This window comes from Cupressus sempervirens, chromosome 11 (genome assembly GCF_028749045.1).
Source record: "Cupressus sempervirens isolate cs-2001-9-10 chromosome 11, ASM2874904v1, whole genome shotgun sequence".
NCBI lineage: Eukaryota > Viridiplantae > Streptophyta > Pinopsida > Cupressales > Cupressaceae > Cupressus > Cupressus sempervirens.
In genome coordinates this window covers 854,555,709-854,844,066 of record NC_143128.1, presented here as the reverse complement: position 1 = coordinate 854,844,066, position 288,358 = coordinate 854,555,709, and positions in this window count along the sequence as shown.

The following is a 288,358-nucleotide window of genomic DNA, read 5'->3' as shown; positions in this document are numbered from 1 at the left end:
AATTTAAATGCCTTTGGTTCAATTTTCCTTGACTATTCAAATATTGCAAAACTTGATGATTAGTATACAAAACAAACTCCTTAGGAAGAAGATAGTGTCTCCACTTCTTCAATGCTTAAACTATAGCATAAAATTCTTGATCATAAATATAATATTTTCTTTTTACATCATTCAACTTCTCACTAAAATAAGCTACAAGTCTACCTTCTTGGCTCATAAAAGCTCCTATTGTAGTACCACTAGCATCATAGTGTACTTGAAACATCTTGTTAAAATTAGGAAGTGCTAAGTAGGTTGCTTAGTAACTTTTTATTTCAACAAATTAAAACTATTATCTACTCCTACAGTCCACTTAAATTCTTTCCTATCCCCTCTCATTGTTACAGTTAGAGGTCCACAAATACTACTAAAACCTCTTATTAACTTTCTATAAAAACTAGCTAGTCCATGAAAAGATCTTATCTTATTCATACTCTTTGGAGTAGGCCATTCAAGGACAACCTTCACTTTCTCTGGGTCCATTTTTAGACCTTCTACTAAGACTACAAATCCCAGGTACACCAACTCCTTCTTTACAAAAATGCATTTCTTCAAGTTTATCAACAAATTTTATTCCCTCAACTTACCAAACACCTTGCAAATATGGATCAAATTCTCCTCCAATGTCTTACTAAAGATAAAAATATCATCTAGGTAAACAATGACAAACTTATCGAGAAAATCCTTTAGTACCTCATTCATGAGTTGCATGAAAGTGATCGATGCATTGATTAATCCAAAAGGCATGATTAACCACCCATACAATCCTTCTTTGGTCTGGAAAGTAGTCTTCCACTCATCACATTCTCTTATATAAATCTAATGGTATCTGTGTGCTAAAATGTTGAGACACTTGTTGAAATCTTGTTGAATTTCTATTGAAATATGCTTAGACATTGGATTTTTTGTTGTGTAGTCATTATTCACTCGTTTTCATCTTTTCTCTTTGATGGTGATGAAAAAAAATGATTGAAAATGTGATAATATACCTTATTTTCATTACGTTTAATGCTTAGTGGATTTATAGCTATTCACTTGACTTCTTGAGGATTTTTGCATTACTCAGCTTCCATTGGTTTTCCATCACTCAACATCCACAAGATTATCACTTACTCAGCTTCAACTAAATTTTCTCTTTACTCAACTTTCAATACCAACTTGGCTCCAACCAATTATTCAACTTCTACTATCTTTGGTAATCAACTTAGCATGTATTGAAATTTTACTTGGCATCTAAAGGCAACTTGGCAACACATGTGAAATCCTAAAATTTTGCATCTTTATTCATGTTGATTTCTTCCTTTTAGTATTTTTTTGTTTAGGAACTAATGTATGATAAAGCTTTGTATATTAGTTCCTCATGCCTTCTCTTTTCTTAGTTTGATGAAGTGTGAAAGGCAAGTCTTGTGAAAGGCATGTCTTGTTAAAGACTTTACACCTTGTTAAAAGTGACACGATTAAAGGATTTACAGAACACTCACTTGGAATGTTACCTTGTTAAAGGATTTAGCACCTTGTCTAAAGGGTTACAACATGGCTGTTAGATGAACCTATTATCATAGGATTTTATTCCTAATACAATTGCTAGAGAGTATTAGAAAGTCTTGACCTGATGACTTGCAATCCTTAATTGTTGATTCTAGATCCTTGCTTGATCTGATATGTCTCTTCTCAAAACTCTGATTGCTCTATTCTAATCAACTAAATTCTGCAATGCTACTCTTCCTTTCTAAGTCTTTAAATACCCCTCTAAACTTTTCTATAGCTCACTGATGGGGACACAACCCAACAAAAAAATGGACACAATAGAAAAGGGGAATTATATTAACTGAGAAAATAAGCCAGTACAAATAGTACAGAGAAAATAAACTTCAGAACATGCCCTAAGGGCTTACAATAGCATCAATCTGGAGAATATTTCTCCTTATAGTACCTCCTCTCAAACTCCACCCCGAACTGCCTTTTACAATGCCAAAAATCTCCTTAAATAGACCCCAGAGGGTTAAGGACTAGGAGTACATTCTAGAAAGTGCTAGTAGGCATCCACCAACAAAATAGAAGGTTCCAGAAGCCGCATTAGAAGTCGGTGCAAATCTAGAAGAATCCAAAAATGGTAGCTGAACTTCTGGGAGGCATAACTTTTGAACCGTAGCTCCGATTGACAAACTGTTTACATTTTTAGAAAGCTCTCAAAGTGCTCTATAGCCCTATGGACCAGCTTTGCTCGTTCCCCATTTTTTGACCCTTTTCAAGGTCATTTAATGCCCCAAACCTGACTTTGAAGCATTCTTAGGAGGTCTCCAAAACCCGAAAAACTAAAATAAATTTCAAACCATGGGGCCTATTGACCTAATTCTTCTTCTGGAATGCTCTAAATCATGATTACACCTTCTAGTTTACCGAAATGATGGGCCAAATACATGCTCCTATTTTTTTGGGATTTTCAAATGCACTGATAGTTGAACTATGAGAGTTGTAACCTTTATTTGAGCCAAATGGGTATCCAAAAATGTAAAGACATGAAACAAAAACTAAGTCTAAGTACATTTTTTTGGGTGACACAGGATTGCCCTTATACCTCTGGATGCTCCTGCATCAGACACCCAGGGTAGATTGAAAAGTGACCCTGTCACTTTATGGATGGTAGAGGAAATCCCAAATGGGAAACCTCAGCTGCTGAAATCCAAGTTGAGTCCTCGATCGGCCGTCCTTTCCATTTGACCAAATACTCTTCATACTACCTGTTTCTGGTACTCCTACCCACACGATGATCTAGAATGTCTTCTATCTCCTCCTTCTTAGAAGCAAGAATTGGACATGGCTCTAAAACCAACTCCTCATCTGCACAATCATCATGATACTCGATTAAATCTGCAATGTTGAAAATGGGAGAAATGTGAATACCATCTGGCAGCTCCACCTCATATGCATTTCCTGAGTTATGTTTCTTCAAAATTTTGCAGGGGCCAAATTTCTTCATTTTCAGCTTGTTGTAAGTACCAACTGGAAATCTTTCTTTTTGTAAGTGCACCATGACTAGATCCCCTACTTGGAATTCCTTATGTCTTCTCCTTGCATCAACCCTAGCTTTATACTCTTGATTCATCTTGATAATGTGTGCTTGAACCTCCTCATGTAGACGCTTGATGTGTTCAACAAATTCCTCAGCTTCAACACTTGTTCTCTCCCCTTGTTCTATCTTCCTCAATTCTGGTGCAGTCCTTGGGCTATTTCCATATACAATTTGAAATGGTGATTTTCCAGTACTCCTATTTACAGAGTTATTATAAGAAAACTCTGCCTGTGGTAGAATCAAATCCCATCCCTTGGGCTTATCTCCAACTAAACATCTCAGCAAATTGCCCAGACTTCTATTTACCACTTCTGTTTGGCCATCAGTCTGTGGGTGATGCGTGGAACTGAATTTCAAGTCTGTTCTCAACTTCTTCCACAATGTCCTGCAGAAATACCCCACAAATTTAGTATCTCGGTCAGAAACTATACTCCTTGGAAGACCATGTAGTCTTACCACCTCTTTGAAAAATAAGTCTGCAATATGGACAACATCATGAGTTTTGTGGCATGGAATGAAATGTGCCATTTTGGAGAACCTATCAACCACCACAAATACTGAGTCATTACCCCTTTGTGTCCTTGGCAATCCAAGAACAAAATCCATACTTATGTCCTCCCATGGCCTTGATGGAACATGCAATGGCTGATATAGGCCAGTATTTTGACTAAACCCCTTGGCAACTTGACAAACCTGGCAACCCTGTACAAACTTCTTCACATCCTCTGTAATTTGAGGCCAAAAATAATGTTCTCTAAGAATGGAAATGGTCTTATCCCGACCAATATGTCCTGCCATCCCTCCACTGTGTTTCTCCTTAATCAAATTTTCCCTCATGGAACTCCTTGGAATGCACAATTGACTACCTTTGAACAACATGCCATCCTGAATCAAATAGTCCAACCACTTGGTTCTATCTACAGCAATAGGTTCTTTACAAGCTTTCCATGCTTCAGCAAAATCAGGATCCTCGGGGTACAAATTCTTGAGTTCATCAAACCCAACTACTTCAACCTGCATTGTTGTAAGCAACAACTGTCTCCTACTTAATGCATCTGCAACCCTGTTAGATTTTCCACTTCTATGCTTCAACACAAATGTATAACTCTACAAGAATTCTACCCAATTCATATGCCTCTGATTCAATTTACCTTGGCTATTTAGGTACTGTAATGCCTGATGATCAATATACAAAACAAATTCCTTTGGCAATAAATAATACCTCCATTTCTTTAAGGCCTGAACTATTGCATAGAACTCTTGATCATAAACAGAATACTTCTTCTTTGCATCATTCAATTTTTCACTAAAATATGCAATAGGCTTACCTTCTTGGCTTAATACAGCCCCAATAGCGCTACCACTAGCATCACAATCCACCTGGAATAATTTTCTAAAATCTAGAAGTGCCAACACAGGCTGTTCAGTCACCTTCTTCTTCAGCAATTCAAAACTTCTCGTAGCTGTTGCAGTCCATTTGAACTCTTTTCTATCCCCTCTTATTGTATCAGTTAGAGGTGCACATATGCCACTGAAATTCTTAATAAACTTCTTGTAAAAACTAACCAAACCATGAAATGATCTTACCTCAGTATCAGACCTTGGCGTAGGCCATTCCAATATGGCTTTTACCTTATCTGGATCCATTTTGAGACCTTCAGGTGATATAACAAATCCCAAATAGACTAACTCCCTTTTTGCAAAGACACACTTCTTTAGATTAATTAACAGTTTCTCTTCCCTTAGCCTTTGCAGTAAATGTTCTTCCAAAGTCTTGCTGAAAATTAAAATATCATCCAAATGGACAATAACAAATTTTCCCAAGAACTTCTTAAGTACCTCATTCATGAGCCGCATGAAGGTGCTTGGGGCGTTCGTCAATCCAAAGGACATGACTAACCACTCATAAAGACCCTCCTTGGTCTTGAAGGTTGTTTTCCACTCATCTCCTTCGCAAATCTGTATTTGATGATAGCCACTCTTCAAATCTATCTTTGTGAAGTACTGAGCTCCACTCAAGCAGTCCATAAGATCATCCATCCTTGGCAAAGGAAATCGGTACTTGATGGTTATCCTATTTATAGCTCGAGAATCTGTACACATCCTCCACTCTCCATCCTTCTTTGGTGTGAGTACTACAGGTACTGCACATGGACTCAGGCTCTCTCGAATCAAGCCCTTCCTCAACAGCTCCTGAACCTATCTATTTAGCTCCTTTGTTTCAGTAGGAGTCATCCTGTGAGTAGCCTTGTTAGGCAAACTAGCTCCTGGAATCAGATCTATCTGATGACTAATTTGCCTTACTGGTGGCAATCCATCCAGAACATTATCAAAGATAATATCTCCAAATTCCCCTAGTAAATCTAAAACTTCAAATGGTATTTCACTACTACCTTCTTTATCTTTCCTAGGAATCAAAGCATAGCACATACGTTGATGTTTCATGCCATCTAAAAACTTTCTTCCATCAACAAGACAAATTCTAGCACTGCTACATACCTTTTCACCTTCCTTTTTTATGGGCTTCAATTTGTGGCAAACTCCATCCTTTGTCAAAGAGTATGTGTTTGCATGTCCATCATGTATTGCATGTCTATCGAACTTCCATGGTCTACCCAACAATAGATGGCAAACATCCATCGAAGTAACATCACAGAGAACTTCATCATGGTAACTCCCAATTTTGAATTTTACTAAACATTGTTCACTTACCAGGACCTTATGATCATCTTTTACCCAAGAAATCTGATAGGGCTGGGGATGTTTCTCCCTCTTGAGCTTCAGCTTAGAGACCATCTCTTCGGATACCATGTTATCAGTGCTACCACCATCAATGATCACATCACAACATTTATCCTCACACTTGCATCTGGTACGGAACAAACTCCTCCGTTGTCCTGGTTCATTCTCACCACTTAGTAGGACTCTTTCATTTACCAAGGTCTCTCCTCTTTCTGCATCCTCTGAATGTGATGATTGTGCATCCTCATCCACATGAGCAACCCTAGCTTGGCCCTCAGCTCTCCTATCTGTCCTTCCTTGTCGTTGAGGGCATTCAAAGGCACGATGACCTTCTTCATTACAATGGAAATAGATACCATGGAAGCCTCCTCTTCCTTGTCCATGTCCTCTACCTCTTCCTCTTTGATTTCCAAAGTCTTGATCACGGGAGCGGTTGAAACCCTCATTCCTCTGGTTCCTGCTAGTACCCTCATCTTCATTTTTCTTTTGAGTTTCATTGCGGCCTCCAGATGATCTACCACTTCCCCTTCCTCCTTGACCGCGCCCTCTTTGTCTTCCTTCAAACCTTTTACTCAGCTTCTCTTCAACTCGTAGGGCAAACTGGTATGCTTCTTCAACGCTGGTCATTCTTACTAGACTTAATTCCTCCTAGATGCTAGGTCGCAACCCACTAATATAACAAGCAACCTTCTCCTTATTTGCTTCTGCATGACCCGCTCTAATTAGGAGTTGGTAAAACTCCTCTGTATATTCTTGGACTGATCTTCCTGCTTGCTTTAACCCATGCATCTTCTTAAACAGATCAAGCTCGTAGTCCACAGGAATGAACTGCTTCTTCAATTTGTCCACCATGCGATCCCATATTATGATCTTCTCCTTTCCTCTTCTAAGTCTTTCTAGTTGAATCTCTTGCCACCAGATTTTGGCATGGCCTTTCAGTTTGGCCTTTGCAAACTTAACCCTATCTGGGTCCCTTATATCTTCATACTCAAAGTATTCTTCCAGTTCATTGATCCAATCGATCAACTCATCTGGTTTCAAATTTCCCAAAAATATACCCACTTCAATTGTAGGTCTTTTCCCAAACCTAGTAATGGCCCTAAAAAGCCTTTCCTCTACAGGATTCAGAACTTCCCTATCAACTTCCATTACTTCCTCTTCATTGTCATCCTCACTATTGTCATCTGCGGCAATATTTGCTCCTCTACGAAGCTCCTCTTGCAATGCTTGTACCTGTCTCTAGAGGGCTCTAACCTCCTCAGGATCAATAGCTCTAGCCCTTCCACCACACTCTCTTCGTGGAGGCATCTTCTAACTCAAACCCACAACCACACAGTCCTGGTGCAAACTGCCTCACAGTCGGCGCTCTGTCTACACACTCAGGAAAACTAGGCTCTGATACCACTTGATGGGGACACAACCCAACAACAGAATGGACACAATAGAAAAGGGGAATTATATTAACTGAGAAAATAAGCTAGTACAAATAGTACAGAGAAAATAAACTTCAGAACATGCCCTAAGGGCTTACAATAGCATCAATCTGGAGAATATTTCTCCTTATAGTACCTCCTCTCAAACTCCACCCCGAACTGCCTTTTACAATGCCAAAAATCTCCTTAAATAGACCCCAAAGGGTTAAGGACTAGGAGTACATTCTAGAAAGTGCTAGTAGGCAGCCACCGACAAAATAGAAGGTTCCAGAAGCTGCATTAGAAGTTGGTGCAAATCTAGAAGAATCCAGAAACGGTAGCCAAACTTTCGAGAGGCATAACTTTTGAACCGTAGCTCCGATTGACGAAACATTTACATTTTTGGAAAGCTCTCAAAGTGCTCTATAGCCCTATGGACCAGCTTCACTCATCCCCCATTTTTTGACCCTTTTCAAGGTCATTTAATGCCCCAAACCTGACTTTGAAGCATTCTTAGGAGGTCTCCAAAACCCAAAAAACTGCAATAACTTTCAAACCGTGGGGCCTATTGACCTGATTCTTTTTCTGGAATGCTCTAAATCATGATTACATTTATCTGGCCAATTTACACCTTCTAGTTTATCAAAATGATGGCCCAAATACATGCTCCTATTTTTTTTGGAATTTTCAAATGCACTGATAGTTGAACTATGAGAGTTGGAACCTTTATTTGAGCCAAATGGGTATCCAAAAATGTAAAGACATGAAACAAAAACTAAGTCTAAGTACTTTTTTTGGGTGACACAGGATTGCCCTTATACCTCTAGATGCTCCTACATCACTCACCCATAAATTTCTCACATACACACATAATGGGGTATTGTCCTCCTTTTCAAGGCTTTGAAGACTTAGGGTTAGGTATGAATCTATGATCAATGTTTACGCTTCATTTCTCGATAATTTCTTGCACTTTTTTGATTGTTTGCATGCCTTCTCCATTTTTCTTATTGGTTGCATGTTTATTACATAGGTAATGCAAAAGATTTGATCTTATCTTCAAGACCCTTCAAGATTCATCCTATGTCAGCTCCAAAAATGGTTTACATCCTATTGTGTAGATACAAACTCATATGTTGATTCCTGTGTTACTCAACACTTGCTAATTGTTGATGCTTAGCACATTTAGGAATTCTATCTCACTTGGCTCCTATAGTAATTCTATTTCACTTGACATCTATACTTTTTTTAGCATCTATAGTGACTCAACATTACTTATCACTCAGCATACATAGTATCTCTACTTTTGTGTTATACTTGTCATCATCTTGAAAATTTGGTTAAGTGTGTTGACACTCAAATGTCAAAACCAATCTGAGACCAACAATCTCCCCCTTTGACATGAGTGGCAAAAAAACTTAACTAAACATTATGGATCTCATCTCTATGAGTATAATACACATTCTTTTTGGCATGTGTACAACACTTCAAAAAAAGATTCAAAATTTTTGTATACCTCAAAAGTTTGTAACTCCCCCTAAGCTTATGTGTCAATTTTGATGTGCCAAAATTTCATTCCTACAACCAAAGACTCTTGTGCTGAATTTCTCTCATATTGATGTGTTTGATACTCTTTGCCTCATCTATACTCTACATCTATTTTTTTTGTACTCTTTGTTTATACCCCCCTTCTCATACATCTCATTACAGTTTATCCTTTTGGTTGTATATCCTTATTTCTCTTCAAAAGTTCAAAATTTTATATCTCCCTCATTCTTATTATTTCCTATCTTTGCTATATCTCCCCTTTACATGAATATCTCCCCCAAAATATTATATCTCCCCCTTTTTGACCCTTATGTCAAAGGGTCCTAAGAATGAATAGAATATTTACCCAAAAAAGTTTTATTTACCTCATTATCATCTTTAGAGAAGCATCCTAGTTTTTGAATGCTATTTGCAATGATTTGAGCTAGATGGTTGTCTTTACTGCAAGATGTACTAGGCCTTCTAAAGTAGAAAGATTAAGGTCTCTCTTTAGAATAGTTTATTTATAGGCATGTTCCTTATGCAGTACTTCTAGATAAGGAGTAATAGATGATTGAATCCATATTAATTTTGACCTAATATTGGCCTCTTCTACTGTCAGTATATCTAACTCCTTTTGGGTGTGAAGCTCAGTATCCTTTGGCTAGTTTCTTGTGTGAAGTAAGATTAGTCACACAATTTGGAGTACAATGAGAAAATATTCTCAAGTATTGTTTTCACTTTTCAATTTTCTTAGCCAATTCCACTTGTCAAAGTGTTATCTTTTTAGATATCTTTTCATTGACTTTCATTTGAAATTTCTTTTCAAACCACTCTAATAATTTAACATTTGTATCAAGGTCTTCATTTTGTACTTGGTCCACTATGTTGGACAATTGCTTTGTGATGGGCTTGGTTTCATCAGTATTGGCAAGCTAAATGCATCAAGGAATATGTCCTTGATTTCCACCAATGCTTACTTTTGTCTATACTCATTTTTGAGTATCTCCTACTTCTTCCTTCTCTCCAATGCCTCTTGCACTTCATTTATCTGAGCTAGGTTCATGGTCTTGGAGTCATAACTTGGTATGACTATTTCCTCATCAAGTGTAGGGTATCCATAGTGAAGTACCATTGCTACCTTGGTGGAGCTCAAGCCTAGTGTTAAAATCTGTAGTGGTACTGGATTAGAGCTTGACTGCCTGGTAGGAGTCCCTAAGGTAGTCAAGTTCACCAGTGTCTGTATTGACTCTTGCTCTCTTTCCTTAAGGGTTTCCTCCTCTTCCTTCTATTTTTTCTACTCCTTTTATCAATAATTATGATTTGAGGAGGTGTACCTTGGTTTTGTGCTATAGGAACATCTTATTCTATTTATTCCTTTGTTGGCTCCTTGGTAGTTGTTGTTGCTATGACTGTATGATGAACCTTAGCAGTTTTATCTTATGCTTCTTTCTCTTTTGGTTGATCTATTATAACTATGGGAGGTTGTGAAGGTGGCTCTTGTGTGTTCACCTTCTCTCTAGTGATCTCTACTATAGCTTTTTGCAACTCTTCCACACTCACCAAAATAGGATTTGTTCATAGTTGTGATTGTAATGTGGTTTGGTGAAGGATCTTTTTGATATCCTCTGCAGTTAGTGGATTGATGTTTTGACCTGAGGTATCAAGAACATCCTTTATAGTTACAATGTCTATAGGTTTTGCATGTGGAGGACTTGGTGGTGGCAATTGGGTGTCTTGGACACTCTATTCTAGTTGTTGTTGCTTAGTTATTGCCTCTTCACCTTGTTGTGTCTTCTCCACTGTTTCCTCTTCTTTTTCTTTCTCTCCTTCCTCCTCTTTATCATTTTCTTCTTCTTCTTCATCATTTCTCCCCTCAAATGGATCTTCCTACCCTTTCTTGATACTAGTCAATCCATAAATAAATATCCATATTTGTGTGGACTTTTGTACAACATCTTCAATTTAATTTTGCTAAATTCTAAAGGTTATGTATTTAGGTGCAAATTTTCTCCCATATTTCTTATTTGACCTTTAGTTAGGTCTAGCATTACATGAACCAATGTTGACTCTCTTATTTCCTTCTCCATTTTTAGGTAGTAATGCTATTCATTTTCTACAATGGAGCTTATCTCCTTAGGCATTGAATTATTTAGTTCAAGTGGGGTAGTCTTGAACTTAGCCATCATAGTGTAGATGGACTCTTCCACTATGTTCTATTCCTCTCTTGACAATTTATTAAAAGCAATGGTCTTTAAAATAGTTAGATTTGCATTATCTCTAATGTTATTACAAACATTTTCCAATTTAGACTTAGTAGAATGTCTTACCAATATGTATTGATCATTATTAGACTCTATCTTTTCTTCGTCTGACTCTAGAGGTGCAACATGTTTTCTTCTTTTCTTTTGTTCTATAGGCCCTCCTTGCTTTGTGGCTTTTTTCTTCCCCTATTCCTTTTCCACTTGGGTTTTTTCCCTAGTATTTGCCCTTGTAGTTGGCTTGGCTGGGCTTTTCTTTGTTGCTTTCTTCTTTCCCTTTTGTTGTGCAACTGGAAACTTTTGTGCTTTTCTCTTCTTTGGTTCAGCCCTATGTTCTTCTTGCTCAGCACGTTCCTCTTCTTCTGCATCCTTATCCATGCCTTGGGTCAAAGCAAGTGTTTCCTATCCTTGTTCTTCTTCATCATCCTCAACTTCTTCATCTTCTTCTTTTGTTGTGTCCTCACCAAATTTGGCCTTTAACTTCTTTACAAGTTTGTCTTTCTTCTTTAGTGTGGAGGTATTCTTTAACTCCATATCAACCTTTGACCTTACCACATCATAGGTTCCAAAATGTGGTGCACTTTTGTCCACTTCCTCAACTAGTAGTGCAGTTATAGTTTTTGATCCCTCATCTATATTTATTTTATAGCCAAGAGGTCTTAACCATCTAACTCTTTGTGTAGTAGCTTGTATATAGGTGTAATCAATATCTACAAGAAAAAATAACATCATTCACATGCTTTTCACCCATTGAAATGTGGATTCATAGCCTTTTCTTCATGGTTTTCTTGAAGTCTTCAAAATAGCTAGTCATTAGGGTCTCAAAATTAGCTCCCATTTGTTCAATCTATTCATTAACTTGAGCTATGAAAGACCTATTTTTTTTCCAATCAACTTTTTTCCAAAAGAAGAAAGCTCATTCTATACATAAAAGAAAATGCAAATCAAAATGGCACCAAACTTGCATTGTGCTCCCTTTGTCCTTCTTATTGCTGTTAAATTCTCATTAATTCTGTGCAGTTATAGTTCTACAAGATCATAGGTGTGATAATTTTTCACCTATTTGTAACCCACATCTACTAAAATGTAAGGCACACTGTTAAGTCTACTAGATTGGTAGAACTTATGTGCAATGACTCTAACAAAAAAGTCAATAAAAGGGTCTTGAATGGTGTCAATTGTCATCCCTCTCTTGTTCCACTTGGCACAAGTATTCTTTTCAATTGCTTCCTTGGCATCACTACTAAGTGTCTTTGGCGAATCTAGGGTTGGATACCCTATCACCCTATGTACAACCCTTTTTGCAATTTTCACTAGACTATCTTCCAACCATAAGCTTCCATCATGTATCGTGCTAAGTACTATCTTGATCCATTCAATTTTGAAAACTATAGGGAATTCTAGGGCACACATCAAACCCTTTTTCTCAACAATTTGATATTCCTCTTTTAGTACTCCATTATCACACAATCTCTCATATTTTTCCCTCATCTCCATATCTCCTATGACTCCAATTTTATACTTATAACACTTCCTAACATCTTGAACCATAACTACCTTAGGGGGTATGATGGATACACGAATACATTTGGTACCAAATTGCAACGGCAGTGCCATTGCAATTTTTTCAATCACAACCTTGTCATCATCATAATTGTGATGGTAGACCATCACAATTATGATGATGACAAGGTTGTGATGAAAAAACTACAATGGCACTGTCGTTGCAATTTGGTACCAAATGTATTAGTGATAGGGCTCTAGCTAGGTCATTTTTATATGCCACTTTAGGGATTAGATAGAAATAAAGTTTCTTTACTTCATTGGAAACTAGCTAAACTTCAAATAGTTCTTTCCCTTATTTTTTTCAAGAGTTATAAGCCATTTGTGCGATCTAGGGTTTGAATGCAAAGAAAATGTGAAACTACGTAACTCAACACAAATGTAAATACCTCAAATTCGACGAAATCATGCTAAATTGCTATTGAAATCTACTTAAACACTATATTTTTTTTCTTTGTAGTCATTCTTCAATATTTTTTGTCTATGTTCTTTGATCATGATGAAGAAAAATTATTGAAAACATGATAATATACATTATTTTCATTGCATTTAATGCTTAGTGCATTTATAGCTACCCACTCAGCTTTTTGAGAATTTTTGCATTACTCAGCTTCGATTAGTTTTCAATCACTCAGCATCTACAAGATTATCACTTACTCAATTTCAACTAAATTTTCTCTTTACTCAACTTTCATTACCAACTTGGCTCAAATCAATCATTCAGCTTCTACTATCTTTGGTAATCAACTTGTTGTGTATTGAAATTTTACTCAGCATCTTAGGACAACTCGAAAACACTTGTAAAATATTGAAATTTTGCATCTTTATTCATGTTGATCTCTTCCTTTTAGTACTTTTTTGTTTAGGAACATATGTATGATAAAGCTTTGTAGATCAGTTCATCATGCCTTCTCTTTTCTTAGTTTGATGAAGTGTGATCACTTGACCTTTTAGGTGAAGTGATCCCTTCATTTGATGTGCTACTTCCATCTTTTTTCTTCCAAGTCTTATTCATATTTCCTCTGATGTGTTGAACATCCACCTTCTCTTTGCCTTTTTTGATCTCTAAGTTGGGTACCTTTGACCTTGTTGGGCAATTCCTACTAATATGACCAATTTTCAAGCAACTAAAACATGTGGTTTGACTTAACCATCTATTGTAGTTTCCTCTAAAATGTGTTCTTATGCAATTTTTAGGAATGTATCCATATTCTTGGTAGTAATGATAGCTATACTTAGTGTTATAATCCCAATTGTAATGATGTCCATGGTTATTTCCCCTCGTTGGCTGATTAGGTGTCCACATAGGCTTTGATCTGCACTCAAAAGCTCTATATCCATACTTCTTATCATTTTAGCAGTGACCTTGAAATATTAGTGTTCTGATAGTCCTAGTCCTACAATCATGTGCTTGATGTCCTTGCTTGTTGCATTTATGACAGTGACTCACATTCTTAGGTTTATCATTTTGATGAGCATTCTTGCTCCTACATACATTAGAGGTATGTCCCTTTTTATTACAAAAATGACAAGTAGGTTTAATGTTCTTACCTTTGTTACTTCTTTCTTTTGCAGTCTTGGATGACTCTCCTTGTTCAATGCTAATGTATCCTAGTCCTGAAGTATTATTGCTAGCCCTTGGTATTTTACTAGCTTCTCAAAGTACTTGATGACCTTGTTTGGTTTGTTGAAGCTCTCTATAATTTCCTTCAGTCTTTTCAAGTCATTTTTTAGTTATTCATTCTGCATCTTTAGTGTAGAGATCTCAATATCCTTGACATTTAGTTCATGATGTGCATTCATCATTTGGCTTAGGGTGTCTAGCTACATGTTTGAAATTCTTGCAAGCTCAATTAACTTTTACTCCAGTCTATTGGCAAGGTTTCTCTTGTCATCTTCTAGCACAACCTTATCTTCAATGGCTCTTTTCTACTATTCAGTCACCTCACAAAGCATCATGGCTTGTGACTCTTGTTCAATCTTGAGTGTTCTAATGTCTTCTGCTTGAGCTCTATTCTTCTCCATTAGGTCTGCTATTGCTACATCAAACTCTTTGGAATCTCCATTCGTAAATGGTTTTGAGGTGTCAATCTCCTTGTATTGTGTATCATTATTAGCTATGGCAATGTCTCTTCTTCTCTTCAAGGATTTTCTCAATTCTTCTCTAGCTTCTTCCAAAGTGTATAGAGAAAGTTGGATATTAATTTATTGATTCTCTATGATCTTCCCAAGTTTGTATACTTCCATTTCCAGATCTTTTCTCCAAGATGTACTGCTTCTTCTTGAGAGAGCTTATCTCTGATACCAATTGTTAGAATTTACAAGTGGGAAGATTTACTTTTAAGGGGGGGTGAATCAGAAGTAGTTATATTTAACCTCTAAAGATTTTTTAACTAAAATCAGTCACATGAATCTAATTCATCTAATAAACATGAACATAAAGACATGCATGAAAACATTTAACACAAAAATTTGGTGACCCAGAAATCCTCCAAAATGAGAAGGTAAAACTAGTGTGTGGATGAGACCCACAAAGTATCACTATAGCGATATGTAACTATTTAAGGTTACAAATGTTGACCACTTCCAATGGTCTACCCAGTGAAATGCCTCTCTTGTTAAAGACTTTATACCCTATTAAAAGTGACCTAATTAAAGGATTTACAAAACACTCACTTGGAATGTCACCATGTTAAAGGATTTAGCACCTTGTCTAAAGGCTTACAACATGTCTATTAGACCAACCTATTATCATCATATTTTCATTCCTAATAAAATTTATAGAGAGTATTAGAAAGTTTTGTCTTGATGACTTGCAATCCCTAATTGCTGATTGCAGATCCTTGTTTTGCTCTAGCTTCTTTGATCCTTGCTTGATTTGATATGTCTCTTCTCAAAACTCTGATTGCTTTGTTCTGATCAACTAAATTCTATAATGCTACTCTTCCTTTCTAAGTCTTTAAACACCCCTCTAAACTTTGCTATAGTTCACCCATACATTTCTCACATACACACACAATGGGGTATTGTCCTTATTTTAAAGGCTTTGAAGACTTAGGGTTAGGTATGAATCTATGATCAATATTTACTCTTCATTTCCTGCTCAATTCTTGCACTTTTTCTATTGGTTTCATGCCTTCTCCATTTTTCTTATTGGTTTGCATGCTAATTACATAGGTAATGAAAAATATTTGATGTTATCTTCAAGATCCTTCGAGATTCATCCTATGTCATCTCCAAAAATGGTTTACATCTAAGTTTGTGAAGATACAAACTCATATGTTGATTCTATGTTACTCAACACTTACTAGTTGCTAATGCTTGGCACATATAGGAATTCTATCTCACTTGGCTCCTATTGTAATTCTATTTCACTTGGCATCTATACTTTTCTCAACACCTATAGTGACTTGGCATCATTTATCACTCAACACTTGAACTTCACTCGTCACCTAAAGTTCACTCGACACCTATTGAATCTCTAGATCAACACACATTGTAGCTCAACTTTTGTGTTATACTCAGCATAATCTTGAGAATTTGGTTAAGTGTGTTGACACTAAAATTTCAAAACCAATCTTAGACCAACAACACTTCTATGATTCATTCTATCAAATATTTCTCAAGAATGAGGTCTTGAATGGTGGCACATTTTTCTCTATTCATGGAGTGCAAGGGCTTCTAATGGAGGCCCTTAGTTTGACCTAGTTTTTTTTTCATGCAACTACACCATAAAATGAGAGATTCAAGGATCAAAATGTGAATGCAAATGAAGATGCAAGCTAATATAAATGACAACAATGCAAAGAAATGCAAGAAAGGAAATAAAAGTGCAAGGTTAATCTATGAAAGAAAATATGGATCTAAGATAATATGAAAATGCAATGATGGATCATGATGATGGAAGCCATGGATGCATGAGAGAAGAAGACAAGAAGATAGAAGTTCTCCACAAAAATATTTAATGCTCAAAATCCTTCTCCAAAAATTGCTCTCAAAACCTACATCATAACAACAACATAATCATGAATGTCAAAATTGAGGAGAGGGATATCCCTTATAAAGAAGAATGGACGATTAAGATTAAGAGGCAATAATATTTAATCAAGGGTGGAGAAAGAATGATCCATGTGAGAAAGATTTAATCAAGGGTGAAGAAAGAATGATCCCTTTTCAAGTGGGATTATATTTAATTAAAAGGGAGAAAGTTCTTTTAATTAAATAGGAAATATTTAATTAAATTAAAAGAGGGGTTTTTCTCTTAATTAATTAAATATGGATTAATTATTTAATTAAAAGAGAGGATTTCTTTTAATTAAATAAGACTTAGGATAAAATGATCAAAACTTAGGAAATGTTGAAATGATTAAATTAGTTACAATTTGATCAAAGAAATTGATTTGAATTGATTTAATAAAATATTGCTAACCATTGATTCAAGAAATTTGATAAATGGAATAATGGGGGCCCATAGTCTAGGCGACCATTTTAGGGTGCATATATTTTCCCCCTTTGACTAATGTGTGATAGATTTGAGAATACATGTACTCAAAGAAAGAAATTTAAGTGTGAGATCAATTTGGGATCAAAAAATAACCTTGATGTGTGGTTGATTCAGGAACACATCAAGACAAATAATACAAATAAATTTTGACTTTAAAAAGTTGAGGATAAAATTGATAATATTGGATCAAGGATCGAATTTGATAGGTTCTACCCCCTCATGATAAAAATCAAAATGAGATAGAGGAGAAATAGTAAATAGATAAATTTAATCAAATCAAATAAAAGATAAGGTTATTGATGTAATATGAAAAATATAAGGATCACAAAACCAAGGTAGATCAAAAAGCATGAAATACTATTCTCCAAAGTTGAATTAGAAAAAAGAAGTGGGTAAAAGAGAATGGAAGGTAGAGATTTGGAAGATACGAAAAGAAACAAAAAGAAGAAAAGAAAACTTTTTGTAAGAAATAGAATGCCCCAAAATAAATCAACTATTTAAGATAGAAATTTTGATTGAGATCATGAAAGAAGATAAGGAAATTAAGATCAAAACATTACCACAGTTGATTAAAAGTCCACAAAAAAGATGAAGGGAAAACCCTCTCAAACTCATAATGCAACCTAAAAATGAAAACTAACATGAACTCTAATAATGCAATATACATGAAAATGCAAAGGTGTACTTGCAATAGAAAAACTGTAACATAGGATTTTGTGTTCATCATTGGGCCATTATTACTGGACATCGAAAAATCACACAATCATCACTACTCACAAGCACAACTATGAAGATATGAATGTGATTTATATTAGATTGGAATGTGGAAAGATTCTAATATAAGCATCAGAGACATAAAGGTCAAGATAACCTCAATTTTAGCTTGCCCAATTTAATGTAGCAAAACCATGCTCACATCAAGGCATAGATGCTCGTATGACCATAAGAATGGTTTTCTAAAAGTAGTCAAGGTTGATGCCTCAAATCTCCTAAGTGTTTCAAGGGGAAAACAAGAGATACTATAGAGTTTCAAGACCACACATATAAGTAGAAAACAAATAAAAACATGACCCATGCCCCAAGTGTTCTAGCTATGCATCCTGAAGAGACTTATTAGACAAGGACACTCAATGAAAATCAATAATAGTCAGCACAAAAAGAAAAGATCATGACATAGGTAAAGTATTAAGTGTTTGTGTTTGAAAATTTAAGTGTTTTAACTAATACTAAGTTCCAAGTATAATGATTGAATGCTTGAAACCAAGTAAGATCACATGACAAAAATGGGCAAGACCAAACCGATAAGTGTTGAAAAACACTCGATGTTAGGGGTTGTATTGAAAAATACAGTAGGAGTGGTGTTGAAAAACACCATTTTCAAGGTGTCCTAAAGATGAATGTAGCCAAGAGACCAAAGCTAACATAGTTATGCCCCCTGGACAAAGACAAAGATGAATTCCATAATAATGAAACAAGGACAAGGAATGATGGAGAAAGGATAAGTGTTGAAGACATGTGCTAAGAAACAGGGGTGTAGAGGCCTTAGGTAGCACCCATTTTCAAGTTTTCACCACTTGGATTATTATTATTATTATTATTTTGGAATAAATTATTTTTTTGGAGATACATCAAAGAACTTATTACTATGATGATCATTTTTTCAGGACATTTTTTAATTTTTAGAATTTTCACAGTATATCATTTTTTTGGATTTTTTAAATATAGCATTTTTTGTATTTTTTTAGGATCACTAAATATGTGCAAAGATGCCCCTAGATAGAACGTGTATCATGGATAGAACTTCTTCAGGTGCAAGACATTTATAGGATCAAGGAGTTGTTCTCCCTTTGTTGTAGATAGTAAATAAGCACCAAACCCAAAAATTGCTATAATAATGTAATGTCCAAGACAATTAGGTTCAAATTTATCCTTTTGATCTCTATTCTATTGATTCTTAGGATTTTCATGTAGGACAAGATCTCCCACCTATAATTCTCTAGGGTTCAAACTTTTTTGTTGAATGCTTTTGACACGCGCTTTTGATATACCCTTATATGGTCAGATGATGCTTGGTGTTTCTCATCTAAAAGTTCTTACTCTTGAAGTCTCATGGCATGATTGTCTTCATCTGTAACTAAACCTTTGAGAGAAACTCTAAATGAAGAAATCTCAACCTCTAAAGGCAACTCTACTTCAATTCCATTTGTAAGGGTAAAAGGAGTAGCCCCACTAGGAGTACAAATACTCATTCTATAGACCCACAAAGCCAAATTTATCTATAATTTCCAATCTTTACCATTCTTATGAACTATTTTATGTAATATTTTGAGAATGTTTTTATTTGATTCTTTATCTTGACCATTTCCTTATAGGAAGTAAATGAAGGACCAATGTTTTTTTATCTTGAATTTCTTACAAGGTTGTTTAAGGTCCTTATTTTTAAACTAGCCTATATTGTTGGTGATAATCTTGAAAGGGACTCCATATCTATAGATAATATGATTCATAATAAACAAAGAAACTTTCTTACCCAAGTCAATAGAAAGTGGGAAAACTTCTATCCATTTACTAAAGTAATTAGTAGTAGTGATAATAAACTTGTGTCCACAAGATGAGTTGGGATGAATTTTTCCAACAAGATCAAAGGCCCAACATTGAAATGGCCAATGAGAGATAGAAGGAATGAGTTCCCTACCTAGAGCATGTATCAGGTTACCGTGTTTTTAAAACTTTTTACATGACTTTGCAAAAGCTACTACATCAATTTGCATTGTGGGCCAATAGTACCCTACATTAAGCAACCCTTGAGCTATGTAAAGACCATTGGAATGTCCCCCATAGATGTTCTCATGGATGTCAACTAACACTTGATCATATTCTTCCTTTTCGAAGCATCTAAGAAGTGTTCCATCTAAACCAATCCTATACTAGGACCAAAAAAATGGGCTAAAAGCATAACATACTATGAGCAAATCACAAACTCAATAATCATACGTTAGCACCCACTAGTCTACCATGAAAGCCAAACTAATTAAGAAAGCAATAGAAACCCCCTTTTTTGTTTGTAGCTCCCATGTTCTTCTTTCTTCTCCAAATGATTATAGCTCCAATTTTCCTATAGTGCACACAAGATTGAAGCAAAAGCCTATCATAGGGATAAAGACATGAGAATACTTGAAGTGTGATTTTTATTGTGAGAGTGAGAATGCAAAATTCAAATTAGTAGAAACTCAAAAACTCAAAGATTCAAGGACTCAAGACTTAAGCATTCTAGATCCAAGGACCAAAAAAGAGAGAAAGAGTGTTCATTTTATAATTTTCATCTAGGGTGAGAGCATTGGATTTGTCACCCACAGACATGCGATGTGGCAAGAGATTCCTATGATGCATATGACAAAATATGCCAAATGTAAGATTCTATGACACATGAGAGTCAAATTTGGCTAAATTTGGAAGAGAATCTATGATGCGTCATAAGATTCCTCAACCCAATTAAAGCCAAGAATCTATGACGAATAAGCTAAATAGGGACATGCGTAAGAGGTAATAATAATTCCTATGAAGCATATGATAGAATATGCCAAAAGTAAGATTCTATGACACACGAGAGTCAAATTTGGAAGAGAATCTATGACGCATCATAAGATTCCTCAACCCACTTAAAGCAAAGAATCTATGATGAATAAGCCAAATAGGAACATGCATAAGAGCTAAGAATATTTGATTATGACAAATCTCAGCCAAGTGTCAAAGGAGAATATATGAGGTGTCACATCCAAGTGTCATGATGATGAAATATTTTATGGAATATTTGAATTAAAAATCTTTTTATTCCACAAAATAAGAATTAGTAGAAAATGGAATTAATGATGGAAAATAGAACTTAGGAAATTGTAAATTTCCATGGTTTGCAGATAATGAATCAATTAATTAATAAAATTAATTAGTTGAGGATGATAATCAGGAAGAATAATTAGTGAGAATAATAGAATTAAATTATGGGTTATTTAATCTTATAGAGAAAATTAGTAGATGATTGGCCAAATTGATTAAATGAATGCGACCGTATCTTTTGATGAAAATGTGATGATGATGGATATCGAATAAGATGATGAAAAGGTAGACCAAATCCATGGTCAAATTAATTAATAGATCAAAATTGATAACATGCCAAGGACACATGACATGAATTAATTGATATGTAACATTTAACCGACATTGTAAATACTACAGGATTGAAATTGATTGATAAGGTTTGATCATAATAACATTGACAGACACTGTAAATATTATTAAAATGGTTGATGATGCCATGATCTAACATTGAAAGGCTCAAAAATGTGAAAGATTAAATGACATGAATGATATTTTGACCTAGCACTGAGAGCCATGATAGTACTAAGGTCAGATTGATAAGATTGATAGGTTGATAGGTTTCCAAGGCACTGCAAGCCACAACAATGCCTAGGAGCAAATAAATGATGATTGAGTTGGGATGTTTGATATGTTTTGGGTTGATTAGGACTGATTTCAAGTGATTCTGGGTTGATTTGGGGTGATTTTGAGTTGATTTGATATGATTCTGAGTTGATTTGATATGATTTCGAGTTGATATGAAATTGATGTGAAAGGGGATACAAATGACGAAATATGGTCAATCTAGCCAAAAGATCAGAGTTAGTAGAATGAGAAAATGGGACAAATTAGTATGAAGAAGTGATGAAATTGTAGATGCAAACCATTTTTGAGCATCTATATTTTGCCCCTCTTTGATACAATGTGATTTAGAGCGTTGTATCAAAGAATAACTGATGAGAAAGCCACAACATGCCCCAGTAGGGATGATATATATGGGTGCCCCCTCAAAAAATTGACTAAGATAAGCATATGATAAGTCAATTTATCAACAACAAGAAGACAAAACCATAGCAACTGATAGAATGAAAATCAAAGCTAAAATGTGAAAGTTATGAGGCCTAGAGTGTAGACTCAAAACTGTGTGTGCATGCCCAAAATGATGGAAAGATGTCATAACATGAGGGAAATCATCAAAAATGGTCATATTTGGTCAAATATGATGAGACAAATGTTAGACTGAGGTTGAACTAGGTGGAAAGCCATAGAAAGGTGATTGACAGCGTAGGATGATGCAAGAATGCATGAATGCAAGATGAAGATGATTTAGTGAATCAGAAGACATGATCATGGTGATGGAGAATGAGATGACAAAGAAAGATGAGATGAGGAGATGTTAGTATGATGGAAAGAATTTTGCTTCTAGAAAGTGCACTATATGTCAAATGGAGCTTTATTTTGATATAGCAAATGGAATGCAACACATCATGGCATAAAGGGCCAGAGCGCAAATGCAAGCCTTTTGCATAAACAAGCACGATGCAAATAGAGAATGACCTTTTCCTTCCTGAGGCATATGTACATGCCCATAAATCTCAAAGGTACATTGGAATAGATAGAAATAGAAAAAGATGACCATGAACCACCCCAGCCAATCTCATAGATTAGTTTTATATCATTGAGTGGCATAGGAACATGATCAAAGAAAAACAAAGCAAAAAATAAATCACTCACTAAACAGCATGAACCAACAACTATGTGTGTCCATTATTACTTTCTTTTTAGTTTTTTAGGTGTTTAGATGGTGTTTGATAGGTTGATAATATGATAGCACTATTTGTGGATTCAGGTGATAAGTTCATAGTGACATGTTGGATTGATTGTTGGTTCTTGTTGCTCAGATATTGGATTGGCATTGAAGCATAGTGCTTTGATTTTTAGTCTGCAAAGTGCAAGTTTGAACGCAAAAGGGGTGGTTATCCACAGTGAATATGTACAAGGTTTATTGCAAATTTTTGATAGGTTTTGTGATTTTTAGGGTTTTTGGGGATATTTGATTTTTTTGTGGACATTTTATGATTTTTAGAGTTTTTTTTAGGATATTTTATGATTTTTAGTGATTTTTTCAGGATCGTATGTGAATGTTTAGGATTTTTTTAGGACATTATGTGATTTTTAGTGATTTTCTCAGGACATGTTATAGTTTTTTAGGGATTTTTTTAGGATCGTATAAGCATATACAAGTGTTAGCTCCAATCTGTTATGCGATAGGTCTAATGGATAAAAAGAACTTAGGGGTATGCCCCTAGTTCAAATTCAAACTTACACACCATGTAGGTAATATGCCCCCAGAAAAGATGCAAATTATGTACAAAGGCCAATGATAGAGTGTGTGTGAAGACTAGTGATGCTTAAGCAAGGTAACAAAGGATATTAACCAATTCATGAGCCATGATAAGTAACCAAGGATGTCTTGCAATATGAAAGATATGATCAAGGAATGATGGAGGAGGAAAAGGCCAGATGGAATCCTGATAGATGAAGGAGCAACACTGATTACACATGGTGCCTGTTTGCCAGGTTTTCACTTTTGGATAGAATTTTTCTCTTGACTCAAATTTTTGTGCCAAGATGCCTGTTTGCCAATTTTTCATCAAGGCATCCATTTTTTCATGTCTTTTTTCACTTTTTTCTTTTCTTTTTTCATGAATTTTTACTATTTTTTTGATATATTTTTAGGACTTTTAGATGAAATCAAGAATGTCACTGAAAAATGCTGAGAAGATATCTGATGTTGGTGCTGCTAGCTGATGAGCTCTGGATCCATGACTGACCATAATTATGGAGGATTTGTTTCGAGTCTGTAGCTAAAATCAAACCACTAGAAAGGCCTCAAGAGATACCATCATGTATCATATGTAAGACAATGTTTATCTCTTGCAAATCAAGGCATCTAAGGATAATTGGGTCAATAGAGATGTTATGTGGGATGTCACTGATGATGACATATGCAAAGGCTTGTTGGATAAAGGATTGATTTTGGTTATTGGAAAAAGTAGGTAGTTGGATTTGGGGATAAACAAAGGGATATAAGGGAGGGTTGGGAGGGTTGAGACCAATGAACTTCCACATGAATGCTGATTGAGAGAGCTCCAAAAGACTTTGTGGCATGTTGAACACTGGAACACTGATATTCATGGCATCATCTTTTTCTTTTTGTATCCTTGGGAGCTTCTTAGCTTTTTATTTTTTATGGTCTAATGGTGCCTTTCGATTTTCACCAAGAGACCTATGCTTGTTATTTCTTTCTCTTTTTGCTTTGTAACTAGAAGGTGGAGTAGTCTCCCCAAAGTATGCCAATGTGTTCTCTTTAGAAGAAATTGCTTCTTTATGATCTTCAGTCGCAATGCCTTCAAAGTCTATTATAAGAGTGTCATAATCATCGAATTGATCAAAAATTGGTGGTCCACGTTGGTCCCAATCCAAAGGTTCAGGATAAATTGAGGGGGTGTCATCATCAATGCTGAATAGGCTTTGGTTGAAGGAAGATATATGGGTAACTGATTCAACTAGGTCATTGGGGTTATGCTCAGAGGCTAGTGGATTGTTGGTTTTAAGTGGGATATCCTCATATGCCTTTTCATAATTTGAAACATCCATAGTCTTACATGTAGGTACCGTGGTACTAGGAGGACCTATTCGTAATGATTTAAATCCAAGCCCCAAACTAGGAGGTTGTCCTTCTATAGTGATAGGTTCAATGATTCCTTGTTTCTAAGATCCAAGACCACTATAGCCATCATAGCCTTGTTTTTGCATGATGGTAAACCCAAGTCCATACTTGCTAGGAGATATCAAAGTGGGTTCTCGTTCTACTTTTGCTTTCTCAATACATATGGATGTATTCTCGTTGATAGAAGTATCATTCTTTGTACTGATGGGAGAAAGTGGTGACTCTCTAATGTGAGAGACTTGAGACATAAAGTAATCTCCACACCCATTGTCTTCAATCTTCATATTTTCCTTGGCTTTACTGAGCAGTATATCAGCATCCACATACTTAGAGGAATTTGTGGGTTGCGCTTCATTGTTTGTTGGGATTTGGAATGCAGTAGCATCTCTTAGATTAGCACAAAATTGGAAAGGATCTAGATCACCAGGGATGGTAACCTCTATGTTGTGATAGGAAAAATTCAAACATTGATGATATGTAGAAGGAACTGCTTTCATAACATGAAGCCAAGGGCATCCTAGTATCATGTTGCAATTCATTTCGATGTCTAGGACATGGAACAATGTGTCTTTAGTAGCTAGACCAACTCTAACAGGTAATGTGATGATGCCCCTAGAGAAGCGTTCACCATCATCATAAGCTTTTATTGTGATTCTTCAAGAGGGATCTATATCATCTTTAGAATAACCCAAAATTTTGACAACCTTAAGAGTACAGATGTTCAGTCCTGCTCCTCCATCTATTAAGACATGTCTGACTTTGGCATTATGGATGAAGACTTTGAGATAAAGGGGATCATTATGGTTAGGTTTGTCCTTAGGAATATCTTGGGGTGAAAAAGTGATATGTTGTGATGCAGATAGGTTCCCAACCATGGCTTGGAACTGGGCAACATCAATGTTATCTGGGACAACTAACTCTTTAAGGGCTTGATCCAAGATCTTCTGATGTTCGGGAGATGCATGTAGTAGGTCCAAAATGGATATTTGTGCAAGGGTTTTTCTAAGTTGTTCAACAAGGCTATAATCAGATGAAGTAGGAGCAATATGTCTACTTGGGGGTATAGGTCTAGTAGAAGCAGTAGGTCTAGATGGGGCTCCAAGTAGGGTGATCTTGCTACGGTGTGTAGTGATAGCACAACGAGGGTTTTCAGCCTTTAATATGAATGTGGAAATGTGAAAGTCAGACACATTAAAGCAATTGATGGTGTATTCATAGCTAGTACCTGTGTAATTCAAATTACCTGGTGAGTTTGAGTTTGAACTTGAGGGTTTCTCTTTGTCATGATTACCCAAAGGATCTTTGGAAATAGTGTGATCAGAGTTGGATGCTAATAGTGATGGATCAACTGTGATGACACCATCATCAATAAGGTCTTGTATTGCATGTTTCAGTTGGAAGCATGGTGAAGTTTTGTGTCCTTTGGTGCGATGGTAATCACAATACTTTTTGTCATCCCACTAATTAGCTTTATTCAATGTTTCATCTTTGATTGGGGGTAATTGCAGGAATTTATTACTCAGTAACTATTGTAATGCAGTCTCAAGTGGTATCCCCAATGGTGTGAATTTCCAATCTTTGGTTCTAGGATGTCTTCGAGGTTTATCTTGCATGGGAGTCTCAGTTTTTTGTTGTGGAGCTAATGTTTGATTAGAGGTTTGTGAATTTGTATGGTTTACACCTTTCAAATTCAATTGAGGTTGTGTTGTGCTAATTGTGCGAGCATTCACAATACCATCATTAGTCACATTCTTGTTTTTGGAGAAAAATTTTGCCTTGTCATTAGATGAGTTGGTGTTTGTGTTTTCTTTTTTTATCTTGAGGACTGCCTTACAGATAAGAGCATCTTCAATACTAGCTCCTTTTTTCATTAGTTTAGAAATGGTGCTTGGACTCTTGATTTTGAGTTCATACATTAAGTCCAGGACTAAGTTTTCAATCCACAGGTTTACTTGTTGCTCTTCAGGAATATCTAGTGAGCATTGACTAACTAGGTTTCTCCAACATAGTAAGAATGTGATGAATGATTCTCCTACCTTCTATTTAGTTGAGCACAAATCAAAAAGTGTCACCTCATTTGCGATGTTAAAGGAAAAGTGGGAGATAAACTTGTTTGCTAGTTCTGACCAAGATTTGATATTACCAAGAAGTTTGGAGTACCATTCAAGTGTAGGCCCACCTAGAGAATGAGGGAACAATCTCATAAGGTATGTGGGCTCATCACTGAGTTTGGTGCATGAAGCACACAATTCTCTAATGTGATCAATAGGGTTTCCTTTTCCTTGATATTTTTCAAACCTTGGAGCTTCGAAGTGTTTTGGGAATGGAGGCATGTATAGACTTTTATCGAATGGGTTAGGATGAAGGTCCCTTTCCGTATATAGAGCTTGTTTCTTTTGGACTCCTAATGCCTTGACTTGTTTGGAAATTTGTTTAAATTTTTGTAATAGTTCTTCATTGGGGTTTTGCATGATGGTCTTTCCTTCAAGTCTTTTGTGTCTATGAGTAGACTATTTGCTGTGGTGAGAAGTATGTCTACTTGGTTCTGAAATTTCTGTGTCTGATGAGTTTGATGAAGTGTCGCTAGGTGGTGGAGGTATGTTGGCACCTCAAAGACAGAAAGGTCCCTATTGTTGGGGAAATAGTTGTGGTATTTGATGTGGCATTTGTTATGGGATTGAATGTGATTGTTGTACCATGTTTTGTTGTTGTCCCATGTGTTGTGGTTGTTGTTGGGATACCTCTGTTGGTTGTATGTGAGACCATGTGTGTGCTTGTTGTTCTAGAGGTATCTGTTGAGGTTGTTGTGGCACATTTTGTTGTTGTTGTAACAAATGTTTTTGGTATGCAATTTTTTGCTCAAGGCATTTTTGGCATTCCAACTATTGCTTGAGTTTCTCTTGTTGTTTAGCAAACATCATTTGTTGTTGTTGGAATTGCTGCTGAAATTGTTGTTGATAAATTGTGTGTAAGTCAAGTGGGTCCATATTGGATTGTGCGTTAGAAATGTTGGATGTTTGCCCCACTTGTGGTTGTTGTCATTGTGTTTGATGTTGTTTTTGATATGTTGGATGTGTGTCAAGCGGATGTAGACTTGGTTGTGCCTTGGAAGTGTTGGGTCCTTGTACCATTGTAGGTTTTTGTTGTCATGGGGGTTGACTAAGTCCTTGAGAATTGAACGTCGTGTTTGTATTTTTGTTTTGGTACCTTTGTGTTTTAGATGTTCCTGCTTGAGACATCATATTGACTTGACTATGAGATGCATTTTTACTGGGAACTGGTGTAATGTCAATAAGACTTTTCCCTTGTGTTTCCATAGGGATGGTTGTGCTTGATGTTTCACATGTTGTAGTTGTGAGAGGTTCTATAGTGTTTGATGTCGTAGCACTGGGTAAAGTTAGGAGTAAAGGTGTACTTTGTTGATTTTCCTCCAAAGAAGGTATGTCTGGCATCCCTAGAGCATGGGTCCTTTTAGGTGCATCTTGTTGTTGCATCATGTGACTAAAATCAAGTCTTAATGTCCTTTTGGGGTGTTTAGGGATTGGTGGTATTTCATCAAACAAGGGGTTAACATTGATGTGTTCAAATGTACTTTGGAGGATTTTAATTGTTGGTTCTTGATGGGATCTTATAGGTTCCATTATTGTGTTTGAAAAATCCAAAGGTTGTTTTCCCTTGTCTAAGTCCAAATTTATCATGGGTTGGATGTTTTCAATTGTTATGTTGGTTTGATTTTTGGACCTAGGACCTTCCAAGTTTGGATTAAATTTGACAATTTCTTGAGCTGCCAAACATTTGAAGTTCTTGTGGAAACTTTTGTCTTGACATGCCCTAGCCATTTCTTCACCAGTGATGCCATAATTAGTGTCAAAGTCATCACTTACGCATACAATACCTTGTTGTATGTTTGATGTGTTAGGTTGGCTGAATTCAAATGAATGTGATTGTTCATCTTCAAGTGAGGTTGGTACACTTCCTTCTCCTGGTGGCATTGGCACGAATATAGGTTCAAAGTTAGGACTCCATTGAACCATCCCATGTGTGGGGGAATTTTTTGGAGGAAATCTCATGGTAGGTGCATTGTTCAAGGTTTGTTGTGCCATAGCTTGATTATGAGGATCTTGCAGATACATATTCAAAGGGTCTGACAGTAATGGTTGTGATGCCTCGAATTGGTCTTCATCAAAGGTTTGTTGGATTTTCTTGATCTTTCTTTGTCTTGGATGAGGTTTTGGTTGTGCTTGTGCCTCAAAAAACAAATTTTTTTAGAGTTCCTCTAGTCTCTGAGCTGCTTGTCTCCTAGTAAGTGATGGCATGATACCAAAGAGTGCAAAGAGTGGTGGGTATGCAAGATATGGGTGTTTTTGGGATTTTTTAAGTGTTTAGGAATGTTATGCAATGTGAGGAAATGCTAGATGAATTATGGTTTTGATGTGCAAAGTGCAAATGTCCTAGGGATGTTATGCAAATGCAAATGCAAGGTGATGTTTTGAAGTTTGACTAGAGGGGATGAAAATGACTCTAAGGTATGCAAAATGACAATTAAGGTTATGTTTTGGACTTGGTAATGATACTAAAGGTAGGCTATGTAAAGGATGGTGTTCTAGGGTTCTTAATGATGTTTGGGACATGCAAAATGAGGGTAAATGCTCAAGAGGGTAATTTGGTTGATGGATAACTTGATAGGGTTTGGGGGTGAAAATGATGCTAAGGAATTTGATCAATGCAATATGAAGGGGATATACCACTAGGGTAGGTCAAAATGATGTTTTGTAATGCTAGGGATATGATTATGCTATGACAAGGGTATATGGAAAGTTTTGAACTTAGATAAAACCTTTTGAAAGTATTTTGCCTAAGAGTTTAACCTTGTGATAAAGGACTTTGGATCTTGACCAAAAATTGATAAAAGACGAAAAGATCAAATTGATAATGTAGACACCTAAAAACCTTTAGAAAATAAAGTATTTTTATTTTCTGAAAAAGTCCTGATGACATCATCATTTATTAATTAATTATTTATTTAATTAATTAATTTATTTTTATGCCATTAAATCCTTTTATCTTAATTAAAAATATTTAATTAAGGAATCCCTCCCAAAAATGTTTAAATCTTATTTAAACATTATTTCCTTATTTATTAATTATTTAATTAATAAATTGACCAAAAAACCCAAAATAAATAAAAAATTTATGTTTTGCCCAAAACTTGGCCAATTTCTTTAAGACCACTAACCTCTTCCAAAATCTTCTAATCCTTCTTTAATTTTAATTAAAGGCTAATCCCATCATTTCCTACCCCTAATCCCAACTCAAAATATTTAATTAAGATTAAATATTAATCCTCATGTTTATTAAAAAAGTTTTAATAAATATCTCCTCAACCCAAACCCTTGAAATAAATAAAAATTTATTTATTTCCTAAAAATCTAATTTATCCTCATCCTAAGAAGTTCTAGACTCTTCTAGAAAGTCTTCATCCTCATCCTAGGAAATTCTAGACTATTCTAGAAAGTCTTTATCCTCATCCAAAGTCTAGACTCTTCTAGAAGATGTCTTTAAACCTAATCCTAATCCCCTCCTAACCTTGTCACATTCCCTAAACATGGGTTAATAATTACTAACCCAAGCCAAAGTTAACAAATATCCCCTCCTTCACCCACCCTCATTAAATGCCATCCACTTGCCTATCCCTAAGCTAATCCTAAACCATTCTAATCCATCCTCTAATCATTTGCACAATCCTAAGCAAGCTTAAAACCCTCTTAATCAAGCCCAAGTCAAAATTGCTCTCATCTCCCTCAAAATATCTCAACCATAAAACTTTATGAAGCCCATTAGGCCATAAATGACCCTTCCAAGCCCTTTTATTGCTCTTACAAGCCATTATGAGGGTCTTTATGAAGATTTTATCCCTTGAGCCTCCTTTGTTGACTCATCCTTCCCCTTTCCTCCCTCCTCTCACCATGTTACATGTGTCACTCTTTGATTGGTTGTAAGGAAGCACAATCCATGTGCTCTCCTCTCATGCAATCTGAATCTTACATGAGTTTTTCCCATCCTTGCATCTTAGCCCTCAATCCCTCAAGCCTCTTGCCTATAAATTGGATCCTTCCCCTTTGCAAAAAAAACACAATCCATGAAGTAAAGTCATAATGCCATTTTGAGAAGCCATTTTACATCAAAACCATACACTCACACCCAAATTCCAACTCCATTTGAAGCCCTTTTTGAAGCATAAGCTTGAGCATACATCCTATCTATTTAGACAAAGCTACTCAACAAGAGAGCTTCTCATTGAGAGAGCCCATTAATAGCTCATATTCTCAATTGAGAGTTCATCTTAGTCTATCTTGAAGTTTATGAATTTTGTTTAGTTTGTAGAAGCTTTATTTAAATTTGGTTTCTATTAGCATACTAACATTGCTCATATACATTTTGGCACGCCCGGTGGGACCCCGCATGGGTCATCTTCATTAGCTTTTTTAGTCAAGTTTTGTATGTCATTTGCTGATTTTGGCTAATTTTGCTTATTTTTGTGATTGGTAGGATTGTATAAATTGGTTTTGTAGGTCCACATGAGCATGAAGAAGACAAAGGAACTCATAGTCTATCTCATAGTATTTGCAGATTTTTCAAGCTTATAGGTGGACAAAGCACTTGGAATTCTTCTTCCTCTTCTTGTCTATATTCTTCTTATTCCATCTACTTCTTCTTCTTCTTCTTGTGGGAGATCTTGGCCACTCTTTTTTTTTTAAGGAAGCAAAATCATACACACTTCTTTTTAGTGCTTAAAATGAACCCCCAAATCATACTTAAATCCATTAAAAAATTAAAAATTTGCAAAAAAGAAAAAATCTTTTAACAAGTGAAACTAAACCAATCTAATAATTTGCATCCTTGCAACATCAAGGTTTTAGATGAATTCATGCAAAGTTAGGAACACTTCATTTTTGGGAATTTAAAAAGAACTTCAAGTTTCCATTTCAAAAGGTTCAAAATCAACACTAAGTGCACACTAAAATCTAGATACTCAAAGCATCAATCAAGGATAAAATGAACCTCATTTGCAAATATTTTAAAGTTCTTTTAAAAATCTCATGAAAACTAAGAGTCCTAAATGGTTACCAAAAATTGTCCTAAAAGCTTTGTTATTTATTCCAAACAAATGTCTTGTTGCAAAATCTTAAATGTTTCTTAGGTTTTTCATGCATCAAAACAATCTAAGAATATCATTTTTGGGCTTAAAATATGCAAACTAGAACACAAAATCTTGAATGAAAACCAAAGTCCAAAGAGTCATTTTCACTTTTGAGTCCAAAACAATCTTGAATAATCTAAGGTTAAAACAAAGCACTTCAAAGTTCTTAAAACAATACACAAAATCTCAATCTTGAATGCTCAAAGGAAAAAACTGTAATGTTTAATCACTTGTCTTTGAATGCATGTTGCTAAACACACTCTTGAATGCCATGGATTAAAATCAATTTTTTCTTGAATGCGTGATTAAAACAAAAAATCTAATCTTGAATGCCAAGGATCAATTAACCATTGCAATATCAAACACTTCATTTGGAGCTTCTAAAAATTGAACAAAACAAATCTCTTTTCCACATGCAATCTAGGTAAAGTTTGATTTTTGGACATTTAAGAAACTTTGTTAAGTTAAAATACAAATTTTCAAAAATCAATTTGAGTAGTTCCTTGGACTCACCTCTTTTCTAATCACCCATCAAATATTAACCATTGGTTGCAATCTCAGCGCCATCTATGGGGATGGGTCTACTTGAAAAAGGTGCTAAATGTTCCACAATCTAACTCACTCACTTGGTCTTTGAACGTTTGCTTTAACTTTATCAAAATTCTTAAATGACCAAAACTCTAGACTAAATCGATCACACTTCAAGTTTGGGCACTAAAATTGAACAACTATTGATGTGGAGGGCCTCTGGGCGCACGCTTGACAAATCGAGTTTCACATATCTTTGTTTTGGGCATAAAATAAACTAACACTCAATCTTGAATGCCTAAAAATCAATGAACATCGCATGGTTTTGACGCATTTTTAATGGCGCTCGCATTTCTTATGTTGACGATCTCTCGACTTTCATTATGCTAATGATGCTATCAAATTGGAATGAACATTGTATGCCATAATCAAAAGTGTCTTCAATCATAGCTTACAAAATTTAAATCATCAATTGGAATGAACGCGTGTCTTTTAAAGCCCAAGATCATGTATGTGATCTTGTTTTAAACTTTTTAGGAGGCCTGCTTGGGGATTTCATCACCCCTTGAGACGACCTCAACTCCAGCATTCCGACAGAGTATAAAGATCGGGAGGTGAATCCAAAGACACCTCTCTTGGGATCAAAATTTTGTCACTCAGGCTAAGCCTCAAGGAACTTTATACCCTTGAGAAGTGAAAGAGGAGAAGTGGATTACCACTCCTCTTGGCTGTGTCACATCTTTTTGGTGTCATCTACAGATTTGGGCCTCACGTACCTTGTGTATATTGAGGACTCCCTAGCTAAACAAAATTTCATCCTTCTAGAAAGCTTCCTAAGATGTTGGTGTGTTTGACATGCTTGCTCAAAACTTTTGTCTGCTTGTTTGTTCATAGCTTTTGAATGAATGTTTGCCAATTTTGGTTGAAATCCTAGAAAAGCATAAATCTCCCAACTCAAGGCATACTTAGCGTAGTCATTGCCTTATCATAAAATCATCCAAGCTCCCCCGATGCAACCGAATCTATCTAGTTCTTTGCCTTAGAACAATGCCAAATCCAAAGTCCATCCAAATCATCCCCCCAGCTAGCTAGCAACCCAATCCAAAATCACCCAAGCCTTTAAAGAGTTGTTGTCACTTTGCTAGATTTTGCTATCCAATCAATCCTACCAATCAACCAATCTCACCAAGGTTATCCTTTTAACAGAGCATTGTCTAGGGTAATCCAGCTTTGTCACTTGTATCCCTCATCACCTTGAGCTAAAGGTTGGGATCCACAAGTGGTCAATCTCATGTCATGCCATAGGATCACTAGTCTATCCTTAAGTTGACACAATCACCACAAATCCTGCACATAGGAAAGCAAAACTCTCACTTTTTGATAGCATACCCTTGAAGTCTTCCACCCACAAGAAAGCCAAAAATCTCTAGCCAATCCTCCTTAGGTCTGTCATACAGCTTTTACTCTCCCTAGGAAATCTTTCATCAGCCAATCCAAAATCTGTGCTTAATCCAAATCCAACCATGAGCTTCCGTGTTCATCCATATGCAAGACCCCATCCCCATCAAACTCATCATCAAAGCATGAAGTACCAATCCTATCATGATGTGTTTGGTCACATTGTCCTTGCTCCCGCCACCTCCTATTCCAGTGATGATGAAAATCTTGTTGACTATGATGGGTATATTGAAAGCCTTGGAAACATTCCCCCAAGCATCCCCCAAAATCCAAGAGTTATTCCAAACTATCTAGTCATGCCATCTGATATTCCAACTTCCCCTCCATCACCCCATCAACCAAGCTTCCAATCTTCCACCCCCATCACACTAGCTATTCCTGTCAATCCACCTCCACCTTTGACACACGAGTCTCCAAGGAATCTCCTAGAGAAAATACAAGAAAAGTCGCCTCCAACAGTCGATAAGCCATGTCATCTAATCCAACCATGTGAAGTAGTTAGTGATGAAGCTTCCCCATATATAATATCACCTCCATCTCCCATAGCTATCATCCCCATACCATCCATCAAATTGCTTAAAATCCTTCCACTTCCCGCAAGCATCAAAATCCCACAACCTATCAAATCCCTCCAAATCCTATCCACATCACCTCCAAGCATTTCCCAAATCTCTCATAATGACCCTTATGCATCCATCTTCTACTCACCCATCTCCACTACTGAATCTCCCATCTATCCATCTACTACCTTTGAAGAATCCATCCCTTCACCTCCTATCGCACCATCCACTCCAAACCAATCCTATCAAGATCCTGCCCAAAAGCATGTTGACATCCCCCAAAGCATAAATGAAGATATCATCGTACCATATCTTCCATCCATAGTGCAGTCACCATCTCCTCCATCTCCAAAACCTCAAGCCATATCTCCTCCACTACAAGATATCTTGTCATCCCACCAGCTACATCAAGATCCTATCCTTCCATCCCCCCCGCTCCATGCTTCCATCTTATGACCTATCCAAGCTATTCCACCATCTATAATCTACCCTCTTAGTTCACTTACATTCATCCATGGTGGCCCTCTCTCAGTAGAAGAATTAAGAACAGTATCTCCCCATTGCAATACACCTAATAAATCACTTCTACCATTTTCTACAAGCAAAAAGTTTCCTCAGCTTGTTCAAATGCTCAATTGATGGCATTATCAAGGTCAAGGTTTAGGACCACAAGAGCAAGGAATCAGAGAGCCTATTATTGCACAAAAAAATCTAGGATTTCATGGTCTTGGATATGTATCCAAAGGCTCACCATCTAAAGGTGTTGGTACACCACACCCGAAAACCAAGCCTATCTCCAAGCCCACCATGCCAGCCTCCCATCACTCCTTCAAGAAATCTTATGTCATCCCCCCTCCACCATCTTTGCAACCCAAAACAACCTACCATATCCCCCCTTCATCCGCTAAATCCATTTTGGGTCCCTATGTCCCAAAATCTACCATCCTCCATACTCCTATCAGCCATCATAAAAATCCTATTCCATCCATTTCTATGAAAGATCAACAAAGGCACATATCAGAGCACATCATCCATCATCATCCCCCTACATGCTCTTTCATATCCTCTCCATCTCACAAAGCTTCTCCTAGCCATCTTCCCAAATCTTACCACAGCAATGTAAATGCCAACTTCAAAATGCATAAAGCTAAAAATCCACATCCTAGGCAATCATATGTCTATTCTAAAAGACATACTCCAAAAAGGAAAAATCCAATCAAAGAATGCAAAATAATGCAAACGCCTATGAAAAGAAAAACCAAAACCATGTGGATCCCAAAGAAAAAAGTTGAAACCCAATGCATAATGGCATCCACCATTGCTAATCCCCCATCTCGTGACTCATGTCCCCCATCTCTTAACTCCATCTTGGGTGCCTATATCCCCAAGCACGCTTCCACAAATCCTCTATCATGCCCGCATCTACCATATATCCCCCATATGCTCTTTTCACACCTGTCCCAACATGTGCCAATGTTGCTCTTGCAAGCATCCCCATCTCATGCTCCTTTCCAACCTTTTCATCCCTCCATCTCCTAGCATCAATGCCATCTAATCCAATCTATTGCATAAATCACACATCCAGTGTACCAATAGCTAGCAACAAATTTGAATATTCCAACAGCTAGTGAAAAATCCCAAAAAAAGCCAAAATAGCTGAAGAAAGCCAAAATCATTCCAGCTAGGTCCAAAGTCAAAAATTCAAAAAGTCAAAAAGTCAAAAAAAAAGTAAAGAAAAATAAAGTGTCCACTGGTGAAAACTTGGCAATTCAAGCGCCTTGGACAAGTACCATGATGAAAACTTGGCAAACAAGCATCATGCATAATTCTGCCATCCCCAGCTTAGCCTATCACCCTCATGCTTTTGGTCATCTCTTGACATCCAACTCCATCTTCCAATCTATCCACCTATCCTCCACCCTCCATCTTCCATCTCACACCATCCACTTATCTCCTACAGCTTCAGCCAACCATCCCAGCTATCATCCATCTCCCTAGCCCCTTCATTTTTTTCCATCCTAGCTTCAATCCTATCACATCCACAATAAGACCCCCTTCCACATGTTATCTTTTGATTGGGGGCACTATATTCCTTGGAGATCTTGTCTTTTCTATTCTCCCTTGTCATTGGTATCTACCTCTAGGCTATCCTCATGCAAACCCAATGTCATCTCTTTATATCCATCATAATCCTAGCTATCTACCATCCTATCCAACCATCTCATCCTACTCCTCTAGCTATCCTTGGTCACAAAATCTCTCATCATCATTGGATGCATCCTGCCAAATCCATATCTTTCGCTATCACCCCACCCTTAGCTTTTGCGTCTTGCACAATATCGAACCATCTCGCTATCCTCTCATCCTGAGCTTTTTATCCATTTGTATCATACCTATCATTGGTCTGTTAGCTTGTACCATATCTTGATTAGCCCACTTGTAAATATCTTGGTCCATCAGCTTGTACATCCTCTTTAGCTTAGTACCATTGTATCTATCCAGCTTTCCTATCAGTTTATCCTTGATCAGCATCTTGCACACATCGCACAAATCTTGGTTAGCTATTCCAATGCATCCTTTAGCTAGATCTCCTATCACCAAAGTGTTATCCTTCTTAGTTCAGCTTGCCAGACACATCACTCATCCAGATCCCCCAGCTTAGGTGCTCTTCGATAGGTCCTTGCAGGATATAGCTTTCCTCATGTCTGATCTTGGTCCGTTAGTACCTCGTCCTACCCATCTCATTGGCAAACGGTTCTCTTTTGGATTTTTTCTTTCTTTTGATTTGGACTCTTCCCTGTTGGGTCTTGAAATATCTTTTCCAAGAAATCTCCTTGTTCCCTCCTCAAGGTTGCCATGATCTTCCATATCATGGTATACTGCGAATGGGGCAATCAGAGCATAAGGTCTTGATCATGTCTTTTTCTTGTTTTCTTTTCTACTTGTGGGTTACCCAGTGTCATTTCCACACTGCTTCCTCTAGGATTCATGTGTGATACTGGGGCAATCCTTGCGTGTTTGTTTTGAGTCAGTTCGTCAGTCCTTTGGAAAGTTGGTGAAAAGGCCTTGATGTTCTTGGTAACCTTGGCAATTAACCAACAGTCCTATAGAAAATCTAGTGCTCAACTACATGGTGGTACTTCTCTTTGAAGTATCCCCCCGCTCAAAAAGCTTCAATGGTTTTCCTTCATCTCCATTATCCCCCATCCATATCCAGCATCCATCTCTCCTACCCCAGCTTATGCATCAGTATCTCTTTGAATCACTCATCACTCTTAGCTTTAGGTATCCACAATCCTATTCTTAGGGATCCACCAATCCAAATCAATCCACCAAGCCTCATCTTTCGAGATCCACAATCCTAGTCCTAGGGATCTCCGAAACCCATCTTCCACCAATCTGACTCTTTGAAATCCTATTGCATCAGTTTTATAATCCCCTCATCCATCTCCCTATCTTGGATTCCTTTTTATAGCGCTCTGCTCCTTCATCCTCCACCTTCCCTAAAGTCTTAAGCTTGCTTCCTCTTGTGCATCTGATTCTCCTTTATCATTCTCCCATAGTGAGAGTTTGAGCTAATTCAGCCCCTTCTCTTTGCCAAATTGAGTTTCCTTGCTCATCCGAGATTCTTGTACTTTTCAAGAAGCCATTGAGCCTCGCTTTCTCTCCCCGCTGCCTTCTTGAGGGGGCATCTCACAGTCCATTCTCTCCTCTTCTGCTCTAGCCTTGGCCATCTTATTTTCTTATCTTTGATTCCATGCCACTTGCGGCATCACATCAAAGAGGGGCAAAATGTAGACACCTAAAAACCTTTAGAAAATAAAGTATTTTTATTTTCTGAAAAAGTCCTGATGACATCATCATTTATTAATTATTTATTTATTTAATTAATTTATTTATTTTTATGCCATTAAATCCTTTTATCTTAATTAAAAATATTTAATTAAGGAATCCCTCCCAAAAATGTTTAAATCTTATTTAAACATTATTTCCTTATTTATTAATTATTTAATTAATAAATTGACCAAAAAACCCAAAATAAATAAAAAATTTATGTTTTGCCCAAAACTTGGCCAATTTCCTTAAGACCACTAACCTCTTCCAAAATCTTCTAATCCTTCTTTAATTTTAATTAAAGGCTAATCCCATCATTTCCTACCCCTAATCCCAACTCAAAATATTTAATTAAGATTAAATATTAATCCTCATGTTTATTAAAAAAGTTTTAATAAATATCTCCTCAACCCAAACCCTTGAAATAAATAAAACTTTATTTATTTCCTAAAAATCTAATTTATCCTCATCCTAAGAAGTTCTAGACTCTTCTAGAAAGTCTTCATCCTCATCCTAGGAAATTCTAGACTATTCTAGAAAGTCTTTATCCTCATCCAAAGTCTAGACTCTTCTAAAAGATGTCTTTAAACCTAATCCTAATCCCCTCATAACTTTGTCACATTCCCTAAACATGGGTTAAGAATTACTAACCCAAGCCAAAGTTAACAAATATCCCCTCCTTCACCCACCCTCATTAAATGTCGTCCACTTGCCTATCCCTAAGCTAATCCTTGTTAGAATCTGAAAAGATTAATAACCCAAAAAACTAGTGCAAAGAGTAAATATCTAAACTATGAATGCAAATGATACAAAATCAAAATAGCATCATAGAGTTAGTCTCCAAGAGAGTAATGCAAATGCTAGAAGCAGAATAGCATTAAGAGGATGCAAAAACAAGAGATGTAAATACAAGCCAAGTAGCATGCTTATATAGGCTAGGAAGAGGGAGGAGGTGTCAACACCAACCAATGAGGAGCAACCATCTATCGGACTAAAGATAGCAAAGAATCTTCCCAAGATAGCTAATGGATGCTCACATGTAGGAAGGTGACACCTCACAACCATTCACCTAATAAGACATGCTTTATTAACCTAAGCAAGATTATTAAGAAGTGTAGGAAAAACCTAGCAAAAAAGGAAAAATAAAAAACTACACTAACACCCCCCCATAAGCGAAGCTTAGGTGGATGTAGAAATGGGTCTCGGCAAGTCAAGCCTGATGAGGTACCCATGTACATAAGATTTCTCAAAAGAGAGAGAGAAAAGAAACCCCCCCACAAAAAAGTCAGGACTCCGAGTGAGAGGAAGAGGCCCCCCCAAAAGATGAAGCATCCTGCACCCCCAGTAAAGCTCGCAAATGAAGGAACTTGCTCTCAGTGAAGGGTTTGGTGAAGATATCAGCAACTTGCTTGGAAGTCAGACAATAGCGAAGGTCAATGACATGACCATGGATGAGCTCCCAGATGTAGTGCATGTGGACCTCTATGTGTTTGGTCCGTTGATGATGAACTGGATTCTGTGAGATCTGAATGGCACTCTGGTTGTCACAAAATATGACTGATGGCCATCTGATCTGGATACCAAACTCAGTGAGAAGATGTTGAATCCAAATGGCCTCAGTGGCGGCATTTACAGCCCCCCGATACTCAGCCTCAGTAGAAGACAAAGCAATAGCAGACTGCTTTTTGCTCGACCAACAAATAGGACCTGACCCAAGTGAGAAGCTATACCTTGAAGTAGACTTGCGATCCTCAGAATCACCTGCCCAATCTAAATCTGTGTAGCCCACCAAATCAAGCTCAATACCTGCTACGTAGTGAATCCCACAACTATGAGAACCCTGAATGTAGTGAAGGATCCACTTGGCTGCTTTCCAATGTAACTCATGGGGCTCCTGCATGAATCGAGAGACCATGCCTACAGCATAGGAGATGTGAGGTCTCGTATGAGTCAGATAAGTGAGACTCCCAACAAGTTGGAGGTACAAAGTGCCATCAACAAGTGGAGAAGAACATTGAGCCTCAAGTTTGACTCCAGAAAGGAAGGGAGTCAGAGCAGGCTTACAGTTAGCCATATGAAACCTCGAGAGTAAATCTAGAGCATACTTGGATTGTGTGATGGTGATCCCAGAAGGAGACTGAATGATCTCAATCCCGAGAAAGTAATGCAACAAGCCCAAGTCAGTCATCAAAAAACTATCCTGAAGGGCCACTTTGACAGCCTTAATGGTGGGTGAAGAACTTCCTATGATCAGCAAGTCATCAACATACAAAACCAAAAATAGAAGTGAATCACCCTGTTGCAAAATGTACACATTAGGATCAGAATGGCACCGAGTGAACCCAACTGATAGAAGGAAGGAGTCCATCTTGGCATACCAGGCCCGAGGAGCCTGTTTGAGGCCATAGAGAGACTTTTGAAGATGACACACAAGTGAAGAATCCTGAAGGAAGCCCTGTGGCTGCTCCATGTAGATCTCCTCATGAAGGTCACCATGAAGAAAAGCACTCTTCACATCCATCTGATGTACTTCCCAATGATTAACTGCAGCAATGGCAAGAACAATTCGAATGGAATTCATTCGAGCAACTGGCGCAAAAGTCTCAGAGTAGTCAATCCCAGGAACCTGGGAGAATCCTTTGGCAACCAAGCGAGCCTTGTGTTTGTCAACTAACCCATCTGCTGCAAATTATGTCCGATAGATCCACTTACATCAAACAAGTTTTCTTCCTTTAGGAAGAGGGACAAGATCCCAAGTGTGGTTCCTCATCAAGGAACTATACTCTTCCTGCATAGCTGTATCCCACTCAGAAATACCAGAAGCCTCATGAAAGGACTGTGGATCTGAGGTAGTAGCAATGAAGACATGTGGAGCATCCTGGAATTGTGAATGAGTTCGCTTGGTGTCTGATGGATCCCCAACCCAATCACCTGCAGACTGCAAGGTCTATCTAGCCCAAAGTGGGCAAGAAGATGGAGAATCTAGAGGGGAATCATTAACCTCTGAATGATGACTAGGAGAGGAAGGAGGTGAGTTCTCTGAATCACTTTCTGCATCAGAAGTAGAGGTAGAAGACTGTTCAGGTGAATCTAACTCATCAGAAGATCTGTCATGTATTCCAAGTGACTCTAATGTCAAGGTAGAAGTTGGAGAAGTGATAGAAAGTGAGCTTGAAGATCCCTCCTCAAACTGAACACTCCTCTCAATGAATAACTCATGTGTAGTAGGGTGGAGCAACCGATAACCCTTCACACCATCAAGATAACCTACAAATATGCAAGGTCTGCTTTGCGGATCCAAGGCCTTACGTTTCTCTGTAGGAATGTGGGCCCATGCAGGGGAGCCAAAAACTCGAAAGTGCTTAACTGATGGTTTTTGACCGCTCCAAGCTTCAAAAGGAGTAACTCCCTTCAAGGGTCGGTGAGGAACACGGTTCTGGATATAACAAGCACAATTAATGGCTTCTGCCCAATACTGTGGTGCAAGAGATCTAGAGTGAATCATACAGTTTGTCATTTCCTTCAAGGATCTATTCTTCCGTTCTGCAACACCATTTTGCTGAGGATTGTATGGAACTGAATGCTGTAAATCAATCCCCTCTGAAGTGCAAAATCTTTCAAACCGATGGTTGACATACTCACCACCATTGTCTGTGTGCAAAATCTTGATGGCTTTCCCAGATTGCTTTTCTACAAAATTTTTGAAGTCTTGAAAATGGTCAAATACCTCTGACTTCTGTTTGAGAAAGTACACCCATGTATATCGAGAAAGGTCATCAATGAATGTGAGGACATATCGGGCCCTGCTGAAAGAAGGATGTTGAAATGGACCAACCAAATCACTGTGAACTAACTCTAGTATCTGTGAAGCTCTCCATGCCTTACTTTTGTCAAACTTTTCCTTAGGATGCTTACCAAGAATGCAACCTTGGCAAACACCTCCTGAGAATTGAACCGAAGGCAACCCTGTGACCATGCTCTGCTAGTTGAGCTGATGCAAATAGCGGAAGTTAAGATGGCCAAACCGCTCATGCCATAATTTACTCACATCATTAGAGTGAGTGAGCAAAAAAGATGAAGGAGGATCAGGAACAAAGTGAGAAAATAGATAGAGCCGTGACTGATGATCTGCTCTCCCAACTGCAACTACAGAATCATTATGCAACTCACGTATCTCCACTGAATCAGGAGTGAACTCAACCCGCTTGCCTAAACCTGTGTGAGTAATTTGGCATATTGATAGGAGATTAGTTGATAATGAGGGTACACAAAGAACATCATGGAATGTGCCATCCCCCACATCAACAGACCCTCTCCCACACACCTAAATAGGAGTGTTATCACCCATCAAAATAGAAGGCATAGTACATGGCTCCAAGGATGCAAGTTCTTCCTTAGATGAAGCCATGTGGTGTGAAGCACCCGAATCAAGAACCCAAGTGGATGGTGAGGAAGCAACTGCAACAAGAGCTTTGCCCTTTCCTTTCCCCTTGTTGTTTTCTTTTGCCTTGTTAGACTCTTCATTAGAACTTTGTTTGATAGACTCAAGAACACTAATATTATTCTTCTCAAGAATGTATGTCAAGTGATCAATTTGTTTCTTCAAACATTTATGTTCATCATGACCGGGTCTTTTACAATAGGCACATTTAACCTTTTCTTTCTTAGGCTTATCGCCCTTGGAGGATGAGGTATCAATAGTTGCTTTTGAAGCAATTGGTATCTGATCCTTCTTTTCCTCACTATTATTTTGTTTCTCATCCTTACTATTGTTGTTACTACTTTGTCCTTTTTGTTCTTTTGTGCCTTGGTTGGTTGCTAAGGCATGTGACTTAGAGGACTTAAGAGTGCCCATCTGGATTAGCTTGTCCTGTTCTTGAGTAAGATTGACAGCAAAATCATCTAGAGATGGCATGGTGAATTGAGTACCAAGTGCACCCTTAGTAGCATAGAAGGTAGAGACAAACACAGAATATTCTGAACTTAGCTTAGAGAGAATACTAAGAATAAGTTGTTCATCTTTCTTTTCAATTCCACATTGTTTTAACTGCAGCCTTAGTGATTTCAATTTGGTGAAGAAATCTTGGATTGTGTTGAAATTGCCTGGACTCAAACTAATTAATTCATTTTCCAACATATGACCCCTCATTGAATCTTGTGTGCCAAATAATGTTTCTAGCTTTGTCCATACTTCATTTGGTGTATCCAAAGACTCAATGTGAAATAGAAAGTCAGGAGAAATAGACAAACACAATGTTCCATATGCCTCATCACATTTGTTAAACCACTTAGGCTTGTCTTCATCTTTAGCAGGTTCAGTTTCAAGTCCCATAGTTATCCTATTTAATCCAGCTTTCCTTAAGTGAATTATCATGCGTGATTTCCACTCAAAGTAATTGTATGGAGTTAGGATGGGCATATTTGTTTGATTCATGATGAAGGAATGCAAAGAAATGCTAAAAGGAAGAGAATCCAGCCACGACAATGCCCCCCCACCCCCCCTCTTTACTCAATCAAAGAACCCCCCCCAAAGGAATATTATTTGGCACTTTATTTTAGTGCATTTACAACTACCACTAGAAAGAGATACTTAGTGGTCTTGATTTCAATGCATTACAAACCCTCATGAAGAGAATATGCTAAAAGTGAAACTTGGGCACAATAATCAAGGAAACAAATAGCACCACTGTGATCTACTCGAAAAATCATGCACTTTCAAAAAAAGAATCACCTCGATACGAGGTCGTATGAGAAAGTTATGATCCTCTAAAGTTTCCAAAATGAGAACTGTGCACAGTCACGGCTGAGAATCTGTAATTTCTGAAGAATTCATGCATGAAAATCAAAAACTAACTTGACTAGTGGATAGAGCACAAAAAAATAGCCAAGTTCATAACAAGAATCATCAAAATTGGAGTCCGTATGAGCAAGAACGAGACATTTGAAAACTGCATTCAAATCTGTGGCTGCCAACGGAGAGGGGTATGGCTGAAGCTTTGCATGCTCGATTCTGAAAAATGTACAGCTTGCATGCAAAATCTAAATAATACCCAGATGGTTTTTCGGGGCTGCAAACAAAACCCAGAAAGCATTTCTCTTATTGATGAATAGAAGATGTTGCTGTAGTGTAAATCAGATGCTTTTAACAGTAAAAAATGGCTCCAAAAATGAGAAAACGACCCCAGCAACCAAAATATGACATGAAAATGCTGGATCAGCTTCTTAAGTCCATCAATGGCATGCTGGAACCTGCAAAATTGATTGAAAACTCCAAATATGCAAGTTGGTTGTCAGATTTGAGATTGAAACCCCAGAGAAAAACTGTTTTTGTCAAAACTTTTCTGATTCTCAGGATCATCCAAAGATGCAAGAGAAGAGCATACTTCATTTTTAAAAAAACTACAATAAAGTTTATTTGCCCCCCCCCCCCCCCCCCCCCCCCCCCCGAATCTCTCAAATAAGGAAACTAAAATCTACTCTTGCACATAGAAAAGCTCTGATACCATGTTAGAATCTGAAAAGATTAATAACTCAGAAAACTAGTGCAAAGAGTAAATATCTAAACTATGAATGCAAATGATACAAAATCAAAATAGCATCATAGAGTTAGTCTCCAAGAGAGTAATGCAAATGCTGGAAGCAGAATAGCATTAAGAGGATGCAAAAACAAGAGATGCAAATACAAGCCAGGTAGCATGCTTATATAGGCTAGGAAGAGGGAGGAGGTGTCAACACCAACCAATGAGGAGCAACCATCTATCGGACTAAAGATAGCAAAAAATCTTCCCAAGATAGCTAATGGATGCTCACATGTAGGAAGGTGACACCTCACAACCATTCACCTAATAAGACATGCTTTATTAACCTAAGCGAGATTATTAAGAAGTGTAGGAAAAACCTAGCAAAAAAGAAAAAATAAAAAACTACACTAACAATCCTAAACCATCCTAATCCATCCTCTAATCATTTGCACAATCCTAAGCAAGCTTAAAACCCTCTTAATCAAGCCCAAGTCAAAATTGCTCTCATCTCCCTCAAAATATCTCAACCATAAAACTTTATGAAGCCCACTAGGCCATAAATGACCCTTCCAAGCCCTTTTATTGCTCTTACAAGCCATTATGAGGGTCTTTATGAAGATTTTATCCCTTGAGTCTCCTTTGTTGACTCATCCTTCCCCTTTCCTCCCTCCTCTCACCATGTGACATGTGTCACTCCTTGATTGGTTGTAAGGAAGCACAATCCATGTGCTCTCCTCTCATGCAATCTGAGCCTTCCATGAGTTTTTCCCATCTTTGCATCTTAGCCCTCAATCCCTCAAGCCTCTTGCCTATAAATTGGATCCTTCCCCTTTGAAAAAAAACACAATCCATGAAGTAAAGTCATAATGCCATTTTGAGAAGCCATTTTACATCAAAACCATACACTCACACCCAAATTCCAACTCCATTTGAAGCCCTTTTTGAAGCATAAGCTTGAGCATACATCCTATCTATTTAGACAAAGCTACTCAACAAGAGAGATTCTCATTGAGAGATCCCATTAATGGCTCATATTCTCAATTGAGAGTTCATCTTAGTCTATCTTGAAGTTTATGAATTTTCTTTAGTTTGTAGAAGCTTTATTTAAATTTGGTTTCTATTAGCATACTAACATTGCTCATATATAGATAAAAGATGAAAAGGTCAAATATATCAAGAAATAGATAAATTTTGACCAAAGAAAATGATAAGCAAAGATAAAAGGACTAGTCAAGATCCAGTATCCGTCAACACTAGGAGATACTCTAAGACTTATACTTTGTCTAGATTTTTGACTAAATTCAAAGGTTTTGGGGGTTCAAAATGACATTTTGAGGACTCGAAATGATGGTTATGCTGAGCAGATATGTGATGCGGACAATACCTATGATGCAAAAGGGGATTTTGAGTGCAGGATACAGTTTTTGGGTTAAGTGCAGAATGAGTAGGTCTAGAGGCTCCTAGATGCAGTTTTGGGGTCCTAAAGTGCAGTTCAGAGGCCCAAAATGGTCATGTAGGTACCCAAGTGTGCCATAATAGTTCCAAGTACACCCTAATAGTACCAACTACATCATTGATGCACTTGGAACCAGTTGGGTTCAGTTGGTAGTTTCTAGGCACAATTGGTAAGCTAGGAAGAATGTTTGTTGATTCTGAGGGGTATGGTTACCAAACTGACATGCCAGGAAGCCAGGATGCTAGGGTTGATGTTAGGATGGATTGGGAGATGTAAAATGAAGGTTATGACATATAGAATGATGTGTTAAGTGAATTTGATGATGATTAGGTGTTGTAGAATGCAAATCTGGGCAGGCTAGTGTAAGAGGAGCTAACTAGGTACCTAAGGACACTGTTGAAGCCCCAAAATGTTATCTGGAACCCAAAATTTGATCTTAGGACCACCAAGTGTGCCTAGATAGTGTAGAATATGTAAATGACATAGTTGGGGCCCATTTGGGTGCAATTGGTAGTTTCTAGGCGCAATTGGTAAGCTAGGCTGAAACTGAGGCAATTCTAGAAGCTATGGTTTCAGGATTGATGTCATAGAGAGGTAAATGGTAGAGGACAGTTTTAGGGCTAGTTTAGATGCTCAAAATGATGATTAGGACACCAAAAATGATGGATAAAGTGATCAAGATGATGAATAGGTATGCAAAGATGCAAGGTCATGAATGCCAAGTGTTGATTCTAAGATGGGAATGCAAAAAACTAAGGAAAGTAAAACTGAACCTAAATGGATGCAATATGAAAAGTAATAGATACTAAATGAGGACTAAAAGGTGTAATATGAAGTCTATATGATGCAAGAATAAAGCCTAGACTAGGGTGAATGCAAGTGAAATCTATGCAAATATGAGATCTGCATTTTTCCAAGCACATTTAAGAGCACAAGTCATCATGTTTTCCAAGGTTCGAGTGTGTTTAATCAATGTTTACAAATTTTGATAAGGTTGAAATTTTTTGGCAATGTGTGATGTTTTGACAAGTTCAAATGATATCCAAGGTGTAAATTTAAAAGTTTGGCTTTTATCTTGATTATGTTTTACACATACGCAAGACACATTAAGACAAGAATAGCTGTTGTAAAAGTTAACAAACACACCACAACCTAGGCTTTTAGGACTGTATCCACTGAATTCCTACTTGAACTGAAGTTTAGCCGTGCTTATCTAGAGCGGACAACCTAGGATCTTGGCACCACAGGCTCCCCCTTACAGTGCACTCACTTCTCAGGGCTACCAAGATCCACTTCCCAAGGGACTGTTGCCTCTACTAAGGACCACAAGAATGTAGGATTTCTTCACGAGCATGGGTGACCCCTTGAGACAGTGGATAGAAAGGATTTTGACCACTAAAACATGGTTTTTAGTAAAGGCATTCCGTTCGGCAAGTTAATGATAAACTTCTGCAGAAGGTCTCCCAGCCTTGAGAATTGAGGTTTGACGCACCACAAGGGTACTGGAGGAGAGCTATCATGCAATAATACCGCCGACACAACTTTCATAGTAATTGAGTTTTATATAGCGACTGGAATGTTGACCTGGCTTTGGCCCGTTACCACTTTGAGGTCGTCCCCTGGCATACCCAATATCGAGTATCTTGGTCCAAGGCAAGCCTCCTATAGAAGTTACACAAATTTCTCTTACACCCAAGATCCACGAATGGCGAGGGAAGAGGATACATCCAATGCAACTCCTAGGGATCTAACACCATAGATACGCCAGGCAGAAAAGAAAAAGGTTCTTTTTAAGCACCAAACAAAATGTTATCTAATCTAGGAAATCCATACACATAGTTTTGAAAGACACACAAAGTCTTCGAGAACATCCTGCAAACAAAGAATTAGTAGTTTATGATCATGTCTTCATCCCACGATCACCACATGCTGCAAATAGATCATCAGTAACACAAAATCACCTAATCTATGTGCTAGAGAGTGATAGGAACTTGAAATGCAAATTTTGATTGGTGCATGTGCTTACTATGAACCCAAGTGTGCTTTGATAGTGCAAATTACTCCCTAGAAGGCCAAAATGGCTCTATACATCCCCAAGTGCACCCAGAAAGTGCAGACTACCTCAAAAACATAGTTGGGGCCCAGTTGGGTGCAGTTGGTAATTTTAGGGCGCAGTTGGGAAGTCAGGTGCAGGGTGTGGAGAAATGGGTGACTAGTCAAGACCCAAAAACTAAAATTTTCAGAGCTACACTCCCAAGTGTACCCAAATAGTGCAAACCATGTCAATTATGTAGTTTGGGCCCATATGGGTATAGTTGGTAAGTTGGAAATAGCAGAATGAGATTTTGGTGGTTTCTGGGCTCCTAAAACTGCTCCTAGGGGTCCCGAGTGCACCCTGACAGAGCAGAGTGTGCCCTAGGATAGAAAGCTAATAGAATGCATGAAATAAGAGCATATAAGAATTTTACTGGACCCCCTAAGTAGTATAGGTTTGAAAAGGAAGAGTAGATAGTCGTTATACCCTTCCAAGTGAGCTCCTTCCTTGCACCTACAAGCACAAAACAAGAAAACCCAAGTTAGATATGCATGTTCACGTCGGGTTCACCAAATGTAGGACTAGAAAAATGGGTTAGAAGCATAACATACTATGAGCAAATCACAAACTCAATAATCATACGTTAGCACCCACTAGTCTACCATGAAAGCCAAACTAAACAAAAGAAAGCAAACATAATCAAAAACTCCCTTTTCTGTTTGTAGCTCCCATGTCCTTCTTTCTTCTCCAAATGATTGTAGCTCCAAAGTTGCCTATAATGCAATAAAATTGAAGCAAAAGCCTATGATAGTGATAATGCCATGAAAATACTTGAAGTGTGATTTTATGTGAGAGAGAGAATGCAAAATGCAAATTAGTAAAGACTCAAAAACTCAAAGATTCAAGGATTCAAGACTTAAGCATTCTAGATCCAAGGACCAAAAATGAGAGAAAGAGTGTTCATTTTATAATTTTCATGTAGGGTGAGAGCATTGGATTTGTCACCCACAGACATGCGATGTGGCAAGAGATTCCTATGATGCATATGATAGAATATGCCAAATGTAAGATTCTATGACACATGAGAGTCAAATTTGGCTAAATGTGGAAGAGAATATATGGCGCGTCATAAGATTCCTCAACCCACTTAAAGCCAAGAATCTATGACGAATAAGCCAAATAGGGACATGCGTAAGAGGTAATAATAATTCCTATCATGCATATGATAGAATATGCCAAAAGTAAGATTCTATGACACACGAGAGTCAAATTTGGAAGAGAATCTATGATGCGTCATAAGATTCCTCAACCCACTTAAAGCAAAGAATCTATGATGAATAAGCCTAATAGGGACATGCATAAGAGATAAGAATATTTGATTATGAAAAATCTCAGCCAAGTGTCAAAGGAGAATCCATGAGGTGTCACATCCAAGTGTCATGATGATGAAATATTTAATGGAATATTTGAATTAAAAATCCTTTTATTCCACAAAATAAGAATTAGTAGAAAATGGAATTAATGATGGAAAATAGAACTTAGGAAATTGTAAATTTCCATGGTTTGCAGAAAATGAATCAATTAATTAATAAAATTAATTAATTGAGGATGATAATCAGGAAGAATAATAGAATTAAATTATGGGTTATTTAATCCTATAGAGAAAAATTAGTAGATGATTGGCCAAATTGATTAAATGAATGCGACCATATCCTTTCATGAAAATGTGATGATGATGGATATCGAATAAGATGATGAAAAGGTAGACCAAAGCCATGGTCAAATTAATTGATAGATCAAAATTGATAACATGCCAAGGACACATGACATGAATTAATTGATATGTAACATTTAACCTACATTGTAAATGCTACAGGATTGAAATTGATTGATAAGTTTTGATCATAATAACACTGACGGACACTGTCAATATTATTAAAATGCTTGATGATGCCATGATTTGACATTGAAAGCCTCAACAATTTCAAAGATTGAATGACATGAATGATATTTTGACCTAGCACTGAGAGCCATGACAGTACTAAGGTCAGATTGATAAGATTGATAGGTTGATAAGTTTTCAAGGCACTGAAAGCCACAAAAATGCCTAGGAGCAGATAAATGATGATTAATTTGGGATGTTTGATATGTTTTGGGTTGATTAAGACTGATTTCAAGTGATTCTAGGTTTATTTGGGGTGATTCCAAGTTGATCTGATATGATTCTAAGTTGATTTGATATGATTTTGAGTTGATACGAAATTGATGTGAAAGGGGATACAAATCACGAAATATGGTCAATCTAGCCAAAAGATTAGAGTTAGTAGAATGAGAAAATGGGACAAATTAGTATGAAGAAGTGATGAAATCATAGATGCAAACCATTTTTGAGTGTCTACACCCAAGGCAATGGAAAGTGGGACAACTTCTATCCATTTACTAAAGTAATTAGTAGTAGTGATAATAAACTTATGTCCACAAGATGAGTTGGGATGAATTTTCCCAACAAGATCAAAGGCCCAACATTGAAATGGCCAATGAAAGATAGAAGGAATGAGTTCCCTACATAGAGCATGTATCAAGTTACCATTTTTTTAACACTTTTTACATGACTTTTCAAAAGCTACTACATCAATCTGCATTGTGGGCCAATAGTACCCTACATTAAGCAACCCTTGAGCTATGGAAAGACCATTGGAATGTCCCCCATAGATGTCTTCATGGATGTCAACTAACACTTGATCATATTCTTCCTTTTCTAAGCATCTAAGAAGTGTTCCATCTAAACCCATCCTATACAAATCACCAAAGATAAGGGAATGGTGAGAGGTGTTTTGAATAAGGTTTCTATGTTCAGATTGATTAAAGGTTTCAAGTATAATGCCATCATGAAGGTATGAATAAATGACACCATGACAAGATGACTCACAACTAACAAGGTTACAAATAACATGACTTTCTTGGGAATCATAGATAGGGTAATGTAGTTCTTCCACCAAGAATTCAAATCTTGACTCATGTTGCTCTAATTGAAGAAGTGAAGCAAGTGTAGCTATAGGATCAATTGCTTTGTTTTTTGCTCTAGGGATTTTCTAAAATGAGGCAAATGTCAAGTATCATCTCAAGTAATCAACCATTTTCTTGTAAGGTACCAATTTCTCATTTTTTGTTAAATAATCATCATTGACTTGGTTGATTATTAGCTATGAATCCTAGAGATGTGTAACTTTGTAATTCTCCACTCTATAGCCATTTTAAGTCCATTTGTAAAAGCTTCATACTCAACAATGTTATTTGTACATGGAAATAATAACTTGTAAGATTTAGGAATCATGTACCCATGAGGAGAAAAAAAAACACACTAGATCTAAAACAATTTTACATAAAGGATCCATTAAAAAATATCTTCCATGTTCTTTCAGTCATATACATGAGGTGCTCATTGGGAAAACCAACTTGAATAGGTGCGTCATCTTATAGTGGAAAATCAACCAATTTATTTTCTATGGCTTGCCCTTTGATTGCTTTATGTTCAACATACTTTATGTCAAACTCTGAAAGGATCATCATCCATTTAGAAACTCTACCTGCACAGCCTTACCTAGTAAATACTTTAGTGGATCAATTTTTTCTATGAGTTGTGTAGTGTGTGCAAGCATATAATGTCACAAATTTTGGGAAACAAACACAATTTTGATGCAATATTTCTCAATACTAGTGTAATTAACCTCATATGAAACAAGAGTACGAGTAATGTAGTATATTTCTCTTTCTTTCCCATGTTCATCCGATTGAGCTAATAATGTCCCTAAGGAAGATTCTATCATTGAACTACATAGAATAATTGGTTTCCCTAGGATAGGAGGCATTAAAATAGGAGGATTTTCCAAGTATTTCTTGATTTGATCTATGCTCTTTTAACACTCTTCATTCTATACACATTTGGCTCCTTTATGTAGGTTCTTGTTGAAAGGTTGAGCTCTATCTACCAACTATGAAATAAAATCTTCTTATAGATTGAAGACGCCATTAAAGACTTCTCATTTGACCAATGTTTTTAGGAGGTGGCATATACATAATTTCTTGAACTTTTTCAAGGTCCACCTATATTCCTTTTCTTGAAATAATGAATCTTAGTAATTTTCTAGATGTGACTTCAAGTGCACACTTTTTAGGATTTAACGTTAGTTGAAATTGTTCCATGTGATCTAGAATGACTTCTAAGTCATCTAAGTGTGTATCTATTTTCTTAACTAAGCCAGGGTGTCATCCACATAATCTTCCATGTTTTTATGCATCATATCATGAAAAATAGTTGTCATAGCTAATTTATAGGTGGCTCCTACATTTTTCACAAGTGCTGCAGGAAATTTCACAGTAACTATGATGTAGGACTAATACAATAAATCTATCTTAAATAGGGAATTGCAAGAAATGAATCTACTCTACCTAAATCTATTCCACCTCCCAAGTGGGCCCCCTTGGTTGGCTTCAACTAACTAAGAACACAATAGGTAGTCCAAAATCACTTTCTCATTAGAATTCTTCTGTTGTCACATGACTAAATAATTCATAGAGAATAGAAAAACAACTTCAAAATCCTTCCAACTACTCTAAATTTTCCCCTTTCCTTCCATATATATATATATATATATATATATATATATATATAGAGAGAGAGAGAGAGAGAGAGAGAGAGAGAGAGAGAGTTGGAACTTATTACAAACATAACATAAAAACTATGAGCAAACATTATAAGAAGAGAAAGCTAGAATGTCAACCATGACTTTAGAACATTGATTGAGCAATAGAATAATAGTTCATAGATAATGTAGCAAGTCAAGTCTCCTAGAATAACTACTCTCGTAGATGCGGCTTATCACTCAGAACTGACTTGCACTTATCATGCTATGACCGGTCTTCATTACTCCTTCTTCAATATGTTGCTCACCACTGGTTGTTCCACTTCTTTGTTTCCTAAAAATTAGAAACATTTGAACACATATAGATGACATGATTTCTACTTTCATTCAAATATTAGAACATAGCTTAAAATATTTATTTGAAATACTACACTTTATATATAATATTAAGCAAGGTATGTCATATCCATTATCCATAGGTTTAATAGGTTCTAGCTGCATTCAACATAAGTTTAGAAGACATTTAAAATAGATATATTGGAAATGTTTTTCACAAGGCTTAAAGAGTAAGCTCAAACTATATCAAATTTGAGACATTAATATGCTTCATCATCTGCCCCCCACTATGCAAATGCTTGTCCTCAAGATTTGTACTTCTTTTTCATTTCTTTGAAATCTCCCACTATTTTCTTCCCCTATTTCCCACTTTTGAAGGTGTAGAAATATCCTTTGGTTCATCTCCAATGCTCACCCAATTTTTATTAAACTAATGGGTCTAACCTAGTAGCATTGCTTTCATACAGGGGGCAAAGAAGGGTAGAAGGTTGGAAAGTTAGTGGCATCCATAACTCTTTCCTAATTTGCCTTCCCAATTGCATATATTTAGCCACTCTATTCACTATTGCCTCAAAATTAATGGGGCTATGCAGTTTGGCCTTCTTGAAAGATTTTGGCAGTTAACTCCATCTATTTGTAAGCCCTACAATTGATGTTTCTTGTATGAAATTAGGAAGTGTCTGATACTCCCTGTAAACTTTTTCACTTTCTTCAAACACTTTCTCTCTAATTTCTAGGTTTGGCCTTCCACAAGTTAATCTAAACCAATCTCTCAAGAGGTCATAAGGTTTATTGGATTCATCCCAGAGTGGTAGTGGTTCAAACTTTTTAAGGTCTCTATATGTATCCAACTGTCTATCATAATTTGTTTCATTTTGCATCCATGACATTAGAGATCTAAAGTGAACATCCCCTATGTAAAGTAGGGAATTCCACTCCATTTCTTGTGGAATTATGAAATTATGCAAATAGAGCTCACACAACAATTATTTTTCCATGAGGGAAAAGTTTGATACACATTATAAAAATCTCGAGCATTCTTAAAATCCCAATCAATATTTCTCATTGTCATCATCAACTGGAATAATAGAAGTTGTTCTTTCAAACACATAGCATACACCCTTGGGGGTGGTCTACAGGCCATAGCCTAATCAACTAGCTTCAAAGCTTTATTCATTTGTTGCTTCTATTTTTCTAATTTCTCCCTTAATGATTTAATTTCCTCATCTCTATCAAATAGTTCCTTTTTCATCTGGTCTCTCTCTCTCTTGCTTCCACAATATTTTATGAAAAATAAAATGATTGTATAGACCAAACAATATTGACTAAATTGTTGATGATTAAAATTCTTGAGTTTTAGATTTCATCTTTTTCTCTCTGGAAATTTGTTGGAAATGTTGGGTGTACTAGGAAGATTCATAAGGTATAAGAGAAACATTAGAATATTTAGGGAGTGTTGGCAAGGCATGTTGATCATTGGTAGGTTCTTTTTCTAGAACAACAGAATGATTTGATTTGCACATTTCCTAATTCTCTTGCAGCGTCTCATTAATAGGCTCATTTTCATGTGTTTCTATGTTTTGAAGCTCTAATTGCATAGGAGAATCATTTGGGACATTTTCAACTACTGACTCTATATGAGACTTTGAAATTGGGGCATTTGGCTTTTCAATAGAAATTAGAGATACTCGACCCTGTATACATGGGCTTCCATGCACAGTAACTCTTAAACTTCAACCACTTTGTGGGTTTTTTTTGGTTTAGGCATGACTAGAGTAGTTGCTATAGGATTGGTTACTATAGGAACAAACCTCTTTCTTCCTTTTACCCTAACAGAGGAATTTTGTACTTCCTTTTCAAGGTTAGGGCTAACCTTGAAAAGGAAGTACAAAATTCCTTTTCAAGGTTACCCCTAGAAGAGCTCAACATATCATCCTCAAAATTACACTTAGAAAACTTATCAAGAGAGGGTTCTTTTTCCATCTCAGCTAGTTTTTGAATTGGCTTAGTGAGTTCTTCCTCATTTCCTAAGTTTTGAGGAACAGGGTTGGCTTGTGGTTGTAAGGTCTAGGATTCAACAAATTTTTCCTATGAAACAGGGGAGGAATCCTTAAGAGATCTTTCAACTAGAAGCTTAATAAGGATATGATGGGAAATAGAATTTTTCTTTCCTTTTTGAGTTTCATCAATACTTATACACAACACATTATAGAGAAAGTTGGGGACATTAACTTGCATGTTATGCCTTATGCAACAAAGCGATTAAAAATTATGAGCATGCAAGTTCAAAAACCTACCTTCTTGGGTAAATACCTAATAATGTGGGTTGTGAACTCTAGATATGGAGGTGGAAGAGAAAGTCTCCTACATTCTTGTGTTGTAATCTCCAGTTGAGGGTCACCTGGCTGAGTGAACTATGCCCTTGAAGACCTGGCATCATGTTCATTTGGATAATGTTCCCCAATTTTTGGTAATCCAGTGACCTTTTCTATCCTTTCCTCGGTAGAAACCACTCTTAATTCCCAAATTGAGGCTTCCCCTTCATCAAATATTTTCATGAACTCCATTGCCACTTCTTCATTTAATTATGTTAATTGTAAGAAGTAACCAAGCCACCCACAAGCATGAAATCACTGAACTGCTTCAATGTCCATGAGTAAAACATTATGAATGACTAGCTCATACCTATTTAGCTATCTCCCCATCTTTAAAATGTTTGGCTTCCACTCTTTCTACTACAATAATTTTTTCCCCCTCCTACCTCTGTAAATTCCCTCTTTCTCTAAACTTCAAAACTAACCTTTATGAAAAATGTTGTATGTTGTTACCACTTCTCGTAATCAAGACTCCTTTGTTTCTAGAATGTAGAATATTGATACATTAATGATGAAGAACATTGAAGCTTTAACGGGAGGTGTTCCTATAATAACTCTTAGTCCTTTCAATCATGCCAAGTATAGGATATCTTTTTGCAAAAATCATAATAAAAAGGTATTATAGATACAGAAAGATTTTAAAAATTAGCAAAATGAAAACTATCAAATTATCACCAAAGTACATCCTTTAATGTATACATGACTAGGATAATGTGGAGATGACATTTGGAAATTACTACACTTTCCTGCCCCCACTAAAATTTGACAATTGTGCTCACTTCAAAAATTTTGGCATGGGAAGGAGAAATTTACTTAAGTCTTATATGATATATATAATGTAGTATTAGATATAAATATCAATTACATATATGATAAAAATGAGTAAAGAGTAAAAGAAATTGTTATACCTAAAAATTTGAGAGAGTACATTTGCATGCAAGTTGATGAGGTGGTGAAGTCTGATGACTACATAAAAGGTGTTGATGGATTTGTTTAGTGAGAGCAAGAAAATAGAATGTGTTGGTGATGTGGAGTGTGGGTGGATGGTAGATAGAGAAATGACATGGGTTGATATGAAGAAAGAGAAAGGTGAATGGAAGAATGGACCTCATATTAAATGAGGTTTTATTATGAAAGCTCCTAAAATTCTATCATGGTATGGCTATAGGAAGAAGGTTTTCAATTTTTGCTACAGGAACTATGTTCATATAAGTTGGTGAACTAGTTGGTTATAATTGCTACAAGAACTATTCTTTAGTCTATGGCTTATGATAGATATGTAGCCTATGGCCATTTAGAAGTAACCTAAAATTGAATAGGATCAATAGTTATTATTTGCACTATGCCATTGTCAAATACATGCTGAATTTCATAAGGCCCTAACCACCGAGTCTACAATTTCCCTGGATTCTCTTTGAATTGAGAATCATAGAGGAGAGCCTAGTCTGTTGCTTGGAATTTTTTATTCTTGATGTGTGCATCATACGACTACTTTCATTGGTGTTGAATAATTTCTATTCCTTCCAAAGCTCTCTTTCATATTTCATCCAATGAATTCAAGTAGAGGAGTCTCTCTTGTTGTGCTACAGGAAGACTGATGTTCAACTCTATAGTAGTGCATACTGTTTAATTTTCAAATTCAATAGGAAACATTTCTGCTTTACCATACACAAGCTCAAATGGAGTGAATCTAGTAATTTTCTTCCATGTGGTCTAATATGAGAAAAAAACTTTAGTTAATCTACTGGTCCAATCCCTCTTGTGTATGTGCACTATTTTAATCAGAATGGCTTCAAGTTCTCTATTGGTAACCTCTACTTGCCTATTTTCTTGAGGTGATAAGGTGTAGATTTACAATGCCTTATATTGTACTCTTTCATAACCTCAATGATCAAGTTTTTTGTAAATTGAGCTCCTTGATTTGTGAAAATTTCTCTAGGCACTCCATAATAGGTGAATATTTCTTCATACAGGAGCTTAGCTACTTTCTCATCTCTTGCATTTTTCATTGCTCTAACTTCCACCCATTTAGTTACATAATTCTTACATACCAAGATGTAGGATTTTAAACTTGATGGTGGATCAATTGGACCTATAAAATCCATGCCCTACTTATCAAAAGGTGTTACTACAATTTGTTGAGTGAGTGGCATCTCATTAGTTTTGGTTGGTTGGCCCATCCTATGGCATTTGTCACAATTAGTTGTATAAGTCACTGCATCCTTATGTGAAGTTGGCCAATATTATCTAGTTGTAAGTATCTTTAGTGCTATTCTTTTCCTACAAAATGGCCTCCACATGGTTCATCATGACAAGCATGCAGTATATCATATATCTCATCTTCCTTAACACATCTCCTCATGACTTGATTTGGTCATATATAGAAGAGATTCTTATCTATACAAGAATATTGAAAACTTTTCTCTGCTACCTTTCTCCTTTCTTTATGAGAGAAGTGTGGGGGCAATCTATTTGCAACAAGATAATTTGCAATGTCTACATACCGTGGTGTATGAGTTGCTATATGGAATAAGTGCTCATCTAGAAAGGTGTCTACAATTGGAGTTAGATCTTCATCAACAATGGTCAATCTAGACAAATAATCAACAACTATATCAGATTTTCCTATCTTATCAATAATAGTAATATCAAATTCTTGTAATAGCAAGAGCTATCTTGCCAGTCTACCAGTGATAGCTAGTTTGTTCATTAATTATCTTACAGTTGAGTGATCAGTATGGACAAAAATAGAATATCCAGTCACATAATGTCTGAATTTGTTCAATGCATAAACTATAGCTAAAATTTCTTTTTCAGTTATTGTGTAATTAAACTTGAGTCCATGAAGGATTTTACTAATATAGTAGATGGCATTCTCATGATTAGCAGGCTTTTTTCCTAATACAGCTCCTATGGCATAGTCTAATGCATCGGTATAAATATGAAATAGAATTGACCAATTTGGTCCCTTTAAAACTGGTGCTATGGTAAGGAGTTTCCTAAGTTGCAGGAAGGCTTCATTACATTCGGGTATCCAAATAAATTTAGCTTCCTTAGTCAACAATGTATACAAAGGACTAGCTATTTTTCTAAAGTCTTTTATGAAATGCCTATAATATCCAACATGACCTAAAAAGGATCTTACATAATTTGGTTTTGTAGGTATGGGTAGTGTTAGAATTACCTCTATCTTAGTTGGATCCACTTATATTCCTGCAGCTAATATGAAATGACCAAGTATCACTCCTTCCTACATGAGCATGAAACATTTTTCACTATTAAGTGCTAGATTATGTTCTTTATAGTGGATAATTTTTTTTCAAGATTCATCATGGCTTCTTCAAAGTGACTCCAAATGTTGAAATCATCCATGTATATTTCCATACAATCATGTGATATATCAACAAAAATGTTGATCATAGCTTGTTGGAATGTTGTAGGGGAATTACACATGTAAAATGGAAAAATAGAATATGAAAAAGTACCCCATGGGCATGTAAATGTGGTTTTATCTTGATCTTTAGGAGCAATACTTATTTGATTATAACCACTATACCCATCTAGAAAAGAGAAATACTTCTTTCTAACTAGAGTGTCTAGAACTTGATCAATGAATGGAAAAGAAAAGTAATCCTTGTTGGTTTCCTTATTCAATTCTTTGTAATCTACAAAAATCCTCCATTTTCCTCCTTTTTTAGGCACTATGACTAGGGGTGACAGCCATATACTATCAAATATAGGATAGATAAAACTAGCATCAAGTAATTTTTGCAATTTAGTTTTAACAATTTCTCTAAAGGCTAGATTAATCCTTCTCTGGGGTTGACAGAGTGGTAGTTACCCTTCATTAATGCATATTCTATGAGTACATAATGTTGGACTCAACCCTTTTATATCCCCATAGTCCCATCCAAAAGCCTTTTCATGTTTTTGAAGAAGCTTTATTAACTGATTCATCTGTGTGGAAGATAATTTGGGATTGACATGGAGATTATGACCCTTTGAAAGCTCAATTGTAGTTGTAGACTCAATTATAGAAGCTTCAAAGATTAGACTAGTATCTAATTAACATGGTAAGAGTTGATGAATAATGTCTAGCTCCTTGGAAAAATACAACTCTCATTACATTCCTCATATGTGGTTAATACTATCAGATACATCTTTTTGTACCACACAAGTGTTAGTAAGAACACATTTAATAGCTTGGAATAGGGGTATTTGGACATGCATGTTCTTTGAATGATAAATACTATAAAAAGATTGTTCCTCTATTTGTACAAGTTTATTTTGTATGAGCTTCTCTAGAAAAGGAGGTTCAACTATTGGCTGGGCTTGAGCTGAGCTAGTAACATTAGTTGAGTCAACCTCTTTAGAAACTGTGGGTTCTAATGCTATAGGAGTATCTGGTAATTTAGTTATAAGAGGTGGTTTAGGCACTGTTAGGGTTGTACCATATCTCAAATGTATATTTGCAACATTCAAAGTGTAAGTAGGATATGATTGAGCATCAATAGAGTACATGGGTTGTTGTGACTACTGGTTATTCAGATTTGGCTAAGGTTGTGTAGGTAACTAGGTCTTCTTCTAAGTTCATGACTTGCAGGTGGTCACATTAGTGCAGCTAGTTGGACTAGAGGTGGTAATTGTGAATTATCAGTATTTTGGTTAGGCCATTGTTGAGGTCCTTTCCATTGATTTGTAGACTGCCAATTCCATTGGGGTAGTTGCCACTGGTTCCACTAATTGTACCATTGATTATTCTATTGGTTTGGCTAGGAAGTTTGGGAATTCTAAGGCCATTGAGGCTATTGTGGATTATTTTTCCAAGCATTATTCTAATTAGGTTGACTATATTGTGGACGACCTTGGGTATTATGATTTTTCCATTGATTACCATATAGATTTGAATTTTGCAAAGGGTCCTAAGGCTTACTTTGACATTGAGCCCATGGTTGGCATTGAGCAATGAAGAAAAATTTCTCATCATCTCCATCTATCTCGATGTACTCAGTCATAAGATGTTGTTTTTTCATGCTAGCAACCAATTTGCATTGGAAATCTTTCTTCTGCTTTTGGCAATGTGGGTAGTACTCAACCAATTGTACCTTAGCTTTTGCATGCTTCTTCTTTGTATTCATTGTGTTGAGGTGTATAGCAACATCATTTATAATGTCCTACTTGAAATTTGAGAACAGATTAGATATCTTGAGCTTTGAAATACCCTGACTAATTTCTTTTGTAGCTGTAGTCGGGTGTCCTTTTCCTTTCTTCATTGTTGACCTTGAGTAATTAAGAAAAAATTTCTTGAGGTCATCCTAAGAAGATTGATATGCATCTCCTCTAGCCATCAAGTCTAATGCTTCTAGACAACTATTATTCATGCCTCTCAAAAAGACTAGCTTTTGTGAATCCTCAAACAACACATGCTAAGGGTTCTTCTATATTGTATATAAACATCAAACATAGTCTTCCAATTTTTCTTCCTCATTTTGTGATATTCTAAAGATATCATCTCCTCATAAATCATTTTCTTTGCAATACTCTTTATATTTGTCCAAAAAAAAAGTTTTCATTTCATCCCAATTACCTACTACATTGGCTCCTAAACCCATGAACCATCATAAAGCTAATTCTTTTAGTGTTGCTGGAAACAATTTAAGCTTATGGGAATTAATGTTGTAGTCAAAGTATGATAAAGTATGTCAAACTCAAACAAGAAAGTATCACGATCTTTAGTTGCAAGGTCATAAAACTTTCAAAGAGAATTTGAAGGCATATTTTTCAGATTAGCATTGGTTACAAGGCTTCAGAGAGGAAATGGAAAAGTAGGTTGTGTCATTATTGGACATATTTGATTATGAGATTACTGCTGAAAAGGAACATTCGGCACTAGATTGTTAACAACTAGTGGATTTAGAGTAGTACTATCAAGAAAATTGACCAAAATTTTAGCAAAAGGTTGAAGACCACTTGTATCCAAAGGTTCTACTCTTGAGGACTCTGTAGGAAAACCAGGGCTTGCATCTAAAAAAGGAAATTTAGCTTCTTAAATTTCTTTATTTAGATTAATGGGCTCCCATGGAAGAAATCTCCCATATTCATCTCATTGTTTACCTCTTTGATGCATGCAATTGAATTGGTGACTTGTGAATCAAGTAATCAATCTTGTGGTTTCTAACTAACACACTAATCTAAAAATAGAGGACTCATGAATGTTCCTAGTTTGACAGCATCCTTGGCAATGGAGCCAAAAATGCAAGCTTTTATAATAGGTCAAGATAATCACACCACTATTCTTCTATCAAGAATACTATATCCATTTTAAAAACTATATATTACATTATGAAAATACATTTGAATTATCAACCTAGGGACGTAGGACTTGAGATGGGTTAGCATAGTATGTGCACTAAATTCATTTAGGAGTCTTAACACCTATGTTGCAGGAAAGTAAAATGGATGAAAGGAATCTATACTACTAACACAAAATAGTGATCACACTTGGACTATCAACAAAGAACTACAAAAACTACAGAAAAGGGAATTCTAAACTAGTTAACAATTCAAACATCCACTATGATCATTTTCCACAAGTGTTCCAGGAAATTTCATAGTAACTATGTTGTAGGACTAATACAATAAATCTATCTTAAACAAAGAATTGCAAGAAATGAATCTACTCTACCTAAATCTATTCCACCTCCCAAGTGGGTCCCCTTGGTTGGCTTCAACTAACTAAGAACATAATAGGTAGTCCAAAATCACTCTCTCATTAGAATTCTTCTTTTGTTAGATAATTGAATAATTCATAGAGAATAGAAAAACAACTTCAAAATCCTTCCAACTACTCTAACTTTTCCCTTTTCCTTCCATATATATATAGAGGATTAGAACATAATACAAATATAACATAAAAAGTGTGAGCAAACATTGTCAGAAGAAAAAGGAAAAATGTTAACCATTACTTTAGAATGTTGATTGAGCAATAGAATAATAGTTTATAGATAATGTAACAAGTCAGGTCTTCTAGAATAACTCCTGTTATGGACATGGCTTATCACCTAGAACTAACATGTACTTCTCATGCTATGACTGGTCTTCGTTGCTCCTTTAATATGGTGTTCACCACTCTTTGTGCCACTTCTCCCTTTCTTAAAAATTAGAAACATTCAAACACATATGCACAACAACATTTCTACTCTCATTCAAATATTAGAACATAGCTTAAAATATTTATATGAAATACTGCATGATATATATAATATTAAGCAAGGTATGCCATAGCCATTATTCATAGGTTTAATAAGCTCTAGTTGCATTCAACATAAGTTTACAAGACATTTAAAATAGATATATTGGAAATTTTTTTCACAAAGCTCAAAGAGTAAGTTCAAACTATATCAAATTTGAGACATTAATATGCCTCATCAATGCGTATGATCATTTGGATCCCCATTTCCATCATATTTGTCATATTGGGGGATCTCAAATTTTCTAGGAGAATCTTTCATGTCAACACTCTTATCAAAAGCATTAGGAAAAATTGAATCAAGTGAAAAAGAACTCTTAAGTGCCAATATTTGCTTCAGTTGTTTCTTCAATTGGTCAATTTCTTCTTTCATTGAATGGATCATGCTTTTGAATCTTTTTGTCTACATCAAAGTTGTAAGGGACCTTAGCACCATTTTTTATTAAATGTTGAAAGCATGCATCTCTATTTTGTTCCATATATGCTTCCATATGTTGCTGAAAATGTGGGTCTTCTTGCATAGCCATGAAATCATAAGAATTGTAGTCAAAGTTCAAGCTACTAGCTCCATATTGTGAACCATGATGAGCATGTTGTGAAGGTTATCTTGAAACTATTGGATACAATTAAGTAATTATGTATTGTCTTTGATGTTACACAAATGCCATATCAGTTATCAGACAGAGTCTACCGAGTTCTGTTGGTCAGGAAAATAGTTTACAGAGTCTACCGAGCTCAGTCGGTCAGTAAAGCCTTTTGCAGTGTATACTGAGCGTTCCTGTATATCACACGGTAAGCTAAGGAAAGTTTAGTTCTTACCGAGATCACTCGGGTATCAAAAGATTTTTGTAGTGGACGGTTAGTGTTAACCGAGTTCGCATGGTAAGCTAAGGAAAGATTAGTTTTCACCAAGCTCACTCGATAGTTGAAGATAGCTTTTACCGAGTCTAGTCAATTTCCAAAGGAAGTGGAAAGTTTAACGAATTCCCCGATAATTGTAGTTTTTACCGAGTTCTGTCGGTTAACACAGGAAGCAGTTTTTTGTTGTTCTGTATTGACCGAGCAGCGCCGGCCAGTGAAGAATTTTTTTTTGATTGTTAGCTCAAGCCGACTTTGGAATATGTTTTGTCAAGTTGGTTGGGCCGACCTGGTATTATGTATAGTATATAAAGAGGTTCTCAAGATGCGAAAAAGTGTGGAATAGAGAGTGTATACAGATAGTGCAAGGAAGTGCAAGGAAGAGACTTATGTGTGCCTAAGCAGAGTTGAGCAAATGGAAATCTTGGAGTTGCAAAGATATATTTAATCAGTAAGGATCTTGTGGAGCTAAACTGAGATCTGTATTCAGCAAGATAAGTTGCATGTATTTTCAGATCATTCATTATTGCTTTCTAACCATTGTAACAGTGATTCCAAAATCTCCTAACAGAGTTGGTTTAACAGCCATTCCATAAATCCTTTAACAGGGTGGCAATTCAGTTGAATTGTTCTAAAGACCTCTTACAAGGCCACTCCTAACAAGGTGATTAAATCCTCTAACAGGGTCACAACTAACAGTGTGTTTTGTAACCTTTAACAGGGTTGGCTCCTAACAGGGCTCACTTCAGAAGAGTGAAAATTGGTGACTAGTTGCTGATGGTTTTTCCCATATTGGGTTTCCACATAAATCTGGTGTCTACTGTGTTCATGATTACTTTCTTTTGCATGGTCGCTTATTTCAGTAAATGCTTAATAAATTAACTAAACATCTATCAAGTTTTAAGTAGTAATTTATGTGTTTACCGAGTAGCAGCAGCAACTAAGTTTAAGGCATCTTTGGGACTATTGAATTTGTTTTTGTGGTAACTGATTCACCCCTCCCCTCTCAGTTATCCCATCTTCATTTTTCAACAATTGGTATCAGAGCTTTTGGTGCTTGCAGGAGGAGATTTCAAAGATCTAAGCCAAAGATCAAGATGTCTTACAAGAGGGAAATCCCAAGGCTTAACCGAAACAACTTCTCAGCATGGCAGGGATTAATGAGACTTCATCTAGCTTCCATTGGTGACACTGGTATGAAATATCTTGATGAGAAATATGTAGAACCATCAGGTACATTATCAGTCAATGACATTGCTATAAAGAAGACTCATAACATTATGATGATTGATATTGCATCTGCCTTGAGTTATGAAGAGTTTGATGATGTCAAGGACTGCACCACTGCCTATGAAATGTGAGAAAGATTGAAAGAGATCTATGGTGGAGATGACAATGTTAGAAGAGCCAAAGCTAAAAGTCTGAAAGGATAGTTCGACTAGATGAAAATGAAAGAAGATGAAAATATTGCCAAATATGTTGAAAGAATTAAAGCATGTGTCAGTGCTATCAAAGCTTCTGGAGGAAGTATCAGTGAAGAGACAGTCATAAGTAAAGTTCTTAGAACTCTACTTCTAGTTTATGCCATCAGGGTATCAGCCATTCAAGAAAGAAGGTGTGAGGCCAATCACAAGATAAACCTAGAGGCCATAGTTGGAAGATTGACAACATTTAAACTAGATAATTTTGATAATTATGTTCCAACTGCAAAGAACATTGAGTCTACATTTGAAGCCAAGCTTTCACTCAAGGACAAAGGAAAGAAGAAGAAGGAATCTCAGTCAGAGAGTGAAGATCAATCAGATCAGAGTTCTGACAACGACCTTGAAGTAATTGAAGCTCTACTTGCAAGGAAATATTCAAGAAGAAGAGGTAAATACAAAGGTAAAGTACCCCTAATCTTCTTTTCATGTGAAGAAGTCAGTCATATTGTTGCAAGGTGTCCAAAAAAGAAAGATAAAGATGAAAAGAAAGATAATAAATGGAACAGTAAGAAAGATCTCAAATCATTTAAGGATAAAAGTAAGAAATCATGTTTTATGGCTAAAGATTCTAATGATTCTAATGATGAAGAAGAGGATGAGATTGTTTACATTGCTGTAAAAGATGAATCTGACAATGAAGAAATGGAACTCATCTCTCACATAAGTAAGAATGATACATGGATCATTGATAGTGGCTGCTCACATCATATGACTGGAGATAAAACAAAGTTTGATCAATTTGAAGAGTATGATGGTGGCAGTGTAAGATTTGGAAATAATGAACCTTATTGCATCAAAGGAAAAGGAAGAATCACTCTAACCCAGGAGCTTGTATGTGATAATTCTTATTGGATAGAAGGCCTAAAGCACAATTTGTTGAGTGTGGCACAGTTACTCAACAATGGACTCAAAGTAGAATTCATCCAAGGCAAAGCAAGACTGCTGAATGGTAAAGGAAAGCTGATTGGATTTGGTACTCAAACTAAAGGTAACTTGTTCTATCTTGAACTTGGTGAACATTCATGTTTTATTGCTCAAGTAGAAGAGAGTTGGTTATGGCATAAAAGGTTATGTCATGTGAATTTTGACAATTTGGTAAAGATAAGCAAATTCAAGAAAGTGAGAGGCATTCTTGATTTAAAGAAACCAGAGGTCGGTTTATGCAAGAATTGTCAAATTGGAAAGATGGGTAAGTCTAGTTTCAAAAGAAAAAATTATCAGTCTAAAGATTTGTTAGAAATTGTGCATACTGACTTATGTGGACCTATTGGAACTGAAAGCTATACTGGTGAAAAATATTTTATTCTTTTTGTTGATGATTATTCAAGAATGATGACCGTCATGTACCTAAGGAACAAATCAGAAGCATTTGAAAAGTTCAAATGGTATTTGGCAAGAGTAGAAAAAGAAATAGGGAAAAGATTGAAATGCCTAAGGTCAGACAGAGGTGGTGACTTTATTTCACATGAATTCAATAACTTTTTTATTGAAAGAGGAATCAAAAGACAGGTTTCAGCACCAGGTACTCCTGAACAAAATGGCATAGCTAAAAGAAGGAATAGATCCATCATGGATTGTGCAAGAACCTTGATGATAGAAAAGAATGTTGCTATCAAATACTGGAAGGAGGCTATCAGTATAGCAGTTCATACCTTAAACCGAGTACAGTTAAAAAAAGATTCATTCAAAACTCCCTATGAATTATGGTATGGCTATAAATCCAATATAAGTTATCTAAAAGTATTTGGAAGCAAATGTTATATCTTGAAAGAATCTAGAAAAGGTAAATTTGATGTAAAAGGTGATGAAGGTATATTTCTTGGATACTCATGCAAGAGTAAAGCATATAGATGCTTGAACTTATCTACTCACAAAGTCATAGAAAGTATACATGTAAAAGTTGATGAGTTTGCAGAAAAGACTGAAGAAGAAAGCAAAAGAGAACCAGAAGATTACAGAAGATTCGTCTTTAGTGAACCAGATATAATATCAACTGCATCTAAGAATCAGAAACCTTCTTCTACCGAGTCATCACTAACTGAGTTGCAGGAAACATCTACCAAGCCAAAATCTACCGAGCCAATGTCTATCGAATCAGAGAATACTGAGTTAGAGATTACCAAGCCAGAGGTAACCGAGCATGTGCATACCGAGCCAGTTGATACCGAGCCAGACCAAACCGAGCATGAAGGTGAAATGCAAGAAGATAATGACAAGATTCATCCAAAAGGAAAAGAACCTGTTCTAGCCAAGTATGTCAGGAGACATCATTCAACAGATCAGATCATTGGAAACAAATCTGAAGGAACCATCACAAGAAGTAAGTTGAAAAGTACCTATTTACTTGCTGATTTTGAACCTAGAACTGTCAAAGATGCATCAGAAAATGATAATTGAATTGAAGCAATGAATGAAGAAATAGAGCAGATAGAGAAAAACAAGACATGGACTCTTGTACCCAGGCCTAAAGACAAAAATGTAATCGGTACAAAGTGGGTTTTCAGAAATAAGTTGGATGAAAATGGTAAAGTATCAAGAAAAAAAGCTAGATTAGTGTGCAAAGGATATTCTCAAGAGGAAGGCATAGATTATGGAGAAACTTTTGCTCCCGTTGCTAGATTGGAAGGTGTTAGAACCTTATTAGCATATGCTTCTTACAAAGGATTTAAAGTTTATCAGATGGATGTCAAGTCAAAATTTCTAAATGGTATACTGGATGGAGAGGTCTACATTGAACAACCTGAAGGTTTTATAGATCCAGATAAAAAGAACATGGTTTGCAAATTGCACAAGGCACTGTATGGTCTCAAACAAGCCCCTAGAGCATGGTATGAAAGATTACATAGCTATCTTATTCAAATTGGATTTCAAAGAAATAATGATAACAGTAGTTTGTATATGAAAGAAGGACCAGAAAATAAGATTGTCTTGGCAGAAATATTTGTAGATGATACTGTTTTCACAAGGAATGATGATCTTTGCAAAGAATTTTTAGAACAAATGAGCAAGGAATTTGAAATGTCAATGTTCAGTGAAATCAAATTCTTTGTTGGACTTCAAATTCAGCAGAACAAGAATGGCATCTACATCACTCAAGCAAAATACATCAAAGAGATATTGAAAAAGTTTGGTATGGAAGACTGTAAACCAATTAGAACTCCCATGTGTACTGGACTAAAACTTACCAAAGAAGATGATTCAAAGGAAATAGATCAGACATTGTACAGATCTATGATTGGAAAGTTGCAATATGTAGTTCATACTAGGCCAGATATTGCTCTTGCAGTTGGAATTGTGGCAAGATTTTCAGCCAAACCAAGAGAAAATCACATGATGGCAATCAAGAGGATAATGAGATATCTGAAAGGAACTGAAGATAATGGATTATGGTATAAATTTGGAGGAAACCTAGACTTAAAAGTGTTTACTGATGCTGATTGGGCAGGAAACCTTGACGACAGAAAAAGCACAAGTGGAGGTGCATTCTTTCTTGGAAAGAGGTTGGTTTCTTGGACAAGCAAAAAGCAAAATTGTACAGCTCAATCAATAGTAGAGGCAGAGTATGTTGCTGCAGCAGTAAACTGTTCTAATATTGTTTGGTTCAAGCAATTGCTACAAGGCATGAAGATGGAAATCAAGGAACCAGTTGTCATGTTTTGTGATAATACAAGTGCAATCAACATATCTAAGAATCCAGTAATGCATTCTAAGACTAAGCACATTGCAATCAAGTATCACTTTGTTAGAGAATTGGTGCAGGACAAGGAAATTAGATTGGAATATGTCCATACAAAGGAACAGATTGCTGACATATTCACAAAGCCTTTACCTAAGGATGCATTTTTGTATCTCAGAGGTAAGTTAGGGGTCATTCCCCTATCTGAAGTTCACTAAAAATAAGTTTTAGTGATGCATCAGCTCTTACAAAATTAAACAATCATCAGTTGATGTAGCAAATCAAGGAAATATTGCATATGAATTAGTACTAAAGGTACAATGAAATTCATTGAAATTGGATTGTCTTTGGCATGTGTTGTCAAAGAGGGAGAGTTCTACTGTCATATCTTTCCGAAATTTAATTATGTAATTCCTTCACAGAAGGAGATTACTGTAAGAGGGAGAGTTCTCTATCTTAGAGAGAGAATTTTTAATTGTGTTGTGTTGCTGTAGACTTGCTTTCAAATTTCATTTCTGCTATGACATGTTGTGTTGCCATCAATGCCAAAGAGGGAGATTGTTGGATACAATTAAGTAATTATGTATTGTCTTTGATGTTACACAAATGCCATATCAGTTATCAGATAGAGTCTACTGAGTTCTGTCAGTCAGGAAAACAGTTTACAGAGTCTACCAAGCTCAATCAGTCAGTAAAGCCTTTTGCAGTGTATACCGAGCATTCCTATATATCACGCGGTAAGCTAAGGAAAGTTTAGTTCTTACCGAGATCACTCGGGTATCAAAAGATTTTTGTAGCGAACGGTTAGTGTTAACCGAGTTTGCACGGTAAGTTAAGGAAATCTTAGTTTTCACCAAGCTCACTCGGTAGTTGAAGACAGATTTTATCGAGTCTAGTCGATTTCCAAAGGAAGTGGCAGGTTTACCGAATTCTCCGATAATTGTAGTTTTTACCGAGTTCTGTCGGTTAACACAGGAAGTAGTTTTTTGTTGTTCTTTATTGACCGAGCAGCGTCGGCCAGTGAAGAATTTTGTTTTGATTGTTAGCTCAAGCCGACTTTGGAATATGTTTTGTCAAGTTGGTTGGGCCGACCTGGTATTATGTATAGTATATAAAGAGGTGCTCAAGATGCAGAAAAGTGTGGAATAGAGAGTGTATACAGATAGTGCAAGGAAGTGCAAGGAAGAGACTTATGTGTGCCTAAGCAGAGTTGAGCAGAGGGAAATCTTGGAGCTGCAAAGATATATTTAATCAGTAAGGATCTTGTGGAGCTAAACTGAGATCTGTATTCAGCAAGATAAGTTGCATGTATTTTCAGATCATTCATTGTTGCTTTCTAACCATTGTAACAGTGATTCCAAAATCTCCTAACAGAGTTGGTTTAACAGCCATTCCATAAATCCTTTAACAGGGTGGCAATTCAGTTGAATTGTTCTAAAGACCTTTTACAAGGCCACTCCTAACAGGGTGATTAAATCCTCTAACAGGGTCACACCTAACAGTGTGTTTTGTAACCTTTAACAGGGTTGGCTCCTAATAGGGCTCACTTCAGAAGAGTGAAAATTGGTGACTAGTTGCTGGTGGTTTTTCCCATATTGGGTTTTTTGTAAATCTGGTGTCTACTGTGTTCATGATTACTTTCTTTTGCATGGTCTCTTATTTTAGTAAATGCTTAATAAATTAACTAAACATCTATCAAGTTTTAAGCATTAATTTATGTGTTTACCGAGTAGCAGCAGCAACTAAGTTTAAGGCATCTTTGGGACTGTTGAATTTGTTTTTGTGGTAACTGATTCACCCCTCCCCTCTCAGTTATCCCATCTTCATTTTTCAACAGAAACTCTAGTAGGTGTTGGTCTCCTATAATCATCATGTCTCGAAGCTCTCCTTCCTCTAGGACTAGGAGATGGTGAAGGTATTCTCAAATGTTTTCTATTTCATGGAGTCTCAAGAGGAATGAGTGGACGAGAGTTTTTTCCACTACCAATGTGCACATTATTGAATTTATTGTCAAGTTGTGGAGCCATGAGAAGGTCTTGTGTTTGTGATGGGATTTCCTTTCTATCTCAATCATAACTTTCCTTTCTTCCTCTAGGTGTCTAAATCATTCTTCTTTCTTAGTTTGTTTCTCTAGAAGGGATTTTCCCTCACACTCAAGTACCTTGAGTCTATCACTCACATAACCTAAATGTGTCATGAGTGGTGTACAGGGTCTTGACTATCTAAACTAATTACTAGTACATGTTGCATTCACATGAGCACTATAAGGCTCACTAATTTGATCATCATATTGGGATTTCTCTTCTTGATAGGTATAATACTTAACTTTCTTAGCCCTTTGGTGTGCATCCAAATATCTATCCTCAATATGGGGTGAGGTTGGTCTATTTTCATGAGTGTGACCACCACTCAAAAGGTCAACATAGTATTCACCACTTTGATTCTTCTTTTGTGGACCCATTGTAAAATTCATATCCATATCTGAGTGAGGTAATACTAAGGGTGTACTCAACTCAGTAAGGCCACTACTAGGGTCAAACAAATCTTTTACAATATTCTGAGGTGATTGAACAAACACAGGTTCTTTTCCCTTAAGCCTTTGACAAGTTTGAACTAAAGGTAATTGATTAAAGACAACTTGAGGTCACTTTCCTTGATCTATTTGATATCTTGTTGTAATTCGAATGAAAGAAAAAGTACTAGGTGATAGGATAACCCTAGGAAATATTGGTACCAAACTAGGATAGTAAAAGAACTCACTTATCCAAAAGAGATGTGATAAGATAGAATTTTGCAATAGGCATAAACCAACATTGCTACAGAGGTGCCCAAAACTTTAGGTGAATAACCTAGCACATATGGACTAGGAGGATGATTTACCCAAATTATAAATAATTAAAATTGAATTTTCATGAAAATGAATGGACAAGGACTATCTCCAACTCACCGACTCCAAACAAGTTCACTTGTGAAATCAAAGATATCTAATTCAAGGGGTCAAAGAACAATAACCCAAGGTGCAAAAAAGCTTGTAACAATGGGGTGAGTAGCCTAATTTGAACTGGATCAATCTAGGGAGACTAGAAATAATGGGATAAAAAAGTAGTTTGATCATAAAGTCTCAACTCAAGAACTCAAATTATTTATTTATTTATTTAATATCCACTAGGTGTGATAAATTTTGAATTGTGAACTAGGCATGCAAAAAAGAAATTAGGAATTTCAAGTAAACATCTTCAAACAATGAGAAAGGGACAAATAAACCTTGCACATGAACAAGAATAGTGTCATAGTATCAATCTAATCCCTAGAACCACCACTGTCTATGTTCCCAAAATGTTTTCCAGTCATGCTCATTGTCCTAGAAAAGAAAATTTGGTAGCAATATATTTCTTAGTAATGTTCAACTTTATAGTATTTGTAATCTAGAGTGGGTGAAATCCAATCCCAAAACACCAAGTTTTTGATAGATTCTGAGAATTTAATCAATCAATTATACTGAGGAGATCCAACAACCCAACAAAAGACTACACCCATGAGGATTTCCCCCACAAGGACATTTATATAGTGGTTGCTACTACTATGTCAAAAATGGCTATTACCACTTGAGGTTTCATCCATGTGGTTGAACCAATAAAGGGAATGCCCACAATGGTTAACCCTCTCTAATCAAGGAAGAGTCACTAAGTTGCACCATATGGGGACTTGGTTTGGATTCAAGGGTTTCTAATTTCTAATATGCCCAAAAAGGAATAGATCATACTCCTCTAGCCTCTTTACCTTACCCAAACATAACAAACAAAATTTTTTGACACACTAATTTGAAATGATCTCATGAATTTTTTGAAAAAGCTAACAAAAGACACCACCAATCTTAAAAGAGAAAGTACTAATGGATGTTGAGAAAAAACCCAAGCAGAATAGTGAGATAATAATAAATATCTTTCTCTACCTATGAGTGGATCTATTTTCAAAAGGAGCTTCCCATGTAAGGAAAGAAAATGAAGTACATTCCCTAAAAAAGTCCACAAATAGTGCTCATAGGGCCTAATTACTATGTGAAATATATATAAATGAAAGTAAATCTAGATCCAATTTTAGAGCACCAAATAAAGTGTGAATCTATGAAAGCATGTAAAAGCACTCAAGCCAAACACATGAGGGGGCTCATTTCATTTCTAAATCCAAATGTTATAGAGATCCAACAAAATACCTAGTAATCTTTGCAACACATCTTTTCTCTATTGCACCTTTCATTTATGCTTGAATGCTAGCTCACAACCAACAAAGCAACAAGCAAAAAAAGAAAACACAAGAGATGCAATATATATCCAACTTATGTAAAACTAGGGTTAGATCTAAAAATCTAATTTTTAAGAGTAATAATAACAAACAAATAATCCAAATGAAATCTCACATAATGCATTGATCCATGTGAAAATTAAATTCAAGCTATTCATTGAATGCCCTTTTTTTAATATTGATTTTTGACCTAGTCAACAAGATTGGACCTATATGATATGAATTTGGGTCTAAAGCCCTAAATGCAAAAAAGTGATATGGTGGATATTTTTAGTGAAAATTGAAGTGTCTCATTTCTCTCTAGAAAATGCACCATCAGAAAGATCTTGACTTCTTGATTCCAACACAACTTAAATGGATAAAAGTAGACTCTAAATGTAGAAGTTATGCTCAATCAAACTTTTGGTCAACGGGTAGACTAGACGGCTAGATAAGAGGAAAAAATCTCAAAAGTGGTCAACAATGGATTTCAAATCAAAGATCTCATCAAGAGATTTCCAAAGGCATTCATTTTGTCAAAAAAAGAGCTCATATGAAGAAGTTATGACCATTTGAATTTTGGAGGCAAAATGTAATAGTGATGACATCATCATGATATCAGTAGCTCAGGTGATGACATGTGTCAAAAATGTGTGCAAATAAAATAGTGCCACATGGCACTCAAGCTCCTTCATGCAGATTTGGTTGTTTTAAAATTGGTTGAGGAGGTTTGAACCTTGAACCACACATTTCCCACTTTTCCTCTTTACAATTGGGTCATGTGTAATTCTTAATCCCATGTTAATGAATTTGCTATTTAATTTTTTGCCACTGCCTAAGCCTAGGTAAAAGACAACCTGATGGTTTTGAACTCATGACCAACAAGTGCCTTAAAAGGTTAATATGCTGTTGTGCCACATTTGGCTTTGAAAATATATGTGCGCTATGTTATTTTTATGTTTTAACTAATTGTTGCCCACCTATTAAAAATAGGTTTAATGGGTACTTAGTTGTATTTTAACCTCCAAAAATTGTATTAGTGCCAAAATGTAGAAAGGGCAAGGTCATTAATGATGAGGCATTTTTTTTTATGCCTAGTTATGTAATTTTTAGTTTTAGGCCATTTTAGGCAAATTTTAAGTATAAAAAGAGGGGAATAGGTTCATTTTGTACAAAGAGAATTTGGTGAGGAATTATTCTAAATCCAAAAGGATGAATATTACTAAGGTGGAGAAAGGAAAATATGGAGGACGTATTCCATTCCTGAACAACGGAGCAGTGTGATGCTATTGTTCTACAAGGGATTGGTCCTATAATGCATTGTACTTGATTTGGAGTGAATTGGATTGGTCCACCAGTTGGAGCTGGACCCAAAGATGTAGTCCTAAAAAGGTGAACTCTGAGATCAAATCATGTTGTGCGTCTATTCTCATCTCTCTTTCTGTCAGTTATGTGATGTTCTTTTATTGCATTTTTTAATTAAATTAATTTGCTTCTATTAAAGCATTATTTAATTACATGTAGTTGGTTAAAATTCCTCTGTATCAATTCTTTAATCCTCTCCCCTATAATTTCAATGGTTCAAGAAACATAGCTTTGCATTTACTACCTGGATCAAGAAATTAAATCTGATTGTTAAGGATTAAGTCATAATCTTATAGATCCTAAATCAGATCAAGTTTGGTATTAAGGTCTATTTTGCAAAGAAATTGCATGTGGTGAATGTTAACCAGGTTGAGGTTAAAACAAGGAGAAGGTGAACTTGAAGAGTTCAATCCAAAGATTGGTAAAAGGAGAACTTTTCCTCGATCAGAGATGGCATCTAAATAACATGTTCTTGAGTTTGATGCAATAGAATTCTAGAGATCATTTGTGGAGTTAAATTCTTTGGTCAACATTCTTCTCCAAGGGAGACATGAACAAAAATTGAGGAAAGTGAATAAAGCTAAGAAGAAGGAGGAAGCAAAATCCTCATTAGAAGATGTGAAATGTAAAGGAGTAGGAGGTGGTAGTGACCCTACTGAACCTCCATCCCCATCTTCATCATCTTCTTTTCCTTTTCTACCTTCTTTGTTTACTTACTCATCAAAGAAACCTAAACATGTTAATGTGCCTTTGTTAAAACTGGATGTCAAGTTTGACCTGCCTATATATAATGGTGAATTGGATGCAAAGAAACTGGATAATTGGCATAAGTAGATTGAAGTGTATTGCAGGGTTCAAAAGATTTTGGATGATTCTTCCAAAGTCTAACTAGCTACTCTCAAAATGGGAGGGACCACATTAGTCTAGTGGGAGAGTAAGATCCAGGATGATCTTGCTACACATGGTAAAATCATCTCATCTTGGTATGAATTTACTTCTACTTTGAAGAAATAATTTTATCCATTAGGTTATATGCAACAAGCCATTATGGATTGGCAAAATCTAAGGCAAGGTAAAGGACAGTTAGTACAAGAGTATACATAAGTGTTTAGGAAGAAGGCATTAACTCTTGGAATTCCTCTTTATATGCAAGATACTTTCTTAAATTATATAGGTGGAATGCATTCATATTTGAAACATATGATATTGATGTTTAGTCCTTCTAACTTTGATGAAGTATGTGTTCAAGCGACTCATATTGAAGTAGTTGGAGATAACATGAGTTTCAATTCTAAGAAGGAATTTTCTCCCCTTTATAACATCAAGAGAGGATTGAAGGTAGCTACAGTAAAAAAGGATGAGAAACTTTCTTGAACTCATTATGACAAGAAGGGTCATGATGAAGAACATTGTTGGTAGTTACATCCTGAACTGAAGCCTAAGTAGGCTCAGAGATAGAATTTGAAATAGAAAGGAAAGGAGAAATCTGCAAACGTTTTTATGGATCTTGGTTCAGATTTAGATGATGAGACTAAGAGAACAGTTATGGTCTTGAAAGGTAAAGCTCCTATTTCTAGTGTTTCTATTGCTAGTTGTGCTTCTAATTCTATAGTTAACGATTTCTCTAAAGATAAGAAAAGGAATGAGTTGTTTCATTTAAGGGTTGTTGTTAATAACACTAAAATTCATGACCTCATAGATAGTGGTTCTGAAGTGAACTTAATTTCTAAAATTATTGTAAGAAAATTGGGATTGGAAACTACATTACATAAGAAACCTTATCCACTAGGTTGGATTTGTCAAAATGATAAGTTGCAAGTAACAAGACAATTCACCTTAAGATTCACCATAACTAGTAAATTTGTGGATGAAGTACAGTTTGATGTGGTTCCATTGGATATCTATGGGATAGTGCTTGGTAGCCCTTATCTTTATAACAGAAAATAATTTTTCTATAGGGAAAAGAATCATTATCACTTGTTTAAAGATGACATTTAGTGTATCATACATTCTCATAGGATTAAGATTGATCATTCTTTTGCAAATACAGGGCAGTTAAAAAGGGTAATTAATGCAAGTAAAGAGTTAACTCTTATGTCTATCAATACATGTGGTTCTATACTTGAACTTGGAGTAGCTAACTAGGGTTAGATGTTGCAAGATGCACCCACAGTATAGCATGAGGGAATGATGATTGAAAGCATTGATGGTTCCTTGGGTAAAATTTTTCCTATTGTAAAGGATCGATATGTTGTTGATTTATTCTCTTTCATTTCTGCATTATTGTTTAGCTTGATGCTAGTCAATTTTTGTTAGTTGCTATGAGAGTTGATGTAGATGCTTATGGAAGTCATAGAATAATGATTATGTTCAACAATATTTTTGTAGTCTTCATTGTGCTCATGAGCCAGGTTTTCCAATGTACAGATGATATAGGACAAGTGGGGAGACCAAGTCCTCACTTTATGTCAGAGTAAATGTCACTTTTGGAGGTCCAAAAGGTCTTTAATGGGGAGGGCTAATCCGGTGGATATTTTTAGTGAAAATTGAAGTGTCTCATTTCTCTCTCCAGAATCAGCACCATCAAAAACATCTCGACATCTTGATTCCAACACAACTTAAACAAACAAAAATAGACTTTGAATGCAGAAGTTATGCTTGGTCAAACTTTTGGTCAATGGGTAGACTAGAGGGCTAGATAAGAGGCAAAATTCTCAAAAGTGGTCAACAATGGATTTCAAATCAATGACCTCATCAAGAGATTTCAATGGATTTCTACTTCCCAAAAGCTACACCATTATATTTTGACATACAAAGTTAAGATCATCTCCAAGATTGATCCCCTTAAGTACATTCTTAGCAAGATAGTGTTAATAGGTAGATTGGAAAAGTAGGTGATGATCCTAAGTGAGTGTGATATTGAGTATGTCTATAGGAAAGTAATAAAAGGATAGGCCATTACTAATAAATTGGCAGATGCACCCATAGAGAGATCGAATCCTATCTTAGTTGATTTTCTAGATATGGACATTCTTCAAATATTGCCAATAAATTGGAAGTTCTATTTTGATTGTTCTTATACACACCATGGTTCAAGCATTGGTATTTTATTCATTACACCTCTGGGTGTTACCATCCCTAAATCCTACAAACTACTTTCCCCCGCACCACCAATATGGCTAAATATGAAGCCTTAGCCCTAGGCCTCAAAATAGCTTTAGAATGGAAACTAACAATGCTAGAAGTTTATGGAGATTCCCAACTAATCACCAATCAAGTTACTAACACATATCAAACCAAGGATGAAAATTTCTTGCCTTACAAACATATAGTTAACATACTTAAGGCATGTTTTGTTCATATCACTTTTGAACAAATTCCTAGAGATAAAAATAGAGTAGTAGATGCCATGGATACCTTGGCCTCCTTGCTTCAATTACAAAAACAACATGGGTTGTATGAGTTCTTAGTAGAAGAGGTGGTTCAACCCATGTTTACTCAACCTAATTCCATTATTATTTACCATTTAGACACCCTCAATTCTTTCTAGTATAACCCCATCATCACTTGCCTCCGTGATAACATGATCCCCTGTAATCTCTCACAAAACCAAAGACATAATTTTATTTGATAGACCTTGTGCTACACTTTGGTACCTGATAGACTATATAGGAAACATCTTGACAGTACTTTGTTTAGATATTTTGAAAAGGATGAATCAAGAATCACTTTGTAAGAAGTCCATGCAAGCATTTGTGGATCACACTCTAGCATGTTTACACTAGAAAACAAAATTCTTAGGGTGGGGTATTTTTAGCCAACCATGGAAAAGGATTCTATCAACTTTGTTAAAACTTACAAGAAATGTCAAATCCATGGTATCCTCATTCATGCACAACCATAAGAACTCAACCCTTTGGCCACACCATGGCCTTTTTATCAGTGGGATTTTAATTTGATTGGAACCATACACCCACCTTCCTCTAGTAGACACAAATGGATTATCACCACAAAAAATAATTCACAAAGTGGGTTGAGGCAACACCAATTGCAAACTCTACTAACAAATATATCTCTTCCTTCATTCTAAATCATATCATTTTTAGGTTGTGCATACCTCATCCCATTCTCACAACTAACGCCTTGTATTTTAAGAATCATATCATTGATGAGTTATGTGAAAAATTTCACATCATACACCACTCCTCGTCAATATATTATCCCCAAGGCAATGGCCAAGAAGAGGCCACCAATAAGACTATTATCAACATTCTCAAAAGAATCATCAATGAGATTGGTCAAGATTGGCATTCACAGCTAAATCCTACCCTTTGGGCCTATAAGACAAGTGTTCAAACACCTACAAGAGAAACACACATTTCCTTGGTTTATGGTTGTGAAACCATTCTTCGTTTAGAGGTTAAAATCCTATCATTTAGATTTACTCTTATGATATCCTCTCAGATGAGGACTATAGAGTGACATGCCTAGAGCAACTGGAACTATTAGAAGAACATCATTGAACAATGCATGAGCACATCAAAGTGTATCAAAATAGGCTATCAAGACATTACAACAAAAAGGTAAAACCCCATGTTTTTCAAGTTGGTGACCTAGTCCTCCAAGAAAATCCTAAGAATCAAGTTGCTAGAGAAAAGAAAGGAAAATGGGAGGCCGATTGGATTGGTCCTTACATTATTATAGAGTCTTTCACGACAATTACTTATAGGCTTTTAGATTGTGATGGAGAAGACCTAGCAAAGCCCATCAACATCATTCATCTCAAAAGGTTTTATGTCTAAAACCTTTGAGGAAACAACTCATCATAAAAATGCCAAAAAAACAAAAAACACTAGAAAACACAAAAAAGAAAAAAAGAAAAAAAAAAGAAAATTGCTACAAAAGAGATGAGAAATGCCACCTATGGTTTAAAAAGGAGTAAGAGATAGCACCTTTGGACTTCCCTAAATAACACAAGTCCTTCAATGTAGAAATACAATCAAGATAGGACTCAAGCAACCATCTCAGAGATAAATTTTTCTTGTTTGTGGCTTACTTAGCCTAGTTGAGCTAATTTTGCACATACCCAATTGAGAAACACTTGTGGGTTATCGTTTAGTGGTTTCTTGGTATCAGACATATTCACGACAATAGAGACAATCAACATAATAGAAACAAATGGAAGAATAACAAATAAGGAGACACATGGAGTTAGATTATGAATTGAGATACCATAGACATGAATTGTAGGAAAATCAACGCACATCTTAGCTATCTACCATGGCCCATGATTCCCGATATGCATTTTAGCTTTCAATCAATCCATTTCATGTCCCAAAGACCCTTTTGACTCCATCATTTCTAATTATTCCTTTTGAGCCACTTCTAGTCTCCTTGACTCTTTAGGTACCTTCACCTGGTTCAGGTTATCTCCACAGTCCAATAAATCTCACTCACATCCTCATTTCACTCCCACAACTTTAAAAATTGTTAAAAATTATCAAAAACATTCAAAATTTGTTAAAAATTATCAAAAACATTTTAAAACTATCAAAAATTAACAAAAACATTAAAACATTGTAAAAAATTATCAAAAACATTCAAAAATTGTTAAAAATTATCAAAAACATTCAAAAAATTGTTAAACATTATCAAAAACATTAAAAAATTGTTAAAAATTATCAAAAACATTCAAAATTGTCAAAAATTATCAAAAAAATTCAATAATTATCAAAAATTATCACAAACATTTAGAAATTATCAAAAACATTAAAAAATTGTCCAAAATTACCAAAAACATTCAAAAGGGGGTAGTAATCGCAAAAAATAGATGAAAAATCCAAAAAAAAAAAAAATCATCTTAACAACACCCTAAAATTCTAGTCAAACATGGCTCACTTCAACTTGAATAAGATATTTAACTATGCATAAATTATTGATTTATTTTTCAAATCGATGATCCACTGATTTCATGTTGAACTAGTTTCTATCTATAATTGTTGCTCCTTTGGGATAGGCTTGCGTACCTCGACCAATTTTATATGAAATCAATGGTGAGGACCACTATATTGAAAAATGATTGAATATTTTATGTCATTGTGATATTTTTATCAAGGTTAACTATGTGATTTTAAGTCAAACTAATTGACCCATGTTTAACCATGGAGGAAACTCTTGAGTTAAGCACACTTAGTTTGGAGTAGTACTAGGATGGGTGATCTCACGGGAAGTCCTAGTGCTTCACCCCTATGAGCATCACCTAGATCCAATGAGTGATAATTGTTCCATTTATTCTCATGAGAGATGGATTCATGTTGAATCACTACTCATGAAACATGGGTCAATGAGTTTGACTCAAAATCATATAGTTAAATCCTAATAGCAATATCAAAATTTCATTTGTGGTGGAAATTATCTCCTACTTATCAATTGATGAGCTGAAGGGGCTTTCTAATGAATGATTCATAAGGCACAATACTTGGTGAAGGTTCTAAAAATGGGGTTGCAAGCTTTTGGTTTAACCATGGAGGGAACTCCATAGTTAAGCACCCTTAGGCTGGAGTAGTACTGGGGTGGGTGACCTCTTGGGAAGTCTCGATGCTTCATCCTTTTGAGCATCATCTAGATCCAATGAGTGCTAAGTGTTCCATTTATTCTCATGAGAGATGGATTCATGTTGAATCACTATTCATGAAATATGGGTCAATGAGTTTGACTTAGAATCACGCAGTTAAATCTTGATAACAATATCACAATTTGACTTGTTGTGGAAATTATCTCCTACTTATCAATTGAGGAGCTTAAGGGGCTTTCTAATTAATGGTTCATATGGTACAACACTTGGTGAAGGTTTTGAAAATGGGGTTGCAAGCTTTGGGTTTAACCATGGAGGAAACTCTGTAATTAAGCACACTCAAGCTCACGTAGTATTGGGATGGGTGACCTCCCAGGAAGTCTCGATGCTTCACCCCTATGAGCATCACCTAGATCCAATGAGTTCTAAGTGTTCCATTTATTCTCATGAGAGATGGAATCATGTTGGATCACTACTCATGAAACATGGGTCAATGAGTCTAACTCAAAATCACATAGTTAAATCCTGATAGCAATATCACATTTTGACTTGCTTGGAAATTATCTCCTACTTATAAATTGATGAGCTTAAGGGGCTTTCTAATGAGTGCTTCATAAGGAAAAAAAATTGGTGAAGGTTTTCCAAATGATGTTGCAAGATTTGGGTTTAAGAATGGAGGAAACTCTGTAATTAAGCACACTTAGGTTAGAGTAATACTAGAATGGGTGACCTCCTAGGAAGTCTCGGTGCTTCAACCCTATGAGCATCACCTAGATATAATGAGTGCTAAGTGTTCCATATATTATCATGAGAGATGGATTCATGTTGAATCACTACTCATGAAACATGGATCAATGAGTTTCACTCAAAATCACACAGTTAAATCCTGATAGCAATGTCACAATTTGACTTGCTATGGAAATTATCTCCTACTTATCAATTGATGAGCTTAAGGGAATTTCTAATAAATGGTTTATAAGGCACAACATTTGGTGAATGTTTTGCAAATGGGCTTGCAAGCTTTGGGTTTAACCATGTAGGAAACTTTGTAGTTAATCATGCTCAGGCTGGAGTAGTACTGGGATGGGTGACCTCTTGGGAAGTCTCAGTGCTTCACCCTTGTGAGCATCACCTAGATCCAATGAGTGCTAAGTGTTCCATTTATTCTTATGAGAGATGGATTCATGTTAAATCACCACTCATGAAACATGGGTGAATGAGTTTGACTCTAAATCACACAATTTAATCATGATAACAATATCACAATTTGACTTGCTATGGAAATTATCTCCTACATATTTTATGGCATGTTTTATGGCTTCATTACCTCTATCAAAACAATAAAGATTTCCTTAATTACATTAAGAAGTTGTGTAGTTATGTCATGAAACATCTTGTTGGGCTTTGAAAAATCTAACACAACACGAATAGTGCATGAGGCTCCAATAGAGTCCCCTCTTCTTTCCTCTTGTAAAGAACAACAATTCTTGATAGATTATTAGTCTTATTTATGTTGTAGTGGCCATGATTGATTTAGATCCCTTCAAAAAATATATCAATGCTATCTCAAAAGGCCTAGATATCCATCAGACTCTTTCATCATCACCTAATAGGGGACAAAGAATAAGTAAGCTTAAGCTTGAGAGATCATCATGATTTCCTCTCTTTTTAGGCCCCCAAGGCATCTTTTTAGGCCCTCAAGCACCTTTTAAGGCCAAAGTACCTTTTTCATGCCCTTAAGCACCTTTTTAGGCTCTTAAAGAGCCTTTGTAGGCCAAAGCCCCACAACACCTTTTTAGGCCCCCAAACACCTTTTCAAGGTGAAACACCTCTTTCAAAGCCCTATTTCACCTGTATAGGCCCCTCAAGAACTTTTTTAGGATCCTAAAGTTCCTTTCTAAGCTCAAGTGCCTTTTTCAAGGCCCTATTTTATCTTCTCTGTCTCCTACAGTGACTTCTTAAACCCTTAAAACACCTTGTTAGCCCCAGCCATCTTTTGAAAGACCCAAATGTCCTTCCAAGTGTTTAAAAAAATCACAAAAAGATTAAATAATTTATCAAAAAATTCCAAAAAAACCCACATATTCCTCAAAATTCTAACAACATCAAATTACATTCCAAAAATATCCAAAACAAACACGACAATGTTTATCCAACACATCAACACTAGTTGGCCTTTTGCTTACCAAAAAAACAACCATAAATTTTATTCTATTATGATGAAAATGATAATATTACATTCAAATAGACATATGGTAGATCATTTATTCTAGCCTCCTTGGGGGAGGTGGTAGGATGGGGTGTCCAATCAACAAAATTTCTTCAGACCCAACTCGAGAAGAAGAATCCCTTGGCATCAATCCTCTATGTACCTACACTACATCCATTGGAATTGGAAATCTACCACCATGTAATTGTGCATTCAATAGTTGTGTAAATTCCCTATCCACAAATTCTATCTCCCACTAGTTCTCATTATGGAATTTCTGATGATAAATTCCCATATAATAAGTAGCTTCTCAATGTACCTTCATCATCTATTGCATATCCATGAACACATTCTCCACTAGCTTGTTTATTCCTAGTATAGTAATCACTTATTGGGCCACATCCCACTCCTGCTATGTTTGATTAGTCACCATTTACCAATGCTCCACATCCACATTTGTCTCACCCAACCACTACTACAATTGTGTCACCTTTGACTCACTCAATGCTATCCGCTCCTGCAACTTCAGTGATAGGGTGTTTGGTTTTGCAATTGCCTCCATAAATGACTTAGATCATGACTATAGTAACACCAATTCATTTTTTCATGGTCTCCAAACCAACTTGCATCATGTTTAGGGATTCCTACAACATCTGCGCTTGTGATCGCTATGCCCGCATCCTCGCATCATTTCTCTCCACTCATGATTGCTCTACCTATAGCTCTACTTCTAATGGTTGGACTCAAGCCTACTCTACATTCACCAATACTTGGAGACATGTTTCCTCTATTTTTTCTCCATCCTCTCTCACCATATCCATTAACCCTAGCAAAAAATGTTACTTCTTGTTCCACATTTTTTCCCAAACTCTCTCTATGACCAGCATTCTCCAAAATTCTTCCACATCACTTGATGATTGATGTCCACCCCCACCTCTAGCTATGGCTCCTCTACATTCACACCACTTGCTTCTCATTCCATTGACCCTTGTCTTGGAATCTCGAGACTAATCAATTGATGTGCTGCACTCATCACCTCACCCACACTAACATTTTCTACCTCCCTTGGAGCTCTTCTTGTAGACTTTTTAGGAGATTTTATCTCCCCCACCTCCATCAATACCTTTAACATGTTCTTGACCACTTCAGCTAGTCTATTTTCTACCTACATCATCAGTTCATCATCCAATACCACCTTTAATTCTGTTTGCACCATAGCCCCTGACAACATCATTAATGCTAACAAGGGTGTTTCTTCTGCCCTGACCCCACATTCTCAAGTTGTGCTAGCACCCATCCCACATGACTTGATTCACCTACTCCTAAACTAATTCTTGAAGTTTATACTAATACACCAGTTCCTATGAGGTTCACTAACTACACTTTGCCCTTCATTCTTGCCTAATCCACCTTCCCTTGCTAGCATCACCCTCCTATTGCAACTGATCTAGTGAGTTCGACATGTTTTCACTCATACAAACTTCTTGATCAACTTGATGAACATGTTATACTCTTCACCTTGCATCATTCCATCTCCATGCTATCCACCTATTTATGGTTGACACTCACATGAGATCATTCTTTAATGGCCTTACCATGTGTTTGGTCTTTGCATCCTACTGCACTAGTACCAGGTACACTTGACACTCAGTCTTGACACTCAGACACCATAATTCATGTCGATGCATGTCGCTAGATAGAATCCACTACTACATCACTACTAACACATCTCATTCTTTGTTATTAGACTTGTACAATAGTTATTTCTAGGAAGAATTAAACAACCTTGACATTATTGAATACAGCTATAAGCATTCCTAGTCCACAAATAATGGTTTTTCTGCTATCACGAACTTCTAGTATCTCAATGATGTACTTGACTAGAGGTACTGGGATGAAGTTATGATCTTTTATTTTGCTTTGGTTTTTCACTCTTTAGGTCCAATGATCCTCTAATTTTATGCAATATTTTTCCACTTGTAAGTGCCTCCTCTCATCTAGAAGACCATGTGTACCTCGACTAATTTTGTACAATATCTTAAGTGAGGTTCTTTATCTAACATGTAACTATTTGCATGCCTATTTTTATTTACCATGGATGTAAATTTTATTTTGGTAGTTGGCATGATGTACATTGTCTATGTTTACTAGTACTTCTCAGTGTGACATAGTATCCATATCACCATAGCTGAGCTAGTGGTGGTTGTACACTTGGTCTCTTTTTATTAAACGCTCTATGATGATAGTTAATTTGCATTTATTTATAAAAGTGACAGTTAGTTTCCTTCATTTAGTTTGCATTTTCATCTTGGGTATCTTGGAAACACACGGTTGGCACATAAATTAGGATAAAAAACACAAGTGTCCTTAATAGTGATCAACAAAAGGCTAACCAATTTGAGTAAGGCTATCCAACAACAAGTCACAAACCAACATCCTTGTACATGGCTAACACTCTACTATTGTGGACTCGGTCTCATTAAAATGCTACCACCTCATATCACCGTTCATTCTTGCCTATCATTTATTCCACCTATTGCATTATGTGGCCTTTGAATCTCAATCAACTGTGGTCACTAATTCATTACACCATTCATCACATTTTATGCATTCACTTCTTCATCTATTCTTACTATGGTCTCAAGTTTCATTTTGTGGCTTTTGAATCTCAAAGGTTGAGTCTCATCCCATGTCTTTTCATCTCTAACACATTCATTTCCTTCCACTTTTCACTTTCATTCCCCTCATTTTCCTTCTTCCATTTTTATCTCATTATGTTCACCTCATTTCCATTTCATTTATTACTTTCCATTTTAACATATTTCATTTCCTTACATTTTATCACATTTCCATTTCATTTCATTTTCATCTCATTTCATTCCATTTTAACCAATTTCATTCCATTTCATTTTATCACATTTCTATTTCATTTCACTTCATCACCATTTCTTTTCATTTTATCATTTTTCATTCCCTTCAATTTTATCACTTTTTCATTACATTACCATTTCATCTCATTTATTACATTTCATTTTATCACAATTCATTCCATTACATTTTATCACATTATCATTTCATGTCATTACGTTTCATTTTATTATACTTCATTCCATTACATTTTATTACATTTCCATTTCATCTAATTACATTCCACTTTATCATATTTCATTTCATTACATTATTATTTCTTCTCATTACATCATATCTCATCCCATTGTATTTTATAATATTTTCATTGTCATGTCATGTCATTATATTCCATTTTATCATATATCATTCCTTTCCATTTTATCACGTTGCCATTTCATTTCATTTCATTCCATTTTATCATACTTCATTCCATTACATTTTATAACATTTCCATTTCATGTAATTTCATTCCATTACATTTCATCACATTTTCCTTACATTGTCACTTCATGTCATTACATTCCATTTTATCATACTTTGTTGCATTACATTTTATTACATTTCCATTACATTACCATTTTATTTCATTACATTCCAATTTTATCACATCTCTTTCATTACATTTCACTACATTACATTGCATTTCATTTCATTTCATGTCATTACATCACATTACATCAACTTTCGTTTTACTACATTTCATTTTATTATATCACATGGAATTACATCTCATTTTACCACATTTCATTTCCCTTCATTAGATTTCATTTACACCTAGTTCATTTCATTCATGTATCTCATTACTTAACACTTCATTCCCACATTTAACTCCTACATACCATTTAACCACTTAATTCACTATCCACATATCATGCTATTCTACCTATTACATTAATCATTCACACATATATAAATATCTACTACTATCATATCCATCAAATCATACCATCACATGCATACATGATTCCATGATATAACAAGTGCACATGTATGAAAATCAAAATGCTCAAATATCTCATAAATCAAAAGATCAAAGAATATATCAAAAGGATCACATCAACATGAATCTAAGATGGACTTCATTAAAATAAAAATCCAAATGATCACATCACATGAACATCATAAAATTTTAAAGTCTGTCCACATGAATATCAAAAGGTCACCATGTACATCAGCATGACTATCCAATGGTCCTAATCAATAACAAAAGATATGATGAGTACTACAATAACAAATGATATACAATCATTAATTTCTCAAATCATCCATGTGTCTCATCACCTACATCATCCATATGGGGCCTATTTGAAGGTCCTTTCTTGCTAGGGTTACTCCTATCCTCTTGTGGAGCCTTCTCTGTTGTATATGTCATCACTATGGTATGTATGGTTGTAGCCATTTGACTGATCATAGCCCCATTTTCCCTCAATGGTAGTGGTGGCCTTGGTGTCATCGATGCTATAAAAGCCTATAGCATACTCACCCATCTGAGCCTCCTTGACACTCATCTGAGCCTCTATATCTATGGATCCCCCTGGCTTCTCTAGTGGTGGCTACACATTTGGCATCACTTGCTGCTGCCCTTGTGGTTGTAAATCTTGTGTATCTTTGATAGGGATCCATATCTATAGCCTCTATCATTGAATAAATTGCACATCATCAAGTAACTTGACCTTGACATGCTTTTTCCTACTCTGTCCACCAACACCATCTTGTTGACTCAATCCTACACCACTGCCCATACCTCCTCTCACCCTCATTCCACAATGGCCACAGATTCTTCCCAATCTCCTTGCATCCATATCTACTAGCCTCTATATTGGAACCCATGCAATAACCCTCTGTGGTAGCACCACTGACACATGACCTTGACCTCCATATCTCCCCCATGCTCTAACTACACCTCTAGCTCTCCCTCTAGCTTGATGCCTCCCTCTACCTCTCATTTTGTTTCCATCATCATCACCATCCTCTCCTCCACTCAATTACTCAATGCAAGGAATAAGCTTTTTTGGATTCATGTATCTCAGGAATGGATGCTCATGGAACCATCACGCATAGTCCCCCTCCATTCCTGAATCTACCTCTCCATCTCTCAATGCCATTTGCTATGGAGTATCTATCATTTAAAGAAAGGCCTCAAGACATGCCTCATACTCTAGGGTTAGCCCCCATACTACTTTCTTTGACTAAATTTGAGCATAATGTGTTGATCCCTATGGCATGCCCTACCACCCCCCAACCTATCTCACAATCCACTTGAAACAAAATCTCTCTATCACGTCGAGAACTTGGCCAAGAAAATATCTTAGGCCAAAGAAATATACCATCTCATCATTATCCTTGACCCACAACTTAGTAAACCTATATGGTCTCCATACAACCTTATCAATGTCATTCAATATCCATCGCCAATACTTTGTATTGCCTAGATGGGGCTGCATGATCCTGCCTAAATAAGTGTATATGTACTACATCTTCTATGGATGTTGTTACACACAACTCAAGTGCATGATGGGTAGATGCTCCCATGTCCATAGCTCTAACAATATCACCCTTGCTGATAGTGATGAGGCCCCAAAATATACAACCTAATGAAAATCATGATATAAGTGGGCCAATATGTAGGTGCCCCATGAAAATTTTCATGGCTAATCAATCATATCCTGTATCAAATGGCCCCATCCAAATGGAAATCCCTGCCCTCATCTATCTAGCAACAAAAATCCTCCTATCAATCTTACTAACACTGCTGGCAATGGCTAATACTACAACATCTAGAACCATGATACACTATCATCACCAATTCTTTCATCTCGAAAAAAATCTTTGAATGTGGTCCCATATGTAGTCTAATCATAATACACCATATCTATCACTATAGGGATATACAATAATTGGTATACATCCTTTGGCATCATAGTCATCTCACCCATGGATAGGTGAAAGGTGTTGTGGTCCAAGTGCCATTGCTCGGCCATAGTTCTCAATAACCCTCTGTTCACTCAGAACTGGGGCATTTGTAACAAATAGGTGAAACCACATCTATCAATAACTTGTAGCTCCCTAGTGTACAATCAACCTATAGAATCTATGGTCCATGGATACAATCCTTGCACCATGAGCTTTCAGCCACATACTTGTTCATCAAACAATCAAATGACAATGTTAGTTTTCATCCCCAGTGATCATTATGCATCAGCCACTAGTCAAAAATCTAGCTAAGTCAGCTAATGCTCTTGCCTTGGACCTATTACTCATCCTACTCTACATCTAGATCTGGACATGTTTGTTTCCCTACTCTATATCCTAAACTAGGACATCATTCTTTATCTATCTATCATCAAATTGATCCTAAGACATCACTTTTTGACTACCTAATTTCTATTGTTTACTCATTATGAAAAATCCCTACCTGATAGACCTAGAATCTAGCGTTTTGTGTTCTCTTACACAAAATTAGGGTTTTACAAGCTATTTTTACTCTTCAAGACCCCATTAGCACCATTTTAATAGGTAGATGTACTTCTAAATTTATTTGCACTATTTTTGGAGTTGTATGCACTATTCACTCACATGAATTTGCTAAAGACACATATTCACTACTATAACACTTGAAAGCACTATTACACACTTTGGATGCACTATGAAATATGAAAGCACTACTAGACCATTCATATGCACTATCACAAAGAGCATAAGCACTATAACATTCAAAAGCACTACCCTAGTTTTGATATGTGCTACAAGACTCCTCATATGCATTGAAATGATTATATGCACTATTTAAAAACCTATATGTGCTATTTTTTTATTGTGTTCACTAATTTTCTTCCAAACTAGGTTTCCATATGTGCTAATCTGTCCTGCCTATGTGCTAAACTATGGTTCGTGTTAGTTCCTTTTTCCACCAAGGCTAAATTTTTAGAGTTATGGTGAAAATATTAAATTGATTGATATGGTTGATTTTATCTTATATCCATTCTCAAAATAAACTCTAGTTTTTACCTAAATTTGATGGTTTGATATTCCCAAATGTAGGGTTCGATATTCTAAGGATTCCTCCTTTTAGGGGTTAAAGCCCTAACCATAACCCTAGGCCATATAAGTGAGTAGGTTTTATTTTGTCTAAGTGCATTATTTCTTATGATGTTACGAGGGAGGGTTAATGGAATATCACAAGTGAGGGTTTTAGCTTCTTCTAATCTCATGATTGATGTTGTGTCATGATGTCATGGATAAGGAATTAAGTTTTCCTGATCATACGATTTCCTTTGTATCATATGATCGTATAATATTTTAAGTGGTTTGCATTGCAGCTTTCTCTAATATTATGGCAAGAAGGTCTATCATGGTGTTGGATGTAGTGAAAAGGTCAGCTATGATCTTACAAAAAGGTGGATTTTGAAGGATCATAAGGGAAATGTGGAGGTATTGTGATGATGCAATGGCTATTGTAAGATTATAAAGAAGATAAATGTGACTAAAGGCAATGAGCTGTTAGACATGTGTCTATTTCTTGATTGGATAGAACAAATGTATTGGTGCCAAATGTATGTGTTGTGAGGATTAGTGGGACTAGAAAAAGGTTTTATAATATGTCTTAAGCAATAAATAATGGTCTCTAATCTTACGATGAATGTTTCATCATGAGATCTTAAGGTTATAAAAAGTGTCTTCTGATGTTATGATTAAGGCATGATCATAAGATCACACAAGAAAGATGTTAAGCCACTAATACTATGATATAAAAGATTCAAAGGTTTGTTGTGACATCGTAGAAGCAAACAAGATCACCAGTGATGTTATAAAAAGGTGAATATAACTATGATTGTATGATCGTAGGTTAAGAAAAGGTAATCTGTGATGCTATGAAGCCACTTTTCATGTGATCGTAGAAGGGGATAAAGCTGATATTGATAATACAACAACAAAGGATTCATAAGATCATAAAGGGTTTCACCATTGTGTCTGACTGGTCGACAAGAGTCTTTTCAAGGGGAGTTCATAAGATTAGAAAACAAATTTTGTAATAATACGATGTTATGAAAATAGTAAGGTTCTCAACCAGTAGGATTTGAATTCAATACAAAAAAAACATATTTAGATATTAATGGTGACACTCCATGTAGTTGATAGAATAGATTGATATCATATTTCAAGCATGCTAAAATCAATGCAAGGTGAATGTTGATTTGCACATATTAACTTATAAATATTTTCTCTTCTCATAATCATAGTTTTCCATTTGTAGAGAGAAAGAATTTGAGCATCTCTTGAGTTTTCTGAGCATTCTAAATTGTCATTTCCAGAGCCACTTAAGAATAGGGTAGTATCTATATTGAGTATTTTATTGGCATATTTTCAAGATGTCTGACCAAGAAGTAGAGGAAATTTAGGCCTCATATATGGTAGTTTTAGAGACTTCAACCTCTAAGGGAGGCAAAACTAGATAGAGAAAACCTAGTAGATTTGTAGATGTATGGATAAAACTCTTCCCTGGTTCTTCTAATGCAAACATTATAGATGATCAAGCCTTCATTGACCCATACGCCTAATGCAAAGATGCCATATGCCCTGGTGTTATGGGTTCTAAACTTTTTAAATACTTTTATCATAACAGGGAGAAGAAAATTCTTGTGTGCAACCCATGGAAGAAGAAGCTCACCAAGCTAACTTTTCTAGAGGTTTTTGTAGACATGGACTTAATGAAGGCCCTATTTTGATGCTATAATCTGACCACTGAGTCTTTCCATAGGAGGTATGGAACTATTCTTTCTACCCTGGAATGAGAATCATTCATGGAGACCTTTGGATTAGGTGGATCTATGGGTCAACCTATAGATTTAAAAGACTTATAGAGGAAATTTGAAGCAAATACCAAGGCTTACATAGGATTATCAATGCTACAACACATTCCTGTGGATTTGAAGAAAGTGGGTGACTACTCTAAGAAGGTTGAGAAAATGATGCCACTAGATAAATTCAAAAATCATTTTATCAAGACTATATATAGTGTCCATATAGTGGTGGGTAAAGATAGGTTTTATGTGGTCTATGGAGAAGAATTTATAATTGCAAGGGATGTAGAGGACTCCTACCATGTTGGTGAATATGACTATGTTAGTCATATGTTGGATGTAATGAAGGAAAATATTGCTAGGGCTTAGGCTGGAAATTTGAAAGACTTCATTTTCCCCTACTACTCATTACTAATGCACTTAATTCTCTATAAGAATGTACAATGTATTAGTTCTAATTTCATCGATCAGACTTCTAACATAGATGGAGATTTGCCTATGTAGTTGTGGACATTGGTATGGGATAGTACTTACCACTTTTTTGATTCTGTATCATTTTAAAATAATTTTAGTGTTGTGATAATGAGAATGTTAGATCTAGGATACTTTAGGGCTCCTAAAATTTTGAAAGGCCTTTTAAGACCAGCCCTATTTCCTAAGGGAAAGAGATTGGATCATAACTAGGGAGATATTTTCTTGTTTCCCACATTTTCTCTAATGAGAGTCTATGGTTGCCTCCAATCACCCCATATATTGCCAAAATTCATCCCTTCTAGGCTAGGAATAATTGAATTTATTTGGAAATTGTTCAATGTAAATAGGGAGTATTTAGGACCCAAGGTGCATATGGGAACCTTTGTATGTAGATGCTTTAGGATCGGTGATTTCACCATTGGCAAAGAAGCCCTAGATTCAATCCACTCCTATCTGCACCATTATAATTTGTGCACTAGCTCCTACAAAATGTATGACCCTGATGGTTGGATGAGGGTCACCCTTAAGGAAATGAGGAACTATGTATTGCCAAAATCCAAGGAGCTACCCCATGAAGATATCATTCCAAATATAGTGGCAGTTAACAAGCTGGCAAAGCTTGATGATGTCTTGAGGGTAGAGAGTGAGCTGAAAAGAATTGATCCTCAATTTTTAAGATTTTGCATGGATATCCCTTATCCCCAAAGGATTAGGAAGATGGTAATGGACCATACTGATATTATGGCTAAATTTCCCAAGGGTCCAATAGGGGAAGAAGATAGGGTTTGTCTTGATAGCCCTGAACAAGATGTGACCCTTAAAGTAGGAGAAGATGATGCATCTCAAGCATCATGGATGGAAAAGGGGAACAAGAGGCAAAATATTATTCACATCCTTCCTCAAGTTAGACAAAGGACCCTACAAATCTTGCTAGGTGATGACATGAAGAAATAGAAGTCTTTTTGGCCCTTTTTGTGAGCATTTGTCTATAACATACTGAACTTTATCATCTTTAAGTATAAGTGTTTTGAATTTTTGATGTATAAAGTATGGACATAGGGCATAAAAATGATAATTGGAATTATATCTAAAAAGGGGTTCATTTTGTAAAATCTTTCTTCATGAATGTTTGATATGGGTAGATCTTCCTACAATCGAAGAGATTGCAAAAACTTTTAGTTGAATAATTAATACCTTTACTTTGTAAAATAATAAATGCAAATAAATGTTTGCAAGAAGTTTTGTGTGCATTAAATGTTGATCATAGGAATACAAGCTGAGCTGGAGTTGATAAAAAACAAACTGCAAAGGAATAGCACTAAGGCATTGATGGTATTAATGAGAAGCATTATGACACCATTGTAGCTGGAGACTTGGTAACAAAATTAGAAGGGACCTGATAAAGCAGCTAAGAAAGGAAGCAAGAATCAAAGCAATTAGTTATACATGCAAAGCACGATACCTAGATTCTTGGAAGTTGTTTAAAGTCAGATAAAAGAGAAGATCTAGCATTTTCTATGATCTATATTTGTGGGGAATTTAAGGGGTAATTAATGTCTTTACAATTGCATGCTTGCAGTCTTAAGTTGTAACTAACTTTCCTTCATGATGAAGTTGAAATTATAGGATTTTCTTTTTTTCCTTCCTTTTAATAAAACCTCATCTATATCTATGATGTTAAGTAGTGAGCAGATAGATAGAGTTGATAGACATCTTGTTGTTTTCCCAAGTTATTGCAATACTGCATATTTGAATAAATACATGACTTTGTTGAGTTTCTATACTTTTGTCTGAGTCGATATTTTCCTTCATTCTTCTGTGGGGGCCCATGTGAAAGGTGGAGTTTACTTTAGTAAGTAGGAGTTAGACTCAATTTTCTAAGTTAAGATTAGAACTACTGCTCCTGCAGCTACTAGAAACAAAACTAGTCACTGTTCTTACAATAGTAGGTGCATAAATGTATGGTTAAATAATTAGAATTCCCTTCCAAGTATTTGATAGTTGTCTTTCCTTTGGATAAACTAGATTTCCTTAATGGTTATTGCATTCAAGGTAGTAGTGACTTTTAGTGAAAACTAGAGCATATACTTTGAATAAATCATCTCAAGTTCATGCTCCTGGATTGACATTTAATGAAGATTAGCATACTACTTTGGTAGTAAGGGATGTCCAATCTTGTAACTAAAATTTTTTTATATTGATTAGACATTTTTGGCACCATTTTTGGGGATGGTGTCAGTCTAGTATTCACTATTGAGTCATTTAGTTTCATTTTTAGGATTTTTGCATGCATAGGAGAAGAGACCACCTTGGAAGATTTCTTCCCAACTTCAATCAGGAACATCCTTTTTATCCTAACCCTAAAGAAAGAGAAGAGAGAGAAGAAATAGAACAAGAACAAGAACTGTTTGAGAATGTATTTGCAAAATTATTAGAACAAGTACAATCACCAACCACATTTGAAGAATCCTTCCATTTGAATAATCTTTTTGCTGAGCCAGAATATCAAGATAATCCATTATCTTTAGTCATTTATCAGCCACTACTAGGATATCCATAAATGGCAGCAACTCAACCTACCTTTCCCTTTCCAATTCCTCCTTAGCAAGGTAACCAAAATATGAAAAATATACCCTCAGCTACCCTTCCTAAATTCTATGACCTTATTACTGAAGATCCAAAAACTTTTCTCTTTGAGTTTTACATCCTTTATCAGAGTTATGAATACACAACTGATGCCCATAAGCTGAAATTGTTTCCATCAACTCTCAAAGAAGCCACTTTAAGATGGCTCATGAGTCTAGGTGCCAATACTATGACAAATTGGCCAACTATGAGTAACCTATTCCTTAATAAATATAAGGACTATTGCAAAGGCCATGATTTGAAAGGAGATGACATTTTTAAAATGTCACAAAAGGAGGATGAGACTTTGGAGGACTATGTTGCTCAGTTCATGTTTAACTTAGAGTGTAACACGTAGCATCAGCTAAATGAGGAGTATCAAAAGCATCTCTTTTTGAAAGGAGTGCATGATAGGAGTATGAAAGCTTTAGACTTAATGGCTAGAGGTGACATTACATAGAAGACGTGGGGTGAAATTTGGAATATTTGTTTGAACAATTCCAGAGCAACAATAAAAAAAGGATGAGGTTTGAGGGACTTACTCCAAAAATCTCCTGGGGTTAGAGTATCTAAGATAGAACTGTCAAACCTCTTGTCATATTTCAAGCAAAACATCATTAATGATATTGCTACACAATTGGAAACCATGCAAGAATGAAGGAAGAAGGAGGATGCTTATATTATGTTGGCAAAATATTGCCCCAATTGCAGAGAAAAGAAACACAACTGTCGATGCAAGCCTATCACTTTCTTGGAATCACAACATGTGCCTACTAAGTTCAAGGCAATTGATGAAGATGGGGAAGTCCTCTATGTTGCTCAATGAAGGCCATGGGCTCCAAGATAAGGTATTCCTCAAGACCCACTCCATAATTATAGTGGTAATAGCCAATGGAAACAATAGCATGGTAATTATAATAATTGGCAGCACCCTAACCAAGGATGGTAGCAACCTAACCAAGGATGGCAGTAGCCTAGCCAAGGTTGGTAGTAGCCTAACCAAGGGTGGCACCAACCTCAACAGGGTTAGCAACAACCTCAGCAGGGTTGGAAGCAAATCCATAACTAGCAGTAGCACCAGCATCAACTAGTATTGATTCAACCTCCTCAACATCAAGCCTTAATTCCTCCTACAGCTAATACAACCCCTCCAAAATAGCCATAGTTACTTGGACAACCTGCGCCTAATCCTAATAGTGCAAAACCTTCAGCCCATCAATAAAGTTATTCCACCACCCTGAATGATATCCATCTATGATCTGGAACAATCCTTGCCTCACCTCAACATCCCATTATAATAGAAATAGATGATACAAATGCTGAGTCAGTTCAAGAACCTACCACCACTATCTCTCCTACAACCAAGAAACCACCATTTCTTAGTAGGTTAATAGAGCAAGTTCTACCAATTGAAAATCAAGCTGCACTAGATTTTATTAAGAAACTCAAGAAAATGATGGTAAAAATTCCCTTGCTTGATGCAATAAAGGAAGTACCTATATACTCAAAATCCATCAAAGAATCCTATGCTAAAAATCCAGGAAGGAAAAAGAAAGACCCAAAGACTATCCATGTCCTTCGGCAGCTTTCTAATCTTATGCTTGATAACTACAAAATGCCTAAGTATGCAAACCTTGGAATCCTAGTAGTAACCCTCACCATTCAAAGAGTGCAAATGTAAAATGTCTTAATAGACCTAGGAGCATCCATTAATGTAATGACCATGGAAGTACTATCCAAATTAAGAATCATTGGTCTCAAGCGAACACCAACAATCTTGTAGCTAGCAAATAGTTCTACCATCATTCCTGATGGTATGCTAGAAGATGTCACTATCACATTACATTCATGGGAGTATCCAATTGAATTTGTAGTACTCTCTCCAAAAAAAAGTACTAGGGGATATCCTCTCATTCTAGGATGACCATGGTTAACAATAGCAGATGCTTATATTGCATGCCGATTAGGGAAAATGACTATTTCAGATGGAACAAACACTAAAAATTTAACCTTGTATTCTCCTGCTCAGCCTTTGTTGCAAGATGATCAAGTTTTTTGGCCAAATATGGGTGACTCTAATATGGACATAGATTCTATTCAACAATTGATGATGATCTCACGGGGTTCATTTTTATATATTAGAGAAGAAGAAGATGTAATTTCTTGTATCATATTGAATGAGTATGGAACACAACCTGAGACATATTCTAAACAAGAGTGTGTCTTAGAAAGCATTCTGCCTTTACCTGTTGAACTTCATTATTCTAAGTCTGCATATCTTATGCATTCACTCTTGCCACATGAGATAGATTCACAACCAATTGTGCAAATTTCAATGGCTAAAAATGTAGTCAAAACAACAATCACTCCTGGGAGAGAATTAAATATAAGAAAGTCCTTATCTCAAGAACAACATCATAATACCTTGCAACTATTAGAAAAGCACCAGGATGCTTTTTCTTGGGAGTATATAGATATGAAAGGTTTGGATCTGCACTCTATACCCATAGGATTTATATCAGTCTAGATTGCAAACCTGTGAGACAACCTCAGTGTAGGATAAACCCAGCATCAAGGGATATTGTCAAAAATGAATTGCAAAAGCTACTCAATGCTAGCTTCATATATCCTATTTCAGATAGCCAATGGGTGTCACCATTGGTTATTGTTCCCAAAAAAGGGGGAAAGTGGCAAGTCTACATAGATGTATGTTTAAATAATTAGAATTCCATTCCAAGTATTTGATTGTTTTCTTTCCTTTGGATAAAATATATTTCCTTAATGTTTATTGCATTCAAGGTAGTAGTGACTTTTAGCGAAAACTAGAGCATATACTTTGCAGACATCATCTCAAGTTCACACTCCTAGATTAACATTTAAAGAAGATCAGATAGTACTTTGGCAGTAAGGGATGTCCAATCCTATAACTAAAAAAGTGTTATATTGATTAGATACAAGGAAATAGTCAATATTTTGCTAACTTAAGATAGAATTATCTACAAAGTAGGGCTAATGCAGCTGAAAATACCCTCATAGACTTGGAATTAGCTCCAGAAAGATTAGATGATAGAATCATCCAAGCTCAACAATTCTTAGAGGATGGTGAACTCATTAAATCTAATGAATTCAAGAGTTTCTAATATAAGATCAAACAAAGTGAGCTTGTTTTGATGATGAAACCAGATGAGTGTGATGAGTAGAAAATGGAATTGATAGAGAAGTTGTAGGTCTATGATCTTGAAAGTGAGGTAATGACTTTGGAGGACATTAGAGATCTAGTATAGAGGAGTGGCATGCTACTGGTGCCTAGATGGGATTTAGAGTAAGAATCCATGCTTGATCAGATCAGGAGGTAGGAAAATTCCATTTCTTATGAGGCATTTGATGCAGATAGATTAAGGAGAGGGACTAGCTTAAACATTGATACCAAATCCCTAGCAGTTTGGATTATGGCCCCTACTTCTAACAAGCCAAAAATGATGGATGTACAAAGCACCAAATAGGGTAATATTATTATATGGACTTTATAGGGCACCTCTAGCACAAAAATATCCAAATCATTGAAACATTTATCATTCATAAATGAGGCCAAAGTGGAAGAAATGGAAACAAGGTTAGCCAAATCCATACATGATTATATTGATGTTAGAAAGCTCTATGAAGATGAGCTTGGAAGCAGCCATGTGTACAAAGAGAATATTACTAAGCTTGAAGCTAAGATCCAAGGACTTGAAGATGAGATTACATCTCTCAAGGAGCAACTTGCACAAATAGAAAAGAGAATGGTTCCATCTCAAAGAGAAGAGGGATAGGAAATACCATTACCAATCAAGGATACTGTTGAAGCCCTAGTATAGATAGAGGATATAGAGGAGGGGGAGACATCATAGCCAAGAAGAATGAGTATTAATACTCAATCAATTTAGTAAGGAGGAGATGTAAGGATAGAGATCCTTAGAAACATGATGAGCCATAGGGTTGAAGTTTTGAAGAACATATCACAATAGGCTCATAATTTACATGTTACTTTACAAAGTGCTCATCAATTTTGAAATGAAGCACTTTCATGGCTAGCACCTACTTTTAGTCTCTAGGGGTCTTATATTCAATTTTTGGATAAATTAATTGTATTGATGGCTAAAAGCCAAATTTGCCAGATAAGATATTTACTATAAAGGAAAGCCTAGAGATGGTAAGAGAATTAAGTGGTTTCTTTACTGGTAAACTATCGGTCATACAAGGAAAATTAAAGATTTTATCTGAGGGAGTGGAGCCCTATATGCTACAATAGCAATTTTTGAAGATATGTCTGATTCCTCATTTCATTCTTTAATTGATTCTCTCTTTAAGGCAGAAATAAATTTGGATAAGTTTATTGTTGAATCGAAAGAAATCATGGATGCTAGGTGGACTAAGGCCACTCAAGATTTACAAGACATGAAGAGTATAGAGTAGCCCACTAAAAGGGAAAATTATGTTTGGGACGTAGTAGGAGAAATAAAAGCTCTGGCGAAAGGAAGTAGCTTAGATATTTTGTAAACAAGATAGATAAAGTACAAGGAGAATAAAAGACCAAAGGACAGATATAAATGTTTTTCTACCATCTCAACTACTTATCCTTTTTGATCAATTTTCTGGAATATTGTTTTGTAAAATTTATTATTCCCATCTCCTAGAAGTTTTTGTTTCCATTAAAATTTTTACATGTGTCCTCCTCTCATCTATAGCTTGTTGCAATCCTATGTATGGATTCCCAAGATGAGAAGTAGAGATCATTTACTTGTAGAATTTTTCATATATGTCATGTATTATTTTGCAGTTTGTCCAGGTGTTATGTGGTCATTTGAATGAGCTCATTTGTATGCATACTTTAATACAAAAAAGAAAACATTTTGGGAAAGAGGCTTTCTCTCTGTGTCATATTATGAGATTTATTAGCAGAATTGAGATTTAAGTAAGAAGGATTTATCCTTAATTATCATTATCTTTGAAGTTTTGTCTCTTTTTCATATGTCTATAAGCTTTGGGAATGAATGAACAAGTTTTCCTTTAGTTTAATGCAACTCAAAATATTGTAGATCTCTTATTGATTGTTGCTGATTTAAAGAATTGGGTAATTGCTTTCTATAATTGATAAGGTTTAGGGTTTATGAAAAGGATTAGAATCAGAATGAAACTAAAAGTTTAATGTTGACACTCATAATCACAAGTTGATTATAAAGGTCTAAGTTTTTTGATATTTGACTCTATATGCCAATGGATAATGCACTAGCCCATTTCAAAGTTCATGGATACATTGAAACATTCATATAACTACATGACATTTACACACAACAATAACTCATTTTACCTTTTATATGCCAAATACATAAAAGTGTTGGTTATTTCTTATTTACTATTCATTTCATTAGTCATAATTGGCTATTGTAGTTATGAAGTTTATCAGCAAATTATAGAAGAATATTGACCTTTTCTACTATAGGGGATAGTCTTGCATAGAAGAATATCAATTTAATAAGATAAACCCCTTAGGTTTTCCCACCTTGGCTTAGCAGAGCCTAAAGTGAAGTGACTCTTGATGAATTTGTTAATGTTGGCCCAAAACTGAGATCTAGCCTTGCTGAATATAGGATTTAGCTCATCCTTAGGCTTGTCCTTATCGTTGTTTCTAGGTATCTAGTTTAAATTCACCTAATATGTTCTTTACCAGAAAGAACACTAATAGTTTGAATGTGCTATAAGGTTTTAAATGCACTAAAATAATAAATAAAAGTGATAAAATATCTAATCTACCAAATTTACAACAAAAATTCATCAAAAATTCAAAAAGCTCAGGTAAAAATTCAAAAATCTTAAAAACAAAGGGTTTTGCAGTTACCAAGGCATTGTAGTCAACTGGACGCTCGTACCTACGACCCCTCTCGAATCTGTGCTCTTGTAAAGGGCCCACCATCCTCTCTAGCTCAGATCTCCAAATTGCCAAAAGTAAAAGGGGAGTATGAAAATGATAAGGGTAAAAGTTCTTCTAACATATTTAACCCTACTCAAGGGCCCTTATATCACCTTTTCACTCTATTTACCCAACATTAGAACTTTTTGCTCACTTTTGTGAATTGGGTATTGTTTTCAGAAAAATTGATCATCTTCATCTATAAATTATCAAAATTTCAAAAATAAAATTGGAACATCCATATATTTTTCACCTTATTTTTTTTCCAATTTCATTTATGAGGGGGTAGTATATTGAGCCATCAATTTTTTTTGAAATATCAAAAATGTCCTACTATAGCCAACATGTTAACATCAAATCAAACTAGGGCATCAAAAAATTTTGGACTATAAAAAATGTCCTACCACAACCAAAATTTCAAATATCAAATTAAACAAAACTAGGGTATCCAAGCAAAAACATTGCAACATCAATCAGACATCAAGTATTGACAATCAAACATCATATCCACTAGGAAACATCAAAATATCATCGATCAGACATTTAATCAATAGAATTTGACCTAAAATCAAATAATCAAGATAGTCTTTGAACTAATATGCTTCACATATTAGCTCAAATAGGGGCATTTGTAGACACCCAAAATTTGGCAAAGACCTAAACTATGCAATTTTGATCAATCAACACAAATTAGGGAGGAAATCAAAGGAACATAATACACTTTCAAATCGAGAATCACTTTAGGCCATTAATCGATCAAATCATCTATTAAATCAATAAGACCTAAATTGACTTCAAAAAGAGGAGAAAAAAATCAAAATAATAAAATGAAATTCAAAAGGGGAGAAGGAAAAAGACAAACTTAAAAAAAAAAATAGAATATTTATTAAATTAATAAAGTCATTTATCCTCACAATAGTGAAAATCTCCCATTTTACATTTAAAAGAATTGGAAAAATCCTCATTTACCCACAAAACTAAGTCTATTGGACTCTTCCTCCTAGTCCTTTATGAGATATTTTTCAGTTTCACCTCCATCCACTGATCAAAGGTAAATTTCTTGATTCTTACCTGATGGGGACACAACCCAAGCATAGAATGGACACAACAGGAAAGGGAAAATTTTATTAACTTTGTAAATAAGCTAATACATTTAGTAAAGAGAAAATAAACTTTGAAACATGCCCTATGGGCTTAAAATAGCATAAATCTAGAGATAAATTCTTCTCCCAGTACCTTCTCTCTCAAAGTCCACTCCAAACTACCTTTTACAATGCCAAAAATGTTCTTAAATAGACCCCAGAGGGTTAAGGATTAGGAATACATTCTAGAAAATGCTAGTTGGCATCCACCAATCAAATAGAAGGCTCTAGAAGTTGCATTAGAAGTCGGCACAAAATTAGAAGAATCCAAAAATGGTAACCGAACTTTCAAGAGGCATAACTTTTGAACCGTAGCTCTAATTGACGAACCGTTTACATTTCCAGAAAGCTCTCAAAGTGCTCTATAGCCCTATGGACAAGATTTTTTTGTCCCCCATTTTTTAGCCCTTTTTGAGGTCATTTAGTGCCTGTAACCTAACTTTGAAGCATTCTTAGGAGGTCTCCAAAAATTGAAAAATTGCAATAACTTTCAAACCGTGGGGCCTTTTGACCTGCTTCTTCTTCTGGAATGCTCTAAATTACAATTACATTCATCTAGCCAATTTACACCTTCTAGTTCACCAAAATGATGGCTAAATTACATACTCCTATTTTTTTGGCATTTACACATATCCCAAGGTGATTAAAAACTCTAACCCAGAACACTAATAGTGGAACTATGAGAGTTGGAACCTTTATTTGACCTGAATGGGTATCTAGAAATGAAAACACATGAAATAGAAACTAAGTCTAAGTAAATTGTTTTGGATGACACAAGATTTCCCTTATACCTCTAGATGCTCCTGCATCTTTACCCCAACCTCTTCTGAAATCCTATAAATAGGAAGGATATTCAAGAGCTAAGGGAACCAAGTTTTAGGCATCTGCATTATAGCCACATTCTAAGTTATCACCTTTTTAGCATTTTCATTATAAAAAGTTCATGTTACTTTGATAGCATTTAGCTTTCTTTCCATATTTATTTAGTATCATTTTAGCACATGTTTAACTCATTGCATACTCATTTAATATTATTTTAGAGTTATTACACCATATAATTGACATTTAGTCATAGATCTTGCATACATTCTTATAGATCTACATCTTAAGCATACTCTCATTCTAGAACTATCACTAAGATGCTAGTCTAAGAGCTTTCTTAGCAGTTTTAGTTAGGGAATCATGAGACACTCGTAGAATTTACATTTTGACAATGATTTCTTGGGTTTAGTTTATTTCGTTGTCATTTTATCTGCACCCTGCATTAAGGTCTCATGAATATGTGAATATATCATGTACGGCTCCCATAAATAGTAACCACCTTGTCTACTAGTCTTTATTAAAATAGAAAAGACTAAAATTAAAAATATTTTTGGGTTATGCAAGATTGTTGTTACATCTAGGATGCTCCTACATCACCCACCAACAGTCAAGTCAAAGAACTCTTCTCACTCAGGAATACATAGACATTTTGTCACTATTTTCCTATCAATTTAAATTAATACTATATCATCAGCTAGAATAATTTTCTTGGTTTATGGGTTATAGTGATGAACACACTCGTAAATCAGTTTTGGGGCTTGGACTACAACCAAGAAACTAGCATCCTGAACTAAACTATATCCTCAAAGCTTCTTGGTAATGGGATAAAATTTTTAGATCTCACTATTTTCTAGAAGTCTTCCATGTCAAAGAAAGAAAGAGAAGTATGCATGAAATTTTGCAATTGGGAAATGATCCCAGTTAACCCATCAAAACCCATGAACTTGGTTGCCATGAATTCGTGAATAAGATTTTGAATCAAGAAAGTGAATGAAACAAAAAATGCAATAGTTACATGTTTTTCAAAAGCTATGCATATTGATAGAACAAAAAATCAAAGAAAAAGTGGTAACTTATTCAAATGCTTGTGTATCTTTATATGAGAGCCTCAATTCATCCGTTATTCTTCAGAATTTGTGTCACAAAGATGAAATTTAAGGAAATACCCTCTAGATAGTAAATGCAAGAGCTCAATGGACATCTAAGGGTTTTTTCACTATTCTATTGAGCTTAATAGTAACTTTCTATATGCCGACTACTTACTTTTCCATTCTCCTTTGAGTTTCATAATGTTGCCATTGAGGTACCCCATTGAGAAAAATTTGATAACTGAGATTCTTGCTATATTTATTCTTCTTTAATGATTCAATCCATTCCAATATCATTCTGACATACTCTAAAACTAGTATGGGGGTCAAACATAATTGTTAACTTGATTGTTCTTGAACAATTGAAAAACTATCTTCATGGATTGGAAACCCACCGAGGAGAAGATAGTTTTAGGTTTTCCACTGGGGACTAAATAGTTGAATGATAATGAATCTAGACAATTCTTGGAAGTCTTATTTTAGATTCAAACATCAATTTATTGTATATTCTTTCATGCTTTGCATATTTTTAATCTATATGCATCTTCAAGTGGTTTATATGGGAAATCACCTTCATTGGTTAGAAACCCACCGAGGAGAAGATGATTTTCAAATTTTTGCCAATGTCTACTTATCAAGGATGAGTATGTTTTGAGTGAATATGGAACATAATTGATCATCCAATGAGAAAATATGATCTTTATTGAAATAGGTACTAACTTACCCAACCAATCACAAGGTTAAACAAACACGCATTCAACTCTAACAAAAGAGAAGTTGAAAATTTGATAGAGATCACCTAGCCTTAGGGACTTAAACCCAGACTCAAAGAAAACTGAGGACTAGACTCATTTTTCCTACTACACAAAAGTCACTTTTTCCAATTGGTTAGAAAATAAAAAGTGGGGCAACAAAAGTAAAGTCCACCAAGATAACTCAAAGGGGGTGAATCAATTATCCAATCAAACAAATTTTATTATCATTACTAAATGTAAATATGTAATGAACAAGTGAAATAACCACAAGAATATGACCAGACACAATAACACTAGATTTGTTGACTAGGAAAACCCTTGATTAGAGGGCAAAATGATGGTATCTAAAAAATGATGTACTGATATATAAATTCATTGCAAGAGGGTGAATTTTGTTAGGAGCCAATGAAATATATTCAATACATATCAATCCCTATTAGGAGACTTTGAATCGGTATGAGGATATCCTAAACTTATTAGGAGTTGTGCCAACCCTATTGGGAGTTTTAAAAGGTAGTAATTGTTAGAAAAATGAAATTTTGGAAAGATTTAGTGTCCCCTATCAAACTCAAAAAGAATATTTTATGTATGAAATCACATGCTCACAAGTGCAACTCTCAAAAGGTAGCCAATTCTTAGGTATGTACATATTCTCAAATGTGAATGCTCATGTGCAGACTTTGAGAACCCTAATTTCTTTACCTAATTTAAATTTTAATAAATTTCTCATAATATCATCACATTCACTCTAATGTATCAAGATGAGGTCTTCACCTATTTTGTAGAATGATGATGCTTCTTCTAATAGATAAAGGTCTTCAAGCTTTTTATCTATTTGACCTCATGTGATTTAAAAAAGTTGTATTGTTTTAATGATCTAAATATCATATTATTTAGTGTGTTTATGGTTTTAAACTAAATATATTCTTAATAAATACATTAAATAAATGCACTAAATATAAGAGATTAAAAACAATCAAATTAACAATTTTTACTTTTTTTAAATTCTTTATATTTATCTCACAATGCTTTTCTTAGAAAAATATATATTCGAGAATCTAATTTTCAGTATGCTAAGAAAGTATATTAAATAAACTAAAATGATGGGTGGGTTGAAAAGTAAGTTTTAATTATTTTAATACTTTTACATCACCATCTCACAAGATAATAGTGGGAGTAGTTGTAAATTTACAAGAATAAATGCATGTGTGGAAATATATGTGGAACAATAGCCATCCATATCATTTTGATGGTAATAAAATCTTTTATTTTTTTCTATTGCCAAATGAGATTTATCTAATTAAGACAACCATGATTTAGTAGCAAAATAACCATTTTGACTAAGCATGGTTTAGGCCCATGCTATATCAAATCCATGTAGGCTAATGAGAATACATATATGCAACACCATCCTTGGAAAATGATCAATGTTATGGAAAACATGACATTGTAAAAATGCATCATGTTCACACAATCATAGCTAACACTGGAGATGGTTCTTACAATCTTCATAGAACTAGTGATGGAACTCATTATATATATAGGTGTGCAATAAAACCAACATTTCTTTCTAAAAAATATTCTATGAGAAGTAATCAGTAATCAATTAGCTACAACAAAATTGAATCCCATATAAAACAATTTAGGAACTATTTTGGAGTTGAAAATTGATGCTAAATGGTGATTTTGGACCAATGGCTATACTTTGGGAGTTAGTCTGATAAAGTCATTGATGATTTTTGAGCATTGGCAAGCTTAAAAATAGCCTACATCTCTTAATTATAGGTTGTATTTTTCTCAATTTTTGTAGGTTGTGTACTTGAAAATTGTAGGAGTTTGTTTCAAATATTTTAGAGCTTCCTTATAGCTCAAATTCATGCACATTGTATGAATATCATGTTGGAAATATAGATGGAGCAACTAAAAGGGGGGGGTGAATCAATTACCACAAAAACAAATCCACAAATCCCTTAGATGCCTTATAATCTAGCTATTGATGTCACTCAGTAGCCACACAGAAAAATGTTGTAACTTGGTAGATGTTAACTTATTATTGATCTTTAAGCATTCACAAAGTTTTAACATGCATGCATAAAAGAAATAACATCAACATAAGAAACACCATATTTAACGTGGAAACCCAATATGGGGGAAAACCGCCAAGTAACTAGCTACCAATTGTCACTATACTCAAGTGAGCCCTGTTAGGAGTCAACCCTGTTAAAGGTTACAAAACACACTATTAGGTGTGACCCTATTAGAGGATTTAAACACCTTTCTAGGAGTGGCCTTGCTAGAGGATTTTAGAACAATTCAATAGAACCATCCACCTTGTTAGAGGATTTACAAAAATCATTGTTAAACCAACTCTATTAAGAGATTTAGGAATCACTGCTACAATGATGAAAAGTAACAATGAAGTGACCTAAATAAGATACAATTGAACTTTCTTGTTACAAATCTCTATTCTACTTCACTAGATCCTTACTGATCGAATAAACCTTTGCTACTCCTCAAGGATATTTGATCCTTCTTCTAAATTTTCTCACACTTTCCTCTTCACATAATTAACTCACTTGGATGCTCACTCATTACAACTTAGATTTCACAACTTCAACTTTTATTTATACCCTACAAATTGTCCAATTATCTCATTTACAAGTTACAATTACCAATAATTATTACATCAATCATCTACAAACATTACATGAAACAATTAAATTTTATTTCCCAAAACAATGAAATCCTTCATTGGTTGACCCTGCTTAGTAAACACTGCTCTAGGAATGATTTCCAGTGTTAACCAAGTGAAGCTCAATAAACACTGAGAATTTTGCAAAATTATTTTGAGATCAAGTTAACTCGATAAACACTAACTTTCCTTCGCTGACCTTGTGAGCTTGGAAGAAACTAACTTTTTCCATAAAATCCTTCATCACTTGAGTGAGCTCAATAGAAACTATCTCCATAGTGTAACTATCAGGAATGCTCGATAGACTCTGTAAATCACTTTTCTAACCATCTAAGCTCGATAGACTCTATTTGATAACTGATATGGAATTTGTGTAACATCAAAGACAACACACAATTGAACAATTGTATCCAACAATCTCCCTCTTTAGCATTGATGGCAACACAACATGTCATAGTAGATGAAATTTTAGAACAAATCTTTTTCTGATAGAATATTTCTCCCTCTTAGATTTTATTCTAAAAAATTCTTGAATACAGTAATCTCCCTCTATGAAATAATTACATAGCTTCTTATCAAACATCAAATTCTCCACAAACAAATTTAGATTAAATCACACAGTTAAATCTTGATAGCAATATCACAATTTGACTTGCTGTGGAAATTATTTCCTACTTATCAATTGATGAGCTTAAGGGGCTTTCTAATGAATGGTTCATAAGGTACAACACTTGGTGAAGGTTTTGCAAATGGGGTTGCAAGCTTTGGGTTTAACCATGGAGGAAACTCCATAGTTAAGCGTGCTCAGGCTAGAGTAGTACTGGGATGGGTGACCTCCTAGGAAATCCTGGTGCTTCACCCCTATGAGCATCACCTCAATCCAATGAGTGCTAAGTGTTCCATTTATTCTCATGAGAGATGGATTCATGTTGAATCACAACTCATGAAACATGGGTCAATGTGTTTGACTCAAAAATCACACAATTAAATCCTAATAGCAATATCACAATTTGACTTGCTGTAGAGATTATCTCCTACTTATTAATTGATGAGCTTAAGGGGTTTTCTAATGAATGGTTCATAAGGCACAACACTTGGTGAATTTTTTTTAAATGGGGTTGCAAGCTTTAGGTTTAACCATGGATGAAACTCTGTAGTTAAGCACGCTCAGGCTGGAGTAGTACTGGGATGGGTGACCTCCCAGGAAGTCCCAGTGCTTCACCCTTGTGAGCATCACCTAGATCCAATGAGTGCTAAATGTTCCATTTATTCTCATGAGAGATGGATTCATGTTGAATCACTACTCATGAAACATAGGTCAATGAGTTTGACTCAAAAATTACACAGTTAAATCTTGATAGCAATATCACAATTTGACTTGCTGTGAAAATTATCTCCTACTTATCAGCTAATAGTTCTTACTTTTAAAGCTAATTTTTCCCATCTTACCAATCTAACAATTCTTGCATAGACCAACATCAGCTTTCTTTATACTAGGAATGCCTCTTACTTTCTTGAATTTTCTTATCTTCACCAGATTATCAAAGTTCACATGACATAACCTTTTGTGCCATAACCAACTTTCTTCAACTTGAGCAATAAATCACGAACTTCACCAAGTTTAAGATAAAACAATTTACCTTTTTTCTGTATGCCTAACCCAATCAGCTTTCATTTGTTATCTAGTAGTCTTGCTTTTCCATGCATGAATTCCACTTTGAAACCAATACTGAGTAGCTTTGCCACACTCAACAAATTGTGTTTTAGACCTTCAAACCTAATAGGAATTATCACATACAAGTTATTTGGGTAGTGAGATTCTTCCTCTTCCTTTTATGCAACAAGGTTCATTATTACCAAATCTCACACTACCACCATAATAGTCTTCAAAATGTTCAAACTTTGTTTTATCACTAGTCATATGATGAGAACAACCACTATCTATGATATGTGTATCATTTTTTCTCACATGAGAGATAAGTGCCATTTTATCTTCCTCATCATTATCAAATTCATCTTTCATAGTAATGTAAACAATTTCATCTTCACAATCATCAGAATCATTAGAATCCTTAGCCACGAAACATGTTTTCTTACCTTTTTCCATGAATTATTTGAAGTCTTTCATGCCATTACACTTGTGACCTTTTTTCTCATCCTTGTTTTGCTTGTTTGGGAACCTAGCAGCAATATGTTCAATTTCTTCACATGAAAAAAATATTAGAGGAACCTTACCTTTGTATTTTCCTCTGCCTCTAGAATATTTCTTTGCTAGTAGAGCTTCAACCACCTCAAGATCACTATCAAAACTCTATTATGATTCTTCTTTACTTTCTAACTGAGATTCCTTTATCTTTTTGCCTTTCTCTTTGAGTGACAACTTGGCTTCAAATGTTGATTAAATGTTCTTGGAAGCTGGAACATAGTTTTCATAGTTATCTAGCTCAAATATAGTCAATCTTCCTACTATTGCTTCTAAATTTATCTTATTATTTTCTTCACATCTTCTTTCTTGAATTGTAGAAACTCTAATTGCATAAATGGGAAGTAATATTCTAAGAACTTTACTTTCAACTATTTCCTCCTCAATGTCTCCTCCAAATGCCTTGATTGCACTAACAACCACTTTGACTCTTTCAACATATTTGAAAATGTTTTCATCCTCTCTCATCTTCATTTGATCAAATTTTCCTCTTAGACTTTGTACTTTGGCTCTTCTCACATTATCATCACCTCCATAAATATCTTTTAGCTTTCTCCACATATCAAAGGTAGTTTTGTAGTCCTTGACATCATCAAATTCTTCATAGCTTAGAGAAAATGCAATGTCTATCATCATGGTGTTGTGAGTCTTCCTCTTAGCAATGTCATTAGCAAATAATGTGCCAGAAGGAGTCACATATGCTTCATCAAAATATTTCAATCCTGTATCTCCAATCGAAGCCAGATGGAGTTTCACGAGACCTTGCCATGCTGAAAAGTTATCCCTATTAAGCCTTGGAATTTCCCTCTTGTAAGACATCATAATATTTAGCTTAGATCCTTGAAATCCTTATTGCAAGCACCAAAAAATCTAATACCAATTGTTGGAAATATAGATGGAGTAATTGAGAGGAAGGTTGAATTAGTTACCACAAAAAAAAAATCACAAATCCCTTAGAGTCCTTATAAACTAGTTATTATTGTCACTCGGTAGCCACATAGAAAAATGTTGTAACTTGGTAGATGTTAACTTATTATCGATCTTTAAGCATTCACAAAGTTTTAACATGCATGAATAAAAGAAATAACATCAACACAAGAGACACCAGATTTAACGTGAAAACCCAATATGGAAAAAATCACCAAGTAACTAGCTACCAATTTTCACTCTTCTTAAGTGAGCCCTATTAGGAGAAAACCCTATTAAAGGTTACAAAACACATTGTTAGGTGTGACCATATTAGAGGATTTAAACACCTTGCTAGGAGTGGCCTTGCTAGAGGATTGTAGAATAATTCAATAGAACTGTCCATCTTGTTAGAGGATTTATAAAAATGTTTGTTAAACCAACTCTATTAAGAGATTTAGGAATCACTACTACAATGATGAAAAAGTAACAATGAAGTGACCTGAATGAGATGCAATTGAACTTTATTTTTATAGATCTCTATATTACTTCACTAGATCCTTACTAATCGAATACACCTTTGCTGCTCCTCAAGGATATTTGATCCTTCTTCTAAATTCACTCACACTTTCCTCTTCACACAATTAACTCACTTGCATGCTCACTCATTACAACTTAGATTTCACAACTTGACCTTTTATTTATACCATACAAATTGTCTAGTTGGCTCATTTACAAGTTACAATTATCAATAATCATTACATCAGTTAGCTACAAACATTACATGAAATAATTAAACTTTATTTTCCAAAACAATAAAATCCTTCATTGGTTGACCCTACTTGGTAAACACTGCTCCTGAAATGATTTCTAGTGTTAACCAAGTGAAGCTCAGTAAATATTGAGAATTATACAAAATCCTTTGGAGACTAAGTTAACTTGATAAACACTAACTTTCCTTTGATGACCTTGTGAGCTCAGTAGAAACTGACTTCTGCCATAAATTCCTTCATCACCCAAGTGAGCTCGGTAGAAATCGTCTCCACAGTGTAACTATCAAGAATGCTCGGTAGACTCTATAAATCACTTTGCTAACCATCTCAGCTTAGTAGAGTCTATCTAATAATTGATATAAAATTTATGTAACATCAAAAAAAACACACAATTGAACAATTATATCCGACATATCAACTAGATGATATTTGAGTAGATTCTCAACCAATATATCTTCTTTCTGATTCTACATTAAAGAAAAATCCACATTCTACAAAGATGTGATTTTAGTGAAAAGAAAAAAAGGTTTTGAAGAAAAATGTGCACATACCAAATGAGATTTCATTCCAGCTCTAATTGGCGATGTAAAATATTTTAAGTGAATATTTCAAATATTTTCCCATAATTTAAATTCCTATATTACAGAATTTCCAAGCTCCCATGCTCTTTATTCTGTTGATCAAGTATGCATAAGTGAAGAAGAATATTGTAGTTAGCAGTGTGAGGTTTTTAATAAGATTCAAGTAAACCTTAAACCTAATTTTGCACAACCAGAGAGCCTTCTTTTAAAAGTTTTTCAGAATGGTAAAATTTCTCTATTAGACATGGTAACTATTTTAATCTCCTCCAAGTCATGAAAGAGGTAAGGTAGAGGTTGTTGTGACAATGGGTGTTGCACACATTGCATAATATTGTTATATTGTATTTATTTTATTTTATTATGTAATGTTGTACCTCAATGGATGTGCAACATGTAAAGATTCTCAAGATATACTTGATGAGTCGTATTATAACATTGTGATAATATTTTATGTAATTATTTAATATTAGGGGAAAAATTTAAATTTCCAATATTAAATGTGGGGTCAATGGGTTAGGTAGCACATGGTTTATGTAATACCATGTGGTGGTTTTGTGGGACTTGCTACTATATAAGCATCCACAAGGGTATCTGTTGTGTGATAAAAGTGAGAAGAAGAAGGTGAAAAAGGCAAGAGTCGAGTGGGACAAGGCTTGATAGGTTAGCCAAGGGAGCATTTGTGAAGCTTGGAAGCATGAGATATGTGGATTCATGCTTGTTCACATAGATTGCTTGCTGGTGGCTATGACTTTGAAGGCTTCCATGGTTGTATTACAATGGTTTTTTTGCTGAATAATACATGGTGATGGATGCTTTTGAAGGCTAGGTTTTATCCCCCAATGAGGGTTTCCTAGGGTATATCTTGTGTCACAATTTTTGTGGGTATGTTATCTATTCTCTTGCATGTGGATTTTAATTCTATTTTTATTTTAGATCTATTATGGGTTATGTAGAAACAATTATATTATTTCTTACAAGTTTCCTTACAAGTGGTATCAGAGATATGGTTTTATTATTGTAACCCTAGATTGAATCCATGAAAACACATGAGAGGATAAAAGAAAGGGCAAGATATATGAGTTGCTTATTGCAGATCTGAGGGTTTTTGAGTTTACTGTTATGGTGGGATGTTGGTAGTTTTATGGGCATGCGAAATTGTTGGACAAAAGGATTTTTTAGATGTTTCATTTAAATGAGGGTTTTAGGGGGAGCTTATAGAAATGACCTCCTAGGTAAAAATAGACCTCACCATTGGATCCAGATTGACATTTCCATAAGTTTTGATATACAATATGCCCTACTTTGGCCATGTTTAGAGGAAATGAAAGAGTTTTTTAGTTATAGCCCATGATGGCCATCAAATTTAATCTCGTCAGAATTTTTGTCACAAAAAAAAATCACAATGGTAAAAAGATTGTCTTAGTAAAATGACCATAACTTTCTCTCAGGATATTAGATTTTAGACTTCTTACAGGCATTGAAAAGCCAATTCAAAGCACTATAACTTGGTGTAGGTTTGGTTTTTTGATTTTTAAATTTTTTTAGATTTTAAGAGCCTAGAAGTCAGATGTTATTTATTTTGAGCACAGATTAGGACATAACTTGATCACACATAGTCAAATTTTGGACTTCAAGTAGTCAACAAAAAGCTCTTGAAGAGCTCTAAACATTAGTTAAAATTTACTATAGGTTTGGCATGATTTATTTGATGATATATTGATCTAAACAATTTATGGTATATATTGACTATGGTAGCATTGTGAGTTTATGAAATTGTGTATTTTGGAGATTTAAGATTTGATGTCATTGTATACTTAGTTAATATTTCATATTGGTCTCATGATGATATCTTTATTAGTGTTTGGTTTGGATATGTATGAAGACTTGTTGGATCTACAAGTTGTGCAGTGTTGTAAGTAGTCTATACTTACATGTTGCATTTATGGCTTAGTTATGGGTTATCTTTTCCCATCGATCTTTCATTATTGATATGTATTCAGATCGGTGGACTGGATTTGGGTTTTCTATACCCTAATTCACATGATCTATTGATTTTTCTTTATATAGAAGGGATGAGATGTTATTACTAGGCATAATCATGGTGGAGGATTGTCATTGACTATTTTATGCTGACAAGTTGGATGCTTTGAGAGTCAGATGCTCGATTCATAAATGTGATCATGGGTCCATAGAGTTTGGTATGCCATGATTGGATAGATAAGTACACACTTGATGTTCATTGGCTTAGATTCCTAATTTGGTTATGGTAGTTTATTTTCTTGGTTGAGGATCATCGTTATTTAGTTTCTTTTTAGGAGCTCATGATATGCACTTTGAGTTCTTTTATAGTTTGATGCCTTGGTTGATTCTCACTATTAGAGGATGATTTTTCATCATGATGTCATGGATAGCTTGGATACATGGTTTAGTGGGAGCTTCTGGCAATGATGGGATGATAGTGCAGGATTAATTCCTAGTTTAGTTTGTATCTTCTTGGGTTCAAAGATCTTGGTTTCACTTGGTACTAACACTTTGGTTGTGTGAGTGTAGACCTGGAGGATCTTCATGTAGGAGATAGATTTTATAATGCCATAGATCACTTGGTACCATAGTTGAGTGGGAGTTTTTGGCATTGATAGACTTATTGAGTGTTTGTAGATGTTGGAGGTTTGTCTTAGATCCTATTGTTGTAGAAGCATCTTTGACATTTGCATGGTACACTTTTTATCTTCATGATGTGTGAAGATGGTTAGATCTTGAGGATTCATGGAGTTCTTGATTATCTTCACAGTGTGTGAAGATGGTTCTTCATGGTACATGGAGATGGTTTTCTTCATAGTGTGTGGAGATGGTTACATCTTGAGGACTCATAGGGTTCTTTGTAAAGCTATGGTTTATGCTTTGATTTGACATGTTGTCCTTAGTATGAGGATGGTTTCATTTTTTATGTCATGGTATACTCTTGATACATGTTTAGAGTTGTGACATGTTATATTATGTTCCTATGGAGCATGTTATCTCTTTGGTTGAGATGGTTAGATCATGTTGCCATGTTTATGTTGGACTAAGGCCATGGTTGGAACTTTGACATTGATCTTGGTTTAGTTTCTTTATATTGATTACACTAATCACAAGGTGGATACTTCATGATATTTCTATGTTGCATTTGGAGTTGGCATGGATTGATTGGTCACAGGTGTTCATGGATACTTAGAGATGGTGGTGATGCTGATTTCTCTTAGACTAGAGAAGTATTTGTTAGAAAGGTTGTTGATTTCAGTAGAAAGTCTGAGTGGTAGTCACTTGATATGGACTTAAGAGGAGATTATTCTTAGATGAGTCTTGGTTGAAGACTTGGATACCTTGATGGGAATTCTCATTCCCCACTCTTGGTCTATTCGGTAGTTTGCTAATTGAGAGTTATAGCCCATAATTTTTCTCAAATGCATTATATTTATGCTTGTCTTTCATGGATATGGATCTTTAGCTATAGTACATGAGTTAGTTCTAGAGGGTTCATTTGAGAAATGGTTTAGCATTGGTTATCTCCATGTGCATATTTTGTTATGCTGGTTGAGTTTGGGGGATGGATTTATATTGGGCATATTCTTTGAATTAAGAATGGTTTATGAGTTTGATCTTCTTGTGAGAAGCTTACATCCATGATTAGTTATATGGTATGGTTTAGGTATTGTTGTGGATTCTTGTTAGAGTTTCATGGAGGAGATCATACTTGCATAGTTTACATCTAGAGGTGTGTGTAGTAGGACATGATATAGGTTATTATTTGCATAGTTTCTCTTTGGTCTTGGTTATCTTACTAGATGTTCAATTTCACTTACATTGGATTTGAGATTGGTTAGAGCTTATGATCAGTAGTTTGTGCTCATGTATGTCATGTGAGAGATGACATGGTTATTCTTTAATCTCTTTCCTATGTTGGTTATGGAGAAGTTGGGAGAGTGTTGGAGATTTTTTATGAGAGTTGTTCTTGCAACTTATTGGTATATGTGTTGTGGATGTCTTTGAGACTACATGGATTCACTTCTTTGAAATGTTGTGAGTGGATTGGTTACAGATTTGACATTATCTTTTGTAGTGGGAGCTTCTTGGTATATATGTGGCAAGTACTGCTCTTGAGGCGCTTGCAATTGTAGTTTACAGATTGGATATGTGAGTGATGTGAGATTCATTTGTTATACCTTTGGAAGCATGAATAGTTGGATGGGTTGGCACTTGTTGTGCATGCTATTTTAGATATGAATATTTTGACAACTATGGATACATGTGAGTACCTTTGGATCAGATTTTTTGTGCTGGGTGTTTTAGTTGGTACATGATTTTATGATCTTCTAATGTGATAGGTTGGGCAGCTTTCTCTTTGGATGGCTTCTATGTATGTATGGTGGTAGTGGCATAATAGGAGGTGAGATCATTCATGTTTGAGATGCTGGATACTTTGATATTGTTGTACATACTAGGATGGAGCATACAGTGTACTTTGATCCATGATTGTGGATGTACTAAGAGGGGTTGTTATCTTGTTCATTTATGTGGCTACAAATTGACCCTATGTAATGTACACAAGTGGGAGATTGTTGAGATAATGGGTATTGCACACATTACATAATATTGTTATATTGTATTTATTTTATTTTATTATGTAATCTTGTACCTAGATGGACATGTAACATGTAAAGATTCCCATGGGATATACTTGATGAGTTGTATTGTAACATTGTGATAATATTTCATGTAATTATTTAATGTTAGGAAAAAGAATTAAATTTTTGATATTAAATGTGGGATCAATGGGTTAGGTAGCATGTGGTTTTACCACATGGTTTATGTAATATCACTTGGTGGTTTTGTTAGACTTGCTACTATACAAGCAACCACAAGGGTAGTTGTTGAGTGAGAAAAGTGAGAAGAAGAAGGAAAAAAAGGCAAGAGTCAAGTGGGACAAGGCTTGACAGGTTAGCTATGGGAGCATTTGTGAAGGTTGGAAACATGACATGGGATGTGTGAATTCATGCTTGTTCAATAGATTACTCGATGGTGACTATGGCTTTGAAGGCTTCCATGGTTGTATTGCAATGGTATTTTTGTTGAATAATACATGGTGATGGATTCTTTTGGAGGCTAGGTTTTCTCCCTCAATTAGGGTTTTCTAGGGTATATCTTGTGTCACAATTTTTGTGTGTATGTTGTCTATTCTCTTGCACATAAATTTTAATTCCATGTTTATTTCTGATCTATTATGGGTTATGTAGAAACGGTTATATTATTTCTTGCAAGTTTCCTTACAAAGGTAAGTAAAACTCTTAATCTAATATCTTATCTTTGGTTATATAATGTTTTCAAATATCACAGTATCGAGAGACACGTGCATATGGATCCCCAAAAATATGAAATTAGTAAGTATAAGGTAAGTAAATTTCATTTTTTTATAACTTTTCTTAAAGTAAATATTTCAAACATATGAGATTGTTTACTATGGGAGAAATATAATTATCTTTTAAAATTATTTTAAGTATTCTAAAATCTTTATTGAAATGCATTATTTTCTTTGTCACAATATTTGATATTATTTATGTGAGAATTTTAATATTTTCAAAAGGGGCAATTATTTAGGAAAGTATATTTATGTGCATATATTATACAAACTTTTTTTAACATTTATCCTCCAAATGTTCTAAATGTAATGGTAAATTTTTATTGAGGCAAAATGTACTTTGGTGAAATATTATCAAATATTTTACCTAATATAAGAGATATATAAAAATAAGTTCATTACATTTTAATGTTTTTTTTGTTGATATTTCTCTTAGATTTTGAGCAAAATTTCTAAATATATCTTATCTCTAGACAATTATTTAAAACATAAAAAAGAAAAATATAATGAAAATTCTTTGATATTATCATCTTTGTTTCAAAGTAAAACTTAGAGATTGTCCTTTTATCACTTAAAAAATGAATATGGTCTTTACTTAGTAAAAATTTTCTTATGTTGGAAAAATATAATGGTATTCTATTGAAGACATTTAAAATCTAAAAATTATTGATATTTGTGGAGAATTTAATATCTTTTATAAATATATTCCCTAATGAGTTAATGTTTTTAACTTTTGATATTCTTTTGAGATAAAACCTAATATACATAATTTTGTGCAAGGATATTGAAGATTGTTAAAAAGATATAGGTAATATTATATTATTTTTTATTAAAGATATCTAATTGAATTATTTCATCTGTAGGAAATAATACAAAGAAGCATGAGTGCAAAAGGGTTTATTTATCAAGAGCATAAATATTTTTGAGGCATAAAAGATACATTACAGAGCATTGTTTATTTATTTCTCCAAGGTTAATGGACACATCATTTTGGAGAAGCTTGCAAAGATGGAGTAAAACTTATATAACAATTATTTTATTAAAAATATGTATTGTAACTAATACGTGTTCAATTTCATTTTAGGTTTAAGTTAGGAAGCGACATGATGATCTAAAGCTTGTACACATCCTAAAGAATACCAAGATAATTTGCATAAATACAGATACATATCAAGCTTATAGAAGTATGATTAGGTAATTCAACTTGAACACAACTCAATTGTAATTCTTTTTTGAAGCAATAAAATGATGCAGTTTCTTGTTTGAAATTGGAAATTGGTTTTATCAAAAGTTGCATGCTATATTGTCCTCTTGGATGCAGAAATATTGTTTCATAGATTGAACTTCATGAATACTCTTTATTATCAAATATTTTCATAGTGCATTATGGTATTTTTCTAATTGGTCTCCTTGAGTTGGGGTTAAATTAATTTAGATTAGGATTTCATGTAATAAGTTCTTTGTCCAATAGTTGATGGTCTAGACAACTATCTCCATAAGAGTTTGATGATAAGTTCTTTCATTGTTGACTCCATTTTACCAATTGGACCTAGGGACTAGTCTTCATTGATTCATTTAAATTTCTAGTTGCATGCTAGTGTGGTTCTTTACCTTAATTATCTGCATATCATTCATCATTTTCATCCTCATCTCCAATAATTATTTAAAAGCATTTCAAAAGCATTTCCAAAATATTCAATGCATTTGGTTTTAAATTTAATTTCTTCTTGAGAACCTTTTTCAACTCAATAGCATCACTAAATGTATACTTACAACTATTAGCCACCTCTAGCATAGGTACAACTATCTAGGTCTTGTAGAGCCTGGAGTCTAGAGGTTGAAAAAACAAAGTTTCAACCTTCTCCATTGAAAAAAATTGTGTTGAGTTTCCCAAAATTGAGTAGAAAAGGTCATAGGAAGTTAACCAATAATTTTGTACACCAATAGGACCCACTATCTAAAAAAAATTCAAGGAAAAGACCACCAAAATCCCTGTCCAACTAGCATCTATATTATTCCTTTTAGAACAATACAAAAAGATCAACTTTGTACTAGCCCTCTCTACCAAATAGAATCACTATTCCTCTACTACACAAAATACTTCTCAAATAATAATGCAAAATCTCCAAAATAACATCACACTAATCCCTTAGATCACCTACTCACATATAATTTGCACCTATAATTTACTTTCTTACATCAATTCATTTCATTACTAAATCCATACTTAATTACAAGGAAATTTTTTTCCTACATACCAAGTTGTCAAAATAATTAATTGTGTTAGGCTTGAGGCTTTTCTAATTTACAATTACAATAAGACCTCATTAAGATAATACAATACATGTTACATTACATCTTTTCATAATTAAATAACACTACTGACTCACAATCTTTAAAAATATCCACACATGCAACCTTAGATTTCATGCACTAACTGATATCCTCATTGTTATGCATTTTATCTCTATCTAACCAAACTTAACTAGATTCTATCTGTATTAGGAGATATTATCTAATTACTAGAAACCAATTCTCAAGAACTCTATCTATAGATTGTCTCCTATAAATCTCGAATAACTATCACTAGTCTTCAATTTTTTGCATGTGCTCTTACTCATGGAATCAAGACACTATATAGAAAAAATCCTCAACTACACTTGACCTCATCTTCAATCCTCAAACCATATTGATGAGACCAAATATTGCCTTTATTTCATGATAGTTTTAAGATACTTTGTTGATACTCTAGTTTGTCTTTGTCAAAACATTTGCGGACCTATGTTTACCGAACCTATGATAAACCTATGGGTAGAAATTATGCCATCTTTTGCTAGTATTATTCCTACCTTAAGCCGTTAATCCTTCTTCTTGTCTTGAGTTGTTATTTCCTTCTTTCTCTCCTACAAATTTAAATCTAGGTCATTTACTTTTCTATTATGAAATAAGTGTTGTTCTCCTATATATAGGAATTGACCCAAGTGTGTTAGTTTAGCTAGTTAGAAGAAAGAGTTTATGAGAACAGACTGCTAACTTTTACAGTTGTGTTTTTTTACACTTCTATGTTATGTAATGGATTTTTGAAATCTAACAAAATAGTTTTTTTCTTCTATCTTGTGTTAGTAGTTTAGTGAAGCCAACCAAGGGGGTGCACTTGGAAGGTGGATTAGATTAGGATAGATTAGATTTATTTCCAAGAATTCATAGTGTTATAAGTAGAAGTTGTAAGTTCCATTTTGTAGCATCACACTTTGTGAATGTTCCCATAGCATATGTGAGAATAGCTATAGTGGATGAACTGAGTTGGAATATTTGTTATCCTTTCATTGTATTTTTAGTATTCATAGAGTTAAATGTGTTAGTTTCTTGCAGAAATATTATAAGTTGTTTTCCTTGCATTTTTCTTTTCTACAACATAAGCTTAGTGACTCATCAAGAGACCTAGTACACATACTGTGGTGACCATTTCAAGTATATGTCCCTAGGTTGACATGATTAAAAGAACCTCATAGTGGGAAAAATAGTCCTTAGTTTGAATATATTATTCCTAAGCATGGCCTAGAGCATGACTATGAGAAACCTATTGTGAGGTAGATCATTTTTGGCACCATTTCCAAGGTTGGTGTCAAGCTAGGAGAATTTTTGAGTCATAGTTCTTAGATTTTTTTTTTGTTAGAAATCTCCTTTTTGAAGTTACTTTCAGCAGTGTTAAAAGTTTAATTACATGCATCGAAGAGGAAGAAAAAAAGATTAATATGGTAGATTTCTTCCATGGGAGTCTTTTAATTTGAACGAAGAAATTGAAGATGAAGAAGTTGAGTTACCTTTTGAAGACATGAGCCCTATTTTTTCTACAACATCATCATCAAGAGCTAAACCAATAGATAAAAGTTGTCTTCAACCTTTCACTAAAGTATTTGCTAGTTTTCTTGATAACACTACTCTGAATCCACCAGTTGTTAATCATCCAGTACCCAATGTCCCTTTTTAGTAGCAACCTCATAATATAATACATCTAGTCATGACACAACCTACTTTTCTATTTCCTCTTCCAATTCTTGTAACCAATGCTAATCTTAAGAACATACCTCCCACTGCTCTTCCAAAGTTCTATGGCCTTGCAATTGAAGACCCTGATACTTTCTTGTTTGAATTTGATACACTTTGTCATAGTTTTGGGGTAAAAGCACAGATCTGTGTCACCATTTGTGATACCAAAACCTATTTTGGTCAAATCTCATTTCTCTATCAAAACTCATTTTTTTTCAAAAACTAAAAATACCTTTTTATAGATCTCAAATTCAATATCATCATTATATAAGTTTTTGAGTGTTTTGATTAGTTATAATATGTTATAATCTCAAAGTATTATAAGTCAAATTTCAACATTTCAGAAGATGCTCCCTCAAAAAAGCAAAAAAAATAGTAAATCATATCAAAAAAATTAAAAAATTAAAAATATCTCTAGAGGAGAGAATCCTCTTTATGAATATGTAATTTTTTTCAAGAAGGTATAGATTTGATAGGAAAGTTTTGACAGGAGGAAAAAACTGTTGGATTTTAATAAGGTCGAACTTGAGTACTTATAAAAAAGAAAATATACATCAAAAATAATTATTTCTTTTTTTGTGCACTAGCTATAGATGTCATCTATAAGATATTTTCAAATTAGAACAAAAAAAGATGATTTGCATATACTTGTTTGATGGGAACTACACCCTATATTTTTTACAGTTAAAAAAGGGACTTCAAAATAAAATAAAATGAATAAATTCTTAGTCAAATTTTTTTTAAAAATTATAGGCATAAAGTTCATCCAATTCTACACATTTCATTAGTTTACATCATCTTCATATTTTAAACACAAATACCATTTTTTTTGTCACTAATGTTGAACTGTCACATTCTGATATCATGTTTCTTTACAAAAGGTGACACAAGTTTGTGCTTTTACCCTTTGACTACAACACTAATGCCCATAAGCTTAAATTGTTTCTAGCAACATTGAAAGAATTAGTTCTACGATGGTTCATGGGCTTAGGAGCCAATGCAAGAGGAAGCTAGGATGCGATGCAAACTTTATTTCTAGATAAGTACAAAGAGTATTACAAAGCATCTAGTTCAAGAGAAGATGACATCTTCAGGATATCCTAGAAGGAGGAAGAAACATTGGAAGACTATGTTTCACATTTTCTATATACACTACAGAAGAACCCTCGGCATGAATTGTCTAAGGATTCACAAAAGCTAGTCTTTCTAAGAGGAGTGAATGATGATTGTCTAGAAGCATTGGACTTGATGAATGGTGGTGATATATATCAAGCTTCCTAGGATTACCTCAAGAAGATTTATTAGAACTATTCAAGGTCAACGATGAAGAAAGGTCGTGGACCTCATTCCATAGTCACTAAAGGAATTAGTTAAGGCATTTCAAAGCTTGAAATATCTAACCTATTGTCAAATTTCAAACAAGACATCATCAATGATGTCGCTACACATCTAGACACAATGACTACAAAGAAGAAGCAAGTCAAATTTGAGTTAGAACTAGATGAATACAACCCTCATTGTCAAAATCAGAAGAATGATTGCTAATGTAAACTAGTCGCAAGCCTAGAGAACCAACATCTTCTAACTGAGTATGTCAAGATAGATGGAGATGATGAGCAAGTATTCTTTTTTGCTCAATGCCGACCATGGGCCTAATGTCAAGGTATGCCTCAAGACCCCTTGCAAAATTAAAATTAATATGGTAATGAATGGAAAAATTGTAATCCCCAAGGTCCTCCAAAAAATCAACCCAATTAGAACAATGTTGGGAAAAACATCCAGCAACAATCCCAATGGCCTCAAAATTCCCAATCACCTTGGCCTAACCAATAGAGTAACCAATGGCTAAAAAAATAAAACTACTAGCAAAACTAGTAGAACTAATGACAACCACCCCAAGGGAATTGGTAGTCTACAAACCAGTGGAGGGGATCTCAATAATGGCTTAAAAATAATACTAGTGCCCCACAATTACCACCTCCAATTCAGCAACCTGCTCTAATGCCACCACCTACAAATCCTAGACCTCAAAAGAAAATGCAATTACTTTCACAACCTTAGCAAAACCCAAATAACCAATAGCCACATCAACCCATGTGTAGTGTTGATGCTCAGTAGTATCCTACTTACACACTGAATGTTACTGATATACATTTGAGATTTGGTATAACTTTACCAGTGCCTAAACCACCTCTTATAACTAAAATACCAAACTCTCCTACAACATCAAAACCCTCATTTGTTGAAACCATTGACTCAACCAATGTTACTATGTCAACCCTAGCTCAACCAACAATGGAACCTCCTTTTTTAGAAAAGTTGATACAAAAGAAACCTGAACAAATAGAGGAACAACCTTTTAATATTGTTGATTAGCTAAAAAACATACATGTCCAAATACCTCTATTTCAAGCCATTAAGGATGTTCTAGTTTATGGAAAAACTATTAGGGAAGCCTACTTGAAGAAACCTAGAAGGAAGAAAAAGGACCTCACCACAGTCCATGTTGTGGGACAATTGGCTAGCATCATGTTAGGAAAATTGATCACACCAAAATATTCTGATCCAGGAAGTCCAGTAGTGAATGTCAGTATAAATGGTTAGTTTGTTAAAAATTCTTTAATAAATCTTTTAGCTGCTATAATTTTTATGATTAGGGATACTATGGAGAAGTTTCAAATACAAGGACTAAGGGCTAGACCAATAATTTTGCAACTTGCAAATAGTTCTACTATTACCCCTGATGGAATGATAGAAAACATAGTTGTAACCTTAAATTCTCTAGAATATACTATAGACTTCATGATTTTACTCTATCATCCTAGGTAGACCATGGTTAGCCACAGCTGATGCAAATATAATTTGTAGATCAAGGAATATGACCATATCAAATGGCCAAGAAACAAAGAAATTTGATTTATATCCTCCAACCCAACCATTACCAGATTTAAGCACATCTATTTGGCTAGATTTAGGGGATAAAGAAGAAGAGTTAAACTCTATAGTATAGCTTATGATGTTAGATAGAAAATCTATTCTAAAATTGCAAGAGGAAGATTCAGTACTTCAAAGTATCCTCACTAATAGTTGTGTGGTAGAAAAAAGATGTATCTAAAAGTTCTGTGTTGGAATTAATCACATATGAGGAATGTGATAAGAATTGTACTTTACTCAAAGAACTTGAAATTCTTTATCCACTTTTACCTTGTGAATTAGAAGCAAGTCCAATGATAAAGTCCACCACTACTATTGAACTAACTAAAGGTCATAATCTCCATGTTAATCCCAAATTAACACCCACACAGATGGTGTTGGCTCCTGATTTAATAGTTTTGAAAATGACCAAGAAACCAAACAAATACATCTAAGGCTAGAAACTTCCTATGATAGATACACCTAACTACAATCTTAGGCAAACTATAAGGCATAACTCCTTCTTCACTTCAGGCTCTACAAAACCTAGGTGGGTGAACCTCAAATCCAATTAATATGGTACCAATGCAAAACATATTCCTGAATCTATTCAAAGTAGATAAAAATGCTTATTTCTTCTAATAACTCATGTAATAACATAGGTCTACAGAAGCAAATTGAAAATCCTATGATATTCACAAGTTGAGTGTAGGCACTATATTTAGGGTCTTCAACATGAAAGGGAAAGAACATTTGATTAATAATGTTGGATTCAACAAACCCTTACATATGTAGCAGTAAGACTTTAATGATCCTGTAGCTGACTAGTGCCTAATCCATTGGGAAAATCCATGAATCAAATGCATACATATGGATATCTAATACTTATTTATATTTTTAGATATGCAATCTATCTATTTACCTTGTAAATAAACATCTGTGCTCAATCTGAACCTCATTCTTACATGATATCTCCATCAGCAAAATTGCAACCCTGTTAATTTCCTTAAAGCATTTATATAACCCCTTGTGTTATAAGCAACAATGAAATAACATACAACCTTAAGGGACTACAACTACAACCTAAGCTCTTTGTTCAAAGATTATAAAATGTTGAAGATCACTACTAAGGGAGACAAGATTCAAGATGAAACTCAACCTATTGTTCTTTGTATTAATTTCCTTGAAATAATACATTCATATGCATGAAATGAAAACATAGAAAAACCTAATAGATATGACCTATCTATATTATCCTTCCTAATGATGTTCATATAAGAGAATTTTGCTAAAAAATATGGTGTCTCAGTATTGGGAATGCATCAAGACTAGAACCAAAACCATGGTATCACCATAGTGTGCCCATTTTCTCCAAAAGATTGGAACTTGTACAATGAGAAAGAAAGGGAATGATATAGGAAGAAGTGGATTCTTGAATTTATTCTTCAATTGACAAGTGTCCACTCAAAATTCCTTCCCAAGAAGATGAAAAAACCTCTTTCTACCCGCTCTCTTCAACTACATACCAAATCACATCATTTGGCCTCTACAAGGTAGAAATATCTAATAAATATCATGATGAAAGAATGTAATTTATTTTGGTGTTAAAATGAAATCACAGTAAAAGTGAAAAACTAGTTACAATAACCTCCAGAAGCCAAGAAAATATCTCAGAATTGATTTTCTTCATTTTCACATTTCATCAAACCTTCATATCTATTTTTTAACCAATTCTGATAATCAATGTTGAAATTTTCCTATTCTACTGAGAATGCCCCAAATTTCACAAATTATCTTATAGCTCAAACTAGTGAAGACCTATGCACAATCTGACTTCATATTTGGAAAATTTAGATCTTCCCAGTTTCGGTGGTATATTAGAGCACCCATTTTCAGTAAAAATGCCCAGGTTATGCCCTTCTAAAGATCAGGCCTCTATCTCATGGATTCCATAGCATTTGAATTTTTTTTTAAAATTATCCATTTATAAAGTTCAAACTTTATCATAAATCCTTTCAGATTTTAAAAAACTAGGTATGAGAATGTCTTTGGACAAGTATTTCAAATAATTGATTTAAAGTCATTCTTAAATTTTCCTTACCCATGAATTCTAGGTGAACCTTCCTTGACCACTTGCCACATGTCGATCTCTTATTGGCTTACTTTCTATACAACTAGTGCCACATCAGCATCGCTATATTGATATTGTAATTATCATGCATCTTCCCTACAACGCGATAGTGACATCCACATGATTAGGACACATGTCGCAATCTCCTTCCATCTCCATTTTATGTGCCATGTCATCACAATAGGGAGCCATCACTGTCTGGCTACCACTTGTCAATTTTTGGTTTGTTGATGCTACCACATCACTACCACACAGGACCCATGACTATTTGTCAAATTTTCATGGTTTTTCAGTGACTTACTATGTCGCTAGCCGGAAAACCTAGGGTTTTCTGGCTAGCAAGGTAGTGACCACCAAATTTTGAGACATTTTTGGTTGCTTGCTAATGTCATAGTCTAGGTATTCTTGTTTGTTCAAAACTTTGTCTTTGTCAGCATCCATCCATCATCATCGTCATCTGGGACCCATGCACGTTGCATGCCTTTCAAAAGGCATCTTTCTTAAGACACTACACAAAGTGAGTGCAATTGTATTTAAAGTATATGAAATGCCTTAACATGCCCAATGTGGGACAAACACTTGGATGCATTCCCCTCAATTTGGATGCCGAATTTTAGATATTTGTCAGCCAAATTCACAAGGATTTCACATAAATTTGTTATCTTTCCCTAACTGCTCTAGTAACAATAAGATTTAGGCCTTATCTTTCATCTTCCCCACTATGCATGGACTACCTGCTATGTGGGCTCTATTTTCTATTGGTGTCCACCTCCAATGCTATTTCTTATCTCCTCTCACTCATACAAGGAAATCTTTATGGCTTCTTTTTAACTTTTACGTGGGTTATTTGCAATTTTAGAAACTTTGACTGCATTGAACTCCCTTTGTCTTTTGCATGGGATCTTGGTCTTCCTTCCTTAGCTCCCCTGTGAGTCTGAATATCTATGTTCTTTAAATACTTATGATTTTGAACTCTATTGCATGTGTTCTCCCTAATTTTTTTGATTGTTGTGCATGGGGTTTAACCTTTTTAATGCCCTTTTACCCATTGCACAAGCTGCTCTGCTACTGTGTGGACCCTCTTCCAAATTTCCCTTTCATGAATAATCCACTACAACTTTCTTTGTTGCTTCATAGCCATAGGTGTGAGGTCTTTGTATGTCTTGTGGGCTTCATTGGGCATTTTTCTTTTTAATGGCATGATCTCTCTTATAGTGGCATATCCCTGCATGATCTTAGTTCTTGTCTTTCTTGGCTATGGGTTCTACCTTTACATATCCCCTGCCGCTTCCTTTTCATTTGCAAGTGATTTTTTTAGCTCTTAAAACATTTTCCTTCCTCCTTGCATCTTACCTTTTGAGAAAGCATCTTTTATGTGCTGGATACTGTATTTTTTGTATTGAGCCTCCTTCTTATTTGCTGCTAACTCCCTTATGTAAGGAAACTCAAGTGTGAAAATAGCTTCCTACACTAATCTCATAAGGAAAGTATGGTGGAAATCATTTTAAAATCTTCTACACTTACAGATTCAATATCATGTAAACAACATTATTGCAGCCAACCATGCATACAAAAAATAGACAGAGAAAGAAACACATAACACAAAGATTTTTCGGTGGGGAAAAACCTTTCGGTAAAACAACCCCACCCCTCCAAAACCTACACAATGTATTATCTTCAACACAAAATTACAATACACTTGCAATGCAAGTTCAACATCAACGATAGAAGATTCTAGCATCACCTCAGTACCTACAAACTTTCATCTATCACACTATTGCATTACTACATGCAATACTCATTTTATGAACATCTTAAGACCCAAAAAAATGCCCACAAAGGAGTTGGGCATTTTTCATGGCTCAACCACCAAGAAACATGCACAATGCCACATGTACATCCAATACCAAGAAAAGGGCTTCCATCCCTTGAATAGGCAATGACAGCTTGTCATAGAATCCACCAAAAATAGCAGTCACAAGAGAAGTGTAAGGGAATCTATCATACCAAACTATTTTTGGCATATTCTCTTACACACACCAAACACTTATTCTTGGGTGCCCAAATAGGCCTCATGTCATAAGATTCTCTTACACCTGCCATAGCTTATTCCTTCAATAGCTCTTACACATCATAGGAATCCATCATAACCATTTCAGCCATGATCTCCTTCACACACTTCAAGATGCCGACACATGTAAGTGATCAACATGCCAACTAGACATGTACACTCACATTTACATATTATTTGAAAAAATAAATTTTACAAAATAATAATAAAAAGAATAGGAATTATACAAGGTTGAGACACCTTATTCCTAAAATTCTCCCACTTGTCGAACACCTTGTAAGAGAAACAAGAACATAACAAGAACTAATCGCTATAGGTTGAAAGGCCCATAGACTCTGAACACCATCTGAACTTCTCAGTGCCCACTAGTTTCATTAATGCATCTGCAACATTCTTCACAGTATCTACCTTCTCCAAATTTACCTTTCCATCTTCCACCATATCTCTCACAAAGTGAAACTGCACATCAATGTGCTTCATTCTAGCATGGAAAGTTGGATTCTTTGCAAGGCAAATAGCACTCTGACTATCACACCAAATAGTAATCTTTTTTGCATCAACACCAACATCAGAACACAATCTCTTAAGCCAAATGGCTTCCTTACAAGCATGATTAGTAGCCATGTACTTAGCTTCTATAGTAGACAAGGCAACCATAGGTTTTCGCTTATTCATCCAACTGATGGCACCACCAAACATAGTGAACACATAAACACTGATGGATCTCCTGCGATCAATATCACCTGCCCAATCTGAATCCACAAACCCATGAATACAAACTGAATGGGGAGATCCAGAAGAGTTACCATGATAACATATGGAGTAATCTGATGTACCCCTCAAATATCTGAATACTCGCTTAACTGCATCCCAATGTATCCATCTAGGATTAGCCATAAATCGGCTCAGGACTCCCACTACTTGGGTAATGTCTGGTCTAGTACACACCATATCATACATAAGATTGCCAAATGTAGTAGCATAAGGTACTCTAATCATGTCCTCCATCTCACTAGGAGATTTTGGACAATCATCTACAAATAACTTTGTTCCCACGGAAATAGGAATACATAGTGGTCTACAATCTGCCTTACTAAACCTGTCCAACACAAACTTCACATACTTACTCTGACTCAACCAAAGTTTTTTGTTAGATCTATCTCTACTGATTTCCATACCCAAGATGTACCTAGCTGCCACAAAATCTTTCATCTCAAACTGTGCTGACAATTGAGATTTAAAATCAGAAATCATACCCGTACCCTTCCCAAACAACAACATATCATCAACATATAATGCAACAATAAGAAGGTGGTCATTTTCAACTCTAAAATAAACACAATGATCTGATTTTGATCTTAACAATCCAATTGACAACACAAAGGCATCAAACTTAAGGTACCACATCCTAGGAGATTGCTTCAAACCATATAGATATTTCTTCAAACTACAAACAAAGGATTCTTTACCTTTAACAATGTAGTGCTCAGGCCGTGACATATAAATCTCTTCCTTCACATCACCATGAAGGAAAGTTGTCTTCACATCCATCTATTCTATCTCTAAATCATATGATGTAGCAAGAGATAACAAAAATCTAATGGATGTCAACTTTGCAACAGGAGAGAATATTTCACCATAATCTATTCCTTCTACCTGTGAATACCCCTTTGCAACCAATCTAGCTTTGTACCTTTCAACACTGCCATCTGAATAGAATTTCTTCTTAAACACCCATTTACAGCCAAAAAATTTTCTCCCTTTAGGTAGAGGTACAAGGTCCCAAGTTTTTTTTTTTCCTTTAATGAAGCCATCTCATCATCCATAGCCTCAATCCAGGAACTTGCATCTTCCATGCCCAAAGCCTCTTTCACAGATCTAGGCTCATCAGTGTTAGTAATCAAAGAAAAAGCACAACTGGAATCTAACATAGAATAACCAAATCTTTCTAGTTGCTTTCTTTCTCTCATGGATCTCCTCAAGGGCTAAGGTTGAGGTTGTTCTTCCTCTTCTTCTGAACTATCAGAGCTGCTAGAGCTCTCCTCATCATTAGACCCAACATGGTCTCTTTGTTCAGTCTTCTCAGGGGTAGGAGGCAACTGAACAACATCTTTTTACTTTACTTTTTCATCTAGTTGTAGCACAATAGGAGAAGATGTTAGCTCTCTAAAAATAACATTTCTGCTATACAACACCTTACTACTCACAGGATCCCAAAGCTTGTATCCTTTCACACCAGCAATGTACCCGATGAAAATACATTTAACAACTTTGTTTTCCAACTTAGATCTTTTCTCCTTTGGAACATATGCATAAGCTTCACAACCAAAAATATGAAGATTTCTAATTGAAGGCTTCTTACCAAACCACACCTCCATGGGTGTCTTACCAACAAGGGCTAATGTAGGAGATCTGTTAACTAGATAGCAAGTAGTGGCCACAGCTTTGACCCAAAACCTTTGTTCTAAACCAGCTCCACTAAGTATACTCCTAGCCTTCTCCATCAGTGTCCTGTTCATTCTCTCTACAACTCCATTTTGCTCCGAGGTATAAGGAGTTGTCTTATGCCTCTCAATACCTTGTTCTTTATAGAACTGTTCAAACTTTGCTCAAAAAAACTCACCACCATTGTCAGTTCTCACACACTTAATCTTCTTACTAGTCTGATTCTCTACAAGGGCTTTAAACTCCTTGAATCAACTAAAGAATTGTGTCTTACTTTTAAGGAAATAAATCCATGTCCTTCTACTGTAATCATCTATGAAAGATACAAAAAATACAAACTTGGAGATCGAAGGAACTTTTACAGGACCAAATACATCAGAATGAATAAGATCCAAAACATCAGAAGATTTGTGAGAACTAGAGTAAAAATGAACACGATTTTGTTTACCATATACACAGTGTTCATAGAAGTCAAACTCAAGATTGCAATCATTTAACCCCTCAATGAGATTTTTTTTTTTCAGGGTTCTGAGATCCTTCTCACCAATGTGGCCAAATCTTATATGCCACAACATTGTCTTTTCTGCAGGAAGCTTTCCTTCAAAAGTGTCTGCATTGCCATCAGAACCAATAACTATAGAATTCTTCACTGCTCGTTTAGATGGTGAGGATGAAAAATTGTTACATAGAGGAATACACGCATCTAGCTGAGACAAAGTACCTCTCCTAGTACCCTTAGCAAGCACCATCGATCCTCTAATCATCTTACATCCTTCTTTCGAAAAAACAATTTGCACACCTACATCGTTCAACATACTTACAGATAATAGGTTTCGTGCTAGACCTTGAATGTGCATAACTCCATTGATTCCCTTTACTCATCCATCAGGAAATTTGATAATGACCCTTCCACATCCAACTATCTTCAGGTGAGAATCATCACCCAAGTACACCTTTCCACCATCGAACTCTTCATATCTTGAGAATCAGTTTCGATGAGAGGTCATGTGAAAAGATGCACCTGAGTCAACCAACCACACATCATCAGATCCATGGGTTGCCAAAGCTACAATGAATGCATCACCATCTTCTTGAGATTTTTCATAACCAAAATCTGAGGTTTTCTTCTTCTTCTTAGGCTCTTTATAGTCTTTATAGAAGTGCCCAGTCTTATCACAGTTCCAACATTTTTCCTTGGACTTATTGGAAGTCTTTGACTTCCCACGGGATTTGGATCTACCCTTATTGTCAGACTTATTGTCATTTTTCTTTCCTCTTTCTGTGGATCTCCCACAAATAGCAAGGGCTTCTTTTTTCAAAACAAAAGCCTTTCTTTGCATCTCCTCTATAGCAGCGAAGACACCACATCATCCATTTTGAAGGTGACTAATGTGCTTTCGAGAGCCATCACAAGATGGTCCCATGAATTCGGTAAAGAACAAAAAAGTGTGTAGCAATGATCCTCCTCCTCTAACTTCACACCAGCAGATGTCAACTATGTAGCCAACAGATTAAATGCATTTAAATGATCCATTAAGGATCCACCTTCCTCCATTCATAGAGAATACAACTTCTTCCTCAGGAACAACTTGTTCAGAAGGGATTTGGCCTGATACACGGCCCCAAGTCTCTCCCACAGACTATATGCAATTTTCTCATCTGGAACATTCAAAAGGACTACATCAATTAAATAGAGTCTTATGAGACCCTTAGCTTTATGATCTTTGATATCCCAATCTACTTGAGTTATAGTTGTTGGTCTTGTAGTGCTTGTAGTCACTTCCCATAGGTCACGATATTCCAACATGTCTTCCATCTTGAGTTTCCACAACTCAAAATTAGTGCCATTAAATTTCTCCACCTCCATTCTTCCATATGATGAACTCGCCATCTCAATCTACAAATAAGATTCAAGATGTTTTGCACAAGACTCCCACTCAAATTGAGATTAGCTCAAAAAACCTTACCCAACAACTAGGATCAAAAGTTGATCAAGCTCTGATACCACTTGTAAGGAAACTCAGGTGTAGAAACAGCTTCCTACACTAATCTCATAAGGAAAGTATGGTGCAAATCCTTTTAAAATCTTCTACACTTATAGATTCAATATCATGTAAACAATATTATTGCAGCCAACCATGCATACAAAAAATAGACAGAGAAAGAAACACATAAAACAAAGATTTTCCAGTGGGGAAAAACCTTTCAGTAAAATAACCCCACCCCTCTAGAACCTGCACAATGTATTATCTTCAACACAAGATTGCAATACACTTGCAAGGCAAGTTCAACATCAATGATAGAATATTCCAGTAGCACCTCAGTACCTGCAAACTTTCATCTATCACACTATAGCATTACTACATGTAATACTCATTTTATGAACATCTTAAGACCCAACAAAATGCCCACAAAGGAGTTGGGTGTTTTTCATGGCTCAACCACCAAGAAACATACACAATGCCACATGTACATCCAATACCAAGAAAAGGGCTTCCATCCCTTGAATAGGCAATGACAGCTTGTCATAGAATCTACCAAAAATAGCAGTCACAAGAGAAGTGTAAGGGAATCCATCATACCAACCTATTCTTGGCATATTCTCTTACACACACCAACCACTTATTCTTGGGTGCCCAAATAGGCCTCATTTCATAAGATGCTCTTACACCTATCATAGCTTATTCCTTAAATAGCTCTTACGCATCATAGGAATCCATCATAACCATTTCAGCCATGATCTCCTTCACACACTTCAAGATGCCGACACATGTAAGTGATCAACATGCCAACTAGACATGTACACTCACATTTACATATTATTTGAAAAAATAAATTTTACAAAATAATAATAATAAGAATAGGAATTATACAAGGCTGAGACACCTTATTCCTAACACCTTACTATGTGTGGCATCTTCTATTCCACATTCTCTCTATATTGCTTTCATCCTCATATATTACTTCTGAAGAAAGGTAGAGTACTTATGCCACCCCAGCCAGATTCCAATGCCTAATCCCACAACTACACAAATGATTACAAAAATAGAAACAAATATATTATTTCTCTATTCATGTGGGATTCCAATCATAAAAGACTATGACTTTTTCCTTTAATGCCACCTCTTGTGGGTTTCCTTTGTCTTCAAATGCGCCAATAGTTATAAGCATCGATTAATTAGGATATGAGGTTACTAAAATGCTATCTAGGATCTAAAGTTATAATGCTTTCATTAAGTCCCTCTCTTTCTGTATAGTGTGTAATCACTATCTCATCTTCTATGGATTTTGAGATAGCCACTAGCTCATCATTTGCCCACTCTCAACTTGAAAGTAGTATAAGCAACTTTGCATATTTCAAAATGAGTAAGGACATTAATACTTGATTCTCCCTTTTTATAATGATGCATCACTTGACATTGAATAATGGTGTGCCCATATCAGTTTCTTATAATGACTTTTCAAACAACTCCAATCCTAAATACTTTATCAGCTTGTTGAATATAGTCGGACCCCAAAGTGGGTCCGACTTTAAAAAAAAATCATTTTCAGACTACTAAAATGCTGAATTGATCTATTGATTATCTCAAACTGATTGAAATTGATTTTGAGCATTAATTTGATCATTAAAAACTCATTTACTCACTTTTTGCAAACATTGAATTTGGTGCCTAGAGGTCCTTTGAATGGCCTTAAAAACTGATCTGAACACCTAATCAGGCTCTAGGATTTGACACACTAATTCTTTGCTCCACACTCTTGCACCCTATTGAATCTCATCTCACGATGAATTTGGGGTCAAAAGATATTCGCTATCAAAGTTTCCTTCTTAAAATTTCCTGTAGATAAACATGTCAGAAAACACTAAAATGCGATCAAATTTGGCTTCAAGAACTGGGTAAACTGACACTTGGGAGAACAAAAACTAGGGCATTGGTTCTCGATCATGAGGAAATTATAAATTTGTGATTTAGGCTCATGATGAATAATAGGATGTGAATGGAAAGTGGTCAAAGTGGGCTACTCAGAATTATTAGAATGAGAACAATGGTAGAAAAAAAAATTTTGCAAATGGAAATGACCTGAAAAAGTGTGCAAATGGATTCAAAATGATTTAAAAACTGGCACACTCAAAGTATTTTTAGAGTACAACATAGTGGTACAATCCATTCGATCTCACCTATCATGGATTTCAAGTTATAACATCACAAATAGAGGTTCCAACAAATCTACAAATGCTAACACCAGTAAAAGATAGAAATTGCATTTGGAATCACATTTGAAAAATGATCAAACGGATACCTCATGAGCTGAAACTTGAAAAATAACAAGTCTCTGACATCTACAATGTGATGTAAAAGGAATTTTCACATTTCGGTCAACTGGGTAAAAATTATAACATGTCAAATAGGGCTTTCCAGAATTATATGCAAAGTGCATCAGCATGAAAACAATTAACTACCAACTTTGAGGGATTCAAAACCTAGTCAAATAGATTCAAAAAAACTCAAAATCTAAAACATAGGCTCTCTAGTGTGAATAGTAGACACTCCCAAAGTGGCGAATCACAAAATATTTTTGGGTGCAAGATATTCACTTGCAAACACAGCCTCCTATCACTATTTGACACTAAGGTGAAAAATGTAGAATTGACAAATGCTCGAAATGGGACTTCACAAACTCACTTAGAATGGCACTTTTACATCATGCAACATGTAGAAATGCTGAATGGAAGGTGTTAGAAACATTAAACACCTTACAGGGCTAAAAGGTATAGTTGGGTACATATGCATTTATGGGGCTTGATTTGACTCAAAATTTGAAATAGATGCTCAAAATGAGAACACAAATTTGAGCGCCAAAAGATGGAATAGTTAAAGGAATTTCTTCAAATGCATGAAAAGGCCTTTGTATGGGACTATAGTGATATGAAAGGTTTGAGTCCTACACTATCCACTCATAAGATATACATCAATGAAGGATTTCTACCACTTTGTCAACCCCAGAGAAGGATAAATTGAAGTCTTAGAGAGATAGTTAAAACTAAATTGCAAAAATTGATTGATGCTAGTTTTATTTATCCTATATCTGATAGTAGATGGGTGTCACCCCTAGTCATAGTGCCTAAAAAGAGAGGAAAATGGAGAATTTGTGTAGATTATAGAGAGTTGAACAAAGCTACCAAAAAGGATCACTTTCCTTTACCATTTATAGACCAAGTTCTAGACACTCTAGTTGGAAAGAAGTATTTCTATTTTCTAGATGGGTATAGTGGTTATAACCAAGTTAGTATTGCTCCTAAAGATCAAGAAAAAACCATATTTACATGTTCATGGGGTACTTTTTCATACTCAGTTTTACCATTTGTTCGATGTAATGCTCCTACAATGTTCCAATGAGCTATTATTAGCATCTTTTTTGATATATCACATGATTGTATGGAAATCTACATGGATGACTTCACAACATTTGGAGTCACTTTTGAGTAAGCAATGGTAAATCTTGCAAAGGTTTTGGTAAGATATCAAGAACATAATTTGGCACTTAACTGTGAAAAGTGTTTCATGCTCATGCATGAAGGCATGGCACTTGGTCATTTCATACCATCTACAGGCATACAAGTGGATCCAACTAAGATAGATGTAATTCAAACATTTCCCATACCTACAAAGTCAAAAGATGTAAGATCTTTTCTAGGTCATGCTAGATATTACCTACATTTCATAAAAAGATTTCAGCAAAATAGCTAGTCCCTTGTATAAGTTACTTACAAAAGAAGCTAAATTTAGTTGGACATCTGAATGTGATGAAGCCTTCTTGTAGCTTAAGAAACTTTTGATTACAACCCCCATCTTACAAGGCCTTGATTTGAATTTACCTTTTCACATATATACAGATGCCTCTAATTATGCTATAGGTGTAGTGCTAGCACAACAATCCTAAAATCTTGAAAATGCAATCTATTATATCTGTAAGAGCCTTCATGGACCAGAGCTAAACTACATTGTGACATAAAAAGAATTGTTAGTAGTAGTTTATTCCCTAAACAAATTTTGGCATTATATAACTAGCTATTCCATTTTTTTTATACTGATCATGCAGCAATAAAATATCTCATGAACAAACCTACTATAATAGGTAGGTTAGTAAGATGATTACTATTCTTGCAAGAATTTGATATAACTATTGTTGATAAGCCTGGAAAAGACAATGTTGTAGTTGATTATTTATCAAGAATCCATCATGATGATATTGCCACTACTTCGGTAGATGATGCATTTAAATATGAGCATTTACTTCATATTACTATTCAAACTCCATGGTATGTAAACATTGCTAACTATGTTATAGCTAATAAAATACTAGAACATTTTTCTTATAAGGAAAAGAAGTTGTTTGTAGAGAAAAGTTTCCACTTCTCTTGGATAGATAATCTCTTGTTTTACACTCATCCTTATCAAGTTATGAGAAGATGTGTGAGAGAATATGAGACATATGAAATTCTACATGCATGTCATAATGAACCATGCAGAGGACACTTTGCAACAAAAAAATAGCTTTTAAAATCTTGACAACTAGTTATTATTGGCCTACACTTTATAAGCATGCAGTTAACTATACAAGGAAGTGTGACAAGTTTTAAAGGATGGGCCAGCCAACAAGAATAGATGAAATGCCTCTTAATCCTCAAATATCATTAACATAATTTGACACATGGGGAATCAACTTCATTGGTCCAACTGATCCTCCATCTAATGGGAAATTCTATATATCCTTGTGTGCACTGATTACTTGACAAAATGGGTTGAAGTTAAAGCTATGAAGTGTGCTCATGATGAAAAAGTTTACTCACTATGGTGTACCCAAAGAGTTAGTCACTAAACAAGGTGTGCAATTCACCTCTAATCTAATCTCAAATTTGATGAAACATTATAACATTGGGCACTAGAAATCTTGTCCTTAATAGCTTCAAGCTAATGGACAAGCACAAGTCACAAACTATGAGTTGGAGAACATCCTAACAAAAATAGTCCATTTGCACTGTAGGGATTGGACCAACAAATTACAAGAACTTTTTTAGGCTTAAAAAACAACTTGGAAGACTACTACAGAATTCACACTATTTGAGCTCTTATATGGTAAGGTAGCAATGCTTCCAATTGAATTTGAACATAAAACTCTAAGGATAGCATTGGAATTGGATATTGAACTTCCCATAACACAAAGAGAACATCTTTTACATCTTAACTTTTTGGATGAGATGTGAAAAGCTACTTTGGAACATACTGAACTGATATAGAAACAAAGGAAACAATGGCATGATTCTCATATTATCAATAAACAATTTCAATTTGGTGATTGGGCTAGTATATGATTCTAGATTTAAAGATATGCCAGGAAAGTTGCAGACAAGATGGCTAGGACCATATAAAATTAGTCATATCTTTGATAATGGACCTATTCAACTAACTACCATTGATGTGGTACCTTTCATACTATTAGTCAATGGTCACAAATTGAAGTTATATAAATGGGCCCAAACAAAAGCAACTTCCTTTAGCTATTTTAGTAGCTAGATTCAAATACAAATCAAGTAATTCTTCTTGTAGCTAAAAGATGTCAACCTTCTGATTGCCACTCTTCAACATTAGTTTATTTGTGCATGCTGATAATAAAGACTTTATGTTCACATAAAGTTCAATTTTCTATTCACTTTTTCCTTCCATCTCATCTCTTTACCTTCCACCCATCCACCTCATCTCATTTCTTTATCTTCCATCCATCCACTTTCCACATCGTCAATTTTTCATGTTTTCAATAAACCCTGTGAGATTTTGATGGATGTTGTCAATGATGATATTGTAGACAGCTAAATCTGATTACACCGCTTCGATAATCTTATTTAGCTATCTCTAAAGACATCATTAATTAAATTTCTATTTAATTAATCCTTTTTTCATCCCCTAGTTGATTAATTTAATTAATCATCTATAGGCCTAATTGATAAATCAAATAACCCATTATTTATCAATTAATCCCATTCTCCTATCTAATTCCAAAATCTCCATTTATTAAATAAATCTATTTGATAAATAAAACCCTCAAATCTAATAACCCCTAAACTATCCTAAACCCCCTTTTTAGCCTAATCCACCCCATCCACCCATACTAAACTAGCTTAGCCACTAACTCACCCACCCTCATGAATGCCATCCACTTGCATATCTCTAACAAGCCTAATCTAATCCTAAATCACCTCTAATCCCCCCCTAACCTTGTCACATTACCTAAGCAAGCTTAAGACTTTTCTAAGCCAAACAAAGTCAACAATCTCAACTCCCTCCAAAATATCCCAACCACTAAGCCATGAATGCTCTTACAAACGCCATAAAGACTCTTACAAGCCCATTCATTGTTCTTACAAGCCATTAGGAAGGGTCTTTATGAAGATATTATCCCTTGATCCTCCTTTCTTGACTCATGCTTACCCTTTCCTCCATCCTCTCACCTTATGACATGTGTCACTCCCTGATTGGCTATAAGGAAGAAAAATCCATGTGCTCTTCTCTCATGCAATCTAAGCCCTCCATAAGCTTTTTCCTTTCCTTCCATCTTATCCCTCCATCCCTCGAGCCTCTTGCCTATAAATTGAATCCCCTCCCAAGCCATATCATCATAATCTTTGAGTTAAAGTTATAATGCTAGTTTGAGAAGCCAAAGCCCTTAACCATACCCTTATGATGCCAAATTGAGAGCTCACAAAGCTACCAATTTGCCATTTTCCATCTCCATTAAAGCATAGTTTGAGGACCTTGAGCATACATTCTAAATCCATATCCAAATAGACTCATCCCTAAAACAAGAAAGACTTCATTGAGAGAACCTCTTAATGGTTCACATTCTCAATTGAGGGCTTGTCTTAGTCTCTCTTATATGTTATAGTAGTTTAATGTGTAAATACTTTTGTTTTCATTAAAATTGGTGTTTTTAGCATATTAGATTAGTGTATACATTTTGGCATGCCTGGTGGGAACCCAGTATCTGTCATTTAATCATCCATTTCTATCCATATGTTGTTTTTTTCAATAATCTAATGTTTCTTGTTGTTTGAGTGAGTTATAGGGTGTTTCACTTATTTTTGCAGGTTGAAGAACACACTTGGAAAGAAAAAATACCCTCTAAAATTAGAAAATTAAAAAAAAAAAAATATTTTTTTGAAAAATCCACGCATTTAAGTTTTGTTTGCACAATGTCATCTCTGCAGATCAGCGTCTCGGCATATTGGCATCTCTGCCTGGTGAACTATCATCTACGCTTGGTAAACTGTCATCTTCGCAACCTAAACTATTGTATTCATAGATTGGCATCTGTGCTTGCAAATTGTTGTCTCCACCAGATACTCTGTCATTTCCACCGCCACCTCTAATATTCTATCATCTTTGCTACTGCCAACCTAAACAGTCATCTCTGCAACCTAAACTGTCATCTCTGTAGATCAGCATCTCCGCAGTTTAGCGTCTCTATCTAGTTTCCTTTTTTTGCACTACCAAACCAAACTATTATCTTCGCCTCTTTCTCTATTGTCTCTGCAGATCAACGTCTCCATAGTTCAGCATCTCCTCAGTTTGGCATCTCTGCCTGATGAACTATCATTTCCACCTGTTATTGTTGCATTTCTATTTTAACATTTTTGTTTCTGCACTTTTGGTGGTTCCATAGAATAGAGATTTTTCTAAGCATTTTTACACCTAGGAAAAAGAACAAAAAAAATTGATTTTACTTTTCCAATAGTTAAGCTTCAAATTTTTAAGAATTTTTGAGTTACTAATCAAATTGGATTTTTGTAGCTATTATAGGTTAGAGCACATATGAAACCACTAATCGTATTTTTTGTAAGTTCTCTTTACATGGTTTAATGCACTTGAAAAATGAACTTGAATGTTTAAACATTTTTCATTGAATGAATGTCGCTCAAACACAATCTTGAATTTCATGGATTAAAATAATATTTTTCTTGGAATGCATGATTAAAACAACAAATCCAATCTTGAATGCCATAGATCAAATAATCATCTTTTGGGGCATAAAAAGAATCTACATTCTAGAAACTTCCTAAATTATAAAAAACAAATAAAGACACTCTAAGTGAGTTTGTAGTTGGACTCACCCTCTTTATTCACCCATCAATTTAACCGTTGGTTGCAATCTCAGTGCCATCTATGGGGATGGGTCCACCTAAGAAGGTGTTAAGTGCTCCACAAGGATCAAACTTCACTTACTTGTGTTTTTATTGGTTTTTCTAACTTAGAAAATTCTTTGAATGCACATTAGGCTCGCTAACACTTCATTTGGGCATTAAAATTTGAACAAATCTTGACATGGAGGGCCTCCGGGTGCACGCTTGACAATCGAGTTTCACACATCCTTGTTTTGGGCTTAAAACAAAATCATGCCAACTATTGAATGACTTAAAGGAACTTAATCGATACTTGACATGGAGGGCCTCTGGGTGCACGGGTTTACTTTCTTGTTGACCCTAACTCTTCTTCTTGTTCGCATTCTTCGATCAATTTTTCTTTGTTGGCACATTTCAAAGTTGGAATTGAACATTGTCTCTTAAACATTAGTGCTTGCAAGGTCTAGATCAGCACACATAAGAGTCAATTGGTAAAAGAACAAACATTTTTTTTAGCCCAAGGTCATCCAAGTCTTCTCTCCCCTTGTCATCTTTCAAGGCCATCTTAGGTGCATAAGATTAGGATCCAAAACCTTGTTTCTCTTTTTAGGAGACCTGCTTGGGGATTTCATCACCCCTTGGATGACCTCAACTCCAACATTTCGGCGGAGTATAAAAATTGGGAGGTGAATCCAAAGACACCTCTCTTGGAATCAAGATTTTGTCACTCGGGCTAAGCCTTAGGAACTTTATACCCTTGAGAAGTGAAAGAGGAGAAGTAGGTTACCACTCCTCTTAGCTGTGTGACATCTTTTTGGTTTCATCTATAGATTTGGGTCTTGCGTGCCTTGGGTATATTGAGGACTCCCTAGCTAAACCAACTATTAGCCTTGTAGGCAACCATCTAGGATGTTAATGTGTTTGAAGTGACTGATCAAAACATTTGTAGAACATACACACTCTTTGGCACAAGTATCACATTCTAAGAATCAAAAACTTCCATCTGGTTGTTCCTATCTATTGCTCAATTTTTTTTTACTTGTTGAATGAATGTTTTCCAAACTTGGTCAATCCTAGCTTAGGGCATACTTACTGTAGTCACTGCCCATTTCAGGAGTTGAACGAGTTGAAGCAAAACAACCAAGATCTCTTAAAGCCAAGCAGATTCAAGAATTTATGTTAGAACAATCCAAACCCAAACAGAAGTTTCATAAAGTCAAACTCAAGCCATCTCAGGCATACCAAGAACTTTTAGCCAAAAGAAAAGAAATAACACCAAGCTCTCGAATTGCCAAACTCCACAAAGCAGAAGACAAAGCTACTGACGAAGCCCTTCAAGATGCCTAGTTAGATTGTACTATCCAACTTAACCAACATCTAGGAGTTAACCCTTCTTATGCCTTACCAACTAGGCATAATTTCTATGATTAGACCCCCTTGTTTCTCCATCTTCTTTCATAAGCTTCACTTTAGAGTCATCTCTATAGGAAAGCCAGCCATCTTTAGTCCTCCCCTTAAGCATTTTAGCTCATCCATCCCATTTAGAACCAAACCATCTAGCTAGCAATCCAAAAACTTCACATCCAAGCCTTCAAAATTGTTGTCACCTTGCCAAAAGTTTGCCTTTCCTAACATCTTCCAAATCCATCAATCTCACCAAGGTTATCCCTTTCACAAAGCTTTGTCTAGGGTAATCTAGCTTTGTCACTTGTTATCCCTCATCACCTTGAGCTAAAGGTTGGGATCCACAAGTGGTCAATCTCGTGTTCTTCCTAAAGGATCATCAGTCTATCCTTAAGTTGACACAATCACCACCAAGATTGCACATAGGAAAGTAGACCTTTCATGCTTTGGCAACATATCTTTGAAGTTAGAATCCCCAACCCAATCCTCCTTAGGTTTTGTCATATAGCTTTTTCTCAACCTAGGAAATCATTTGCATAGAAAAGCCTTCCCCTTTTGCATCCATCAGCATTGTTGCATATCATCCCTAGGAGCATTTTCATGCCACCTATCACTCGCTTAGCCAAGAAGAAGGAAACAATGGAGCCCTATCATTTGGATCAAATAGCATCACTCCCCTTGAGTAGTCAACTATCCTTCAGCCTAGAGAACACCATACCATCACCTACTGACATTGAAGCTTTCATGAACCAACCAAGAAATGTAGTATTGGTGAACACCATTATAGACAAAAACAAGGAAATAATCATGGCTAACTTTCAAAGGGACAACATTGGAGCCTTCAAATTTGGAAGACCTCCTCCCCTATCAGAGTCATCTCACCCATTGTTTGGACAATTCCCACCACCCATAGGCTCTTATGATTTAGATTATCCTCAATATGTTCCAAAAGAAGAGCCTCAACCCACCCCATATGATCTAACAGACCGAAACATACCAGCCTCCACCTAAGTTGAAATCTCCCTTCTGTAAGCCAATCTAGCCACCACCACTCCACCATTGGTCCATACCACTCCATCTCAAACACCCTTTTCCTAGAACACCTCATCATTCACTCCCTTCACTATTGCTACTACTTCTCTCCAACCCAGCCTTCCAAATCCACCCATCTCCCAAATCAGTGCTAGTATCTTTGGCCAACCTCAGCAATATACAACAAGGATGCCACCCATGGGGCCAAGTAATCAACCTTTCATCACCCCAAGCTTAGTTACCTCAGCTTAGAACACAATTCCATCATTTCCACTAGGTCCTTGGAGCTCAGTGCCATCAGACACAAATCCACAAGCTACTACCCTCACTCCACAAAGCTATCAAACCCCACAAGCTACTACCAATGTTTTGCCAAGCTCTCAAGTGACCCAAGCTCTTGCCATCACTCTACCAAGCTTTCAAATCTAGACACCAAGCTATTAAACCCCATTAGTTCCATTTCCAATTTTTCAATTCCCACCACCTCCACCACCAACTAATCCATTACCTCCTATTACCAACTATTTTTCTATGTCATTTCTAGGAGAAAATCCACCACCACCAACCACCAATTATATGGCCTCTTTTGCCATGTAGATACCTTCCTAGATGGGGGCACAACCCATATATATTGGTCAAACTCCTCAAATCCAAAGTCAAGTTCCACAAGCTCCCCGATCCTGTCCCCAAGCTTCACAACCATCTTATACCTTACCTCCACAAAGCAATCCATTTATCCCACAGCCAGCTTATGTTCCTCAATCCCAACCTTAAATCCAATATCAACAGCAAGCCTCACAAAACATGCAGCAATATGTGAAACCTCCACCTCAGCAACCCATCATCCACCATTCAGTTGCCCACGCCATGTACAATCCCTACTAGCCCATAACTCAAAGCCATACATATTCCATTTCCCCATCTAGCACATATTCCATTTTACATATCAAAGAATTTTACATGCACTACCAAGAAGTGACATATGATGACATCTTCCTCTTGCGTCTCTTTTTCAAAAGCTTGGTTGGACCAGCTCTTGAATGGTTTTATAGAATCCCATATGGCACAATTAAAAACTTTGGCGAATTATCTGAGGCACTTGTAGCCCAATATGCCCATCTTGTTGAAATAGAGTTATCAGTAGTGGATCTTTTCCACACTAAACAAAAAGGTGGAGAAAGCCTTCTCAAATATCTGCAAAGATGGAAAGCCCTTACCACCCACATATCTTGCACCTTGCCAGAGCGCCATTTGGTGAAAATGTTTATTGATAATGCCCATCCTAGCTTGGCTCACCACATGACCATGAATTGTTTGCAGACCTACAAAGATATCAAAGAGAAAGGAATGATCCTTGAGCAAGGACTCATTAAAGATGTTGTGGTCAAGATTTACAAGGAAGCCAACAAAAATCAATCACATTCCAATGACAAGTCTAGGTATTGGAACAAAAACAAGCACATTGCAACAAATGGCGTCACTGACACCAGACATGTGAATATTGTTGGTCCTTCTCAAAACTAGTCCAACCCACCATATCAACCAAACAATCAACAAGCTATCAACTACCAAGAGCAGAATCACCAAAGCTATCAAAGCCACAATCCAAAATCAAACTTCCCAGGGTCTAGCAATCAAACTAATGCCATCAATGTAGCTGCAGGGCAAAAGCCTAGATTCCAACTAGCACCTAGAAACTATACACCCCTTGGTGAGCCATTGGATGTCATTTTTGAGAAATTAGTCAAGGAAAACCTCATCAAATTCCCTCCTACCTAGCAAATTGACCCAAGCCAATCCAAAGCTGCATGGTACAAAGAAAATGAGTACTACAAATTTCATAGGGTAAAAGGTCACACAACCCTCAAATGCATGAAACTAAAAGATTATGTGCAGGACCTCATTGATTAGAAAGAAATCACTATTGGTGCCCAAACCTCTCCCAATGCAGGCTTACAGATCTATTAAAATGCTTTTCCTCCACACAACAACCAAAATCCTGGGAAAGTACCCATCCAAACCAACAACAACAACACCAACAACTGCCATCCAAACCAACAACATGGAAAGAACAATGACCACACTTCATCCTATATAGACTATGGTAGCCTCATAGGTTGCATATATGAGAAGGAGCCTTATGTCAATGTTATCAATATCCAAGGAACAAACAATGAGTGTATAGTCACCAATTGAAGAGCACAATTTAACATCGTAGGCCACCAATTTCACTAGCACCATCAACTCCATCAAAAAGCTAGTACAAGGAACACCTTGGGAACATGCTAGCCCAAATCTCCATGTTAGACCTTCTTCGCACTAGTCATGTGTAAAAAAACATCCTTGATAGTGCTCTCATAGAATCCAGTGTCCCTTCAGATATCAACGCTACTAATTTTCATAATCTTTTTGGACACCTTTCATCCTCATGTGCCCTATCTTTCAAACCCACTAACATACTCTTGGTCGAGCCAGATCACACCCTTCCGCTTCCCATAGCCATCATGGTATCCAATTTTTTCATAAAAAGAGTAATGATAGATAATGGATCAGCCTTGAATATTTGCACCCTAAAATTCATAAAACAAGTTGGGTATACTGAGGTAGATATCATCAGTGAGGTTATCACCATCAAAGCTTATGACAACTTGGAAGAACCATAGAAGGAACTATTTTTCTACCAATCAAGGTTGGGCCAGTCATCCAAGAAATACTCTTCCATGTTATTGATCTAAACCTACCATTCAACATCCTCCTTGGTCTCCCATGGATTAATGCCATGGAATCCGTTCCATCCACTTACCATCAGTGCATCAAATTTCTGCATCAGGGCACTGAGGTAACCATCCATGCCGATCCAGAACCCTTTGCTTACTGCAATGCAGTTGAAGTTTCATATATAAACCATTGCACTGAAATTGATATCAGAATAGCCATCGCCAACTCATCCCACACTTGAAATGACCTAAATAACAAAAGCTATAGAGATTATAGTCTTTCAGATGCATTTACTATCAGGGCATTCCCACTTTATCCACACACCCATGGATGACCGACATATCACAAAACTAAGAAGACTCCAGCTCCTCGATACAAACAATTTGGCCCAACAACCTTTGTATCCTCGAAAATGCCTCTTCATGAGGAGCTCACTCTAGATATCAACAATTGGTTACATAAGGATGCACCTCCAAGAAATCAAGCATGCCTTGATCACTTCAGCCAGAAGTATCCTCAAGAACATAAGCTCATCACTGACAAATGGAACTATCAAGGTGGTGGTCTAGGACCAAAATAAAGAGGCATGCAGTGCCCCATGGATGCACACAAGTGGGAATCGAAGTCAAGTCTTGGCTTTGGCATACCCACAACTGGGGTCACCAATACGGATGGTCATGCCTTTTCAAACATTCACCGTGACCTTGTCAAAATTGAAGACATTCTTGAGGAAGTTGAAAAGAGAGCCTACAATGATATCTCAGACCAAATATTCCTCAAAGACTCCATTCTCCAAGAACTATCCATCCATTTCATTGACCTACCATTCACTCATCCACAACTCATAGATTGGGACCAACCAAGCGTCATACATATTGATGAGTTCACATCAGAGAAAGCACTTCTTAGATTCATGGGAGCTAAAACACCTCACAAGAAAACAAAGCTAGATTCTACCTATATCTATAAGCTAGATCCCAAGGGGTATTTTGGAGAAAATCCCCAACCTAGTTCCAATACACCCAAAATTGGAACTAAGGTGAATCTGGGACTAGGTGAGGTAGCAAAAAGAACCCCTCAATAAGAAGATCCAGAGCCACAAGCAAAACATAAGGATTTAGGATTTCCTCCTCAAGATAATCGACCAGAGGTGTCTTCTATTCTAATTGAGGATACTAGAGAAGTCAACATCGGTTCTTTAGAGGTCCCCAAACTTGTTCACATTGATGCATCCCTATCACAAGACCAATCTGATCTCCTCTTTGAGGTCTTATGAGAGAACATTGGCCAATTTGCATGGTCATATCAAGACATGCTAGGGCTAGATCAAAAGCTTGTAGTTCATCATCTTGCAGTCGATCCAAAGATCAAACCCGTCAGACAAAAGCTTAGAAAAATGCACCCCAAGGTGGCATTACTAGTCAAAGCTGAATTAGAAAGAATGTTAGCTGCTAAGGTTATCCGACCTATTGACTATTCAGAGTGGATCTCCAACATGGTCCCCATCACTAAACCTTTTGGTGACATTAGAATCTACACTAATTTTAGAGATCTTAACAAAGCTTGTCCAAAAGATGATTTTCCCTTGCCTAACATAGATATGATTGTGGATATTACTACTGGACATAAAATTTTGTCCCTCATGGATGGATTTTATAGGTACAATCAAATCAAGATTGCAGAAGAGGATCAACATAAGACAACATTCACTACCCCTTGAGGAACCTTTTGTTACAAAATGATGCCTTTTGGCCTAAAGAATGCTGGGGCTACCTATCAAAGAGCTATGACAACCATTTTTCATGATCTCATTCATAGAATTTTGGAGGATTATGTGGATGATATCTTGGTAAAATCTCATATCTTCATGGATCATCTTGCTAACCTGGAGAAAGTCTTTGATAGGTTACCCAAATATCATCTCATGCTAAATCCCAAGAAGTGTGTCTTTGGGGTCACATCTGGCAAGCTTCTAGGATTTATAGTTTCTAAACGAGGTATAGAGATCAACCCCAAGAAGGTCAAGGCTATCTTAGACATGCCTCCTCCCCAGACACTGCGACAAATTTTCTTTCTTTAGGGAAAACTCTAATCTTTTTGACATTTCATCTCCCAACTTACAGATAAGTATATGCCATTTACACATTTACAGAAGAAGGATGAAACTTCAAGTGGGATCCTTTATGTCAACATGGCTTTGATCAACTCAAGTAGTACCTCGCCAATCCCCCTATCTTGGTTCCACCAATTCTTGGTCATCCCTTGATCTTGTACATATTAGCAACACCTACTACTCTAGGGGCACTTCTAGCATAGCTCGATGACTACGGCAGAGAAAGAGCCATCTACTACATTAGTAGAACCCTAGTTGGTTATGAACTCAATTATACTCCTATGGAAAAAGATTGTCAATTTTTTTCTCAACTCAAAAGCTTTGCCACTACATGCTAAGTCATACCATCCAACTAGTCTCCAAGATTGACCCTCTCAAGTATATGCCCTCCAGAACAGCACTTACAGGCCGTTTGGCCAAATGGGTTATGCTCCTTATCAAATTTGACATTCAGTATGTGGATAGAAATGAAATCAAAGGGAAAGCTATAACAGATCACCTAGCTGATGCACCTCTAATAGATGCATATCCTTTGATCACAAAATTTCCAGATGACCATATTATCTAATTGAAGAACAACCCCCATGGAAAATTTATTTTGATGGCTCATACACATCTCATGGATCAAGGGTAGGAATATTGTTGGTCATACCTCAAGGAGATTGCATTCCAAAAGCCTTCAAGCTTCAATTCCCTAGCACCAACAATATAGCTGAATATGAGGATCTCATAGCTGGATTAAAGATAGCTACAGAATGGAACATCACTGAGTTACAAATATTTGGTGATTCTCAACTCATCATTAAGCAAGCCCTAAATGAATATCAAACCAAAGATGAAAAGCTATTACCCTACAAAGAGCTAGTTGATAAGCTAACCTAGCATTTTACAAAGCTTTAGTTTAGACAAGTGCCTCAAATATAGAACAAAGCAGCAGATGCTATGGCTACTATTGGCTCGATCTTGGAAATTCCCCAAGTAGCTACATAGTATGAGTTTTTAGTTGAGTAGCTCCTCACACCTTCCTATGTGAATGAGGATTCAAACCATGTTTGCATCTTGGTTGGTCCCCAATCTCCTTGGTACCATGAGATTTATGCTTACCTTAACGATGGTATCATATCCCCTCACCTCACACATACCCAACGCCAAAACCTCATCCAAAAATCATCCCACTATGTTATCATAGAGAATACCCTATATCATCAGGGTTATCACGATACTCTCTCTTGATGTTTAGACCAAAATGAGGCTGCGATGGTGTTAAAAGAATAACACTCTAGACTTTGTGGTACCCACACAAGTGGTATTGTCCTAGAACAAAAAAATCCTTAGAGCAGGCTACTATTGGCCTACCATTAAAGAATACTCTTGTGACTTTGTCAGAAATTGTCTCCCATGTTAGTAGCATGCAAATCTTGTACAGGCTCTAGCACAGGATCTACAACCTATTGCACCACCTTGGCCTTTCGCTTGTTGGGGCCTTGATCTAGTTGGAACTATCACACCCCTCTCATTTGATGGACATAAATGGATAATAATAGGTATAGACTACTTCACTAAGTGGGTGGAAGCAGTCCCCCTAGTCTCAGCTATAGGAGTTCAGGTCTCCAAGTTCATCTTGTACCACATTGTTTGCTGCTCCGGCATCCCATCCACTATCTTCATCGACCATGGAGGTAACTTTGAAAATCTCAACATAGAAGAATTATGCACTTCCCTCTGCATCCATCACTGCTTTTCTAGCCCATATTTCCCATAAGGTAATGGCCAGGCAGAGGAAACTAACAAAACCCTCCTCAAAATCCTAAATAAAGTTGTCAATGATTTCGACCGCGATTGGCACCTACAAATAAATCTAGCCCTATGGGCCTAACGAACTTCCTTCCATACATCCACAGGAACAACTCCATACTCCTTAGTCGATGGTGCCAAAGGGGTACTACCCATAGAGGTTGAACTTCCCTCCTTGCGCATATCTTTGCAAGGGAAAATATTAGATGAAGAATACAGAGTAGCCAGACTCACCCAACTAGATCTCTTAGATGAGAAGCGACAACAAGCCTATGATCATCTCATAGTCTATCAAACTCATCTCAAAAGAAATTTCAACAAGAAAGTGCTTCCATGACACTTTTAGCCAGGTGACATGGTCCTTAAAGAAAACATGAAACTACAAGCAGATCGAGAAAAGAAAGGCAAGTTTGAACCTACATGGCTTGGTCCTTATGTTGTCACTACATCCTTTGGCTCTGGAACCTATCAGCTATCTACACTAGAAGGAGAACTCTTGAATGATCCTACTAACATCATTCATCTCAATAAGTTCTATGCTTGAAGATCCTTGGTATACTCAAATTTTGAAAATAATAATAAAAATAGTAAAGAGAAATAAGCATCCAATGGTGAAAACTTGGAAATTCAAGCACCTTGGATAGGTACCTTGGTGAAAACTTGCTAATTCAGGCACCTTGTATATTAAGACTAACCCATTATCTATCACTATCCTATCCCTCATCCATCCACCCACCATCCCATAAAACACCTGCTTGTTCACTTGGTGTTCCAACCAAATATCCAAAATCCAATGAAGCTTGTAAATACCTTCTTGTACAACTTGTAAATCCTATATAGCTTGTAAATCCTGTACCTCAGCTTGTAAATCTTGTACCCCAGCTTGTAAATCTTGTATCATCCCTTGTATCATAGCTTGCATATCCAAATCTTGTCCAAAGCTTGTACCATATTCTAGCTTGTATTATATGCCAAATCTTGTATCCTAGTTTGTATCCTATCACATGCACACAAAGAATCCCATTTTCCTTAAGCTTTTCGCAAACCATCTACCTATCCACCTATTAACTATTGCAGACATCCCACCCTTCAAAAACATTTCCATCTTACAAAACCAAAATGTGAACAACCTTGTACATTTGTAAAATATCTTGGTCTGTCAGCTTGTACATCCTCTTTAGCTTAGTACCATTGTATCTATCCAGCTTTCATGTCAGTTCCTCCTTGATCAACATCTTGCACACATCACACAACCCTTGGTTAGCTATTCCAATGCATCCTTTAGCTAGATCTCCTATCACCAAAGTGTTATCCTTCTTAGTTCAGCTTTCCAGATGCATCATTCATCCAAGATCCATCAGCCGAGGTGCCCTCTGATAGATCCTTGTGGGATATAGCTTTCCTCATGTTTGATCTTGGTCCATTAGTACCTCGTCCTACCCATCTCATTGACAAATGGTTCTCTTTTGGATTTTTGCTTTATTTTGATTTGGAATCTTCCCTTTTGGGTCTTGAAGTATCTTTTCCAAACAATCTTTTTGTTCCCTCCTCAAAGTTGCCACGATCTTCCATATCATGGTATGTTGCGAATGGGGCAATCTGGGTGTAAGGTCTTGATCAAGTCTTTTGTTTGTTTTCCTTTTTTGCTTATGGTTTACCCAGTGTTGGTTCCACTCTGATTCTTCTAAGATTCATGTGTGATGCTAGGGAAATCCTTGCATGTTTGTTTTGAGTCAATCCATCAGTCCTCTGGATAGTTGGTGAAAAGGCCTTGATGTTCTTTGTAACCTTGGCAATTGACCAAAAATCCTATAGAAAATCTAGTGCTCAACTACATGGTGGTAATTCTCTTTGAAGTATCCCCTTGCTCAAAAAGCTTCAATAGAATCCTTCCATCTCCATTATCTAGCATTTGTCTCTCCTACCCCAACTTATGTATTAGTATCTCTTTGAATCAATCATCACTCTTAGCTATAGGGATCCACAATCCTAGTCTTAGGGATCCACTAGTCCAATCAATCCACCAAGCCTCATCTTTCAAGATCCACAATCCTAGTCCTAGGGATCTTCAAAACCCATCTTCTGCCAAGCTAACTCTTTGACATCTTATTGCATCAGCTTTTATAACCCCATCATCTCTCCCCTCCTCTTGGATTCCTTTTTATAGCACTTTGCTCCTTCATCCTCCCCCAAATCCTGGCACATCTTAAGCTTGCTTCCTTTTTAGCATCTAATCCTCCCTTTATCATTCTCCCTTAGTGAGAGTTTGATCTAGTTCAGCCCCTTCTCTTTGCTACTCTGAGTCTCCTTGCTTATCCTAGATTCTTGTATTTTTCAAGAAGCCGTCGAGCCTCATTTTCTCTCCCCACTACCTTCTTGAGGGGGCATCTCTAAGTCTAATCTCTCCTCTTCTTATCCGAGACTGGGGCAACCTTGTTGCTAAAACATCTTCCTCGTGTCATCTCCATTCAAACTTTTTTGAAATAGTGTTGTCTCAACACTATGTCAAAGAGGGGAAAAATGTAGACATCTAAATCTGATTACACCACTTTAGTAATCTTACTTAGCTATCTCTAAAGGCATCATTAATTAAATCCCTATTTAATTAATCCTTTTTCCATCCCTTAGCTGATTAATTTAATTAATCATCTATAGTCCTAATTGATAAATTAAATAACCAATTATTTATCAATTAATCCCATTCTCCTATCTAATTCCAAAATCCCCATTTATTAAATAAATCTATTTGATAAATAAAACCCTCAAATCTAATAACCCCTCAACTATCCTAAACCCCCTTTTTAGCCTAATCCACTCCATCCACCCATACTAACCTAGCTTAGCCACTAACTCACCCACCCTCATGAATGCCATCCACTTGCATATCTCTAACAAGCCTAATCTAATCCTAAATCACCTCTAATCCCCCCCCTAACCTTATCACATTCCCTAAGCAAGCTTAAGACTTTCCTAAGCCAAACAAAGTCAACAATCTCAACTCCCTCCAAAATATCCCAACCACTAAGCCATGAATTCTCTTACAAAGGCCATAAAGACTCTTACAAGCCCATTCATTGCTCTTACAAGCCATTAATAAGGGTCTTTATGAAGATATTATCCCTTGAGCCTCCTTTGTTGACTCATCCTTGCCCTTTTCTCCATCCTCTCACCCTGTGACATGTGTCACTCTCTGATTGGCTGTAAAGAAGCACAATCCATGTGCTCTCCTCTCATGCAATCTAAGCCCTCCATAAGCTTTTTTCTTTCCTTCCATATTAGCCCTCCATCCCTCAAGCCTCTTGCCTATAAATTGAATCCCCTCCCAAGCCATATCATCACAACCTTTGAGTTAAAGTTATAATGCTAGTTTGAGAAGCCAAAGCCCTTAACCATACCCTTATGATGCCAAATTGAGAGCTCACAAAGCTACCAATTTTCTATTTTCCATCTCCATTGAAGCATAGTTTGAGAACCTTGAGCATACATCCTAAATCCATATCCAAATAGACTCATCCCCAAAACAAGAAAGGCTTCATTGAGAGAACCTCTTAATGGTTCACATTCTCAATTGAGGACTTGTCTTAGTCTCTCTTATATGTTATAGTAGTTTAATGTGTAAATGCTTTTGGTTTCATTAAAATTAGTGTTTTTAGCATATTAGATTAGTGTATACAGATATCACTTCCACCACCTTTTTTTTTGGTACATGCGATAATCAAATTGGCAAGTATAACATTTTCAAATTATTCTTCACTTATAGTCCATAGATTTTGCTAATTATATTTAATACTGCTTAATTTATATGATGGCAGCATTATGCCAGTCCCTTACCTATATTGTATCTAACAAGTGTGGACACTTGTCCAAATTTAGTAGGGTAGGGAAGGTCACTAATATCCAATGGCATTTCTATTTATCCATAAAGATTTTCCAAATCTTCACATTCCATTCATTAATAAAAATTAATTTCCATAAGTACACAAGTGAGGTGTTGTGCTCCCTATTTTTGAATAATTTTCTATGTCAAGCTATGATAAGACTTGTGTTTAAATTTTATGTGATCCAAACCCTATTTTTAGATGATTTTCACACACATTCATGATTTACCTTCATTAAAAGCCATATTATTGTGCATAACAATTTGGTATGACATTAATTGCCTACTAAAACAAAGAAGTGTGAGTTGATTCTATAAAATAATGAAGTAGCTTGAATGCAAAAGGGGGAAAATAGAGTAAGTAAAGAAATGTTAAGAAAATGGGTGGATAGTTGTAGAGGAGAGAACCAATGGAACATACCATGTTGCTCTTAGACATAGAAGTCATGAGAAGATTTAATGCATGTAGATGGCTAGGGTATTTCTTGAGTTTGACTGCATATGATGAAGAGGCAACCACATAATTTACAAGAACATTCAACAAGGGTGAAGCTTCCATTTGGGGTTTAATAGTAATTGCAATAGAGGAATGCATTGCTAAAGTGACTGGGTTGCCTATAGTTGGAGAACATTACCCCAGCACACATGATGTGAGGTCAACAAGAGCTCAATTTACTAGATTGCCTGATCCTCAAATGGACATTACAAAGAAAGGTTGCAAGAGAATGTCACTGTTGCCACCATACAATGAATTAGTCATGCATATTATCAGGTATTTTACATGCAAAGGAAAATTCTCATACTTGCATGCACATCATTTCAAATTACTTACTTGTGTAAGGCATAATCTTGTAGTAAACATTCCAAATTTCTTGTATAATATGCTTTTTATTTTTGCAGAAGAAACTTAGAAAGGAAAAGATAATTCTATTACTCATCATGCCTTAATCAAGTTACTGATAGAGATGTCACTTAGGTATGTATCTCCCATGACATGGGCTGAATTTGTGCAAGCCAAAACTCTGCAACCCCAAGCTACCCCTAGTGAATAGCCTAGTAAGCAAAATGTCCCCACCAATGAGCCTACTGAACAAAATACCCAAGAGGCTAAAGCTGAAAAGACCCAAGAAAATGTGCCTTCACCTATGTGAGAAACCCAGAAACCTACTTCTAGCAGAGCAAAGAGGAAACAAAAATTGCAAGAATAAATCTCTATTTAGGAAAAGGAAGAGTTGAATCCTACAATTGTAAGATAAAAGAGAATAAAGAAAAGTCTTACAAAAACTACACACAGTAGAGACACCCAAAGGGAAAAGTAGGCAAAAGGCTATGATGCAAGAAAAAACCCCTGTAAGGACAAGCCCTATGATGAGAGGGCAAGTTTCTAAGGATTCTACTTTCTCTCAAACATCCACTAGAGAATCCCCTATGTAAATTGTTTTTGATCACTCTCCTCCCCATCTTGAGATTATAGGCATTCCTAAAAATCCTATTGAGGAATGTAGGGATGAAATCAAAGAAAATTTAGATGATACCCTAGCAGATCTACTAGGTACTTCCAGTTGTAGGGATGAAATAGTTCCTAAATATGTTGATCCAAACACTACCCTATTTCCCCATAGATCAACATGGATTACTAGTTTCATAAAACACTTATGACAGGAATAGAGAAATAGGAAAAGAGATCATGAGGAAGATAGTGGTTCTATCACACTATAGAAACTCTTTTTTAGTTGTATGGACAACATTTTTTTGTTCAAGCCTTGTGGAAAGAAGAGAAGAAAAGGATAAATAAGATTATAGCATCTCAAGGTGAAGAAATTGCAGATTTAAAGGAATAGTTAGCAAGCCAAAAGGAATGAATGGACCATGCCCTCAAGTTAGCTAATTAGGACCTTGCTTGTAGACCACCACCAAGAGTTTATGCTCTTTTTTTGAAAGAACAAATTCTTATGTTTCAATTAATGTAAACTCTTAAGAATATTAATGCAAAGTTCAAATCAGGACAAGAATTTTATGAACTATATTAGACTTTGCCACCTTGGCAACAGAATTTACTTTGTGAATTATATGTTCATAATTTTGTTATCCCTTTAGAGTCTCAATGGAATCCCTTGCTTTATATAGGGGATATACACTTAATATCCCTCATGTCCTAGATGTCAAATTAAGAAAATTATGATAGGAAGCTAAATAATTATAGGGATGAGGAAAGGATAGAACCCTTGTCTTTAAGAGTAGAGAGTAGCAAGCTAGATGAAGTTCTCAAGGATTGGTTCAAATTAAATTATGGAAAGAAGAACTCATAAGTAAGGCATAGGATCTTTTCTACTAGAGCTCAAGTTTATGCTGATTATAAAAAATTGCCCTACTTTTCTTTCTAGAGAGCTATGACTGGTACTAGGAGTAGATGGGCCAAACTGCCTGAATCTCTTAAAAAGTTAGAACCACATAGTCCCATCAACTTGGAGGTAACACTTTACAAGGTTCCAAAATATTTAGAGTTGGGGATGCATGCTAGACTAGAGTTTTGGTGTCCCCTAATCATGCAACCTCCAATGCTCCTATGGCCTTTGTATGATATTAATGTCAATAGACTTGACAAGCTATAGGAAGATCACAAAAGAAAATTTTGGGAGAGAACTAGAGGATTTTACTACACTTTCAAGAGAAATAGAAAAGGAAGGATAGAGATTAGAGAGTTCAGGTCATTAACAAGGAAGTGCAATGCTTGAGGACAAGCATTAGTTTAGCAAAGAGTAGACGATGAGACCAAATATTGCCTTTATTTCATGATAGTTTTAAGATAATTTGTTGATACTCTATTTTATCTTTCTCAAAACATTTCTAGACCTATGTTTTCCAAACCTATGATAAACCTATGGGTAGAAATTATGCCATCTTTTGCTAGTATTATATTTATTATGTAGTATTTCATATAGTTATCAAAATGTGTGTTCTTATATTTGAATTTAATTTGATAAATGTTTATTTGCAAACATGTCTTTGTATTGTAACTAACCTATTAATGAAGACTAAAAGATGATTGGAGGAATTCAAAAGTTGAGCACCAACAACATTCAAGGAGAAGAGAATGCTAAGGAACAACCATGGTGGACAAAAGTTGTAACGATTCTAGAAGACACGGTAGTGAGTAAGGAGGAGATATAAAGACTTATTGCCTTCTCTACATTTATTCTATGGTGAGTGGATGTTCATACTTTATTATTCTTGCCTTAAGCCCTGATTCCTTCTTCCTACCTTGAGTTGTTATTTCCTTCTTTCTCTCTTATGGATTTAAAGCTAGTTCATTTAATTTTCTGTTATGGAATAAGTGTTGATCTCCTATATATATGAATTAACTCAAGTGTGTTAGTTTAGCTAGTTAGAAGAAAGATTTTATGAGAACAGACTGTTAACTTTTACAATTGTATTTTTTTATAGTTCTATGTTATGTAATGGATTTCTAAAATCTAATGAAATAGTTTTTGGCTTCTATCTTGTGTTAGTAGTTTAGTGAAGCTAACCAAGGGGGCCTAGTTGAAAGGTGGATTAGATTAGGATAGAATAGATTTATTTCCAAGCATTCGTAGTGTTGTAAGTAGAAGTTGTAAGTTCCTTCCTACAACATCACACTTTTTGAATGTTCCTACAACATATGTGAGAATAGTTATAGTGGATGAAATGAGTTGAAATATTTGTTATCCTTTCATTGTATTTCTAGTATTCATAGTGTTAAATGTGTTAGTTTCTTACAACAATAGTGTAAGTTCTTTTCTTTGCATTTTACTTTCTTATAACATAAGCTTAGTGACTCATTAAGAGACCTAGTGCACATATTGCGCCAACCATTTCAAGTATATGTCCCTAGGTTGACAAGATTAAATGCACTTCATAGTGGAAAAAATAGTCCTTAGTTTGAATATATTATTCCTAATCATGGACTAGAGCATGACTATGAGACACCTATTGTGAGGTTAATCACATATGACCTCAAACAATGTCTTCTTTGTTAGTATTTAGTATGTTGACATGAATGAAAAAAATCCATGAATAGAACATATAATCACACAAAAATTCTCCAAAATACTCCAAAAATACTAGGATACTCCCCCATAGGAATATCACCAGTAGTCATGCTAACAATCTCCTCCTTTGGCAGTGATGACAACATAGATGAAAAACATCTAAATTCCAAGAATGCCAAACATACCACTCTAGTGCAACTGCTTCACTATTGTAGTCATCTTCTTTTCGAATCCTCTTCATCAATAAAATCAATCTCTCACATAAACATCTCTCCCCTATTGATATACTTCCATATCAATCTTGATGAAGGGTGCTCCCCTTAGTACCATAAACACATAAAAAAAATAAAGAAACAAAAAAAAATACAAGAACAAAATATGGACTTCTTATTATCATCGTAAATGCAAAATTACAAAATTCAAAAGTACAATATGCTAACCCAAATGTGCACCTTCATTATAGTAATATGCAAGACTAAGCTACAAACTACCACTCAGAGTTGTTCTAGACAATGTTCGAGTCTTACTTAAATAGACAATTTTAAGCCACCTGAGAAGGTTCTAGACATTGAAACTTAATACCTAGTGCTAATAGACCCTAATAATACATATAGAGTTGCCTAAATACATCTTTGACAATTATTTTAGAAATTTTGGGTAGCCCAAATTTGGAAGACCATAACTCTCAAATTGTTGCTCCAATTAACTATTATAACCACTTTTCAAAAATGTCATCTCCTAATCTACTTGATGAAAGGTGCTCCCCTTAATACCATAAACACATAATAGAAACAAAGAAACAACAAATAATGTGAAAACAAAAATGGACTTCTTATTATTGCCAAAAATACAAAATTGTAGAATTCACAAGTATAATATGTCAACCCACATGGGTGCCTTCATCAAGTGGTATTTATGAAGGGCCACACCACCCTTACCAATTTGCTACCAAGAAGGTAAAAATATAGAGACAAGGAGAAGATAAAATGCTTCACAAAGCATGCTTTTATTATACTTGAAAATTCTTACAACATCAACAATATGGCATCATAGATATGACTTCTTCCAAAAGAAGTTTACAAATGCTTCAAAATAAGAGAACTCCCAAATAAGAGCTTCCATAAGAAGATTAGATTCTTCACACCAAGAGCTTCCACCAAGAGAACTTCCACAAAGAAGAGCTTCACCAAGAAGAAACTTCCTGTCAAGATCTTACAAACTAAGATATTTCACCTCCAATCTTGCTTACAAGAGATAACACCATGAGAGCTTATATTTCAAGAGCTTGATTACAAATGCTCATATGCCTTGCTTAAATGGTCACTTACCATCCAAGATATTACAAACATAACCAATCTAGGCTAAAAGGTAAATAGAAATGCCTTAGGAAAAATATTAAATTGCCACCTAAATACAACTAAGCACCACCATGTGGCCAATCAAAAAATTACATTTCCTTTGTGGATCACAACAAATATTAAATTGATACAGGAGCATCTTGGGTTGCATTATTATCTTTCTTCGTTTGTTAATTTTGTAGTTCCTTCATGTGCCTAGTAGTCCTTCATGTGCCTAGTAGTTCTTTCATGTGCCTAGCATTCCTTCATGTGCCTAGAAGTTCCTTCATGTACTTAGCAGTCCTTCATATGCCTAAGAGTTTCTTCATGTGCTTAGCAGTCCTTCATGTGCCTAGCAGTTCCTTCATGTGCCTAGCAATCCTTCATGTGCCTAGTAGTCCTTCATGTGCCTAGCAATTCCTTCATATGCCTAGCGATCTAGTTTCCTTCATGTGCCTACCAATCTAGTTTCCTTCATGTGCTGAGTTACTATAGCAATTCCTTCATGTGTTGAGTTACTGTAGCAATTCCTTCATGCGTCGAGTTACCCAGTGTATTTTGAGTGACTCTTCATGTGCTGAGTTACCCAGTGTATGCTAAGTGTTTCTTCATGTGCCAAGTTACTCAGTGTATGTCGAGTGTTTCTTCATGTGTTGAGTTACCCAATGTATGCCGAGTGTCAGTATTTGGATGTGATTTTGCAAGCTGACTTGAAGGATTTATTTTATTCATGATATTTATATTAAGATCTTTTCTTGGGATGAGTTTAGACCATTTTTGGGTTACCCTTGCTCTTATGTAATGTTCTAGAATAATCTATGTCATTTTGGAAAGTATATATAGAGTGTTTAGGGTTAGATTTTGGTAAGTTTTTTTGGAAGAGGATTTTAGAGAAAAACTAAAGGGGTAAATTTGTAGTTGGATCTTTGAATGTGAATGTATTTATAATTGGTCATAACCTAAAAGGCCTTATAGCTGGGCATGTATGTTGAATATTTGAAGAATCAATTAAAATATTTCATTCTTCTTCCTCCTTTAGTTTTTGTTCTTTGTGTTTGCTTCTATTGTGTTAACTCTTGCAGGGTGGTTTGGATAGCTGGGTGAGCCTTTGGCCCCAGTTATTCACACTTTTCCTATGTTAGTTGGTATCAGAGCTTGAGGTTCATTCTTGTGGAGATTTGATCATGTAGAACCCTGATTTGGATTTGGTTGTAGGGGGGCAGATCTACAGATTTGACCTATAACTTGTAGAGTGTTATGATCTTGCAAGAACCTGATTTGGAAAGATGGTTCATGGTAGAAGAAATGTTGATGATGCTATATTGGATCAGTTGAGACAAATTGCAACCAGATTAGATGCTATGGAAATAGCCTAGAGGAGAGGAGCACATCTTGATGATGTAAGTGATGATGAAGTAGTAGCACCAAACCATATTCCAAAACTTGAAGAAGATCAAGATGAGGAAAGATTGTTGCAAGTGTTATCTAGAAAAAATTGAAAGCCTACTATAAAATTTGTTCATTATGATGGAAAATTAGACAAAAATGTTTTTGAAATTAAAAGTGACCAAAAGCAAGGGGGTCGGCCCTTAACAGTCAAAAGGCTGGTAACCAACACATTACCAACCACTAGCAAAAATAGACAAAAAGAATAGGAGAACAAGCACTTAAAGATAAGAACCTTAAACAAGAGAGCTAGAACCTGAAAGGAACCCTAGAAACTAACCAAAGTCCAACGAGGCACCCAAGCCTAATAAAAACATAATTAGAGCTGATAACTAGCAAAACTATACCTGTCATAATAGTATATAAAGTCTTTGGATACATGGACCCCATAACTGAATAGAAATAAAAAAGACTTAGATTTCTTTTTTCCCTTTTCCTCTTGCATGAAGAAGAATTTGGGCCCAGTCATTAGCAAGAAACTTAAAGAGTAATTTATTGTCCTCCATGTCCAAGCCAACTTCCTCCTTCTCCTATGGTAGCGATTGGAGGGTAGTTATAGTAGCATGAGTAACTTTAAGTCCAACTTGGAGAAGGTGAAAACCCCCCCTCCAAATCTTTGACTCTTTCCTCTAGGTTTCTATAATGCTTCTCCACTATCACCATCTCCTCTTTATGCTCCTCAACCTTTGTAGTAGCAACCTCCTTCATTTTTTGTCCCTTTGGTTTATCCTGCAACACCTTTGGGTTAGAAGAAATCTTCAAATTTTCATTAATAGGGGAAGAAATGGTAATTGGGGAATTATCCTTTTTGCTTGTCTCATCAGAAAAAGTAAGGGGTTTAAGTGAGAAGCTAGCTAAAACATGGGTTGTCTCAGTATTCCTTTCTTTGATGTCTGACACTTGAGTTTGAGTGTCATCAATGAAAATGTTCCTAGAATTGAATTTTTTTCTCCCTCCTCATTATCATCATCATTTTTAGAGTTGGAAATGCTTTCCTCCTCCCTTTTTTCATTGTTATTATAAGAGTTATCATCTTCAACTTCCTCAATAGGCTATCTAATTGACTTCTTCTTACCCCTAGCCTAGGACTGAGCTAGCCTACTAGACCTTCTTCTTGAATATCTTCACCAAAATCCTCTCCAACAACCTCTACCACCTTATCAACTTTTAATTTCTTGTTTCCCTTTTTTTCTATGGCTATGTCAAGTTTATTCTTTTTCTTAGTATCCTTACTAGGAGATGGCCTAGGAGTATGGATTTTCATCCCTATATTGGAGCTCGAGGGTGAAATCCTACTATGGTGGGGGTTTTCCACAACAACCTCTCTGGGGGGACATAAAGCTAAGTGGAACTAATACAAACAAAAAATTAACCCCTGATGAATAATGGTGAAGTTTAGGCCTTTACTTTTTTTTTTCTTAACATCCTTAATCATATCCTCAAGCGAATGTAGATGAAAAAATGGAATAGAAATGAAATCCCTATTTCTAAAATGATTCAACAAGGGAAAATGATAGTAATAGCACACTCCAAACCTGCCTTCCAGGGTGAGATAATTCATCAGAACTAGACACTCATCATCCTAGGGCTCAGGTAGCTTATCGCTTTTAAACCCTCCTCTGTAGCAAATTGGCTCCTCATTCTCTGCAAAGAATTTTTTCATGCTATTCTCATCTGAGACTTTGGTGACTTTCTTCCACTTTTTTCCTTTCATTGTGAGTCTTGTTGCCATGGCAATAACCTCCTCCATGACTTGAAAAGTAATGTCATTGATTGTGACCTTCCTATCATCCCAATTATTCACAAATTGTAACACACAATTTTCATCGTGCCCAACCATTAGACAAAAATGTTGTGTTGGATTGGATCTTTGATATGGAGAAATTCTTTGAGTATGAAAAAATTGATGATAAAAAAAGGTGAAGATTGCAGTCACTAGGCTAAAAGGTCATACATCACTATGGTGGGAGAACTTGCAAATTGATAGGAAAAGGAGAGGAAAGGAGAAGATCATGACTTGGCCAAAGATGGTGAACAAGGTAAAGAAAAAATTCCTTCCTACTGATTACCAAGTTAGCTTGTTGAGAAAGATGCAAAATTTGAAGCAAAAAGATATGACTGTGAAAGAGTATACTAAGGAATTCTATAGACTAGACATTAGATCTAGACATGTGGATGATGATGTTGAGAAAATTACAAGGTACATAAATGGATTGAGATTTGGAATACAAGATGAAACAAGTTTTGTGAAGTTGGAGAGCATGGAAGAATCATACCAATATGCCTTCAAGGATGAGGAGATCTTGACAAAGAAGCATGAACAAAGACAAAGAGGTAGAGGTGGCAGATTCTAGAGAGCCAAAGGTAGATCCTATAGTGAAGGTGGTAGATCTAAAAGTTTTGTGTAGGATAAAGGAAAAATTGAATGGAAGAATGATGACAAAGGAAAGACCAAATGGAAAAGTGGTAATTCTTACTGAGGAGGCACTAGTTCTTACTAAGGAAGAGGTAATTCTTATTCTAGAGGTGAATTTCATGGTAATATTTTTAGATGTGGTAGAGAAGGGCATATATCTTTTGAATGTAGATCCTCTAAAAGTGGGCAAGGTAATAGAAATGTTGTGATTCAAGGAGATGATGAGGGTTCACCAAGTGGACATGAGGCTAGGGAAAATTTGATGGTAAGAAGAACCTTATGTAATAAAGGAAGTGATGAGGAACCTATTTTAAGGAGAAGTCTTTTCAAGACCAGATGTAAGATGGCTAGAAAATGCTGCAAATTGATCATTAATAGTGGAAGTTCTACAAATTTGGCATCAGAAGAGCTGGTTACAATGTTGCAATTGTAGGGGCTAAAACATCCCAAACCCTATCATGTTTCATGGATCAAAGATGAGCATAAGATTTTGGTAAGTGTGCAATGCCTTGTGAAGTTAAAAATTGGACATTACTTTGATGAAGTTTTGTGTGATATTATACCCATGGATTATTGTTTTATTTTGTTGGGTAGACCTTGGCAATATGTTAGATATGTTGTACATGATGGAAGATTGAATCAATATGCTCTTTAAGTAAATGGGAAGAAACAAATATTGCTGCTTTTGATTGAAATTCTAGATGAGGTTAATTATACTACTGTAAAAATTTACATGGTTAATGGGAAACAATTTGAAATGGAAATAAAAAAGAATCAAGTCTATTTTTCCATAGTTCCTAGAGGACCGAGTGGTGGTAGTAATGGCCGAGTAGAAAAAGCTAGTAATGACTGAGTGAGAAAAAATAGTGATAGTTGAGTACCAGTAGAAATTACAAATTTTTTGAATGAGTATAAAGAAATTATTGCTAATAATATTCCTGATGGTTTATGTCCAATAAGAAGTATGAGTCATTGTATGGATCTAATTCCTAGAGCTAGTTTGCCAAACAAAGCACCATATAGATTGACACCTGCAGAGAATAAAGAACTTAACAGACAATTGCATAAGTTGTTGCAGAAATATTTGATCAGAGAAAGCTTGAGTCAATGTGTTGTACCTATTGTATTAGCACCAAAAAAGAATGAAGAATGGAGAATATATACTGATTCCAGAGCCATTAAGAAGATAACAATGAAATATAGGTTTCCTATGCTAAGGATAGATGACATAATGGATTGTTTGAGTGGAGAAAATTATTTTACCAAAATTGATTTGAATAGTGGCTATCATCATATCAAAATTAGAGAAGGTGATGAATTGAAGACTTCTTTCAAGACAAAAGATAGATTGTATGAATGGTTGGTTATGCCTTTTGGTTTGACTAATACACCTAGTACTTTCATGAGGTTGATGAATGAGGTTTTAAAAAGATTATTGAGTAAGTTTGTGATGGTTTATTTGGATGATATTTTGATATTAAATAAAACTAAAGAAGAACATCTTGAGCATATTAGACAAGTATTACAAATGTTGAAAGATGAAAAGTTGTTGATTAATCTGAAAAAGTGTTCTTTTATGCAAGAGGAGATTGTGTACCTAGGGTTTGTGATTTTAGCTGATGGTTTGAAGATGGATCCTGAAAAGGTTAAAGAAATTTTGGAATGGCCTACACTTGAGAATGTGAGTGAGGTAAGACCATTTCATGGTTTGGCTAGTTTTTATAGAAATTTTATAAAGAATTTCAGTGTTGTTTGTAATGCTATGACTGAAATAATGAGGGGAGACAAAAAAGAATTCAAGTGGACACATGGAGTTGATAAGAGTTTTGAGACTTTGAAACAAAAGGTTGTTGAATTAACTATATTGGCTTTGCCTGATTTCAACAAAGAATTTTGAGTTGAATGTGATGCAAGTGGTAATGCAATAGGAGCTGTATTAAGTCAAGAAGGTAATCCTATTGCTTTCTTTAGTGAAAATTTTAATGACGCTAAAATAAAATATTCTATATATGATCAAGAGTTTTATACTATTGTTCAAGCATTGAAAAAGTGGAGACATTATTTGATTCCTAAAGATTTTATGTTGTATACTAATCATAAAGTTTTACAATACTTGGGAAGTCAACATAAATTGAATTAGAGACATATGAAGTGGGTTGAGTACTTGCAGAGTTTTACATTTGTGATCAAGCATAAGAGTTGAATTACTAATAGAGTTGCTAATGCATTGAGTAGAAGACATTCTTTGTTGATTGAAATGAAGGTTGAAGTTCTTGGTTTTGATGAGGTGAAAGAGTTATACGATGTTGATCCTAATTTTTTTGAGGCATGGAGAGAGTGCAGAACACCAAATTTGATAGATCACATAAGTAAGTATGATGATTATTTCATTCAAGAAGGTATGTTGTTCAAAGGTGTTTATTATGTATTCCTAGAAGTTCTATGAGGCTGAATCTGATTTAGAAAAAGCATAGTGGTGGCTTAGTTGGACATTTTGGAATTGATAAGACATAGAGTTTTCTCAAAGAGAAGTTTTATTGGCCACAAATGTATAAGGATGTTATGAAATTTTTAAAGAGTTGTGGAGTTTATCAAGTTACAAAGGGAGTGAATCAAAATACTAGTTTGTATACACCTATTATTGTTCCTGAGAAACCTTGGACTGACATCACTATGGATTTTGTTTTTGGATTTCCTAAGACAATGAAGGAGTACGATTCCATATTTTTTGTAGTGGACATATTTTATAAGATGGCTCAATTCATACCATGTAAGAAGACATCAGATGTTGAGCATGTTGCTAAACTTTTCTTTAAAGAGATTGTAAGATTGCATGGATTACCAAGAAGTATTATTTTTTACAGAGATAGAAAGTTTGTTGGATACTTTTGGAAGACTTTGTGGAAGAAGATGGGTACTAAATTGAAGTTTAGTTCTACATTCCATCCACAAATAGATGGATAGGCAGAGGTTGTGAATAGAAGCTTAGAAAATTTGCTAAGATGTTTAGTTGGAAATAAGCCAAGTAATTAGGAGATGGTATTGGCAAAGTTGAATTTGCATATAATAATTCTATCAATAGGAGTATAGGGAAGATTCTTTTTGAGATTGTTACTAGAATGCATCCTAGAGGTATATCAAATTTGAGAGATGTTATTGGTGAAGAAAAGAGAAGTGTTGTAGGAGAAGAATTTGCTGATTTTATGGAGTCTTTGCATAGGGAAGTGAAGTTGAGGTTGGAACAAAGTAATCAAAAGTATAAGGAGAATGTTGATTAGTCTAGAAAACACCATGATTTTCAAGTTGGCGATGAGGTGATGGTTCATCTAAAGAAAAAAAGATTCCCAGTTGGAACATATAGTAAGCTAAAGATGAATTTTTTTTGACCTTGTAAGATCTTGAGGAAGTTTGATAGTAGTAATGCTTATGAAGTTGAGTTACTTGATGACATGGACATATCTCCTATATTTAATATTGTTGATTTGTGAAAATATCGTGAGTTAGAAGATGAAGTTGTTGCATCAAATGGTTATCCTAAGAAGAAGATTGAAGAAGTTGAATACATATTGAATTAGAGAGTTGGCAAGAGTAGAAGAGGAAAAGATTACTATGAATATTTTGTGAAGTGGAAGAATAGATGTATTAAACATGCTTCATAGATTTATCAAATTGAGTTGGATTCAGCTCAGGTTGGGACATCTCAATGATTTAGGAGAATCATTTCTTTAAACCCCAGTTGTTTGATGGAAGAGCATCTTGGGTTGCCTTGTTATCTTTATCATTTTTTTCATTTTGTAGTTCCTTCATGTGCCTAGTAGTTCTTTCATGTGCCTAGCAGTCCCTCATGTGGCTAGAAATCCTTCATGTGCCTAGTAGTCCTTCATGTTCCTAGTAGTTCCTTCATGTGCCTAGTAGTTCCTTCATGTACCTTGTAGTCCTTCATTTGCCTAGCAGTTCCTTCATGTACCTAGCAATCTAGTTTGCTTCGTGTGCCTAGCAATCTAGTTTCCTTCATGTGCTGAGTTATTGTAGTAATTCCTTCATGTGTCAAGTCACTGTAACAATTCGTTCATGTGTCGAGTTACCTAGTGTATGCCAAGTGACTCTTCATGTGCCATGTTACTCAGTGTATGTTGAGTGTTTCTTCATGTGCTGAGTTACTTAGTGTATGTTGTGTGTTTCTTCACGTGCCAAATTATCTAGTGTATGCTGAGTGTTAGTATTTGGATGTGATTTTGCGAGCTGACTTGCCAAATTTATTTTGTTCATGAGACTTATGTTAAGATCTTTTCTTGGGATGAGTCTAGACCATTTTTGGGTTGGCCTTCCTCTTATGTAATGTTCTAGAATAATTTGTAAGCCATTTTGGCAAGTATATATAGAGTTTTTAGGCTTACAGTTCAGTAAGTTTTTTTAGAAGAGGATTTTAGAGTAGAACTAAAGGGGCAAATTTGTAGTTGGATCTTGGAATGTGAATGTATTTGTAATTGGTTGCAACCTAGAAGGCCTTATAGCTAGGCATGTATGTTGAATATTTGAAGAATCAATTAAAGTATTTCATTCTTCTTCCTCATTTGGTTGTTGTTCCTTGTGTTTGCTTCCGTTTTGTTAACTCTTGCAGGGTGGTTTGGATAGCTAGGTGAGCCTTTGGCCCCAGTTATTCACACTTTGCTTGTGTCATAAATGCATGATTTAAAGAACTTTTCACAAACTTCTAAGATGCCACCTACACACCTCGATAAATGAAATGACAACCATTTTCTTATTTTTCTATTTACACAAATTATGTACCTTGAAAATAGAAATTCCTCTTTTTTCTACTTTTTTCATTAAAAAAAAACCATTTTTCTCTAATTTTCATCACTTTCTCTCTCCTCCAATTTTTTTTAAAATAAATTTTTATCATGCCTTCTTTATTTTTGATGCAAGACACTCCTACATTAGACACTCATGGTAGAATAATTTTTTTGAATATGAATTCACAAAATGAGTAGCCATTGCTGACATTTTTTTCCTCTTCTTCCGACATTGAGATTGAACAAGTATCTACTGCTGATATATTTCCTTCTTGCTTAATTTCCAAAACCTAGCTAAAACAAGTGTCTATTATTAAAAATGCTCCTCCTCAATGAACTTTTTCTAAGTCTAAATTTCATCCTCCTCCAATCTTGTTGAATTAAATACACCTATAATAAATTAAACAATTCCATACCAATCTTCCTTTCCATACCACACATCACTAACAAGATCCTCATATAGACCATCATCATTATCTTTTAAATTCATCTCAAATTCAACATCCCATAATTCATATAAATTTACCTATTTCACATCTTCATCTTCACTTTCATCTCTCATGGAGAGATTTATTCCTTTGTGTATTTGTTCTTCTAATGCTTGCATTTTTCTTTAGAGGGATTTAAAACCCTCAAGTGTAACACCTATAGCTCTTCCACCATGCTCTCTTTATGGAGGCATTTTCATGCTTTAACTAAAACCCTAGTGCAAACTATGTCACAATCGACGATCTATCTACATACTCAGCCTAAATCGCGGTCTTGGTGTAAACTACCTCACAGGTAGTGATCTATCCACAAACTCAAGAACTCTAGCTTTGATACCATTTGATGAAGGGTCACACCACCCTTACCAACTCACAACCAAGAATGTAAAAATATACAGACAAAGATAAGATCAAATTCTTTGCAAAGCATGCTTTTATTATACTTGAAAATTCTTACAACATCAACAATTTGACATCATCAATATGCATTCTTACAATAGAAATTTACAAATGCTTTTGTTAGAATTAAGTCATGTTTGTTATTAGTGACAAAACTTATTCATATTTTTTATGGTTACTCAACACTTCATTCAGTATTTAGTGGTTACCAAGTTTCACAGTTCATACTGAGCATTCCAATGGTTACCAAGTGAATACAAGTAGTGTGAAGTCCAGTAATTTAAACCAAGCAATTTAGTTATTGCCAAGTAGTCAGTGGTTACTAAGCTTTGTAGTGTCTACCAAGTTATAAGTTCATGTGATGTGAAGTTAGTGTTAACCAAGTGATGGGATGAGTAATGTTTATCGAGTGCAGCCATGGTAAACATGGAATTTAGTTTCTACCGAGTGACATAGTATCTAATGAGTCTCTAGTCTGTACCAAGTTTGAAGCTACATTGAGTGGTTAGTATGGACCGAGCCTCTAATTATACTAAATGAATGACAATATCAAGTAATGTAGTGGACATCGAGCATCAAAAATTCACCTAGTTAGTTTCAGAATCTAGTTTTAACTTGTATTTTGGCCAACCTTGTAATTATGAGAATTGGGTTGGTATATATGTAATGTATTGTATCATACCCAATATGTGAAGAAGTAGTTTTCATAGTTCATACTGAGCATTCCAATGGTTACCAAGTGAATACAAGTAGTGTGAAGTCTAGTAATTTAGACCAAGAAATTTAGTTATTACCAAGTAGTCAGTGGTTACTGAGCTTTGTAGTGTCTACCGAGTTATAAGTTCATGTGATGTGAAGTTATTGTTAACCAAGTGATGGGATGAGTAATGTTTATCAAGTGCAGCGATGATAAACATGGAATTTAGTTTCTACTGAGTGACATAGTATCTAATGAGTCTCTAGTTTGTACCAAGTTTGAAGCTACATTGAGTGATTAGTATGGACCGAGCCTCTACTTCTACTGAATGAATGACAATATCGAGTAATGTAGTGGACATCAAGCATCAAAAATTCACCTAGTCAGTTTCAAAATTTGGTGTTAACTTGTATTTTGGCCAACCTTGTAATTATGAGAATTGGGTTGGTATATATGTAATATATTGTATAATACCCAATATGTGAAGAAGTAGTAATGTTTTGATGCATGAAAATGCAAATGTGAATCAGTAGCAGAGAAAGTGTTGTGCAAGGTCAAATCAGGAGTAGTCAAGTTACATCTATCACAAAGAAGTAATATGTACTTCAAGGATCTTAATCTATAATTCAGTTGTAAGTCAGATCTACTATTTCATCCTAACAGGTGAATTAGCTTCAAATCCTTTAATAGGGTAGACTTAATAGTCTTTTTTGAAATCTCTTTACTGAGTGCATACTTCATTATATGTTTTTAAAACCTCTAACAAGGTGGAACTAGTAGTCCTAATTGCTCCTAATAGGGTAGATCATTAGAAGTGATCATTGTAAGCCTTAATAGGCCAACTTTATGCTACAGTGTTGAACTTTTGTGGGTACCATCCCTACCCTAGTTTTACTTTCTATGTGGAAATTTTTTGGGTCACCAAATATTGTGTTCATGTGCCATGAATTTTTATGTTTCAGTCTCTCATGCATGTAGTAGATTAGATCTATTGATGGTGTTATTAAGTGCTAAATTTGCCAAAAGTTTTGAGGTTACTGATTCACCCCTCCCCTCTTAGTAAGCTAGCTAGTCCTGATTATTTCTAACAATTGATATCAAAACCTTGTGGTTCGTAGGATAAATTTTTACATCTTGAGAAAAGATCAAAGAGAATGACTCCCTATAAGAAGATATAAGAAAATTGAAAAGAGAACATGATATTCAGACAATAAGATTGTGTGAAATCTCAGAACAAAGGAATGAGGCTAGAGAAAACTTGGAGGCAAGGAACTATGAAACTCAAAATCAATCCCTTTAGCAAAATAGTCTTATCAATCAACTTTCCAATGCAAATGAAGAAATCATGAATCCGAGATCTAAAAATGAAAGGTTAAGGAATGATTTGAACACTAGAAAGAAAATCAATGAAAGGATGAAAGTTAATCTACATTCTGAAAAGTAACTCAATGAAAGAATAATGAATCCCAAGTAGACATGGACCAATTGAATCAATAAAATGAGCAGAATCTTTAAAAGTAAAAGCGTAAAGTAGGACTTAGATACATAGAAGAAGGTGAATTCTCCAAACAAGGTACTGAAAGGAATGAAATACCTACTTACAATAATTATGGTAAGTTAGGTCATACATCAAACAAATGTTGGAGTAATGGAAAAGAAAAATTCAATGGTAAAATGCTATAATTGTAGTCAACATGGTCATAAAGCTAATGAATGCAAGGAGAAACCAAAGTTTGAAGGCAAATGTAACAAATGGAAGAAACAAGGTCACAAGGCATCTAAATGTAGATCTAAACCATTCAATCTAGCCAATCAAGTTGTAAAGGAAATATTTGGTTAGGACTACAATACTTGGTGTAGATGTCATTACTATGGAGAATATGGACACATTGGCATAAACTATGCTAGGCATCACTTGAGAAGAAAGGACACTACAACAAGATGTTACACATGTATTGAAATTGATCATATGGCTAAAAATTGTATGAATATAGGTAGAATTGAAGATGAAAAGAAAGAAAAAGCTAATAACATCAAGAAGTAGATGAGACAACAGTGGATTCCTAAATCTACTGAGCAAGCTAGTTCAAGTGATAGTGGTTAGTCACTCAAGAAGTGGGTGACTTCACCATTTCCAATTAAGTTCTTAAGGAAGAACTAGAACTATAATCTCAAGGTCACATCTTACATAGTTCCAATTGAAGAAAAGCAAAATATCAAAATTAGTATTCTAGATGCAGAGGGATCACAAGAGTTCAGCATCAATAATCACCAAGCAAGGTTGGTTCATAGGCTCCACCAAGCAAGGTTAGAAGTAACAAAGTTTTGTTTGGTTGTTGAGTTACAAGTCTCTACCAAGAAATCTATGCAACTAGTGGATGAAAAATTTTCATGCACTATATCATCATGGTTCTCATCATACTGAGCATTAATGGAAGTTTTTATCAAAAGGTAGGAGTTTGACTTCATTTCTACCATGATTTTAGCATAGCGATTTGCAGAGCATTCCAGTAATCTTGAGCAGCATTTGCAGTGAAGTTTTTCAAATTTTCCTCAGTTTACCAAGTGATCATGGCATCCAATAGTAGTAGTAGTAAGGTGAAGAAAGGATTTGAAATTTTGGTGTGAGGCATTGAATGTTAAGCTCTAAATTTTAAATTGGTACCAACAATTTCAGAAACCCTCAACCCGAATGGAGATCAGTTACAGATTCCACCAAAGGTACTCCTTATCAGTGAGATTAAAACTCATTTCAAATGTGCTATACAAGAGATAGGAACCCTTGAAATGGATAGTGCCCTAGGTGAACTCTATGTGGATGGAACTCTTAAGCCCAAGAATAAACACCTAGAGGGCAAAGGCTTAACCCATATCCATCACCTACCACAAAGCTTTCAAATTAAATGGATTAGATATATCTTGAGTTGAGTCCATAATGGTCAATTGTGGTTAGAGCAGCCAATTCTAATTACGAAGAAAATGATTCATCATGTTACTGGTCTCCCTATGCTTAACAAGGCTAAAGTCATAAAAAACCTAGGTTAGGATGAGCTTCACAAGAAAAACCTAGCCAAGTCTGATGGAAGAGGATTGAAAATCAGCAATGTATCTAATGTGGAACTCAAATTTGGTATTCATATTATTGCTCATAAGATATATAGCTCTAATAAACTTAATAGTGTGTCATGTGAGGTAGTTGACCTAGCATACAAGGTTGTTAAGAAGAATTTGGAATATGACTTAGCAGACTTAATGTTGAAGCAGCTAAATAAGAACATGGAAAGTTTTAGGACCTTGACAAATAACTGATGCAAATTTGGATCTTTTTTGACATGTTTGTTCTTTTATGTTCAAAAGTTTTTCCCTTCTAAAGGCATAGTGGTATGGAAAAAGGGCACACTAGTTTTGTATCAGATAAATGAGTTTATTGCTGAAATGGTTGAGAATTTTGATAGCATCATGGACAATTATTTTGAAGAATTCAAGAAAAAGATGAATAACAGGTTTGAGATTCCACAAAAATTAGTTTAAGGTTATAAGGATGATGTCTATTTTATGGTTGATTGTAACAGAGTATGCATCCAGGTAGTAAGGCCTAGAATAGTGTGGGTGAAATTTCTTCCTTATGAGGTTAATATTGATGAAACTAAATAAATAATTATAGCACTAGTGAATGAGCCTATATATCCAAATAAACCTCTCTTTGGAACATATGATGAAGCCAAAGCCATAATAGAAATTGAGATTAAGCTTCCACAGTTAGTGAATAAAGGTAAGAGGAGAATATCCAACTTGAAATCAGCAAATGCCCCTCTTATGATTACCAAGGATAAAGGTGAAGATGAGGAGGAATCGGAGAATGAAGAAGAAGAATTAGAAAAGGAAGAAGAGCTTGTAAAAAAGAAAGGCAAGATGATTATAACCAAGCCACTCCAACCCTCCATAGCTGTATTCACCAGAAGATCCAAGAGGAAATGAGGTAGTGAAGTTGTGTTTAGTAAGACCCCTCTCACCTTCTAGGAAAGATTGAAGCAATTGGAAGAAGGATCTAGTATTACAAATTTCAAAGCATTAAAATATGAAACTAGAACTTATGTAGAAAAGATGCAGATTGAGGAGTTGGTATTGACAAAGATGGGAAAATGGAAATATTCCCCTGATCAAATTGCACCTCAAATTTCTAATGAGCTATTAGTAGGTTAAAGCCAAGATGGGAATCAACCATGCAAATAGAAAAGGTCATATATGAACAATCATTGAGACAATTGTTATCGAGTCTTTCTAGTGCTGAGGTAAAAGTAGCGATGAAGAAAAATGAGGATAAGATGACCATCAAGTTTCATACTTGTTTAATTTTGGTAAAAGATATTTTGCATGTAGTCAAGGATGTTACATCTATGTAGAAATTTTTTTATCATCTGCATAAGCCAAGTGAGAATCCAATTGAGATCAATGATGATGGTGATGATAGTGACAAGGATGAAGATAATGAAGAATATAATACTCCTTGTGTCTCCATTGGTGCTAAAGAATATCAAGATCTGATTAAGGATGGAAAAGAAGAGAAAGAGGAAGAAGTTGAAATGGAATATACGAAAGAAGAAGAAGAAGAAGAAAGTGATCTAGTTAGGATAGCAGTAGAAGTCATAGCCTTCCTTCCTCACTCTCTAGTAAAAACTACAGTATCATCAAGCATGGAGAGAGCTTTAGCAAGTGTGATTGTGACCACAATAGATACATCATCTGTCCAATCACTCTTTTCTCCCTCTCAGCTCTAGGTATCTCTAATAGAAGTGTCTACCACTTCATCTATTGAGTTGTAGCCTTCTACTTCTTCAGTGCCCAAGTCTGGTTCATCAATAGTAAGTATAGTTTCATGTTCTACAATTTTGGATTCCTTAGTTTCAACTACTTCATGTGTACATATTCTAGTAAGTTCTTCAATTTTGCATGCTCCAATAAGTGCTCCTATTATAAATACTTCTATCAGTATTTCACCTATTAATTCCTTAATTTTGGGAAGTACATCAATTTTGGATTCTTTTAGTACTCCATTAAGCATTTCTTCAGTAGGCACTATACAAGTTTTCACTACAAGCCCTACTATTTCCACTATTGTTTCTATTTCTAAATCGAAAGCATTAGTATCAAAAGTTGTACCAAAGACACCATTAAAACTTCTAATTTTTGGACAAGAAATTAAGGAAGATATAGATCTGGACAAGGAAATTGAGATTCCCAAGTTAGATTTTGATAATGCTAGTGTAGAAAAAATGAGATTCTTTAGTTGGCTACTTGAATAGAAAGTCAAATAGAAGCAACTTAGAGAAGAAAGAGACAAGGAATTCAAAATTATACAGAGTGCTAAGAATATTCTGATAGAGGCTATAGGTGTGGATGTTGATTCTTCTCAACATATTTTGTCACAACTAGAAGAAGTAGTTAATAAATTCAATGAGGATTCCAGTGGCTAGGATAAGTTGATAGAGAAGGAAGAGAAGAAGTTTGAAAATAAAGTGCTTGAGCACATTGCTCAGTAGATAGCTATTAAGTAGGTAGAAATTTCTTCAATTTTGGTGAATCTTGAAGCATCCTACACAAATGTAAGATCACTTTTTGCTAAGTTATGTGATGTTACTAAGCATACAAAAGAAATTAAGGGTAAATTGAGTAAGATTGATGAGGATTTGTAGGCCAGTGCACAAAAGTTACAACTTGACCCCGGTTCAAGCTCTGCACACCACATGAGGATTAGATTCCTATCAGATATGTAGGTAGAGTTATTAAGAGAGGAAGCAAGGATTAGGTCTACACTTATAGACATCTAAAACATGATCCTTCCTATCATGGACATAATCTAGAAGCACATTGTTTATTCTAAATCATTGATCCATGACAATAACTTTTCAATTATAGATCATATGATTGAACTCTCTACAGAAGTCCAAGTTGAACTTCAAACCTATAAAATCTTGCAAGAAAATTGGGACAAGATATTAGCTCTTATTTTTAAGGTGCATTATGAGTTTCTCTCACATTTTGGTGTCTCTATATAAGTAGATTGTGTATAAATATTTGGCATTATTGTCAAAAAGGGGGAGAGATTAAGGAGGAGAGATATTTTTATATACACTAAATATGATATTATGATATGATATGTACATTGTATGGGGGAGATATATGCAAATGTATAAACAATTGAGTTACAAAGACAAATTTTGAAAAATCAAAAATCAAAATCAGCATGTTAGTCTACATAAATTTTGGCTGATAAGTGTTTTTGTCACTAATGCTAAAGGGGGATATTGTATTTTATTAAGGAAAATAGGCTTTAAAAGGGCCTTGAAACCTTGAACATAGATAAGATAGTCAACAGTTTAAACAAAAAAGGCCACTAAGAGCCAAAAAGAAAAATAGAAGATCCCTAAAACATAAAGCAAGAAAAAGCCAGGGAAGAGCGCCAAAAACTAGGGCAGGCCATCAAAGGCTAGGGCAGATCATCTAATGTCACTGAGCATCTCTGAGACATTGATCTTGAGCTCGAACATCTTGCTCATCTCCTTGTTCTTTTCCATAGTGTCCCACTTCGGGGTGGTGGTGTCTTTCTTTCTGGTGCTAGCCCTAGTTCTCTTTCAAACACCTTCCTCTAGGGCATTGTCTTTCTGATTTATACCCTATTCCTTCTCCTTGCCACTTTGAACCTCACCATCATGGATGAGCCTCTTTATGTTATCATGATCTTTGAGGATGTTGAGGTTTTTCTTAGATATGCCCAGCAAGGTCTTCACCATATCTAGGGAAGTAGTGTTGAAAGCCTCCAACTTCTTGTCCATGCTAAGTTCATCCTCATTAACCCTGTTCCTAAAGCTATAGGTCTCCCTTTCCAACTCACTAAGTCTATTTTTGAGATCGAGGATCTCATGGTAGATCCATTTAGTTGTCATGTAGTTGTCCACAATGTTGTTCTTAGCATTATTTAGCACATCCATCTCTAGGTTGTCCTTAGCAATGTCATTGAGGATGATCAAGGAAGGGTCTATAAGTTCTCTATCTAAATCCTACCCTCCTCATTTTCAATGACCTAGGTACAAATTTTATCTCTCTTGATTCCCAAATTGGAAGTGGTGTGGTCAAAATTTCTCTAGACCACTTTCCTATCCTTGCTAGTAATGAAGCACCTATAGGTTGAAGTGCCCACATCATCAAAGCCTTGGTCAGGTTCCAAGTTGGGCTGCTACTCAGGCTTGTCCATCGAGTTCTCCTCCATCATCACACTTCCCTCACCCTACTTCTCCTTATTGACATCTTCCTTCTTCCTCTTATTCTTGGAAATCTCCATGGCTTCCTTGTCTCTGCTGGAAGGCACTTTGATAATAATCTTCCTTTTTCTCTTCCTGCTATCTTTTCCTTTTTCATCCTTGGTCATCTCCTTGCCATTAGCACTATCACCCCCAGTCTCCATGCCATCATCCTATTCATTATACCCATTTTCTGAAGAGGTATCTCTCCCAGTCTTAGGGGAGTGGCAACCTCTTTGCTGAAATATGGAGACATGTCCAAACTGCACTAAGGGGATTCGTAATCTTTTGAATCCATGTACAACTCCTCCTCCTCAGACTCAAAGGGGGAGTAAATTTTATCAGTATCACCCAAATCTCTTTTAACCCTTTTGCCCTCTTTTTTTCCCTTAATTTGCTTGCTTATTGTTTTAGACTTGAAATATTCATATAACAATAAGAGCAACCCTTCATGGAAAGTAGGGTTCCTCATTTTCTTATCTTGAAATTCTTGGATATTATCATTCGATGACGAATAGAGGTAAAAAGGAATGGAGATTTTAGCTCCATACCTAAAGTGGTTTAGCAGCACGAAGTGGTAGGTGCAAATGTGATCGAACCTGGTGTCTAGAGTTATGTATTTGATAATGGCTCTTAGCACAAACCTCCAAATGGGCTTGATAGACCTTGGGAGATAGTAGGTTCCACTTTTTGCCAACTTTTTCTTCTCCTCCAAGTCTTTGGTAAACTCTGTGACCCCCTAAGATTTTATTGTCTCTGTAAAAAAATTTCAAAGTTATGGGGATGCTAGTTACATGAGAAATAATTTCCTTTGTGATAGTGAAGTCCACCCCGTCAATCTCCACATTGACCTCATTCTAGTGTTTCACCATAGCTTTGGTGACTAGAGGTTTCCAACCATGGAGATGCTCAATGTAATTAGTGATCTCGTCTTTCTTCAAGATCTTCTAGACTTTAGTTCTTCTCTTCCATTTCATGGCCTCATCCTTTGGCTCCAATATGTATCATTTTCCCACCATGAATCTCTTCTTGCCTTTACCTTTGAGAGCAGAAACCTACAAAATTTTCCAACTATAGACTCCTCTATTTTTCATGTTTCTAGCACTTTCCTTGCTATAACGGATGCTCAGCTTGTGGTGAAATATGTTGATGATGTGGGGATTACCCATGAGATTGTACTTTCGCTTAATAGATCTGCATCTTCCTGAAAAGAAAATAAATACCCTTTTGAGAACACATGTGTGTACTAAAATCAGCCTATGGGAAACTAATATTCATTATTATCATTAATAATACCCAATCTGCCTAGGATTTGATCCATATCAATGGTTTCATTGATTTATAATTGAATGTCACTTTCATCTGTCCATCTAGCCACCTCACGATTTTTTATCCCCCAGTTCACCAGCTTGTATGCCACCTTGTTGGCTTCACATAATTCATGTGCCACATGAATTTTATCCAAGGTTTGAAGGTTTTTGATGCTCTCTCCTATAATATTTGTTATAGTCTAGGTTGGTTTAGTTTTCCCCTTAAGGTAGTTGATAATGTTTTTGGAGTCTCCCTCTAACTAGAGGCATTTGACTTCCACATCTTTGGCCAACTTGATAATTTGGTGAGTAGCCAGGGCCTCGGCAAAGTGATTAGTTTGTCACCCAATGGGAGTAGCAAAAGCCAAAATGCCTTTTCCATGTTCATTCTTAATAATTCCCTCCACACTAGCCCTACCCAAGTTGCCTTTAGCAGCCCCATCAAAGTTGGCCTTGAGCCAACCAGTAGGGGGGAAGGACCAGCAATAATTCTCTCTATTATTCTTGATCTTGAGAGGGGGAGGGGAGGGGCCCTTAGCTATGGTGTGGTTTTCCATAGGGGCATGGAAGCATTTTTGGAAAACAACTAGCTCATTCACTTCTTTGTCCCTAAAGATGTGGTTGTTCCTCTCCTTCTACACCCCCCAACAAAGATGGGGGAGAGCCCAAATCCATAAAGAATTAGGGTGGGATCCTTCCAAACTAAACTACCATTGAATGAAGAGCTCGAGGGTGTTTAAGGGAAAGCACCAGGAAACTTTGAAAAAGGACAAGAAGTGAGACCAGATAGTAATAGTGAAGGGGAAATGTAAAAAAAAAGATCCACACTTTCACAATGCCTTTTGCAAAGGATACATCTACTGGTTAACATGTTGCCATGTTTGGTGTGATTGTCAACTATGAGAATGCAATCTTGCAAGAGAGTCCAGAAAAAGAAGTTAATATTTGGAGTTAGGCCATGAAGCCATGCTTTTTCCCACACTAGGGCCTAGATTTGGGGAAAGAGAGATGCATAACTAGAGGCCACCATGTAGAGGCCATTAGCAGTGTCCCCCCAAATAATAGCATCCTTATTATTGGATAAAGGGATGAGTCTAAACTAGTCCATAAGTGGTCTCAAGTCCTTAGAGACCTTAGTGAGGTCTATACAACTGTCATTGATTCTGTAGTCCCTAAACTTGTTGCCAAATCTCTTGGTGCAAGAATTAGCCTAGGGATTGAAGGTCTCACTCTCCCTGAGTGGGCCTAGGCTTAGCTAATCATCCCTCCAAAAATTGATATTGGCCCCATTTCCCACTAACCATTTGGCTTTCCCAAAGGCTAGGACCTTGGATTGCAAGAGCCCATTACAAATGAAAGAGCCACTGGGATGGACCTCTTCATTGATGAACTAAAGAAGATTGAGGTTGTTAGCATACTTTGAAATCAAAATATCTCTCCACTCTCTAGTATTATTGAAGATTCTCCAAAATCTATTTATCTTGGAGGGCAGAGTTGAACTGCTTCAACTTTCTAATGTCTAGCCCTCCATGATTTTTGGGCTTACATATGGATTCCCAGACCACTAGGGGGTTTTTTTTTTGCTGTCATCAGGCCTAGACCACATAAAGTTCCTTTGGATGCTTTCCAGATGGGCTGCCACCTTGGAGGGGATGGTAAATAGGCTAAGGACATAAGTAGGAGGGTTTTGGATTGTAGACTTGATTAGAACAACCTTGCCCACATGAGTCAAAGAGATCCCTTTCCATGCAACCAATTTTCTATTGAAATGATCCACCAACATATCCCAAAAGGAATTTGGGGGTTTAGCTCCAAGAGGGAGACCTAAGTAAGTGGAAGGGAGAAAGCCAGCCTTGCATCCCAGAATGTTAGCAATCTTCTTCTCCTGCTTGCTCAAGGTGTTAAAGAAGAACACATAACTTTTATCCCAATTAATAAACTAACTAGAGGCTTGAGAGTAGGTGTTCAAAATACTTTTAACAGACTTGGCTTCCTTAATAGAGGACTCTCCCCAAATGATAGTATCATTGACAAACTATTGATGAGTGAAAATTGAAGGGCTAGAGGAGGGTTTCAATCCCACAAGGACCCCTTCAATTATTTTGGTGGAGATGAGCCTCCCCAAACCTTTAGCCAGGATAATGAATAGAATGAGGGATAAAGGGTCACCCTTTCTAAGGCCCCTAAAGGGTTTAAAGAAGTTGGAAGGCACACCATTCACCAGGATAGCAAAAGAAGGAGTGTTGATCAATTGAGAAAAGATCTCCCTCACCTTAGAATTGAATCCAAAAGCCTCAAGAATCTGGTCCAAGAACCACTTGTCCACTTTTTCATAAGCCTTAGAGAGTTTTAGTTTGAGAAGGAAGCCCTCCTACCTACCAGCATCTAGAGAGTGAATAACCTCATGAACTTCCATAATGGAATCAAGAATTTGCCTACCTAGGACAAACCCTGATTGCTGGGGAGAGATGATAGCTAGGAGTATACATAAAAGGTAGTTGGCCAAGACCTTAGCAAAGATCTTATAAAAGGAGTTACAGAGACTGATAGACCTAAAAGCACCAAAGGCATCAGCTCTAATAGTCTTAGGAACAAGAACAAGGAAGGTGGCATTGACTTCTTTCAAGAGATCCCTAGCTCCAAATAATTCTTGAACAACATGGACAACATCCACATGAATAATGTCCCAGAAGATCTAAAAGAAGAAAGTGGGAAAACCATCTGGACCAGGGGCCTTCTTAGCAGGAAGGCCAAAAATTGCCTCTTTAATTTCCTAGTGCTTGGGGATGGCCAACAGGTTCCAGTTCTGGTCCTACAAAATTAAATTGGGGATAGACCTAATAACCTAATCCCAGTCATCCAAGTTCAATTTGAGATCCTTAGTGAGAATATTAGAGAAATATTTTATGGCTTCTTCAGCTATGAGCTAGTCATCTTTGATGGTCTCATTCCCTATCTTGATTTTGCTGATTCTATTAGCTACATGGTGTTTTAGAGTGGACAAGTGAAAGAAACGGGTGTTTTTGTCTCCTTCCTTAGGCCAAACTACTCTAGATCTTTGTCTCCAAAAAATCTCCTCTTTCCCAACCACATTATGAAGTTCAAAACTAAAGGGGGAGATTGTTGGCATTAAGTAATGTTTGTTATTAGTGACAACATTTATTCAGATTTTGTATGGTTATCAAGATCTTCATTCAGTATTAAGTGGTTACCAAGTTTTACAACTCATACTGAGCATTCCAATGGTAACCAAGTGAATATAGGCATTGTGAAGTCTAACAGTTTAGATTGAGCAGTTCAATTCTTACCGAGCAGCCAGTGGTTACTGAGCTATGTAGTGTCTACCAAGTTATCAATTCATGTAATGTGAAGTTAGTGTTAACCATGTGATGGGATGAGTAATGTTTACCAAGTGCAGGCATGGTAAACATGGAATTTATTTTCTATCAAGTGACACAATATCTACTGAGTCTCTAGTGTGTACTGAGTTTGAAGCTACATTAAGTGATTAGTATGGATTGAGCCTCTAATTCTACTAAATGCATGATGATGCTGAGTAATGTAGTGGACATTGAGTATCAGAAATTAACATTGTCAATTTTAGAACCCAAGTTTTCTACATTTGGGCCAACTCATTAATATTGGTGTTAACTTGTATTTTGACTGACCTTGTAATTATGAGAATTGGGTTAGTATATATGTAATGTATTATATCATACCCAATATGTGAAGAAGTAGTAATGTTTTGATGTATGAGAATGCAAATTTGAATCAAGAGCAGAGCAAGTGTTGTGCAAGGTCAAATCATGAGCAATCAAGTTACATCTATCACGAAGAGGTGATCTTTACTTCAAGCTTCTTAATCAACAATTTAATTGTAAGTTAGATCCACTATTTCATCCTAACAAGTGAATCAACTTCAAATCCTTTAACAAGGTAGACTTAGCTGTCTTTTCTTAAATATCTTTATCAAGTGCATACTTCATTGTATGTTTGTAAAACCTCTAACAAGGTGGACCTAGTAGTCCTAATTGCTCCTAATATGATAGATAATTAGAAGTGATCATTATAAGCCTTTACAAGCCAACTTTATGCTACAATATTGAGATTTTGTGGGTACCATCTCCACCCCAATTTTACTTTCTATTTGGAAGGTTTCTTGGTCACCAAATATTGTGTTCATGTGCCATGAATGCTTATATTTCAGTCTCTCATGCATGCAATAGATTAGATCTATTGATGATAAATGGATTATGTTATTAAGTGCTGAATTTGTCAAAAGTTTTGAGGTTACTGATTCACCCCTCCCCTCTCAGTAACCAAGCTAGTCTTGATTATTTCCAATAGCTTCAACATAAGAGAACTCCCAAATAAGAGCTTCCACAAGAAGAGTCTTCACACCAAGAGCTTCACAAAGAGTTTCCACCAAGAGAACTTCCACAAAGAAGAGATTCATCAAGAACAAACTTCCTCTCAAGATCTTACACACTAAGATCTTTCACCTTCAAGCTTTCTTACAAGAGATTACACCATAAGAGCTTATACTTCAAGAACTTGATTTAAAATGCTCATATGCCTTGCTTAAATGGGCACTTACCATCCAAGATATTAAAAACACAACCAATGTGGGATAAAAGGTAAATATAGCTACCTTAGAACAAATATTAAATTACCACCCAAATACAACTAAGCACCACCATGTGGCCAATTAGAAAATTACATTTTCTTTGTAGATTACAACAAATACTAAATGTATGATTTAAGGAACTTTCCACAAACTTTTAAGATGCCATCTACACACCTTAATAAATGAAATGACAACCATTTTCTTATTTTTCTATTTATGTCACCTATTCACCTTGGAAATAGAAATCCCTCTTTTTTCTCCTTTTTTCCTTTTTTTTGAAATTATTTTCCTCTAATTTTTGTCACTTTCTCTCTCCTCCAGTTTTTTTTTTTAAACAAATTTTTATCATGCCCCCTTTATTGCATCAAATATTCATCAAACTTTGAGTATACTTCTCTCCCAATAATAGAGTAACTTCTATCCATATTGAAAAGATGTTTTTCATGTACTTCTCTCCCCCATTGAAATCAATGATAAAGGCATCATTATTTCAATTTTCTTTAAAAATATCTTCATCAAGATAAAGTATCCAAAGGCACTATTAAATATCAACTACCAAGAGTCCTTCATGAATCATCTCAAATATAAATACTCCCCCATAGAGGAACCATAAACATCTAGTGTAGATAAACAATAGTTCTTTGTACCACTAGATTGATGCAATCTCTATATCATCTACTTTGAAGTTGGAAGGGGCATAACCCTAAGAATACCTCTTAAATAATCAAATGTATCCTTTAGTAAAGGCTTTGTAAATATACCTACTATATGCTCCTTTGTATAAACATATTCCATTCTAATCTCTTTCTCTATAACTTTCTCTCTAGAAACATGATACTTAATAGATATACTTACTTTACTTGTGTTATCACTATATATGAAAATAGGCTTTGTAAGCTCAACTCTAATATCCTTCAACATCTACTCCATCCACATAATTTTATTTCAATTTTTTTTTGATGCTACATACTTTTCTTTTTCTATTCTTTGTGAAATGCGATCTTGTTTTTTTCTTATCCATGAAACCAATCTTCCATCATTTTAGCTTCTTGAAACAAACATATCCAATTCTATAATCTAATCTTCTTAGCATGCTTACCACCTTCATAAGTAGATTCTAAAGCTTTCCAAATTTTATTTGATAATCTAAAATATTTTACCCAACTCTATTCATTTTCATGAAGGGCTAGCAAATGTACTTCCTTGGAAAGAATATTAATCATGAATAATTCTCTTTCTCTTTTAGTACAATCTTCAAGATTTTCTTCATCAATCACTTCTTTTTTCTCTTAGTAATCATGCAATATCCTAGACCCATGCATAGAAAATGTCTCTTCATTTTATCCTTTCAATTATCATAGTTGGTTCCATCAAAATTCATACTATCCTTCCTAAAATGACTTTCCATAGATCTTCTTAAGCTGTTAAGATTTTCCTTGAAGGAACTTATGCTATGATACCAATTGTTAGAAATTAAAATTAACCAAGATAATTGAGATTTTTATCATTATTAAATATGAAACATGTAATCAACAAGTGCAATAACCATACACAATAACACCAAATCTATTGACTTGGGAAACCCTTGACCAAAGGAAACATTATAGGGGGGATAGTACCCAAAAAATGATATACTAATATATAAATTCCTTGCAAGAGGATGGACTCTATTAGGAGCTAATGAAATATATTTAGTACATATCAATTTTTCTTAAGATAATTTGAATCCATGTGAGGAGACTCCAACCCAATGTTAGAAGTTTTGGAAGGTAGAAAGACTCACCATCCAAATAGCTTCAGGGGAAAGACCATCAAACTTACTTTCCAACTAGCCTCTGAATTATTCCTTACACAATAATGCAAAAAGATCAATTGTCCACTAGCTCAATCTCTACCAAATATAATCATTATGCTCATTCATTATTAATCTATTTCACAAAACACTTCTCAAATCTCAATACAGACCCAAAAACTTGCACCACCCTAATCCCTTAGATCACTTACTCACATGTAATTCTCACTTATAATTCATTTCATTATTACATCCATACTTAATCACAAGGATAATAGCTTTCCTTTATACCAATTCCTCAAAATAATTGATTAAGTTAGCCTTGAGGCTTTCCCAATTTATAATTATAATATGACATGATTAAGATAAAAGAAAACACATTAAATTACATCTTTTCATAATTAAAAAATACTATCAACTCACAGTCTTCGCAAATCTTCACACGTGTAACCTCAAACTTGTGCACTCACTGACATCATCACTATTAGGAGATATAATTTGGTTACTTGAAACCACTTTTAGAAATGTTTACAGTAAATAAGTGGGGGGGGGGGGAGCGGGGGTGGGGGTGGTAAATCAATTACTCAAGGTCCTTAAGTACCATTTGAACTTTTAATAATAAAAGTCTTACTATTTTTCTTATCCTTTTGTTGCTTGGTATGTACTCTTACTCGATCTCTACCATAAACAAAACTTATTGTTCCAACTATAACATGCTTTTCTAAATATAAGATGCAAAATAAAAAAAATCATTTGACACTTTTTTGACACTAGGAGATTTATGTTAGAGAAATACAATATTTTCTTATTAATTAATTCATATTGATTTAATTATTAAGTCACTTATTATCTCTAGTTTAATTAAGCTAAAATTTGGGCATATTATAATTAATTCTTTTATTAATTATTATCATGCAACCTATGTTAGTTACTAGTTAGGTTTTTGATCTCCTTTTATAAGGATTGATCTCTTTGTATAGCAATTCTTGGGAGCTATGGGGTTCATCTCTCATCAACTTCAACATGGTATCAAAGCTTCAGATCTTCATGCCCCTATTTTGTTTATTAGATGTTTGGCTTAGCTTTTAGGTCTCTACTTTTTCTTTTAGTGGGTTTCATTTTTTAGAGCTATTTTGTTTTGAATCTAGGGGTCACTGATTTTTTTCTCAGTTTGAGTCCAAATGGACATTACTGTTGAACTTAGAGTGCCCATAAAACTCTATTTTCATATAAAATTTGTCCAATTTGGATATAGTTGGAATCTAAGGCAAAATAATATTACTCCTAGATTGGGCACATTTCTCAAGGTAGTGATTTGATGATTTATTGCACAAAATACAAGATTTTCTTGGCATAAAAATCAAGATTTTTGGCACACAAATCAAGGTACCTTGGTACATAAATTAATGTGGATTGGCAAAAATCCCAAATTAATTTTTGGTACTATTGGGCACAATTCCTGATGCATTCTGGCATGAATCCTAAAGTAATAATATTTTTTCCTTTCTAGTGCTTTTTTGGTTGGAACTTGCTCATCTGGACTCTATTTTTTGCAAACATGATATCATTGGAAAATTGATTCTGAGCCCGTCATGATGGTGTAGTTTATATAAACTTTTGATTTTGTTTGGTTTATAGCTTATGAATTCAAAGGTAGAGGTTGTATTTTACACTCCAGGGGGCATATCTTGAGACATTCTATTTTCTAGATTCTTCTCAAGGTACATCCCATTCATTTTTTTCTTTGTTTTCATTCTGGTGTCCATATCTTGGTTTCTTTAGGTCTAGGGATTGATTTTGTTGCTTCAAATGATATTTTATGGGTTGTACTATCTCTTGTATCAACCTAATGTCTCTTTTGATCTTTGTTGACATCCTTTGATAGTATTTTTGTAAACACACTAAGATAAACTGCCACTCTATTGCATCTTAGGATCTTGCACATCTTTGTGGTTTTTTGTACTCACACTACATTATAAAGTTTCTTGGGGGGTTTCATGTTGGCCATATTCACCATCTTCCTTTTTCAAGTGAGTGTTCCTTCTATGATATTAGCCTCATGATGTGTCAATGACACATGCCATTATAGGTGTTTGTACTTTTGTAGTTTCGATGGTCATGGTTCTTCTTTATGCATGAGATATTAAATTTAGTTTTAATGTTCATGCCTTACCTCTTAGAATTATATGGGGTTATGTTGGTTCTATTTCTTTATTGGTTTGATGGAGTGAGCTATGTATTTAGTATTATTCCTATGTACTAGTTGATTATAGTAGCTAGATACCTGTGCATTACGGTGACATGGATCATTTACCATATAGACATTCTTTCATTTAATTTTTTTGGAGGTTGTGAAGATAACTTCCATATTTGATTGATTAGCTCTTTAGACTCAGTCTTCACTACCTAGTCATGTTCTATATAGTGGAGGTTCTTCAGATCAAAAGTTTGGCAGTGTTTGTAATTTCATGCTTTAATGGTGTTCTTCATGATCATCCTTGTGCTCCCATCTTCTAGAAAATTCTTTCTATCTCATTTTGGAGTAAGGATTTTCCCATGTGGTTTTCTCTATTTCTTCTCTTTCTAACAATTTGGTTGTGCTTGGCTACCTCTTCAGGCCTTGTTTTTGGGACCTAATTCTTCTTTCAATGGTAGTTTCTAGGTTTTTAGCTACTCCCTAAGTTTATCTTAAGGTGGGGTATTAGAGTAATAACATATTTTCTTATTAATTTAATCATATTTATTTAATTATTAAGTCACTAATTATTTCTAGTTTATTTAAGCTAAACTTTGGACATATAATAACTAATTCTTTTAGTAATTATTATCATGCAACCTAGATAAGTTACCAATTAGAGTTTTGATCTCTTTTTATAAGGATTGATCTCTTTGTATATTGATTCACCTTTTGATTATAGAAATTTCTCTTTTTCCTCATAAATAATATTTCATCTATGGATATGGGAATTCTAACCTCCATAGCTTTTGCTTCTCTCTTTTTGTGACAGGTATTTGCATACAAGTGATTCTTGGGATTGTGGGGTTGAACTTTCATCAACTTCAACATTTTATGTAGAAACCCAATTTTGAAAAACCACTAGCAACATGTCACCAATTTTCACTCTTTTGAATTAAGCTTTGTTAGGAGCCAACCCTGTTAAAGGTTACGATAAAAACTATTAAATTTTACCTTGTTAAAGGATTTAATCATCCTATTAGGAGTGGCCTTGTTAGAGGACTTTTATCATTCTATTTAGATTGTCACCTTGTGAAAGTATTCATAGAGATTGTTAAGTCTTCAAGAATGACTATTAGGTCACCCTCTATAAAAATTATTTCACTACAAACTATTTCAAATTATTACAAAGAAAATAGTAAGTTTTGATCTATGTGATTATAACTAACTTTGCAAGTTCATATCTCTATTTGGTTCAAGTGTTGATTCACTAATAAGCTCTTCACTGTCATCTCCATTCTTTATTTTCTTAGAAATCCTTCAAGTAATCAGTCTTTCTCCCATCAAAAAAACTTAAACCTTCTTTCTTAGACTTAACTTATCATTATCAACAACATCTTTGCTAGCTTTCTCTTGTATCTTCACATTTATTCACACACTTGCGCATTTTTTATCCACCTTTCTCTGTATGTGCCTCTTTCATATACTTGCACTTGATCACTAATTTGTTCAACTATTTACCTCTTTAAATAGGAAATTCTTTCTTTACCATTTTCTATCACCACCATAGATCTTAGGGTCCATGATCAGGTTAAATTTGATTCACTATATCTATTCATTTTCTTGATTATCTTCTAGTAACTTCTCCAGAATTCATCTATTAGGTCTTTACCTAGTCCTTGCCTTGAATTTAATGATCCAAATCATCAATCTTATCTTCAACATGGTTTACATCTCCCAAAAAATCAATAGAGTTAGTTGGAAATCATGATTTCCTCAAATTCGTCTTCAACAATGTTTCTTGATAGTCACTAAGTTCTAACACTTGGTTGTCACTTAACACTCAATTGTTGTAAGACTCTTTGGCTCGACATCGACTAGGTTGCTTGGTTTACACTAGATTCTTGGTCAACCCTAGATTTTCTTGACACTAACTTTATCTTAGTTGACACTAGCATCATTCAGAAATCCTTTTCCATTTACTCTATTGCTTCACTTGGTTTAACTTTCTTGACATAAACAATCACTTTGCTTCATCGAAGTCTATCTAATCTAATCAAATGCCCATTGTAGCTTCCTTTTCATAACTCAACCTTTCCTCTTGGCTCTATTATTATGAGTAGTTTCTAAAATACTCTTCATTAATAAAATAGATATGACATTTAGATTAGGTAGAAATATGTCTCATCAAATAGATTTGACATCAATGAAAAAATAGTGATTTTTTCAATTGCAAGTTTCCAACAACCACTTGTTAGGAACTCTATCTGTATATTGTCTCCAATAAATCTTGAATAAATGTCACTAGTCTTTAACCTTCCACAAATTTTCTTACCCATGGAATCAGGATACTCTGTAGAACATGTCAAAAATTTCACATGACCTCATCTTCAATCCTCGAAGTATAAAACCTCAAAAATTGTCTATTTCTCTATTATTCTTTAGTATGTTCACATCAATAACAAACACTTCTATATATAAAACATATAATCATACTAACATTCTCCCACATTCTCTAGAAATATTAGGATACCATCCCATAGGAATATCATAAAAAAATATTCTAATAGATACATGCTTATTCCATCTTTACATAAGGAGATGATAGTCATATTAGAGGATGTATACCATATCTTACATCTACCAGTTTGAGTGGTGTAGGAGAACCTTAGGGAAGGACAAACCCCAGTAAGAATTTTAGCTTGTAAATGGCCTAGAAAACCATTGACCAAATTAAGGTATAATTATAAAGTCCCAAGGTGTGTTTAGAGAGTATGTAAAAGGTGGAGTGGAAGTGTTGGTCATGGTCTAGTTGTTAAGTCCTATTTAGTGCTATAAGGTCCTGATAGGTTCAACTATGGTCAAAGTCTCCATATAGCTCAAAGTTGAGGGATGGGTTTTAAGATGTCATCCATACATGTTTTTGGATTAGCTTGGATGGATTTGATTCAAACTAGATAGGTTTGAGGTGTTAAAAGGTCCCCTTTACAAATATTGCAAAAGTTACCCATGAAAACTTTTCCACAATTTTAGGAGTAAGCAATAAAGAGGTCTAGGACTTGACTTGAGGGTCTAATAAGTTAGGGATGAGGTATATAAGGAAAAAAAACATTCTATTTTCAGGGGTTGTTAATTGTATTGTACGGACTATTCATGAGCAAGGAGGAAAATATACACATGAAACATAATTTTGGTGTGAGATCAGCTATTTTGGATTCATCCTCTAACCATTTTGCATGGATTAGTTTCCTAATAAAATGTGACTAATCAATGTAAAATTGTTTGAGGAATTTGAATAAATGTTTATAAGATTTATAAATTGATTAGTTTTTCTTTTCCTATAGGTCTGTACATAACAACTTGAACAAGAATGGCTATGACTTGAATACCCATGGTTAAAAGCTAATGGTCTTTAGGATTCAAGTAGTAGTCTTTTTACATTATGTAAATATGCATTTTGGTGGTTGTGTGAACAAGTTTTCTATGTTTTCAAATGATCCCTAGGCAATCTTGGGGTTGTTTGACTAGGAATTGAGATTCTTGTAGGAGAGTTTTAATGAACTTGCTCGAATGGTATGAGAAAATATTTTTAAGGAAATTGAAGTAGAAGGAATCAAGTTTCTAGATGCTAGAGGAGAAGGTCTATGGAGAAGATGCTAGTATATTAAGAAGTAAAGATAGTCATAACCCTAAAATCCCTCAAAAATAGGGTTTTCTAGGAAAGGTAATGTATAGACACTATAGGAGGCAAGAACCTAGAAAATATTTAAGGCTATTTTATTATGAGATAAATTGTAGAATGCATAAAAAGGGATTTTAAAGGGGTTTATTGATTTATTTCAATTTACTTGTTTGTAGGAGGCCTAATTGGGACTCATAGGGATATAAGGCCTAATAGAGAAAGATTGTGTTTTGGAAGGCTAAGACTCAAAATGGTTGGAAAATGATCAAGAAAATTGTGATGGTGGTCAAAAAACTCATTTTCCTTGTTGGGAACCCTTGGTGAGTTTGTCAACTTGTTAAGCACAAAGTTGCCTCTTTGGGGTTTTGAAGGGTTAGGAGAGTAACTTGAACTAAAAGGTGTAGTTTCTAGGTTGGAGAGGAGTAGGAAAAGATCCTCTAAAGTAGGGTATCAAGAAAAGGATAAGTGAAAGACTTTGATAGAGAAAGAAGGATCTAAGAAGGAGAAACTCACCACTACCATGGTGACCAATGCATAATTGGGAAGGGCTTGTCAAAGAAGCAAGAGAAGAAAAAGTTCTTGAAGAAACTATTGAAGAGATGAAGAAAAATTTGGAACAAGTGGTAGAGACTGCAAGAAAGATGAAATGATAGTTTGAAGAAGAGAAAGACAAAGGAAAGGAAAAGGAAGTGGAGGAAATAATACCCATACCAGATCCTCCATTAGTAGAAGAAGCTTTTCTTAAAGCCTTGAAGGCACTAAGTGGAAAAGCAATATAAGACATACCTATTTTTAGTGGGAAAATGGATATAGAAGCAGTTATGGAGTGGATTGAAGGCATGAAAAATCACTTTGAATGTGATGATATTCTAGAGACCCAAAGAACAAAGATAGGTAAATCAAGATTTAGAAGATAGGCATTAACTTAGTGGAATTTCTTGCAAGAAGAAAGAGAAAAAGAAAACAAGAATCCAATGAAAAATTGGAGGATTATGGTAGCCAAGACAAAGGAAAATTACCTACCAGAGGATTATGATATCTAATTGCATAAAAAGAGACAAAATATGAGACAAAGAGGCCTAGATGTGTCTACTTATAGAAAGGAGTTAAAAAAATTAAGCCTTAGGTCTAGAATAAAAGAAGTTGAGAGCATTAAGGTGGCTAGGTATTTGAATGGCCTTAGATGGAACATACAGGAGGATTTGAGTCTCTTTTCTTTAAAACACTACATAGTCATTATCAAATGGCCCTTAAGGTGGAATAAAAATTGAAGAAGAAACAAGAATCTAACAACAAGGGTAGAGGAAGAGGTAGAGATTCCAGAGGTGGAAAAAGAGGATGTTCTAGTGGAAGAGGCAATGAAATTAGAGGCCAAGGGGAATCTAGATTAGGTGAGAAAACCCATGAATATAGTAATAGAAGAGGCTTTAGTAGAGGAAGAGGATTTTCTAGTAGTGCAAGAGGAAGATTAGGTGGATTTGGGAGAAGTTCACACTTTGCTTCCATAAAGTGTTACAACTGTAGATAATTAAGTCACCCTACCTACAAATGCCCTAACAAGCCATCTTCTTCACAAGGAAAGAAGGAAATCACATATGTGCAAGAGGAGGATTGTAATAATATAGAGGTAAGTTTGGACTCAAAGAAAGGGGAAAATTTGATGTTAAAAAAGTTATTGATAAAAAAACCTATTAAGGATGAATATAATAAAAGGAGGGCTCTTTTTGGGGTCAAATGAAAAATATTGGGCAAGGTATGTATTTGAGTCATTATTGAATTAGGGTCCACTAACAATGTTATTTTAGAAAAGGTAGTCCAAAAGTTGAAACTTACTAAGATGCTTTATTTGTGTCCCTACAAGATCACTTGGTTGAGCAAGGGGGAAAACATAGTGGTTAATGAGCAAGCATGGGTTGAATTTTTCATAGGCAAGTATCAAGACAAGATATTCTATGATGTCTTACCAATGGATACATGTCATCTATTGCTTTGGAGACCCTGGAAATATGAAAGGGAAGTAGTCCATCATGGTAAGTAGAACAAGTCCTTATTCAAGAAGAATGGAGTCACTTATAAGATACAATATTTACTAGAAGAGGACACTGTGGAAAATTCAAAAGCCAATGCTTTCTTGATGACTAGAAAAGAGTTCTTAAAGGACCTAAAATTGGGAGAAGCAATTGGTTATGTAGTCATAGTGAAACCAAAGGAGGAGGAGTCACTAAAAAAAAAACCTATACCTATAGAAGTACAACAATTGTTAGATCAATTTAAGGACATCATATGTGATGGATCACCACTTAAATTACCCCCAAAGAGAGAAATAAGGCATCATATTGAATTTATACCAGGTCCATCTTTAACAAACAAAGCTACATACAAGATGACATCTGAGTAAAACAAGGAGATTCCAAGGAAAGTCCAGGAGCTTCCTAACTAAGGGTTGATCAAAAAAAGCATAAGCCCATGTGTTGTTCTAGTTTTCCTAGTTCCTAAAAATAGAGGTAAGTTGAGATTGTGCATAGATTCTAGGGAAACAAATAGGATAACAGTAAGATATAGATTTCCTATTCCTATGATAAAAGATTTAATGCATTGTATTTATAAAGCTAGATACTTTTCAAAATTAATCTTAAGAGTGGATATTATCAAATAAGTATGAAAGAGGGTGATGAGTGGAAATATGATTTTAAAACCAATGAGGGGCTCTATGAGTGGTTGGTAATAACATTTGGTCCTACCAATGCATCGAGTACATTCATCAAGGTAATGAATGAAGTCTTAAAATACTACATAGGAGTGTTTATGGTACTATATCTGGATAACAACCTAATATTAAGAAAGACAAAAGAAGAGCATATGAAACACTTGGAAATTGTGTAGAGAAGACTCCTAGAGAAGTTGACCATAAAACTTGAGAAGAGTGATTTCATGAAGGAGGAGCTTGTTTACTTGGGTTTTGTAGTTTCATAGGGCAATTTGAAAATTGACAAGAGTAAGATGGAGGAAATCCTAAGCTAGCCCACTCCTAGGACTACTATTGAAGTAATAAGTTTACATGGGTTAGCCCAATTTTATAAGAAATGTATGAGGTCAGTGAGATTTTTGCTCCTATCAATGCCACAATTAAAGGAGGCATGAAGAAAAAATTTGTGTGGATAAAGGTAGCAGATGAGAGTTTTGAAAGACTCAAGAAGCAAGTAACCACTAAACCAATATTTGTTTTTGCAAATTTTGGAAAGTTGTTCATTGGCGAATGTAATGCAAGCAACATTGCACTTGGTGTAGTGTTAAGCCAAGAGGGGAGGCGTATAGCTTTTTTCAGTGAGAGGTTCGATGAGACCAAGACAAGGTATTCTACCTATGACTTGGAACTATATCCATTGGTTCAAGCCCTCAATAAATAGAGGCATTATCTACTACCAAAGGAATTTTTTGTCTGTACCAATAACTAGGCACTTAATTTCATAAATACACAAGAGAAGCTCAAGCTTAGGCACATCAAGTGGATGGAAATCTTGGAATCCTACACCTTTAATTTAAATCACAAGAAAGGGCTCAATAAAAAGGTGGACGATACCTTAATTAGAAGTCTATTGGCTATTCAAGAGGTAAAATTATAGAGTAGAGGAATTGAGGAATTCAAAGACCTGTATGGAGAAGATACTAGTTTTGTAGAGGCATATAAGGTATGTAGCAATTTTTAAAACCACTTTCATAACCAATTTTCTGAATATACTTTACAAAATGGTTTTTTGTTTAAAGGGAAACAATTATGTGTGCCAAGAGGGTCTATGAGGGAAAAACTCATTTAGGAAAAACATAATGGGAGTGTGAGTGGTCATTTTGTTCTCAATAAGATCCTAGATTTAGTATAAAGGTTCTACTATTGACCCAAGATGTAGAGAAATGTAAGAAGGTCAAAAGAATAGTGTGGGATATGCCAAAAAGTTAACTTTATCTAATATAGGACTCAATAAGCCATTACCTATTCCACATAGGCCTTGGGAGTGCATTAGTATGGATTTCATAGTTGGCCTACCTAGAACAAAGACATGGTTGGATAGTGTATTTTTTGTGGCAGATAGATTTAGCAAGATAAGTCCTTTTTTACCCTGCAAAACCACAAATGATGCTATTCATATAGCCCACCTTTTCTTCAAGGATATAGTTAGGATACATGGTTTTCCAATGAGTATTGTTGTAGACAAAGATGTCAAGTTTATGGGGTATTTTTGGAAGAGTTTAGGAATTAATTTGGCTCATAGTTCTTCCTACCATCCCCAAATAGATGGGAAGACAAAAGTGATCAACAGGGTTCTTGCCAACCTATTGAGGTGTTTAACTAAGGACTATGGGCAAGGATGGGAGCAAGTTATTCCTCAAGTAGAGTTTATGTACAATGATAGTAAAAATGCAACAAGAGAGTTGAGTCCTTTCCAAATTTTCTATGGGTCACATCCAAGGGGAATTATAGAGCTTAGAGATCTACCGAGGTATGATAAAATTATTGGGCATATATAGATTATTTTTCCCAATCCATGAAAGAGATTCATGATGGATTAAAATAAATATTGATGGAGGATAATCAATGTTAGAATTCTTTAGAATAATTGAGAGGGGAGGTGAATCAGTTATTCAAGGTCCAAATGCCCTAATAATATTTTTTCTACACTTTTAATAAATCCATACACTTTTCATCCATCCAAATTTAAATCAACCATATTAGCAAGCTACAGTAAATCAACATGTAGAAATGAACTGTTCAAGATCAACACATGACACAATGATTTATGTGGAAACCCAATTTGGGAAAAACCACCAATAACATGCTACTTGATTCTCACTCTTCTAAACTGATGCCCTGTTAAAGGCTTGCCCTGTTAAAGGCTTTCAACACACTATTAAATGTGACCTTGTTAAAGGATTTCACCAAACTGTTAGGAATGGGCCTGGCTAAAGGACTTTAGAAAATTCACTTGGAATATCACCTTATTAAAGGATTTATCTCATGGCTATCAAACCAACCTAAGTCCATAGGATTTAAACTATCTGTTACAATTGCTAGAAAGTAACGATAATAGCCTTTTGATCTAATATAACTTATAACATACTTTGAAGATTTCAGATCACACTTTCAGTTCAATCCTTATGTTTGGCTTCAATCACTTTAGCTCTGATTGCTTGTCTTCTTATCAAGCTTTGTCTCCTTGAGTCTTCTTACTTATCATACCAATGCATCCATATCTGGGATCTTCTTATTGAAATAGAGTAACTATGCTTGCTCTCCTCCTTATCACCTCCTTCAACATTTTATGCTTTCATGCTTGACCGCCTCTCTCTCTCTTTTCTTCATGAACTTATGACTCCTTAAATAGAAATCTGATTTTTCCTTTTGCCGCTCAATTTTTCTTCTTTAATTTTAGGGTTTCAAAATGGATTAGGTAGGATACAATGTATCTACCTCATATCTTGTTCTCATCTAGAAACTTTGTCAGTTGTATCCTTAAAAAAAATTTACATACTGTTCTGTGCCACCAGCTCATCATTCTTATCTTCTATTTAATTTACAAACTTCTAGATAACAATCTTGTCAGCTTAGATCTGGCGAATCCTTGATTTTCAAAATAATGTAGCAACTCAGCATTATTGTTTTTACTAGTGCTCAGCATCTCTATTTTACTCGGCACTATTGGTTTTACTAGTGCTCAACATCTTTGTGTTACTCAGCACTATATCTGCTCGGCACTTGATATCACTCGACATCTAAAGTTTACTTGGCACTTGATATCACTCGGCATCTAAAGTTTACTTGGCACTTGATATCACTTAGCATTTGAAGTTTACTTGGCACTTGATATTGATCTTGCTCGGCTTCAACTAGGAATCTACTTGGCTCCTACTAGCTTTCTTGGCTCCCTCTCTCTAATGAACCTTAGTTAGGCTTTACAAATGTCTTAGCTAAAACCTTACATCTTTGATATGTTTATATGTGCCCATTATCTATGTCTTATAGTATGTCATCAACAAACTTATTTCATCAATGGCTTAGTTGATCCTTGTACTTCATTACAACATCATAACTTCAACCTTTCTCTTGGTGTACTAGTTACATCTTATTGATTGCCTCCTCCTTGTCAATCAACTAATTGATAGTATTTCGATCACTAAAGCAATTGTCATTCCTGCAAGTAGTAAGTTTGACATCAATGACAAAATAATGATTGAGAACATTCTTTACAATTTCCATATATCATTTCAATAACTTTCGTTGTGATCTTTTCAATCATTTCCAACAATCTCCCTCTTTGGCATTGATGGCAAACCAAATTGATCAATTTATCAACTTAGTTACCACCAAGATTGTATATGTTATTTTCTACTTTTCTTTGCTGGCTTCATCTTTACTAGCTGATCTCATACATCTCCCTCTTTCATATATATTTTCTATGTCTTGCATTGATCAGGTTTCACATTTCTCCCTCTTTGACATAAATGCCAAAGATGTAGCATCTTTATTATGCAAAATATGAGCTTTGGCTTCTTGTTGTTTTCTCCCTCTATCACCATGCTTGTGAGTGATTTGGAGTTTCTACTCCTACTGTTATCCTCTGCATCATTCTTCTGATATTTCAATGATTCATTACTGGTGATGCAAGGCAGCTTCCTTGTTTCTTTAAACTGCTTGAGTTAGGGGTATTACCCCCAACTTGCCTCTAAGATATTCATTTAAGGATCCTTTGGCAATGGTTTGGGTAAGATATCTGCAGTTTCTTCCTTTGTGTAAATGTATTCCAACTTCACTTGTTTGTCTTCTACTAGTTCTCTAAAATAATAATACTTGATTGCGATGTGCTTGGTTTTTGCATCCATTACTAGATTTTTGGATATGTTTATAGCACTTGTGTTATCACAATACAATATCATAGGTTTTGTTACCTCTTCTTTCATTCCTTCTAATGGATGTGTGAGCCACACAATGTTTGTGCAATTGACTGCTGCTGCCACATATTCTGACTCTGCAGTGGATTCAGATGTGCATGTTTGTTTCTTGCTAGTCCAGGTAACTAGCCTTTTGCCTAGAAATAATGCATCTCCACTTGTGCTTTTTCTATCATCAATTTTTCCTCCCCAATATACATCTATATATGCATTGAGCTCAAATTTTCCATTCCTTTTGTAGTATAGACCAAAGTTATCAATTCCTTTAAGATATCTAATTATTCTTTTTACTGCTATGAGATGATTTTCTTTAGGATTAGCAAAGAATCTAGCCACTATTCCAACTACTAATGCTATGTCTGGTCTACTATGTACAACATATTTTAGTTTTTCAATCACGGATTTGTACATTATTTGATTGACTTCAGCTGATTCATCATTTTTGGACAGCTTATTTCCTATTTCCATTGGTGTGCTAACCAGTTTGGATTCCTCTAATCCAAATGTTTTAAGAATTTCTTTGATATACTTTGATTGTGTCACAAATATACCATGTTTGAGTTGATGTACTTGCAATCCAACAAAGAATTTGATTTCTCCAAACATAGACATCTCAAATTCATGTTTCATTTTTTTAGCAAAGCCTTTGCAAAGCACTTCCTTTCCACCAAACACTATGTCATCCACAAAGATTTTAGATACAATAATGTCCTTACCTTCTTCTACTTTGATGTACATATTGCTATTATCATGAGTTCTTTCAAATCCTATTTGTATTAGATACTTGTGAAGTCTCTCATACCATGCTCTAGGTGCTTGTTTCAAACCAGAGAGTGCTTTATGTAGCTTACAAACCATATTCATGTTGTTTTTGTCAACAAATCCTTCTGGTTATTCAATGTAGACTTCTTCTTCTAATATGCAATTTAAAAAAATAGATTTTACATCCATCTCATAGACTTTAAAATATTTATATGCAACATATGCAAGTAAAGTTCTTACTCCTTCCATTCTAGCAATAGGGGTAAATGTTTCCCCATAGTCTATTCCTTCTTCTTGAGCATAACCCTTTCATACAAGTCTATCTTTGTTTCTTGTAATCTCACCATTCTCATCTAGCTTGTTTCTAAATACCCACTTGGTGCCAATCACATTCTTGTCCACTGGTTTGGGAACCAAACTCTAGGTTTTGTTCTTCTTTATTTGATCAATCTCTTCTTCCATAGCTTTGTACCAATCATCATCTTGTAATGCACCATATATTGTCTTAGGTTTAGATTTTTTGATTAGACATGATTCATGTCTTAGTCTGTTCCTTGTCATTGGTATTACATCTTTGTCACCAATTATCTATTCAGTAGGGTGATGTCTTTTTACATATTTGGATAATCTTGGTTCTGTCCTTGTTTCCATGTTTGATATTTCTAATTCAGGGTCACTATATACTGAGTTTTCAGGTTTTTCTACATCTCCTTCATTTTTACTGACTTCAGAATCAGATTGTACATTTTCTTCATTCTACAACTCGGCATTCACTGGTTGTGAGTTGGCTGAAACTAAAACTTGTTGTTGAGTTTCAATTTGATTGACATCATCCTCATCAGTCATTCCTTCATAAGAATACACAAAGGTTTTGTATTCATCCATTCTTTTTGGTTCTTTAGCTTGGACTTCTGTATGTTCATCAAAGTTTACATTTGCACTTTCCACAATTTTATTAGTGTTAGTATTCAAACACTTGTATGCCTTACTTCTAGTGGAATAACCAAGGAATATGCCTTCATCACTTTTTGCATCAAATTTTCCATTTCTAGCATCTTTAAGGATAAAACATTTGAAACCAAATACTTTGAAATGTTTTACATTGGGTGAGTGACCATACCATAATTCAAAAGGTGTTGTATTTTTACCTTTCTTGACTTGTACTCGGTTCAGTGTATGAATAGCTACACTTACAGCTTCTCTCTAGTATTTTAGAGAAATAGTCTTTTCCATCATTAATGTTCTGGCATAGTCAATCATAGATCTATTTCTTCTTTTAGCAATTCCATTCTATGGGGGAGTTCTAGGAGTTGGCATTTTTCTTTTGATTCCTTTATCATTACAAAATATCTCAAATTCATTTGATGTGAATTCACCACCTCTGTCTAATCTTAGGCATTTCAAGCTTTTTCCTGTTTCCTTTTCAACTCTAGCCACATATCACTTAAGCATTTGAAAAGAATCAAATTTTTGTTTTAAGAACATAACAATCATCATCCTGGAATAGTCATCAACAAACAACATTATGTATTTATCTCCTCTATAGCTTTGTACTTCCATTAGACCACATAAGTCAGTACGAACTAGTTCAAGTACTTCTTTGGATGTATAGTTTTTTCTTTTGAAACTTGATTTTATCATCTTTTCTAACTGACATTGTTTGCACATGATATTATCAGGCTTCTTCAATTTTGGTAAACCTCTGAATTTCTTCATTTTACTGATCTTGACCAGATTGTCAAAGTTTACATGACATAATCTTCTATGCCACAACCCTTCATCATCAAATTTTGCAATAAAACAAGAAACATCATCCATATGAAGGTAGAAAAAATTACTCCTTGTTTGATCTCCTTTTCCTATCAGTTTACCATTAGTATCATAGATTTTTGCAGTTTTGTTTCCAAATTCTACTTTGCATCCTATATTGCCTAACTATGAGACACTCAACAAATTGTAGTTTAATCCTTCAACATAGCATGCATTATCACATGAAATTTATTCTATGAGTTTAATGGAACCTTTTCCTTTGATTTGACATGGAGCATCATTACCAAATCTAACACTATTTCCATCATACTGAGTAAAGTTAAAAAACATACTTTTGTCTCCTATCATGTGATGTGAGCATCCATTGTCTATGATCCACCTGTCATTCTTGTTCATACATGTTACCAGTGTTGTGGGCTCTTCTTAATCAGATTGATCCTTCATGGCCACATAAACAACTTCATAATCATTGTCATCAGAATTTTCTTCAACAATATAACACTTCTTACCTTTTTCTTTGTAATCTCTCTTGTCATCATCTCTTCTAAATTTTTTTTTGTTGCCTTCATTGTAATCCTTTTTCTGTGGACACCTAGAAGCAATATGACCTACTTCATTACAATTGAAACAAATGATAGGCATCTTACCTTTGAATTTTCCTTTACCTCTATGAAATCTTCTAGCAAGCAATGCTTCCAATTGTTCCACATCTTCCTCATCAGTGCTAATATCATTGGACACCTATTTCATTTTTCTTCCTTTCTTTGATTTCACCTGTTCAGCATCTTTTAGTGATAACTTGGCCTTAAATGCAGATTTAGCATTCTTTGGTCTGTAGTTGTCAAAATCAGATAACTCAAATGCAGTGAGTCTACCTATTATACCTTCAAAACTTAGATTATTTCCTGGTATACATCTTAGTTCTTGTATTGCTAATACTCTAATAGCATAGATAGGGAGCAAGGTTCTTAAGAACTTACTATTAATAGTATCTTCATCTAGTTGACCACTTAAGCATCTTATTGTACTTACCACTTCTCTTATTCTTGCGCCATACTGAGCAACATTCTCATTTTCCTCAATTTTCTTTTCGTCAAACTTTCCTCTAAGACTTTCTCTTTTCTCTCTTTGTACATTCTGATCTCCTCCATAGATGTATGATAGGGCTTTCCACATTTTGAATGTAGTGTCACATCCTTTGATATCATCAAATTCAGCATAGTTGAGTGTAGAGGCAATCTCCAGCATTGTCTGATTGTGTTCCTGCTTGTTTTTCATGTCTTCTGCAGTAAGAGTACCAGTTGGATCTACATGTTCAGTGACAATTAAATTTTTGGCATAATCTCCTATGGATCCAGGATGTAGCTTCATCAAACTTTTCCATGCAAAAAAGTTGTCTTTGTTGAGCTTGGGAACTTCTCTCTTAGGCATTTTGATCTTTTCTTCTTATAGTTCCTATAAACTGAATCAGCAGTAAAGCTCTGGTACCAATTGTTAGAATTCTTTAGAATAACTGAGAGGTGGGGGGGGGGGGGGGGGTGGTGAATCAGTTATTCAAGGTCCAAATGCCCTAATAACACTTTTTCTACACTTTTAATAAATCCATACACTTTTCATCCATCCAAACTTAAATCAACCATATTAGCAAGTTACAATAAATCAACATGCAAAAATGAAACATTCAAGATCAACACATGACACAATGATTTACATGGAAACCCAATTTGGGAAAAACCACTAGTAACATGCCACTTGATATCACTCAGCATCTGAAGTTTACTTGGCACTTAATATCACTTGACATCTAAAGTTTACTTGGCACTTGATATTGATCTTGCTCGGCTTCAACTAGGAATCTACTCGGCTCCTACTAGCTTGCTCGGCTCCCTCTCTCTAATGAACTTTAGTTAGGCTTTACAAATGTCTTAGGCAAAATCTTACATCTTTGATATGTTTCTGTGTGCCCATTCTCTATGTCTTATAGTATGTCATCAACACACTTATTTCATCAATGGGTTAGCTGATCCTTGTACTTCATTACAACATCATAAATTCAACCTTTCTCTTGGTGTACTAGTTACATCTTATTGATTGCCTCCTCCTTCTCAATCAACTAATTGATAGTATTTGGATCACTAAAGCAATTGTCATTCCTATAAGTAGCAAGTTTGACATCAATGACAAAATAATGATTGAGAACATTTTTTACAATTTCCATATATCATTTCAATAAATTTCCTCATGATCTTTTCAATCATTTCCAACAATCTCCCTCTTTGGCATTGATGGAAAACCAAACTGATCAATTGATCAACTTAGTTACCACCAAGATTGTATACTCTATTTACTACTTTTCTTTGTTGGCTTCATCTTTACTAGCTGATCTCATATATCTCCCTCTTTCATATATATTTTATATGTCTTGTATTGATCAGGTTTCACATTTTTTATTGCCTCCTCCTTGTCAATCAACTAATTGATAGTATTTGGATCACTAAAGAAATTGTCATTCCTACAAGTAGCAAGTTTGACATCAATGACAAAATAATGATTGAGAACATTCTTTACAATTGCCATATATCATTTCAATAACTTTCCTCATGATCTTTTCAATCATTTCCAACAAATCAAAAGTTGAAAGGAAAAAAAGATGAGGGAAGAAGAGAACTATAGTTTTAGATAGGAGACCTAGTAATGGTGTTTTTGAATGAATCTAGAATAAAAAGGGCATTCCAACTAAACTTCAAATGAAGAGGATTTCACCATGTAAGGTGTTGGAGAAGTATGGTGCAATTGCATATAAAGTTGATCTTCCCAAGGACATGTCAATCTCACCATGTTCAATATTCAATATGCAAATGCATATTAATGAGGCACAATATCAGATAGGGATAAACAAGGATGTGGTAGAGCTACAAGTACCCAAGAAGTTACAAACTCAAGCTAAAAGGATACTATACTCTATAGTTAATAAGAGTACTAGAAATAAGGTGTACAAAGAACATATCATCAAATGGAAAGACACCCCTAAAATTGAACTAACATGGATTACAAAGAGTGAATTCAAGAAACATAGAATTAGTCTAGAATTCATCTCACCATAGGTAACTTAGTCTTTTTCTTGTAGGGGAGTATGGTGCAGGAGCACCTTAGGGAAAGGAAAACCCTAGTAAGAATTTTGTCTTGTAAATATTTTAACCAACCAATAATAAAAATAAGGACTAATTATAAAGTCACAAGGTGTGTTTTGAGAGAGTGTAAAAGGTGGAGTGCAAGTGTTGTTCATGGTCTAGTTGTTAAGTCCTAGTTAGTGCTATAAGGTCCTAATAGGGTCAACTATGGTCAAAGTTACAAAATGGCTCAAACTTTATGGATAGGTGTTAAAATATCATCCATAGGTTTTTTTGGACCAAGTTGGATGGATTTGAGTCAAACTAGATAGGTTTGAGGTGTTAATAGGTTACCTTTGCAAATATTGCAAAAGTTTCTTGTGCCAACTTTTCCATAACTTTAGGATGAAGCAATAAAGAGGTCTAGGAATCAACTTAATGGTTTTAGAAATTAGGTATGAGGTATATAAGGATAATCCATTCTATTTTGAGGGGTTGTTAATTGTCTTGTATAGACTATTCATGGGCAAGGAGGGAAAATATACACAAGAAATGTAATTTTGGTGTGAGACCTACTATTTTGAATTGATCCTCTAACTAAATTGGATTTATTAGTTTCCTAATGGCATGTGACTAAAATGTGTACACTTGTTTGAGGATTTTGAATACATTTTGATAAGATCTAGAAATTAATTAGTTTTTCTTTTCCTGTTGGTCTATACATAACTTCTAGAACAAGAATGACTATAACTTGAATACCCATGGTTAAAACCTAATGGAATTTGGGATTCAAGTAGTAGAACTTGTAAATTATATAACTATGAATTTTTCTTTTTGTGTGAATAATTTTTCTATTTTGCAAGTGATCCCTAGGCAAACATGGAGTTGTTTGGCTAGGAATTGAGATGCTTATAGGAGAGTTTTAATGAACTTGCTTGATTGACACGAGTATTTAATATTGTTAGGGGAAATGAAGTATAAGGTATCAAGTTTCTAGATTCCAGAGGATAAGGTTCAAGGAGAAAATCCCAACATATCAAGAAGTAAAGATAGTCATTTCACTAGAAACCCTCAAAAATAGGGTTTTCTAGAAAGATATTATATGGATAGTATGAGAGGCTAGAACCTAGAAAATATTTAATGCTAGGTTATTATGAGAAAAACTATAGAAGGAATCAAAGGGACTTGTTAAGGGGTTTTTGGAGTTACTTCAGTTTTCTTGTTTGTAGGAGGTCTAATTGGGTATCATAGGACTACAAGGCCAATAGAGAAAGATTATGTATTTGAACGCTAAGACTTTGGAAGATGGTTCAAAATGGTTGGAAAATGATAAAGAACATTGTGATTCTGACCAAAAAACTCATTTTCCTTGTTGGGAACCCTTGGTGAGTTTTTTAGCTTGTTAAGCACAAAGTTGCATCTTTGGGGTATTGAAGGGTTAGGAGAGTAACTTGAATTGATAGGTCAATTTATAGGTTGGATAGGCCTAGGAAAAAATTCTCTAAGGTAGGGTATCAAGAAAAGGACTCTAGGAAGGCTAAGTGAAAGCCTTGGATAGAGAAAGAAGGCTCTAAGTAAGAGAAACTCCCCACCATTGAGGGTTGTTGAAAATAATCAAGACTAGCTAGGTTATTGAAAGGGGAGGGGTGAATCAACAACGTCAAAAACTTTAAATTAATTAAGCACTTAATCCATTCATAATTCATTCATCTAATCTACTATTTTCATGAGAGAAGATAAACATTCATAGCACATGAACATAGTATTTTGGTGACCCAAAAACCTTCCAAATAGAAAGTAAAACTAGGGTGGGGATGATACCCACAAAAATTCACTACTATAGCATAAAGTTGGCCTATTAGGGCTTACATTGACCACTTCTAATGATCTACCCTATTAAGATCAATTTGGACTACTAGATCCACATTGTTAGAGGTTTTACAAACATATAATGAAGTATGCACTTTGTTAAGAGATTTAAACAAAGACTGTTAAGTCTACCTTGTTAAAGGATTTAGAAAATGTATCACCTGTCAGGATGAAATAGTAGATCTGACTTACAACTTGATTTTTGATTAGATTCTTGAAGTACGAATCACCTCTTTTGATTGATATAGCTTTACTACTTCTTGTAGACCTTGTTGAATACTCTACTCTATTACTAATTTGCATCCACTCTTCTCAAAACATTACATATCCATTCCTTGATACACTTGCACACTTCCATACATTGAAAATGATACAATAAATTACATATATACCATTTCAATATTTACAATTACAAGGTTGGCTAAAACACAAGTAAAAAAATATTGCTAAGTCGGCCAAATAGTAGAAACTCGGGTTCCGTTAACTGACTTGGTGACCTTTTGATACTCAACATTCACTATAGTACTTGGCATCATCATGCACTCAGTAGAAGTAGAATCTTAGTCCATACTAATCACACAACATAGCTTTGAACTCGATAACCATTAGACACTTGGTAGATATATTATCATTTGGTAGATACTAAAACCTTTGTTTATGTTGCTTTCACTTGGTAAACACTACACATCCATCACTTGGTAAACACTTGCTTCTCAGCACACAAACTAATGACTCAGTAGACACTGTGAAGCTTAGTGACCACTATCTACTTGGTGAACACTATGGGCTTGGTAAACACTATTGGACTACACACTCAGTAGCTTTAGGAATGCTCAGTGTGAACTACTTAACTGAGTGATCTTACATGGTAACCACTGAATGCTTGGTATAAGTTATACATAGAGTGATGAGTTTGGTAACCATATAGAATTAAATAAGTGTTTTCACTAATGACAAATACAACATAATGCCAACAATCTCCCCCTTTAGCATTAGTGAAAAACACTTATGAGCAAAGACTTATGTACACTGACATACTAATTTTGATTTTTCAAAATTGATCTTTGTAAAGCTATTGTATATAGATTTTTCACATATGTCCCCCATACATAAGTCATAATATATACATAGTCTCTATATACATCAATGTATTTTCTCCCTTATTGTCTCCACAAGTCTCTTACCATCTCTTACTCCCTCTTTTTGACAATAATGCCAAAGAGTTATGCAATATATTCAAATAGAGACACCAAAATGTGAGAGAAATTTGGAGTGTACCTTGAGAATAAGAGCTAAAGTCTTATCCCAGTTGTCTTGAAAAATTTTACAGGTGGAGAGTGTCACTTGAACTTCTATTGAAATTTCAATCATATGATCTGCTATAGAAAAATTGTTGTCCTGGACCAATGATTTTGAATATGCAACATGTTTCTACATTGAGTCCATAACTAGAAGGATCATATTTTGGATATCTATTAGTGTGTACTTGATCCTGGCTTCCTTTCTTAGCAATTCTACCTGCACATCTGACAAAAATCTCACCTTGATGTGATGTGATGAGCTTGAACTAGGATATAGCTATAGCCTTTGAGTGCTAGCCTTCATATCTATATCAATCTTATTCAATTTCTCCTTTATCTCCTTGGTATACTCAATAACATCACAAAGCTTAGAAAAAAGTGATGTCACATTGGAAAAAGAATGTTCAAGATTACTCAAAATTAAAGATAGTTCAACCTAGTTTATAGAAATGTGCTAAGAAATGTGCTCAAGCAACTTATTATCAAACTTTTTTTGTGCCTTCTCAATAAGCTTCTCTTGGCCAGAAGTATCCTCATTGAACTTATCAACTACTTCTTCCAATTGTAGAAAAATGTGTTGAGATGAATCCACATCAACACATATGGCTTTTGTTATTATATTATTAGCATTTTCAATTATTGTGAACTCTCTATCTCTTTCAACTCTGAGTTGTTTTTCCCTTGCCTTTTGCTCCAAAAGCTAACTGACCAGTCTCATTTACTCAACTATAGCAGTATCTAGATTCAACTTAGGAATGGAAATTTCCTTAACCAAATCAATGTCTTCATAAATTTCCTTACCAATAAGTAGAAGTTTCAAGGGTGTCCTTGGTTCTACTTCTGACCTAATTGCCTTGGACTTAGGAATAGAACCAATTAAAGAAATAGTTGGGCTTGCAGTAAAAACTTGAATGGGTCCAACTGAAGGAAAACTAAAAGAAGTGCTAACTATATCCATAACTAATGTGCTACCCAAAATTGAAGATAGAAAAGGTGGAGAAAAAAATGGAATACTTACAATAGAAGAACTAACTGGAACAAAAGTTGGTGCTATCAAAGCTATAGTAGACAAAACTATAGAACATGAAGGTAAACTTACTATACATGTTGCAATTGGAGTTGGCACAATTTTAGAACTAGATGTAGCTAATGTTGTTGACTCAAGAGCTGATGAGGAGGGTTGTAGCTTGGTAGATGAAGTGGTAGGTACTTCCATTATAGATACCTAGAGCTATGAGGCAGCAAAAAATGACTGAATAAATGATGTGTCTATTATAGGTGTGGTCACATTTGTTGAAGTTGTCTCCAACCCTAATGATGTAGCAATTTATGGTGAAGAATGAGGAAGGGAGGCTATAACTGGTGCTACAATTCTCACTAGATCACTTTCTTCATCTCCTTCCTTGTCTTCCTCTTCAGCTTCTTCCTCTTTCTCTTCATCATCATTCCTTAATGCTTGATAGTCCTCAACATCAAAAGTGACACATGGAATGTTATGTTCTTTTTCATTGTCACTATCATCATCATCATCCTTGATCTTTATTGGATCTTCACTGGGCTTGGTCAAATGATAGATTTTTTCCCACATAGATGTGGCCTCCTTGACTACATGCTCAATTTCCTTTACCAAAATCAGACAAGTATGAAATCTCATCATCATCTTCTCTTCATTATTTTTCATTGCTACCTTAACTTTTGCATTTGAAAGATTTGGTAGCAATTTTCTCAAGGATTGCTCAAATATATCTTTAGCTATCTACCCAGCTAATTGCCACCTAACCTTGACTTTGTCTAATAAGATTGCATGTATTTTTGAAGCAAACTAATCAAGAGAGAATTTCCATCTTCCTAGCTTATCCATGATTAGATCTTCAACTTCTTTTTGTTTTACTAGAGTCCTAGATTCATACTTGAGTGCTTTGAAGTTATTGATTCCAGTACCTACTCTTAATTGATTGAGTCTTTCTTGAAATGTGGGAGGAGGCTTAACAAGCACAACTTCACTTTCTCATTTCCTTTTAGACCTTCTTGTGAATATAGCTATGGAGGCCTTGGGTGGCTCAGTAATGATTACCCTACCCTTATTTTTCACTTGCTCTTCCTCCTTCTCAGATTCCTGCTCTTTTTCTTTTTAAGATTCCTCTTCATCCTCTCCTTTTCCCTTAGTAAGCATGAGAGGGGTACTTGCAATTTTCAACTTGGCAACCTTCCTCTTGCCTTTGCTAATGGCTTGGGGTAGCTTTATTTCAAGCTCAATTCTAGCTTTGGCCTCTTCATAGGTTCCAAAAATTGGTTGGTTAGGGTCTACTAGCTCATTGACCAGTGCTTCAATGATGTCTTTGGTCTCATCAATGTTAACCTCATATGGAAGAGGTATCACCCATGTAATTCTAGGGTTGACTACCTAGATGTACACTCTATCACAATCAACCATAAAACATACATCATATTTGTAGTCTTCAACAGGCTTGGGAGGAATCCTGAACCTATTGTTCATCTTCTCCTTGAAATCTTCAAAGTAATTATCCATAATACTATCAAAATTTATATTGATTTCTACAATGAAGTCATTAATCTAATACAAAATTGGAGTATCTTTCTTCCATATGACTGAACCTTTTGATGGGAAAAAATTTTGAAAATAAAAGAAAAGACATGTTAGTAAAGAACCAAATTTGCAAGGGTTGTTCTTTGAAGTCCTGATGTTGTCCATATTTTTATTCACTGTTTCAACAATAATTTTGACAGATCAAATTCTAGATTCTTCTTTACAACCTTAAATACCAAATCCACTACCTCACATGGTACATTATTCAAATGACTAGAGCTATAAATCTTATGAGCAACGATGTGAATACCAAACCTTAATTCAACATCGAAAACAATGCTAATCTTCAGACCTCTACCATCCCACTTGGCTAGGGTTTTCTTTTGAAGTTCATCTTGACCTAGGTTTTTGGTAGTTTTGGCTTTGCTCAGCATAGGAAGACCCATAATCTTATGAATCATTTTCTTGGTGATCAACACAAGCTATTCTAACCATAAGTGGTCATTATGCACATGACTAAGAATGTACCTAATCCACTCAATCTAAAAATTCCTTGGCACATGCGGGATATGGGTTAATCCTTTGGTCTCAAGATGCTTATGCTTGGGTTTTAGCAAACCATCAAAACACATTTCTCCTAGAGCACTATCCATCTCTATGTTTCCAATTTTTTGAACAAAACACTTAAAATGAGTGTGAATGTTGTTAATTAGGAGTACTTTGGGAGGAATTTTTTATTGAGCTCCATTAGGGTCTAGTCACTTTGTAACTACTAGTACTATCTTGAAGCTTGGCACTTTCCATTCCACACCTTTTATCAACATCTTATATCCTCTTTTTTCCTTGCTATTGCTACTACTTCTGGATGCCATCAATGATCAATAAATGAGATTTTTTTTTTGAACAAATTCTTCACTACAAATTCAGTTGAGATAGCTTGGATGCACCTAGAATTGCTTTGCTCTATGTATTTTGAAGTTGCGGTGAAAAAATGAAGTTGAATTCTGCCCTTTTTGATGAAAATTTATCCATTAATGCTTGGTACCATGATGATGTAGTGTTTGATAGACTTTCATCCACTCACTATGCTTGGTAGAAGCTTGTGACTCAGCGATCAAACAAAAATCTTATTACTGCTGACCTAGCTCAGTTGAGTTTATGACCAACCTTTCTCGGTATGGCCTAATTTCATGTGATCCCTTTGCATCTAAAATATTGATTTGGATCTTCTACATTCTTTCATTGGAACTACTTGATATTTGACTTAAGGATATAGTTCTAGTTCTTCCCTTGAGAATCTAATTGGAAATGGTGGATTCACCCATTTCTTGAGTGACATGGCCATCATTTGAACTGTTCTACTTGGTAGATTTAGGAATCCACTACTATCTCATTTGTTTCTTGATATTATCAGCTTTAGCTTTCTTTTCATCTTCAACCTTTCCTATGTTCATGTAGTTCTTAGCTATATGACCAAGTTTAGTGCATGTATAACATCTTAATGTTGTATCCTTCTTACTCAAATGATGCCTTGCATAGTTTATGCCAAAGTGTCCATATTCTCCAAAATAGTGACATCTACATCAAGTATTGTTGTCCCAACCAAATATTTTTTTTACAAGTTGTTCAGCTGGATTGAATGGTTTAGATCTGCATTCAGATGTCATGTGACCTTGTTTCTTGCATTTGTGACATTTGCCTTCAAATTTTGGTTTCTCCTTGCATTCATTAGCTTTATGACCATGTTGACTGCAATTGTAGCATTTTCCATTGAATTTTTCCTTTCCATTGCTCCAATATTTGTTTGATGTATGACCTAGCTTATCATAGTGATTGTAAGTAGGTCTTTGATTCCTTTGGGCACCTTGTTTGGAAGATTCACCTTCTTCTTTGTATCCAAGTCCTACTTTGCCTTTTTGCCTATGAAGATTCTGCTCACTTTGCTAATTTAGTTGATCCATGCCTACTTGAGATTTCATTATCCTTTCATTGATTTTCCTTTTAGAAATTAGATCACTTTTCAATCTTTCATTGATTTGTCTTTCAGTGATTAAATCATTCCTTAAGCTTTCATTTTCAGATCTCAAAGTCATGATTTCCTCATTTACATTGGAGAGATGATTGAAAAGACTTTCTTACTTAAGGGATTGACTTTGATTTGCATTATTGCTTGTTTCCAAGTCTTCATTTGCCTTATTCCTTTGTTCTAGGATTTCACACATTCTTATTGACTGAATCTCCTATTCTCTTTTCAATTTTCTTACCTCTTCTTGCAGAGAGCCATTCTTTTCTAGGAGTTCTTTGATTGCCTCATTAGCTTCATCTAAACTGCTTCAAGGAAAAATGTCTTCAATCTTTTCTTTAGCATACTAGTGGTCATTCATTTGTTTTGCAAGTTCCTTTCTTCTTTTTAGGGATTGGTAAAGATTCTCTTTTGCTTCCTTGAGTTGAGCTATGGCCATCTCTAGATCTAGCTTCTCACTATTAATGGCTTTGTCAAGTTTGAATATCTCCATTGTCCTTGATCTTTACCCAAGCTATCAAACTTTATCCTGAGAACCACAAAGATCTAATACTAATTGTTGGAAATAATCAAGATTAGCTAGGTTACTGAGAGGGGAGGGGTGAATCAGTAACCTCAAAAATTTTAAATTAATTCAACACTTAATCCATTCATAATTCATTCATCTAATCCATCGTATGCATGAGGAAAGATAAAAATTCATAACACATGAACATAGTATTTTGGTGACCTAGAAACCTTCCAAATAGAAAGTAAAATTGGGGTGGGGATGATATCCAAAAAACTTCAAAATTGTAGTATAAAGTTGGCCTGGCTGGGCTTATATTGATCACCTCTGATGATCTTCCCTATTAAGAGCAATTTGGACTACTAGATCCACCTTGTTAGAGGTTTTACAAACATACAATGAAGTAAGCACTCTATTAAGAGATTTAAACAAAGACTATTAAGTCTACCTTGTTAAAGGATTTAGAAAACTGATTCACCTATTAGGATGAAATAGTAGATCTAACTTATAACTTGATTGCTAATTAGATCCTTGAATTATAGATCACCTCTTGTGATTGATGTAACATTATTTCTCCTTGTAGACCTTGCTAAATACTCTACTTTGCTACTAGTTCACATCCACTCTTTTCAAAACATTACATATGCATTCCTTGATACACTTGCACACTTCCATACAATTCAAATAATACATTACATTACATATATAACCATTCCAATACTTACAATTACAAGGTCAGCTAAAACACAAGTAAAAAAAATTTTACTGAGTCGTCCAAATAGTAGAAAATTGAGTTCTATTAGTTGACTTTGTGACCTTCTAATAGTTGACATCCACAACATTACTCGGCATCACCATGCACTTGGTAGAAGTAGAAGCTTAGTCTATACTAATCATACAATGTAGCTTCAAACTCGGTAACCATTGGAGATTTGGTAGATATATTGTCACTCAATAGATACTAAATCCTTTGTTTACCTTTCTTTCACTCAATAAACACTACACATCCATCACTCGATAGACACTAGCTTCTCATCACACAAACTAATGGCTTGGTAGACACTATGAAGCTCAGTAACCTCTATCTACTCGGTGAACACTATGGGCTCAATAAACATTATTGGACTGTACACTCACTCGGTAGCTTCAGGAAGCTCAGTGTGAACTGCTTAACTAAGTGATCTTACTTGGTAACCACTAAATGCTTAGTATAAGTTGTATATAGAGTGATGAGTTCAGTAACCATACAGAATTGAATAAGTGTTGTCACTAATGACAACTACAACATAATGCTAATAGAGGGCTATGGTGAGACCACATGAGAACCAGTATCTAAATAATCTTAGTAGAGATTTCAAGTAATGTTTAGGGACTTCGTGTGTGTGTGTGTGTGTGTGTGTGTGTGTGTATACATGTATATATGTATATGTATATGTATATATATATATGTATGTATATGTATATAAATATATATACATACATATATATACACATATACATATAAATATATATATACATATATATAAATATATACACACACATATATGTATATATATATATATATATATATATATATATATATATATATATAGATAGATAGATAGCTAGATAGATAGAGATTTGATCTGGTGAACTCCTCTTGAAGATGTGTTTTGGTATATTTAGAGGGAGTCCAAAATATATGCATAGGGTTGGACCATGCTAGCACACCTTTACTATGAGCTTGGTAAATTTTTCAGATCTCATAGATACAAATTGGCTATGTGCACATTCTTATAGGTGTAGGAATTTGGGAACCTTACATGTACAAGGCCATTTGTATGCCTTGTAGACATACCCATTGATTCAGCAAGATCATTTGAATATGCATTGGGTTAGTCTTAGATGAGGAGGAGATATCAACTGGTAGAGATGCCATGTAGATAGAGGTATGGGATGATAAACCAAAAATACATGGGATAGAAGATAAGGCTCCACCACCTCCCCTAGAAGATATTTCCCTATGATCCTGAGTAGTACAAGCTCATACAAAGATGTCCCACCATGTAAAAGGCAAGCAGAGAAAGGAGAGTCCATCCAAATAACTATTAAAAAGGATAGGATTTCCATTGCACCAAAAGATTGACTTGTCAATGCTCAATACAACCAGTAGTCTTGTAGAACAAAAAGAGGTAGCTAAACCATGTTTCAAATATTATGAGTGATGCTAACCCACTACCAACAATAACATCCTCAACTCCCCTTCGAGACATAGATCTTAAATTCTACAACAAAAATCTAGGTATGAGAAGGATTGAAATAAACTTAATAAATGGAAGATTTAAAAAATGTGATAAATGACATAAGTTAAAAATATGATACACAACTAGCACTGATGAGTGGATATCCTTCATAAAAGATGTCTTGAGGGACATGGTCATAGCATTGAGGATTCTATCTACATCTAAGGTTCATTATGAGGGGATATGAGATCCTAGGAGACATAGAGATATATTTGTACCCATAGAAATAGATACAACAAAACAAAAAGAGAGAGAAGTAGCAAGAGCCTTAGCCATGGTAGAAGTAATAAAAATCATGGAGTCCATCGAATAGAATCTCCTCTAGGATCCATACCTACATTCAATAACACATAGAGAAAAAACTATTGAAAATAATTGGTTAATTATGTATTATCTTTGATGTTACACAAAATGTCATATCATTACTAGTTAGTGTAAGCCAAGCTCATTCTGGTCATAAAGATGGTTTCTTATGTTTTCTGAGCATTCAAGAGTTTTCCAAGTTTACAAGATAGTGTATACTGAGTTTACTTGGGCATCAAAGAAAAGTTTGAACAAGTTGAGTGTTAACTAGCTCACTAGGTTAATGAAGGAAATGTTGGATGAAACCAGTGTTAACCAAGCTCTCTTAGTTACCAAAGGAACTTTGTGACTATGCAATATTAACTAAGCTCACTTGGTTAACATAGGAAAATCATTTTTGAGTTAGTGTCTACCAAGCAGGGTTGGCTAATGAAGAATTTTCTTGTTTTGGCATATTGAGTTCAATTGATTTGATCATTGTTTCTAACCAACTAAGGAGATGAATATTAAGTATTCTAAGTTGTATTCAAGTCAAATTGACAATGTGTAATATATAACTATAAGGGAAAGTTGAGAATTGAATGTGTGGAATGTAATAGAAGATTTAAAGATTCTTAGAGGAAGTGAATTAGAAGGATAAGCATAAATCCTTGTTGAGTTGCAAAGATACATTCAATCAAATAGGATCAAGTATACAAGCTAGAATTGAGATCTGTAATCAGCAATTCAATTGCATTAGAAATTAGGTCATTTCATTGTTACTCTCTAAACATTGTAGCAGTGATTTAAATCACTTAACAAAGTTGGCTTAACAACTATTTGTAGATCCTCTAATAAGGTGGCATTTCTATTTGAAGTGTCTTAAAGACCTCTAACAAGCCCACTCCTAAAAAGTTGATCAAATCCTCTAACAGGGTCACACCTAATAGTGTATTTTGTAACCTTTAACAAGGTTGGCTCCTAACATGGCTCACTTTAGAAGATTGAAAATAAGTAACTAGTTGTAATCGATGGTTTTTCCAAAATTGGGTTTCCATGTTAACTATTGGTATCACTCTTGTTCATGCTATTTATTTTATGACTATGAAACTAAGATAAATTTAAGGTTAATCACATTAAGATCAATATATTTAGTTATTGCCATGTTAAATTTGATTCTCAGTTCTTAACAAGTTACAACATTTGCTAGTGTAAACCAAGTGCCTGTCTGTTTACCGAGTAACAATAGAATACAATTTCATTAGAGTGTATGTTTTGATTTGTATCATTGTCTAAGGGATTTGGGATTTATTTTGTAGTAACTGATTCATCCCTCACCTCTTATTTATTGCTCTTATAATTCCAACAATTGGTATAAGAGCTTTTTGGTGCTTGCAAAAAAGGTTTCAAGGACCTAAGCTAAAGATCAAGATGTCTTATAGAAGAGACATTCCCAAGTTGAATAGATAAAACTTTGCAGCATGGAAAAAAATTATGAAGTTGCATCTAGCAACCATGAGTGACTCAGGTTTGAAATATTTAAACACTTCTTACAAAGCTCCTACTAGTACAATGATTATAGAAGAAATTATTGAAAAGAAAAATCATAATATCATGATGGGTGACATAGCATCAAATGTTAACTATGTTGAATTTGATGAGGTCAAAGGTTGCTCTATTGCTCATGAAATGTGGACCAAACTAAAAGATATCTATTGAGTTGATGACAATGTAAAGAGAGCTAAGCAAGTGTGAATTAAAGCAAGTGTGAGTGCAATCAAAGAATTTGGAGGAGACATTGATGACAAAATAGTTGTAAGCAAGGTACTCAGAACCTTTCTTCCTATCTATGCAATTAGAGTATCTTCTATTCAAGAGATGAGATGTGATCCAAATAATAAGATAAATATGGGTGCTCTAATGGGAAGATGACAACATTTAAACTAGATAACTATGATAATTATACTCCTAGCTCTAGCAATATTGAGTCTGCATTTAAGGCCAAGGTATCACTCAAGAAGAAAGTTGAAAGATCTAAAATTAGTCAATCTAAAAGTGAAGAGAAAGATAGTTTTGATAGTGATCTTGAATCCATTGAGGCATTTATTGCAAGAAGGTACCCAAAAGGAAAAGGAAAGTACAAAGGTAAAATCCATCTAATCTATTTCTCTTGTGAAGAAGTTGGACACATTGCTGCAAGATGCCTAAATAGAGAAGAAAAAGATTAAAAGAAGCATAAAAATTACAAAGGCAAAAAGGATTTCAAGAATTTTAAGGACTACAAGGATAGCTAAAGATTCAGATAGTAGTGAAGATGATGAAATGGTATATATTGTTTTAAAAGATGAATCTAATGATGAAGGAGATAAAATGACACTTATCTCTCATGTTAACAATAATGACACATGGATTATTGATAGTGGCTGCTTACAACATATGACTGGTGATAAAAAAAGGTTTGAACACATGGAATATTATGATGGTGGTAGTGTGAAATTTGGAAATAATGAACCTTTTTGCATGAAGGGAAAAGTGTAATGCCCCACCAAGGGATCCAAAAGAATTATCCTAAAGTTTTACTAAGTTTCCAAGCATTTTTAATTTTTTGAAACAAAAAGATAAATCATACACATCAAACACATAGTAGCAAAAGAAATAACATACAATCAACAGAAGCAAACATAACAGATTACATTCCTTAAGGATCCCAAGACATTGAGTCACATTTAAATTTAATTAATGCTAAGTCTAACAAATACCATATTCATATGAAAGAATAATTATAAAGTCCAAAGTCCATAATATACTTTTTTTTTTGAATGCCTCTTGTCAAATGAAATTCGAAATGCTCAATTATCCGCTATTCATGTCATAGGGTATGAAAGGCTAAAAGAATATACACATGTAGAACAAGAAATACATCATCCTCCTCAGATCCATGATACAAGTACCATACATAAGTGAAACTATCCATCATACACGATATACATATAGAATGAAAGGAAATATAGATAAGAAAGCTCTAGCAATGGTGACTATGGATGGATCTCAATGGTAAGAGTAAAAAGCACTACCATCCAATCGCATGGAACCTAAATGGCCCACTCCCACTACACTAAGGAAATAGTCTCAAGTCCCAAATAAGATATCAAATCACATAACACAAATACTCTCTAAGTCCAAGAAATTCTAAAAGTATACTAACTCAAAGGTTCCAAAATAAATCAACATCTAGACCCAAAGGCACACAAGACACATAGGAAAAATACTATGCAAGCATGCAAGTGTCATTGCATGAATCATGCTAGAGTTACCTTGGCAGTCACTCAAGACCCCAGGGTCCTAGTGATCCATATGCAACCACTAATATCCTTTCGTACTGACAAGGCATACTATGGAATGCAAGGTACAACCAAGCATTCTCTCTACTCCCATCCTAGTCTATACTAGCACTTAAGGCATACGTGAGAACATACAAAGACTCTTATTAGGTTCATTTTAATCCTTATTTAATGTAATTTTTTCACTTATTAAACAACTTACAATGGGTTATCCTAGGAACCATTTAGGGCCCTGGCCCCCATTGCAAGCCACTTCCCAACACTAAATATATATAACCTACCCTAGGCTCATAAAAGTACAAATCAATAATCATATAAAAATCACCTTTGTCATACACAAGTGATTGGAAAGCATCAAAAGATAATCTACAATAATCACATTAGTTCTCTATGAGAAACTAGAGAGCATCCCAAAAATACTAATCAAAGAGTCCAAAATGGTCAAGCCAAACATGTCACAACATGACATCTCCAAGAACAAGAAAACAAAAACCTTAGTCCTATCAAAGTAACTGGAAAGAAATTCAATTATAATTGATCAATGACTCAAAAATGGTTAAGTCAAGTAGGTCATACATTCACCTTAGGGTCACACAAGAACATTGGAAAGAAATAATAATCAATGCATCAAAACATCTCATAGAGCATACTAGACACATTACCATGGTTGGGATTAAAAAGATCAATATCAAAACATCATAATATCACAATCACATAACTCCCAAGCCTCTAGTAAATGTCCTAAAGTGGTCAACACTCTAGTCAACCCCAATCCCCAAATATAGACATCACATAGAAAACATGACAATCTCAGAGTTGGGTTTGATTGATAATATATTGTTAAGTCAATGTAAGGTTTCCATTCCCAGTTGAACATATGTTTTGAACAGATAAAATCCATAGTTTACCCTTACAAATTATCCAATTCTTAAATTTAAATAATGGTACAATTACTCTATTTTGATTTTAAATCCATTGATCCAAATGATCTAAGGATAATTATTTATTTAAAATATATTAAAAGTAATCCCCATTAACTTATAGAATAGTTAACAATTTTGTTAAAATTAGATTTATAAAATAAATCTAATTCTTCCCTAACACCATATTAATTATTAAATATTAATAATTAATAGTAATCCATTTGATAATTAATTTAAAAATTTAAAACTTATTTATTAAACATTATTAAATAATAATTAAATTAATATTAACACTTATCAATGATATTATTAAATAATAAAAATTAAAATTAATATTAAATTTCATTAATAAAAATTGTTAAATTAAATTTATTTATAAAACTTATTAATTATAATAATAAAATTTTATTTATAAAATTTGTACTAATTAAAATACTATTAAATAAAAAAATAGTATTAAACTTATAATTTAAAAACTTTAATTTAAGAAAAAAAAGCATCACCCAACGCTATTAATAATAGCTGCAAGGGCTGTCATGTAGCCTCTGCTGACGCAGGGTCTATTGGTGTTTGAAAATGTTACCCATTTCCAATTACCCTGATGAGAACAAAACATATCTAGGGGCAGCTAACTCCCATTCTCAACATGCCCATTCAGACACCAGGCCAACTATAAGGCATGACCCTTCTTCTTCTTCAGGCTCTGCAAAACCTAAGTGGGTGAACCTCTTTAGATCTAACATATGGAACCAGTGTAATAAACATAATTAGGATCTATGATAGTAGATGAAACCCCTAATATCTCCTAATGGCTTATGAAACAACACAGATTCTACAATAGCTAGGTGCAAACCTATATTATTCATAAACTGAGTGAAGGTTTAAACTTTTATGTCCACTTCACATGAAGGGAAAATGATTGATTTATATTGAGAAAAGAGAACATGTCCAATATTCAACAAAAACTTAATTATCCTACAAATGACCAGTGCCTTATCCATTAGGGAAATCTCATACTTCAAAATTACGCATCCTTGAACATTAATCAACATATGGCATATGTTGAGACATTCATGTTCAGCCTATTCACTTTATGAATTAAACAACAATATCCAATATAATTCCATATTTTCACCCATCCTTCTTAATGAAACTACAACCTTGTCTAAAACCACAAGCAATTATATGACTCCTTAAGTCAAAGGCAAGAAAACCTCAAACATACAACTGGACAATTGCAAATAGGTTCAAGCTCTTTGTTCTTGAACATATAAAATTACAAATTCAACAAGAAATGAGATAGAATTATATTGAAATTCAAAACCTTTTGCACATTGTATTTATCTCCTTGAAATAAGTACATTAATAATGCATAAAACATGATACAAGATCACACTACTGTATCAGAACTATATATAAAATCCATATGCTATTCATACAAGATATGTTGGGTGTGTGGCTTTCACAACTTGAGCAGAGCTCCAAGAACTAGAAAATAGAAAACCAACCAACAACCCCCTCTCTAGCCCTAGGATCTCACTTAAATACTGTGAGATGGAACAAGCTTCAGGCATAAAGAACTGACAAGTGTCCCTTACAAAAGATATCACAAGCTTATAATAGAAAAAGAAGAAGAATGATTAACAAAACATCACATAGATCAAATATTCTCCTGTAGGCTCCTTTCTGTTACAACTTTTTGCTAACTCAGCTTTACCACTGATTTTTTTTCTGCTCAATTGCTAAGACCGCCCCATCAATGAAAAAATCAACTCTGAAAAATACGCACCAACCTAGGCCCATGGATTTTGTCAAGATGACTATTGAATGAGAATCATCTTTACTTCCCACTCTTTACTAATCATGCCAGGCTTCAAAAATAATAGAATCATTACTTAGCATGCAGTACAAAAGCCAAAAAACAATGCGGCTATTAAAAATAACAAAATAGGGATCCTCTGATCCCTAGCCATGTCTGCTTCCTTAACCAACTTCCTGCCAAAATTTGCCATCCACTGACACAAAAAGGGGGTACGCACAAAAAATGAAAAAGACTATACCCAAGGGTATAAAATCTTCTTCACCCTCTTCCAAAACTATGCATAGGGTCTCAAATATTTCTGCTACCCTGGCATCAAACTAAGATGTTTTGAAAAAAAAATTAAAAGATGATGTTACTATTGAAAAGGTTGTTAGCTTACCAAGTCTGTTCCTTGTTCTTCTTACCACCTTGGTGACTTGACTACGACAACTGATTACTAGCTTTCCTCTATCAAAAAACCATACACAGGCATATGAAGCTAACCATTTTCCTTTTATGAACCATCCTTTGAAAATAAATAAATTATTTTTCAAACTATTAGTGCCCCAGAACCAATTACTCTTAACAAGCGATCCTTCCGCTATCCACACCCTCAGACTTAGTGAAATCTTTAGAATCATCTTTTGAATAAATCACCAAGACTGAAAAATGCAAAGACTATGGTATACAAACTTACCTGAAGCCTTTTCTTTTTATCTCTGTAACTCTGCACTTTATCCTTGAGCCAACTACTTGACACTTGTGCCAAATTTATCTCAATCCTAGCAGTAATTGTTTTTGTTAAGAGGTGACTTGTGAATTTCTACTCGCACAAGTTGAAATTGGGAAAATCTTACCTGTTATATTCTGTTCTTCACTTTCACATGCCAAGGTTTTCAAGTCTCATTAATGTGCAAAGTGACACCACCTTCAATAGTAAAATATGCACCGTCAATCTTGAATATCTTACAAGTTGAAGCTGTGAACATGATGACTTCAAAATACACTAGACAAGCTAGTCCAAAATAACCCAATCATAATTAGCCATGTGTGTGATTCCTCTTTTAGTTGGCACTTCTTGCTTCTAAGAAATGCAAATGTGCAAGAGCCATAGATCTAAATTGAATCAATGACCTGAGTCCATCCCATGTGTCAGGCTTGTGCATTCCCGCATTACTTATTTTGCGAGCATCTTCATAAAGTGGAAATGCACCAGCCGTTAATTTGACTAAGATCAATGGCTAAGAAAGATCTGTGTAAGCTCATAAGGCAGGACTTGATATTATAAGGGACATGTGTCTTTACAATGCATTCTCACTTTCCTTTATCTCCCTGCATGTTGATAAAGCAGGCCAGTGCCCTTCATCGATCTAAAGAAGATCAACAATTGATGGAAAACTCTTCAATAACCATTGCACTGTTCCTTTATCACAAAACACGTGGCATTTCAAAATGGCATGACTTGGTCAATTGCAATACATGTCCACAACCTGTTTACTTGCATTATTAAAAACATATTGAGATTAAACAATGTGGGCGAATGCTAGCCCTTGATGCTGGCTTAAATTGATTGTGATTCAAGATTTCAATATTTGGCAGCCCACTAAAATGATCCGTACCAATGAGAAATCACCTCTTAATGCATGTGCTCTGACAAACCTGACTATAGCATTCAAAACTTTCATGCCCATGAAATCATCACTTCCATGCTTGGTCCCACTGTGCCATGCATCACAAAGTGGCATTCCTATAATGTTTATCTACTGTGCATCTTGAAAATGTGGGTATGCTTCATCCATCGATCTCTCACAGATCGACGATGTTCATAACTTGTCCTCTTCATTCATATGAATGTCACTTGTGTCTTCACAAGGGACAGATGTCACTTATGTGCTTTCCTACTTTGTTTAAACCATGCTCATCTTCATCTTGTGCTCAAGCGACATCCGTTGATCTACCGAAGATCAACAGTGAATCAACCTTCGAATTATTTTGGACCCAAATAATCAAACTATGCTACATGCCCTCTTCGTGCTTCCTCACATTTTGTAATGGCCTTGCATCTTGAAAATGTTGGAATGCAGTGTCCTTCGATCTAAACAAGATCAACGATTGTCGAGACTGGCATGGTAAGTTTGAAATGAAGCTCTTTTAGATATAAAACCATGTAAACCATGATTACATTAAGCTTAAAATAGATGTAACAAAACATTATTTCATAGTTTCCTAAGGTTTAAAAGACATGTCCTAAGCAAGAAATTGAGAAGCGGCTAAAGGATTTCAAAAGATGTGGCAAATTTGCATAAAGTAATAGGTTCTTGGCTGGATTCTACATATTAATTGGGGTAGAAAGTAGATTTAGGATTAGTTCAAAATAAGACTTTGTCAAATAACTCAGAATGACAATTTATCATCATGGAACATTTAGGAAAACTAAATGAAAGGTGTCAAAAACATTGAACACCTTAAGGGTTCTAAAGGTATAGTCGATTACACAAACATTTATGGGGCTTGATTTATCAAATTTTGAAATGGGACTAGAAATGAAGCATGTAATTTTTCATCCCAATAGGGTTTGAGGTAGTGTTGCGGACACAGTCTCTACGATAGCAATATGGCTATCGATGACATTTAAGAGAGGGGAGGGTGTGGGGTTTTCCCCACCCAACCCATATATCTATATATATATAATTTTTAAATATTTTCTTTTAATATAAAATTTGTTTTTATATAATTTTATTTTATTAAGAATTTAATAAAAAAAATATTTTTTAAACAAAATCCTCATTAACATTTTTTAATGTTTATATATATATATATATATAATAATAATTTCTTACCACAATTCTGATAGGAAACTTCAGGCAACCCATTTAAATTTTCCAACTGAAATTCTACTAATTTCAAACCCTCCTAAATCAAATACAATTTTCTTTTACCTATGGATGAGGTTTCAAATTGAATTATTTTTCCTTTCAATCATATTATATAGATGAGATACAATACAAATATAATAGATTCAGAACAAGAGAGCAAAAGATTCATGCAACAAAATTAGAAGAATCAATTTCAACAATCATGAAGAAGATAGGATTATCTAAATAACATAATTTTAACTGGGTGAACAAAATTGAAGAACCTACCTAGTTCTGATGCTAAAATCACAACACCTAAGAAGATGGTAGAGAAATCCCTCTTCTCAAAACTTTCTCGTTTCCCAAATTCTTTCGAAATTTGTAGTCCTCTTTCCAAAAAAGCTCCATTCCTTGAAAATAAACCCTCAAATGTTGATAAGGAGTTCTTTCCTAAAATTGAGGCACTAATTGTGCATTTACCTGAGAGAACTCCCTGCTCACCAAACTTAGCTTTCCTAAAAAGGTTGTATCTCACTAACCAATGAACTTAGATGTGATAATGTTTATTGGGTTAAAGGAACAAAGCATAATCTACTAAGTGTGGCACTGTTAGAATAAAATTGGATTCAAGGTAGAACTCATGAATGGGAAGGCCAAGCTATTGGATGGAAAAGGAAATTTGGTTGGGTCTAACAAAAAAATAAAAGCTAATCTATTCTGCCTAGATTTTAGTGAAAGTTCATGCTTTATTGCTCAAGTAGAAGAAAGTTGGTTGTGGCATAAAAGGTTATGTCATGTAAAATTTGATAATCTCATCAAGATAAGAAAGAAGGAAAGAGTAAGAGGTATTCCTAGTCTAAGAAAACTTGATATGGGTCTATGCAAAAATGGTCAAATTGGAAATATGGGAAAGACTAGTTCCAAAAGGAAAAACTATCATTCAGAAGAAGTCTTGGAGTTAGTTCATGCAAACCTCTATGGACCTATTGAATAGAGATCTATAACTGAGACAAGTTTTTTATTTTATTTGTTGATCACTATTCTAGAATGATGATTGTAATGTATCTAAAAGAAAAATCTGAAGCTTTTCAAAAATTTAAGTGGTATTTGGCAAGAGTAGAAAAAGAAACTAGAAATAAGCTAAAGTATCTGAGATCAGACATAGGTGGTGAATTCATTTCCAATGAGTTCAATAAATTTTGCATTTAAAGAGGAATTAAGAGACAAGTATCATCCCGTAATACACCACAACAAAATGGCATAGCTGAAAGAAGGAACATATCCATCATGGATTGTGTAAGAACCTTGATGATAGAAAACAATGTTGCAATCAAATATTGGAAGGAAGTAATCAGTACTATAGTTCATACCTTGACTAGATTATAGTTGAAAAAAGACTCAAATCAAACTCTTTATGAAATATGGTATGGCTAAAAACCTAATGTAAGTTACTTGAGAGTATTTGGTACAAAATGTTATATCTTGAAGGAATCTAGGAAAGGTAAATTTGATGTCAAAGGTGATGAAGGCATATTCCTAGGATACTCCTTTAGAAGTAAAGCATATAAATGTTTGAATTTATCCACTCATAAAATCATAGAAAGTACACATGTGAGAATTAATGAGTTTGTAGAAAAGAGTGAAGATGAGAGAAACAAAGAAATTGGGGATTACAAAAGGTTTATTTACTATGAACCCAATACTTTGCTAAATATATTTGGAAGTTAGAGGCCTCACCTCGCAAGTCCCTAAAACTACAAAATCTATAGAGTTGCAACCAATGCAAATCGAGTCACAATATGAAGGACTTGATACATAATCAAAAGCTACCAAGCTAGTGCTAGAGTAAATTGAGTCAGATGGACCCGAGTCACAAATAGTGGGACCCAAGAATAATGTAGAAGATCATGAAGAGGATAGTGGAACATGTTCTAAATCTAAAGTACCCATATTAGCAAGATATGTCAAAAGGCACCATGCACCTAATCATGGAACAATGACAAGAGACAAATTGAAAGGTATGTGTTTGCTTGCTGAATTTGAACCTAGAAATGTTAAAGATGCTTTGGATATAAAAGATGGATTGAGGCTATGAATGAAGAAATTAAAAAAATAGAGAGGAATATACCTTGGACTCTTGTTCCTAGACCCAAGGATAAAAATGTAATTGGTACAAAGTGGGTTTTTAGAAATAAGCTAAATGAAGATGGAAAAAGTTTCAAGAAACAAAGCAAGGTTAGTTTGTAAAGGTTATTCTCAAGAAGAAGGTGTTGATTATGATGAAATTTTTTCTCCTATTGCAAGAATAGAAGGTGTTAGAACTTTACTATAATATGCAACACAAAAAAGATTTAAAGTTTATCAAATGGATGTAAAATCTACATTCTTGAATGGAATTCTTGATGTCTAAAAATTACATAAAGTATTGTATGGTCTCAAGCAAGCTCCTAGAGCTTGGTATGAAAGAATTCATAACTAATTGATAAAGATTGGTTTTCAAATAACAAGTGATAACAACCTGTATATCAAAGAAGGACCAGAAAATAAGATTTTATTGGCATAAATATTTGTGGATAACACTTTATTTATAGGAAATGATGAGTTATGAAAGGTATTTTTAAAAGAGATCAGTAGATAATTTGAGATGTCCATGTTTGGAGAGATAAAATTCTTTGTTGGATTGCAAATTCAACAAAAAAAAGATGACATCTATATTACTCAATCCAAATATATCAAGGAGATACTAAAGAATTTTGGAATGGAATTTTTAAGACTAGTTGGGACACATATGTCTACTGGACATAATTTTTCCAAAAATGATGACTCCAAACACATAGATCAAACCCCATATAGATCAATGATTGGAAAATTGCAATATGTAGTGCACATAAGGCTTGACATTGCATTAGTAGTTGGTATGATGGTGAAATTCTTAGCAAACCCCAAAGAAAATCAACTAATGGAAATTAAGACAAACATGAGGCATCTAAAGGGTACTAAAGACTATGGATTATGCTACAAAAAAGGAGGCAACTTGGATTTCAAAGCATTCACAAATGTTGATTGGGCAAGAAGTGTTGATGGTAGAATGAGCACCAGTGGTGGAGCATTCTTTCTTGCTAAAAGACTAGTGTCTTGGACAAGCAAGAAACAAACTTATATTTCTTAGTCCACAATAGAAGTAAAATATGTGGCAATAGTAGTTAATTGTTCCAATGTTGTTTGGTTCAAAAACTATTGGCAGGTATGAAGGTACAAATCAAGGATCCAATGGTTATCTTCTGTGATAATACTAGTGCAATTAATATATCAAAAAATCCTATGATGCATACCAAAACCAAGCACATTGCTATAAAATGTCATTTTTTGATAGAATTGGTACAAGATAAAGAGGAAAGATTGGAATATGTGGATACTAAAGAAAAAATTATAGACATATTCACTAAGCCATTGCCTAAAGATGTATTTTTGTATCTAAGAGGTAAGTTAGCAGTCATTCCCCTATCTAAAATTCACTAAATACAATTTAGCAATGCATCAACTAGAGCATGTTGAAGATCAGAGAGTTGATGTAGTATTGATGAGGACACATTACAAATGAATTGGTACATGAGGTACATTGGTATTCACTGAATATTATCTTTAGCATTAGATTTCAAATAGGAAGAAGTTTGTTGTCATATCTCACACAAATTTTATAAAGAGGGAGAGTATATATTTCATAGAAATTCCATTACTTCCAAAGATGTCAAAGAGGAAGAACTAGGTATGATATGAAAGAAGGAAAGTTTTCTATCAGAGGAAGATGTTGAAGATAGAGTATTTTTAATAGAACCAAAGGTAGAGGGAGTTCACTCTAATAGATCGAGTTATCATAGATGAGAATTAGAATTAAATTAAGGACATGTTCCCTTATTTTATTCTTTCTCTAAAATTTCATTGTATTATGACATGTTGTGTTACCATCAATGCAAAAGAGGGAGACTATTGAAAATAATTAGTTAATTATGTATTGTCTTTGATGTTACACAAAATTTCATATCATTACTGGTCAGTTTATGCTGAGCTCACTTGGGCAATGAAGATAGTTTCCTGTATATTTTGAGCATTCCATAATTTTCCAAGTTTAGAAGACACTGTATACTGAGTTTACTCATACATCAAAAGAAAGTTTGTAGAAGTTGAGTGTTAATTGAGGTCACTTAGTTAATGAAGGAAATGTTGGATGGATCTAGTATTAACCAAGCTCTCTCAATTACCAAAGGAGCTTTGTGGATATGTAGTGTTAACTGAGTTCACTTTGTTAACACAAGAAAATTATTTTTGAATTAGTATCTACTTAGTATGGTCGGCTAATGAAGGATTTTCTTATTTTGGCATATTGAGTTCAATTGATTTGCTCATTGGTTCTAACCAATTGAGGACATGAATATTAAGTATTCTAAGTTATATTCAAGCCAACTTGACAATATGTAAGATATAAATATAAGGTCAAGTTGAGAATTGAATGTGTGGAACATCAAAAAAGATTTGAAGATACTTAGAGGAAGCTAATTAGAAGGATAAGCAAAATATCCTTGTTGAGATACAAAGATACATTTGATCAAAAAGTATAAAGCATACAAGCCATAATTGATATCTATAATCAGTAATTTAGTTGCATTAGAAATAATGTCATTTCATTGTTACTCTCTAATCATTGTAGCAATGATCTAAATCTCTTAACAGAGTTGGCTTAACAACTATTTGAAAATCCTCTAACAAGGTGTCATTTGTATTTGAAGTGTCTTAAAGACTTCTAACAAGGCCACTCTTAATAGGATGATCAAATCTTATAATAGGGTCACACCTAACAGTGTGTTTTGTAACCTTTACTAGAGTTGGCTCCTAATAGGGCTCACTTCAAAAGAGTAAAAATTAGTAACTAGTTGTAAGTGGTGGTTTTTCCCAAATTGGGTTTCCACGTTAAATATTGGTGTCACTCATGTGCTATTTATTTTATGAGTATGCAACTAAGATAAATTTAAGGTTAATCACATTAAGATTAATATATTCATTTGTTCCCAAGTTAAAGTTGATTCTCAATGCTTGTTGAGTTACAACATTTGCTAGTGTAAATTGAGTGCATGTGTGTTTACCAAGTAATAATAGAATACAATTTAATTATAGTTTATATTTTTATTTGTATTATGATCTAAAGCATCTAGGATTTATTTTTTAATAACTTATTCATCCCTCACCTCTCAGTTACTCCTCTTATATTTCAAAGAACAACATCATCCCATCACTGATGTAACACCCCAACCTTGCTTCCAAACCCCAAGCTCTCTCTCAGGGCTACCTTAGGTCATTCACTAGACCCACTAGGGCTTTTTCACACCCTATAATTACTAGGACCTTGCTCAAGAGATCCTAATCCTTCAGTTGGGGGCACACCAACAAAGTAACATCAAATTTCTTACTAGCTAGCTCCAGTCCACTACTAACCCTCAAGTCCATCTATAGCTCCAAGGGTACTAGTTCTTCATCTAGGGTTTTTTTTAGAATCCTTCTAACATCCATGACCCTAAACAATGCTGATTTCATAGGTGCATTCAATATACTAGGGAAGATACACCAAATTGCTCCAAAAAGGCTACTAGGAATTAGCCCTCCTAAATAGTTGGAAACAAGATTTCTTGAAAAACTTCTTAACAACCCTACAAAAAAATTATATTTTTGGATATCCTTTTTAGAGTATTTCAAGATTCTGTAATTTTCTAGCCCCCAAACTTTTCGTACAATGAAAGTACAATTTTAGGCCAAAAATGAGGATTTCAAGTGCTTTATCGCTGTTGTGATGGAAAATCACATTAGACACCTTTTCAAGACCTCTTCTTTGGACTGGATCAAGGTTAGACCTTCTCATTACTCGCTGTGTAGCTGGATTGAGGTATTTGCACACTCAATCCTCTCCATAACTCATTTTCCAACTGTGATTCCTAGCCAAGTTGCATTTGGTTTGCCTAGGGCATCACCTTAAAAATGCTTTCTGATGCTTTCAAGGGCCCTCCTTCTTGATACATAATATACATAGATCCTAGTTCCAAATCCCAAAATACCAGAGGTTTCCAATGGTGGGAAGTGGCCATAAGATCCCATTTTCTAAGTGCAGCCCTGTTCAGATCAGCAACTTGCCAAGAACAAAAAGATTTTTCTACACTAATGCAAACAAATTAAAATGATCAAACCAACACTACAAAAAGATTTAAAAAAATATTTCAGAACTTTTCAACACAAAAATCAGGCCATTCAATCCTCCTCTATTAAAAATGCCTTCAAATGCATAAAATCGGCAACAAAATACTTGCTCAATTCGTACAAAATGCAAAACCAACTTGTCCAACCCCATGAAAATGGTTGTCCTCACATTTTTAAAGGCTCCTCCATTAGTTCCATAACAGTTCTAAATAGTTAGGACTTTCTAAACACACAAATGCCAAAAAGTTTCTTTTTTGCAAGAAAATGTTGTCATGACAACATGACAACATTTCAGCAACTTTTGTTCTACATGGAGTTAGACCTCCAAATTTGGCACAAAGACAAAGTAGACATATAATATGCATAAAATGACTTCAAATAAACTATTCAAAGCCATTGGAACCTTTCTAGACCATTTTAGCCTTTACCGGACCTAAGTCACCTAATTGACAATAGTCGGCAACTTCTAGCAACTTGGTCACTTTGGGTCTTGCCAAGTCTCCTAAACACACCTAAGGACCACATAGGACCTATTATTAGAATAGTGATGTGGCTAGCATCACTACAAGCCAAAAATAAAGAAATACCTAGGTTTGACACTTAGCCTACCTAGGTGCTCCTGCACCATACTCCCCCCTCCAACAAAGAACTCAAGGTGGATTAGTTTGCAACAAATCTAGAGGTATGCCAACCTTCTTGAACTCTATCTCAGCAACCCATGTAGCCTCTAAAACTAGTTTTTCCTTCCATTTGATGAGGTGTTCCATGTACACCTTGTGCCTTGTGGTCTTCTTTACCCTTGAATCTAACACCTTTTCTACCTCCAACTTGTTGTTTGTAGGTGTTGAAGCAAGTTCAAGATCTTCATGAACATCTGGACTGAGCTAAGATGGGTCACCTTTGTATGCCACCAAGTCTTGCACATTAAAAATAGGGGATATGCCCAAATCGGAAGGTAAATCTACCTTATAGGCATTTGCTCCATATTTAGCCAATATTTTGCAAGGCCCTACCCTCTTCATCTATAGGTTAGTAGGAATGCCTTTTTGAAGCCTTGCTTTGTTCAAATGGACCATCACATAGTCTCGAACAACAAACTGAACATCCTTCTTCTTTTCATCCACCTTGGCTTTGAGTTTTAGAGTGTTGTCTTGAATAGTCTTCTTGACTTGCTCCTGAATCTCCTTCATGGTTTGTACAAAGTCTTCAGCTTGACCACTAATCTGATCCATGTTTCCAAGACACCTTAGTTCACATAGACCTCTTGGGTGCATGCCATAAACAATTTCAAAAGGACTCTTTCCGGTAGTCCTATTCTTGCTATCATTGTAGGCATATTCTGCTTGTGAGATGATAACATCCCAAGTCTGACCATACTCTTTGGTTAGGCACCTAAGAAGGTTACCTAAAGTTTTATTAACCACCTCAGTTTGACCATCACTTTGAGGATGGTAAGCTAAACCAAAAGACATGTTAGTGCCAAGCTTCTTCCATAAAGTCTTCCAAAAGTGACTCATGAATTTCACATCTTGATCTGACACAATGCTTAATGGAAGTCCATGAATCCTTACAACCTCTTTGAAAAACAAATGAGCTATATGACTTGCATCATTAGTTGTCTTACATGGAATGAAATGTCCCATTCTACTGAATCTATCAATAACAACATAAATGCTATCATACCCTTGCTTAGTTTTAGGCAAACCAACAATGAAATCCATACTTACACAATCCCATGGTCTACTAGGAATTGGTAAGGGCTGGTAAAGACCTGCATTGCTCATTCCTCCTTTTGCCTTCATACACACCATACATTGCTCCACATACTTGGTTACATTTTTGACCAATTTAGGCCATTAATAGAACCTTTGCACTAGTTCTATTGTCTTGCTGATACCAAAATGCCCACTCAAGCTGCCATTATGCTTCTCTTGTATTAGGTTCTCTCTCATGGAACCTCTTGGTACACACAATTGGTTACCCTTAAATAGCAACCCATTTTGCAAAGTGTATTCTGAAAATCTGCTATGAAAGTGGTTTCCAAAATCCATGCATACCTTATAGGCTTTAGCAAAGTCCTCATCATTCTTGTAAAGATTCTGAAAACTCTCCACTCCAATGCTATGGAGCTGAATCTCTTGGACTATTAAAACCCTTCTACTTAATGCATCAACAACCTTGTTCATTTGTCCTTTCTTATGCTTGATTGTTAAGGTGAAGGCCTGCAAATATTCCATCCACTTCAAGTGCCTATTGCTCAACTTCTCCTGTGTGTTGATGTAGCTAAGAGCTTGATTATCTGTAAACAAAACAAATTCTTTTGGCAACAAATAGTGTCTCCACTTCCTAAGACATTGGACTAAGGCATACAATTCTAGATCATAGGATGAGTATTTCTTCTTGACCTCATTTAGCTTTTCACTATAGAAGGCTACTGGTCTACCTTCTTGACTCAACACCCCACCCACTGCTAGGCCACTTGCATCACATTCTAAGGTGAACAACTTTTCAAAGCTAGGAAATTTTAGGATGGGTTGAGTAGCTACTTGTTTTTTTAACATATCAAATGACTTTTCAGCCTCTAAAGTCCACCTAAACTTGGACTTGACTCCCTCCTTTATGGTATCAAGAAATGGTGCACAAATACCACTAAAGTTCCTAATGAACTTCCTATAAAATTGAGACAAACCATGGAAACTTCTTACCTCACTAGATGTGGTAGGTGTAGGCCAACTTAGGATAGCAGCAACTTTCTCCTTGTCCATCTTCAAAGTTCCTTTAGACACCACAAAGCCTAGATACACGAACTCTTGCTTGAAGAAGTCACACTTCTCAAGGTTGATAGCTAGCTTCTCCTCATGAATCCTCTTCAAAATTGCTTCTACATGCTTGACATGTTCCTCTTTGGTCTTGCTATCGATGAGGATATCATCCAAATACACCACCACAAATCTGCTTGTGAAGTCTTTGAGCACTTCATTCATGAGCCTCATGAAGGTGCTAGGGGCGTTGGAAAGACCAAATGGCATCACAAGCCATTCATAAAGACCATCAGTAGTCTTAAATTCTGTCTTCCATTCATCTCCCTCCTTTATTCTAATTTGGTGATACCCACTTTTCAAGTCTAGCTTAGTGAAATACATAGCACCTCCTAGACAATCCATAAGGTCTTCAATTCTTGGAATAGGAAACCTATACCTGATTGTAATGCGGTTAATGGCCCTTGAGTCAGTACACAACCTCCATTTTCCTCCCTTCTTGGATGCCAAAACCACCAGGACTGCACAAGGGCTTATGCTCTTTTGGATCAAACCTTGGTCCATCAACTCTTGGACTTGTCTTGCCACTTCAAGGTTCTGATCTGGGGTTAACTTGTAAGCTTCCTTATTAGGTAGTGAGGCACCTAGAACAAAGTCAATTTGATGGCTGGTAACTCTTCTTGGTGGTAGGGTAGCTGGTGTACCATCACTAACAATCTCCTTATACTTTACAAGCAACTCTTGTACCTCTGCTGGTAAAGGTTCTTGGACTGGCTTTTCTTCACTTGTAGCCTTTAGTATGACTGCAAATCCTTGGCTCTCCTCATGCTTGAGGTCTCTAATAAACTCTTTCTCTCCACATAGCAACACATTAGGCACCTTGGACTGTGGTTCATCCCCTTCTAACAATGACTGAATTTTGAAGGTCTTGCTTCCTTTCTTAAATGTTATGGTATTTTCCTTGCCATCATAGACCACTTCCCTATCAAATTGCCAAGGTCTCCCTAGCAAAAGATGACAAGCATCCATTGGCAAAATATCACATAATAAGCGGTCTTTATATCCTGCAATTGAGAAGTCCACCCATGCTTGTTCATTCACTAGGATGCTTTGCCCTTTGTTAAGCCATGTGACCTTGTAAGGATTGTCATTAGGTATCTTCTTCAGTTTTAGATTTGTAATAGCCTCCTCTGATATTACATTATCAGTTGATCTAGAATCAACCACCACATTGCATACTTTTCCTAGGATCTTGCACTTGATCCTAAACAATGCCCTTTTATGTCTAGGCTCATTAGAAGCTGGTTGCTTGATCAGCACCCTCCTAAACATGAGGTTCTCACCTTTTTCAGACTCAATATGGTCTATGTCAACATCCTTGCAACTTCTATTATCTTCTTGTGCATATGCTAGCCTTTTATCTTGGCTTGAGGAAGACGGTTTGTCCGGGCACCTATAGGCAGGATGGCCTAGTTGACCACAATTGTAACACTTCATTGTTGCAAAGTAAGAGCTGCTCCTACCTCCTCTACCCCTACTTGATCTTCCTTGATTGCCTCTCCCTCTATTATAACCACCTCTTGAAGAGTGGTCAATAGTTTGCTCCATGGGTTTGCTTTCACTTTGGCTCTTTTGATCACTACCTCTGCCTTGGTAGCCTCCTCTTTGATTTTTCTGATTTCTTCCTTTGCCTCTATCTTTGAAGTTAGAATCTCCTTTCCTCTTGTTCTTTTCTTCTACCTTCAAAGCTAGCTGATGACATCTTTGGATAGTGGTAGGGGCCCATAAGCTAAGCTCCTCTTGAATGTTCCACTTCAAGCCACCAAGATACCTTGCCACCTTGAGTGACTCCTCTTCTTGCTTCTTGGATCTCAAACACAACCTCTAAAATTCTTCAGTGTAGGAGGTCACATCAAGATCTTTTTTCTTTAGTCCTTGCCTCTTTTTATGGAGTTGGATCTCAAAGTCTTCAGGTAGGAAGTTCTCCTTGATTTTGTTTGCCATAGCACTCTAATTTGCAATTGGATTCTTGCCCATGCTGACTCTTTCATCTTGTACATACTTCCACCATGTTAAGGCTGAGCTACTAAGCCTTGACTTAGCAACCTTAACCTTCTGTGCCTCTAAGATACCCTCACACTCAAAGTGGTTCTCCATACCCTCTAACCAATCCATAACTATATCAATATCCATCTTACCACTGAAAAGTGGCACTCCTTCCAAAGCTTTACCTCCTAAGGCTTTGATTGCCTTCAATAAGGGCTCTTCTTGCAAGATAGGATCAGGTTTAGGTACAATATCTTCCTCTGCTACCTTTTTACCATTCCCATCTTCTTCTTCATCTCTTTTCTTGGCTGCCTCTGCAACTACATCTAGTTTTTGCTTCACCTCTTCTAGTGCTTCTTCAAGAAGCTGATTTCTTTTCCTTTGCTCATCAACTTCTTTAGATAACTCCACATTTGTCACCATCATGGATTCTCCTACTAATTCTTCAGCAGCTTCCAACATTAACTACCTTTCCCAAATCTTTAACTTTCTCTAATACCACTCTGATGTAACACCCCAACCTTGCTTCCAAACCCCAAGCTCTCTCTTAGGGCTACCTTAGGTCATTCACTAGACCCACTAGGGCTTCTTCACACCCTATAATTACTAGGACCTTTCTCAAGAGATCCTAATCCTTCAGTTGGGGGCACACCAACAAAGTAACATCAAATTTCTTACTAGCCGGCTCCAGTCCGCTACTAACCCTCAAGTCCATCTATAGCTCCAAGGGTACTAGTTCTTCATCTAGGGTTTTTTTAAGACTCCTTCTAACATCCATGACCCTAAACAATGCTGATTTCATAGGTGCATTCAATCTACTAGGGAAGATACACCAAATTGCTCCAAAAAGGCTACTAGGAATTAGCCCTCCTAAATAGCTGGAAACAAGATTTCTGAAAAAATTCTTAACAACCCTACAAACAAATTATACTTTTGGATATCCTTTTTAGAGTACTTCAAGATTCTGCAATTTTCTAGCCCCCAAACTTTCTGTACAATGAAAGTACACTTTTAGGCCAAAAATGAGGATTTCAAGTGTTTTATCGCTGTTGTGATGGAAAACCACCTTAGACACCTTTTCAAGACCTCTCCTTTGGACTAGAGCAAGGTTAGACCTCCTCATTACTCACTGTGCAGCCGGATTGAGGTATTTGCACACTCAATCCTCTCCATAACTCATTTTCCAACTGTGATTCCTAGCCAAGTTGCATTTGGCTTGCCTAGGGCATCACCTGAAAAATTCTTGCTGATGCTTTCAAGGGACCTCCTTCTTGATACATAATGTACATAGATCCTAGTTCCAAATCCCAAAATACCAGAGGTTTCCAATGGTGGGAAGTGGCCCTAAGATCCCATTTTCTAAGTGCAGCCCTGTTCAGATCAGCAACTTGCCAAGAACAAAAAGATTTTTCTACACTAATGCAAACGAATTAAAATGATCAAACCAACACTAAAAAAAGATTAAAAACAATATTTCAGAACTTTTTCGACACAAAAATCAGGTCATTCAATCCTCCTCTATTAAAAATGCCTTCAATGCATAAAATCGGCAACAAAATACTTGCTCAATTCGTACAAAATGCAAAACCATCTTGTCCAACCCCATGAAAATGGCTGTCCTCGCATTTTTAAAGGCTCCTCCATCAGTTCCATAACTGTTCTAAACATTTAGGACGTTCTAAACACACAAATTCCAAAAAGTTGCTTTTTTGCAAGAAAATGTTGTCATGACAACATGACAACATTTCAGCAACTTTTGTTCTACATGGAGTTAGACCTCCAAATTTGGCACAAAGACAAATTAGATATATAATATGCATAAAATGACTTCAAATAAACTATTCAAAGCCATTGGAACCTTTTTAGACCATTTTAGCCTTTACCGAACCTAAGTCACCTAATTGACAATAGTCGGCAACTTCTAGCAACTTGGTCACTTTGGGTCTTGCCAAGTCTCCTAAACACACCTAAGGACCACATAGGACCTATTATTAGAATAGTGATGTGGCTAACATCACTATAGGACAAAAATAAAGAAATACCTAGGTTTGACACTTAGCCTACCTAGGTGCTCCTGCACCAATCACATATTTGAGATATTCAACTCTCACCATCCTATGAATGCTACATGATGTACTATTTTGATATCTGACACAATTTTTTTAGTACCTTCTATGTATACAAAAATATTTTTTACGATGATATGTGTGTGTGCATGTCTATTTTTATGTATGTGTGTATGTGTGATGGAGTTACATGTTTGCTATCATTTTTTATTTTATTTCCATGATTAATTTATTTACATGATTAATGACATAAGAAATTAAAGTTAAAAACATGAATTGATGATAAGAGATATGCACTTACATTTTACAATATAATCCCTTTTAATATTATACATCACATTTGATAAATAATAAACAATACTTAAGAAAATGCAAGCATAGAGAGCATATTTTAATAATTAAGCATAATAACATCGCATATGCATAATATTAATAGGTTCCTTAAGAGGGGAAACATTCATATAAAAAATTCTATATGTAAAAAAGTCATACACTTTTGTGACAATGTAAGGACCTAGCCAATTAGGACTAAACTTCTCTTTTTTCAGTAGGTGGGGCATTCACATTCCTCTAATTTTCATAAAGAACTAAATCACCAACTAAAAAATAATATTCAATCACTTTACCATTGTATCTTTTGGTAATATATTTGTTATAAGCCATGATATGTTCCAAAGAATAATACATTTCTTATGTAACATGTTTTAGATTATAGTAAAAATAGGTTTTGAAAGGGCCCCAAAACCCTTTAACAAAAATTTAAAAGATAAAGCATTAAAGTCCACCAAGTTTTACAAGGACTTGAAACCTACTGAGAAACAACATCAAAATCAAGTTTTATAGGGACTTGAAACCACTTAAAATATCCAATAAAAGTAACCAAGTTTTACAAGGACTTAGAACCTAGTTTAATGATTAGAAAAAAAATAGTAAACGGGACCAAAAATATAAACCAATAATCGTAACCAACAAAAATGACCAAAAGCTGAGACAAAAGCTAGAGATCAAAACCTAATGAGAGTTGCTACTGTAGGTCTTTGATCATTTTGAAAACCTCTTTTCCAATCTCTGTAGTGTCTTGAATGGAATTAGTAGCCAAAACACCACTAGCCTCCTGAGCCCACTTCCTAAAACTCTGCCTAGTTCTCTTGCTTGGACCCCCTAGTGATATAATCTCTTTATTTGTGCATTTTCCAAGACTAGTAGTAGCAATGCAGATACTGGAAGTCACTTGTTCCATTTTATTACCACTTTCCTTAATAAGAATTTGAAGGTTTTGTTCATAATCATTGAGTTTGTTTGGGATGTTTCCCACTTGTACTTCCAACTGGCTAATTTTGGCACGGTCAATATCCTAGATTTGTTGTACAATATCCTCTCTTTTTTTCAAACCCATTATTTTTTTATATATCCATGAATCAACTTGAAGTGTAGAATTAGCTTTTTGCTTAGCAGAATGCAAAAAAGAAAGCATAGTTTCCCTCTGTGGAGAATCATTCTTGTCCTCTTCCACAACCTCTCTAGTGGGTGAAGTAGTCATATCTATCTATTCCTCCTCCCTTATAGCAACAAGATCCTCATTTTTTTCCTATTCCACAACCTCTCTAGTGGGTGAAGTAATCTTAATAGTCTAATCCTCCTCCCTTATAGTAATAGGGTCCTCTTTAGCCTTTTCCATCTCTTCTTCACCAGCATCAATATCACTCTAATTACCCTCATCACTAGTATTACCTTGTTCTGTGTTTTCTTATGTAACATGTTAAGCACTTGTAATAATTTCTCTTAGAAAGTATAAAATTATCAATTATACCTTTGAAAAAAATGAATAAATAAGTAATTTCTATCTCTAAAGGCATAATTGCATTACTTTCATAGACCAAGTTATTTGGTGATGTTCCAATCACAATACAAATACTTATTCCATAATCTCATAAAGAATAGGTTAATTGTTTATGCCAACCCTTAGAATATTTTTCAATAATGTTTTGAAGGATTTTTTTGATAGCCTTATTAGAAAATTTAACTTGACCATTAGATTTAGGAAAATAAGGAGTGGAGAAATGTTGATGGATGCAATATTTCTCCAAGAAATCTTTCACTTATTTATTTTTAAATTGTGTTCCATTATTATAAATGATTGAAATGGGAATATCAAATAGACAAATAATATTTTTAAGAATAAAATCACAAATAACTTTCATAGTAGTCAACACTTGTAAGGATACCTATGTATCCTTGAGAAGTAGGGGAAGAAATATTTCCAACGAGATCTAGATCCCAAACACTAAAGGGAAAGGGAGATAATTTCGGATACTTTTGGATACTTTTGGATACTTAAGGGAGATTAAATCCTTATGATGATGACATTATAGGAACTTCTTGACAAAAGTAAATAAATATTGTTTTATAGTTTACCAATAGTATCTCATGCAAAGGATTTTTATGACTAATTATTTTCCACCAAAATACCTCCCATAGGATCTAGCATGAGCTTTTTCTAAAGCAACAAGGATCTCACTTTGACCAAGGCATCTAAGAAAAAGGCCATCATAAGAATATTTATGAAAAACATCTACAAGAATTATATAACAAGCTATGAGCTTTGAGATTCCGTATCTATAGTTTCTAATTTTCAACTTGTGAAATGAACCATGTTTTGAATAATGATAGATATGTGAATACCATTTTTTGAGATGCATATTAAGACAAAAATTATCTAACAAATATCCCCAGAGATAGTGAGACTAGATAGATTTTGAATTGTAAACTAAAAAATCACCATTCCAACATATAGAGAGATGATAGATGCTACACTAGCCATAACATCTGTGTGTCTATTATCATTTCAAGGAAATATCTGAATGGTCCAAGAAGAAAAAAATTCAAGAAATCCTATAGAAAGTTCCAAATACTTTGTTAATTTATCATTCTTAACTTGATAAGTTACATTAATTTTTTGCATAACCAATTGTGAACCACCAAGGATTTTAATATGCTTAATTTGTAGAGATAAATCTACGTTCAATCATGTAATAAGGTCTTTACATGTAGCAATTTTATTAGTATGAGAAAAATTAATCTTATAAGATAAAGGGATAAGATTCTTATATGGGCCTATTAATTTAACTCCTACACCATACCCATTCTGAAATCCAAATCCATCATATTATAATTTTAAAGTATCATATACTTTGATAGGTAAGGTAAACCCGTCAGGAATCTCAATTGATTTTGATGTAGAAAGGGGTGAATAAGCCTCAACTAGATGATTTATTAAAACTTGCCTTTTAAAAGAGTTTTGAAAGATAAATTTTTAAATAAAATAATATGAGGAGCCTGACCCACTTAGCAAGGCATCCTAGTAAGTTTGTTTATGAAAAGTGATGTTTCAAAGGATCAAATTTCACATAAGTGTTAACCTATGCATTAAGGAGATAATGTCTGAGTTTTTGATAGGAAAAAACTAAGGCAAGATATTGTTTTCAATTATAGTATATGTAGATACTCAAAAATTGTTTGTGCCAACTCTTTCATCACCTTTACATCCTAACTTGTCCCATTTTCTCATTTCAATAACTTTGATATTTAGGCCAACTTGATCACCGTTCAATCAAAATGCAAATCATCTTAGAATCAATTCAAAATCATTTCAATGTCATCTTATCATCATTGATCCTTTAGGAATTGTTGCATCCTTCAATTCCTTATCAACATTCATTAATACATATCATGTATCCTTGGCATGTCATCATTCCATCATTTGATCACTTGGCATTTTCATGTCCCTTAGTGCCTTGTCATCCTATCCCATCATCATCTTGCCATTAATTTCTATCCTTCATCTGGCATCATTTATTTCATCAAATTTAATCATGTCCTTGATCTTCTTCAATATCACCACATTTGATCTACATTTTTAGTATAATCCTTTAATAGGGTTATTCCTTGTATTTATTTTATCATTTGGCCAATCATTTTTATTGATTTCTCCTATAGGAATAAATAACCCATGCTTTATTCCTTTGTCTTTAATCATTTAATCCATTTCATCTTATTAATCCATCCTCTTTTATTATTTATGTCCAATTAATTAATAAATCTAATTAATATTTATTAATTAATTGTTCCATTTCCATGAATTTTGGGAATTTTCTATTTCCTATATGTTAATTCCATTTTCGAGGGATTCATGAGTTTTTTAAATTAAAAAATCCCAACTCTTACAATTTCCCACTAATTGTGCTTCCACTTCCTCTTTTTAAGCCTCCACTTTCCCTTTTTCTTTTGTCATAAATTGTCATGGTTTATGACAAATTTATTTTTCTCTTTTGTAATAGTTCATGACATTTTCCTTTTTCCTCTTTCATAATTGTCATAGTTCATGACAATTTTCCTCTTTTTCCTTTTTTCATATTTGTCATAGTTTATGAAAAAATTTCTTTTTTTTTTCTAACTCTTCAATTTCTAATTGTTCATTCTTTTTTCATAATTTATGACAAATTTCCTCTTTCAATTTGTAAACTTTCATATTTTATGACATTCACCTTTTCGTGCACTAAAATTGCTAATTTGCAATTCCTATTGCATATTCTATAAATTTTGAACATTTCTCTCATTTTTGGTTAACCATATTCTTTCAATTCTTTTCATCAACATATTATCATTTCTCATCTTTCTTTCATTAAGTCAATATGGGAGCTACATCCACTCTTTTGGAGAAGCAAGAAAGAGAATAATTGTCAAATTGAGGGAGTTTGCTACTACTTTATCTCAATTTCTTTTGTGTTAGGATTAGGATTTTTTGTGCATGCTTTTAGAGTTTGATGGTTCCTCTTGCATGCATATTTCTAATATTTTTCCTCTCCTACATTTGGTCAACCCGACGTGAATCTTATACTAATGTTCTTTCTTTTTTCTTGTGTGCTTGTAGGTATAAGGAATAATCTTGGAGCACTCTTGGAGTCTTATTTTATTTGTTGTTTAATTTATTAAGGTTAATGAATGCCACATCATCTCATCTAGCCCAATTAGGAGGATCAAAGAATTACAATTCTTCTTTTTTATGTTCTCAAATTTTCCTTTCTTAATGGATTAAATGAACAAAAAAGTCACTTAGATCTAACTAGGAGGTGAATGAAAAAAAAATCTCATTTAGCCTAATTAGGAAGGAAAAGAATAACAAATTTTTATATTTTATCAAACTTCCTTTCTTAATGGGTTAATAAACAATCATCATGCAATTTTATACTTTTGTATCTCAAAGGGATATATAGATGTATCCTCTCCCCTCACCTTTATGAACCTTGAGTGAAGAGAAATTAGTGTAGTTCTTTTAGTGTAGCATTTTTGGTGTTACTAATTGTCTCTTTTTAGCTTGTGGCAATCATGGGATGAAGATCATATCATAAAACTACTAATGTATTTGATGTAGGACATTGTTTGAAGACCTTGTGTATTTGCCTTAAAACCAATGTGTGTTTGATTTCTTAGATTAGTAAACACTTTATTTGGGTCCTAAAATGAACATTTTCTATTCTACTTGTCATGTCTACAATGTCTAAAATCCCAAAGGGTTATACAAACATATCCTCTCCCTCACCTTCATGGATCTTGGGTGTAAGAGAAATCTATGTAATTATTTTAGAGAAGCCTGCCTTGGAGCAAGATATCTGACATTGGGTATGAAAGGGGATGACTTTAGAGTGGTATTAGGCCAAAGCCAGTTCTCCACTCTAACCTCTATATAAAGGCTCAATTGTGGGTAATGTCGAATCAGTGGTATGGATGGGTTATAGCTCTTCTCTAGTACCCTTAGAGTTGTGTCAAACCCTAGTTCTCAGGGCTAGGAGACCTCCTACAGGAGTTTATCATCCACCTACTGAACAATGTCCCATACTAAAACCTTTTTTTTAGTGGCCAAAATCCTTCTATCCATTGGCTCAATGGGTCACCCATGCCCATGAAGACATCTCACACTTTCATAGTCCTTAGTGGAGACAACAATCCCTTAGGAAGTGATGCCTCTTGGGAGGTGGATCTTGGTATGTCTAGGAAGTGAGTGCACTATAAGGGGTAGCCCATGCTACCAAGATTCTAGTTTTTTCACTTTGGATAAGCATGACTAAATTTTGGTTCAAGCGAGAATTTAGTGGATACTATCCTTTCAGCTTAGGTTGTGGTGTGTTTGTTCACTTTTAGCAACCATTCTGTCTATTGTGTCTTGCATGAGTCTTTTCACTAATCAAGATAATTTCTAAATTTACAAACTTTCAAACACTTCTCAAAAACCTTGAAAACATTTGCAAAACATACACTTGTCAAATACTTGTTCAAAAAACTTTCAAAACATTTTGCAAACATAAACTTGTCAAACTTGCACAAAAATATTAAAAAACATAGAAACTAAATCCTATTGCCTTAAGATCCTATGGTATGTCTCTTAGAAATCATTTTGCATATCGATATTGCATATTGCATATCATGTCATTATCACATTCCTTGCATAATTTTTTATTTTACACTTAGGATCCCTTTCCATATCATAGTCCTCATCTTGATCTGTACATTATCCTCATTTTGCACTTAGGGGTTTTCATTTTTCATAGCCCTCATTACCCTCTTTTTTATCCTCATAGTCATCATTTTGATCCCATCGTAGCCCTCATTTTCCATATTTTGTTGACAATCCAAGAAAAACATGAGTCTTAGAGTATTCTCTTATTTGGATGAGTAAAGGATCTTGACCTTGGTCTTATTATCATTTGTCCTTTTATCATTTTCTTTGAGTTAAATTTTTTCTATGTCCTAATGGATTTGACTTAGTCCTTTTATCAATTTTGTCATTTTAATTTTTTCCTTTGTTTCTTGGTCAAGATCTAATATTCATCCTTGTAAGGTTAGACTCTTAGCCTTTTATTTTCCAAATATTTTTCTCAAAATTCAAACCTCCTTTTGCATGTCCTTAGTTTTCATAGTCCTCATCTTGCATAACCTTGTCCTCATTTTTCATTTTCTTAGTTTTCTCAAACCATAGTTGCATAAACGTTGGTTTTCATTTCATCTACTTAGCCCAAAAATCAAAAATAGATTGTCTTTTGCATTTGCATATCACTATCCAAAACATTTATATATCATATCCAAAAATATTGTCCAAACATCAAAAGCCTCCAAAGTCTAAGGAGCATCTCCAAACACCAACTTCATCAAGTCTAGAAATTTCTTTCCATAGTCAAACCTTTACATACCCCTACATTACATTTTAACATTGCATGTCCTAAACACTCAACATATTCCATACAAAAACCCTTATGTTTCATTTTCAATTAAAAATACCAAAATCCAAAAAGAATGTACATTTTGCATATACCCTCATAGTTAGGTGGATTTGCATACATCTATAGAAATCATGTCAATTTTCACAAGATTAGGTAGGATACAATGAATCTACCCCATATTTCATATCTCTTTTGGAAACTTCTCCTTCAATCCTTTTTGAATTTGCCTAAAAATAGTTTATCTTGAATTTTTTGCTTCTAGCTCATGAATCTTATCTTCCACTTGGTTCACATAATACAAAAAAATAAACTTATCAGCTCAGATCCATCAAATTCATGATCTTTTAAATAATGAAACCACTTGACATTAACTTGCTTTTGATGCTTTCTAAGATCACTCGATACAAACTAAAGTTTACTAGTTCTTGGCATCAACTAAACTTTACTCAGCATCCACTATTCTTCTCAACACACTAGAATATACTTTTACTTGGCTCCAACTAATTTTCTACTTAGCTTGCACTATTTTCTCGACACCTACTCTCCACTTGATCAAGTTTGACAAATAAACTTTGAGTAACTTGTTCTTCTAAACTTTCTTAGTGTAACCAACCTTTGTAACCTTAAGTAGATTATCAATACATCATGTTATCACTATCTTAACTGATTATTGTACTTCTTTACATAATCATAACTCAAACTTTCCTCTAGGTACTATTGTTAAATCTTTTGATCAAATCCTCTTCATCAATCAAATAACTGATAGTACTTAAATCATATAAGCAATTGTCTTACTAGAAAATAGTAGATTTAACATCAGTGACAAAAAAATGATTAAAATATATTTATCATACTTTGTTCTCAACAATCTCCCACAACAATAGTCTTCTTCAATATGATCTCAATAATCTCCCTCTTTGGCATTGATGGAAAACCTAACTAATCAACCTAACTGACTAGGTTAAAATAGTAAGGCCAAAAAAATACCAAAAAGAAAATAATTCCTTGTATTGAAATCTCTCCCTCTATCAGTAGTTTCCATCTTCTGAATAGGTTATAAAATCCTTCCTTATAACTCCCTTTGAATTTATTCTTGTATCTCCCTCTTACTAGGTAGATGTTAGAATTTCTCCCTCTTTGGTAAATCTCCAATCTCTTGTATATCAATCTCTCTTTTTCTTGTATTTTACTATCTCCCTCATCATACTTGTATTATTCTTTGATTAGTAATTATCTCCTTCAGCAATTATCTCCCTCTTTGACAAAAATGCCAAAGACTTGTTGTCTTAACATATAGATACAAGCTTCTTTAGTTTCTCCCTCTATCACCTTACCTATGACTGATTTGTAGTTTCATCTCTTTGATTAATTTAGGAACATCAACATGCTTGATGCAGAGCACTCCTCTTGTTACTTAAATAGCCTTTGATAGCGGTATCACCCCTAGTTTACCTCTTAGATACTCACGAGAATCCTTAGGTAATGTTTTTGTGAAGATATCAGAAATTTTCTCTTTTGTATTAATATATTCCTTTTTTGCCTCTTTATCTTGAACTAATTCCCTCAAGTAATGATACTTGATTGCAATGTGCTTAGTTTTTGTTTGCATCATAGGATTCTTTGATATGTTTATGGCACTTTTATTATTACAATAAGTGTCACTAGTTCTATGATATCTTCCTTCATACCTTTGAGTAACTATTTGATCCATGTAATGTTTGTACAAGTTACAATAGTAACAACATATTCAACTTCAGCAGTAGATTGTGAGGTGTAGTTTTGTTTCTTGCTAGTCCATGTAACCAGCCTCTTGCCTAAGAAAAATGCTCCTCCAATGGTACTCTTTATGTCATCAATATTTCTAGCCCAATCAACATTAGTATAGGCTCTTCATTCAAATTTCTTATTTTTCTTATAATACAAACCATACTCCTCTATTCCTTTCAGATATCTCACTATTCTCTTTACAACCACAAGTGATTCTCCCTAGGATTAGTAGAGAATCTTGCAACTATCCCTACAAATAATGCAATGTCAGGTCTGCTATGCAATACATATTGTAATTTGCTAATCATGGACCTATACAATGTTTGATTTACCTAAGTTGAATCATCATTCTTTGACAACTTGTGTCCTGTCACCATAGGTGTACTTACTAATTTAAAATCCTCCAATCCAAAAGTTTTGACTATTTCCTTAACATACTTTGACTGAGTGATTTATATATCATATTTCATCTAATATACTTATAAACCCACAAAGAATTAGATCTCTCCAAACATGGACATTTCAAATTCTTGCTTCATTTCATTTCCAAAAGCCTTACATAAAGCATCTTGACCTCCAAATATGATATCATCAACAAAAAATTTAGATAACAAAATACCTTTCCTTTTTTTCGTCTTTATGTAAGGATTTTTTTTATCAATAGTCCTTTCAAATCCAATCTTCACAAGATACTTATGAAGTCTCTCATTCCATACTCTTCATGCTTGTTTCAAACCATGTAGGCTTTGTGCAATCTACATACCATGTTCTTATTATTAACATCAACAAATCCTTATGGTTGCTCTATGTAAACTTATTTCTCTAATATGCCATTCAAAAATGCAGATTTAACATCCATTTGATAAAATTTGAAACCTTTGTATGCAGAATAAGCAAGTAAAGTTCTTACTCCTTCCAATCTAGCAATAGGAGAAAATGTCTCTCCATAGTCAATTCATTCTTCTTGTGCATATCTTTTGCAAACTAATCTTTCCTTGTTCCTTGTGACTTCATCATTTTCATCTAGCTTTCTTATGAATACCCACTTGGTGCCAATTACATTTTTTTCTTCTGGTCTAGGAACTAGAGTCCATGTTTTAATTTTCTCAATTTTTTCAATCTCTTCTCCCATGGCTTTACTCCAGTCCACATCTTCTAAAGCATCTCTCGCTAATTTGGGTTCCTTCATGCTCAGCAAACATATATCATTTCTTGACCTATTTCTTGTCATTGGTCTAGCATCTTTATCTCCAATAATTTGTATAGTAGGATGTTGTCTTTTGATATATTTGCACAACCTTGGTTCAATTATCATTTCTTCAATTTTTCTTTCATTGTTAGAGTCATTGTATACGCCTCTATTAGGTAGTTCAACATTTCTTTCATTTACACTAATCTTAGAATCAAAATGTGTTTCAACTTAATTCTATAACTCAACATCTAAATGTAGCTTAGTTCCTAAATGCAACTCTAAATTCATAGTATGTGACTATCTATGTGACTTGGTAGTCACTAAAACATGATGTTGGTTTGTAGCTTGATTTGTAGCATCTTCTTTAGCAGGCATACCTTCATAAGAGTATACATATGATTTGTATTCTTCTGGTTCTTTCATAGGTTCAACCTCATGTACTTCTATATGTTCATTAAAGTTTACATTTTCATTTTCCACAACTTTGTTAGTGTTAGTATTTAAACACTTATAAGCTTTACTTCTTATGGAATATCCTAGGAATATACCTCCTTCACTTTTTGCATTTAGTTTAGCATTCTTGAAGTCTTTAAGAATGTAACATTTGTTTCCAAATACTTTAAAGTATTTTACATTGGGTGAGTATCCATACCATAGTTCAAAAGGTGTCGTATGAGTACCTTTCTTGATTTGTACATAGTTCAAGGTATAGATAGTTGTACTTACAACTTCTCTCCATTATTTCAAAGAAACAATTTTCTCCATAATGAGTGTTCTAGCACAATCCATTATAGACCCATTCCTTCTTTTAGCTATTCCATTTTGTGGAGGGGTTATAGGTGCAGATGTCTATCTTTTGATTCCTCTATCATTACAAAACATCTCAAATTCATTTGGTGTAAATTATCCTCCTCTTTTGGATCTCAAACACTTCAAACTTTTACCTATTTCCTTCTCAACTCTTGCTAAGTACCACTTAAACATTTGGAAAGCATCTGATTTCTATTTTAGAAACATAATTGTCATCATTCTAGAATAGTCATCAACAAACAACATAATGTACTTATCTTCTTTGTAGCTTTGAACTTCAATTAGGCCACACAAGTCAGTGTCAATAATCTCTAGTACACCTTTGGAGGTATGAGTTTTATTTTTAAAACTTGACTTTTTCATTGTTGGAATACTTTCAAATAACTAGGGGGGTGAATCAGTTATCCAAGGTCCAGATATATAAATAAAACTTTTCATAGTTTAGTGAATCCATAAAATACTTATACTCATGCATGCATCCATAAGATTATGCAATCACTTAAAACTTGTAAGTTACTATCAAATCAACTTGTAGAAATGTAAAGAATGAAACATGATAGATTTATCTATACATTTGACACAATGATTTATGTGGAAACCCAATTTGGGAAAAACTACAAATAACATGCTACTATTTTCACTCTTATGAAGTGATGCCCTGTGAAATGCCAACCTTGTTAAAGGTTGCAATAAACATTGTTAAATGTGACCTTATTAAAGGATTTCAATTACCCTGTTAGGAGTGAGCCTTACTAGAGGACTTTAGACCATTCACTTGGAATGTCACTTGGTTAAAGGATTTACAAATGATTGTTAGGTCAACCTTAATTCAAAGGATTTACTCTAGACTGATACAATTATTAGAGATTAATATTAAGGCTTTGATTTGGTACAACTTACAACTTTATTTGAAGGATAAAGATCACTATTCAATCCTCAATTCTACTTGGCCTTCATACTTTGCAACTCTGATAGCCTATTCACCCTTCAAGTATTCATCTCCTTAAGCCTTTTTGCTTGACATGTCATTGCTGACTCTTCCCTTAGGTCACTTGATGAAGCAAAATCTTGTCTCCCTTAGGTTCTCCTACATGACAACCTTGCTTCATGACCAACCATTCCTATAAATAGGAAATTAATATATTTTTCCACTAATTCTCCATCATCCAATTTAGGGTTTGGATGGATTATGTAGGATACAATATATCTACCCCATATCTCATATCTTTTCTAGAAACTTCTCCTAGAATCCACTATAATTTTTTATAAAAATGGTTTACCTTGAATTTTGGGCCACTAGCTCATTAATCTTATCTTCCACCTAGTTCACATAATCCAAGAAAATAAACTTTTTGGCTCAGATTCATCGAATATATGATCTTTTAAATAATACAATAGTTTGGCATTATCAAGCTTCTGATGCTTGGCACATACTATGTTGCTTGACATCTGCTATGAAATTACTTGACACAAACTAAAGTTTACTAGTGCTTGGCATTAACTAAACTTTACTTGGCATCCACTGTTCTACTTAGCATATGCTAGAATAAGCATTTACTTGACTCCAACTAATTTTTTGCTTCGCTTTCTCTATCTTTCCTCAACACCTACTATCCACTCAGTCAAGCTTGAAAGAAAAACTTTGTGTAACTTGTTCTTCTAAAATTTCTTAGTGTAACTAGAATTTTTAACCTTAAGTAGATTACTAATACATCACATCATCACTATCTTAACTAATTCTTGTACTTCATTACATAATCATAACTCAACCTTTCCTCTAGGTCCTATTGTTACATCTTTTGATCAAATCCTCTTCATAAATCAAATAAACGATAGTTCTTGAATCTTATAAGCATTTTTCTTACCAACAAATAGCAGGTTTGACATCAGTAACAAAAAAATGATTAAAACACATAGTCTTCTTTAACAATCTCCCTCTTTCAATCTAGTTTCAACAATCTCTCTCAACAATGATCTTTTCAATCTATTTTCAACAATCTCCCACTTTGACATTGATGGCAAACCAAACTGATCAACCAAATCAACTAAATGGTAAACACCTTTGTTTAAACAAACTAACTAGGTTAAAATAGTAAGACAATACAAAAAAAATAAAAAAAATCCTTGTATTGAAATCTCTCCCTCTATCAACAATTTCCATCTTCTAATTAGGATAGAAAATTCTTTCTGATAGCTCCCTCTTACTATATCTCCCTCCGACTAGGTAAATATTAGGATTTTTCTTTCTGTGCTCTCCTAATCAACAACTGTCTCCTTTAGCAATTATCTCCCTCCAAGGATTAGTAAACTCTTCCTCTTTGACAATAATTTCTTGATATAATCTTTCTTGATAAGTAAAACTCTCTCTTAGCATTTATTCTAGCTTGATCAATAGATTACTTCCCACTTTTACAACAATGCGAAAGACTTGTCATCTTTAACATGATAGATATAAACTTTTTAGTTTCTTTAGTGTTCTCCCTCTATCACCTTTCTTGTGACTAATTTGAAGTTTTAGCTCTTTGATTACTTTAACCATCTCCTAATGTAAGATCCTATGCATCAATGTGTAACATATGAACATTAGCTTGTTTGATGTAGGGCACTCCTCTTGTTACTTATATAGCCTTTGATAGGTGTATGACCCTGAGTTTGTGTCTTGGATACTCATGAGCATTCTTAGTTAATGCTTTTGTGAAGATATCAGAAATTTGTTCCTTTGTGTTGATATATTCCATCTTCACCTCTTTATCTTGAACTAACTCTCTCAAGTAATGATACTTGATTGCAATGTGTTTTTTCTTTGTGTGCATCACTAGATTCTTTGATATATTGATAGCACTAGTATTATCACAATAAAGTATCACTGGTTCTATGATCTCTTCCTTCGTACCTTTGAGTAGCTATTTGATCCATACAATGTTTGTGCAATTTATAGTAGCAGCAACATATTCAGCTTTAGTTGTAGATTGTGGAGTTAAATTTTGTTTCTTGCTAGTCCATGTAACTAGTCTCTTTCCTAAGAAAAATGCTCCTTCAATGGTGTTCTATTTGTCATCAATGCTTCCAGCCTAATCAACATTAGTGTAGGCTGTCAATTCAAATTTTTCATTCTTCTTATAGTATAGACCAAACCCTTATGCTCCTTTTAGATATCTCATTATTCTCTTCATAGCTATTAAATGATTCTCCTTGGGATTAGCAAAGAATCTTGCAACTATCCCTATAGATAATGGAATATCAAGTCTACTATGTACTACATATTGCAATTTTCCAATTATAGACCTATACAATATTTGATTCACCTTAGCTGAATCATCATTCTTTAACAACTTATGTCTTGTCACCATAGGTGTACTTATTGGTTTGGATTCCTCTAATCCAAAAGTTTTTAATATTTCATTGACATATTTTGACTAAGTGATGTATAAACCACATTTCATCTGATATACTTACAAACCCACAAAAATTTTGACCTCTCCAAACATAGACATTTCAAATTCTTGCTTCATATGATTTGTGAAATCCTTACATAAAGAATCTTGACCTCCAAATATGATATCATCAACAAAATTTTTTGATAAAAAAATACCTTTTCCTTTTTTGTCTTCATGTACAGATTGTTTATCATCAGTCCTTTCAAATCCAATGACCGTGTTGTCAACAACTAACCACTACATGCATTAAATACAAAATATTAAATAAATGTATTTACCTAAGTAAGATTAAGTAATAGAATAAATAATTAATAATTAATTATTTACTCTAACAACAAGTATAGGTAAAACTTAGAAGGAAAAATGTTGTTGTGAATGGACATGCTAAAAACATTTTTTCATATGCAAAGATGGGATATTTAAAAGGCAATATGTGTTATTTTTGGTCGAGTAGGAAGGATAACAAAGGTATTTTTTGAAAGAGAAAAAATTTGGACAAAGGAAAAAGGATTCATAACTAGGACTTTCTTTGATGTTTAAACTTTCTTGGTAAAGAGAAAACTTGGACCAACGAGAAACAATTGTTGTGAATGGACTTGCTAACAACTGCCTTTTGAGATAACAAAAGTGGAATTTCTTTGATATGAGCTTCTTTTGTAAACAAAAAATTTCTCAAAGGACAAAGCAACTTTGAGAAAGACAAATAGATGATCTCTTTAGGAAAAGGATTCTTGATAATAACCACAAAATTGTGTATGTTTTACAAATGTTTTTCACGGGTCTTGAGAACAAGTAAGACAATTCAAACACACACTTTATCTCTAAGGTCAAATTTTTTATTGCAATATGCTATTCAAATGGCCCACAACTCTATGTCTTCTGATTCTACTACAATATTTCCCTCTCATCAAAGAGGTGAGTCGATACAAGAGTCGATCGACAAATGATACACATCAAAGAATCTTTAAGGCATGGCAAATAGAGGTTCCCCTTCTACGGGAACAATGACCCTTGCAGATGAAACCCAAGTGGTCTTATGCCTCTACCAGGGGAGCACAATGGTGAGTAATCTTGAGGGATGCTAATTCCCTTGCACCGTGAATGAACATACCATGGAAAAAAGTGAGATACTTTTGACTAAAAGGGTTGTAAATGGGTATCTGGAGCCCTTAAAATGGTTTTTACGTATGTGATCCACTTAAGATTCTATTTTGGACGTATTGAAATAGTGGGAAAGTTTTCCCACCTTAGGCTACCCTTAGAAACAAATCACCTGAACTTGAATGATGGAGCAAGAAAGTTTACCCTTCCCCTCATTTATGTACCAGCTAGAATTTTTACCGGTTTGAGCTTCTCATCAAAGGAGAAGCACTTTCCAAAGGTGGTTGAACTCACTAGAAGCACTCCTAAGTTGTTGCAAATGGTCTTGCTAACAACTTTAGTACATGCGTCACATATTTTAAGGTCTTACTTTGCATGAAAAGAGAGAAGTCAAAGATGTGCTAAAATGTACAATCTCAAAACATGCAAGACATGGGATTCATTACTATTTGGACATTTTAATGCTCTATTTTATGTTTTGAAAAAAATGTGTTTAACATACAAAGATTCATTCCAACTTTATAGCATTGTCAACAAAAATAAATTGAGTCAACAAAGGGGAAATCAAGTGCAAAAGTTTCAAAGAGGAGGGAATAAGAACATTTTTTACTTTAAGGCATTCAAGATTTGATGAAGTTTATTTTAAGCCCCAAATTTGAAGTGTTTGCACATAATGCAATAACACTCAAAATGAAATGTTCATCGTAATGGTTAATTTTAATCCTTAATCATTGACTCTATGAAAGACAAAAAGAAAGATTTGATGAAGTTTATTTTAAGCCCCAAATTTGAAGTGTTTGCATATAATGTTCATTTAATGCTTAAAACAAAATGTTCAGCACAATGGTTAATTTTAATCCTTAATCATTCATTCCATGAAAGACAAAAAGTAATATTTGTTCAATTTTAAGCTATTTAACAAAAGATTATGTTGATGAAACCTGCAGAAAACAAGTTAGCATAAAATCCTACACCAAAAAATGTCAAAAATTTGAATAGAGTAGTTATCACAGCAAACCCACGAGTTGAAGTAGTGATCCTATAGGCATGGGAACATGGGTACAAGTCATAGGAATGAGTATATAACTGGTGAAAAAAGTGCAAAAAAAAAAGATGTGGGATAAAATATGCAAAACGATCTTGTGATCATGCAATCTTGCAGGTTTAAGAAGCAATCTCACAGGTGAGAATGCGAGCAAAATTCATGAGAACATGGGAAAAAGTAGTGGGAATGCGGCTAAAAGTCACTGGAATGTGGGTAAAACTAGTGAAAAAAATAGAAAATTAGGTCACAGGATAAAATAACATAGATCAAACTTATGAGCAAGCAATCCCACAGTGAGAGTTATTAGCATTCTCACAGGTCAATTCTTTGATGAGTTTGAGTAGTCAATGCTAGAAATTAGTTTGACAGTTTGACTAGTTGGAGGTTGCATTCCCGTAGCAAAATATTAGCAATCCTACAGTGGTTCCAGCATTCCCATAGGAAAAATGTTTAGTGAGGATGTATAGAGGATTTTAGGATATGTGCAGAGGCTGGTTGGGGATGACCTATGTACCCATAGTTGTGGGTTTGCATTCATGTCAGTGTATAGCAGCAATCCTGCAATCGCGAGATCGTGTTCTTGGGTCGTGGGATCTCAAACAATAGGCTTTCTAAAGTGTCTAAAATTTAAAAATGATTAGATGGTGTGGAGCGTGATTTCCAAAGAGTGACCTACATACCTAAAAAAATATGAACAAACTTCCTACAAAAACTCACAAGCAAACAAGGTTACTTTGGTTATTTCATGATGAACAACTCAAAAATTGATAAGATTGACCCAAATGTGAGGTCCCACTAGGCGTGCCAAAATGTATCACCTAATTTAGTAGTACAATATGAATACTAACTATTAAATGAAAGCATTAACAATACTAAACAATCCAACACTTAAGATAGGACCAAAGGTTATCACCACAAAAGGAAGCAAACCAAGAAACAAAGGATTTGTTCTTGATAAGAGGGGATGTATGTTCACATTGTGCTCAAGCTTCCAAAGGATGGGGGGTTTAAACAAATGTGTGTATGGATGAGGGTTTCAAACAATGGAGGTATGGAGGGATTTTAGAATTATGATGGTATTTTGGTAGTTTTCAAGCTCTGAAAATAGCATTATAACATTGCATGAATAGTGGATGATATTTGTAAAGGGAGAGGGCTCCATTTATAAGCCAAGGGGTAGAGAGATTGATGGTCAAGAGTTGAATTCTAAAGTGGAAGAAAAAGAACACCTCCTAAAATAAAAAGAAGGGCTTGATATCTCCCAAATCCAACCCTATGCACCTATTGAACTAGAGGTCATAGATTTAACTATAAAAAAATCGATAAAGGAAAGAAGAAAGTTATAGGCGTACAAATAAATGATCCAAAATTATCCCTAAGAATCCTATCATGTCTAAACTTGACTTGGAATTAGAAAAGGAAAATAAGGAGAGAGAAGATCTAGCCAAAGAACATGAGGCCTAGGCCATAGAGACTAGAAGGAAAATACACTTTATCAAATCTACTCATGCCCTAGCATCATGACCAAACTGGCCCTCACAATCTATGCCTTCCATTGCTCTTTATGGACTAGTAGTGACTAGTCAAAATACATCTTAGTCAACACTTGCTTACTCTTCAACAACTACTACTAGCCAAATATCTATTGTTCAACAACTGAGTACTCCAAATGTTGCAACTTTTTAGAGAAGACCTATCTATATGGAAAAATATAATAAAATGTCCTTTGTAGGAACTCCCAACTTTCCTCATCCCATTCAAAATGATTTAAGAGACAAAGTCATTAAGTTTTTTAGGCAATAATTTTGTGACTGGTGAAGAGAATCTTAGAAAATTCATTGATATGCTCAATGACTATGAGGTAGATCATGAGGATGTGGTGATGAAGCTATTTGCTCATTCTCTTATTGAAGATGCTAGGGACTAGTTTAGAAGATTTCCTGATGACAACATGGACTCATGGAATGATTTAGAAAAACTTTTTGAGGAACAATATAGTGATAACACCAATGAAAGTTTTATGTTGAATGAATTTAATAACATAAAGAAGAACCCAAATGAATTAACATTTTCTTTCAATTTGAGATTATAGAAGGGGATATATAAATTGTTTAAAGTGATGAGGTTATGTGAAGATGTATGTCATACAACTTATTTCAATGCTTTTAACAATAAAATGGATTACACTTTAAGGGATAACGATCCTAGAACATTGAGGGATGCCTACAAAATGGTTGTAAACATTGAAAATGACAAAAAGGAATATGGTAAGCTAGGAAGAAGGGATGATCCAAAGCTATTCAATTCAAGAGGTAATAGGAAAGAAGATGATAAGCCTATTATAGCCAAGAAACCTAAGGATGATAAAATGGATCAAGTTTAGAGTCTACTAAAAAATCTTAATCCACCATCACATCATGCTAATAAGACAAATACTAGTGAGAAGTCCCATTTCAATAATAACTATAATTTGTAGACTAGGATGCAAAATTATTGCTATACCATACAATGGAAAAATGGTAAACCCATCCCTAATCCTACCCAAGGCACAAAAGATAAAGGTACACCATATCCATTACAAATTTTTTTTGAAAACATGATTGATAATATACCTTGGTGTATAAAATGCCAATCCCCTCATTCTCCTAATTATTCTATAGTTGCCCAATCCTTTTCAAAAAATTAGCAAGCACATAATGAAGAAGGAGAGGAATAAAAAGGTCATGAGGGTAAAGCGTGTAATATGATTAATCTATGCGAGGATGGTGAGGAATCTGATCTTCTGAGCTTGATGTCTATAAAAAAAGGAATGTATATCAACAACATCGTCAACAAGCATTCTTAGATGATGAGGGTCAAGAAAAAGATAAGACATGCAATATTATATCAAATGTTGAGCATATCAATTTGAAGAAACCATCTAGTGAAGAAATAAATAGAATAACTAATAAGATGGTAGCCTATGTTCACAATGCTTACAATCTCAGAAATAGAACAATAAATAATACTGGTAAGGCATATGATATTTTTATCAAGGATATAACTTATAAAATAAATGATGAAAATAAAAAGGATAATCCAACAATAGTTAAGATCAAGGTGTTGGATAATGTTTTCCTTGATGTCACACAAATGTCATATCAGTCATTAGTCTCAAGTTCACTAAGCTCAGATAGTCTGCAATGCAATCTATAGTGCCAACCGAGATCACTCGGTCATCGAAGGAAATGTGGAAGCATGTTAACCGAGCTAACCCGATCAACAAAGGAAAGGTGAAAGATAGTGTTCATCGAGCTCACTCGGTCAACGAAGGAAATGAGGAAGTTAGTGTTAACCGAGCTTCACTCGATCTCCAAAGGGTAGTTTCCATCAAGCTCACTCGGTCATCAAAGGAATCATGGAGAAGTCAGTGTTAACCGAGCTTCACTCGGTCTCCAAAGCATAGTTTTCAATGAGCTCACTCAGTTTTCTCAGGAAACTCAGTACTTACCGAGTTCTCTCAATGATTGAATGATTGTCATGAAGTTCATTGTAATAACTGAGCTCAGTCGGTCAACATAGGAATTATTTTCTAGACAAATTTTACCATGCAGGGTCGGCCAGTATAAGGATTTGCAAATTAATTACTTCTAGCTGACTGTTGTAATTGTTTGTTTGGTCAGTAATTTAGGCCAACTAAGATAATCTTAAAGGTATATATGGTCATTCCAGTTATGAATTAAAAGTTTGTGAGATTGTGAAAAAGAAGTTATGAATGCGAATTATAGTTTGAAATGAAAAGGCGAGTGTTGAGCAAAGTTTGATGAAGGATCAGATGTGTTGAAGGAGCTGTAAAGTTGCATTTGATCAGCAAGGATCCAGTCAAGCATAACAGAGATCTGTAATCAGAAAAGATAAGTTGTACATTATATCAGGTCACTTCATTGTTGCTTTCTAACCATTGTAATAGTGAATTCAACATCTCTTAACAGAGCTGGTTTAACAGCCATTCAATAAATCCTCTAACAAGGTGATAGTTCAATTGAATTATTCTAAAGACCTCTAGCAAGGCCACTCCTAATAGGGTGATTAAATCCTTTAATAGGGTAACACCTAATAGTGTGCTTTTGTAACCTTTAACAAGGTTGGCTCGTAACAGGGTGATTAAATCCTTTAACAAGATCACACCTAACAGTGTGTTTTTGTAACGTTTAACAAGGTTGGCTCCTAACAGGGCTCACTTTAGAAGAGTGAAAAACAGTATTCCGATATTGGGTTTCCACATTAAAACTACTGTCTCTTGTGTTCTTAAGTGCTGAATTACTTTGTACATGTAACATATCAGTTCTTAATATTTATCATTTACTGCATTATCAAGTTTCAGCATTTTATATTAATCAGATCAAGGGTACATTCAGACATCTTAGGGACTATGGAAAGTTTTGTAGTAACTGCTTCACCCCCTCCCCCTCTCAATTACTCTATTCTCATTTCCAACAATTGGTATCAGAGCCTTTGGTGCTTGCAAGAAGAGATTTCAAGGATCTAAGCCAAAGATCAAGATGTCTTACAAAAGAGAAATTCCAAAACTCAACAAAGATAACTTCTCTGCATGGCAAGGATTGATGAGACTTCATCTGGCTACTGTTGGTGATACTGGACTAAAATACCTTGAAGAAAAATATGAAGAACCTCCTGGCACATTGTCTGTCAATGACATTACTGAAAAGAAGACTCACAACAATATGATGATAGACATAGCATCCACTGTCAGTTATGAAGAATTTGATGACATTAAGGACTGCAAAACTGACTTTGAGATGTGGAACAAGCTAATAGAAATCTATGGAGGAGATGATAATGTGAGAAGAGCAAAATCAGAAAGTCTAAGAGGACAATTTGATCAAATGAGGATGAGAGAGGATGAAAACATTGCAAAGTATGTTGAAAGAGTTAAAGCATGTGTGAGTGCAATCAGAGCATCTGGAGGTGATATCAAAGGAGAAATAGTTATAAGAAAAGTTCTCAGAACCTTGCTTCCCATTTATGCAATCAGAGTTTCTGCAATTCAGGAAAGAAGGTGTGAAGCAAATCATCAAATAAATCTTGAGGCCATAGTTGGAAGACTAACTGTATTTGAACTAGATAACTTTGACAACTATGTTCCAACCTGCAAGAACATTAAATCGGAATTTCAAGCTAAGCTCTCACTCAAGGAGAAAAACAAAAAGGAGAAGGAATCTTAGCCAGAAAGTGAAAATGAATCAAGCCAAAGTTGTGATAGTGACCTTGAAGTAATTGAAGCTCTACTAGCAAAGAAATATTCTAGAGGTAGAGGAAAATACAAAGGTAAAGTTCCTCTAATCTATTTTTCTTGTGAAGAAATTGGTCATATTGCAGCAAGGTGTCCAAACAAGTAAAACAATGATGAAAAGAAATATTAAAAATGGAATGGCAAGAAAGACTTTAAATCATCCAGAAAAAAAGGTAAGAAATCATGCTTCATGGCTCAAAATTCTAAAGATTCTGATAATAGTGAGGATGAAATTATTTATATTTCCATTAAAGATGGTTCTGACAGCAATGAGGAAGATAAAATGGCACTTGTTTCTCATATAAGTAAGAATGATACATGGATTATAGATAGTGGTTGCTCACATCATATGACTGGTGATAAAATTAAGTTTGATCAATTTGAAGACTATGATGGTGGCAGTGTAAGGTTTGGTAATAATGAACCTTGTTTCATAAAAGGAAGAGGAAGAATTTTTCTAACCAAAGAACTTGTATGTAATAATGCCTATTGGGTTGAAGGTCTTAAACATAATTTTCTAAGTGTGGCACAGTTACTCAATACTAGATTCAAGGTGGAATTCATGCATGGAAAGGCAAGATTGTTGAATGAGCAAGAAAAGCTAATAGAATCTGGCACCCAAACTAAAGGTAACTTGTTCTATCTGGAACTTGGTGAATGCTCATGTTTTATTGCTCAAACTGAAGAATGTTGGTTATGACATAAAAGTTTCTGTCATGTCAATTTTGATAATCTAGTAAAAATAAGCAAATTCAAGAAAGTAAGAGGCATTCCTAACATTAAGAAACCTGAGGTTGGTCTATGCAAGAATTGTCAGATTGGTAAAATGGGAAAGACTAGTTTTAAAAGTAAGAACTATCAGTCTGAAGATATATTAGAAATTATGCATACTAATTTATGTGGACCCATTGGGATAGAAAGCTATATTCAAGAAAAGTTTTTCATTCTTTTTGTTGATGACTACTCAAGAATGATGACTGTCATGTATCTAAGAAATAAATTAGAAGCATTTGAGAAATTCAAATGATATTTGGCAAGAGTAGAAAAAGAAACAGGAAAAAGACTAAAACTCTTAAGGTCAGATAGAGGTGGTGAATTCATCTCACATGGATTCGACAACTTTTGCATTGAAAAAGGTATTAAAAGATAGATCTCAGCACCAGGAACTCCTGAACAAAATGGAATAGCTGAAAGAAGAAATAGATCCATCATGGATTGTGCAAGAACCTTGATGATAGAAAAGAACATTCCTATCAAATACTGGAAGGAAGCCATCAGCACTATAGTTCATACCTTAAACCGAGTATAGTTGAAGAAGGACTCATTCAAAACTCCCTATGAATTATGGTATGGCTACACACCTAATGTAAGTTATCTGAAAGTATTTGGAAGAAAATGTTATATTTTAAAAGAATCTAGAAAAGGAAAATTTGATGTAAAAGGTGATGAAGGAATATTTTTAGGATATTCTTGCAAAAGCAAAGCATATATATGTTTAAATCTATCCACTCACAAAGTCATAGAAAGTGCACATGTGAAAGTTGATGAGTTTGCAGAAAAATTTGAAGAAGAAAGCAAAAAAGTACCTGAAGATTACAAAAGATTTGGTTACATTGAACCAGATACTATACCAAGCATACCATTCACTCAAGAATCCTCAACTCCTGAATCATCAGTAACCGAGTTGCAAAAAGTTCAAACTGTGCCACAACAACATTCAGACATTACCAAGCAAGTGTCTACTAAATCTGAAATGCCTGAGCCAATTCCTACCAAGCCAGAACAACCTGAACATGAAATTGAAGCACAAGGAGATAGCAATAAAATTCATTCAAGAGGCAAAGAACCTATGTTAGTTAAATATGTCAAAAGACATCATGCACTAGATCAGGTCATTAGAGACAAGTCTGAAGGAACTTTGACAAGAAGTAAGCTGAAAAATACTTGTTTACTTGCTGATTTTGAACCTAGAAGCATTAAAGATGCATTGAGAAATGATAGTTGGATTGAGGCAATGAATGAGGAAATATAATAGATAGAGAAGTACAAGACATGGACTCTTGTAGCTAGGCCTAAAAATAAGAATGTAATTGGAACCAAGTGGGTATTCAGAAACAAGTTGACTAAAGATGGTAAGGTATCCAAAAACAAAGCCATATTCATATGCAAAGGATACTCTCAAGAAGAAGGCATAGATTATGGAGAAACCTTTGCCCCTGTTGCAAGATTGGAAGGAGTCAGAACCTTACTTGCATATGCTGCTCACAAAGGATTCAAATTTTATCAGATGGATGTCAAGTTAGCATTCCTCAATGGAATATTGGATGAAGAGGTTTACATTGAACAACCTGAAGGTTTTGTTGATCCAGATAAAAAGAATATGGTCTAAAAATTACACAAGGCATTGTATGGTCTGAAACAAGCCCCTAGAGCATGGTATGAAAGATTGCATAACTATCTTATTTAGATTGGTTTTCAAAGAACTAATGATAATAGTAGCTTGTATATAAAGGAAGGACCATATAATAAGATTGTCTTGGCAGAAATATTTGTAGATGATACTGTTTCACAGGGCATGATGATCTTTGCAAAGAATTTTTAGAAAAAATGAACAAGGAATTTGAAATGTCTATGTTTGGTGAAATAAAATTCTTTGTTAGTCTTCAAATTCAAAAAAATAAGAATGGCATCTACATCACTCAATCAAAATACATCAAGGAGATATTGAAAATGTTTGGTATGGAGGACTGTAAACCTATTGGAACTCCTATGTGTACTGGATTGAAACTTACCAAAGATGATGAATCCAAAGAGGTAGATCAAACATTGTATAGATTTATGATTCAAAAATTGCAATACATAGTTCATACCAGGCCAGATATTGCCCTTGCAGTTGGTATTTTTGCAAGATTTTCAGCAAAGCCAAGAGAAACTCACCTGATGGCAGTCAAAAGAATAATGAGATATTTGAAAGGAACTGAAGATTATGGCTTATGGTACAAATTTGGAGGTAATTTGGATTTGAAAGTGTTTACTGATGCTGATTGGACAGGAAACCTTGATGACAGAAAAAGAACAAGTGGAGGAGCATTCTTTCTTGGAAAAAATTGGTTTCTTGGACAAGCAAAAAGAAAAATTTTACATCCCAATCTACAGCAGAGGTAGAGTATGTTGCTGCAGTTGTAAACTATTCAAATATTGTTTGGTTTAAGTAGTTATTGCAAGGAATGAAGATGGAAATCAATGAACCAGTTGTCATGTTCTGTGACAATACTAGTGCCATCAACATATCTAAGAATCTAGTGATGCATTCCAAAACTAAGCATATTGTAATAAAATATCATTTTGTCAAAGAATTGGTGCAAGACAAGCAAATCAGATTCGAATATGTCCATACAAAGGAACAAATCGCTGACATATTCACAAAGCCTTTACTTAAGGATGCATTTTTGTATCTTAGAGGTAAGTTAAGGGTCATTCCCCTATTTGAAGTCCACTAAAAATAAGTTCTAGTGATGCATCAACACATATAAGATTGAAGATGTATCTGTTGATGGAATCAGTACTAAAGGTACATTACAATTCACTTAACTTCTATTGTCTTTGGCATGTGTTATCAAAGAGGGAGAGATTTACTGTCATATCCTTTTGAAATTTGTGAGATTTGAAAAGTTTTCCATGAAGTACCTTAACAGAGGGAGATTATTGAAAGAGGGAGAAGTCTATTATCTTTTTGGACTTGTTTTCAAATTTTCATTTTGTTATGAAATGTTGTATTGCCATCAATTCCAAAGAGGGAGATTGTTGGATAATTTTGTCCTTGATGTCACAAAAATGTCATATCAGTCATTAGTCTCAAGTTCACCAAGCTCAGACAGTCTACAATGCAATCTACAGTGCCAACCGAGCTCACTCGATCATCGAAGGAAATGTGGAAGATAGTGTTAACCGAGCTAACTTGGTCAACAAAGGAAAGGTGAAAGACAGTGTTCATCGAGCTCACTCGGTCAATGAAGGAAATGAGGAAGTCAGTGTTAACTGAGCTTCACTTAGTCTCCAAAAGCTAGTTTCCACCGAGCCCACTCGGTCATCAAAGGAATCATGGAGAAGTCAGTGTTAACTGTGCTTCACTTGGTCTCCAAAGTGTAGTTTTCACTGATCTCACTCAGTTTTCTCAGGAAACTCAGTACTTACTGAGTTCTCCCTGTAGACACCTAAATTTGATTACGCTATTTTAGTAATCCTATTTAGTTATCTAAAAAGGGCATTATTAATTAAATTTCTATTTAATTAATCCTTTGTCATCCCCTAGTTGATTAATTTAATTAATCATCTATAGTCCTAATTGATAAATCAAATAATCTATTATTTATCAATTAAATCCTATTCTTCTATCTAATTCCAAAAATCCCTATTTATTAAATAAATCTATTTGATAAATGAAATCCTCAAATTCAAAAACCCCTAACCTATCTCTAATCCTCCATTTAGCCTAATCCACCCCATCCACCCATACTAACCAAGCTTAGCCACTAACTCACTCACCCTCATTAATGCCATCCACTTGCACATCTCTAACATCCCTAATCTAATCCTAAACCCAAGCCTAATCCACCCCCTAATGTTGTCACATTCCTTAAACAAGTTTAAGACTTTCCTAATCCAAACCAAAGTCTCCCCTCAAAAAAATCCAACCACTAAGTCATGAGTGCTCTTACAAAATATAAAGACTCTTACAAGCCCACTCATGACTCTTACACCCATCTTCCACACTCATTCCTCTTACATCCCTCTTACATACTCAACCCTACTCATCATGACTTTAACCAACCCTTTACCCTACCCTCTCACACTCATCCTCCTTGTGACAAGTGTCACCTTCCCATTGGTGCTAAACAAGCACAATCCATGTGCTCCCCTTTGAGTGCATCTTAGCCCTCCTTAAGCCTTCATCCATCCTTGCATCTAAGCCCTCCATCCCTCTACCCCTTAGCCTATAAATTGAATCCCATCCCAAGCCATTTCATCAACAATCTTTGAGCTAAAGTTACCATGCTATTTTGAGAACCAAAGCCATCAATATTACCCTTATAATGCCAAATTGAGAGCTCACAAAGCTACCAATTTTCCATTACCCATCTCCATTGAAGCAAGCTTTTGAGCATCTTGAGCATACATCCACAGCAAAAGGACACATCTACAGAATCAAAAAAGCATGGAGTGCTTTTTCTTGTGAGGTTTGAACTTTTTGTTTTCTTCCTTTGTCTAAGCATATATGTGAATTTAGTTTTTGATTTGTGAATGTTTACTTTCTTTGGAATGCATGCTTAAAACAAAAAAATCCAATCTTGAATGCCAAGGATCAATTAACCATTACAAATCTCTTTTTCACATGCAATCTAGGTAAAGTTTGATTTTTGGAACTTTAAGAAACTTTGTTAAGTTAAAATACAAATTTACAAAAATCAATTTGAGTAGTTCCTTGGACTCACCTCTTTTCTAATCACCCATCAAATATTAACCATTGGTTGCAATCTCAGCGCCATTTATGGGGATGGGTCTACTTGAAAAAGGTGTTAAATGTTCCACAATCTAACTCACTCACTTGGTCTTTGAATGTTTTCTTTAACTTTATCAAAATTCTTAAATGGCCAAAACTCTAGATTAAATCGATCACACTTCAAGTTTGGGCACTAAAATTGAACAACAACTGACGTGGAGAGCCTCCAGGCGTGCGCTTGAAATCGAATCTCACACACTTTTGTTTTGGGCTTAAAACAAACTCACACTCAATCTTGAATGCCTTAAAGAAAATTAATCGATACTTGACATGGAGGGCCTCCGGGTGCATGAGTTTGCTTTTGTTGACCCTAACTCTTCTTATTGTTTGCATTCTTTGATCGATTTACTTTTTTTGGGCTTCAAGTTAGAATTGAACATTGTCTCTTAAACATGAGTGCTTGCAAAGTCTAGATTGGCGCACATAAGAGTCAGTTGGTAAAAGGACAAGCTTGTTTTTTACCCCAAGGTCATCCGAGTCTTCTCTCCCCTTGTCATCTTTCGAGGCCATCTTGGGTGCATAAGATTAGGATCCAAAACCTTGTTTCTTTTTAGGAGGCCTACTTGGGGATTTCATCACCCCTTGGACGACCTTAACTCCAGTGCTCCGGCGGAGTATAAGAATCGGGAGGTGAATCGAAAGACACCTCTCTTGGGATCAAGATTTTGTCATTCGGGCTAAGCCTCAAGGAACTTTATACCCTTGAGAAGTGAAAGAGGAGAAGTGGGTTACCGCTCCTCTCGGCTGTGTGACATCCTTTTGGTCTCATCTACAGATTTGGGCCTCACGTACCTTGCGTATATCAAGGACTCCCTAGCTAAACCAATTGTCAGCCTTGCAGAAAAACATCTAGGATGTTAATGTGTTTGGAGTGACTGATCGAAACATTTGTAGAACATACACACTCCTTGGCGCAAGTATCACATTCTGAGAACCACAAAATTCTATCTGGGTGTTCCTATCTATTGCTTGTTTTTATTTTACTTGTTGAATGAATGTTTGCCAAACTTGGTCAATCCTAGCTTAGGGCACACTTAGCGTAGTCACTGCCTATTTTGGAAGTTGAACAAGTTGAAGCAAAACAACTTAGATTTTTCCCAAAGCCAAGCAGATTCAAGAATTTATGTCGGAACAACCCAAACCCAAACAGAAGTTTCACAAGGTCAAACTCAAGCCATCTCTAGCATACCAAGAACTTTCAGCCAAGAGAAAAGAAATAACACCAAGCCCACAAATTTCCAAACTCCACAAAGTAGAGGACAAAGCTACCGACGAAGCACTTAAAGAGGCCTGGTTAGAGCGCACCATCAAATTTAGCCAACATCCAGGAGTTAATCCTGCTTATGCCTTACCAACTAGGCATGATTTCTATGATTAGACACCCTTGTTTCTCCACATCTTCTCGGATAAGCTTCACTCTAGAGTCATCTTTGTAGAAAAGCCAGCCATCTTAGGTTATCCCCTTAAGCATTATTAGCTCATCCATCTCATTTAGAATCATACCATCTAGCTAGTAATCGAAAATCTGCACATCTAAGCTTTCAAAATTGTTGTCACCTTGCTAAAAGTTTGCCATTCCTAAAATCTTCCAAATCCACCAATCTCACCAAGGTTATCCCTTTGACAAAGCTTTGTCTAGGGTAATATAGCTTTGTCACTTGTTATCCCTCATCACCTTGAGCTAAAGGTTAGGATCCACAAGTGGTCAATCTCGTGTTCTTCCTAAAGGATCATCAGTCTATCCTTAAGTTGACACAATCACCACCAAGGTTGCACATAGGAAATCAGACCTTTTGTGCTTTGACAACATATCTTTGAAGTTAGAATCCCCAACCCAATCCTCCTTAGGTTTTTTCATATAGCTTTGCCTCAACCTAGGAAATCATTTGCATAGAAAAGCCTTCCCCCTTTTGCATCCATCAGCATTATTGCATCTCATCCCTAGGAGCATTTTTCATGCCACCCATCACTCGCTTAGCCAAGAAGTAAGAAACAATGGAGCCCTATCATTTGGATCGAATAGCCTCACCCCCCTTGAGCACTCAGCCACCCTTCAGCCCAGAGCAAGCTATGCCATCACCTACTGACATTGAAGCTTTCATGAACCAACCAGGAAATGCAGTATTGGTAAACGCCATTATAGACAAAAACAAAGAGACAATCATGGCTAATTTTCAAAGGGACAATGTAGGAACCTTTGACTTTGGAAGACCCCCTCCATTATCAGATCCATCTCACCCATTGTTTGGGCAACTAACACCACCCATAGGCTCTTATGATCCAAATTATCCTCAATATATTCCAAAAGAAGAGCCTCCAGCCAATCCATATGACCCAACAGACCCAAACATACCATCACCCACCCAAGTTGAAATCTCCATGCCGCAAGCCAACCCAGCCACCACCACTCCATCCTTGGTTCATACCTCTCCACTCCAAACCCCGTTTACCCAAAACATCTCACCGTTCGCCCCCTTCACTATTGTTGCTGCTCCCACACCTAGCCTTCCAAATCCACCCATCTCCCAAATTAGTGCTAGCATCTTTGGCCAACCTCAACAATATACAACAGGGATGTCACCCATGGGGCCAAGTAATCAACCTTTCATCACCCCCAGCTTGTTCACTGCAGCCTAGAACACAATCCCATCATTTCCATTAGGTCTTGGGAGCTCAATACCATTAGCCACAAATCTACAAGCTACTACCCTCACTCCACAAAGCTATCAAAACCCACAAGCTACTGCCAATCTTCTACCAAGCTCCCAAGTGACCCCAGCTCCCACCACCACTCTACCAAGCTTCCAAATCCAGCCACAAAGCTATCAAACCCCATCAGTTCCATTCCCAAGATTTCAATTCCCACCACCTCCACCACCAACTAATCCATTACCTCCAATTACCAACTACTTTTCAATGCCACTTCTTGGAGGTAATCCACCACCCCAGCCAACCACCAATTATTTGTAGATACCATCCCAAATGGGGGCACAACCCACATACATTGGTCAAACCCCACAAGCCCTCTGATCCTTTCCCCAAGCCTCACAACCACCTTATACCTTACCTCCACAAAGAAATCCATTTATCCCACAGCTAGCTTATGTTCCTCAATCCCAACCTCAAATCCCATATCAACAGCAAGCCTCGCAGCACATGCAACAATATGCACCACCTCCCCCTCAACAACCCGTCATCCACCATGCAGCTGCCCAAACAATGTACAATCCCTATCAGCAAATCCCTCATAGCCATCCATATTCAGTGGCCCCATCCAGCACATACCTACCTCAAGGCACTCCTACATTGGGGGCACCCCAACCATCACCTATCAATTCAGAGTGGGAGCAAATGAAGATAGCTCTGAAAGCCATCCAAGAAGGGAATGATCCAAAGACATTCAAGTTTGAGAATGTGTGTCCTTACCCATTTGACAGAGCCATTACCATGACACCATTTCCCAAACACTTTGAGGTACCTAAATTTGACAAATTCAGAGGAAAAGGAGACCTTGTCACACATATCAAAGAATTTTACATGCATTGCCAAGACGTGGCATACAATGATGTCTTCCTCTTGCGCCTTTTTCCCAAAAGCTTGGCTGGACCAGCTCTTGAATGGTTTTATAGAATCCCCTATGGCACAATTAAAAACTTTGCTAAATTATTTGAGGCATTTGTAGCCCAATATGTCCATCTTGTTGAAACAGAGCTATCAATAGTTGATCTTGTCCACACCAAGCAAAAAGGTGGAGAAAGCCTTGCCGAATACTTGCAAAGATGGCAAACCCTTAGCACCCACATATCCTGCACCTTGCCAGAACGCCATGTGGTGAAAATGTTTATTGATAATGCACATCCCAGCTTGGCTCACCACATGACCATGAACTGTTTGTAGACCTATAAGGATATCAAAGAGAAAGGAATGATCCTCGAGAAAGGACTCATCAAAGATGGTTTGGTAAAGATTTACAAAGAGGCCAACCAAAATCAATCACATTCCAATGACAAGTCTAGGTATTGGAACAAAAACAAGCATGTTGCAACAGATGGGGTTACTGACACCAGACATGTGAATATCATTGGTCCTTCTCAAAACCAGTCTAACCCACCATATCAAACAAACAACCAACAAGCTATCAATTACCAATAAAAAAATAACCAAAGCTATCAAAACCACAATACAAGACCCAACTTTCAAGGGTCTAACAATCAAGCTAATGCCATCAATGTAGCTGCAGGGCAAAAGCCCAAATTCCAACCTGCACCTAGAAACTATACACCCCTTGGTGAGCCATTGGATGTTATTTTTGAGAAATTGGCTAAGGAAAACCTCATCAAATTTCCTCCTACCCAGCAAATTGATCCAAGCCAATCCAAAGCTGCATGGTACAAGGACAATGAGTATTGCAAGTTCCATAGGGTAAATGGTCACACCACCCTCAGATGCATGAAACTGAAAGACTATGTGCAGGACCTCATTGATCGGAAAGAAATCACTATTGGTGCCCAAACCTCTCCCAATGTAGGCTTACAGATTTATCAAAATGCTTTTCCTCCACACAACAACCAAAATCCTAGAAAAGCACCTATCCAAAACAACACCAACAACCGCCAGCCAAACCAACAGCATGGGAAGAACAATGACCACACTTCATCCTATATAGACTATGGTAGCCTTATAGGTTTTATATCTGAGAAAGAGCCTTCTGTCAATGTTATCAATATCTGAGGACCAGACAATGAGTGTGTAGTCACCACTCGAAGAGTGCGATTTAACATCGTAGGCCCACCAGTTTCATCAACACCATCAACTCCATCAAAAAGCTGGTACAATATCTTGGAACACCTTGGGAACATGCCAGCCCAAATATCCATTTTAGACCTTCTCCGCACTAGTCCTGTGTAAAAAGACATCCTTGACAGTGCTCTCATAGAATCCTATGTCCCTTCTGATATCAATGCTACGAATTTTCGTAATCTTGTTGGACACCTTTCATCCTCATGTGCCCTATCTTTCAAACCCACCGACATACCCGCGGTTGAGCCAGATCACACCCTTCCACCTTGCATAGCTATCATGGTATCCAATTTTGCCATGAAAAGAGTAATGATAGATAATGGATCAGCCTTGAACATTTGCACCCTAAAATTTATAAAACAAGCTGGGTATATTGAGGCAGATATGATCAGTGAGGTTATCACCATCAAAGCTTATGACAACTTGGAAAGGACCACAGAAGGGACTATTTTGCTACCAATCAAGGTTGGGCTAGTCATTCAAGAGACAATTTGCCATGTTGTTGATCTAAACCTACCATTTAACATCCTCCTCGGTCGCCCATGGATTCATGCTATGAAGGCCGTTCCATCCACCTACCATCAGTGCATCAAATTTTTGCATCAGGGCACCGAGGTAACCATCCATGCCGATCCAGAACCCTTTGCTTACTGCAATGTGGTTGAAGCTTCATATACAAACCATTGCCCTAGAATAGACATCGGCACAGCCATCACCAGCTCATCCCACACTTGTAATGATGTAGAAACTATCCTTGCCACCACCCTATCTAATATAAAGATCAACAACAAAGGTTGTGGAGAATATAGTCTATCAGATGCATTTGCCGTCAAAGCAATCCCACTTGATCCACATACCCATGGACGGCCAACATATCAAAAAGCTAAGGAGATTCCACCTCCTCGATACAAACAGTTTGGCCCAACCACCTTTGTGTCCTCAAAAACCCCTCTTCATGAGGAGCTCACTCCAGATATCAACAATTGGCTACATAAGGATGCACCTCCAAGAAATCACGCACGCCTTGATCACTTTAGCCAGAAGTATCCCCAACAACATAAGCTCGTCACTAAAAATTGGAACTATCAAGGAGGTGGACTAGGACTAGAAGAAAGGGGCATGCAATGTCCCATCGAAGCACATAATTGGGAAATAAAGTTAGGTCTTGGCTTTGGCATACCCACAACTGGGGGCACCAACGAGAACGGTCACGCTTTTTCGAACATCCACCGCAACCTTGTTGAAATCGAAGACATTCCTGAGGAAGTTGAAAAGAGAGCCTACGACAATATCCCAGACCAAATCTTCCTAGGAGACTCTGTTCTTCGAGAACTATCCATCCATCTCATTGAACTACCACTTGCTCATCCACAACTCATAGATTGGGACCAACCAAGTGTCATACATATTGATGAGTTCGCATCAGAGGAAGTGCTTCTAAGATTTATGGGAGCTGAAACTCCTCATAAGAAGACAAAGCCAGATTCTGCCTACATCTACAAGCTAGATCCCAAGGGGTATTTTGGAGAAAATCCCCAACCTAGTTTCGATACACCCAAAAATGGAATTAAGGTAAATCTAGGACTAGCTAAGGCAGTGAAGAGAACCCCTCAGCAAGAAATTCCAGAGCCACAAGCAGAACATGAGGATTTAGTATTGCCTCCTCAAGATAATCAACCAGAGGTGTCTTCTATTCTAATAGAGCATACTAGAGAAGTCAACATTAGTTCTTCAGAGATCCCTAGAATTGTTCACATTGTTGCATCCCTATCACAAGACCAAGCTGACCTCCTCTTTGAGGTTTTATGAGAGAACATTGGCCAATTTGCATGGTCATATTAGGACATGCCAGGACTTGATCCAAAGCTTGTAGTTCATCATCTTGCAGTCGATCCAAAGATCAAGCTCGTCAGACAAAAGCTTAGAAAAATGCACCCCAAGGTAGCATTACTAGTCAAAGCTAAACTAGAAAGAATGTTAGCTGCTAAGGTTATCTAACCTATCAACTACTCAGAATGGATCTCCAACATGGTCCCTGTCACTAAGCCTTCCGGTGACATCAGAATCTGCACTGATTTTAGAGATCTTAACAAAGCTTGTCCAAAGGATGATTTTCCCTTGCCCAACATAGATATGATTATAGATCTTACAGCTGGACATGAAATTCTATCCCTTATGGATGGATTTTCTGGGTATAATCAGATCAAGATTGCAGAAGAGGACCAGCATAAGACAACATTCACTACCCCTTGGGGAACCTTTTGCTACACCATGATGCCTTTTGGCCTAAAGAATGCTAGGGCTACCTATCAAAGAGCTATGATAGCCATTTTCCATGATCTTATCCATAGCATTTTGGAAGATTATGTGGACGATATCCTAGTCAAATCTCACACCTTCATGGATCATCTTGTTGACCTGGAAAAAGTCTTTGATAGGTTGGCCCAATATCATCTCATGCTAAATCCCAAGAAGTGTGTCTTTGGGGTCACATCTGGCAAGCTTCTAGAATTCATAGTTTCTAAACAGGGTATAGAGATTGACCCCAAAAAGGTCAAGGCTATCTTAGACATGCCTCCTCCCCAAACACTGTGATAGCTTTGCTCTCTTCAAGGAAAACTTCAATCTATCCGGCGCTTCATCTCCCAACTTGCAGATAAGTGTACACCATTTTCACACTTGCTAAAGAAGAATGAGAACTTCAAGTGGGATCTTTTATGTTAGCGCAGCTTTGATCAGCTCAAGCAGCATCTCACCAATCCCCCTATCTTGGTTCCACCAGTTCCTGGTCGTCCCTTGATCTTGTATATATCAGCAACACCTACTGCTCTAGGGGCACTTCTAGCACAACATGATGATTATAGCAGAGAGAGAGCCATCTACTATATCAGTAGAACCCTAGTTGGTTATGAACTCAATTACACTCCTATGGAAAAAGCTTGTTTGGCAGTTGTTTTCTCAACTCAAAAGCTTTGCCACTACATGCTAAGTCATACCATCCAACTAGTCTCCAAGATTGACCCTCTCAAGTATATGCTCTCCAGAACAACACTTACAGGCCGTTTGGCCAAATGGGTTATGCTACTAAGTGAGTTTGACATCCAATATGTGGACAGAAAGGTAATCAAAGGGCAAGCTATAGCAGATCACCTAGCTGATGCACCTCTAGTAGATGCATATCCTTTGCTCACAGAATTTCCAGATGAGCATATCTGCCTAATTGAAGAATAGCCCCCATGGAAGCTTTATTTTGATGGCTCATACACCTCTCATGGATCAGGGGTAGGAATATTATTAGTTACACCTCAAGGAGATTACATTCCAAAAGCCTTCAAGCTACAATTCCCTAGCACCAACAATATAGCAGAATATGAAGCTCTTGTAGCAGGATTAAAGATAGCTGCAGAATGGAATATCATTGAGTTACAAGTCTTTGGTGATTCCCAACTCATCATCAAACAAGTCTTAAATGAATATCAAACCAAAGATGAAAAGCTATTACCCTACAAAGAGCTAGTTGATCAGCTGACCCAGCATTTTACAAAGCTATAGTTTACACAAGTGCCTCGAATGCATAACAAGGCAGCAGATGCCATGGCCACTATCATCTCACTCTTGGAAATTCCCCAAGAAGCTACGTAGTATGAGTTTTTAGTTGAGTAGCTCCTCACACCTACCTATGCGAATGAGGATTCAAACCGTGTTTGTATCTTGGTTGGTCCCCAATCTCCTTGGTACCATGAAATTCACGCTTACCTTAACGATGGTATCATATCCCCTCACCTCACACGTACCCGACACCAGAACCTCATCCAAAAATCATCCCGCTATGTTATCATAGCCAATACCCTATATCGTCAGGGTTATCACGATACTCTCTCTCGATGTTTAGATGAAAATGAGGCTGCGATGGCATTAAAAGAAGTACATTCCGGACTTTGCAGTGCCCACACGAGTGGTATTGTCCTAGCATGACAAATCCTTAGAGCAGGCTACTATTGGCCTACCATTGAAGAAGACTCTTGTGACTTTGTCAGAAAGTGTCTCCCATGTTAGCAGCATGCAAATCTTGTGCATGCTCCAACACAGGATCTACAGCCTATTGCACCACCTTGGCCTTTCGCTTGTTGGGGCCTTGATCTAGTTGGAACTATCACCCCTCTCTCATCTGATGGACATAAATGGATAATAACAGCTACGAACTATTTCACTAAGTGGGTGGAAGCAGTCCCCCTAGTCTCAGCTATAGGAGTTCAAGTCTTCAAGTTCATCTTGTACCACATTGTTTGCCGCTTTGGCATCCCATCCACCATCTTCACTGACCATGGAGGTAACTTTGAAAATCTCAACATGGAAGAATTATGCACTTCCCTCCACATCCATCACCACTTTTCTAGCCCATATTTCCCACAAGGTAATGGCCAGGCAGAGGCAACTAATAAAACCCTCCTCAAAATCCTAAAGAAAGTTGTCAATGATTCCGGCCGTGATTGGCACCTTCAAATAAATCTGGCTCTATGGGCCTATCGAACTTCCTTCCGTACATCCATGGGCACAACTCCATACTCCCTAGTCTATGGTGCTGAAGTGGTATTACCTATAGAAGTTGAACTTCCCTCACTATGCATATCTTTGCGAGGGCAAATCTCAGATGAAGAATATAGAGTAGCTTGACTCACCCAGCTAGATCTCTTAGACGAGAAGAGACAACAAGCCTATGACCATCTCACAGTCTATCAAACTCATCTCAAAAGGAATTTCAACAAGAAGTTGCTCCCATGACACTTTCAGCCAGGTGACATGGTCCTCAAAGAAAATATGAAAGTCCAAGCAGATCGAGAAAAGAAAGGCAAGTTTGAACCTACATGGCTTGGTCCCTATGTGGTTACTGCCTCCTTTGGCTCTGAAGCCTATCAATTATCTACACCAGAAGGAGAACTCTTGAATGATCCCACTAACATCATTCATCTCAATAAGTTCTATGCTTGAAGATCCTTGGTATACCCAGCTTTTGAAAAAATACAAAAAAAAAAAAATAGTAAAGAGAAATAAGCGTCCAATGGTGAAAACTTGGCAATTCAAGCGCCTTGGATAGGTACCTTGGTGAAAACCTGGTAATTCAGGTGCCTTGTGTGCTAAAGACTAATCCATTATCTATCACTATCCTATCCCTCATCCATCCACCCACCATCCCATAAAACACCTGCTTGTTCCCTTGGTGTTCCAATCAAATATCCAAAATCTGATGGAGCTTGTCAATACCTCCTGTACAACTTGTAAATCTTGTACCAAAGCTTGTATTATACCTTGTAAATCTTGTACCATACCTTGTATATATTTGAATCTTGTCCAAAGCTTGTACCATATTCCATCTTGTAAATGATCTTGTATCCTAGCTTGTATCCTATCACATGCACACACAGAATCCCATTTTCCTTAAACTTTTCACAAACCATCTACCTATCCACCTATCAACTATTATAGACACCCCATCCTTCACAAACATTTCCATCTCACAAAAAACCAAAACATGAACAAACTTGTACATTTGTAACATATCTTGGTCTATCAGCTTGTACATCCTCTTTAGCTTAGTATCATTGTATCTATCCGGCTTTCGTGTTAGTTCATCCTTGGTCAACATCTTGCACACATCGCACACCTTGGTTATATATTCCAATGCATCCTTTAGCTAGATCTCCTGTCACCAAAGTGTTATCCTTCTTAGTTCAGCTTGCCAGACGCATCACTCATCCCGATCCATCAGCTTAGGTGCTCTCCGATAGGTCCTTGCAGGATATAGCTTTCCTCATGTCTAATCTTGGTCCGTTAGTACCTCGTCCTACCCATCTCGTTGGCAAACAGTTCTCTTTTGGATTTTCACTTTATTTTGATTTGGGATCTTCCCTTTTGGGTCTTGAAATATCTTTTCCAAGCAATCTCCTTGTTCCCTCCTCAAGGTTGCCATGATCTTCCATATCATGGTATGCTGCGAATGGGGCAATTAGAGCGTAAGGTCTTGATTAGGTCTTTTGCTTATTTTCTTTTTCTGCTTGTGGGTTACCTAGTACCGTTTCCAAGCTGCTTCCTCTGGGATTCATGTGTGATACTGGGGCAATCCTTGTGTGTTTTTTTTGATTCAGTTCGTCAGTCCTCTGGACGGTTGGTAAAAAGGCCTTGATGTTCTTGGTAACCCTGGCAATTAACCAACAGTCTTATAGCAAATCTAGTGCTTAACTACATGGTGGTACTTCTCTTTGAAGTATCCCCCCACTCAAAAAGCTTCAATGGATTCCTTCATCTCCATTATCCCCCGTCCATATCCTACATCTGTCACTCCTACTCCAGCTTATGCATTAGTATCTCTTTGAATCACTCCTCACGCTTAGCTTTAGGGATCCACAATCCTAGTCTTAGGGATCCACCAATCAAATCAATCCACCAAGCCTCATCTTTCGAGATCCACAATCCTAGTCCTAGGGATCTTCAAAACCCATCTTCCGCCAATCTGACTCTTTGAAATCCTGTTGCATCAGCTTTATCATTCTATCATCCATCTCCCTATCATGGATCCCTTTTATAGCGCTCCACTCCTCCATCTCCCCCCCCCAATCTTGGAAAGTCTTAAGCTTGCTTTACTATTGTGCCTCTGATTTCCCTTTATCATTCTCCCACAGTGAGAGTTTGAGCTAATTCAGCCCCTTTGCTAACCTGCGTCTCAGCTCGTCTCAATTTCTTGTACTTTTCAAGAAGTCGTCGACCCTCATTTCTCTCCCCACCGCCTTCTTGAGGGGGCATCATCTAAGTCTAGTCTCTCCTCTTCTTATCCGAGACTGGGGCAACCTTGTTGCCAAAACATCTTCCTCGTGTCGTCTTCATTCAAACTTCTTTGAAATAGTGTTGTCTTGACACTATGTCAAAGAGGGGAAAAATGTAGACACCTAAATTTGATTAAACTATTTTAGTAATCCTATTTAGTTATCTAAAAAGGGCATTATTAATTAAATTTCTATTTAATTAATCCTTTGTCATCCCCTAGTTGATTAATTTAATTAATCATTTATAGTCCTAATTGATAAATCAAATAATCTATTATTTATCAATTAAATCCTATTCTTCTATCTAATTCCAAAAATCCCCATTTATTAAATAAATCTATTTGATAAATGAAATCCTCAAATTCAAAAACCCCTAACCTATCTCTAATCCTCCATTTAGCCTAATCCACCCCATCCACCCATACTAACCAAGCTTAGCCACTAACTCACTCACCCTCATTAATGCCATCCACTTGCACATCTCTAACATCCTTAATCTAATCCTAAACCCAAGCCTAATCCACCCCCTAATGTTGTCACATTCCTTAAACAAGTTTAAGACTTTCCTAATCCAAACCAAAGTCTCCCCTCAAAAAAACCCAACCACTAAGTCATGAGTGCTCTTACAAAACATAAAGACTCTTACAAGCCCACTCATGACTCTTACATCCATCTTCCACACTCTTCCCTCTTCCACACTCATTCCTCTTACATCCCTCTTACATACTCAACCCCACTCATCATGACTTTAACCAACCCTTTACCCTACCCTCTCACACTCATCCTCCTTGTGACAAGTGTCACCTTCCCATTGGTGCTAAACAAGCACAATCTATTTGCTCCCCTTTGAGTGCATCTTAGCCCTCCTTAAGCCTTCATCCATCCTTGCATCTAAGCCCTCCATCCCTCTACCCCTTAGCCTATAAATTGAATCCCATCCCAAGCCATTTCATCAACAATCTTTGAGCTAAAGTTACCATGCTATTTTGAGAACCAAAGCCATCAATATTACCCTTATAATGCCAAATTGAGAGCTCACAAAGCTACCAATTTTCCATTACCCATCTCCATTGAAGCAAGCTTTTGAGAATCTTGAGCATACATCCACAGCAAAAGGACACATCTACAGAATCAAGAAAGCATGGAGTGCTTTTTCTTGTGAGGTTTGCACTTCTTGTTTTTTTCCTTTGTCTAAGCATATATGTGAATTTAGTTTTTGGTTTGTGAATGTTTACTTTATTTGTTAATGTTCTTTGCATACTGATTCTAGTTCTACACTCCCAGTGATTGAAGGATTGTCATGAAGTTCCTTGTAATAATCGAGCTCAGTCAGTCAACACAGGAATTATTTTCTAGACAAAGTTTACCATGCAGGGTTGGCTAGTATAAGGATTTGCAAATTAATTACTTCTAGCCAACTGTTGTAATATTTTGTTTGGTCAGTAATTTAAGCTGACTAAGATAATCTGAAAGGTATATATCGCCATTCCAGTTATGAATTAAAAGTGTGTGAGATTGTGAAAAAGAAGTTATGAATGCAAATTATAGTATGAAATGAAAAGGCGAGTGTTGAACAAAGTCTGATGAAGGATCAGATGTGTTGAAGGAGCTGTAAAGTTGCATTTGATCAGTAAGGATCCAGTCAAGCATAACAGAGATCTGTTATCAGCAAAGATAAGTTGTACATTATATTAGGTCACTTCATTGTTTCTTTCTAACCATTATAACAGTGAATTCAAAATCTCTTAACAGAGTTGGTTTAATAACCATTCAATAAATCCTCTAACAAGGTGACAATTCAGTTGAATTGTTTTAAAGACCTCTAGCAAGGCCACTCCTAATAGGGTGATTAAATCCTTTAACAAGGTCACACCTAACAGTGTGTTTTTGTAACCTTTAACAAGGTTGTCTCCTAATAGGGCTCACTTCAAAAGAGTGAAAAACAGTATCTAGTTACATTGGTGGTTTTCCCATATTGGGTTTCCACATTAAAACTTTTGTCTCTTGTGTTCTTAAGTACTGAATTACTTTGTGCATGATAACATATCAATTCTTAATATTTATCATTTACTTCATTATCAAGTTTCAGCATTTTATATTAATCAAATCAAGGGTACATTCAGACATCTTAGGCACTATGGAAAGTTTTGTAGTAACTGATTCACCCCCTCCCCCTCTCAATTACTCTATTCTCATTTCCAACGCAAGGACAATAGTTCTAAAGTGTAGAGATAGTCAAGGTCAATGTACAAGAGAAGAAGTTAGGTCCTGATGTCACCAAATAAGTATAAGAACATTTTTTTTAAGTACAAGAAGCTAGAGGTAATCCTTTTAATCCTATTGCATATGATCCTATTGATATGATTTCCATGTTGTCACAAATCACTGTTAAAGTCCCCCTAGCTGAGATGTTTAGGATAGAAGAACATAAAAATAAAACCCTCTCTTGGTTAGGTAGAATAGGAAGTAGTAATATGGTTGAACAAGATTCATCAATAATGCAATAGATACCACTTGTAATGAAAGATAATGAAGATAAATGAGTCATGTCCAAAATACCTTAACTATATTTGGATAATTCATCTGCAACCTACATGGAAAATGTTGACCCTTTCTTTTTGAGTTTGATCATAAATGGTAAAATATTAAAAAATTGCATGATTAACTCAGGAGAATCAAATATTGTCATGCCTTTCAAAATTATCGAGTCCCTTGGTCTGAAAGTAGATACCAAATAGGGTAGGTGTAGAGCTATGGATGCAAGAGAGGTCCTTTTCATAGGCACAACCAATGCATTGCCTTTTAAACTAGCTGCATACCCTAATGTTGACTTAACTATGTTTTTCTTAGTAGTTGATATTCCTCCATAGAGTGCTTCAATAGGAGGTAGCATACAATGTGATTTTTCTTATGCTAAATTTCACATAGGAGACATAGCTATTAAATTTGATAGAGAACCCAAATTTTTCCACATACTTGAGGACAATATTGAAACTAATGCTACATGCTCTTTAGACACTAAGGTGAATGCTTTTAGAGCTAAGATTACCATTCAAGAAATAGAGAAGTAAGACCCACTAATTTCAAAAGAAGCAACAAAATGTATAGATGAACTCAAAATCTTTGTACTATGTACTTTGATGGGGCTAATTCTAAATATGGTTCAGGGGCTAGGGTAGTCTTCATATCTCCAAACAAAAATACATTTATGTATTCATTCACCTTGTATTTCACTTGTACCAACAACATTGTAGAGTATGAGGCATTTTTTTTGGGGTTAAAATTAGCATCAAATCATGGTATCAAAAAACTACATGTTATTGGTGATTCCAAACTAGTTGTGTCTCAAATCAAGAAGACATATGCTTCCAAGAATAAGAGGCTAAAAAAGTATAGGAATGATGTCTAGGACAAGATTAAATTATTTGATGCTTTTTGAATTTCTTGGATGGATAGGAGAAACAATAAGATTATTGACTTGTTGCCTAACATAGCAATCAAACCTGATGCTATATCATTTGCTAGTGTGTCTAAAATTGAGTGCAGAATATGTTAGAGTAAATAATTAATTATTAATTATTTATTCTATTTACTTAAGCTTACTTAGGTAAATACTTTTCATTTATTAGTTGTAGCCTAGGAGTTAGTTATAAGTTGTTGACAATACGAGAGTTTATTTTCTCCTAAGTCATACTTATCCTCTCACCTTGTTCGAGGACTTTCCACCTCATGTGGATGTATGCTTAGTTGTCACACTTATCTCCTAGCATTTTCTAGCTTGTTCTAGGAGTTTCCTTGAGCTCTTTATATTTGAGCTCCCTCATTGTATTTCACATCATGAAATTCTTGCATATTGTAAAAACATTTTTTCTTGTATTGCAATATCTTCTTGTCTCTCATGTCCATTTAGGGTTTTCCCCTAGCTCCACACTCTTCCTTCCTTGGCTTCCCTTAACAGGTTATTGCATGCAGGTGATCTTGAGCATCTTCAGAGTTGGATTTCATCAACTCCAATAGAATAGACCATCAATTCCTAATAACATAGATAATTGGAAAGTGTTTGAGGATGGTAAGAACAAATAAGAGAAATGCAATTGCCAGTGAAGATAAATACAATACCCAACAATTGGACTGTAGTACATTGTTTGAAATAGTAGATACAAAAGAAACCATTTTTGGGTTAGAAATTATACAACTAAACAAAAAAAAGGTACCTAAAGGGTTGGTGGTACTTGAAAGTGTCTTTGATAATCAAGACAATTTGCATTCATATGTTAAGGACAAGAAACCCCAAGATCTTGAAGAAATCAACCTTGGAGTAGTTGAATCACCCAAAAAGGTATACATTATCAAGACCTTGTCCCTTGCAATTAGTCATTGATTGATTTGCTAGGAAAACTTAGGCATGTTATCACATGGTCATATGATGGCCTTAAGGCTTATGGAGAGGATATTTTTTCCTCATGTAACCCCACTTAAATAAAATGTTAAGCCATTTAGGAAAAATCAACGGTCTGCCAATTCCACATTAGCCCCAAAAATTTAGGAAGAACTTATGAAGCTTAGGGATGGTGGGATAATTAAACCTCTCAAACATTCCTCATGGGCATCCAACCTAGTACCACTCAAAAAGAAGAATTGTGATATTAGGTTGTTTGTTGACTTTAGGAACCTGAATATTTCATCCTTAAAAGACAATTATGGATTACCCAACATGGAGGCTATGTTGTAGCAAGTCATTGGTTCAGAGTTGATATCAATGATGGATGATTTGTCAAGATATAATCAAGTGTTGACAGATGAGAAATAATAGTTTAAGACATCTTTTGAAACTATTTGGGGAACCTATGTATATGTTAGGATGCCTTTTGGATTGATAAATGCAGGATCAACATTTCAAAAAGCCATGGATGTTGCATTCAAGGAATATATTGGCAAGTTTATGGTTTTTTATTAGGATGGTCTAGTGATGGGGACACAACCTAAGCACAGAATGGACACAACAGGAAACGGAAAATTGTATTAACTGTGAAAATAAGCTAGTACATTTAGTACAGAGAAAATATACTTCAAAACATGCCCTAAGGGCTTACAATAGCACAAAACTGGAGATAATTTCTCCTTTTGGTACCTCCTCTCAATTTCGACTCCGAACTACCTTTTACAATGCCAAAAATGTCCTTAAATAGACCCCAAAGGGTTAAGGACTAGGATTACATTCTAGAAAGTGCTAGTAGGCATCCACCAACCAAGTAGAAGGCTCCAGAAGCCGCATTAGAAGTTGGTGCAAATCTAGAAGAATCCAAAAATGGTAACCAAACTTTCGGGAGGCATAACTTTTGAACTGTAGCTCTGATTGACGAACCGTTTACATTTCTAGAAAGCTCTCAAAGTGCTTTATAGCCCTTTGGACCAACTTCACTCATCCCTCATTTTTTGGCCCTTTTCAAGATCATTTAATGCCCCTAACCTGACTTTGAAGCATTCTTAGGAGGTCTCCAAAAATTGAAAAACTCTGATAAATTTCAAACCATGGGGCCTTTTGACCTGATTCTTTTTTTAGAATGCTCTAAATTGCAATTACATTCATCTAGACAATTTACACCTCCTAGTTCACCAAAATGATGGCTCAATTACATACTCCTATTTTTTTGGCATTTACATGTATCCCAAGGTGTTCAAATACTCTATCCTAGAACACTGACAGTGGAACTGTGAGAGTTGGAACCTTTATTTGACCCAAATGGGTATCTAGAAATGAAAACACATGAAACATAAACTAAATCTAAGTACATTTTTTTTTGGGTGACACAGGATTGCCCTTATACCTCTGGATGCTTCTGCATCAAACACACAGGGTAGATTGAAAAGTGACCCTGTCACTTTATGAATGGTAGAGGAAATCCCAAATGGGAAACCTCAGCTGCTGAAATCTAGGTTGAGTCCTCTATCAGCCATCCTTTCCACTTGACAAAATACTCTTCATACTACCTATTTGTGGTGCTCTTACCCACACTCCTTCTTAGAAGTAGGAATTGGACATGGCTCTAACATCAGTTCCTCATCTGCACCATCATCATGATACTCTGTTAATTCTGCAATGTTGAAAATAGGAGAAATGTGAATACCATCTGGTAACTCCACCTCATATGCATTTCCTGAGTCATGTTTCTTCATAATTTTATAGGGGCCAAATTTCTTCATTTTCATCTTGTTGTAAGTACCGACTGGAAATATTTCTTTCGTAAGTGTACCATGACTAGATCCCCTACTTTGAATTCCTTCTGTCTTCTCCTTTGATCAGCCCTAGCTTCTTGATTCATCTTGGTAATGTGTACTTGAACCTCCTCATGTAGATGCTTGATATGTTCAACAAATTCTTCAGCTTCAACACATGTCCTTTCCCCTTGCTCTATCTTCCTCAATTCTAGCGCAGTCCTTGGGCTACGTCCATATACAATGTGGAATGGTGATCTACTAGTACTCCTATTTATAGAGTTATTGTAAACAAACTCATCTTGTGGTAGAATCAAATCCCACCCCTTGGACTTATCCCTAACTAAACATTTCAACAAATTGTCTAGACTTCTGTTTACCACTTCTATTTGGCCGTCAGTCTGTGGGTGATGTGTGGAACTAAATTTCAAGTCTGTTCTCAACTTTTTCCACTCTAGAAATATCCCACAAATTTAGTGTCTCTATCAGAAACTATACTCCTTGGAAGACCATGTAGTCTTACCACTTCTCTGAAAAAACAAGTCTACAATATGGACAACATCATGAGTTTTGTCGCATGGAATGAAATGTGCCATTTTGGAGAACCTATCAACCACCACAAATACTAAGTCATTACCCCTTGGTGTCCTCAGTAATCCAAGAACAAAATCCATACTTATGTCCTTCAATGGCTTTGATGGAATGGCCAATGGCTGATATAGTCCAGTATTGTGGCTAAATCCCTTGGCAACTTGACAAATCTGGCAACTCTGTAAAAACTTCTTCACATCTTGTGATACCTGAGGCCAAAAATAATGTTCTCTAAGAATGGCAATGGTCTTACCTTGACCAAAATGTCCTGCCATCCCTCCACTATGTTTCTCTTTAATCAAATTTTCCCTCATGGAACTCCTTGGAATGCACAATTGGCTTCCCTTGAATAACATACCATCCTGAATTAGATAGTCTAACCACCTAGTTCTATCTATAGCAATAGGCTCTTTACAAGATTTCCATGCTTTAGGAAAATTAGGATCTTTAGGGTATAGATTCTTGAGTTCATCAAACCCAACTACTTTAGCCTGCATTAATGTAAGCAACAACTATCTCCTACTTAGTGCATCTACAACCCTATTAGATTTTCCACTTCTATGTTTCAACACAAATGTATAGCTCTACAAGAACTCTACCCACTTCATATGCCTCTAATTCAATTTACCTTGGCTATTTAGGTATTGTAATGCCTGGTGATCAGTATACAAAAAAAAATTCCTTTTGCAATAAATAATGCCTCCATTTCTTTAAGGCTTGAACTATTGCATAGAACTCTTGATCATAAACATAATACTTCTTCTTTACATCATTCAATTTTTCACTAAAATATGCAATAGGCTTACCTTCTTGGCTCAATACAACCCCAATAGCACTACCACTAGCATCACAATCCACCTAGAAAACCTTTGTAAAATTTGGAAGTGCCAACACAGGTTGCTCTATCACCTTCTTCTGTAGCAATTCAAAACTTCTCGCAGCTACTACAGTCCATTTGAACTCTTTTCTATCCCCTCTTATTGTGTCAGTTAAGGGTGCACATATGCCACCAAAATTCTTAATAAACTTCCTGTAAAAACTAACCAGACCATTAAATGATCTTACCTTAGTAGAAAAACTTGGAGTAGGCCATTCCAAGATGGCTTTTACCTTCTCTAGATCTATTTCGAGACCTTCAGGTGATATAACAAACCCCGAATAGACTAACTCCCTTTTTTCAAAGATACACTTCTTCAAATGAATTAACAATTTCTCTTCCCTTAACCTTTCAAGGACACTATGAATATGCAATAAATGTTCTTCCAAAGTCTTGCTGAAAATTAAAATATCATCCAAATAGACAATAACAAATTTTCCCAAGAACTTCTTAAGTACCTCATTCATAAGCCGCATGATGGTCCTTGGGGCATTCGTCAACCCAAAGGGCATGACTAACCACTCATAAAGAACCTCCTTGGTCTTGAAGGCCATTTTAAACTCATCTCCTTCTCAAATCTATATTTGGTGATAACCACTCTTGAGATCTATCTTTGTGAAGTACTAAGATCCACTCAAGCAGTCCATAAGATCATCCATTCTTGGCAAAGGAAATCGATATTTGATGGTTATCCTATTTATAGCTCAAGAGTATGTACACATCCTCCACTCTCCATCCTTCTTTGGTGCCAATATTGTAGGTACTATACATGGACTCAGGCTCTCTTGAATCAAGCCCTTCCTCAATAGCTTCTAAACCTATCTATTTAGCTCCTCTGTTTCAGTAGGAGTCATCCTGTGAGTAGCCTTGTTAGGCAAACTAGCTCCTGGAATTAGATCTATTTGATGAATGATTTGCCTTACTAGTGGCAATTCTTTTGGAACATTATCAGAGATAATATCTCCAAACTCACCTAGTAAATTTGAAACTTCAAGTGGTATTTCACTACTACCTTCTTTATCTTTCCTAGGAATCAAAGCATAGCACATACGCTGATGTTTCATTCTATCTAAAAACTTTCTTCCATCAACAAGACAAATCCTAGCACTACTACATACCTTTCACCTTCCTTTTTCATGGGCTTTAGTTTGTCGTGAACTCCATTCTTTGTTAGAGAGTATGTGTTTGCATGACCATCATCTACTACATGTCTATCAAACTGCCATGGTCTACCCAACAATAGATGGCAAACATCCATTGGAATAACATCATAGAGAACTTCATCATGGTAACTCCCAATTTTGAATTTCATGAGACATTGTTCACTTACCAGGACCTTATGATCATCTTTCACCCAAGCAATCTGATAGGGCTGGGGATGTTTCTCCCTCTTGAGCTTCAGCTTAGAGACCATCTCCTCTGACACTAAGTTGTCAGTGCTACCACCATCAATGATCACATCACAACATTTTTCCTCACATTTGCACCTGGTATGAAACAAACTCCTACTTTGGCCTAGTTCAATCTCGCCACTTAATAGGACCCTTTCATTTATGAAGGTCTCTCCTCTTTTTGCATCCTCTGAATGTGATGACTATGCATCCTCATCCACACGAGCAACCCTAGCTTGACCCTTAGCTCTCTTATCTGTCCTTCCTTGTCATTGAGGGCATTCAAAGGCACGATGACCTTCTTCATTGCAATGGAAATAGGTACCATGGAAGCCTCCTCTTCCTTGTCCATGTCCTCTACCTCTTCCTCTCTAATTTCCAAAGTCTTGATCATGGGAGCGGTTGAAACCCTCATTCCTCTAGTTTCTGCTAGTACCCACATCTTCCTTTTTCTTTTGGGTTTCATTTCGACCTCAAGATGACCTACTACTTCCCCTTCCTCCTTGACCACACCCTCTTTGTCTCCCTTCAAACCTCTTATTCAGCTTCTCTTCAACTCATCGAGAAAATTGGTATGCCTCTTCAACGGTGGTCATTCTTACTAGACTTAATTCCTCATGGATGCTAAGTCGCAACCCACTGATATAATGAGCAACCTTCTCCTTATTTGCTTTTGCATGCCCTGCTCTAATCAAAAGTCGATAAAATTCCTCTGTATATTCTTGGACTGATCTTCCTGCTTACTTTAGCCCATGCATCTTCTTAAACAAATCAAGCTCGTAGTCCATAGGAATGAACTACTTCTTTAATTTGTCCACCATGTGATCCCACCTTGTGATCTTCTCCTTTACTCTTCTATTTCTTTCTAATTGAACCTCTTGCCACCAAATTTTGGCATGGATTTTCAGTTTGGCCTTTGCAAACTTAACCCTATCTGGGTCCTTGTTATCCTCATACTCAAAGTATTCTTCCAATTCATTGATCCAGTCGATCAACTCATCTGGTTTCAGATTTCCTAAAAATACACCCACATCAATTGTAGGTCTTTTCCCAAATTCAGTAATGGCCCTAAAAAGCCTTTCCTCTACCTAATTCAGAACTTCCCCATCAAATTCCCCTTCTGATCCAATTTCTTCTTCTTCATTGTCATCCTCACTATCGTCACCTACAGCAACATTTGTTCCTCTATGGAGCTCCTCCTGCAATGCTTGTACCTACCTTTGGAGGGCTCTAACCTCCTCAGGATTAATAGCTCCGACCCTTCCACCATGCTCTCTTCATGGAGGCATCTTCTCAACTCAAACCCACAACCACACAGTCCTGGTACAAACTACCTCACAGTCGACGCTCTGTCTACATACTCAGAAAAACCAGCTCTGATACCACTTGATGGGGACACAACCCAAGCATAGAATGGACACAACAAGAAAAGGGAAATTGTATTAACTGTGAAAATAAGCTAGTACATTTAGTATAGAGAAAATAGACTTCAAAACATGTCCTAAGGGCTTACAATAGCACAAAATTGGAGATAATTTCTCCTTTTGGTACCTCCTCTCAATTTCCACTTCGAACTGCCTTTTACAATGCCAAAAATGTCCTTAAATAGACCTCAGAGGGTTAAGTACTAGGAGTACATTCTAGAAAGTGCTAGTAGGGATCCACCGACCAAGTAGAAGGCTTCAGAAGCCATGTTAGAAGTTGGTGCAAATCTAGAAGAATCCAAAAATGGTAACCCAACTTCCGGGAGGCATAACTTTTGAACCGTAGCTCCGATTGACGAACCGTTTACATTTTCAGAAAGCTCTTGAAGCGCTCTATAGCCCTTTGGAATAGATTCACTTATCCTCCATTTTTGGCCCTTTTTGAGGTCATTTAATCCCCCTAACCTAACTTTGAAGCATTCTTAGGAGGTCTCCAAAAATTGAAAAATTGTGATATCTTTCAAACCGTGGGGCCTTTTGACCTAATTCTTTTTTTGGAATGCTCTAAATTGAAATTACATTCATTTGGCCAATTTATGCTTCCTATTTCACCAAAATGATGGCTCAATTACATACTCCTATTTTACACATATCCCAAGGTGTTCAAATACTCTATCCTAGAACACTGATAATGGAACTGTGAGAGTTGGAACCTTTATTTGACCCAAATGGGTATCTAGAAATGAAAGCACATGAAAAAGAAATTAAGTCTAAGTACATTTTTTTTTGGGTGACATAGGATTGCCCTTATACCTTTGGATGCTCCTGCATCATCTAGCAACATACACAAGGAAGGTTGAGGACCATTGTAAACATTTAGAAAATATTTTTACAAAATTCTTGGAGTAAACATTTATAAAAATATTTTCTAAAGCTAATATTCTAACATTTAGAAATTATTAGTCTTGGTTTAACATTTAGAAAATATTAAACCAAAAAAAATGCACTTTTGGAATGAAAAAAGGGACGTTTATGGGTCATATAGTGTCCAAAGATGGAGGTGAGATTGACTCAAAAAGAGTGGTGGCAATTGACAAAGTCCCCAAGCCTAAAAATGTCAAGGGAATCTAGTCTTTCTTTGGAAAAGTTAATTTCTTAAGGAGATTTGTAAATTTTTTTGCTGAGATTAGTAGACCCATCTCCAAGGTGCTCAAGAAAGGAGAAACAAATTAATTGGGAAGGTGAGCCTATGGTTTCTTTTCAAAAAATTAATGATTCCATAAAAAATGAAACAGTCCTTAGGACACTAGATTATGCAAAGCCTATGCATATTTTTCTTTTTTCTTATTTCCATACTAGAGTAGTAGTTTTGCTCCAGAAGAATGAAGGCTATGAGAACCCTATTTATTTCTTTAACAAATCATTATAGCCTACAAAATTGAAATATGAGATAAAGGAAAAGAAGACTTATGCTCTTGTCAAAAATGTAAAAGATTTCAAATGCTATTTAATTAGTACTATTGTTATTATATTTGAGCCAAGTGCTACAGTTAAGGACATATTCTCTCAACAAGAAGTATCTGGTAGAAGGTGCAAATGAATAAATAGAATTCAAATGTTTAATATTGAGATCCAAATCACAAAACTGATGAGAGGCCAGGGGTTAGAAAAACTTATGGCTCAATCTAATATGGATGTTAATTAGGTAAATATTATGTGTAAAGAGCTCAAGTCAGACACACATGACATGGATAAGTGTGATTGGTATAAAGATGTTGTATATTACTTGCAACATATGGAAGATCCATCCCATCTAATAGAGAATGAAAATAAATCTATAAAATTGCATGCATATAGATACATCATTGTTAATGGAAGTTTATGGTGGAGGAATTTTGAATGAGTGGTCTTGAAATGCATTGTTCAAAAGGAATCAGAGAAGATACTCACTGATATGCATTTAGGATTATGTGGAGGTCACTACATGGAAAAGAAAATTTCCCACAAGGTAATGAGAGTAGGTTTTTGGTGGCCTAGTTTATTCAAAGAAGAAAATTTTTTAGATAGAAAGTGTGAGTCTTGCCATATATTTGTTGGAAAGATAAAATTCTTAGGAAATAATTCCTTGAAATTAGTGGAAGTACAAGCACCTTTCCAGCAATGAGGGATGGATTTCATAGTTGAAGTTCCAACTAAGTCCAATATTAGTTATTCATGGATATTGGTGGCAACAAATTATTTTACAAAATGGGTAGAGGCTATTCCTACCACAAATGCAACTAGTAAAGTGGTAAATAATTTTCTATTAAATAACACCATAACTAGATTTGGGTGTCCTTAGAATTTTTTTACTGATAATGCCATTTATTTCAGGCCAGACAAATTTATCAAGTTTTGTGACAAGTATGGTATTACCAAATCAATATCATCCCCTTATCATCCACGAGGAAATGGATAGGCTGAAACCACAAATGAGAGTCTATTAAATATTATCAAGAGAAATTTGGATAATAAAAAAGGCATGGGATTCCAAGCTTCATCTACTAGTCTAGGCTAATAGAGTAATGGTTAAGAAAGCAAAAGGTGTTTCACCTTTTGACTTAGTATATGAAATCCAAGCAAGAATGCCTCAAAATAACCTGATTGGCCTA